This window comes from Schistocerca americana, chromosome 6, assembly GCF_021461395.2.
Source record: "Schistocerca americana isolate TAMUIC-IGC-003095 chromosome 6, iqSchAmer2.1, whole genome shotgun sequence".
NCBI lineage: Eukaryota > Metazoa > Arthropoda > Insecta > Orthoptera > Acrididae > Schistocerca > Schistocerca americana.
The window spans coordinates 113,703,204-113,991,561 of record NC_060124.1 but is presented as its reverse complement, the minus strand read 5'-3'; positions in this window follow the sequence as shown (position 1 = coordinate 113,991,561).

Below are 288,358 nucleotides of genomic sequence, written 5' to 3'. Positions count from 1 at the left end.
AGAAACGCAGGTTTGAATTGTCTAATGAACGCAACTGCGTGGATGCCTTGTTTCGGTTGATATTCATGAAATTTTCGACCGCTCAGTCCACTGTCAACAATTACTTGCGGCAAACCAACAATATTATTATCTGGTTCACGTAATACTGCATTAATTTCATCACGCAAAATTTCTTTATTAATTCCATTTGACATTGTGTCGTTGTTCGTTACCTTTTGTCGTATCTCATGTAACTCATTACTTAGTTCATCACATCGCGTTTGTTCGCCGTTAACCATCTTAATTATCGACTCTTTGTTGGCTTTACAAGAACTTTTCATTTTGACGATTTCGGCATCCTGAGCCTTAACTTTGTCATTAGCTTTGCAAATATAATCTTTAGTTTCCCTACACCGCCCGTTCACTTGAATTTTATCTGTAATTTCGCTGCCAATAGCCTCATGTTTGTCTTGACACTCTTTTCGGAGCTCATCATGCTTTTGTTCAAATGAGCTGGTGAGTTCCGTTCGCAAATTGCTAATCGCATTAGTTATTGTCTGATAATCAATTTTGATTTCCTGATGGAACTTTCTTCTTTCCTTATAAAATTTTGTTATTTCCTAACGCACCTTTTTATATTCCTCATGAAACCCTCTTGTTCCTACACGCACCTGTCTATTTTCTTCATGAAAAGCTTTTATTTCTACACGCGCCTGTCTATTTTCTTCATGAAAGGGGTTTATTTCTACACGCACCTGTCTATTTTCCTCATGAACATTTTTGATTGCTTCTAGCAACTGAGATATACAATCTTTACTGACAATAGCGGTTTCTGTTTGCTGGATAACCATCGGGGCTGAACTTCTGTTGGGCAAATCAAAACTAAGAATACCTCTGTCCTCTGTCAAATTAACTGTAGTGTTTTCCATCACATTAATTTGTTCTCCGTCAACCACGTTATTAAATTGTTCTCCCTCGTCTTTAGTAACACTACCGTTTTGTTCTGAATTAGCCATATGAACACCGTTCAGAACAATCACTGTTCGTTGTAACTTATGCTTGCTATAAATTGAAAAGTTCACTCGCAACTTAAAAGTCAATAACACTATATATTAGTCCTATTCCTAATCGTTCCTACACAACGTTGAGTTCACTTAATTTCGAAGCGCTACTATACTGAAATTCTGCGGACTCACCGTTTGCTGTGTTGTTTTCTCCGTCGTTTCCAAAGATTGCTGTGGAATCGAAGTCCGACAGACGCGTCGCCATATGTAACCTCCCCCCAGTTTCGCGCCGAACTATATTATTCACATACGCTCTAGGTGAAGTTATACTTTAATTACTTTGGCATAATATATATCTTTCCTCCTGGTCGTGAGACTCATTGTTGTCCACTTCCGTTATTGTGAAAACTACTAAATAATAAAATCTCCTGTCTTAAATGCTGGAATTTATTAATTAAATCACTCCATAAACATTTATTAACATCAAACACTGTGTGACATTCTGCCACTCATCTCCGGCCTCGCTACCGAGTAACCTCTCTCACTAGCCTCTCACACCCGACCTCCACCCACGGACTCCAACACTCAACTACTACTTACCCACTCGCACATTGTTGACTGTACTGCAGTCTTTGCTAAACCATGTATGCTCTCTGCATAGTGCATAATCGATACTACGTAAGGGTTCTGTATCCTTACAACTTGACGATGTCCTTGTACAGTACGGACGACGTGGGAATATTCTGAGAAACAGTTAGAAACTGTATACTGCTCTGTCTTACTTCAGTTATTATTGTACTTTAGCGCAACGCGTATTTTGCTAATACTGTGTTTTGCCTTTTAGCTTTGACATTATTGTTCTCGACGTTCTCTTTCAAATCTGTGATTTCTCCCTTATATTTCTGTATTATCATGTAACTTAGTACGTTTGTCAGCAAATCATGCACTACGACGAATTTGCAAAATTTGATTTGCAAAATGCAGCCGACAGTAACAATACCTTTGCTACCATTCTGTTGCTACTAATACTAACCATATATCTGGCGTAATAATGCGAGATGCTGTGTCTTTTCAACCGGGAAGTCAAGTCACGAACATTGCAGACTCTCTTGATACTATCATGACTCCGTATTCACATGACAATGTTTGTGTTAATTCTGATATTTTATTTTCTGGGATTAGTAATGTCACACATATATCTATGGAAGATTCACTACCTTTGCCAAAATCCGACACCCAGCCTTCACGGAATTTTTCCGACAGAACTGTCACGCAACAGCTTCATTTGACTACAGACAATATTAATTTCTTGAAGCAAGTTCAGTAAATATCGTTTCTTTCAGTTCTTAGGTGAAATGCAAAAACCGAATAATAAACGTTTTGAGGAACAATCCACTTGTTCTTCCGAGCAACTCAAAGAAAACAACAACAAACTTAAGAAACGTTTTGATGAACAATTCACTCGTTTTGATGACCTTAAATACTGTACCGAGTCCTTTACAAATCAATTTCAACAACTTAATAATAAATGTTGTAAGAATCATGAATCTCTCACAGAATGTTTTGATACGCAGGCTACTGATGAAGCTTGAGAACCTTCATCACAAATTCGAAGAGCATAATAACCTTTAGATGCGCTCCGTGAAAATCATAAAGCACTCTCTGAGCATAAAGTTTATGCTCGGTTGCCTGACAATAAGCACGATACCGTTTCTCATGACTGCTCTCGCAACTTTGCCACGCATTGTATCGATCACAATGTAGAACAATCTCCGCAATCTCAGCTTACTAAACTGGTCTGAGGAAGAGACTTTTCACAATCACGTGACAACTTTCGCTCCTTTCTCAGCAAACATAATTCTTTTGATGATTTTAGAAACGATGGATTCGATTACAAGCATTTATTATCTGTCAGAATATCCAAAGTATTCCGTAAGAAAAAAATGGAGTCAAAGAATTTCGCGAATAGGACTCACTCATACAGCTTTACAGACAATATACCTACACTGAGAATTTGTTTGGACCACAACCTACTTTGTTATTTATTGTTTTATAATGTAAGATTCCTCTTATTTTGTGACTTGTCAAAGATTTCTATTAATAGAACACATACACCGCTTTACAGACAACACTCACTGTGATCTAGATTACTACTGGACTGATGTCACTACAGTCTATTTGCCTTTTCTTATCTTATAATCTTGGACTTGCACTCATATTTGGATTTACTTTTTTGTTACTAAGGAGAATTTTCTACCATTTATCTGATGCTAACTACAGTCCGCCGCTCTCATGCATTTTTGTCTACTTTCAGGAGGAATATTTGCTCAGAGCAACAATTTCTTTACCTCAGGATCTATTGTCATTGCCAGTGTTCTGCGTGCAGTATCGGATGTTTTATACTTTCGGCTATGATGTGTTTTACATGTGAGAGTCAATTGATGTAGACAGAACAAGTGATTTTATTTTGGTGCACTTCACATGAGTTGTATTATGAAGTTGTTTGCATATTTATATATTTGATGATGATGATTACTGATGATATTTAATTAGGTATATGATTATGATTTATAGGGCTCACATATATGATGTATTGTGTGAAGTTACTGATGAGATGATGATAATGATGATGATGAATAATAACGAGGTAATGGTTTGGGCTTGATGACCCGTTTTCTTTGAAGTCCATTTTATTTCACGAGATGATTTTTCTGGTTTGTAAGTATCAAAGATGAGTTTGGATCAATTATGGCAAGTTGACAATAGTAACTGTTCTACAGCTATTTGCTACTACACTAAAGTTTCTTTTGTATGATATGTAGTTTTCACTTTCTTCAGATTTTCATGCAGCACTGGATATAATTGTTATTTTTTTCTCTATGAGACCAACATAACAGACTTCAGCTATGCTACATCCTACAGCAGTGTACATTTCTGGTCCAATTGCTACTATATACCATGACTTTTTTCTTGCCTAGTAGTAACCTACTGCATTATCTTGACTATTTGTTCTTGTCGAAGCTATGATTTTCTCATATGTACTGAATGAATTAGGAATCGTATATACAGCTTGACAGACAATATACTTACAAAATCTCCACTAGTGCACCTAATTTGTATCTTACCATTTTCCATACTCATGCTTTGTCTTTCAAGAATGTTGTATGCACGTCATACTATGCTTTATTTTTCTTATATTGTGGATAGATTGTAGAAGGCTTTGCAATTGGGTTATTACATATAGGCAGTTACATTATAGACTATTTATCCGGCCGTGTGGCCGGGCGGTTCTAGGCGCTTCGGTCTGGAACCGCGCAACCGCTACGATCGCAGGTTCGAATCCTGCCTCGGGCATAAATGTGTGAGATGGCCTTAGGATGGTTAGGAGTAAGTAGTTCTAAGTTCTAGGGGACTGATGACCTCAGATGTTAAGCCCCATAGTGCTCAGAGCCATTTGAACCATAGACTATTTTCTTTTATGCTTATGGTCAACCTTAGTCTTGCAATATTTTTTACAATTAGCACATTTTAATCAAATGCACTTAACTGTTACAGGCCCACATTGTGCTTGTAAATGTTTCCTTTCCTGCAATCGTCTTACTATACTTATGTTATGGAGTGACAGATCTATATACTTCAGCAACTTGGTACATACAGAAGTAAATGGTAAGCGTTCAGGTAATGGTCATGTGGCAGACGCCTTGGCAGACAATGTATCGTGGTTTTCTACCTGACGAATTTTTAAAGTTTGTACTACTTCATTGTTAACAGGTCTTACTGAATTGCGAATACGTCCGGCTCTGCCTTAGTCAGAAAATGGTATGATGTTTATGAAATTCTGCACGTATTTCAAATACTACAATGAGTCTTTATGATGCATTTCTTTTGAAGATATTATATTAATGATGACATTGTCTTGGGATTTAATGATATTTTTTCCTGGCATAGAAGGTGTGCGATTAGGGTTACTTTTTTAGTGATTTGCTGCTTTGCTAAACTCGATCTATTTTCGGGTAAGGTGATTTGTAGTTGTATACCTAAATTATTGTTGCCTGATGATTACTCTTTTCATGTATGGGCTAATATTCATATTGTCAAGCATGATATATATTCATATTTGGCTAAATTCTTCTTGTTCCTATGTTGACTGATGCACAACGAATGACTTCAAATTTATTACTTCTTTCCACAGCTACAATAGGCCTAGCCTTCCTTTTCCTCCTCATGTTCTATTTTTTCCCGTAGTTAGTGGAGCTCCTATTTTCCCTTGAGCGTGTTTGCTCTGCAGAGATAGTTAACCTAGATATTAGTACAAATATTTTTTATGTTAACATAGAAATACTACTGAGATCATATGGAAAGTATCTTGCATAAAGCAACTATGTTTGCACACTTCTCTGAATATATACAACAATTACTTTGTAGAAATGTGTTATCATGTTACCAAATGTGACATTCTTTGCACTTGATAATTTTTTTCACATGCCACAACTATAACTTCGTGTGCAGTGACTCTGGTCACACTGCAACTAAGTCTGCACATTGCATTGAATGTAACGGTGTGTCCCCATGCTTTTCGTATGTATTATGACATATTGGGCTTCATCTGTGCTCTTTTCTTACTGATACTGTTATATTGATTATTTGCTTATTTTTAAGACACTTCTTTAGTGTTAAGATGTACTATATTCTGATATTTTTGCTCTTTAAGGTCAAAAATTCCTGTCACACAGCAACTAAGTGCACATTACTCTGACATGTGGACTTTGTAAATACTTTTCAAAAAATTATTATTTCCTTAGTTTTAAGACAGTTCGTCAGTGTTAAGATGTAGTGTAGTCTGTAATTTTTTTTAGGTAATAGCTTTCTCATTTTGTTTCTAGATGTAATATGTATACTAGTCCACCATTGTGTTACATTGCCTGGACATACTCTCTTCTTGTATATGAAGCATTTGTACTTTATTTGCATTTTGCACAGATACTGAAATATTTTCATTGGGAGCCACAGTTAGCGTTCATATTTTATTTTATTGTACACTGGCTTGTGATTATCCTGTACTGCACTTTATACATACTGTGGGTGCCTCGTGGAGACATGTTTGTAATGAGTGGTAAGGTTCTTGATACAGCATGAATGAACTATTTTCAGCAAATTCTGAGCTTCATACCTCCTCATTAGACTGCCAAAACCAAATTTTTATGATGACAGTGACAGTGAGTCTGCAAAATAGTCCTGCACTGGTCAGTGATATCAGACACTTCTCATGCTGGTGTCAGTGGGACTGAGAGACTATCATTTACTGGTCACTTCCCTCAAATGCTTCTTATACTGGTGGAAGTGGAAGTGCAAGATTGTCCTGTTCTGGTCTGTGTTAACAAATACTTCTTATGACAGTGCCAGTGGGTCTGCAAGATTGTCCCACTGTCAATGTGTGTGGGACTGCAAGATTTTCCCTCAATGTAATATAGTTTGCCTCAGCGCTTGTGGTTGACAGTTATTTGCAAGTTTTATTGATCTTAGGAGGCATTTTTATGCCACAACCTTGGGTGCTGATAAACGTTTTCTTTGCACTTAGGACACTACTATGTGTAGTGCATTTACGTATTCTATTGGCTCTCCTTACCAACAGTCTACACATGTAATGTAATTTGCACTACTGTGAGTTTACGCTAATATTGCGCAAATACAATACTTGTAACAATATGGTTGTGTCCATTAATGATTTGTACCTATTTTCAGTTATGCAACTGTTTATGTAAGCAATTATTTGTACCTATTTTCAATTATGTAACTGTTTATGTCAAGCAATGGATTGTACCTATTATCAGTTATGCAACTGTTTACGTCCAGCAATTATTTGTACTTATTTTCTGTCGTGTACAGTTTTATTATTACCTGTATACTCATATTGCGTCTTTTAAATTTGTACTCACCTTTCTACATATTTCTATCAGAATACTGTTTTTGTAGAGTGAAATTTCCCAGTCTCAGCAATGTCACTGACATCACCTCGTCTGTGAAATTATGGTCCGCCAGACAGCAGAGTAATGATAGGTGTCATGTATAATTTTGGTATCTGAATCGATTGTGCTCGAGCAGCGATGTTGTAAGCTGTATCGCAGAAGTTAAGCCGGTCCCTCTGAGCTTCTCGAGGGAGCAGTGGAGCTGACAATATTTAGCTTTGGTAGAGAGAGAGAGCAGTGAAAGTTCACCTGTGTTAGCGTTAGGTTGACAATATTAATCAGTGGTTGAGTAAGAATGCAGATAAGGTTAAGCAGTTTTGGAGTGAAGAACCAATAGCAATATTCTGATTCAAATTTAAAATCTCAATTTATCATTTTGATCAATCAACATGATTACGAAACTGACACGTGGAGGGAGAAGTCTAATGGAATGTCAGTTAAATATAATAAGGATGTTACTTTTTTGGCTACTGCTGCGTCATCGAACTAACTTGGTTATTGTACTGAAAGTTGCTAGACTTGAGAGATAGAAAACTGCATTGTTTGGACATTAAGAAGTTCGTTAAATTTAAAATCTGCCTTGAGCACTTTTTCACAGTATATACAAGAAACATAGTGTTGCCATTTACGCGGATATTTCACTTTCTTACCAACCATTCTCTTACAGTTATTTTCAATGGATGATCCAACCAAGTGTGTTCGAAAAACAGTCTGATTTGCAATTAATACAGGACTCATTGCACCTCTCGAGTGTCTCTTCTAGATACAGTAGTTTTCTGCTTTAGCATAGCGGCGCGCAAGACAGAGCAATGCTGAAATGCGTTATCCACATTTGCGCAGAATAGAGGTAAGGAGAAAATATTATAATTTCTTTTATTTATACAGTCAGAACCAACTTACGTTACTCTGACATTTTTTGTGATCAATTTTGCAAAATCAGTTACTCTAGGTTTCATGTCGAAGTTCATTATTCAGGTGGTTTATACTGTTCAAAATTCTTGCAGTCAGATTGCTAACTTTTACAGTATGAACGTCTTCCCTTTCGATTGAGGCAATTAATTAGTGTGGTAATGCATCTGTGCATTTTCATTGTGACAGTATATGTTTCATACATGCTTTCATTCATTTAGAAAACTTTCAGTTTGCTGCATTCTCGATCTCATGGGCGACCAGAGTGAGCTGAATTTCACAACACATTTTATTGAATCTTTATTGAATTTACAGCACACAGCGCCAACTCGTCGTGTTATGTTGTTGTGCTTTTGTCATGGACGAGTACAGAAAACAGTTTATGATCAGCATCCTGTATTTCGAAAACACTCCCTGTCTTGCATAAAATCCACTCTCTTAGTCTGGCTGTGGGAAACGTCAGTTTTCTGCTCTCCCCAAGCTTAGAAACCGAGAGGTGATCCATTGGATTGCACAGAACAATAGCAGGAGGAGAATCGAAGAACAAGTGGAGAGATCTTGGCAGGAGACACCAACTTTTGCTGTCTTGGCGTAAGTGAAACGATCTTCGAATTCGTGGACATGTTTTCCATTGGTTGCTGGGAGTTCGCGAGAAACGTTTCGAGATCTTTCTAGAAAGTCTGTCCGTCAAAACGGGCGGCCAAGGGATTCATATGGAGACCTTCGAAAGCAAGCCGATTGGGCCCTTATGTTTCGTACAGAAACTGGAGCTGTGATTGGTCAGAAAGTGCGCCAAAAAGTGTGTCCTTTCATGTGTCTAGAAGAGCGAACGGACAGCCGAAGACAGGACGTACTACAGGCTGGACGTCTAGGTGATGCTGCTGGCCAATGAGGACACGCCGTGTAGCTGTAACAACGAGGCAATGTTTGTGAGACGCAATGCAAGTACTTGCCGTAGTACCATTAGTTAGGGTGATCAGAGCTAGTTAGTAATCATAATTCTTTGTATCTAACCCTTTCCGAACTGATGTAGTCTTCGCCACCTGAAGCTAAATTTTTTTACGCTACTCTGTTTGAGGCTGACAATGTGCTCATTTTCTTGCTACCATCAATTTTTTGTCGCCCTGCCCTTGTTCCATGCAAACTGGTTAGCGAAGTTTTATGTTTAGCAGCGCTGTGAATTTCTGTGTTTGAGTAATACCGACTTTCTCTCTTGTTGTTTGCTCTCAGTAATGCTTATCTCTGTTGCAGCATGTTGGATCAAGCACTAGCTTATAAAATCCTTTCCCTTGGTCCCTTAGAGGAACCCCTATCTACCATGCTGATCACTTTGTCAAGTCCGCTTTGGATTAGGAACAATAGCATGTGAGAACAGTTGAACTTCGTGCATGTACAAGTAACTGTAATCTATCTCAAGCTTTAAACTGAATATTTTATTTCAAGCAGACCACGTTATTTTTAGGTGCATCAGGAAATAGATTAAGAATAATACGAGGTGCTGCTAAGCTTGGTTTCTTCCTTAAAGGGCCTTGACTGTGCTGCTTGGTTCCGTTGCGTCAGGGTAACTAATTGTTTTACACGCATTCGGGGCAGAAAATTCTCCGTGGCCATTGCACGTAAGGGTCATGACGTCAACACGGATTAATAGTTAATATATTCAAATCGCTTTTTTGCCTGCTCTTAACCAGAATCACAGATTAAGTTTGTAAGGTCGGAGACGAGTTACCAGCGGACTGAAAGCTGTGGGGTGTTAATGTGTAAAGGACTGGCGAGGAAGGGAACGCAGTAGGAACCCATTGAGGTGATGAAGTTACACATTTTATGACTGATATGATGCTTTCTTTCAGTAAAAAGTGGTCGTCGAAGGCAGGCCGAGAGAAGCTGGCGAAACTGAATGGGTTGCTGCCTAAGAGAGCAGGAGAGGAGAGCGTCTAACCAAGTTGGAAGCTGCCAACAGCTGGCCGGGGCTCCACCCCCACGTGACGACCTCCAAACCTCCTACTGAACAGCCAAATTGTAGACGCGCGGTTCGGTAGCATTACCTCGTCAAGAACAAGTGAGTTTAACTGCTGATGATTCATCATGTGAGTTTCGAAGTGGTTCTGTCCAGTACGATGCAACGTGACTTATGAGCTGAAACTAGCTGCCAGGCAGAAGGCACTGGTGAACATCAATTGACATATAAAAAATATTAAATTTTTATAATATTACATCCATTCAGTAACGGCTCCCACTGAACAGAGGAGAGGGCGTCAGTCATGCTTGAGCAGCTCAGCCGGATCCAGCACAGTAGCTCAGCGTGTTCGGTCAGAGATCTAGCTGGTCTCTGTGGTGTCACCGCCAGACACCACACTTGCTAGGTGGTAGCCTTTAAATCGGCCGCGGTCCGTTAGTATACGTCGGACCCGCGTGTCGCCACTATCGGAGATTGCAGAGCGAGCGCCGCCACACGGCCGGTCTAGAGAGACTTCCTAGCACTCGCCCCAGTTGTACAGCCGACTTTGCTAGCGATGGTTCACTGACAAAATACGCTCTCATTTGCCGAGACGATAGTTAGCATAGCCTTAAGCTACGTCATTTGCTACGACCTAGCAAGGCGCCATTACCAGTTACTATTGATATTGTAAATAATGTACAGACAAGAGCTACGTTCAACATTATGGATTAAAGTTACGTATTCCACCATCTGCGTCCGTTTTTCTAAGTTCTAATTTACTTGTCCTGTTCCAGACCTCACGCCAGCCTGCGTGAGCTTAACCGCGTGCCTTTCGGCTTCCTCTAACATTAGTGGGTTGGCTCTCCTGCCAATCTACAACAGTCTCTATAACAAAATAACTAAGTGAAAGGATGAGCTTCAACGGATGTCATGTGACGTCCGCTACGACCAAATACAACACAAAGAGTCGGTAGAGCACTTGCGTGCAAAAGGCAAAGGTCGCAAGTTCGAGTCTTGGTCTGGAACACAGTTTTAAACTGCCAGGAAGTTTCATATCAGCGCACACTCCGCTGCAGAGTGAAATTTCATTCTTTTACCATCAGATCACTCCAGACGTAACACATATCAACATAACCAGAACTTCATAAAACGTATTGTGGACGGAGACTTTACCAAAGCCTGTATCTCCCCTTATTACCACCTCAGTAATGCATAATGGAAAGCTATATTTTTGTGTTAAACTAATCCATTGAGTTTAAAACTCATACGAGCATTTAGGCACCACTTACCACTTTGATCTGGAACACTAATCGGACATCATTATAACATCTTCTTCAACCACTACATTAATGTAATGAAACGCAAATCAACATCTGCATAATATAGCTTGCGGTATCTCATAACATACTGTTGCTTGACTTCTGTCAATAAAGCACAGCATAAGAAAATATATTACTGCCGCGGCCCGTAAGCTGTAACAGTAGCTTACATTACCAATCTCAAATTAGTGTGACACACACACAACAAGAATAAACAAGCTAGCTCCGCTCTTGTGGGCGAGGTTCGTACACCAACGGAACATTTGCATTCGCACTGTGCAGCCTTTAAACGCCACCATCGACGTGCGCAGCAGAGCAGCCTCAGCGCATAGCTCTGCCCACGGCTGCAGATCCGCGGCCTGGCGAAGATAGCGGCTGCGTTGCGACCTGGCCTGGTCCTCCGCCCCCTCTAACCATGCACCCATTTTGTCGCGGCTGCACTTAAGGGGATCGTAAAAGCGGGCAGTTAACGAGCCACGGTCGCCCGAGCTTTACGAGGGAGCATCACAGCGTCGCCGTCTGGCGGTGCCCGGCATACCACCAGCGATCCCCGACTGCGCGTCTCCCGCCTGCCGCGTTACGACCTCCTCATTACTTTTCACTTACTTTGCTTACCCAGGGTCCGACTTCACATTCACGGTACCGATTACGGTACTTAATACTGACACCGAGCAGGCCGAATACTACACTACTGGCCATTAAAATTGCTACACGAAGAAAAAATGCAGATAATAAACTGGTATTCCTTGGACGAATATAATAGAACCGACATGTTATTACATTTTCACACAATCTGGATGCATAGATCCTGAGATATCAGTACCCACAACAACCACCTGTGGCCGTAATAACGGCCTTGATACGCCTGGGCATTGAGTCAAACAGAGCTTGGATGGCGTGAACAGGTACAGCTGCCCATGTAGCTTATACACGATACCTCAGTTCATCAAGAGTAGTGACTGGCGTATTGTGACGAGCCAGTTGCTCCGCCACCATCCACCAGACGTTCTCAATTGGTCAGAGGACTGGAGAATGTGCTGGACACGGCAGCAGTCGAACATTTTCTGTATCCAGAAAGGCCCGTACAGGACCTGCAACATGCGGTCGTGCATTACCCTGCTGAAATGTAGGGTTTCGCAGGGATCGAATGAGGGGTAGAGCCACGGGTCGTAACACATTTTAAACGTAACGTCCACTATTCAAAGTGCCGTCAATGCGAACAATAGGTGACCGAGACGTGTAACCAATGGCACCCCATACCATCACGTCGGGTGATACGCCTGTATGGCGATGACGAATACACGCTTCCAATGTGCGTTGACAGCGATGTTGCCAAACGCGGATGCGACCATCATGATGCTGTAAAAGGAATTGGATTAATCCGAAAAAATGACGTTTTGCCATTCATGCACTCAGGTTCGTCGTTGAGTGCTCCATGGCAGGCGCTATTGTCTATGATGCAGCGTCAAGGGTAACCGCAGCCATGGTCTCTGAGCTGATAGTCAGTGCTGCTGCAAACGTCGTCGAACTGTTCGTGCAGATGGTTGTTGTCTTGCAAACGTCCCGATCTGTTGACTCAGGGATCGAGACGTGGCTCCACGATCCGTTACAGCCATGCGGTTGAGATGCCTTTCATTTCGACTCCTAGTGATACGAGGCCGTTGGGATCCAGCACGGCGTTCCGTATTACCCTTCTGAACCCATCGATTCCATATTCTGCTAACAGTCATTGGATCTCGACCAGCGCGAGTAGCAATGTCGCGATGCGATAAACTGCAATCGCGATAAGGCACAATCTGACGTTTATCAAAGTCGGAAACGTGATGGTACGCATTTCTCCTCCTTACACGAGGCATCACAACAACGTTTCACCAGCCAACGTCGGTCAACAGCTGTTTGTGTATGACAAATCGGCTAGAAACTTTCCTGATGTCAGCACGTTGTAGGTGTCGCCACCGGCGACAACGTTGTGTGAATGCTCTGAAAAGCTAAACATTTACATATCATAGCATCTTCTTCTTCTCGGTTAAATTTCGCGTCTGTAGCACGTCATCTTCGTGGTGTAGCAACTTTAATGGCCAGTAGTGAACATACCTAAACAAGTTTTAACATTTTTATTAATTGTTCGGGATATTAAGTTGCCGTCTCTTCATCTAAGAATAGGTCATGAATGCAGCTAGCCGCTAATTTTGTGTAATGTCTTGTCTGCATAGACGTGTATCTGTTGCCTTTAAGATCCCTTCACCTTCACACATAACTCTATACATTAAAGTAAGGGCCTCCCACTTCTTGGCTGATCCGTGATAAGACGGGCGATAAGTTCGACTAATGGAGGATTATTAGTATTGTCTCTATTTTCATTTGCTCTCCCTCTTTCTCTCCTTTATCTATGTACAGTTTTTAATGTAATATTTCATTACGTGAAATCAGTCAAATAGAATCATTGGTGGAGTCCTTCGTCTTGGTAATCAGCAGCTGGCTTGCTGTAAGAGATCTCTAAATTTATTATTACTGTTAAACACTGCATTCAGTCGGGAGAATCAATCGTGTGGACAATTTGTTCCTTTTACGAAAGATTGCGAATTCCAGATGTGTACGAAGCCTTTTTGGACGATTTAACACAGACTCAGTGATTGCAGGCTCTCTTCGACACAGCTGAAACTTCCCCCCTAATTACAGGGCCAACGTGATCAGCAAATGATTCAGAGAAAACTCATTCGTTCATTCACTCCGGAACAAAAAAGTCACAAACCTTATTTATGAAGGAAATTGTGTATTAAATCCATCTCCATTACATGTCCAGATCTCCGGTGAATCCACGTCTTAATTATTTCCCGTTTACAGTCTCATTCTCTTCACACAAACCGCTTGCGGCAAAAGTGTTAATTGGCTCCCTTTAGCGAGAAGGAAAGCAGTATATGTATCTCTCAGAAACACGTCAATCCCTCAACAGATACTCCAGAAGCTGTCCTAGTTACCACTCTAACAACCATGGAGAATGCATATATGCATCTCTGTTATTTCAAAGAATAAACGCACTAGAAAATACTTTGGCGTCGTCGTGCTGTCGCCGCATATGTTACGAGAAAATCAGATCAGATACTTTTCCGAAGTGAATGAATGTGGATGGTTTGATTGACAATGATTAATTGGTGCGTGGTAGAGGATATTTTCTGTGGGGACATTACAATGCCCCTCGCAGCGAGCGAAGTTTGTGCGCCTAATTTTGATTTACCGAACACACTTCGCGAGCTATCTATTAGAGTGGGTAACCCGGAAGTGATGAGTGTCAGTCCTCCGACTGAAAAAAAATAATTATGTTTATGACAGACGAAGAAAAGAAACATTGAAAATAGAAGAAATGAAGAGACAGGTACCGCGGCTGTATTGCTTTTACGTGCATCAAGGTGTTATGTTTGCTGTGCACAACCAAGGAAGATGATCTTTCATGAAACTGTTATCAGGGTCTACCCATTCGGGAATTTTCTTAAGCAGGGAAACCTTGGAAAACCTCTTAAGCCTAGACCCCCAGCCTACGGTACATAGAAGATAGGAAAGCCTAGAGAAGAGTCGTTGGAAATCCCCAGCAGAAATACTGAGCCAAGCAGCCTCTATATCCATTCATAACATTGCCGGTGTAGGATTTTGCGCACGAACTGACCTTTCGACTATGTCCTACAAATGTTCGATGTACAAGGTCACTCGAAAAGAAATGCACACTATTTTTGTAAAAATACAGTTTTCATTCTGCATGTGTGAAAGTTTTACAGCGTGTAGATACATCCTTCCCGCTTGTTTTCAAACTTAATTCAACCTGTTCCCGTGAGTGGCGCCGTCACAGCATGTCTTCAAGGTGGCTGCTACACTTGAGGTTCGTCAGAAGCAACGTTCGGTCATAGAATTCCTGTGCTGTGAAAACGAGACAGTGGGAAACATCCACAAGAGGTTGAAAAAGGTGTATGGAGATTCTGCTGTCGATCGCAGTACAGTTAGTCGTGGGCAAGCGGATTACGTGATGAAAGCGGGCACGGCAGTATTGAGGATTGTCCTCCTAGCGGCAGGCCTCGTACTGCACACACTCCAGACAATGTGCAGAGAGTTATCGAATTGGTGACTGCTGACAGACGCATCACAGTGAATGTATTGTCACGCTACGTTGGGATAGGGGAAGGAAGTGTTTGCAGAATACTGAAAGCGTAGGCACTAAAAAAGATTTGTGCCAGGTGGGTTCCCAGGATGTTAACAGTGGCTCACAAAGAAACAAGAAAAACGGTATGCAGAGAACTTTTGGTACAGTACGAGAATCGTGGAGATGAATTTCTTGGAAGAATTGTGACGGGTGATGAAACATGGCTCCATCATTTTTCACCAGAGATGAAGAGGCAATCAATGGAGTGGCATCATGAAAATACACCTAAGAAAAAAATTCAAAACCACACCTTGTGCTGGAAAAGTTACGGCTACGTTGTTTTCGCTTCCGAAGGACTCTTGCTTGTGGATATCATGCCAAGTGGAAGCACTGTAAATTCTGATGCATATGTGACGACACTGAAGAAACTTCAAGCTGGACTGAGTCGTGTTCGACCACATCAGCAAAAGCAGGATGTTTTGCTGTTACACGACAATGCACGGCCACATGTCAGTCAAAAAACCATGGAGGCCTCGGATGGACAACACTGAAACACCCGCCTTACAGTCCTGACCTGGCTCCATGTGATTGGTTCAAATGGCTCTGAGCACTATGGGACTTAACATCTTAGGTCATCAGTCCCCTAGAACTTAGAACTAGTTAAACCTAACTAACCTAAGGACATTACAAACATCTATGCCCGAGGCAGGATTCGAACCTGCGACCGTAGCGGTCTTGCGGTTCCAGACTGCAGCGCCTTTAACCGCACGGCCACTTCGGCCGGCTCCATGTGATTGTCATCTCTTTGGGAAACTGAAAGACTCCCTTCGTGGAACAATGTTTGAATATTATGACTCCCTTGTGCACGCTGCCAAACAGTGGGTCCAACAGGTTGGTCCAGCATTTTACCATGCAGGTAAACACGGGCTTGTTCCAAGATGGCGTAAGGCAGTTGAGAGAGAGGATATGATGTGGAGAAATGGAAATATTGTTCCTAAAGGATGTACCTACACACTGTAAAACTTTCAAACATCTGGAATAAAAGATGGATTTAAAAAAAAAATTGTGTGTGTTTCTTTTGGAGTGACCCAGTGACCCCCGTAATTAATGTTGGGCTATCTGGATGTTCAAATCATTCACTCGAAGTGTCCAGAATGTTCATCAACCCAGTTGTGAGCAATTTTGGCGCGATGAAACGGGATATTTCATCCATAAAAATTCCATCGTAGTTTGGGAACAATAAGTCCATGGCTGAAAATGGTCTCCATTTAGCCAAAGATAACAATTTCCAGTCGATGATGAGTTCAGTGGGACCAGACAATCCACCCTATGCCATGTAAACACAGCCCACATCGTTATTTACCCACCGCCGTGCTGACAACTTGGGTCCATGGCCTCGCGTCATCTGTGCCACAATAACTGTACCATCAATTCTTAGCAACTGAAATCGGGACTCATCTGAGCGGTACACGTTTTTTCAATCTTCTACTGTCCAACCAATATGGTCACGAGTCCAGGAGAGAAGCCGCAGACGACGTCGTGCTGTTAGCAAAGGCACTCGCGTCGGTCATCTGCTGCTATAGCCCATTAACGCCAAATTGCGCCGCACTGTCCTAAAGGACGCGTCCATCGTACGTCCAACAGTTATTATTGCGGTTATTTCACGCAGTGTTGCTTGTCTGCTAACAGGGAGAACCCTAGTCAAATGCCACCGTTCTCTGTAGTTAAGTGATGGCCGTAGTCATCAGCGTTGTCCGTGGTGTGAGGTAACGCCTGAAATTTGGTATTCTAGGCATACTCTTGACACTGTGGATCTTGCAGTATTGAATTTCCTAATAATTTCCGAAACGGAATGTCCCACACGTCTAGATCCAACTACTGTTTCGCGCTCAAAGTCTGTTGATTCCAGTCGTACGACCATAATCATGACTGACTCATTTTCACATGAATCAACTGAGTACAAATGACAGCTCCGCTCATCACTGATCTATATCTTGTCTACGACATGCAAGTGCTATCTGTATATGTGCATATCGTTATCCAGTGACTTTATTTACCTCTTTCATTTTAAAATGTCGACCTTTTATATTGAAAGTTGCATAAGCTCATGCTTTAGAGAAAAGGGAGATAGCATTAAATTATGGATCACAACTCATGCGATATCTTATTTATTCGAAAAGTTCTCTCGTTGTAGGGTCACACATAACTTTATTGACAGCTGTTCCTTGTGCCTGGTTGATAGGTAATATGTCATACTTTAGTGTACGGCTGGTAACATAAAGGTTAGAGTCAGAGCCAACGGTGGTACGCACTACCCGATGAGAGGGTCTAACGTGAGCCACCCGTTGTACGTTCCGGTGTAAACATGTTAAGTGAGTGGAGACTGGTCTCGAACTTAGACATTTATGAAATACCAGACTAGGCTTCCTCACTGAATCAATCATCGATATAATAAGGTAATATTTTTGCTATATGTTCACTTGAAGATACGACTTTTAGTGCTATTAAACCGGTGGTGATCTAAAAGTAAAGAACTAAATATAGCTGGAGTGGTTTATTAATGCCCAAGAAAGATAAAGTCGTATTACACTGCCGTCTGTTACAGCCCTCCGGGTTACTTTGAACAACTTCGCTCTTTTAATTTAGTACGGCCCAGCACTTCTACATCTAATGCCCGACCTTTCTATCTGATCGCCTTGAATTTTTTTTCTTGTGGGATGTAGACTGTCTTCTCTCCTCGACTTCTTCTAGTACCCTGTATTCCACGATGACTCAGCTCACGTCCTATCAATATTTCCATTCTACCAAGGGTCTTTCAGGGCAACGGCCTTGCCATAGTGGATACACCGGTTCCCGTCAGATCACTGAAGTTAAGCGCTGTCGGGCTTGGCCGGCACTTGGATGGGAGGCAATCTGGGCCACCATGCGCTGTTGTCATTTTTCTGGGTGTACTCAGCCTCTTGATGCCAATTCAGGAGCTACTCGACCGAATAATAGCGGCTCTGGTCACACAAAACCATCATAACGACTGGGACAGCGGTGTACTGACCACACGCCCCTCCTATCCGCATTCTCATCTGATGATGACACGGCGGTCGGATGGTCCCGATGGGCCACTTGTGGCCTGAAGACGGAGTGCTAAGGGTCTTTCACGTTTTCCTTGCATTATAACGCTAAGAACCACGTTTCTTATGAAATCACTAACTTCAGCAATATGCAATGCGCTCAGGCTAATTTTTTAGTTTTCTTACAATCTTCAGTTCTCTTTCATAAAATAGTCTATTCGATATGTATATTTTCACAAATTTCTCCTTCACGTTAAAGTCGATGTTTGATAGCAGTTGACTTCCTTTGGTGAGGAATTCCATCTTTGCCTGTGCTTGTCTGCTTTCTGTGACCCTTTACTTCGTCCGTCCTACATTACTTTATCTCGAAGGTAACAGAATTCCTTCACTTCATCTGCTACACGACGTCCAGTTTTGATGTTCATTTTGTCGCTAATCTCGTTTCTGCTACTACTCATTGCTTTACACTGTCTTTGATTTACTCTCAATCAATATTTGGCGTTCATTAGACTCTTCATTCCACACAAGATCTGTATTTAATCTTCGTTATCAATGAGAACGGTAATGTCATCAGTGAATCATATCATTCATTTGTTCCCACAGTGGATTTTAATCCCATTCCTCAACTCCGAGTAAACAGACCTGAATTTCTACGACTGTCAAAATAATGAACGTATGGTATATGTGCGACATCTTATCGAACAACTTTGAAACGTTACTGAAAAATATTACACCCAGCCATTACAGACGACAGTAATAGTCTACTCAGAGTTGACGTATGTCTGCCTAAAACGTCAGCTCATGTACCGATAAAAGTAATGAACTCTAAATAAGCTAAAATAAAATATCAAACAGCGTACTACCTACCAGTTCTCTACATAATGTCCTACTGTAACAATAGATGCTGCAGGTACACAATAAAGAAACATTTCTCTATTGGTCTTCCAGTCTGCTTGTTTCTCTTGGTTCTTGTTGTATATAACTTGTCTTTCCTTCAAACCTACACAATTTTCCTCCGAATTTCAATAGTATTGCCCAATTTTCCCTTGTCGAACCTACCAGTATTTTCAAAGCTACTATTCCTATGAGATTTTTCCTTTATACGTTCATAATGGAACATTTTTCAACATTTTCTTCGCATGGTTGTGTATTGTATGTAGGTCTACCAAGTGTAACTGATCGTCGTGTTTTTTATTTTGTTTTTGGTTTGTTTTTTTTTTTTTACTCGTAGAACATGACTGTCACCCAATGGGGACATTGTTGGATTATTTGTCGTCTATACAATATTTGCGCTCCTGGAGAACCAAAGACTCCATTTAAAAATGAAACATGCTTAAGCGAAAGAGTCACATGAACATAAGACGAAGAAAAAACATATCACTAATGTTTCTTACCGAGAACTATGCGCAGTCCTAAATAATAGTCGTAAATAAAATAATAAATCTTGATTTTCTACTTTGTTGTTTCATCATTTGTATTAGCAGATTATGTTGCCACGCAGGCTGTAGTTCTTTTAGATTATTCGTGTAACAGGTTTAGTTTTTTTGTGTAGGTTGGCGGGCCAGGGTGAGTCATAAGCCTCTCTCTGACAACGGAAATCTTTATGAATTTTAAAATTTTCCCTGCGAATTGAATGTCTGAAGAAATTTTGAGCTTTCGACCAATCGTCGTCAATTGCATTCCACGTTATTTCGACTGGTCACCTTACTGTCATCCTCCAGTGAGCGATCGAAGACAGTCTTTGGTGGCTCACCTGAGGACGACTGGTAGGTGCCCAGTCAAACTATCGTGGAATGTAGTAGGCAACTACCGACTGCAAACCTGAAATTTCAGCATAAACCTTTATTTACTTTCAAACAGTCTGTACGGGTGACTTGTACACAAAGGTCGTTCTGGGTCTCTAGCTTTGTGCCCACAGACCTTGTCGCACGAGACATAGTGGTAATGCAGTCAGCTGTCGCTGCATCCAGCTCACGATGGCCATGAGAAGACCGTTGGAGCGTGTGCATATTCATGTGGCCTGCAGTGCTGACTCAGTTCGGGAGGTACTGTGGCACATCCGAATTCAGCAGGAGGCGAGGCAGGCAAGCAGTCGGCCAGGTGTGAGGCGGTGGAGCCATCTGGGGTAAGAGCCCAGTCCTGTGTCTGGCTGGCACCGTCTGGAACTGATGGACGCCCAGTGCTTTGGTGACTGCGAAGGTCTCAGCTCGAGCCTTGATCCATCAAGGCTGTGACTGGACCCCTTGGCATGCAGTCCCGTCAGGTGTAATCGCACTTGCTAAATGTTTCCAAAGAAGTATGCGTAAGATAAAAAAGGAAACGAATCGCTGCAGCAGATGTGCTGCTAGATGAAAGAGACGTGACTCACATTTTTTTGTCGACAGAAAGAGAGGAGCTCGTGGTTTGTCTTTAAGAAAAGAGGACGCGAACATTTTTATCGCTCTATCCTTTATAACAGTTTTCTGAATAAAATGCTATTCTGGGTTCATATAAAAGTGAAGTGAAACACAGTGGATGTGTATTTATTTGACAAACTGTTCTTCTCACCTCATCGAAATACAAGAGTTTTCAATAGGAGACACGGTCAACAATTAGCAACGTCTACCGCGGCTGTATTCGAGATGACCATCGCAGCAGAAAGAAGAGATAAAGTTTCCACTGAGAAGAAGATAAAACTAAGATCACTTAATATTAAATTTCTTAGAAAATTTATTTTAGATACTTTTGATGGCGTCTGTTCGGCAGCCGGCCGTATAAACATTTTATTAATTTCCATTTATGACTTCTCGGTTAAAAGTCGTGAAACATTTCCAATTAAAAACCTGATACATTATCCAGGCAGAAAGTAGTACAAAATAGAATAGAATACAAAGGATGACCATTAAGATGGTCAGCCAGTATTTATACGCGTCGAAGGTAGTTGGTTCTGGTGAGACCGACACGAATGTCACATACGCCGTGCGTCGAAGTGGCAGTCTTTTCGATAATTTACCGCTCTTTGTAGGCATATTTCGATTTACAGAAAAGAGCCCTACGTACTTTGGCTCGCACCATTAGAAGTTAACTTAATGTACAGGCGACTGAATACATCAATACTATTGAAAATGAGAACTGTGATCGTAATGCTTGATATAATAAGAAATTGAAGCTTTTAGTTCTTACTGGAGTTAAAGACAGTGACGAATAATTGATTGGGACGCCAACGAAGTATGTACCACTATTTTATATGGTTTGCCCAAGCAAACCATATAAAATACTGGTACAGATCTGGCAATAGAACCAATTCCAGAACGACCTTGTTGTCAAGAGCACGGTAATCAGTCACAAGAAAAATCGAAGAGGTATAGAGTGAAACGGATGGCTGGATAACCCCTTCAGCCATCATCACTATTTCTTGAAGTTGCCCCTTCATTTTCGAAGATGACAGCTGGTAATTTGATTGTGTAAGAGACACCTAATCTGGCAGTTCAGTACGATATTCGATTTTATTTGTAATTCTCAATTTGTCCGCAAGGACAGGAAGGAATTGCCGCAGCACCGTCCACTCTCGCTGGACTTCCTCCGCTGACAGATGCTCCAAATCAAACTCCCCGTACCCTGCACCCGTCGAATGGACCCCGTACTTAGGAGCACAGTGACAAAAGGAAATCTCACGAAAGTGGCTAACCTGAAATATAAGTGTCTTGGCCCATATCGAAGACAAGTCCGGTAATAGTAATAAAGACGCTGCCGAGGAGGAAAACAACACTCAAATTCTTAATGACTTTGATCTGAACAGTCATTGAAAAAGTAAAGAAAAATCATCTACCTCACAATAAATGCGCAACGACCCATCTATGGTAAGCTGCTGCTTAGTAGCATTGCGGCACCTGGTAACCTCTGGTACTAACGTAATGGTTCAAAATGGCTCTAAGCACTATGAGAATTAACATCTGAAGTCATCAGTCCCCTAGACTTAGAACCATGTAAACCTAACTAACCTAACATCACACACACATCCATGCCCGAGGCAGAATTCGAACCTGCGTACTAACGTAATAAATTTACAAATGTTAAGGTGTGTGAGATACCACTCATAAACCAACGAAGACGCTGAGCTCCCAGAGTCTGAAACACCTCACACTGGCTCATACTGGTGCTTCCACAAGCATAAGGGAGAAGACTCAAACTACCGGCACTGAGATGATTACAGGTGCTAGACATAGAGGAAGACCCACGGCGCCTGTTTAAAATCTGGCATCAGCTGTTCTGCGACGATGTAGGTTTTCGGTGGCATGCGTGGGCAAAATGCCCCGTCTCCCCACATCGGGAACACTGCCGCTTCACGGGAGCGACATTATTAAAATGATAGTGCTATCATCCGGAGGACGGCCGACTCCGTCAGCCCGCTCACGCCTTGTGTCTGCTTAAGCAATGCCAATATCGTCAGAGACCAGACGCTCTAAGTAGCAAAATGTGGCAGGCATTTCTGAAAACAAAATGCAGAAGCTATCCTCTTTATTAATGTCCTAAAAAAAAGCAGCCACCATCTCGTCTTCTGAAAGCTGCACGCGGAAAAAATATTGGTTAATCAACTCTTTCCGGACCCGGGCCGAAAGCCTTTGATTAACAATCATTGAGCGCAGCTGACGTAAATTTCGCTTACAGGCCAGAATACTGCAGACCACTTTAATTAAAACAACTTTACGCAAGGGGTAAATACTCTGAAAAACTAAATCCCAACCAACCTAAAAAACTGGCGTGTTTATCCAGATTCACAGAGAACCACAAAAAATTACGCTAACTGACTAACAGTATTTTCATTAAAATAGTCTGTCTCCTTAATGACATTCAGCAAAGGATTCGGAAGTTTGGCAAAACAGGTTGCCTCACTAGGCATATTCCGTTCTACAGGACTATGGTTTCCCCTTTACAATCTTCTGACGCACTGCTTTCCTCGCCACCCGAGGATCCGCGAGCCCATTCTGAGGCGCTCAGTTTTCTTTGCACAGTCATAACCCCCAGCGGTAATTATCGGGACATACCAGAAATTACAGATTTCAAATCCTACACTGTTACAAAAGCGCAATCTGTGCCAGCAGTCACTGACCTCCCAATACGCTCCGCCGTGACATGTACAGGGAGCCACAACGCTGCGCAGATATAACTTGCTCACGGCAGTTCCTACGCTTTGGTCACGAACTATCAACGCATATCTTAACTGCTCTTTCTTCAGAGTCCCCACTCCAGTCATAGTAAGAGTTCCTATGTTACAAGGGGTACCTGAAACAAAAGCAATCCACAAACAGTTTCCAAAGAAAAAAAGGTTACACTAAGAAAAGCATACAAGAAAATTAATTAATCAAACAACAAACGATGTTCAGTAAAGGCGAGATACACAAGAAAGCAGCTACGCCCTAGCCACCATTTTGCATACCAACATGTTCTTGTCCTACTACAGGGTAACAACGTTTTTTTTTTAAAAAAATAATATCTACGCAAGATTTATTACCACAATACAGTTCACCAACATGTTACAAATATTCGTAAGTTGCATTCTTTCGACAATACACCAGTTAAGCTTCAAGAATTTATTATTTTCTATTAAAACTGTGCAACAATAGGAAAAGTTCATCTATACTGAAGATCCAAATTTTGAGTTAGGTTCCAAACAGATTACAAAATCAGTTTACTAGCTGCCGGCATTAAATCTTTTCTTATTAAGAAATGTGACATGTATAATCCTTACGCTTAAAAAATTCCAGGGGAAACAATTTAGTCAAAGAGGTTCCTTAGGCCATAAGCAATAAATTATGAGGAACGAGCCCGGTTTGAAATCAAGGTACAAACTTGCAGTTGGCAAATTAGAATCTGAGGTTGACCGGCCGATGTGGCAGAATTGTTTTAGGCGCTTCAGTCTGGATCCGCGTGACTGCTATGGTCGCAGGTTGGAATCCTGCTTCGGGCATGCATGTGTGTGATGTCCTTAGGTTAGTTAAGTTTAAGTAGTTCTAAGTTCTAGGGAACTGATGACCTCAGATGTTAAGTCCCTTAGTGCTCAGAGCTATTTGAACAATTTGAACACTATGAAACCGTTGTCTTTGCTCACAATACTCTCAGAACTTGTTCTCATGGAAATAATTATTTTAGTAGTTGCTCCAGCTCCGAAACCCAATCGAATAGTACCAATAGTTTTGACCACGGCTAAAAACTGGGTTAATTGGGTGCATAGATGGTAAAATAACGCTTGGCTCTAACAGTCATCTAATTTCCCACGTCGCAGGTGGACTTTTTGACCAAGGAACTGTGTAGGATGAGTGGGAAAACGGTTCATGAAGCATATCAATTAATTGTCTGTTAATAACCCTGTTTTGCTCAAACATCTCAGCATATTGTTGAAGTAACTGGTCAAATGGGTATACTGAGTTTCTATTAAAAAGTTTATTATCTATTTTATTTTTAAATTGCATCTACAAACGGAGTTTTTCACTCTGGTCCAATTAACGTGGGTTGTCCTTATGGTTCTACATTCTCTTAAACTCAATTATTACACCTTGGCAATATGTCCCATGGTCAAGTTTTATTTTAATTAATTCAGCCGACACTTCACTTCCATTAATTACAAGTGAACATCTTCCCATGGAGGGGTACATTTGTGCTTTATTCTCACGTAGAAAATCTGCTCTAAAGATACAGTCATATATCAGATGATCGATAGGGAACAAGCCAAATGCTGCATTTGCTGTCCTCGCAGTTAGAAAGACTTGCCATCCCACATTCCAATATGTGGTGCATGTTTCTCCCTAGATCTGACAATTACTGATCGACAAAGTGGCACTCCCATCGTCTTATATATATACACACATATGTTTCAAGTAAATGTTCTTTGGCCGTCAAGGGGACATCAATCAGCATGATTGCCTACGTTGTAGCTTTGTTTTTTACAAAGATATGAACAGCGGTATGATTTATTTTAAATGGCATCCTGTATTTTTTATTCGGTAATTCATTTCCTATGCTAAATACCTTTTCAAAAATGTATCACAGTGTACCATTCACTGAGACACTACGTTATTAATTACATAACACAACACTGACGTTGACGCTCCCAGCGCTTTGTGCAGGTACTCGGGCTCATGGAAAACATCCACGAGCCGACGTTGACAGAGGACAAATGCAAACATGGTAGAATGTACACCCGTCATTCCGTCAACCATCGTCAGTTGTAGAGTTGTGTGAATAGAATGTACACCAACGAAGAGAAGGTGGAAATGCTACTCATCTATGAGGAATGTAATTTAGCGGAACAGTAATGGCAATACTGTTTTCTTATGTACAGATACATATAGTACAGTAGTTTAATCCTTTTACATACTGTTGTGTAGAGTAGGCATACAGTACAGGCTGTCTTTTCCACGAAATGCATCGACATAAAGTATCTTTCATTGTTGTTGTTAAAGGTAGGCGAAATGCTACGCAGGCCGCGGAACTGTACGGAGAGCGATATCCTGACCAGAGCCCACCTTCCCGATGGATGTTTTCTCGTCTTGTTGCGACGCTTCAGAAAACGGGAAGTTTCAACGCACGACATCGCAATCGTCCTATCACTCGCACAGACGAAGCTGCCGAAGTTACTGTTCTCACTTCCGTTGCTATGAATCCACATGTGAGCACACGACAGCTTGAACACGAGACAGGCATTCCTAAAACCAGTGTACAGTAATGGACAAAACGAGCGAGACCCCTCGCCCTTTCGTTATGCTGATCCGCACGGCATTAAAGTCTGCTACAAAGCAAGGCGACGAAGTGCTACCAACATACTATGCACAGGCGTGAAACTGACAAACGATCTGAACTTTCTTAGACTGTCTTCAATAATTTGTAAGACTATATTAATGCTGATTAGTGTGTTAAATACAACACGTAAATATAAGGCTAAACTAAAGGAAGCAACGCTAATTGGTATGAACTGTACCAAAAAAAATGAATTTCAAATTATCGAGATAACATAACTGTTTTAGTAAGACAAAGAACCCCAGATCGTTACGAAATAGCAAAATATTATCCGCATATACATATGCCGATGTATCGACTGCAATGAGCACATTTCGAATAAAGAGTAGGGGGTGGTATTTATGCGGCCCTCATCTTCTGCGGCTGTCGTAGCTGTTTTCGTTGTTAGGATTTCGTCACCTAAACCAGTAAAAACGGAACCCTACTAGTCTCACTTTCTTGACCGTCTATCGGTCTACCCAACCCTTAAAACCCGTTTACCTCCGGAACGGGTAGTCATAATAAGCGGAAATGTACCGCACTTCTTGCGGTAACCGGTCCCTTCGTGGTGTAAAAAAGTGAGCTTCCATGTCAACGCAATCTAAAGATACGGCCGCTTATGTAAAGAAAATTTACGCGAAAGGTCAAAAAATGGCTCCAATAACTATGCGACCAAACTGCTTATGTCATCAGCCCCTAGACCTAGAACTACTTCAACTACCAAACCTAACACACATCCATGCCCGGGGAAGGATTCGAACTGACGGCGCAAGCACCGTGCGATCTGCGATATGACGCCGTTGAAAGCACGGCTAACCCGCGCCGGAAAGCTTTCATATCATCAGATGTTGCTAACAAGTTATTTACTTCTGGTGAATGATTTTCTGCGCAGTTTATTTAAGATAAAATAACTAAAATATATTTGATGTTACGGAAGACGAAGGACGGCTAATCTATTTCCCTCTCTATATGTATGATGTTAGATTCGCATTCTGATCATATGTATTATCCATAACCACACTTTAGCGCCAAACAGATATGTGAATGAAACACATTGGCGTACAGTTTTAGACATAAAAACTAACCGCCGGCCGGCCGCCACAGAGACTAAGTCCGAGTCGTTCACTTAACGTGGCCAGTAAAACTGACCGCCCCTGACAACTCTAAGTTCCGGCCATCTGCACAATCTAGCGACACCGTTAGATGCGGAAATGTTAGGAGGACGTGTTGTCCACTAACGAGATGTTATCGGATTATGGGAGCCCGTGGTCTAGTGGTAATCTTCGTGCATGTTAAACTTATGTTCGCCTGTTCGCGTCCAACTTTTTTTTTTTTTTTTTTACCACCTTTCGATCTAAAGTTATGAGTCTGATCGAGCATCGAAGATAATTCGCTTAACATTCTACCCACCAGCAATAACAAGTATTCCAGAAACAACTCCGCAGGACAGCTCGTGGCTGCGTCGCCATCATAACAGCTTACGCTCGAGCGTTTCCACTCGCTGCAGCGGCTACCGGCCACCGGCCATACGCCACCCGCCGCCGAAATCCGGCACTGCCCATGTGAACGCGGCGCCACGCTTTCAGTACATGTATCAACTGTCATTTTAGAATTTGAAGTTCTAGTTATCATCTTGCAGTTGAGCATTGGACTTTGCATACTTGAAATCATGAACTACAGTTAAGCATTGTAAAATTGAGTCGTAAGTGGAAAAAGGTGTAACACCTGCAACACAACGTTTACTTTCGGTTTAACAGAGGGGTGAATGCTGAGGAGGCAGCTAGAAAGATTTGAACTGTGTTAGGAGCGAGTGCTTTTGGGAAAAATACGCCTGAAAAAGATTATCGTGTTCCAACAAAGGTCGGTCTGGCATGAATGAATTTCCACATTGAGGAAGTCTCGGCTACTGATACCATCATGCGACATTTGCATTCAACAGGCAAAGTTCAGAAGTCTGGTGTAGGGGTACTGCATGTTCTAATTCGAAACAACAAAAATCAACGGAGTGACTATTACTGAACGTCATCAGGGCACTCATCGAGCATTCCTATGCAGAACTCTTACTGGTGACGTGTTATGATGCCTTTATCGTTAATTTCGTAAGAAGAAATGAAAGGCTGAGCCCCACCAATAGACGTAAACTCGAGGAAAGAGTAGTGTGAACATAACATTTTACATCTGATAAATCGTAAAGTGTGTTTTGGGCTGCGAATTCGGCCCCCAGGGTGTGTGCAACAGAGCTGGAATTTGTTGCCAACAACTGGGACACCTTTCGGTCGCAGTGTAAGAAAATCCAGCAACAAAACTACATCACCTGTGCCACTGCATTATAACGCACTATGTTGATTTCAGAAACATAACTATCCAGGAGTTTGATAGCAAAGTCGTCTCTCAGGCACTTGTATTGACAGGAAAATCCTCTCTCAAGCACTTGTCCCTCTCGTTATATATTTGTAATATTTTACCTTTCTTGCTCTTGCTCGATCAACCGTCAAGGCAAGTCATTTCTAGACGAGAATACACTTAAAACTACTCTGGTTTAATGACATAGTTAGAAGCAGTAGGTTTCTACAGTTTCTACAGGCGTAGAATTTGTAAACTACTTTAGCATTGTCAGATCGTTTTAGATATCGTGAAAGAAAATTCTGCTGCTGATTAATTTCTCTTTGATTATTACTGTTGCGTTTAGTAAACTAATGGAAAATGCAATTAAAATATTCACTGTACTAATACAGATTAAGTTCAGGTTACTATGGAAACATCATTACTACAGTCTATCTTAATAAAGCATTAAGTGTCTGTGACACGATTGAGCCTACTTTAACACGAATTAGTAGGATATTACCGACTTTTCGCTTCGAAAAGATCTGTATTTATTTCATTTCCTGTCCAATTCGTAGGTCTTATGAAAATGTGACATTTCATAGATAAAATTATGTATTCACAACAACAAAAAATATGTCGGCAGAAAACAAAAGTGGCGTTATGAATTTGGCAGCACCATAAGGTTTTCGCTGTGACACTAAGGGTTACTGAGAGTAGCAAGACAAATTTTGCTCGAGCTTTGTCTTACGATTGACACTAAGGGTTACTGAGAGTAGCAAGACAAATTTTGCTCGAGCTTTGTCTTACGATTACCTTAATGCGTTTTTATCTGCCTGCTTGTAGCTGTGCTACAAAAGAATTAAAAATCTGGCTTTCAGCGAGTCTCGAAAGGCGAACTAAAGCAGCTTGCACCTGGTAGCTAAGCGTGTTACCTGGGAACTGTTTTTTCCTAAAGCGGGAAGACATCCTTTTGTGGTTGAATTGTTGGCAAATGCCAGTCAGATGTGTGTTGTTGGTCTAGGCGTTTCGGTGTGTTGAATTTGTACCAATGAGTTTTCTACAGGTGTTTCTTCTGTCCCAAATAGAGAGTCGAAGTCTCGCACTAGTATTTTCACGTCATCTTGGTAAATTTTTCTCATAGTGTTCTAGAATTTTTCGACATTTTCAGTGTTTTTCTTACTTTCGATGTTGGTGGGGATACGTGCATTGATGAGTGTATATTTTTTACTGAGGCTCTGAATGAGCATAGTCATAAGTCGTTTGTTGATGGGCCGGCTGCTGTGGCTGAGCTGTTCTAGGTGCTTCAGTCGGAAACCGCGCGACTGCTACGGTCGCAGGTTCGAATCCAGACTCGGGCATTGATGCGTATGATATCCTTAGGTTAGTCAGGTTTAACTTGTTCTAAGTTCTAGGGGACTAATGACCTCAGAGGTTGAGTCCCATAGTGTTCAGAGCAATATGAACAATTTTTTTTTTTTTTTTTTTTTTTTTTTTTTTTTTTTTTTTTTTTTTTTTTTTTTTCGACAGCCGTGTTGTGTACCACCCGGGGGAAAGTTGACTTTGCTTGCATAGTTCATGTTTGCTTGTGTTTCATTGGTTTGGCTTGGGCGATACCAGAACCGGTCAGGACCAGAGGGTGTTGAAGCCTTTCAAAGCAAATATTTTCAGCCAAGCTCATTGGGCTAACTGACGGTGACCAGAGTACCGGTGATTTTCACTCAGACGTGTCTGGATTTTAGGTTCAACGGATTGAGTAGCCGTTCAGGATTGTGTTAGTATTTGGTTCACCCCTAGTATTTGATTTCCTCGGTACCACCCGTATGGGGGACGGTTACCCCTATCCACCAAACGAGATTATTATTATTATTATTATTATTATTATTATTATTGTCATTATGTCATCAGCACACCTGATATGGTGTATCTTCCCACCACTGAAATAGATGTGTATTGTTCGTTTCAGTATTTCCATCACATAAAAGTGGGTTATAATTACGTTACATTGCTGCTAGTAGACATATTTCCCACTTTTTCTTAGACAGTTGCTACCTGTTACTCCATCATAGGAAATCATGTGCGCAGCATTGTTGTAATACAGACGTTCAAATTATCCGATTTCTGTAATTTCATTTCGATACCAGATAGTTCTAATCGGATTGAGCCAGGCAGTCTTCATGTGGATATCCGACTACGACTCTCTCATCATATGATTGACTGGGTAAACCACATACTTAATCGGCCTGTTGAATATAGATCACTTATCTGTGACAGGGCCTGAATTCTTAAACACTGTGGAAAATAATAATCCAAGGTGCTTATTACAATTACGTTATTTAAATATGATTATATGAACTAACGAGATAACAGTTTATTTACAGGAGCAGAGGCCCATCCATCATACCAGAGCAGTGCGAGTTTGGTTTCAGGGCCACAAGAGAATAAAGCTGTTGCCGTTTGTTCCACGATCACCAAGCATCAACCAGATAGAAAATATGTGGGCAGAGGTAACAAGGCCATTGCCACGTGGATCTACAAAAGCAAGCGACCTTTGGACAAATATAGAAAACATATGTTGGGAAGCAAACCATCACGCTACACTGTCGACGACTTAATGAAATCAATTCCCCTACGCCTTCGAGAAATCGTACGTAATGATCGTGGATGGGTTGGTTACTAAAAGTATAAAAACATGTTTAAATGTGTGTGAAGTCTTATGGGACTTAACTGCTAAGTTCATCAGTACCTAAGCTTACACACTGCTTAACCTAAATTATCGTAAGGACAAACACACACACTCATGCCCAAGGGAGGACTCGAACCTCCGCCGGGATCAGCCACGCAGCCCATGACTGCAGCGCCCAAGACCGCTCGGCTAATCCCGCGCGGTTACTAAAAGTATACTCGTACACAAAACCCACGTGGACAATTATCTGATAATCGGTCAAGCTTTGCTTTGTCGCAGCTCTTTAGCATGCAAATCCATTTACTTTCAGACTCCTACTTACAATTCTTGCAATGCAATGTAATTCACAACACTCATCCATCGTCGCCAACTGAGGAACAGACTGGTGCATGTAATGTTCAACATACAGTAGTTGTCACCCTCACTGGATTCAATGACTGTGTGTGCGTGTGTGTGTGTGTGTTTTCGTGTTCCTGCACAATCTGAATCAATACTATTAACATTAGAGATAGAACCAACAATAAATATCGCAAGAAATTTGATTGTAAAGTACTTTAATGCGATGGGAAGTTACAAACAGAATTTTCACCCAAACCACATCCTGCATATTACGTTAAGTAAGATGTACTAACTCCATAATATCGTTAGCAGAGACAGTGCGCTCTTGTTGTCGAGGCTCGCGACAAGCGCAGCCACCAGCAGTGCCCAATGCCGCCGCGATTTGATTATGTTCTCTGAGCGTGGACACTGCAGCAGACGCTTCGCCATATACAGAAAGAAATCACCTTAGCTCTGACTGCAGTGAGCGGATATCACTGCCTGCGTGTTCTTATAGTAACCAACGTGAGACTCTACTCACAGGTGCCATGGACCAATTGCAACGGATATCATGTCATTGGTCTTTAGAATATTAACCAGTGATGAAATGTCCACTCCTTTTGAATCCCAACCAAATAGGAACCTTCTCACCAAGGAGTGTGAGGTGATATCAAAATTTATCCAACATACAGAAAATAACTGCAGGACATTCATGTGTGCAGTAGTAGCACAGAAGGAAATTTTATGTCTTGGTAGCATATATTTCCTTTCCTCCTCCCATATTAACGGCCTTGTTTTAGTACGAAGTGGGAAAATAAACACGAAAAACTTAAGTTCCTTAGAGGCATCTAAGTCATTTCATCTTCTCATATCATAACTTTTGTTTCAGTGTGAGGTAAAAAAATAAACACTTTAGGGTTCTGAAACTTAATGACACCAGATTCTTATCGTGGGCGCTATCGGAAACGCAAAAAGCAGGGAGCAGTCCATTCTTTTGTCCAAAACTCTGTTCCCTTTCATGCATCACTCACACTAGGAGATTCTTATTTAAGGACTTGTGGGCATCAAGTTCTTCAGCAGAAGAAGCCTTATGTTATTGTGCTAATTACGGTATGGAAAAAATGCAACAAAGACGAGTTCCCCTAGAGCAGTGAAGATATTTGCACATGTCTGTATTCAGCAATGACTGCTCGCTGCCACAACACTTCACAGAATCCTTGCGGCAGGGAACACAACTGTGCGTGCACTTCAGGCTTCATTCAGTAAGACGTCATGAGATGGATGGAAACGTCAATTTAACGTTGGTTTCCTGGTCGTATTCAATCCAGAATGAGGTGTTATTAAGTTAGTTGAACGTTCTAGCAATTACACTCCTATAATTCCCATATGAGTATTCCGATAGCCAAAAGACCCCGTTAGTGTGAAACCATCTGGAACTGCATTAATATGAAACTTGAGACAATACGTGGACTCTTCTCTTCGCTAGGTGACTTATTAGTGATATTTAGGATTCTCTCCGTCCTACGCGTAATGGAAATGGAACTTCAGAGGCGCATTCCACTTTTCTTGACAAACATGAGGAACTTGTAATCACTGCGAGTTACAACTGCGGGATCATTATGGTTCAGGTTGTCAGTAGTTGTGGTGGTGCTATTCTGTCAAACTGCTTACAGCAACGTTAATGGTGGCGCACATAATTTAGCGCTGACTACCTACTTAAGTAAAGATAGTGTTGTTGTGTCGTCACTTGTCTTTGTTTGGCCTCAGTGTGGGTAATCCGATTTAACTAACATAGTATTACATTCGCGGGCTGCTAATGATACAGTATGACTACAGAGATCATCGTGCGGGTATTACATTAATTCTGCAGTGAATTGCTTAAAAATATTACCCTCAGCTATGCAGCTGGAATGACTCATTACACAGGTACTCTATGTTGCACTTAGTTAAGTGATCAGTTCGCTGCAATTCTGCTTCTACTGTTTGTAAATACTTGTATACTTAAAAAATAGTTCAAATGGCTCTGAGCGCTATAGGACTTAACGTCTGAGGTCATCAGTCCGCTAGAACTTAGAACTACTTAAACCTAACTAACCTAAGGACATCAGACACATCCATGCCCGAGACTGGAGTCGAACCTGAGACCCGTAGCTGTCGCGCGGTTCCAGATTGTAGCGCCTAGAACCGCTCGGCCACCCTGGTCGGAATACTTGTATACTGACCATTCGTTATTTGACTAAATTTGAACTACAATCTAAATAGCTTGTATATGACATGGGTTAGCTCCGGCGCGGATGTATGGGTAAGGACTGGATGCCGTTGGAGTCCCGTTATTTTGATGGCAAGAGAAATGTTCTTAAATCACCTGTATTGCCTCAAAAAGCAATTGCATCTTAAATATCGAAGGACCGACGTCCACAGTGTCACAGCGCGTTGAAATACAGCAACGACGGCAGATGAAAATTTGTGACCGACTGAGCTTCGAACCTAGACCTCCTGCTTACTAGACAGACGTGCTAACCACTGCACTATTATTTTTTTTAAGTTTGAGAAGACTTTCAGCACCCCGTAGGCGGAGGCAAAGAGGGTAGGGGTCGAAAATCCGAGGCCTGGCCAAATGCCTCCCCCATACTGTCACTGAGCAGCTGCATTTTTCACATGTATTCCATGTTTGCACTCATATATACCTTTAAATTGTTGTACGAAATTGAAGTAGTAATTAAGATAAAATAAATTACAGATTGTCGCCTCCAATGGCGTGCGTTCCTTGTGGAACATAACTTATGACAGTGAACAGAGTGACGGAAAAATAAATAACGAACATTCATTCATAAATATATTTACATTTTAAGTTATTATGCACTGGATACATATGAGTCTGTAAGGAAGCCTTATATTTTTCGACAAATGGAAGAACTTTCGGAGCCGGAGGGGTTCTTCCAAATTAGAACAGTTCTGATTTTAGAACCAACGTAAAAGAGTATTCCACGAATAAAAAAAAAGTGAAAGAATAGTTTCTGCTTCTAATCAAGAAAACTCCCCACTTGTTTGTAGCCCACATAAAGCAATAGAAAAAAAAATTTAAACCATTCTTTATATTTGTTATACTTCTTCAGCTTAAAATGTTCTTCTGCAATATAAAACATGCACTCTTTGTTTTGTTTATTACGACGTAAAATACAAACTGTCCCAGAAGCCACGAATAACTGTTATTCTTTGCGGACGGGTAATGTTTCCAGTCGGTTTGTGAAGCTTTAGGTATCGGTATATGACTTTCTGCGGTTCTGTTGGTAGTGTTAATTTCTTCCTAGTCCAGTTCCAAATTCTGATTCTATTTTCACATAAGAAGGTGTGCGCTACAGTTTCTACAAGCCCATGTTTGTCGCAGTATGGAGATGGTCTTAATTTGATTTTTCGTAATCGTTCCGCTGTGGATATGGTTTAGTTTACAACGTCGCACCATACGCCACTGACTCTAGTTGGTATAATTTTATTGTTGATATTTTTTCAAACGTTCCTCCAGTTTCTTGTGGGTTAATTTACCGGAATTGGTTTGTGTAGACGATGTCTGGTAATATAATCATAGACGGTTCTAGTGTTGGTTTGCGCTGGTGGAGCGTTCCTATCCCCAGGATCTAACGAGAGGAACAGAAGTTTCGTGATGCCTGTCATAGTGGCGTGTATTAGTTTAAAAGCGCGTCTTTAATTCCAAGTCCTCTGTTTTGCCTCTGCAAAGTCGCCGTGTGGAAGGATACTTTGAAGATATTTTGTTTCCACACATACCAAGAGGCTAAAGCTAATATTTTATGTGCAGTGACCTGCATTATCGGTATGACTGCTGCGACATGATAAATTTTGTTAAGTATATATGTATTTATGAACTGAACTTTCTGAAGTCAGTCTAACGATCGCAAGTCTTGGTCCTTCACAAGGTTCCGATGACATTAAGTTTCCGCTCCCAATTCTTCGTGGCCATGCGCTTGGGATTCGCCCTTAACTACAATCCGAGATGGAGACTCTCTTCAGTTACATCAAATCAGTGCGCACCTATTGCATTATTGTAGGAACCCAGATGCAGTATTTTGCATTTAAAATTTTGTAAATTTGTGGTAAGAACTTATGGGACCAAGTTGGTTAGGTCAACGGTCCCTAAGGTTACACACTACTTAATCTAACTTCAACTATGGACAACACACACACCCATGCCGGAGGGAGCACTCGAAGCTCCGCCGGTGGGCACTGTCGGGACACAGCAACCAACCTCTCTGCAGCACCTGTCTACACACGCTCCTCATCAGACGCGAATTCAACATCTTTGCCGCATACCACATGCGCGGCATCCTCCCCCCCCCCCCCCCCCCCCCCCGCCCTGCGGCTATTATTCCACTCGCTCGAGGCTACACCGTATTCCCGCGAGGGTTCGGACGATGTCGTGCGTCTAGCACTGAAAACTTTAGATGACCCGTCGAGACCCAAATAATTATACAGGATGTTTCAGGAGAAACAGTAAATATTGTAGGAGATGGTAGCATAGACAAATTGCAGAAACAATGACATATAACATGTGTCCAATTTTTATTGATCATACATATAGCTGGGTTGTAGTGTATCTAGAGGTAGCCCTGGATGGAAAAATATTATGAACACCTCACATAAAGAATGTGTTCCACTGCGAAAGATAATCTTATAAGCATTACAAGCTGCTGTAGGGTAAACTGGGGTCTAAACCCAGTACTTACTGGATATAAACCTCTGCAAAAAGACCATTGATAATTTATCGGCCTATAATATGAACAACGTCGAACAGAAGGTGGCTGGTAGGGAGTCTGGCAAAGTGCAGAGACTGATCTGGTATCACAAACAGATGGAATTAGCAGGACATCCACTCTTGGGATTTACATTACGCTAGAAATGCCCGCCTTACACCTGTGGCTTAAAATGGAGGCAGCGGCAGGGAAATAATGGCTAAAAATTGGAAATAGCTGGATATAGTTAGAATGTACGGAATCCTTAATCTGTATGGCGATGGCTCGGGAAATGCCGACTAACTATACAATAACTTCTAGCAGTTTCAATAAATCTTGCCATGTAGCAGTTGGAGGCAAGGAGCAGTGGAAGAACAAACCACTACACCGTGGAGGAGACATAATATAGTGGTTTACTGACAGGTCGAAAACAGATGAAAGTACTGGGTTTGGTGTACTGCCTAGAATCTCTTTAGTGTAGATGGCCACAGTATTACATGACATCTTCTATCAGCATGTGCACGGAGGAGAATTAGAGTAGACCCTAAAAAAATCGTAGCATCTACTTTTATTCAGAGAGCCAAGCAGCTATGAAATCTCTATCAGCCCGTACAACTAGATCGAAGGTCGTTGCAGAATGCCATGAAGCATTTTCTAATGGACATGTCCGAAAGAACAGACACCTCACATATATTTACATACAGGGTGTTTCAGGAGGAATAGTAGATATTTTAGCAGGTGGTAGTACAGACGAATTGCATAAAAAATTCCATATAAAAGTGTCCACTTTTTATTGAGGACAGAGATACAGCTGTTAGTACGTAACTCTAACAAACTCAAATCAAAGGCAAATGAGGACGTTCAAAGTTGATTTTCAAAAATTCCCCCACCAACTTCAATGCACTTTTGACTTCTCTTGATAACACCACGTGTAGGTCTTCTGAGGTCGTCTTTGCGTTCTTTTATGAGGGATGCACTACTCATAATGTGAACGATCAAATCGGCTCTTGGGTTTACTTTTTCTTTGCAGACTTCGCCTTAACCATCCCCGCAGGCAAAAATCCAAAGAGAGAACGTCCAGGGACCTTGAAGGCCAAGATAAATGCCCATATATAATGATACATCTTCCAGAAAACGTTAGGTTTGGATAATGTGTCACTTGACGACTAGAATTTGCAGGAGCCCCGTCATGCTGGAGGAACATAGGCATTCCTGTAGCCAAATGAACCTCTTCCAATAACGCTGGAAGTCATTTTCAAGGACGTGTAGACAACTGGGTCCTGTAAGGACCAACATACGAAACGGAAATGCAAGGAACCCAGCTGCATGTACGAAATAAAAATTGGACACATATTATATGGCATTTCTTACGCAATTTGTCTATTCCATCACCTCCTATAATATTTACTACTCCTCCTGAAACATTTTGTGTAATTATTTGGGTCTCGGCCGCTCATCTAAAGTTTTCAGTGCTAGACGCACGACATCGTCCGAACCCACGCGGGTTGGTTGGTTCTGAGCACTATGGGACTCAACTGCTGAGGTCATTAGTCCCCTAGAACTTAGAACTAGTTAAACCTAACTAACCTAAGGACATCACAAACATCCATGCACGAGGCAGGATTCGAACCTGCGACCGTAGCGGTCTTGCGGTTCCAGACTGCAGCGCCTTTAACCGCACGGCCACGTCGGCCGGCGAACCCACGCGGGAATACAGTGCGGGAGCGAGACAGTGGAATAATGGCAGGGGTGCTTGGTCTCATCAGTTCTTATCACAAATTTACAAAATTTTAAATCCAAAACACTGCATCTCGGTTCTTACAATAGTGCGATAGGTGCGCACTGGATAGATGTAATTGAAGAGAGACTCCAACTCGGATTGTAGTTAAGGGCGAATGTCAAGCGCATGGCCACGAACAATTGGGAGCGGAATCTTAATGTCATCGGATTCCTGTTGAAGGCCCATGACATGCAATCGTTAGACTGACTTCAGAAAGTTCACTTTATAAATACATACATACTTAACAAAATTTATCATGTCGCAGCAGTCTTACCGATACTGCAGGTCACTACACATAAAATATTAGCTGTAGCCTCTTGGTATGTGTGGAAACAGATTATCTTCAAAGTATCCTTCCACACGGCGACTTTACAGAGGCAAAACAGGGGACTGGGAATTAAAGACGTGCTTTTAAACTAATACATGCCACTAAGACAGGCATCACGAAACTTCTATTCCTCTCGTTAGATCCTGGGGATAGGAACGCTCCTGTTAATGTAGCACGCCAGCCTAGATATTACCAGACATCGTCTACACAAACCAATTCCGGTAAATTGACCAACAAAAAACTGGAGGAACGTCTGGAAAAAATATCAACAACAACATTATACCAACTACACTCAGTGCCGTATGGTGCGACGTTGGAAACGAAACCATACCCACAGCGGAACGATTATGAAAAATCAAATTAAGACCATCTCGGGCACGGATGTGTCTGATGTCCTTAGGTTAGTTAGATTTAAGTAGTTCTAAGTTCTAGCGCACTGATAACCTCAGACGTTAAGTCCCATAGCGCTCAGAGCCATTTGAACCATTTTTGATGTATACAAGTATTTACAAACAGTTGAAGCAGGATTGCAGCGAACTGATCACTTAACTAAGTGCAACATACAGTACTTGTGTAATGAGTCATTTCAGCTGCATGGCTGAGGGTAATAATTTTAAGCAATTCATTGCAGAATTGAAGTAGTACCCGCACGATGATCTCTGTAGTCACACTGTATCATTAGCAGCCCCCGAATGTAGTACTATGTTCGATAAATCGGATTATTCAAACTGAGGCCAAATACAGACAAGCGACGACACCACAACACTTTCTTTACTTAAGTAGGTAGTCAGCGCTAAATTATGTGCGCCACCATTAACGTTGCTGTAAGCAGTTTGACAGAATAGCACCACCACAACTACTGACAACCTCAACCATAATCATCCCGCAGTTGTAACTCGCAGTGATTACAAGTTTTTCATGTTTGTCAAGAAAAGTGGAATGCGCCTCTGAAGTTCCATTTCCATTACGCCTAGGACGGAGAGAATCCTAAATATCAGTAATAGGTCACCTAGCGAAGAGAAGAGTCCACGTATTGTCTCAAGTTTCACATTAATGCAGTTCCAGATGGCCTCACACTAACGGGGTCTTTTGGCTATCGGAATACTCATATGGGAATTATAGAAGTGCAATTGCTAGAACGTTCAACTACCTTAATAACACCTCTTTATGGATTGAACACGACTCGAAGCAACGTTAATTTGACGTTTCCATCCATCTCATGACGTCTTACTGAATAAAGCCTGAAGTGCACGCACAGTTGTGTTGCCTGCCGCAAGGATTATGTGAAGTGTTGTGGCAGCGGGCAGTCATTGCTGAATACAGGCATGTGCAAATATCCTCACTGCTCTATGGGAACTCGTCTTTGTTGCATTTTTTTCCATACCGTAATTAGCACAATAACATAAGGCTTCTTATGCTGAAGAACTTGATGCCCACAAGTCCTTAAATAAGAATCTCCTAGCGTAAGTAATGCATGAAAGGAGACAGATTTTTGGACAAAAGAATGGACAGCTCCCTGTTTCCGATAGCGCCTACGATAAGATTCAGGTGTCATATTATGTTTCAGAACCCTAAAGTGTTTATTTTTTTACCTCATACAAAAACGAAAGTTTTTCGTATTTATTTTCCCACGTCATACTAAAACAAGAGCGTTAATATGAGAAGAGGAAATGAAATATACATTCCAAGACATAATATTTCCTTGTGTGCTACTACTGCATTCATGAAAGCCCTGCACTTAATTCTTGTATGTTGGATAAATTTTGATATCATCTCACATTCCTTTGTGAGAAGGTTCCTATTTAGTTGGGATTCAAAAGGAGTGGACATTTCATCACTAGTTGATGTTCTGATGACTAATGACATGATACCCGTTGCAATTGGTCCATGGCACCTGTGAGTTGAGTCTCACGTTGGTTACTATACGCATACGCAGGCTGTGATATCCGCTCACTGCAGTCGAGGCAAGGTGATTTCTTTCTGTTTATGGCGAAGCGTCTGCTACAGTGTCCACGTTCAGAGAACATAATCAAATCGCGGCGGCATTGGGCACTGCTGGTCGCTGCGCTTGTCGCGAGCCTCGACAACAAGAGCGCACTGTCTCTGCTAACGATATTATGGAGTTGATACATCTTACTTAACGTAATATGCAGAATGTGGGTTGGGTGAAAATTCTGTTTGTAACTTCCAATCGCATTAAAGTACTTTACAGTCATATTTCATGCAATATTTAGTGTTGGTTCTCTCTCCAATCTTAATAGCATTGATTCAGATTGTGTATGAACACGAAAACACACACACACACACACACGAACACACACACACACACACACACAGTCATTGGTTCCAGTGAGGGTGACAACTACTGTGTGTTTAACAACACATGCACCAGGCAGTTCCTCAGATGGTGTCGAGTGGATGTGTTTTTTAAATTACCTTTCATTGCAAGAATTGTAAGGAGGAGTCTGAAAGTAAATGGACTTGAATGCTAAAGAGCTGTGACAAAGCAAGGCTTGACCGATTATCAGATAGTTGTCCACGTGAGTTTTGTGTACGAGTAAACTTTTAGCAACCGTGCGGGATTAGCCGAATGGTGTGGGGCGCTGCAGTCATGGGCTGCGTGGCTGATCCCGGCGGAGGTTCGAGTCCTCCCTCGGGCATGAGTGTGTGTGTTTGTCCTTAGGCTAATTTAGGTTAAGTAGTGTGTAAGCTTAGGTACTGATGAACTTAGCAGTTAGGTCCCATTAGATTTCACACACATTTGAACATTTTTTTATACTTCTAGAAACCCACCCATCCACGATCATTACGTACGATTTCTCGAAGGCGTAGGGGAATTGATTTCATTAAGTCGTCGACATTGTAGCTTGATGGTTTACTTCCCAACATATGTTTTCTATATTTGTCCAAAGGTCGCTTGTTTTTGTAGATCCACGTGGTAACAACCTTGTTACCTGTGCCCACATATTCTCTATCTGGTTGATGCTTGGTGGTCGTGGAACGAATGGAACAGCTTTATCCTCTCTTGGCCCTGAAACCAATCTCGCACTGCTCTGCTATGATGGATGGGGCTCTGCTCCTGTAAATATACTGTTATCTAGTTAGTTCATACATTTACATTTAAATAACGTATTTGTAATAAGCACCTTGGATTATTATTTTCCACAGTGTTCAAGAATGCAGGCCCTGTCACAGATAAGTGATCTATATTCAACAGTCCGATTAAGTATGTGGTTTACCCAGTCAATCATGTGATGAGAGTCGTAGTCGGATATCCACATGAAGACTGCCTGTCTCAATCCGATTAGAACTATCTGGTATCGAAATGAAATTACAGAAATCGGATAATATGAACGTCTGTATTGCAATAATGCTGCGCACATACACTCCTGGAAATTGAAATAAGAACACCGTGAATTCATTGTCCCAGGAAGGGGAAACTTTATTGACACATTCCTGGGGTCAGATACATCACATGATCACACTGACAGAACCACAGGCACATAGACACAGGCAACAGAGCATGCACAATGTCGGCACTAGTACAGTGTATATCCACCTTTCGCAGCAATGCAGGCTGCTATTCTCCCATGGAGACGATCGTAGAGATGCTGGATGTAGTCCTGTGGAACAGCTTGCCATGCCAATCCACCTGGCGCCTCAGTTGGACCAGCGTTCGTGCTGGACGTGCAGACCGCTTGAGACGACACTTCATCCAGTCCCAAACTTGCTCAATGGGGGACAGATCCGGAGATCTTGCTGGCCAGGGTAGTTGACTTACACCTTCTAGAGCACGTTGGGTGGCACGGGATACATGCGGACGTGCATTGTCCTGTTGGAACAGCAAGTTCCCTTGCCGGTCTAGGAATGGTAGAACGATGGATTCGATGACGTTTTGGATGTACCGTGCGCTATTCAGTGTCCCCTCGACGATCACCAGTGGTGGACGGCCAGAGCAGGAGATCGCTCCCCACACCGTGTTGGCCCTGTGTGCCTCGGTCGTATGCAGTCCTGATTGTGGCGCTCACCTGCACGGCGCCAAACACGCATACGACCATCATTGGCACCAAGGCAGAAGCGACTCTCATCGCTGAAGACGACACGTCTCCATTCGTCCCTCCATTCACGCCTGTCGCGACACCACTGGAGGCGGGCTGCACGATGTTGGGGCGTGAGCGGAAGACGGCCTAACGGTGTGCGGGACCGTAGCCCAGCTTCATGGAGACGGTTGCGAATGGTCCTCGCCGATACCCCAGGAGCAACAGTGTCCCTAATTTGCTGGGAAGTGGCGGTGCGGTCCCCTACGGCACTGCGTAGGATCCTACGGTCTTGGCGTGCATCCGTGCGTCGCTGCGGTCCGGTCCCAGGTCGACGGGCACGTGCACCTTCCGCCGACCACTGGCTCAACATCGATGTACTGTGGAGACCCCACGCCCCACGTGTTGAGCAATTCGGCGGTACGTCCACCCGGCCTCCCGCATGCCCACTATACGCCCTCGCTCAAAGTCCGTCAACTGCACATCCGGTTCACGTCCACGCTGTCGCGGCATGCTACCAGTGTTAAAGACTGCGATGGAGCTCCGTATGCCACGGCTAACTGGCTGACACTGACGGCGGCGATGCACAAATGCTGCGCAGCTAGCGCCATTCGACGGCCAACACCGCGGTTCCTGGTGTGTCCGCTGTGCCGTGCGTGTGATCATTGCTTGTACAGCCCTCTCGCAGTGTCCGGAGCAAGTATGGTGGGTCTGACACACCGGTGTCAATGTGTTCTTTTTTCCATTTCTAGGAGTGTAGATCCCTATGATGGAGTAACAGATAGCAACTGTCTAAGAAAAAGTGGGAAATATGTCTACTAGCAGCAATGTAACGTAATTATAACCCACTTTCATGTGATGGAAATACTGAATCGAACAATACACATCTATTTCAGTGGTGGGAAGATACACCACATCAGGTATGCTGATGACATAATGACAATAATAATAATGATAATGATAACAATAATAATCGCGTGTGGCGGATAGGGGTAACCCTCCTTCATATGGGTGGTACCGAGGAAATCAAATACTAAGGGTGAACCAAAAACTAACACAATCCTGAACGGCTACTCAATCCGTTGAACCTAAAATCCAGACACGTCTTAGTGAAAATCACCGGTACTCTGGTCACCGTCTGTTAGCCCAATGAGCTTGGCTGAAAATATTTGCTTTGAAAGGCTTCAACACCCTCAGGTACTGTCCGGTCCTGGTATCGGCCAAGCCAAACCAATGAAACACAAGCAAACATGAACTATGCAACCAAAGTCAACTTTCCCCCGGGTGGCACACAACCCGACTGTCGACAAAAAAGAAAAAAAAAAAAAGTTACAAATGACCCTGAGCACTATAGGACTCAACGTCTGAGGTCATTAGTCACCTAGAACTTAGAACTAGTCAAACATAACTAACCTAAGGACATCACACACATCCATTCCCGAGGCTGGATTCGAACCTGTGACCGTAGCAGTCGCGCGGTTCCGGACTGAAGCACCTAGAACTGCTCGTCCACAGCGGCCGGCCCGTCAACAAGTGACTTACGACTATGCCCATACAGAGCCCGAGTAAAAAATATACACTCGTCAATGCACGTGTCCCTACCTAAATCGAAAATAAGAAAAACACCGAAAATGTCGAAAAATTCTGGAACACACTCGAAAATTCCATGAGCAAAATTCACTAAGATGACGTGTTAATACTAATGGGAGACTTCAACTCTCTATTTGGGACAGAAAAAACACCTGTAGAAAACTCATTGGTACAAATTCAACACACCGAAACGCTTAGATCAACGGCACACGTCTGCCTGACATTTGCCAACAATTCAACCACAAAAGGATGTCATCCCACTTTAGGAAAAAACCCAGTTCCCAGGTAACATGCTTATCTACAAGGTGCAAGCTGCTTTCGTTCGTCTTTCGAGACTCGTTGAAAGCCAGATTTTTAATTCTTTTAAAGCACAGCTACAAGCAGGCAGATAAAAACTCAATAAAGTAATCGTAAGACAACGCCCGTTCAAAATTCGTCTTGCTACTTTCAGTAACTCTTAGTGTCAGAGCGAAAACCTTTCGGCGCTTCCAAATTCATAATGCCACTTTGGTTTCTGCCGACATAATTTTTGTTGTTGTGAATACATAATTTTATCTATGAAATGTCACATTTTCATAATACGAGTTGGACAGGAAATGAAATAAATACAAGTCTCTTCGAAGTCAAAAGTCGGTAATACCCAACTAATTCGTGTTAAAATAGGCTCAATCATGTCACAGACACTTAATGCTTTATTAAGATAGACTGCAGTAGTGATGTTACCATAATAACCTGAATTTAATTTGTAATAGTACAGTGAATATTTTAAGTGCAATTTCCATTAGTTTACTGAACGCAACAGTAATTGTCAAAGAGAAATTAATCAGAAGCAGAATTTTCATTCACGATATCGAAAACGATCTGACAATGCTAAAGTAGTTTACAAATTCTACGCCTGTAGAAACCTACTGGTTCTAACTATGTCATTCAACCATAGTAGTTTTAAGAGTATTTTCGTCTAGAAATGAATTGCCTTGACGGTTGATCGATCAGGGGCGGGAAAGGTAACATTTTACAAATATATGACGAGAGGGACTAGTGCTTGAGACAGGACTTCCCTATCAATACAAGTGCCTGAGAGACGACTTTGCTATCAAACTCCTGGATTGTTTTGTTTCTCAAATCAACATAGTGCGTTATCATGCAGTAGCACAAAATGGTTAAAATGGCTCTGAGCACTATGGGACTCAACTGCTGAGGTCATTAGTCCCCTAGAACTTAGAACTAGTTAAACCTAACTATCCTAAGTACATCACACACATCCATGCCCGAGGCAGGATTCGAACCTGCGACCGTAGCGGTCTCGCGGTTATAGACTGCAGCGCCAGAACCGCGCGGCCACTTCGGCCGGCACAGTAGCACAGGTGATGTAGTTTTGTTGCTGGATTTTCTTACACTGCGACCGAAAGGTGTCCCAGTTGTTGGCAACAAATTCCAGCTGTGTTGCACGCACCCTGGGGACAGAATTCGTAGCCGAAAACCACTTTTGGATTTATCAGATGTAAAATATTATGTTCACACTACTCTTTCCTCGAGTTTACGTCTTTTGGTGGGGCTCAGCCTTTCATTTCTTCTTACGAAGTTAACGATAAAGGCATCATAACACGTCACCAGTAAGAGTACTGCACAGGAATGCTCGGTGAGTGACCTGATGACGTTCAGTAATAGTCACTCCGTTGATTTTTGTTGTTTCGAATTAGAGCATGCAGTACTCCTACTCCAGACTTCTGAACTTTGCCTGTTGAATGCAAATGTCGCATGAAGGTAAATTGGTAATCTATCACATATATCAGTAGTCGAGACTTCCTTAATGTGGAAAATCATTCATGTCCAGACCGACCTTTGTTGTTGCACGAATATCTTTTTCAGGCGTATTTTTCCCCAAAGCACCCGCTCCTAACACAGTTCAAATCTTTCTAGCTGCCTCCTCTGCATTCACCCCTCTGTTATACCAAAAGTAAACGTTGTGTTGCAGATGTTACACCTTTTTTCACTTGCAACTCAATTTTACAATGCTTAACTGTAGTTCATGATTTTCAAGTATGCAAAATCCAATGCTTAACTGCAAGATGATAACTAGAACTTCAAATTCTAAAATGACAGTTGGTACATACACTGAAAGCGTGGCGCAGCGTTCACATGGGCAGCGCCGAATTACGGCGGCTGGTGGCGTCTGGTCGGTGGCCGGCAGCCGCTGCAACGCGAGGAAACGCTCAAGCGTAAGCTGTTATGATGGCGACGCAGCCACGAGCCGTCCTGCGGAGTTGTTTCTGGAATACTTGTTATTGCTGGTGGGTAGAATGTTAAGCGAATTATCTTCGATGCTCAATCAGACTCATAACTTTAGATCGCTATGTGGTAAAAAAAAAAAAAAAAAAAAAAAAAAAAAAGAATATGAAGCTGTTGGACGTGAACAGGCGACCAATTTAAAATGCACCAAGATTACCACTAGACCACGGGCTCCCACAATCCGAGAATATTTCGGAAGTGGACAACACGTCCTCCTAACACTTCCGCATCTAACAGTGTCGCTAGATTGTGCAGATGACCGGAACTTAGAGTTGTCAGGGGCGGTCAGTTTTATTGGCCACGTTAAGTGAACGACTCGGACTTAGCCTCTGTGGCGGCCGGCCGGCGGTTAGTTTTTATGTCTGAAACTGTACGCCAATGTGTTTCATTCACATATCTGTTTGGCGCTAAAGTGTGGTTATGGATAATACATATGATCAGAATGCGAATCTAACATCATAAATAAAGAGAGGGAAATAAATTAGCCGTCCTTCGTCTTCCGTAACATCAAATATATTTTAGTTATTTTATCTTAAATAAACTGCGCAGAAAATCATTCACCAGAAGTAAATAACTTGTTACCAACATCAGATGATATTAACAGCTTTCCGGCGCGGGTTAGCCGTGCTTTCAACGGCGTCATATCGCAGATCGCACGGTGCTGGAGCCGGCGGTGAGGTTTTATGTCTAAGACTGTAGACTTAAGATATTTCGTTTCCCATGAAATGGTGGCAGACGATTCTGTGGCGTCTTCGAAGCACGAGCTTCGTCAGTGCAAGATATCTCAGCACAGCTGAGCGAACGTTTTCTTCCTGCTGATAGTGTAATGGACAAAGGCAATACTGTAGAATACTTTTGACAACTATGTTACCACCGATTTATGTTCGTGATAGGTTCATAATTATGTTAGCAAATTCACTCGATATTTTTATGTCCTTTAAATTACAATTGCTACATTATTCGCATTGAATACGTAGGAAATGTATGTTATTTGGTCCAGGAAGCACGTTCCAACAGCAATTTATGCTTACATTGAAATTTATGTTGCGAATTAGTCGTCTTATTCATCGCATGGATAACGAGGATACTCCGTTTTGCTACAGTTGTTTCATAGCTAACAAGGGAACCTCCCCATCGCACCCTCCTCAGATTTAGTTATAAGTTGGCACAGTGGATAGGCCTTGAAAAACTGAACACAGATCAATCGAGAAAACAGGAAGAAGTTGTGTGGAACTATGAAAAAATTAAGCAAAATATACAAACTGAGTAGTCCATGTGCAAGATAATCAACATCAAGGATAGTGTGAGCTCGGGAGAGTCGTGGTCGCGTGGTTAGCCTGAGCAGCCGCGGAACCAGAGGTCCTTGGTTCAAGTCTTCCCTCGAATGAGTCGTTTAATTTTTTATTTTCAGAGAATCGTCACCACTCGTCCTGTTTATCAACAAATGTAGGAAATAATCATACAAATGATCGACAATCGTTCGATCCCTTAAGGAACTTTCCGATGCCTTACAGTTCGGAAAATATTCATTGACATTGTTGTTGAAGTCGCGAGCTATATTTGCGGGATTCATATTGCCCACTGAATGCATCTCACTTATTTAATGCCCTCTCGTCCAAAGTAGCGAACAGTCAATTGCCAGCCAGGGAGCCTCGTTAGCAGCAATACTCTGTCTTCCGTGCACTGTAGTCGACTGACGTCATGTGTTTCGATGTTTGTTTATGTTTAGCGTCATCATACTACGGCGCAGTTACCTCGCATCGGACGGACGGACGCACAGATAATAATTGTCTGAAAATAAAAAATTAAACCTTTCATTCGAGTGAAGACTTGAACTGAGGACATCTCGTTCCGCAGCTGCTCACGCTAACCACGGGATCACGGCGCTCCTGAGCTCACTTTATCCATGTTGTTGTCTATCTTGCGCGTGGACTACTCAGTTTGTATATTTTGCTAATTTTTTTCATAGTTCAACACAACTTCTTCCTGTTTTATCGATTGACCTGTGCTCAGATTTTCAAGGCCTATCCTCTGAGCCAACTTATAACTAAATCTGAGGTGGGTGCGATGGGGATGTTCTCTTGTTAGTGGTATTGTTTGTTGGTGGCGTTGCCAGTTTACATACTGTGCATGTAACACACAATAAATGCGTTGGATGCCTCCTGTGATCAGTTTACTTGAAAATCGTTTGTTGTCACCGTAATTTATGTAACTGGCTCTCTGACTTCGAATTTGACAATTTCTGGAAAAATTGTTTGCCTTGCTAGTCCTAGTTTCAAACATTGTCTGATAGAAAACGTAGGCATGAAGGAGTCAGTAAAAGCAATTATTCGCTATTATAGCAAACTTTTGAATCCATTGAAAAATTGAATTCTCTATATTGATTCTGAGAGTTTTGTTATTCTCATGTTATTTGTTGTCTCAATGTCATCAATGAGAATAAAATTAAAGGCAGTTGGATTAGGTTCTTGATCTATAAACTATTATTTAATATTCTGAGCTGCTAAATAAATTTTGAAGGTTATATTCTTTACGTAAAACAGAGTATCGGTTTCAGTCCTAGGATTGATGATAAACTTCAGAAATACAATTACAGAATAGTGGCATATCGATTATGGCTTCTCACCATCAACAACAGTTGTTACGCATAGTTTCGTATTTGCTATTTTACCGTCGTTACCCTTTAGAGTCCAACCTGACCTTTCCACAATGCCATTTTTGACTTGCTTCTTAATATGTCCTATAACTACAGATTTGTTGAATATATTAACTGATGAATACGCTATTCCACAAATTAAAAACATCCACTTATTCCTCATATCTTGAAACTTACTACTGTTGACTTTCACTGAAGAAAAGATACATAATAATAAAATGAAATCAAAGATTAGAATGTCAAAGCATAGTGTGAATGGTTAAAATGAAATGAACTTAAAATCATCTTCTTGTCTAAAACATGTTAATCTTCCAGAGAACTTCGGCACCTCTCAAAATTTTTTACACCTCTGATGTTTAGCCGCATGTGGACAATTAGTGGGTCTCATGATGCAGCACTGTTTAGCCGTCACAAAGTAAAGCCTCAAAAATCAGTAAATAAAACTATTCTTCTACGGTTGCTCCGAATCGCATATACCAACCACCCTCTGCTGCAATAACGACTCAAAGTCTATTGGGTATTTGATTTTTCTCTGCTTTTTCGGGCCTCCTTACATCTCATTCTAGCCCAACCTTTGTTCTCCAATTACGCCTTCACCGGCGAGCTTCTCCTCGATATTTTTCATTTGTGCTGAGTTATTTTGTATCCTTCTTGCATATACACGTGTGTCATGTATTTTTTAGAGACTGCATGAATATATAAGGTGTGTATCGCATATAGCCTCCTTCGGCTTCCACAACAGCTCGGAGCCTGTTGGGCATTGAGCCCACAACTAGAGCCACATAACTAGGAGATTCAAGTAACTCATTTCAAGCGTCATGAATCACGTCTGAAAGCTGTCGGCGAGTCGACTGTGACTGCCCCTTTTCTCGTATTACTCTGACCATTTCTGCCCAACTATTCTCAATGGGATTCATGTCAGCTCCTTTAGGTGGCCATTCCATTACAGTGATATTACTATGGTCGTCGAACCACCACTTAACCACACGTGCCATATGAATAGGCGAGCGATCTTGTTGGAACTTGATCCGATCATCGCCAAATCTTGCTGTCACAGAAGGCAACATCACGTTCTCCACAACTGATATGTAATTGCGCGCATCGAATCTTCCTTCCACTTCCCACAGGAGCCCACAACCTTTCTGCCAATATCCATGCCCATACCGTTACCGACTCCCTGCCACTCCTTCGGACGCTGTAAATATATTTTTGATTATACCTAGCACCTTTAGGACGGTAAACAAGTACTTTTCCGGTTGATGCCCCAGAGAAAACTTTTTCATCCGTGAAAATCACTCGCCTCAAAAACTGGAGAGGTTTGTCGACATTTTCAGCAGCAAAAGCAAGGCGAGCTTCTCTGTCGGAAACAGCCAATGTCTCTTTCACAGCAGCACTTCTTGCTCTCAGTATACCTGCCCTTAGACGACGAGTAACGGCCTTACTGCTAACATTGAGTTCCAAAGTTTGCTGAATTTGTCGTGCGTTCACAAAAGGGTGGTTCTCACTGAAACGGCGTATCTGCTGATCCTGAGCTGCTGTTGTTTTGCGGCGACGGCCATGAGGCCTCCCATTCAGGTTACGACTCTCTTCCTTTGGTTTGATCCACGTGGCTACCGTCGACTTGTGAAGACCCATATTTCTTGCTATATAGCCATTTGAAGATCCCTCTGCATGGAGTGCTACTATAGCGCCCTTGTCTGCCTTAGCCAGATGGGCCATTTAGCGTTGACTGAATGATTCGTCGCCGTTAGTATCTGCTGCGGAAACAGCGCTAGCAGGAAACAGACTGCCTCCTCCGCGATGGCAGCCACAACGCAGTGGCCAAGTATGTGTAACACGGAAATCGATGGCATAAACGAGAGATTGCAAGCCCGTACCCGTGTCATTACATAGTGGAGCAACTTAGAATCTGTAATTTTTCTCAGAAGGGACTGGTCCACTCTTGTCATGTCTTATCCTAATAAATATTACATGAAATGAAATGTTTACGTTTTGCACATGCGGCAGGCCTAACGTAAGAAACATTTCTGAAATATCTAAGGCAACCTGAAGAACACTTCGTGAATTTAAGCTGTAGAAGGTTGCCTTATAAGAAGGAAAACGTGTTTATCCCCGCTTGCCGTGTTTCGAAGTGGCGCAGTTTACTCTGAGGCATACATAATTCTCGCCGGGCGTAAGAAGCGACTCGACTAACGAGGGGAACTCGCCAGGTGTCAACGGCTGATTGTCCGGAAACTTTGCTCAGTGAAGGAGAGGACAAAATAAGCGAACATGTGTTTCGACTTATCTGCAGACACTCGACCGTTTCCGAGAAAACTACGGTCAAAGTTATCAACGCGCTGTTGCTATAGTGTAGATACATTCTGCAGTCGAGAACGCAATTGAAGCGGTGACTCAGTGGCTACCGTCGTTCCTTCTTAACTTTGATTCCCGTGTTCGAGACCATATTGGTTTTTTATTATTATTTTTCCTGCCTCTCTATCAGTATCTACGATTGTTTTTTTCTAATTTATGTTGGAATAATGTTGTCATTATTCGCCATTTAACTGTATGTGTAATTAATGAATTGAAAGAATAATAAACGAATGAGACAAGCTGATCTAAAATCATCTCGTCTGCCTCATGTATCGTTATAACCAAATGGTTTATAAATGTTAATCTACATTCAGATCCGATGATGGCACCTTTAGTGTGTTGAAACCGGTTATCCAGTAAACAGTATTTAAGCGATCTTGGCTTTTGAATTATTTCTACAACAGAGTGATCGCCCCACTACGCACTATGTGTTCCCTTTTTAACTTATTTCTTTACACAGTAAATTAACTGACGAATAACGACAACAGTGTTTCAACATCAATTGGAATAAACATTCATAGATAATTCAGAGAGTGAGGGGGGAAAAAAGGACAAACCGGGTTTCTAACTCGCAGCGCAAAGTTCCTAAGTCGCTATGGTAGCCGCAGATCCACCGCTTCAGTTGAATCCTTACCCGCTAAGAAGTATCTACACTATAGCAACAGCGCATTGAAAACTTTGACCGTCGTTTTCTCAGAAGCGGTCGAGTGTAAACAGATAAGCTGAGGCACGTGTCCGCTTATTTTGTCCCCTCTTTCACTGAGCGAAGTTTCAGCATGATCGGGGTATGACACTTGGCGTGTCCCCTCGTAAGTGGCGTGCGTTGGGATTCAGTAGACAGAATGCGTCCACTTTCCTCGACTACTCATTAACATGTTTGGAAACTTTATTTCTTGTAGTGGCACTTTGCATTATGAGGGCTGATTTTCCTGATAACGATCTACTAATGGACTTTGCTCCTAATTTACGTTACTGTGTAGTAGACCTACTGCAACTACTTGTAACGGAACTGAAATGATGGTGGGCTGACAGTAATTTGGAGCCCGCGCGTCGGAAACGGGCGCGCTGGTGTGAGACTGCCAGGGAGTGCACCCTGATGCCATCTATTGGCGAAACTGGGAATTAGCGCTGCCTCAGACAATGCACTATGCTATCGGAGTCAAATGTATTCTTTTTCTTGGTAATTATAAGCTATTACTGTATGATTTAATGTTATAAAGCGCTAGTAGTAAATTATTATGACTGGTATGAACTCCAGGGTAATAAATGTAAATATTCTTAAATACTAAATGATTTCGGTGAAAAGATGGTAGGGGAACGCCCCCACTCTTGGTGATACGAGCGTAGCTAGAGGTAGCTGGAGACACAGGGACTGAACAATGGAATGGCCTGGGGAGTGTTGACGTGATCGGACGTGCGTAACTGTGCTCACGCAAAAGTGATTGTGCAACAGCAAAGAGGCGAATATCGTCGCCGTTTGTGGAGCAGAACGCGACGAATGGTTGTCGAAGCCGTCTCTATGCCACTGGGGCTGATTGTAAGAGTTCCTGCGCCCAGATTTTATGGCGGACGTGCAGTAGCTTATACGAGTGCTACAGCTCGTAGTTCCAGCCGCCATTAAGGGCATGAGGCGTGAAGAGCTGCGTTAGCCACATGCATCCCACCACCAGCACCGACGCGTCTACCCAAGGCAAGACTGCTTGAAATTGTTAAGTCGAACTTTGTATACATGTAAAAGGAGAATACCAGTTTTCTTTTGTGCAAGTGCAGAAGAGAGAATATAGTAATGAGTAAAATTACGACGCATGTTGATCATTGTAAAGTGTAGTAACCTGAAACATAGTGTAGTGAAATCAGACTGAGGCCACCATCGCCTCTTCCATTTACAATTCTTTTGGGTGTAGAATACTTTAGCGTATAAGAACCAGAAAAGAGCAATGGTCACACCAGAATGAGTCGCCTATTTATAGTTACTTAAATATTTCTGAGTATCCTTTCAAGTAAAGTCACTTAACTAATTCTATAGCAATTGTCCAAAGAGTAATATCCCAAAATCATTAAATAAGTTGAAGGGTAGAAGTTTGTTAACCTAAGTTGCTTAAATTGTCTTGGTGGTAACTACCAAGCCAACTCACAGAAATTGAGAGAGTATTTGCTTTGTAGAATCACCTAGAATGATCAGAAATAGTAATATTCAGAATTAAGTTTAAATTCAACTTAAGCCATTTCACTTTGAAACGAGCCGAAAAACTGATTTATTCTTTTGCTCCTTCAGAGCTGGCGACCGTAGTTATAAGTATTTTCAGGAGGATTCGACGGTAAGTCTGCTGCTCTCGTCGTGCTGATAGGATTACCCACTGCTGCTAGCAGTGGTGATTGGATACATAAGCTCACTACCAAGTTAAGTGGGTCAGGTAGGCAGTGTTACCGTGTGAACTGTAGGGCACTGTAGGCCGTGGATCGAACCCGTTCAATCATCACAGCTCTTTGAGAAATAGTCCGGTTAGGAGTGTACTAATCCAATAGGTAAATACTGGCGAGTGACGATCAAAAAAATGTATACGCAAGTGAATTTAGCAAGGTCCATGTAGCACCTAATTAATGTGGTGCAATGGCGAGGGTAGGAGTGGAGTAAAAGTGAGCTGAGCTTGTGGTAGCTGTGCTGTCTTCAAAGATTAATAACGTGAATTCACTACTACCTCTTGCCATTAGGGCTGAGCTATTTACGGTTAAAATACGTAGCAGTAAGCGCAAAGGCGTGACAGCTACAAGTCCGTATTGGCTTAATACATACGGAAGTAGGAAGCGGGTCATTCTGTCAGTGGAGGGGGTTAAAACAACTGAGTCAGTTGAGAACATACCCCGTTTACTGATGGAAGGATTCGGCGGTTCGGTCGCATGTGGCGACCGTGACAGGACTTACCAAGTTTGTAGAATAATGGCTGCAATAAAAGTGTTTTATATAAACTTGTAGTTTCAAGAAAATTTTAAATTTAAAATTCTGTTGTAGACAAATATACCACAATTGGTAAGTTCAAGACGACAACCTGCAAAGCAGCAAAACAAAGTCCAATAGTAGGAGTTAAACAAGTAATACTTGGTTTAATAAACATTTCTATTAGGCACGAAATACAGCAGCATAAGATGGAGTCGAATGGTAACAAGCAAGACGAAAACATTACAAGGTCAGACCCAGAGTTAGGGACCATAGATACTGTTGTAGGGTTGGAAAATCCTATAGATGAATCCACACCCACAAAACAGGAGGAACGGGAAGTGAAACCAAAGGTAGCGAAAAGTGAACCCAATGTATCTGTGGATGCAAGTCACAAGGGAGAGGATATGGAATTAACAAGTTTGTTAAATAGTATGATGGCGCAAATTCGAGAAGGGAATGCTAGTTTGAAAGCAGAAATGGCTAGTCATATATCCCAACTGGATGAAAACCTATCTGGTAAAATAAAAGCCAATTTAGATATTTTGAATACGCAAAGCCAACGTATCACAGAGGTAAACAAATCAGTTAATAGCATTAAGGCTGAAATAACAAATGTTCAGAGAAAAGTCACAGAAATAGAGAAAAGATTTGATACCGAAATTCAGAGAATAGAGAAATCAGTGGAACCTTTGGTTAGTGAAAAATTAGAACCGATAATTGAAAGTAAATTACACGTGATAGTACCAGTTGTAAAGAAAGAGATTGTTAAAGAAACGGCAGCTGATATTGAAACACTGCGCAATACCATGTTGAGTTTTGATGCATGTGTGCAGGAGCAGGAAAATACACTGCGTAATGAGGTAAAATTGTTAAGTCAGCAAGTTCAGAATCAGACGTTTCTTAACTGTAGTGGTATCCCATTGGTAATGCAAAAATCAGAAATACTGAGTAGGGAGGAAAAATACGATCCTCGAAAGAAACAAAGTGGATGGCATCCAATGGATTTTATAAAAAATTGTGAACGTGTCTTACCAACAGACATGTCGGATAAAGAAAAAATTAATTTAGTAATAGACGCTTTAGCAGGTCATGCTAAACGTTGGGGATTGAATTTGGATATCGACAATTTGAAGTTTACAGACTTCAAAGAAAAGTTCCTTGAGGAATTCTGGGGCACACAACAGAGGGATAGGTTGTGGAGAGAATTCGTTGTCGCCAGAATGCCAGAACATCGGCGTGGGCTCATGAAAGAATACTGTGAAGGATGGTTCAAGCGTTTGGAGTATCTTAAAGATCGTAGATCAGAATCAGAGATAGTGTGGGAGTTGTGGAAAAAGCTACCTGACGATTCAAAGCGTTATGTAGGAGGCACTCATCGAACATTCGATGAATTTTTAGAAAAAATCGAGAATGAAGATAGGTGGCGTGAAACTAGAGAGTTTCGAGGTTTCAGAAATCAGAATGGAATAGTAAAAGGTGGTAGGAATGAACCGCAAATTAACATGATGAGAGGAAGAGGTCGAGGAGGTAACTCTCAGCGAGGGAGAGGACACTATCAGGGAAACGGGATGCATTATCAAAATCAGGAAAACTAAATACCGCGCAGGTCAAGGGCCTAACGCGCGCGGAAAGAAAGAAATGGCCCAAATATAGGGAAGATTGGAGTAGTCAGTACTATAGTAGGATAGTGCGTCGTTCGCCTGAAGAGCAGTTACATAAACGAAACTTTGCGAAGTATAATGCAGGGATACAAACAGAGGAGAGAGAGCAGGGAGGAATTATTAAGGGAAATGAAGTAGGAAAAGAATATCGGTCGGATGTGAAGGCTCACGTGAATGAAATAAGTACAATTCGAGGTCAGAGTGACGAATTGATGAAGGAAGAGTCAGAGAAGGCGTTGTTTGTCGGTAGGGATGGCAACTGTGCAGAGAGGCAGGGGCAAGGTAGGAGTGATGTGACTTATGGTAAAAGGTTCGTACGAATAGTCGACGAATCGCATCGAGAAGTAATTAAAGAGGAAAGGGTGGATAAGAAAAAGGGGCATAGTGCAGAGACGCATACCGATTCAGAAATTACCTCGTATGCAGAATATGTACATCAGCTCAAAAGCCAGCCAGCACAATTAGAGAGATCTTCCACTCAAGTGATTAGTTCGGACCCGAATATGACGGTGTTAGAGAGCCATACCGATTATGATGTGTACCTAGTGACAGCAAGAGTACATGACTGTGATGAAGATTCTTTTAAAGAAATTAGAGAAAGTGAATCTAACCAAGAGAAAGAGTGTTGTGATCCCTGTAGTACTGAAGCAAATGAGTTGAGTGAGACTGGAATTCCATTAGTAGGGGAAAATAATGAAAGTAAGAGTGGCGAATGTACTATCCAACAAAGGGAAAGTAGAGAAATGGATTATAATTTGCGAGAATTATTTGAATCCGAAGAAGGTTATATATCTAAGGAGGAGGAATTACCGTCAGAATCATCAGAAAGCATCCAGGGAGAAAAAGAAGTAGAGGAAGTTTCCGATTCCGCAACCGAGAGTTCAGGCATGACAGATTCGAATGAGAATGAGATGGCATTAAAGAGCCTAGACGAAGGACTATTGGAAAAGGTGGTGAAAGAATTTACGATGAAAAGGAGAAAGAAACCTCCAGATGGAATGGTCAGTATAAAAACCGGAAAAATAATATGGCAAGACTTGGCGGTGGAAAAGGATTTATTATGGGAAGATAAAGAAAGTATGAAAGAGGACAATAGGATGCAAACAATCCTACCCATTAATATATGTGGATACGATTTATATGTATTGTTGGATACGGGTGCTCAAGTAAGTGCTATTTCGCACGCATTTTTTGAGATGATCAAAGAGCAACGAGGAGTAGTCATGATGCCAGTAACAGGTGTTAAAGTGATAGGGGCGACAGGGAAATGTAGTAAACCTGTTAAACATCAAGTGATGATGGAATTTAAGATAAAGAACAAGCTTTTTTCCAATGCATTTTTAGTAGTTCCAGAGCTCAGTGCCGAGATCATTTTAGGCATTGACTGGTTAATAAAACAGAAAGTAATTATAGATTGTGACAAAGGGATAATAGTTTGTAAAGTTGATAGTGCGGTATTAGAAATACCATTTGAATCATCTAGAGTAATGGAAGAGAACCAGCTGAGATGGGTAGAATTTAGAGATGATCATGATTCAGGAATAGGTCAAATATTCGATTGGTGTCTGGTGAGGCAGATAGTTGAAAATGGAAATAAGGAGACACTCCTTCGAAATGTAGTGGATAAAACGGAAGGACTATCTGATGCCCAAAGGGAGGATCTATGGCAAATTCTGAAAGAAAATCAGGAGGTATTTTCAGACAAACCGGGACGAGTGATAAATTATGAGTACTGCATGGAGGTAGAGGAGCATGCACCTTTCTTTAAACCACCATATAATGTACCCGTGTCTAAGAAAGAAGCAGTTCAAAAAGAAATAGATAAAATGGTTTCATGTGGGGTCATTGAACGGAGTTATAGCCCATATAATAACCCACTAGTGATAGTAGGTAAGAAGGATGGAAGTGTACGAATAGTGATAGATGCTCGTACTCTGAATAAAGTAGTGAAGAGGGAGTTGGATCGTCCAAAGAACATAGATAATTTATTGCAGAAGTTTAATGGCGTAAAGTACATGACTAGTTTAGACCTAACTGCAGGATACTGGCAAATCCCATTAAGTGAGGAGTCTAGGAAGTACACGGCATTTTTATTCAACAGCAAATGCTACCATTTCACAGTGGTACCATTTGGCCTAAATACTTCCGTTTCAGTGTTCATTCGGGCTTTAGACAAAATTTTAGGGAGTGAACTTAGTTCGCTAATCACGGTTTATGTAGATGATCTGTTAATTGCTACAAGGACATGGGAAGAGCACATGGAGTTATGCGACAGGGTGTTCAAAGCTTTAATTAAAGGATGAATGACCCTGAACCTGAAAAAATGCGAGTTTGTGAAGAAAGAAATAAAGTTTTTAGGTCACATAGTAACACCAGAGGGAATTGGAAAGGATCCCGATAAAGTCAAAGCAATAAGAAATTGTCCGGCTCCCAAGAATAAAAAACAACTAAAGTCGTTTATAGGACTTTGTTCCTTTTATCGTAAGTATGTGGATGATCAAGTGTTCAATAGCCCACATCTGAACAACCTACTTAAGAAGAACAATGTGTATATGTGAACTGAGGAATGTGAAGCAGCATTCAACCGGCTAAAAGACAATTTGGCTTAAAACATAAAGTTATGGCACCCTGACCTGTGTGAACCATTCCACATGGCAACAGATAGTTCAGATTATGGATTGGGAGTATCCATATTTCAGGAGGTAATGATAGATGGGGAAAAAACTCATAGACAAATTGCATTTGCGAGTAGAACCATGTCTAAGTATGAAAGAAACTATACGGTTTCAGAGAAGGAGGCTTTAGCTATAGTATGGGGTTTTAGGAAATTTCAACTTTTCTTATGGGCGCATAAGACTGTGGTCCATACAGACCACAAAGCTTTAATAATTTTGAAGGACTGCAGATCGTTACATAACAGGTTGACCAGATGGGCGCTGTTTTTACAACAATTTGATATAGAGATCAAGTATGTTAAAGGGAAAGAACATGCAGTACCGGATGCTTTGTCGAGATTACCGGAAGGATGTGAGACACTAGAAAGTGTAAAGAATAGGGAAGATGTTTTTGAGGTGAATTACTTCAAAAAAGCGGAAGGGAGAGAAAAAATTAGGGAAATATGTCGGAATATGCGAAGATATCAAAGTGATGATGATGCACTCAAGTCGGTAAAGGTCAAGTTTGACAATCCGGACGCAACTAACATAAGGGCTTCATATAAAATACATAAAGGTGTACTGTATCTTCAAAGATTAAATAATCCAGGGAAGTGGAGAGTATGTTGGCCGGAACAACACACTGAAGTGCTGATAGATTTTGTTCGCTTGGCATATGGCCATTGTGGTGCACGGAAGTGTACCGATAAGTTAGATGAATGCATTACCTTTAACAACATGGCACGAAGGGTAGCACAGAGGATAAGATCTTGTGATCTATGCCAAAAGGCAAAAGTAACAAATGCATCTAATCAAGGGCCCATGCAATCAATAAAACCTGATGAAGTATTAGAAATAGTAGCAGTAGATATCTTTGGACCATTACCGAAAACCATGGGGGGTTTTGTGTACATATTTGTAGCAGTTGAACTGTTCTCAAAGTATATAAAGCTATATCCCTTGAGAAAAGCTACTGCCAGAGCTGTGTATGATAAAATGGTGTGTGATTATTTTGTGAAAGTAGGGAAGCCAAAGAGAATACTATCAGATAATGGTGTTCAGTTTTGCTCAAAAATGTGGAAGGATGGGATAACTGAGAAACAGGTAGAAGTGCTCCATATCGCAGCTTATCACCCATCAAGCAATCCGGCAGAAAGATATATGCGTGAGATAGGTCGGTTATTTAGGATGTACTGCCATAGTAACCACAAGAAGTGGGGCATGTATGTGAGTGAATTCGAAGAAATCATGAATTCATTAACAAACGAGAGCACTGGATTTACTCCAGAAGAAATCCTGAAAAAGACGAGAAGTAAAAGTCTAGTAGAAGACCTACTAGAATTTCCAGATAGAGTTGAATTAGATTATGATAGTAAAAAGAACTTAGTAAAAGACAAGATGAGAAAACAAGCAGATGCGGGAATTCGTCGTCATGACGAAAAAGTAAGGAATCCTAAATTCAAAATAGGTGATCTCGTTCTTGTAAAAACACATGAAAAGTCAAGTGAAATTAATAACGAGATCAGCAAATTTAAATATATATATAATGGACCATTTAAAATAGTGTCCATACCCAATGTGAATGCTTATTATTTAGAGTACCCATTAACAGGATAACGCCTGGGAGTAAGAAACATAGTGGATCTCAAAAGGTATGAGCCACGAATTCTACCAGATTGAAAATAAATATATAAATAAATATTAAAGTAAACCAATATGTAAATAGTATTGTTTCTTTTGTTCTATGTGAAAGGTAAATGTTCACTAAAATATGTTGCAGTATTCTAATGAAACTTCTAGTTTAAGTAGAGACTAAACAGACTGGGAAAGACTGAGCTTCTAAGAAAGCCTTAATAGATGTGTAAATAAGTGTTGTGGAACAGGTAGAAAAGTGAGGAGGTAAAGTGAAAAGGACGGGCTATAAAGTAATAGGCGCATAACGTGTGTTTTACTTGCCTGAGATAAAAGAAGTGTATTTAAATTTTTGTAAAAAAGATGTTTAAAGTGTACTGTGCTTAGATGTAAGAAAATTGTAAAGAATATATGTAAATCATTTATGTAATGTTTAGCAGGAAAGATAGAAAGAATTGGTGTTTAATTTTAAATAAGTAATATAAGTACCGAGGTGTATCAGTAAGAAAGGGAAAACCCTTGGTAAAAAGCTTAACGAAAATTTCAGATTCATTATTGGAGAGACTTCTTATTGAATTATCACTGTTAGATACTTCAATAAGAAGTGGGGCATGTGTAACGGAACTGAAATGTTGGTGGGCTGACAGTAATTTGGAGCCCGCGCGTCGGAAACGGGCGCGCTGGTGTGAGACTGCCAGGGAGTGCACCCTGATGCCATCTATTGGCGAAACTGGGAATTAGCGCTGCCTCAGACAATGCACTATGCTATCGGAGTCAAATGTATTCTTTTTCTTGGTAATTATAAGCTATTACTGTATGATTTAATGTTATAAAGCGCTAGTAGTAAATTATTATGACTGGTATGAACTCCAGGGTAATAAATGTAAATATTCTTAAATACTAAATGATTTCGGTGAAAAGATGGTAGGGGAACGCCCCCACTCTTGGTGGTACGAGCGTAGCTAGAGGTAGCTGGAGACACAGGGACTGAACAATGGAATGGCCTGGGGAGTGTTGACATGATCGGACGTGCGTAACTGTGCTCACGCAAAAGTGATTGTGCAACAGCAAAGAGGCGAATATCGTCGCCGTTTGTGGAGCAGAACGCGACGAATGGTTGTCGAAGCCGTCTCTATGCCACTGGGGCTGATTGTAAGAGTTCCTGCGCCCAGATTTTATGGCGGACGTGCAGTAGCTTATTCGAGTGCTACAGCTCGTAGTTCCAGCCGCCATTAAGGGCATGAGACGTGAAGAGCTGCGTTAGCCACATGCATCCCACCACCAGCACCGACGCGTCTACCCAAGGCAAGACTGCTTGAAATTGTTAAGTCGAACTTTGTATACATGTAAAAGGAGAATACCAGTTTTCTTTTGTGCAAGTGCAGAAGACAGAATATAGTAATGAGTAAAATTACGACGCATGTTGATCATTGTAAAGTGTAGTAACCTGAAACATAGTGTAGTGAAATCAGACTGAGGCCACCATCGCCTCTTCCATTTACAATTCTTTTGGGTGTAGAATACTTTAGCGTATAAGAACCAGAAAAGAGCAATGGTCACACCAGAATGAGTCGCCTATTTATAGTTACTTAAATATTTCTGAGTAACCTTTCAAGTAAAGTCACTTAACTAATTCTATAGCAATTGTCCAAAGAGTAATATCCCAAAATCATTAAATAAGTTGAAGGGTAGAAGTTTGTTAACCTAAGTTGCTTAAATTGTCTTGGTGGTAACTACCAAGCCAACTCACAGAAATTGAGAGAGTATTTGCTTTGTAGAATCACCTAGAGTGATCAGAAATAGTAATATTCAGAATTAAGTTTAAATTCAACTTAAGCCGTTTCACTTTGAAACGAGCCGAAAAACTGATTTATTCTTTTGCTCCTTCAGAGCTGGCGACCGTAGTTATAAGTATTTTCAGGAGGATTCGACGGTAAGTCTGCTGCTCTCGTCGTGCTGATAGGATTACCCACTGCTGCTAGCAGTGGTGATTGGATACATAAGCTCACTACCAAGTTAAGTGGGTCAGGTAGGCAGTGTTACCGTGTGAACTGTAGGGTACTGTAGGCCGTGGATCGAACCCGTTCAATCATCACAGCTCTTTGAGAAATAGTCCGGTTAGGAGTGTACTAATCCAATAGGTAAATACTGGCGAGTGACGATCAAAAAAATGTATACGCAAGTGAATTTAGCAAGGTCCATGTAGCACCTAATTAATGTGGTGCAATGGCGAGGGTAGGAGTGGAGTAAAAGTGAGCTGAGCTTGTGGCAGCTGTGCTGTCTTCAAAGATTAATAACGTGAATTCACTACTACCTCTTGCCATTAGGGCTGAGCTATTTACGGTTAAAATACGTAGCAGTAAGCGCAAAGGCGTGACAGCTACAAGTCCGTATTGGCTTAATACATACGGAAGTAGGAAGCGGGTCATTCTGTCAGTGGAGGGGGTTAAAACAACCGAGTCAGTTGAGAACATACCCCGTTTACTGATGGAAGGATTCGGCGGTTCGGTCGCATACTTAAACTGGAAATATTTGTTTATTTGGACACTCCGCATCTTAGTTGCTACATTTCGCTATAATATTTTCCTTTGTTTCAAAACGGCAAGTTAAGATGACCACTGCAACTTGGCAACATCAGTAACAATTTAGTACTTTGAAACAGTTGTGTGTGGTGTACGAGGAGTGTACTCTGTTGAATGAGGAATACATTAAACACGAAAGCTGCGTCCAATAACAATAATTAACTTTCGGTTACATGACAAAACACAAGTCGAATCACTGTCAATTCATTTCAGTACCTACTAGAACTTAAACTGAATCGATCGAAAACATACTCTTGTGGGGAAGGTAAACTAACGACTGCGCTTTATTGGCCAGAATACGCTACAGGCCAACTGAAAACACTTACTACACCACGTTTGTCGTCCACTGCTATAATATCCTTGACAGACGTGATTGACTGTGCACGCAAAAACGTCCAAGGAACGGTAGCACGATTTGTAATGTCACGAAATAGGGGAGAGAAGGTCCCAGATTTGATAATCGAGTTGGGGTAACATTCATGAAAACAAAAGCGTTTTTCGTTGCCGCGAGATCTTTTCACGAAATTTCAATCACCAACATCTGTTTTGAATGCCAAAACATTATTTCCTCGGGAACTTACAAAGGAAGAAACCATAGTAATAATGTAAATCAAGGCTCGCAAGAAAAGATTTAAGTGGTCCTTTTTCCCGCACACTGTTAATGAGTGGGACGGTAGAGAAATAGTCCGAACCTTCTGCCAGGCACGTAAGTCTGGATTGCAAAGAATCCTGTTGATGTAGTCATGTAGATGTAACAACGAAATTATGTTGTAATTGCGACATGTGACTTTCATTTGATTTAAACATCGAAGTTGTTTGCTGTTTGTTTACTTTTTGTTCATTAGTTTCAGCCATATGCGAACACATAGGAGCGTTAAATTGATATTCAAATAAAGTGTCATGCATGGACCAATAGCAGTAAATTCTTACCTACTTGTACTGCAGTATCTGCCAGCGTCTTCAGAAGTGGATATCGCATCCGACGTTCCTAGGGTGTTGATAAATGGATATTGCAGACGACTTCGAACAAAGTTTGAATGCAGATTCGTAAAAGTTCCGTGATCAAACGATCTGAGTTGCTGGCGAATACAGTTCATCCTCACTAAAGAGTATATATTATCATTATACATGAGGTGAATAGGGTTTCGCCGTGTGCGGTGGCCGAGCGGTTCCAGGCACTTCAGTCACGAACGGCACGGCTACTTCAGTCGCAGGTTGGAATCTTACCTCGTGCATAGATGTCTGTGATGTCCTTAGGCTAGCTTGGTTTAAGTAGTTCTAGGCTTGTTTGGTCGCATAGTTCTTGAAGCCATTTTTTGACCTTTCGCGTAAATTTTCTTTACATAAACGGCCGTATCTTTAGATTGCGTTGACATAGAAGCTCACTTTTTTACACCACGAAGGGACCGGTTACCGCAAGAAGGGCGGTACATTTCCGCTTATTATGACTACCCGTTCCGGAGGTTATCGGTTTTTAAGGGTTGGGTAGACCGACAGACGGTCAAGAAAATGAGACTAGTAGGGTTCCGTTTTTACCGGTTTAGGTGACGAAATCCTAACAACGAAAACAGCTACAACAGCTACTGAAGATGAGGGCCGCATAAATGACGCCCCCTACTCTTTATTCGAAATGTGCTAGTTGCAGTCGATACATCAGCATATTAATCGTAGCTACGCTTTCGATCCGAATCACGTTTACAGGAATGCAAATAGAAACTATTTGCCTATACACGTCGTAATTCACATCCCAGTATTAATGCCACCGCGTTTTAGAAGTGCGAACATTCCCATTTCCAGCCAGCTTAAGAAACACTTCGGCTAATGAACGTTTTCTGGCTGTGGCTAGTCTAGTGGAGAATTCGAAACAGTGTAGAACACATTTGGCAGCTATGTAGCCGTTTATTTCCTGGGGTGGTGCAGAATTATCCTACTAAATTTACTCTCTAATAACAGTATTTTGTTATTTCGATAAACATCCCGAATGCTTGTCACATAAGCGGTGACATAAAGTAAGAAAATTCATGTTTTTGAGTCCAGAAAGCTCTACAGAAACTGCAGATCATTTTGCCATTTTCATTGTGAAATTTCCGGCTTATTCATGCCTTGGGTAATAATAGAGGGCTGTTTGCCTGGGTGGTCTGCTAGGGTAGTGAAAGGAAGGTCTGGTTTGTTTTCGGTTCTAATCTCGATGGAGGCAAGTAGAATATCAGTAAAGCAATTTTAAGAAATTCTCGCACCCTTTATTCGGTACTGGCGCCCTGTGGATGTCAATATGACACTCTTGTAGAATTTCATACATGTTACTGCCTAGTTTTTCCGCTTCTGTCAATAATGGAATTGACTTAAGTGTGGCACTGAATGATTTTTAACTGAATTTCGTTATGAATCTTCACGCATTGCTAAACTTGCACACTTTCATGGTAGGTCAGCAACGGTAATCCAGTATGACTGGTCTGAACGTTCACACAGACCGTTTCGCGGCCGAATGCGGATAATATTTTGCTAATTCGAAACGATCAGGGATTCTTTGTCTTACTAAAACAGTTATGTTGTCTCGATAAGCTGAAATTCATTTTTTTTGGTACAGTTCATACCAATTAGCGTTTCTTCTTTCAGTTCTGTCTTATATTTATGTGTTGTATTTAACACACTAATTAGCATTAATATAGACTTACAAATTATTGAAAACAGCCTACAAAAGTTCAGATAGTTTGTCAATTTCACGTCTGTGCATAGTATGTTGGTAGCATTTCGTCGCCTTGCTTGTTATGCTGTGTAGCAGACTTTAAAGCCGTGCGGATCAGCATGACGAAAAGGCGAGGGGTCTCGATCGTTTTGTCCACGACTGTACATCGCATTCTTACACGTACACCTACATCAAGAATTGCATGGGAATGATTTACAGAATCGCGTACAGTTCTATCAGTGGGCACAGCAGCAAATCCTCGCCAATCCGAACTTCTTCTCCAATATTCTATTTAACGATGAATGTACCATCTAAAACAAAGGACAGGTAGGTATAAGGAACATGCATTATTGGTCCAGAGACAACCCACGATGGCTTATACAGGTGGAACATCAGTGTCAATGGAGAGTAAATGTCTGGTGTGGGATGCTTACTACTACAATTGTTGGCCCTTATTTCATCAATGGTAGTCTAAACGGCACAGCGTATGCCAACTTCCTGAGACGAATTCTTCCTCCTCATCTGGATGAAGTGCCGCTAAGAACCAGAATGCTTATTTTGCATCCACACGATGGATCTCCAGCACATAATGCCTTGCGTGCACTCGTGTTCTCAACCGAAGGTGTCCTGCCAGATGGATTGGTGGAGGAGAAACAGTTACTTGGTCTGCTAGGTCTTCTGATTTAAATCCTCTGCAATTTTTCTTTGGGGATGTATTAAAGACGTTGTCTATCGCGATTTTCCAACAACTCCAGAGGACATGCAGGAACGTATCGTGCTTGCTTGCAAATCTCTTCAGGAAGCAACACTGGAAGCAGTAAATACTGCTTTTATTCAACGAGTGCAAAAGTGTAACGGTGTCCAGGGTAACCTCATTGAGCAGCTATGAATGTTCTACTCCTGGACAATGGTACAGGGGACTTAAAGTCAATTTTGTGTTATGTTTTTACTTGATTTTCATTTGTTTTCTGAAAATGCCAGCAAGTGGACGAGTTTGTGATCCCGGGGTGAGGGTCATTATAGTGTTATGTAGTTAATAGCGCTGTGTTTCAGTGAATGGTACACTGTGATACATTTTTTATTAGGTCTTTAGGAATGGAAGTGAATTACCAAATAAAAAATACAGGGTGCCATTAAAAAAAGTCACACCGCTGTTCATATCTTTGTAAAAAAAGAGAAAGATGTAACGAAGGCAATCATGGTGATTGATGTCCTCCTGACGACTAAAGAGCATTTGCTTGAAACAATTTGTAATTTGTGTCTGGAAAAACTGTTACACTACTGGCCGTTAAAATTGCTACACCAAGAAGAAACGGGTATTCATTGGTCAAATATATTATACTAGAACTGACATGTGATTACATTTTCACGCAATTTGGTTGCCTAGCCGACCGGAGTGGCCGTGCGGTTCTAGGCGCTACAGTCTGGAATCGCGAAACCGCTACGGTCGCAGGTTCGAATCCTGCCTCGGGAATGGATGTGTGTGATGTCCTTAGGTCAGTAAGGTTTAACTAGTTCTAAGTTCTAGGGGTCTGGTGACCTCAGAAGTTGAGTCCCATAGTGCTCAGAGCCAATTTGGGTGCATAGATCCCGAGAAATCAGTTCCCAGAACAACCACCTCTGGCCTTAATAACGGCCTTGATACGCGTGGTCATTGAGTCAAACAGAGCTTGGATGGCGTGTACAGGTACAGTTGCCCATGCAGCTTCAACATGATACCACAGCTCATCAGGAGTAGTGACTGGCGTATTGTGACGAGCCAGTTGCTCGGCCACCATTGACCAGACGCTTTCAGTTGGTGGGAGATTTGGAGAATATGATGGCCAGGGCAGCAGTCGAACATTTTCTGTATCCAGAAAGGCACATACAGGACCTGCGACATGCGGTCGTGCATGATCCTGCTGAACTGTAGGGTTTCACAGGGATCGAATGAAGGTTATGAACGGTAGAGCCAGGGGTCGTAACACATCTGAAATGTAACGTCCACAGTTCAAAGTGCCGTCCATGCGAACAAGAGGTGACCGAGACGTGAAACCAATGGCACCCCATACCATCACGCTGGGTGATACGCCAGTATGGCGATGACGAATACACGCTTCCAATGTGCGCTCACCGCGACGTCGCCAAATACGGATGTGACCATCATGATGCTGTAAACATAACCTGGATTCATCCGAAAAAATGAAGTTTTGCCATTCGTGAACCCAGGTTCGTCGTTGAGTACACCATCGCTGGCGCTTCTGTCTGTGATGCAGCGTCAAGGGTAACCGCAACCATTGACTCCCAGCTGATAGTCCATGCTGCTGCAAACGTCTTCGAACTGTTCGTGCAGATGGTTGTTGTCTTGCAGACGTCCCCATCTGTTGACTCAGGGTTCGAGACGTGGCTGCACGATCCGTTACACCCATACGGATAAAATGCCTGTCATCTCGACTGCTAGTGATACGAGGCCGTTGCGATCCAGCAAGGCGTTCCGTATAACCCTCCTGAACCCACCGATTCCATATTCTGCTAACAGTCATTGGACCTCGACCAACGCGAGCAGGAATGTCGCGATACGATAAATCGCAATCGCGATAGGCTACAATCCGACCTTTATCAAAGTCGGAAACGTGATGGTACGCATTTCTTCTCCTTACACGAGGCATCACAACAACGTTTCACAAGGAAACGCTGTTTGTGTATGAGAAATCGGTTGGAAACTTTCCTAATGTCAACACGTTGTAGGTGTCGCCTCCGGCGCCAACCTTGTGTGAATGCTCTGAAAAGCTAATAATTTGCATATCACAGGATCTTCTTCCTGTCGGTTAAATTTCGCGTCTGTAGCACGTCATCTTCGTTGTGTAGCATTTTTAATGGGCGGTAGTGTATTCAGGGCGGTCAAGATAAATGGGATATTATTGCAGTTTGAGGTACTGGAGTATAACATATCTTTCATGAAATATCTGTTTTCATACTTAACTAGATGTATTTCCTCTTATGTGCCCCTATCCCACACCTCATCCAGCGGTCTGGAACTATGTGTGGTCCAGTTTCGTTTTCATGATTGTAAGCAGACGGATGATATCCATCGTTCATCACGATCCTTTCCACACGTATGCCATTTCGAATTATAGTAGTACTCCACTGATAGAAAGAGATGGACAGAGGAGAAGAAGTAGATGGACAGAGGGAGAGGATGATGAGAAGATTGACTGTGAGGTATGGAGGTGAAAATGGAGGGAGAGGGATGGAGTAGCTGCATTTCTAGAAAGTCAGGTGGAGATGGAAAGGGGGTGATGAGGAAGAGGGGATGGACTCAGACAGTGGAAATGAGTGAGGGAGCAGATGTAGAGGGGAGGGAAGAGCAGTTGGACGTAAAAGATGAGAGACAGAGACGAAGGAAGAGATAAACAGAGAGCGGGCATGAAGCGATGGGCAGAGAGAGAGTAGAGGGAAAGACCGATACAGACAGCGGCAAGAAGAGATCTGCAATGAGAGAGAGGATGGGAGATGGTCTTAGGGTGATGAAGAGCTAGTGGGGGAGGAGGAGAGGGATAGAGGGGGAAGTAGCTGACAGCTAGAGGGGGAGGAGCAGATGGACAGAGAGAGAGGAGAAGGCAGATGGAGGGGGGAGAAGGAGAGGAACTAATTAAGGTTGTATTAAATACATACGTGGCCAATGCTGGGTTCTCAGCTAGCTATATTACAAAAAAAGTCGTTGGAGACTAAGCTGACTGTAGCAGCTTCGTCTAAAATCACAGTTATAATAATGTCTCTTACATGTGCCTCCAGTACTGACCGTGACACCACATCATGTTTATCTTGGCTTAGATACTGAAGCTTAACTCACCTTTCATATCGTACCTATTTTCATACTTACATAGATGCACTTCCTATTATGTGCCCCTATCCCATTCTCAAACCAGCTGTTTGGGATTAAAGGTGGTCGAATTTCGTTTCCATGACTTGAAAGAGACAGTTTGCATCCATCGTGCGTCATTTTCCTATCCATATTTGTATTACGCCAATTCGAACTAAGGTTGTACTCCACAAACTGGTTTTGATATTGATGACTGTTATTACTTTGATTGGAATAACTGATGTTAAATCAATAGCCTTTTCCACTTTTCTCAATGAGACTGACAGTTTTCATTATTCCTGTTTTGATTGTAACCACTTTACGAGCTTCCCTATTCATACTCTGTTGACTATGGTTATATTTATGACTAGGTTGGCTCCCGTGGTGACCATCGCGGTTATTATTGTTATATTTTCCATTGTATGAGAATGTTCTGCATGTTCATGCTTCAGGTCGGTAGGATCTGATACAGACAAGAATTATTGTATATTACTTTCAGAAATATTTATCAGTTTTTCGCAAATACTGATCGACAGTTTTGTATTCAGGATTGTCATAATATTGTCTTGTGCAATTGTTTTGTCAAAGTATTTAGTCTAACTCAGGTATCTGTCGAAGTATTTTTGCAGAGTCCCTTGGCCCGCCTGGTAATGACGAATAACTTAAGTTGAAACGATCACACAGCTAATGTTGTGGGTAAAGCAAAGTAAAGACTACGATTTATTTGCAGATCACTGAGATAATGCAACAGGTCTAATGAAGAGACTGCCTACGGTACACATGAATTTGTTCTTCTGGTGTATTGCTGTGCGGTGTGGGATCTGTATCAGATAGGATCGACGGAGGACATCGAAAAACTTCATAGAAGGACAGCTCGTCTTGCGTTATCGCAAAATATGTGAGAGAGTATCACGGACATGGTAGGTGAAACGGGGTGGCAATCATTAAAACAAAGGCAGTTGTCGTTGCGGCAGGAGCTTCTCATGAGATTTCAGTTACCAACTTTTCCATCAGAGTTCCTTTTTTATCGTCTCAAAACATTCCCTTATGGCAGTCTGCTATAGCAGAAGGTCTTCGTTTTGCTTTTCATTAGCCTTCCGCGATCCATTGTAAAGGAGAGTGTAGGAACGCTGATTCAATTTGGTGATATCCATAGAAATCCTAAACATTGCCTCTTTGACTTTAATGTCAGTCATATTAGAAAATTGTTTCTCTTTGCAAGACGTGCAAGTGGCAAATTAATCTCCTAAGAGTTTTCATTGTGATGCGAATCGACCACTGGCTACTTTATCACGTTATGCAGCGACATTCTCTACGTCCATGCTGCTTGGTTACCGATAGTTCGGTGCGAATTTGCTTAACGTCTTCTGATTCAATCGACAACATTTGCACTGTCTGTGGTTTCCCCTCTTGGACTTGCTTCAGCGGAGTTGTCCCATCCGTTTATTCTTTAGCTACTGTGTCATGCCTTATCGGGAATTCATTAATTTCAGACACAACTGCGTAGACATTTCACATGTTTACTGTCAATTTCTGATGCCACAGTATTCTGCTCTTTCGATATTTCATCAGGTTTGCTAGAAAAGACTAAAGTTGGCTAGTTTGCGCCACGTTTCCTTGCTGCTTAGTGTTTCGTTTTTTTATCTGCTAGGCATTGGTATCCATATTTGGCATTTGTGATCGAGTCCTAACCATACCCTAAATTGTTCAAAATTTCTAAAATAAACATTTAATATTACTTAAATAATTACTTTCAACACTGAAATATTAACTGTAGCCATGAAGTAGCAATGGCTATGTCACAAGCAGGCTCCAGAAAGAGACGATCTCATAGCACCGAGCTTCATCATTATGCTACATAACAATCTGTCTCAAAATTTGCTTAAAATTATGTCTACAGCGGTTTAACAATAAACTGCTCCAAAACTACACCACAGAATTGTGAGATATTCTTTTGTAATGAAGTTGACACAAGTAAGCGTGCATGAAAGAGTATAAAGATTACATGTGAGAATTGCTCCAGGTTGTAATTAAGTCGTAGCAGTGAAACAGAATTACAATAATATATATACGCGTCTAACAGTTGACACATCAGTTTTTTTTTTTTTTTTTTTGCCTCATCTAACAGGCGCCACTTAGAACGTGTCGATCCATTAACCGAACATACGCTGTTTATCCTATCCGGTAGGAATATATTTTAATGAATCTCATTATTATGATTACCACGGCTAAACTTAACGCTGTTTTTGGCAAAATGTCGTTTCCAAAGAGGAGGTCCAATGTCGCTTACAGAAAATTATCATTCAGGTTCCTTAAAGAACTGACCTACACGGGACAAAATCTTACTGCCTCACATGTTATAAATATATTCTTGTATTGCGTCAAGGTAAAAGCATTAAGCCCTATGACTTACAATTACAATATCTAAACTGACAAGCAGTTACCAGGGAATATCAATGAGTACTGCAGTAGGCAATAAATCAAGTCACAGTACACATACATGGAACGATCACATAGATAATATTGTGGGTTGAGCAAACCAAAGACTGCGATTCATTGTCAGAACACTTAGAAGGTGCAACAGGTCTGCTAAAGAGACTGCTCACACCACGCTTGTCCACCCTATTCTGGACTATAGCTGTGCGGTGTGGGATCCGCATGAGGTGGGACTGACGAATGACATCGAAAAAGTACAAAGAAGGGCAGTTCGTTTTCTATTATCGCGAAATAGGAGAGATAGGATCACAGACATGATACCTGAATTGGAGTGGCAATCATTAAAACAAAGGCGTTTTTTGTTGTGACGGGATCTTCTCATGAAATTTCAGTAACAAGTTTCCTCCTCCGATTGCGAAAACATTCTGTTGGCACCCACCATCATAGGGAGAAATGATCATCGCTATAAAATATGAGAAATCAGGACTCGCGCAGGAAAATTTAAGTGCTCGTTTTTCCCACGTGCCGTTCGAGAGTGGAACGGTGGAGAGACAGCTTGAAGGTGGTTCAATGAACCCACTACCAGGCACTTTATTGTGAGTAGCAGAGTAATTACGTAGATGTAGATGTAGATTTATGTATTTGCATTTCCTCTCGATGATGAAATATTTATCATTTCTTGCTATTACATAGAGAAGACCATCATGTGTAGTTCATAATGGTTATCTATCACTATCACATCTCAGGATGACGCAGGAACATATCTGCAGGTCTCCTGGGACAAATACTGCTCTTTATGTGCTATATGTATGTCTTCTATGTTTCAGGCGTAACATTTGCTTTTGCAAATCAGATTTAAGCGAATCTGGGTGAATCCTCATAGTTGGTTCTTCTAAAAATTCACCAGGAAGTCTTATAGTCTTTCCTTATGCGATCTGAAAAATAGAATGGTTTGATGTCTCTCGTAATGCAGTGCTCAACTCAATAGAACAGTAGGTAGAGTTCCTGTCCAGCTAGAAGCGTTGTAGGGCGTATTTGTGGTTCAAGATTCTACGTATTCGCTTGGCCTCAACATAATAGAGAATAACACAGCGCTGTACGTTGAATGTTCATCCCACATACTATGCCCCAATTGTTAAACAATTGCGATTCTTGCTCAGTGATACGTGTGATGGAACCCCGAATTTTACAATCCACTACTGATAGAAGGCCTTAGCTACATTTTAGCTGTGATATCTTCGAGCGGTATGACTTTCACCCGGGATGTGGAACCACCAATAGAAATCAAACAGCAAGTCATTCCCTTAGAATGAGGCAAAGTTCCGATGAGGTCATTGCGTATAAGTATGAAACGTTCAAAACGTTTTACAATTATTTTCGAATTGCAGTTTTGTGTGGCGAGTGATTTTGATTTTGTGGCAGCTAATCCTGGATTTAGTCCGTTGTCGTACATCACTTTTTTATGTTTGACAAAAATAACTGTACTAGTTGTCAGCTTCACTGTAGACTTTGTGCCAGGATGAGCTAAACCATGAAAATGTAGGAATATTGGCTGACGCAAAACTTGAGGAATGCAAGGCATGATATTTGCAGCAGAAGTGCTATACTACAGTGTTTCCCCGGAGAAAGTTGATATGACTTGAAGTTTAAGGAGCTTGCCCCGTTTGAGACAGACAATAAAAAAATGCTGTAAGTTTGCTCAAAAATATTTTTGTGAATTTCTTTATTGTTTCGTGTCATGATGCGTTTCAAGATTATCCCATCATCCAATGGTCTGATAAATAATCAAAATTTCTTTATACATGTGGTAGTTGTTACATGGGTCTTGTAATGGTCGTTACAACAAAACAACAGTCAAGAGTAATGAAATGTGAACCTCCGCTACATACAAGACGACTTTAACTTACGAACCGTGTCTGATCAATTGAAGCTTAAATTTCATAATTTACAAACCTAATTCCAACAAGAGATCTAATAGGCTTAGGGCTAGAACTATATCGTCAAGCCGAACTATCTGCGCTGCAGAGGAAGACATGGTGCCCGCTAAAGGGCGTTGGCGCTCCGGCGGCACAACATTACGTGACTTATGTGGAAGGTAATGGTCAGGTAAACAACTAGGCATTCACGTATACAAAATGCTGAAATTACGCAATGATTCACAATCTGGATCATTGGAGATTTTTACAGTGCCTTCAACACAATTTACAATACTTGATCATGCAGTTGGCTCTAGACTATTAAATCAGTTGTCGTTACGTCATCAACTCTATATAGGACATCCGCAGCAGTATTGTTATGGCCCCTGACATGACGAATATAAGTCAAAACTTGTGAAATGTACTGCAACTGTCTCATTTGTCGAGGACATGTCACTCTATTTGCTTTGCTTAAAATTAAATGTGAGTGGTTTATGGTCAGGGAAGAATCTGAAGTCCCTTCCTTCCAGTAAATACATCAATGATTTTAAAGAAAGGTAAATTCCCAACTGTAAACCGTACGCAATAGACGCGGTCTCTGTAACAGGAATGCAACCGGTTCTCGATTTCACTTTTCCAGTTGTTGGAGTACAGTACCAACAGCAACATCTCGTGAGGTTCTAAAGAGTATTAGGGGTAATTCCGAGTCAGGAAAAGCCAATAATGCAGCACTTTCAATATCTTGCTTACATTTCTAGAAAATTTTCTTCACTTTCGTGGAGTATATTAAGCAAACGTTGCATATTCGACGTATATTTATTCACTTCCGTGCTGTGAATAATCTCATAAATATTTTAGATGTACTTAAGTACTCATTGTGACACTAGATGATTACCTTTAGTCCCTTCTGTAACTATTCTGCAATTGCAGAAGTGTGCCTATACTTGACAGAACCAAATTTCGGGGTTTTCACTACAAAAAGGCGGAATTATGATACTAGCTTTATTTACTTCCAGTTGATCCTTCGGCATTCATTCGCTTGTCTACATATTCTCTAATTATTACATCGGGATCACTAGTTATAACTGCCGTAACGACGTCTAAATAGACTGGAGCCCAAAAAATGTCTTGTTACAATATTTAATAACAGTTTCCATCGTACACCGCTAATCACACAATGTTACTTGCTTTTCTTTTCAGACATATTTTATTGCTTTTTTGGTCTTGCCAGCTTCATGAAACTTCTGATTTCTATCACTTTGATCTCTACACAGCACTATCTGAATTAAAATCTGCTACATACGACTCGAGCTCTTCCATATCATCAATCTTAGCGATCCCGGTTACGTGGACGGCAGCCGGTGAAGTACCCAACGAACTGAACTAGATAACGAGGTAAATTCAATTAACGTTAAAGATCTATGCGATTTTTATCACTTCTACACCGAATGAGATAATAAGGTGATTTGTTTATGTGCACAAGCACGTGTTGGATAGTATAAAATTACTGAGCAGCACTTCTAATTCTTTCAGATAAATCATATACACATACTATGAAGTAATCGCATGTAACGAACGTTTCTTCACCAAATGGCGTACATGACCAACAGCAATGGAAGATGCCCGTTGTAGGTCTAAACTAGTGTGACTGTGTCATTCATTGCGAACGTTTGTGAAGGAAATGGAAGTTCATAATACGTCAGTCATCCCTCTGCGTAGACGGAATGTCGTTTTTATTTTTCTCAAAAGATTGCTTAAGTTTCATATTAATTTATAAATTAACCCGTCTCACTTTTTCTGCTGCTAGTGGAACAAATCTTACAACAAAATTAAGTGTCTTTGTCTTGCATATTTTAAAAAATCCTAGTTTTTAACGTTTGTGTTGATTGGGAGGCATTGTCGAAAAGACAACATTTCATTTTCCACTGAAAATTTACTTCCTTTTAAGTCAGAGTCTCCTTATTATTTTTAATTTATGAACGAAACACGTTTCAGAGTCACTAACAATTTTACCGATATGAAATGAAGATCATTTTCTCCTTTCAGTATTGTAGTTACGAAGATGTTCTTTTCAGGTCATAATGGATGATTTCCGACAAATCTTTTTAAAGCATAGGTATACTGTGACGAAGCGTATCTAAAAAATTTACTCCTAGAAGAGGTACACATAAAATCAGTGATAGTGATTGAATATATTATTCTCAATGCTCGCATTCGTTTAACAAATACTTTCTTTTGAAGTGAAGCGTTACCGCACAATATTATGCGACATCAAAATAGCTGAAAGAGTTCGGTCAGACTAACTTTTGCATTGTGTTGCCGGCGGTACAGTCACGCCAGGAATCAAATTGGTGGTTTCAATGGATGATAATTTCATTCAACTTGACAAATAGTAGTCGACAGGTGTGGCTGACATCTGTTTATTATTATCTTCCTTTCACTCACATTACCAGAACTTCAGACATTCCAGGCACAATCTTTAATTAGTTCTATTGCTTCTTTAATTTCCGGCAATGATTTGTATTCACGAAAACTGCAAGTTGCCCCGTAGTTTAGGGCCTACGTTAGAATGAAGGCACCCTTCTAACCGCCTGAGTACGGTCAATCAGATTCGTAGCGCGAACGTAAAAACAGAAGTCTGAGAATAAAAGTCTTTACACTGCGTCCGGTATTCGACTATTAATTAGACTCTATTGATCGTACCAATTTTTCTCCCTGATATAGCTTATGTGATTGGAAAATACTATTTTGGTCAATAGCGCTGTACCATTTATAATCATTTTTCAGGAAACTTTGGGAAGCTTAATGTCTGTTCCTCTCATAGAAACTTCATTCCATACAAATGTTGATTAGTGATCTGGTTTGTACGTTTTGGTAATTACGAAAGTAAGGTTTATATTTTGCGATCTTAATGAGTGATACGTTTTGCTGCAGAAATATTAAAACTTTATCATGGAACGGTTGCGTTGTATGTCGATAATGTTTCAAACATTATGAAACTGCTGTCTTTCTGTAAGATTCTGTTGCAAAAAATGTGTCAACGTTGTTAACTTATACACTATTTTGCAAGTTAGCAACTTTGTAGACAGCCACAATGAATGACTTTAGGAAACCATTTAAGTAAACTAATACCGTTACAAGAAACTGCAGCTGGCCGAAGTGGCCGCGCGGTTCTGGCGCTGCAGTCTGGAACCGCGAGACCGCTACGGTCGCAGGTTCGAATCCTGCCTCGGACATGGGTGTGTGTGATGTCCTTAGGTTAGTTAGGTTTAACTAGTTCTAAGTTCTAGGGGACTAATGACCTCAGCAGTTGTCCCCCATAGTGCTCAGAGCCATTTGAACCAAGAAACTGCAGTGATTAAGATGCAGAGAAGCAGGTGTAGTATCCACGGGAGTCAAATTATATATAAGAGAAAACCGCACTGAAGAGCCAAAGAAACTCGTATACCCACCTATTATCGTATAGGGACCCCTCCCTGGAGGCGCACCACCTAATATCGTATAGGGACCCCTCCCTGGAGACGCAGAAATGCCGCAACACGACGTGGCATAGACTCGACTCATGTCTCAAGTAGTGCTGGAGGTAACTGACACCATTATCCTGCAGGGTGTCCATAAATCTGTATGATTACGAGGGGTTGGGGATCTCTTCTGAACAGTACTTTGCAAGGCATCTGAGAAATGCTCAATAATGTTCATGTCTGGGGAGTCTGACCACCAGCAGAGGTGTTTAGGCTCAGAAGAGTGTTCCTGGAGCAACTCTGTAGCAGTTATGGACACGTGGGGTGGCGTAATATCCTTCCGGAATTGTCTAATCCCGTCGTAATGCACAATCGACATGAATGGGTTCAGGTGGTCAGACAGGATGCTTACGTACGTGTCACCTGTCAGAGTCGTATCTAGACGTATCAGGGGTCCCATATCAGTCCAACTGCACACGCCCCACACCAATACAGAGCCTCCAACAACTTCAACAGTCCTTGCTGGCATGCAGAGTCCATGTATTCATGAAGTTGTCTCCAAACCCGTACTCTTCCACCCGCTCAATGCAATTTGAAACGAGATTCGTCCGACCAGGCAACATATTTCCAGTCATCAACAGTACAATGTCGGTGTTGACGATCTCTGGTGAGGCGTGAAGCTTTGTGTCATGCAGTCATCAAGGTTAGACAAGCGGACCTTCGACTTTGAACGCCTATGTACACTCATACTCATGAATTAAGGATAATTGCAGAATGTGGTGCCACACACAGTGGCACTACAGAAAACTGGCGCTAATACCATAGGCACATAGATAATACACAAGACACAGATATGTAAATCCATGGTATTGGTGATAAGCTGAGAAAACCGTCCCGAAACACATGTGCTACAAAATGCCACTGTTCCCTGCGCGTTTACCCTGACATCAATATGGGATATGATCAGCATGCACAAGTACACAGGCCACACAATGGGTTGGCATACTCTGAATCAGGTGGTCGAGCACCTGCTGGGGTACAGCCTCCCATTCTTGCACCATTGCCTGTCGGAACTCCTGAATTGTCCTAGTGGTTTGAAGTCTGTTCAGTCATCCGTAGACTGTGTGTCTGGAGACAGCTGTTCCAGTGGCTGCGGTAAGGTCCCGAGAAAGGCTACCTGCAGTACTCGATGGCCGTCTGCAGGTACTGATTGTGAGATATGGGTCTTCTTGTGGTGCTGTATACTGTGGACGTCCCGTACTGTAGCTCCTGGGCACGTTTCCTGTCTGCTGGAATCGTTGCCATAATCTCGAGAATATGTGGCACACGGCACACGGAGGGCCCCTGCTGCTACCTGCCGTGTTTGACCAGCCTCCATTCGCTCTAGTATTCTACCCCCTCATAACATCATCAATATGTGTTCTTTGAGCTGTTTTCAACAAGCAGTCACCATTAGCACGCCTGAAAACGTCTGCACAATTACTCGCTGCACCGTACTCTGACGTGCACCAACACACCTCTGCATATGTGCGACGACCGCAGGTCAAATGCACCGCTTGGTCATACCCCGAGGGGATTTTAACCTCGCAAACTGCCGACCAGAGCGTTGTTTCACCATGTATCAGCATTATCCTTAATTTATGAGTATGAGTGTAGATGATATTAAGTTGAATGGTTAGCACGCCGAAACTTGTTGATTTTCTAGCATTGAAATCTGCAGCAATTTGCGGAAGGCTTGCACTTCTGTCACGTTGAACGATTTTCTTCAGTCGTCGTTGGTCCCGTTCTTGCAGAATGTTTTTCCAATTGCAGCGATGTCGGAGAATTGCTGCTTTGACGGATTCCTGATATTCACGGTACATTCGTGAAATAGTCGTACGGGAAAATCTCCATTTCATCACTACCTCGGAAATGCTGTGTCCCATCGCTCGTGAGCTGTCTATAACACCACGTTCAAACTCGCTTGAATCTTGATAACCTGCCATTTTAGCAGTAGTTACCGATCTGACAACTGCGCCAGACATTTGTCTTACACAGGTGTAACCGACAGCAGCGCCGTAAGCAGTCTGTTTACATATCTTTGTAGTTGAATACGCATGCCTATACCAATTTCTTCGGCGCTTCAGTATATCTGTAGAATGGTATTATATTAATTTTCATTTGGTTATCCATTTAAATTTTTGTGCCCTATAATTAAAAATATCTCCAGCCGCTTTGTCGTTTTATCGTTCTGTTTCGACACGAGATAGAGCATGACCCACTTTTTTGCCTTCCAGTGTGTAATTACTGCGAGTTTTAGCTATATTGCCAGTTGCTGAGAAAATTTAATTTTAAAGCCGCTTCCATCCTCTAGTGTTAGTTTTGACCCGTACATATGTGGCGTCTGCAAAAGGGCTAAATAAAATGGAAAACTGCCAGTAATTGCATTTCACAGATGTTAAAACAAAACAGAATGTTACGGTCATTGTTTTGCTATAAAAACTACCAACACTGGAGAGATTAGCTCCACTAACCGACGAAAGCAAATAGAACAGAAGAATATATCCGCTGATAGTGAAGCAAATAAATTATTGCCTTTGAAGCTAGCGAGGACGAAGAGGTAAAATGACATTTCTGAACCAAGTTCAGTAAACAACTTGCCTTCACAATATTCTTCAAGGCTTTCAGTCCTGCACCATATCCAGATTCTAGATACCGGTAATTTCATTATGGGGCCTGATTAGCTTCTCCATTGCAACCAGATATTTATGTCTAAGTTATCGTTAATACTGTCCTGACGATAATTTCCCGAGAGAGCAAACTCGGTGGTTAACAAACTGTATGCGTATTCAAGAGACTGTTCAAATCCCTTCCTGGCCATTCACATTTAGGTTCTCCGTGATTTCCTTAAACGGGTTATGGTAACTGGTTACGGCCAATTTCACTTCCCACCCTTTCCCGAAACCGAGCTTCTGCTCCGTCGCCAATAACGTCATCGATGGAAAGCTAAACGCTAGTTTTCCTTTTTTTCTTTTCAACTTTTTTTCAGTACTTTCATTTTCATAACGTGTGTTCTGCTAAGTAAACGTGCGCTGTGGAAATAATTTCTACTGGACTGAACTGCCCTCCAAAATCACATGCCACCAGAACAGAAATTTTAGCAACAATATTGTATATGTTGTATATAAGCTGCAAGTAGCCTGTTTGTGTGTTGACAGCGCTGTAAACTGTGTTAACATCGCCGACTGCGCTCTGCGTCCTGGGCAAGGGATTCTGCGGTTGAACGAACTAGCATTTAGCGAGTGGATAGGGAAGTGCTAGGACATGATAATCTTAGTGGAAACTCTGTGTCGTAGTGAGATGAAATGATGTGTTTATAAGAAACCATGCAAGGAAGTGTGTGAGACTGGATGTTGTTGATATCGTTTGGGTAGTGGAATTATTGACAATTATTTGGAACTAGATGTCACATGAATAAGGTAGAATTTACTAAATATATTGTTTGCTCTTCAACAAAATCTTTGTTTTGCCAACCACATGCCTCCTAGTGGTTAGAGTCTATAGCAGTTAGAATCTTTTTGTTTTGCTGGTTGTTGTTGCTACTTGCTGCAATTGCTGTAGTTCGTGTTATAAAGATTTTCTGTGAGGTATGTGACTTGTGAAAAAGAATGGGGTTTTGACTATAGGAATTCGTGACTGAAATGAGTTTAGACAATTGACAGAGTTAGAGTTAGTATCATATTTCTTTAATTTAATTTTTTATTTTGGATTTGTATTATTGTTGGGATTTCTTGGAATTCAGGTCCATTCTTTCGTGTTAATTATTGAAAGTCATGTCGTCAATGTACAGCAGTCAGATTGCGTTGGGCTTGTATGTTGTGGTTAATAAAAAAAATATGTGTGTGCAGGGCAGAGTCTGTTTTAAAGAGCATTCGGTATCTAACAGCCGAACATCATCAGTCGTAAGAACATTAGTCAATGTTCTCTGACAGTAGCGTTGGTCAGCTATCACGTGTTACATAGATGGACGCTCCTGCACTAAACTGTCATGCGTGCACGCACTGACCATAGATTCTTCAAGATTGCGACGCCAGAGGGCAACGTCCTGTGCTTTGGCACGATTCATCATCGCCTGATGCTCCGTCGAGTACGGTATTGCAATGCATTCCTGGAGAATAGTGAAGTAGAAATTCTGTGTTCGTTGCCTCCTCCCTTCTACAACCAATAAAGGTCTTGCGGATGGTAGGTTTTGTGCAGAGGACCCACCATGAGAAGGTAGACTGACATGCATAGTGACGTCAACGACAGGTTGTCCATATGTTCTCGATGAGCCGTCAACAGTCAGATTAAGTAAGAGGATCATGTTTAGTTTCCACAGTCCTCAGCTGCGCCACATCTTTTGGCAGCAGGATTTGATGGCACAGGTACAGGTGTTACGGTCAGACAATGCAATGGGCCAGACTTCAGCAGCTTGATCACATCAACGATATCGTGGGGGACATAAACGCGATCGAGACATTTGGAAGAATGTCTAGTTCAAAATCCCAAACAATAAAACAATAACCATCAACATGCTCCCAAGAGTCCGCAACGTGCAGGTGCTGGACAATTGGTGCTAGTACCATGCATGGAGAGTGATGCAGCAGCTGGTCTTTGGCACTTCGATGGAGTTTAAGTCACCTCCCATAGTCAATGCATGCTACTGATCCCAGAAGAGAGATATGACCATCTTGGAGAAGAAAGTGGAAAGTTCATGTTGCCAACCCGAACCAGGTGGCACACAAATGTTGATGACCCTGAGCCCACCAAACTTGAGAGCCATACCTCAGGACTCCAGGTGAAAAGCAACTGCATCAGCGAGGATACCGTCACGTAAGAGAATCGACACCTACTATCAGTAGCGGAAGCATGAGGACCTCAAACAGCTGCAACACGCACCTACCAAACAGGGCTAGCATCAGCGTCCACAGTATATAGCATTTCATTGACAATTCCGGTCTATGGAATGTGCAGATGGTATTGACATTGACTGTGGCTGTGCAGTAGGCTTAAAAAGCAGCCATCTCCAGTTGGGTGGGGGACGCAAACCTGGAGGAAGCATGGAGAGCTCCCCAATAGACCCTTGTGGAAGGGTACGCTACTGTGACAGGGAGGTAGTGACCCTTCCAAAGAGGGTTCAGTCACCACTTACCGTCCCAGGCCATCCATTCGCAGCATCGATGTAGTTTAATGGAACTCTTTCAGAGGTGTGCCCATAGGTAGCATCAGACACAGAAAGGGGGGGGAGGGGGGGAGCAACTGTAACAGGAGCAGACGAGGGAAGGCAGTGGACCTTAGGTGGATGGTGACTGGAGACAGTGACAGGGAGAGATTTCGCGCCGTCCAGTGCGTCAGAAGGAGGGAGGCCATCCGGTGTAGACATTCCGTGGAGGCAGTTATCAGAACGGTTACGACTCTGTCTCTTACGTTTCCTTGGCGAACGGTGCTTCATAACGTGCTGTTCCATATCCTATGGTGGGTGGCTGTCGTCCGACATGTGGACAGCGGCAGGAGAGCGGAGGTCAGTACCACTCAAAGATCAACAATCATAGGGTCGGGACAAACGTCTTGTTTCTGTTGACAGCCATCTTCCATCGGTATTTCCGCCACCGGTACTTTAGGAGACACAGGCAATACATCCATCGAGAGAAGTCAGCGCTAATGCCAGCTGGTTCAGATTGGGCGCAGCAGGCACCTCACTGTGGACACATACGACAGAGGTAACAAAGTTGGTGTCTTAAGGAGAGCGAAGTCTCTGATTGGCGTCAGAACCAGTCTGCATCGGAGAAATTCCAAACGGACACGGCATTCCTGGCCGAAATCTGAACAAGTGCGCGGCTGGCCAAAGTACATAACGACACCCCTGCAGCCAGTAATAACCAATTAAGAAGTCACGTGTTTTCTCAGTTCATATTATATGATGGACACCGTTCTGGATACGGATCAAGTGTCTTCCAGCTTTTAGCAACGTGACTGACGACATTGCCGTTGTTTTTAAAGGCTGCTACCACAACGTCTTACATTATTTCAAATGGAGTTCGAAAATCCTCAACGTTTGGAGCCCAGCAAGATCAATTGCGACAGCCCCTGTATGGCCGTCATAGTATCGGAACTCGACATTATAAACATGGCGCTGCACAACGTCGGCATACACACTGATACTAATGACCGAAAAATGAATCCCGAGAACATCTTGCAGTGCGAGATGCATTTCGTCCTGCTTGAACCGTTTGACTTCATACACTTTTTGTCTTGCATGATCCAAAAGAAAATGTAATTTAATCGAGGCTTGGCGATAAGTAAACGCCACGATGGTAGATGAATGTAGACCCGAAGACAAGCCGCTATGAGGAAGTAAACAAACGTGCTAGCTCGCAAGCAGTACAACAGGCGACGTGTAAACAAGATGTGCTATCCTCACGATTGTCGAAGGAAGACTGAACCCCTCTGGCCATCTGGACACGGTCCCTGTCCCTGACCGACATCTCGCAAGCTGCAATGCAGTGTCACTCGTCCATTAACCCCCTACGTGCAAATTATTGATTCCAGTAGGAGTTCGAGCGATATTAGTGCAACAGCAATGAAGAAAATATCATGAAGCCTACGAAATAGACACTATACGTAGTGTCTGTTCTGTCTGATAATATATATTGACGGGTTTATGACATTAAAATGTAATGTATACATGATTTTAAAGGCAAATGTGACACGTCCTTGATTACACACCGCTTTTACAATCACATTTGTATTACACAATTATTTTCTTAGTTAGGCATACAAATGCAATTCGAAAAGCCTTACGAAACTACTGAAAGAGAGCACCACAGGCTCACAATAGCAATAGTCTGCATAATTAGCCGACGTTTTGTTAATTCAAACAAATCGATTTGATAGTTCAAGTATAGTCCATTCAAATTAATAGCACAGACATTAATAAAAGTGACTGATTACCGTTATAAAGTTATCTGTATTTTCCAACATGTTCATAACAGTCACTGTTAAGTTTAGCGTAAAATTCTCCAAATCAAAGGAATCCTCAGGGGACTTAAACGACAACCGTTTTACTGGCGGTACACGCTAGCGACACTGTCGACACACTCAGCGTGCATCCATCACATATACTTAATACTACTCACATTTGTTAAGCCTTGTGAGACACTTACTACTTCTGATGTTTTTTTAAGCACAAGTCAACAAAAAATTTATAAAACCCACAAGTGTAGGATTTTCCATTCCCACAGTAGTGCTTTCGTTTGCCCTCATTTGGCTTGCGTAACTTTGCTGGTCCACGGGTTATCTAATTAACGCCCGGCCCGATTACGTGGGTAGCAAATCAGTATTTTGAAGAAACACAGTCCATAAGTTACGTATGTGATTTATAAGAAAGGAAACATGCTTCCATAAAGCTGACATTCGAGCACAACTAACATATTTACCATGTTTCCGAACCAAACCATTTCTCTAGCAGCTAGATATAAATGTCAAACATTTGATTGTAAGACGGTGAGCACCAACTCCCCGTCTGTCTTAATCAGTTCTAGGTACAATCACCACCAATCATATTCATATTTAAAGGTCGAAACATATGTTAAGTAATATAATCAATTCATTACATTTAAGCAGTTTCCCCCAGCCAAATGCCAGTTAATCTGATACTGTATCTCATTCCACCGGTTTTCGTTTTTTGTTTTTCATCTTATGATCAACTCCTTATCTGACTCGTTATCTGAAACATCATCTCATTCACATACGATCGACCTATAAGAATTTAAAGCATTTTTAGACAATTTTGTGGTGACGGTTAGTGTGAGTGCACATAGGCATTCCAGTAACAAGTAATTATAATTTTCAAAATTGAATAATCGAACAGGTGAGTGCGCTGTACCATATCGGCTTTTTCATCTTTTCGGCTTACAAGGCCACCTGTCTGAAGATTATAATGTTGTTCTACCAAGAACCGAAGGAAGATTCAGTTAACATGTTTTTCAATTGAATTCGTAAATTCAAAGCTTTATTTTTTCAGGTGACTTAGCCACTTTTCTTCACATTCAAATAAAAGCGAATGGTTTCTATAGGACGAGTTACAGATTTAAAAACTGATAAGAATATATGGAAGTGCGCAATAATAATAAGAATTGCTTTTACATTTATATTAAATACGTAAGTTTAATATGCAGTAAGTCGGTTTTTGATTTGATACTATTCATTCTACTATTAACCGATTTTCGAGCCACTAGAGACTCGTAATCAGATGGTAGTATAGAGGTATATTATTTATTGAACCATCTGCAGCTACTCGTGGCGCTGGCGAAAATAACGGAAATTAACTATTGTGTTAACGAAGTAATTGGTATTCCTTCGGTCCCTAATCTAATCACACAAAATTGTCAAACGAATTTGATGTCTCGCAGGAACATATTTGCTTTTTTGTTTTATGAACTTACATATATGAACATTTTATGATAAACTTTGTATGAATTGATAATGTTATTCTTTCTACGTATTTATATGTAACTTCTGTGTATATTTGGGAGCTTTAATCCAGTAGGAAACATTTCATGTGTGAAATAAAAAACCATCAGCGCGGAAGTAGCAGATGATGAGCAGTAGTCTATGGTGGGACCATTAATACACACAATATGGACGGATGCGGCACGACTGGTAATTAGTGAAAATTTAATCATTTATTGGGAGGAAGAATAGTTTTTAACACAAAGTTTTCGATGATGTTGATCCACAGTCATCTTTTGAAAGAGTAAACCGCCATTTGACTGTGTTTCGCTACATTTCTCTTCTGTACTATCTAGGTTTCGGCTTTTATGCCATTATCAAGCACAATGCTAAAAGTGGTTGGACCATTACTGTGTCATATTTGTTAAGGCAGTCTAAGCAGGTAAACAAGACAAAAAGTATTGTTCCTTGCATTGCAGCACAGAATTTCTTGTCGTTAGAATTTGCAATTATACAAAATAATAGGATCTGTGTAAGCCCTAGAATTTGTGGGTAAAATAACATAGGAAACGTTACTCCAATAAGTTTGTTAAATATGTTTGAGAGTAGTTACCGAGAAGGACCAACAGAGATTTTACTTAATAAAACGAGATTAAAGATAGGACATAATGTGACATAAACGTTCACCTCAGAGCCATTATGAGTTTCAGATATTATTCAGATGTGCTTTTGTATTTTACGTATTAAGTGTCGTTTTATAGCACGCTAACTTAAATCTCATTAAGCTTTGACATTTCATACGCAACCGGTATTTCAGTTCTCTTTTCGCTCTGAACATTTCACACAATACTGAACAGACAATACACGTCAGTAGCGCACATCCATGCATTTGCTCTTTGAATAAATACTACATTAAACATAACCAGTGTACTTCACCTTAGCCGTTTCAATTACAAAAACTCCTTACTTGTAGAATGCATGTGAGTGTGTCAGTTTGTTACTTACAAGGGAACCTCCCCATCGCATCCCCCTCAGATTTACTTATAGGTTGGCACAGTGGATAGGCCTTGAAAAACTGAACACAAATCAATCGAGAAAACAGGCAGAAGTTGTATGGAACTATGAAAAAAATTAGCAAAATATACAAACTGTGTAGTCCATGCGCAAGATAGGCAGCATCAAGGAGAGTGGGAGCCCAGGAGCGCTGTGGTCCCGTTGTTAGCGTGACCAGCTGCGGACTGAGAGGTTCTTGGTTCAAGTCTTCGCTCGAGTGAAAAGTTTATTTTTTTATGTTTAGACAATTATTATCTGTCCGCCCGATGCGAGGTAACTGCGCCGTAGTATGGGGACGCTACACCTAAACAAACATCGAAACACACGACGTCAGTCGACTACAGCGCACGGAGGAGAGAGTATTCCTGCTAACGAGGCTCCCTGGCTGGCAGTTGACTGTTCGCTACTTTGGACGAGAGTGCATTAAATACGTGAGATGCATTCCGTGGGCAATATGAATTCAGCGAATATAGCTCGCGACTTCAATAACAATCGCACGGTTTTGCGGTGCGGTCGCAAAACACAGACACTAAACTTCTTACAGTGAACAGAGACTTCAATGAACGAACGGACAAGTCATAACTTTGCGAAAATAAGAAAGTTAACCACAGGACCACGGCGCTCCTGAGCTCAGATGCTCCTTGTTGTTGCCTATCTTACACATGGACTAATCAGTTTGTATATTTTGTTTATTTTTTTCATAGTTCCACACAACTTCTTCCGGTTTCCTCGATTGATCAGTGTTCAGTTTTTCAAGGCCTATCCACTGTGCTAACGTATAACTAAATCTGAGGGGGGTGCGATGGGGACGTTCCCTTGTTAGTTCGCCACAGTTAGACATAAAAGGAAAGATACCCACAAGACGGTATCCTAGATGTATTCACTCAAATCTAAAGTATTCTCTGCTAAGCAGAATCTGCTAAAGGTTTTTCGTACTTTTACATAACTTTGAGCAGTAAATTGTTGTTGGGGTCACATTTACACTAAAGTGCTAAGTACTTGCGACAGTACTTTGAACTCTTATCCAAACGGAACGTTATAAACGGTGAGGTGAGAATAGCGGGTTCGGCTACATAGGGTGGGGCAAATAAAAGAGACCTGGAGAACACAGGTCCGAGGTACAAAGAAACACACCTGAGGAAAGGAAATACAGTACTAACCTGACTATATCAGATGTTGAAAGTGACCACCATTCACCTCTGGGCACTTTTGGACCCTGTTCAGCAAGTTGCTGAAGGCGGATGCAGGTTGGACTGCTGGAATTGTTGCGGTTTAATCCGAAATGTCCTGCTGCAGTTCTTGCAGACTTGAGGGGTGTTGCGGTACACCTTAGACTTGAGGGTTCCCCACGCAAGGTAATCGCACACTGACAGGTCAGGTGACCTGGGTAGCCGGCTTGGGCCGCGACCAGATAGACTTCTGGGCAGTTGATCCATTTTGTTGCAAGTAATTGTTGGTGTTTCCTCCTCCGTTAATGCTGTCACAAATGGTTTCAAAATGTTGAATGTCACAAGCCGAAGCCAATGATCTGATGAAAGATGATGGGCCAATAATACAGCATGCAGACTCTGCACTCTAAATCTCAACCTTCTGATCATGCAACGGTGTTCCGTGTAAGTTATGCAGATTCTCCGCTGCCCAGAACCTGTGTTTCTGTGAGTTGACATTACCACTGATGTGAAATCAGGTTCATCAGACACAAAAAACAGATCCATGTCCAACCCACTCATTGTTATCTGAGTGAACAGCCGCTTATAAAACTGGAAACTCTGAGGAGCATCTGCTCGTTTTCATGCATGGGCAACGGAGACTCGTTAGGCATGCATGTCCAGGTCCCGGTGAAGTTCGACTTGATTTAATAGATCTCTGAAGCATTTTCTGATGAACTGCAGCCACATTTTCTGGTGTCCACGTACTTTTCGGAATGTTTTTTTAACTTGTTCAAAACAGATCCTGTCTGACGCTATTTTCGGACTATATAAGCGTTGCATGGCGCTCTTTGCTGACACTTTGAGACCATTAATCTTCTCAGAAAACAGCTGACCACATGGTTTCCACGACTTTAGTGTCACCTAATCACGTAACTTTTTACAACTTACACCTGCTGCTAAACTGTGAGTACCGTCGTCCTCTTTGCACTGCTGCACTCACATTGACACAGCCCACACTACGCTCTGAACAGGTGTGGCTCACGTTGCGGGCGATACGTGGTATGTTGCGCCTTACGGGGTGTGGTTATATGCATTCGTTCACGTCCAACCGTATCCGGCCATCCGAGCCCCATTTATTTGACCCATTCTGTATTTATCAGTACAGTAGGAAGTGTAGTGACTTACAACAGCAGTTCCATATTTAATTAACAATTTGTGAAACAGTATTAATCCAAAAGGAGTGGTAGCCGCTATGGTTAGTACAAGAAGAAGGTTACGTGAGGACTGTATTAATGTGTACGAAACGGAAAGCCCGTTACGTTATAGGGAATTTCCATCGCATTGCATCTTGGTATTCATGACAAATTCGTTCCGATGGCATACATTCTAGAGGTATTGTAGAGAAGCTCAGTGATCTAATAACAGGTTACAATAAAACTTTTTCACTAAGTCTAGAAAACTGTTGTTTGTGGCTTGCGATTCTCTGCCTGAATTCGCTACAAAGACGTTCGTCATGTGTTCTTAACTCAAGGAACGTCCACGCGCTGGATTCCAAACTCTGTCACTAATCACTGCAGAATCTTTCCCTCGTTTCTCCTGTGCCATCACGAGGCACTACCACAGCGATTGCAGCAAAAAAAAAAAAAAAAGAAAAATAGCTCCGTTTCAACTTTCTTCGAATCCTCACCTACTCTCTCACAAATTACAATCATGTCATGTTCATTCGACACCACCAGAGTTTTCCTACCATTTTTTTTTCTCTAAAGAAACATCACTTGACATGTTTTAGTAAGGTTTGCCTTGTAGCAAGATAACAATTACATTTTTGTCTTTACTCTGTCTTTCTGCAAAGACAACAGATGTTTATTTATTTACTCAGCGAATATAATGGCAGAAACTTTGTGAACTTGGAAAACGTGGAGGCTAACTTATCGCCACTGTTTACCTTTTACTTGCGTCATTTGTGTCTTACCTTAATATAATTTTGTGTTCTCTGTGTGTAGCTATCTGCTTCAGCAGTACGCCTGTACCATATCCATTTTTACGTATACAACCCATGTATGTTCAACCAACATCTCTATCGGAATTGTTATTTAAACTGCAGCTACGGTACGGTTTTCAAGTATACCGGACCGGCAACCAACTTAGAATCTTTGCCTTTCATAGTCAAGTGCCCTGTCGACGAAACTATCGACCCTGCAGACTTCACAGAATCTCTCCCGCATGCTCTGCAGGACCAACACATCTGGAAGATATGTGGTTAGCAATAGATCTGCAGTTCCTTCTTCTAGTTGTGCTAGTACCGCAGATTATGTACGAAAAATTTTTTGAAGTTTGGAGGGTAGAAGATGAGGAACTGCTGGAATTAAAGCTGTGAGCCAGGTCGTCATATATTCTTGGATGTATATAATCATGGGATAGCTGATGATGTCATGTCGGACGTCTTTTCTTTCGGTGTAGTTCAGCAGCTTATAATGTTCTTTAAAAATATTTAGTGTAACGCTCTTTAAAACTAACTTTGTGTTATCCAAATTTACCGTGTGATGTGTTGTTGAGCAAACGGTGTGCTTAATCAGCTTTACTATAATACAAAGAAAAATTAAACAACTTAATCTGAAAAACCAGTACGTAATTCCTGGTTGGTTGGTTGGTTGGTTTAAAGATTAAAGGGACCAAACTGCAAAGGTCATCGGTCCCTTGTTTCATAAAAACACAGAGCACAGTGAAACTATCCATCAGTCAGACGAAGCACTAAAATAATAATTCCGGGGGAAGAAAAGCCCCATGGTCAATGGTAAGACTACACGGAAAACGGAGCACAGCAACAAAAACAACATAGAGATCAAAGGCAGAAGGAATTAAAACTGCACAGTAGAGGACTGTGGCTGGCTGATCACGAAAATAATAGGATGAGCCAGCCACTATGTAATTCCTGTATTGAACTCAATCCCTCTGACATTTACTCAGCCTCGTGAGCGCTGAGTTCCATGGGCCTGTGCAATAAACCGATAAAATTTCCTATGCACATGAACAATGAATACAATTTTCTTAGCTCTCGAGTCGCAACGGATGTAATCTTGGTATTCTATTCTCTCCACAGTATGCATACTTAATATTCAACCTTGGCTCAGCGAAGTGGAATGCCGGCCGTAAAATAGCTTCATAAAAAGAATGTCACACGACATGGTAGAGGATTAGGTACTGATAACAGAATATGCTAAGATCGAATTCTTCATTTCGAAAATTGCACTCAAAATACCAAAGTATCTCCTTCAGAAAATCTAATATGAAACATTTTACATTAACTTCAAAATCAGTGAACTTCTCAACTGTTCTACAGTCTCACTGTCTGATGTAATTAAGGACATCTGGATTGTTACATGACAAAAGGTCTAACATCGTTTAAAAAAAAAATCCAAAATTTAGCTTGTCTGTATAAGTATTATAAAACACACAAAATATTACAAATCGGGCATACTAAATCAACCTATACATTAAATCTGATGGCAAATACTTGTTTCCTACATTCAAGGGACGATACTGTTAGAATTAGCAAAATCCACATTGCGTTGCTGCATACTTAAAACTAAACATAGAAAATTTCATTACCTTACAAAACTGTATTATGCTGCGTCCATAGGCCAACAGCTAAATTCTCATAGCTAGCCACTAGCTTAATGTCTTACATCCTACCTTTAACAGAGTGCGACGGCACCTTCTATTGCGCTCTGCGCGCCCCTACTTACAATCGATTCTGCCACTCAGGCAATATCTTTGGTTCAGTGGTGTCAAAGATACAATCTCGTCTACATGTGATAACCATTTCATGTCATTTTTCATGAATTATTACAAAATCGGGCTCCAGGTACAAGTGGACTCCTCACAAGCTCAACAAGCCATTGACTAAACAAGCCGTTGGAAGCCCCTGGAGGAATACTGAACCATGCTGTCTCTATAGCCGTCCATAGTTGCTGAAGTGTTCCGCTGCAAGATTTTGTGCATGAAGTAACCCCTCGACTATAACCGGTAAATGTTCGATGGGTGGCCAAATCATATACACGAATTGTCCAGAAAGTTGTTCAAAGCAGTCGCGAACAAATGTGGCCTGGTGAATGGCTACAAGTGGTCGCCAAGTAGCCGAAAATAACCATTCCTAACCAATGATGGGTATAGTTGGACCAGAGGACACAGTGCACGCCATTGTTGAGCCGCCACCAGCTCGCATAGTGCCCTGTCGAAAACTTGGATCCACGGCTTCGTGGGGTCTGCGCCACATTCGAACCCTACCATGGATTCTTACCAACTGAAATCGTGAATCATCTGGTCAGCACACTGTTTTCCAATCGTCTAGGGTCCAACCGACATGGTCACGCGCCCAGGAGTCGCGCTACAGGCGATGTCGTGCTGTTGCAAAGGCATTTGTGTCCGTTGTTTGCTTCCATAGTCCATTAGCGCCAAATGTCGCCGCAACGTAATGGATACGTTCGTCGTACGTCTCACATTAAGTTCAGCGATCATTTCACGCAGCATTCCTTGTCTGTTAGCACTGACAACTCTACGCAAACGCCGGTGCTCTCGGTCGTTAAGTGAAGCCATTCAGGCACTGCGTTGACCGTGGTGAGAGTTAATGCTTGAAATTTGGTATTCTCGGCACACTATTCACACTGTGGTCTCGGAATATTTGATTCCAGAGCGATTTACGAAATGGAATGTCCCGTGGGTGTAGCTTGAACTACCATTTCCCGTTCAAAGTCTGTTGATTCCCGTCGCGTGGCGATAATCTTGTCGGAACCCTTTTCACATGAATCACCTAAGTTACAAAAAGACAGTTTCGCCAGTGCACTGCTCTTTCATACCTTGTGTACGTGATACTTCCGCTATCTGTATATGTGCTTATCGCTGCTCCATGACTTACGTCACCTCATAGTATGTCCAGGTTAGGACGCAGTGCCGTGGGAAAGTACGCTGCGTGTAGCGAGGTGTTTGTTTACTTAGGAGTGACGGTTGTGCTGAAAAGCCGATTCGATGCGCCCTCTCGTCAAGGTGCAAGAATATTATGGTTGACAAATATAAGCATTTAAAAAACAGCAACTCTGTTAATCATGTATACGAAAAATGTATAAATAGAGAAGTTCGTGAACGAGTAGTAAGGAATACTGACGCTAGCGTAAAATTTAGGCATAACGATGGATCAGTCAATACAGTCTTAATAACTTACGCAGGAGTTGGTTTGGATCTGCGACAGCGTAATTTACCGTTCGAAGCGCCACTCGAAACGATGAGTGACTTGCGTAGCCTATAGGGGATGGTTTATGGAGTCCGAGAGGAAGTGTGATCTGAAAACTGTTGGTATGGCAAACGAGAAGCTAAAATAGAATTACAAAAGTACATATCCACTTAGGAAACTGTTTGTGGTTAAAAGGGCGTATTTATGTGTGAAAACCAACCCCGCACGTGCTCTGTTCTACTGAACATCTATGGCAAAATTATGCCGGTAGGTGCCCTGTACAATTGCCAAGTGAAACAAGTCAACAAAGAATAATTAAATATACAACTGTTCTGTTAAGGCCGGCTGACCACACTATGAATATTTCAGTGTCTGGAAGTGGGAGAAATATAAAGGAAGACGTTACACAATCTGTCAATGAACAAGGAGGGAGCGAAATAACAACAATAACTGAAGTCAACCAAGGAAGTTTCTATCAGCGTCACAACATACATAGATGTGGATGTGGAAGAGAATATGTAGTGGGCAGCAAGCGTTAATAGACCTTAGCGAAACTGAAACAAACGCGACGACGAATCTAGGGCCGATTGCAACCTTAAGTCCGAAAAATCCGTGTGGAATGGATGCAATTACAAAACCTATTTCAGACTGCTATAGTCGATAAGATCTTCGTTGCAACGGTATAAAACAGCAACAGCAACCTCTCCAAAATAGACAAGGCAAGAACAGAAGAAGCTGAGAAATGAAACGCAAATACCCCTCTCGAACATTATAAACATAAAATAGAAGAGAAGGACGATGAATTCGTGCCAGTCTGTGTGTTTCATGTCAGATAATTTCATGAGCTGCTAAAAAAGGCTGGCCAGAAGGATGAAGTCTAATTTCGATGGTGCAATAGACATAAATGGTAATCTGACACAGAATGATCTCGATATTGTTGCAACGCCTATTTTATTACGCAACGAGAGAAGTGGAAATCATGTGTGAAATACATGCATATTTGATGTATTAAATGTGGTGGCTTCATTTGTGAATGTAAATTTTAAGTACTGAAATGTTGCAAAAGTATCACTTAGCATCTGAGGAGAACTTTTGTGACTGAGTGGAAGTACAATTTAGTCTGTTGTTTGACACTGCTATACCTGTTTTACTTCCAAATGTTCTATACAGCAGTAGAAGAGGACATAAATTTTCCAGTGACTTTGCCTTTTCTTTTCATTCCCCAAAGGAAAAGAGTCAGTGCTTTGTTATATTGTGAGTATTGTAGCAGTAGTACAGTTTCTGGGCCTAAGTGTGTCAGTGATGAGTCATAAATGTTATCAAATAGGCGTCATATTTCCCAGTCCCCCACCCCTTTCTGACAAAGGCCAATTTTCCTGCATGTAAAAAGGGGTATTCAAAATATCGTCGGGAATATCAAAAATAGCTCGATTGCGCTAGTGTGTTTCATCTGGGGATAGGGTTGTTGTCGTAAGTATAAATTAACAGGAAATTCAAAATGACGCATTGTCATTCTGACTGAGTTGGAATACTCGATGACGTCAGTGACAGACACTCAGAATACAAGCACCACACTATGATGTCAGAATCCAACTCAGACTTGTTGGCCTGTTTATACAACAGTGGAACTCTGACATACTGGTCCAGACTTGAGATACTGATATAGCTTCGCTATGACTGTAGAATAACAGATGGGTGATCTGGAATACAAGAGAACGATCGACTGTGGTAACCAGGGCACAGTGGGATAGTCTCTACGTTGTCAGAATCTGAGTTCTGGAATATTGGCACTGTGACATCAGAGACAGAGGATGTTTGTGTAGGCCAGGCCTGTCTGCTGACTTACTTGACTTGTTTCCCCCTCCTCTAATATTCACTCAGTGGTAAGTATGGTCACTGTTTCTCTTAACTCTGAGTTTTGATGCGCCTTTATACAATCGCTGGGAGGGACACATCCCAGGCACACTCCCTCGACCTATTCCACTAAGCTAAATTTATAACTGTACACTGTGTAGTAGGAAGGATTTCGTCTTTATTTAAACAAATACTTTTTCAGGAAGAGAGTCTTTCAGCAGCCAGTAAGCCCGCCATCTAGACCACTGCCGTCTCTCAAAAGATTGGGTAGATCCTTCAACCCCTTGCGTCACTGTGTCGTATAGTACATAAAAGTCCGGGAGCTTATATCCAGCTTGCCCACTGTCTGTCTGTGACAGTTCAGGTCAGAGAGGGACACCACATGCATACTGTAGCGGCACCACCGTTTAGGATAGGGAAAGTTAGTTTTGTGCGATATTCGGAGCACGAGTTACAGCCAGGTGCAGGCCAGATGGCAGTAACTTACGCATACCAGCAGTTGCAAAGGCAAATAGAGGTCACAGGGGCGTAGAACTGCCTGAGAGGGTGCACACAGCAGTTTCCATGGTGCAAGTCACAGGCGGAAGAGGGCCACTGGCCAACCTAAGTGTTATGCATACGTGACACGAAGCGACGAGCTTGGCAAAACAGAGGCGTACAACCGAGTATAAATAGGTGCCGTTTTCTAACGAGATTCATTGAAGTGTGACAGCTCTCCTGGACGGCAGGGCGTGTCAAACCGCCGGGTTTCATGCAGCAACAGATGGGGCGCCAGGATCCCATTTCATGGCAGGTCATTGGTTCGATCCCCTGAGGCTGACGTGGTGTCCGCAGCCCGCCAGTGCGGGTTGCTCTTCTGCTCGCTACTGCAGGCAGTCATCTTGGCTCCCGACACATGCCGGAGACTTCCGAGACGAGGGCTGCAGATACGGATGCCGTATCACAGGGGGCCAACCTACGGCTCCCGGCGGAACAGTGCAGTGTCAACGGAGCACAGTGGCCACTGAGTTGGCTGGTGGTGCAGCCATCTTGACGTAATTGGAACTCTGCTGCTGGCGTACTAGGTCAGCACTCTCTGGGGGAGGGCTGCCACTCTCAGGGGCCGCATGCTGACGCCCATCATCAGACATTTCCGTTGGATTTCCAAGTCAGACATTGGAATAACGCGAGAAAAGCGACATCGTTTCTATAGAAGTCAGAAAACATATGAGATGTACTGCCAATTCCTGGAAAAATTAGGTACCCTTTTTACTACGTATTGTTTTACACTAAACGCTGTACCTTAAGAAATCATTGAACTATCCCACTGGAACTGCAAAAGGCTTCCGCGGTTCCACCTTTTGACGAGTTGTGGCACTTTTCTTTGATATCAGATCAGTTGTCTGAAGGTTTTATATGCAGATAAATATCTAAAATTTTCGGGGTTGTTTGATAAAGAGGCAAAATCTTAATTTCATCTCTCTCTGGGACACGACTATGACAGAATGTGGCACTTCAATTCTGCCGATTACCGACCTGTGCTTGGACATTTGTTTCGCGAAACATTAAAGCTAAGCTTTATAGAACCTACAATTGAGACAGGTAGCAGAACGATTCACGTATTACGTGAGGGCCTCACTAAAGCATTGTTATTTCATGGTATGTTTCATGCAAAGTATAATGACATGAGACATCTCCACTAACTTTCTAAGTCAAACGTTAAAATATTGCAAATAATGCGGTAACGATTCTACAGAAGTCAGAAATAATTGAGGTTCACTGTTAGTTCTTGATAAATGGGAATGGCTATTGATTAGAATATCAGTATATGTTACCGTGTCAGTTCTGTGTTACACAATGGTGAAGTCAATGACGCTTGATAGGCTGACAGGGGTGAAATACATGTTGTATTATTCTGTCTCCAGAAAGGGCATACAAAATTTCAAAAATTAAACAGCTGACCAGCAATATAGACTTTTGGTTATTTACACCAAATCGATGATATTTCTCACAGTACATTTTACATTTCTACTATAACTTTGAAATTGGAGGAAACGTGTACTTTAGTTATCAAGGTATATCGTTTGTTATGGCGCTACACCCACGGACCAATGTGACATAAGTTAAAATAAAGGGAATCATGAAACCTATTACTCACACATATGCTCTGCCAGGAATTGGGAAAGTCAAAATATGCTTATCCATCCTCTTGTGTGATGGATGTTTGTACAGTGGCTCAAAGACCTGAAAAATAGCTTCAGGTACTATACTTTTAAAATTCACCTCAATTTTGTGTTGTATGTATGGATGTATGTTACGAAATTGTGCTAAAAGTGACTGATTACTGTGGTACTTCTGTTAGCCACGGAGAATATACACACAATATTGATCATACCAACATCACATATGCTATTCCGAAGACAATGTACCGAATGATCCACCTCTTCTCAATGTCACCATTCTGTGTTAAATGGACTGGGAAAGCTCTTGATAGACTGAAAGGGATACAATACACGTTGTTTTTATTCGGTCTCCAGAAACGGAATATGACGTTTCCCAAAACTTAGTAGTCGATTATGAATACAGAGTTTTGGTTGTGGTGTGGTGATGATACTTTACACAGTATATTTTACATTTCTACAATAATTTCTAACTCGCAGAATACGGTAGTTCTGATATATGGTACTCGTAATACTTTCATTGCATTATCACGTTAGGTATTTGTGTTTCTGCCACAGATCCGAAACCACTTCAACCTCGAAGCTGAACTTTCCATACACGTTTCAGACGAACTGTGACATTTATGAATATGTAGGCCAGTTTATAGTTTTTCTTGAGAATCACGCGTATACGAACTAGGTGGAAGTACAGAAGATACACAGTGCGACTCTGCTGATGCTAATTTAATGCCACCCCAACAGTCCTTAAACGTACACGAAAGTATCACGTTCGATACACTATGGTCACTAACTTTAAGACGGTGAAGTTAATAACTTTGTATTCCAAATAAAACACTGATTCCGTCTCACAGAAACCATTTATAGGTTCCTGAAGGTGTATAACAGCAACTGTTTTCGAAATTGATTCTGACTGCAGTTCGGATATTGTAGAATGTTTACGGCATCTCCTACGGAATTATCATTGGCTTTGGTAAACGTATGTGACAAAACAGCAGCATCTTATGATAGTAATAGTCTGATCGCTTCATATCCATGATATTATAGTACAAAAAACAGCCACGAGTGTCAGGTACCACCCCACAGTGCAACACTGACGAGTAGTCAGGAACTTCATATTTCAACAAATAGTTAACAACATAATTTAAGAGTACTTAAGGATGTTCACCATAGACTGATTCACTCTCCTCAGCGACCCATATAGCAGAGTACAAGATGCACATATTAACCTCACTCAAACATTTAAAGTCACTTGACAATGTTCTCCCATTGATCCATATGCAAATGCAGTAGCAAATAGAACCAACTAAGAGTAATATAAGATATTCTCCACAATGTGTTACATGTAGGATTGTTGGCAATGAAGAATACATTGGAACAAGGCGTATCGTAGTATTTAACACCACACACAGCAAACGCCAGAAACAGCATTAACTTTATATTCCAACATATACCTGACTAGATAATAGAAGAGTAGCTTTACGATAAGTTCACCATAGATTCTCTGTACAGCAATCCATAATGCACAGTATCAGTTGGACAGGATCACCGCTACTAAGAGCTTAAATTTACTTGATAGAGGCATATATTTATTTTCTCATTCCTCCGTATGTGTGTGGGACAGAAGAAGATGTCAGACCACTCCTCTGTCTCTCAGTGAGCGTGTCGAGAAAATCAAGAGATGTATAGCCATCATCCTGAGGCTGGGGTGTTCCCTTCTTATACACGACCTTTCAAGATGAGAAACACTTACCAGTACCAGGTGATAGACCACAGCGCTCCTTGTATTTAACATCGACCACGAGTTAGAAAAACTAACTGTGGGTTCCAGCAAATACTTGAGAACATAAACGAAGAGTAGTTAATCGTGTAAATCTTCTTCACTTTCACTCAGTATAGCAATATCATCAGCGAATCGTAACTTTGATATCGTTTCATCTTGAGCTTTAATTCCACTCCTGAATCTTTCTTTTATTTCCATCAGTGCTTCTTCGATGTACAGATTGAACAGAAGAGACGAAAGACAAATACCCTGTCTTACACTCTTTTTAATCCGAGCTCTCGTTCATGGTCGTCCATTCATATTACTCCCTCTTGGCTTTTGTACGTATTGCATATTACCCGTCTCTCCCTAAAGCTTAACCACATTTTTCTCACAATTTCATACATCTTACACCATTGTACACTGTCAAACGCTTTTTCCAGATCGCCAAATCCTTTGAAAATGTCTTTGTTATTCTTTAGTCTAGGCTCCATTATCAGATGCAGCTTCAGAATTGCCTCTCTGGTTCCTCTACCTTTCCTAAAGCCAAACTGATCGTCATCTAACACAGCCTCAATTTTCTTTTCCATTTTTCTGTATATTATTCTTATCAGCAACTTGGATGCACATCTGTTAAGCTGTCTGTGCGATAATTGTCACCCTTGTCAGCTCTTGCAGTCTTTGAAATTTTTTGGATGATATATTTCCGAAAGTCTGATGATTTTTCGCCAGACTCATTCACTCCACACTCCAACGTGAACAGTGGTTTTGTCGCTGCTTCCCCCAATGATTTTAGAAATTCTGATGCAATATTATCGGTCCCTTCCGCCTCAGTTGATCTTAAGTCTTCCAATTCTCTTTTAAATACTTATTCTGTTGCGGAACCTCCCTTTCTTCTAAACCGACTCGTGTTTCTTCTTCTATGGTATCAGACAAGTCTTCCGCTAAAGAGGCCTTCAGTTACTCTTTCCACCTATCCGTTCTCTCCTCTGCATTTAACAGTGGAATTCTCGCTGCAGTGTTAATTTCACCACCCTTACTTTTAATTTCACCGAAGGTTATTTTGACTTTCCTATATGCTGAGTCAGTCTATTGATAACCTTTTCTTTTTGGATTTCTTCACATTTTTCATGCAGCTATGTCCTAGTAGTTTCCCTGCAATTCCTGTTTATTTCATTCATCAGGGAGTTGTATTTCGGTATTCCTGAATTACCCCGAACATTTTTGTGCTTCCTTCTGTAATCGATCAACTGAATCATCCCTTGTGTTACCCATGGTTTTTTCGCGGTTACCTGCTTTGTACTTAGGTTTTTCTTTTCAACTTCTGTGACTGCCCTTTTTAGAGATGTCCATTCCTCTTCAGCTGTACTGCCTACTGAGCTATTCCTTATTGCCGTATGCATAGCCTTAGAGTGCTTCAAGCGTATCTCGTCGATCCGTAGTACTTCCGTATCTCACTTACTTGCGTGTTGTTTCTTCCTGACTAGTCTCAAACTTCAGCCTGTTTTCATCACTACTGCATCGTTATTTCAGTCTATACCTGCTCCTAGGTACGCCTCACAGTCCAGTTGCAAGTATACCTGGTTTGACGAATCGACAGCATGCCTGTGGTGTCCCTATCTGCCCTGAGTTGTCACTGACGGATAGTGGGCTGGCTACCGGCTGCCAGACTCTTATGACTTCGGTGAATCAGTGGGCCTGGCCGTTGACAGCTCTGCCCAGCCTCTGGGCTGGGGAGATATGAGGGGTAAGGTTGGCGGCGGCGGTGATGTACAGTGGCAGACTTCCCGACCATGGAGCTCTCTCTGAAATGCTGTTTATTGATTTAAAGACGCACATGTTCCTACTACATAATATACAATTTGGACAAACTTATGGGAATACGTCAAGGGTGGCGTGTTAGGGGGGGTCTGTCCCTCCCTGTGTTTATTTACATAAAGACGCGTCCACACTTAAGAGTTAAGAGAAGCAGTGACCATACACTTCTAAGCGAATAGTAGCCGGGGAAACATGTCAAGCAGGTCAGCAGACAGGCCTGGACCTGACATCATAGTTAGGCTGGTGCTCGTACTCCAGGTCTCGGATTGTGACGTATTCCAAGTCAGCCAGCGTGACAATGCACCGTGTTGAATTTCCTGTCAATTTATACTTCGGACAACGCCTTTCTCCTACAATAAACACGATGACGCAGTTGGGCTATTTTTTGAATTTTCCACAAATATTTTGATTTTCCTGCCAAAATTAGAATTCGCATTGTTTTATACACAGGGCAACTGACCTTTGTCTGAAGGGGAAGGGGGTCATTGATGACGTCATCAACGGCATCATTGGTGACATTCTTTGGAGCAGAAACGGCTATACTACTGTCCTGTAAAGCCTAAGGACGCCACATTTTTTGCATATACTTACAGATAGTACATGTACATTTAAAGTATTGAGATATGCAATAAATCGCTTTCTTAAAGCATATTTATTACGTAAGTGACAAAACGGGTACGTAGTGTGGGGCTCAAATGTTTGATCATTGACATTGTGGTAGATATTTTATGGCCCTATTTACACGTGGTTGCAAGGTTTTCTTATGTCTGTATCAGGTGTATGAAGTAATAGCTCTATCTCCCTCCTAAAACGTAAATAGAAGCTTTGTTAATTGAAAAACCGTTTATTCTTCCAGAAAGTTTCAAATCAGTGCACATTCCGCTACACAACCTGAATTCGTTAAGAAGCTCATTTTTATAGTTTTCCTTATCTTATTGTCAAGCTGTATCTGTGTTCACTTACGTTTCACTAATTGTTGTTGTAAGCCCTTTAACAGCACCATGTGGACCTTTCTTCAAATGTTCAAATGTGTGTGAATTCTTAAAGGACCAAACTGCTGAGGTCATCGCTCCCTAGACTTACACACAACTTAAACCAACTTATGCTAAGAACAACACACACACCAATGCTCGAGGGAGCACTCGAATCTCCGGCGGGAGGGGCCGCGCAATCCGTGGCATGGCGGCTCTAACCGTGCGGCCACTCCAGGAGGCTATCTTTCTTCACTGTGCTATTACAAGGATGACTGTGTTTTGTTCCGAAATTTTGTACTGACCGTGTAATTTGACTGTGTTCTGGCCGACGTCTGAAACTCGTCCTTTTCTGCTTGTGTGTGTTTGCGTCTGTGGCAGAGGAGAAGGGAAGCGAATTGCAGTTTGTGTGTATGTGTGTGTGTGTGTGTGTGTGTGTGTGCGTGCGTGCATGTGCATGTGCATTTTGAATTGCTAATTGCTGTATGGATATTGAAGAGTTTTTTGCCTTATAATTGTTTTGGGAATGTGAAGTTTTCTTCTACTGTCATTAACCTCTAGAACATGAAAACAACCAACCATCCAGGAAGTCTGTATCACATGCTATTCCCGCATAATTATTTGCAAGACAGCAATGAATATTCCCTGCCCAAACAAACGTTGATTGCTTTCTACAACCTGGCAGCGATAAGTCAATCAGCAAACATACATCACTACAAAGTCAGCACCGTACTGAAATACTTAAATCTTGGGTACATAGGTCACCTACTCATCATTTAGAAGGTCGGTAACGCCCAAGCTCACTGGATTTACTATGTTGTTTTCCTCCTTCGAAATCTTACTTGTAATTCTTACAATAATAATGAAATCTCTTTCATCACATGCTATTCCCGCATAATTATTTGCAAGACAGCAATGAATATTCCCTGCCCAAACAAACGTGTAATTTGACCGTGTAATAACGAACGTTTTCTATTTCTTTGTGGGTCTCAGCTTTAGTTAAAGAAAGTTTATTTTTTTTTTTCGAAGCTGTTTTAAGGTAATTTGGAACTACAGCTTTCATTCTTTTGGTTATGTGCACATCATCCGAGGGTATATATTTTCGAACATACAGAAATTCTAACTATGATTTTACATCTGACTTGCGTTATTCAGAAAGCAGCCTTTATACGATAGTCTCAGTTTTTTCCATACTTATGTATGAGACGGTGTTCTCACGAAACAAAATGAGCAGTCGCTTAGAACGTATGACATTTTAATTCCAGTGTTTTTAAATCTCATAAGTTCGCCAAATACTGTCCAATTTGCGCAATTTTCAACCGTACACCAAATCTTCAGAGAAAATCACATTCAGTAAATGATACTAAATGTCTTAGTTACCAAACAGAATTCCAAACCAAATCATCAGTTGCATTTCGCATTAAAAGACCTCAGTTCTGTTTCTTTATAATTGTGATTGAGTCGGTCTGCAGTGTAGTACTTGGTGAGGAAACGTCTTTAAGTGAACGTTTTCACCAATGGCGCTCCTAACGTGACAACAGTGCAAACTGACAGCTCGAGTTAATACACAGCGCCTCGTTTGATAAGCGAACTTCCTAAATGCAGTTAATCTTAGACCAGACACCGCGTTTGCCGCCCTCCAGCTCTGTCAACCGGTTTTCGCAGCAAGTAGCAGTGCATCCATAATTCAAGGCCACTACGTGCGCTTGCACACCTGTCGTACTTCAGCAGGGCAACTTTATCTGCCTCTGTCTCTCCTTACGGCTGCCCCCGCTCTTTCCCGCTTTCTCGGTGCAGCGAGGACAGCCGGTCAGGGCACAGCTTTCGCATTATCCGACAGCGCGCCGGCAAGTGGGGCGCGGTAAGGCGCTTCGCGAATATTTCAGGAGGCGCCCCGCGATCTCGTTTCGCCGGAAGCGGACGCGCGGACCGGCGAGCGACCGTTCAATTATGCAGCTGCCCAGGCGCCGTACCTGCCACCACCGTCCTGGAGGGGCCGGCAACCACTGCGGAAAGAACCAGCCATTGGTTCACCCTCCTAGCAGAAGGATGCACTCGCCAAGGGTTTTCACTTTCGCTACCCACTGGGAAAGTTGATGGCGCAAAACTGTAATCGCGACAAAAGCTGCCACAATTGACCATCCCAGAGTCCGTCAACGATTTTGGCACAACACCTGGCACTCCGAAATTGTCTTCTACGTTTCCCATTCTACCAGATACTTTCATGCTCACACGTTTCACAATAATCCCCAAGCTCGTCGTTGCACGAGAAATGTTGAGCTTCGCTTCGTCGTGCGATTTTGTCACGTACGTTCTTTTCAGCCCAGCCTGCATTGCTGATAAATGGTGTAAATGGTTCAATTGGCTCTGAGCACTATAAGGACTTAACATCTGAGGACATCAGTCCCCTAGACTAAGAACTACTTAAACCTAACTAACCTAAGGAGAGCACACACATCCATGCCCGTGGCAGGATTCGAACCTGCGACCGTAGCAGCAGCATGGTTCCGGACCTAGAACCGCTCGGCCACAATGGCCGGCAATAAATGGTAGTAGACGTGGGTGGATTAGTTGAGAAGACAGAACACGTCGGTAGACTTACGGTTCTGCACCTTCATCTCAGAGTAGCACTTCCATCCGACGTCCTAAATAATTTGTTGGATGTATTTGATACACTATCCTGATTCATATTTCTTACCTCTACAAATCCGTTTCATTTCATGTAAGTTATTCTCTGGTGTATTAACATATGCTCTATATCCTATCTCTTCTCCATGTCAACATTTTGCACATGTTTCTCTCCTCAGCCAATTTGTAGGGAGCATCCTCATTTCTCACCTTATCAGTCCACCTAAATTTCAGCACTCGCATATAGCAACTCATCTCAAACCTTTCGATTCTTATCTTTTCCAGTTTTTGAATTGTGCGGGATTCACTTTCATACAACACAATGCTACAAATTGCAGATTCTAATGAAACACTTCCTCGTATTAAGATATAACTCCACTTCTTTTGGGCAGAAATGGTCTGTTTGCCCCTACTAGATTACTTTTTCGTCTTTCACTGTTTCATCCGTCGTGTGTTATTTCGCTTCCAAAATATCATAATCCCTCTGTTGTCTACTATACAATCCCCAAATTTGATCTTAAATTTCTTGCTGATGTCATTGTTACTACTGCACTTCAGTATTTCCTCTTTCTTTGACTTATTCTCAGTCCATCTTCTGTGCACATTAGAATCTTAATTCCGTTCAACTGACTCTGCGATTATTCCAGCATATATTATCACTGAAGCCTTCTTACCCTGAATTATTATTTCACTTCCCAACCTTTCTTTTATGTCCGTCATTGCTTCCTCGATACGTAGCTTGAACATTAGGGGCGAAAGTCTGCATCCTTGTCTTTTATTATTTTTAATCCGAGTACCTCGTTCTTGGTCTTCCATTCCTATCTTTCCCTCTTGGTTCTTGAAAATTTAGTATATTACCCGTCCTTCACTATAGCTTACATCTATTTTTCTGAAAATTTCGAACTTGGTGCAACACTTTAGACTGTCGAACAATTTTATAGGTCGACAGGTACTGTGAAAGTGTATTGATTTTTCGTAAGTCTTGCTTCCCTTATCAAGCGCAACGCCTGAATTGGCTTTCTGGTGGCCTTATCAACTGTCACACCACCACGACTCTAAGGAACTATTGTCGAAGCATAATAGTGTGTGACTTGTTCGGTCTTTGTTGGTGGCTCTGCACCATGACATACGTCATCAAAATCACTCGCCACAGACTCAGTGGACGAGCCCTAGCAGAAAATTTGTATGATACAGCATGGGACAGAAACAGAACTGGATATTCTTCTTCATCCCATGGGCTGTCTTACAAATTGTTCTATCTTCAGTGCAGCCATCCAGTCCTCAGCCAATCTACATCTTTTCTCCCATTTGTTTGTCGTCAATTAGCTATGTAACCATAAGGCTTCTCCTAATTCTGCTCAGGTGTTGTTCCCCTTTTATTATTACATCCTCTTCGGCCTTAGGCAATACCACTTAGTACTTAGTACTCAGTACTTAATTCTGACGAAATGCCGTCTTTGCCCAGTACAAGCTGATCCTTGTACTGCGGGTGTCCTTCTGTTCTTGAGTCTATTTCACTCCAGTTCACGGAGGCAAATTTACTGCTGTTACTAACTGGAGTGAATATGGTTCTCTAAACAGCAATTTTGTATAGATATTTGTCATGATTGGCGTTGTTATAAATTTCTCTAGTTGCTCGACGTCTTTGGTTTTTCCCACTTGGCGTAAGTCTGTTACTTCACAGAGGTAATGCTGAAGATCCTTGACGTGGCTCCACAGCTGTCCATTCTGACTATAATTCGGTTTGTACTAAATATAACCAGACCTCTAAATTAAATTTCAACTATCGGACGATTTTTGACATCAATAGTTTCTTTACGACCATGTACAATTAATTATAAAAAATTTGAAGATCTAATTATTTCGACAACCGAATTCATCATTCAGAATCCTGTTATCTTAAGGAGGTTGCCTGTTGTATTTCCATCTGCACGTTTCCAGTGTTGTGGGGCGAAAGCTAGGTCGTTGTGTGGTGAAAGGCTGCATTAGCTAATAAGCAGAATGCTTTAAAACACATTTATTACAGATAAAATTTTCTACAGTATGAACAGGATCATAACAATACTTTTATTTCATCACGTCCACAACTGACTTAAACAAGCATGTGTTACAGAGGAATACTAAGCCGCAGTTTGTCTTTAAAAACTTGAAACGCTGCGCTAACTTTAAAATTCAGAAAATTATTGCGATTACAAGCCAAAGAGCTTTCACAGTGATAAAACTTACTAGCGGCCAATGTGAAACTGCAATCTGATGTTTTCCTGGCGTGTTTCTAATTTATAGAATTCTCGGATGTCCGGCCTGGTCACTTCTTAATTCCTCCACGATATTCCGACAAACAGACACGTTGCCATTTTCGGGCGGTCCTCGATGACCATCAGCGACTACCTGAGCTTGGCAAGGTGTCTGTTTGCCGAAATATCGTGGAGGAATTACGACGTGACCCGGTAACACAGTCGAGAATTATGTCACCAAAGTAAAACCGCAAGACAGCAGTATACTTAAAACCTAGTTAAAACCTTACACGGCATTCCATTGCATGAATTGCTCTCTGAGCCACTTAAGGAATTAAATTTTGCATCTCATTAAGGTTGCATTTTGTCTCAACAGTTACAGTAACAACAGACTTAGGCATTACACCCAGAACCAGCGGACGTAGCTACTGGCATCAGGTGACGAAATGTTTACACTAAGCAGTATCAAGGGTCCACTAAGCCAAGACATACATAACGCTCTTCAGCCATCAGTACCCGCTTTAGAATATACAAGCACAATTATTTAGCTACCTGGATCACTTGAAAGAAACATAACCACAGGCTCAGTAAGAGTGAACACAGTGTAAAACTGAACGAACTTTAAGTACTTGGGCTTCGCAACTATCGTGCTAATTAAGGAACAGTCTCAAAGTAACCATTTTAAGGTATCAACAGCTCCGACCATGTCTTCCTCAATTAGGTAATTATTTAACCACGAACTGTTCCGCGCTCTGCACACTTCAATTACTTCACAACCGTGTGATTTCACTATCAAACAAAGGAAGTTGGCACAAGAGGATAAATGAAGCCATATTCGCAGGATGCCGTATCTCAACAGCCATGGCTCTTTAAAATGCGTGTGGAAGTAGTTTCCGTCCACTATGACCCAAACCAGCGAACCCTCTCGCCACGACGTGCTTCAAAACACCACGCCATTACAGGCGTTCTCCATCCAATCACCACTCATGTTCGTAGCAAGTGAACAGCAACCATTAAAAGCACACCAGGGCACACGCCGTCTCGAAGAACGCCATACGGCCCGTCTTTTCTCTCCTCGTCGCTCAGCAAGGGAGCATATCTGTGCGTCCACTCCCCTCCATCAATTCTCTGATCGCGACCAAATGTGTTGACCGCTACCGATATGTACTGAAGAGCCAAAGAAACTTGTACAACTGTTACTATCGTGTAGAGCTCCCGCGAGCACGCAGTATGCCGCAACGGTGTGGCTTGGACTCGACTAATGATCGAAGTAGTGCTGGAGGGGATTGACACCATGAATCCTGCAGGGTTGTCCATAAATCCTTCAGAGTACGAGGAGGTGAAGAACCCTTCTGAACAGCACGTCCAAGGCATCCCAGATATGTTCAATAATGTTCATGTCTGTTGAATTTGGTGTCCAGTGGAAGTGTTTAAACTAAGAAGCGTTTCTGGAGTCATTCTGTAGCAATTCTGGAGGTTTGGGACGTCGCATTGTTCTGCTGCAAATTCCCAAGTTCCTCGGCATGCACAATGAACGTGAATGGATGCAGGTGATCAGACAGGATCCCATATCACTCCCGCTTCACATCATTACAGAGCCTCTACCAGCTTGAACAGTCCACTGCTGACATGGAGGGACCGTGGATTCATGAGGTGGTCTCCGTACACGTTCACGTTCATTCCCTCGGTACAATTTCAAACGAGACTCTCCGAACAGCCAACATGTTTCCAGTCATCGAAGTCCATTGTCGGTGTTGACGGGCCCAGGCGAGGCGTAAAGCTTTGTGTCGTGCATTTATCAAGGGTATATGAGTGGTCCTTCGGCGCCGAAAGCCCATCTCGATGATGTTTCGTAGAATGGTTCACACGCTGAAAGTTGTTCATAGCCCAGCATAGATGTCTGCAGCAACTTGCGGAGGGATTGCACTTCTGCCATGTTGACGATTCTCTCCAGTCGTCGTTGGTTCCGTTCTTGCAGGATCTTCCTCAGGCAGCAGCGATGTCGGAGATTTGATATTTTACCGGATTCTTGATATTCACCGGACACTCGTGAAATGGTCGTCAGGGAAAATCATTATTTCATCGCCACCTTGACGATGCTGTCTCATAACATTCGTGCGCCGACTATAATACCACGTTCAAACCACTTACATCTTGACCACCTGCCTTTGTATCAGCAGTAACCTATCTAACAACTGCTCTAGACATCTGTCTTATATCGGAGTTGCCGACCGCAGCGCCATATTCTGCATGTTTACATATTTCTGTATCTGAAAACGTATGCCTATACCTGTATATTTGACACTTCGGTGTATTATGTAATGAGGATATTCGCGCAATGGTAAATCCAATTGCTGCGCCACGCCTGAAACCAGTCTCTATCTATACGTTGACTCTCAGCGTACAGCATTAGTTCTCGAGCGGCGTTACATAAACTGCAGCGCCGTACGATTCAGTTTGTTTACATGTGGCCACTACGATACAGAAGCAAGTCTACGATATTGAAATCCACTATAACATTGCAACGGCCACAGCGAGGTATAGCAGTTCCTACCTGTCGACATGGTCATGTTATTCACATATTTTTCAATGAATTGCTAAGGGTCGTAAAGTAATTGTTAATGCCGAAGGTCAACCAGAAGCTGAAACTGAACTCAGACGTCCAGTTATACGAGTATTTATTTCAAATTTGGATGCCATCACTGACGAAGCTTCGAAAAATCGCTCTTGTATGGGCATGCAGTGAGCTGAATGAGATTTTCGCTCTGCAGCGGAGTGTGCGCTGATATGAAACTTCCTGGCAGATTAAAACTGTGTGCGCGACCGAGACTCGAACTCGGAACCCTTGCCTTTCACAGGCAAGTGCTCTACCATCTGAGCTACCGAAGCACGACTCACGCCCGGTCCTCACAGCTTTACTTCTGCCAGTATCTCGTCTCCTACCTTCCAAACTTTACAGAAGCTCTCCTGCGAACCTTGCAGAACAAGCCCTCCTGAAAGAAAAGATACTGCGGAGACATTGCTTAGCCACAGCCTGGGGGATGTTTCCAGAATGAGATTTTCACACTGCAGCGGAGTGTGCGCTGATATGAAACTTCCTGGCAGATTAAAACTGTGTGTGCGACCGAGACTTGAACTCGGGACCTTTGCTTTTGCATCAGATGGTAGAGCCCTTGCCCGCGAAAGGCAAAGGTCCCGAGTTCGAGTCTCGGTCGGGCATACAGTTTTAATTTGCCAGGAAGTTTCATGGAGTGAGCTGTTTTAATGTACCTTAAATTTTGGAGGAGTTATTTGCTATATCTGAATGCGTATTTTCCATGTTGGGCCCATAATTTTCTCAGGCTGCTTTTTCTTTTAGTTCGAATTTCCAGTGCTGTTAAGGCTTTCTGAGGCACGCAGTACCGAAAATCTCATTCCAGTCTTATAACATTAGATTTTTTGGTCGAAAGAAGACATTGAGGTCCCTAGATGTTCTTACAGAGATTGTACTGTAAGCTTCCTCCAGCTTGAGGCACGTGCTTTTAATTTGCAGATGCTTATTGGATTTAGGAGTTATCCATTCTCCTATTTATTTCAAAAAGTCAGCATCGTCTATCAATGTGTTAACACATGGTGTCGTTTTGTGTTCATCACTGATATTTGTTACGAACATTGTCTCATTTGTTAAGTGGTCAAGGGAGGACAATTCTTCTGTTCTGTATTGTAAGAGTGTGCTGTCGTGAGTGAAGGATAGTCAGTTGTCTACAAAGTTATTCTTTTTGTAACTGAGTCTCAGTCCAAAGCCATCTGTATACGCCTTCGTCCATTCACGAGTAACGTACTCCAGCACTAAGTTAAAGAGGACTTGGAAAACGATATTTCCTTGTCTGACACCAGTTCAGATCTCGAATTCCCTTGAGAGTTCTTCTCTGATTTTTGCTTTGGACGACACATTGGTAAGCATTGTCTTCACAGTGTTCGGGCATCTGTTGACTAGACGCAGTGAGGTTAGTGTCTGGAAGCGGGAAGGAGGCGCTCCAGAAATCAGACATTACTATGTAAGACGAGGATCTCAAGTTCTTGTATGTAAGGACAATTTTAAGAATGAGTAGCCGTCCTGCAGATGGTCTTGACTTGAAAAATACTAGTTGACCCACCACTCCCGTGAGTAGGTTTCACATTGTTTCTTAAATCACTTCAGACTAAAGTTGACACAGTCTTTAAAGAGACCACGATAGCTTTCAATTCTTTTTCCAGTTCTGCACGCTAAACATCACTGCTACGATTAGGTCTTGTGAAGTCTCATACTTAGATATTCATTTCGTATATACTACTACCGAAATACACTGGGGTGGCGAAATTCATGGGACACTCCCTAATATCGTATCGGACCTCCTTCTGCCCGGAGTAACGCAGCTACTCGACGTGAAAAGGACTCAAATCCACTGCAGAAATATTGAGCCATGCTGACTGAATAGACGTTCATTATTCCGAAAATGTAGCCGGTGCAGTATTTTGTGCACGAATGGCCCTCTCGATTATGTTCCATAAACGTTCGATAGGATTCATGTCGGTCGATCTGGGTGGCCAAATCATTCCCTCGAATTCTCGAGACCGTCTCTCAAATCAGTTAGGAACAATTGTGGCCGAGTAACATGGAGCATCTTTGTTTGGGATCATGCAGTCCATGGAGGGCACCAAATAGTCTCCAAGTAGCCCAAGATAACCATTTCCAGTCAGTTATCGGTTCAGCTGGATAAGTGGAGCGAGTCCATCCTACGTAAAGACAGCCCACACCGTTATGGAGGCATCACCAGCTCGCAAAGTGCCTTGTTGACATTTTAGGCCCACGGCTTCATGGGTTTTGCGCCATACTCGAACCCTGCCATCAGCTCTTACCAGCTAAAATAGGGACTCATTTGAGCAGGCCACGGTTTTCCAGTCGTCTAGGGTCCAACCAGTTCGGTTACAAGAACAGGCGAAGCGCTGTAGATGATGCCGTTTAACCAAAGGCATAGCCCATTAACGCCAAATTTCGCCGCCCTACGGATATGTTCGTCTTACGTCCCACATGGATTTCTGCGGTTATTTAACGGAGTGTTGGTTGTCTATTATCACTGACAACGCCACGCAGATGCCGCTGCTCTCGGTCGTTAAGTGAGGGCCGTCGGTCACTGCGATGTACGTGGTCAGAGGTATTGCCTGAAATTTGGTCTTCTCAATGCGCTCTTGACGCTGCGGACCTCGAAATATTGAATTCCCTAATGATTTATGAAACAGATTGTCGGATGTGTATAGCTCGAAGTACCATTCCGCATTGAAGGTCTGTTGATACCTGTGGTGCGCCATAATCATGACAGAAACCCTTACACATGAATCACCTAAGTTCAAATGATAGCTCCACCGACGGACCGCGCTCTTATACCTCGTGCACGCCATACTATCTTCATCTGTATGTGTCCTAATCTCTGTAGCATGACTTTTGTCACCTCCGTGCAAGTCATAACGGGTCTTTGTTTCATAAAATGAACAGGGGAAGTGAAGTGCAGTTCTTGAGCACCAGAATATACAACAGTTGCTGAGCTACATCGTCAGTTTCAGTATCTTGTGGGATGAGGACATGTCAGGCTGCGGGTTGACAACGGATATGACACTATCTCTTTCATTTCCATACTAATACCAGAGAATTAAGAAAAGGATTGTAAGAAGACTATCCTGCTTTGGACTTCTCTACCTAATGCACTAAGCCAAGTTAACAGTGCAAACATACCTGTATTTCTGGAAAAAGAAGTCAACTTTAGCGTGGATTACAAAAGTGAAAAAAGAACTACAAGGAAACCACATCAAGGAATGGGAAATCGGAATGCGTGCGACAGCTTGCGTAGTTAATATGTTCCAAAATGCCTTGTATAAAAATAGGACATTCCGATGCTCATACCTCGGGTTCTATTGGTGATAAAAGGGTAGGTTGTTTTCGATAGGCGTGGGGTAAGGACCATTTGTACACCCATCAGAAGGATCGCCTTAGTGTCTCTGTTCTACATTAAAGGGTCAAAGAATGAGTATAACGTACTTCCCTAGGCAAATGGAGTAAATTGATTAGATCTTTTTAATTTCATGTGGTCTGCGTTGAGCTTCGTGGGTCGTGTGGAGGCACAATTAGTTCATGGGCGGTCCCTCTCAAAACCCCTAAAAGGCGTTTTTAACTTTATTTTCGCCGTCACCAATGGGCCAGGACCCCAGCCGATGATTCCAAGGCGGGTATGCGCAGCAAATGGCTTACGATGTGTTCCTAACATCCCAATCTCGAACAGCCTTGAAAATTTTCTTCACATCTTCATACGGGATACAGAAACTCAAAGTTACGCTACTTGTACACGTAAAATATGCAAGTAACATCCGGCGTGAGGCAAAAACGTAGTTTATAAAGTGATGCAGCACGGAGAAATAAGCTGTAAAGAATCTTAGTTACCATCTGGAAACGCCGTGTTGCAGAACTGAAGGACACGCAAAATCTTCTTGCACGTAAAATCGGTTTGATGTATGGAATTAGTTTTGCGTTATTTCGGTTTCACATAACTAAACTATATTTTTTTTACTGATTAATACATTTCTTTTGATAAGAGATACAGCCCTGCTGCAGCAGGAAAATGAAACTAGTGAAAAAATGGAGCACAAAAAATGAGAGGATGTTCCTGTTTTTTGTAAAAGACTGACTGAAAAGGGTTAATTTTTGGAACACAACCTACGGCCAGCTTAGAAGTGATGACACTTTCTGCAGGACCTAACCATCATTTTTCAGGACAATGCTCAAGCACGTACAGTGCAAGCTGTTACTGATTTGTTTGACTGATGGGGCTGCTAAGTGCTCTACCGCCTACTGCACGCCCATGACTTAAGCCCTCGTGAGTTCAACTCGATTTCTAAACTGAAGGAAACAATTCACGGCATTCGCTTCAGAACTGCCACAAATTTGTCGGGCAATACACAGCGCCGCTCGAACTGTCAACACAACTGGCACTGCTAAGAGTATCCTACGACTTCCACATCGCTGGAACCGGGTTATACACAATGCTGGTGACTACGTTGAAGGTCAGCAAAACTTTGAAACACGTATCTATTTTGTACGAACTGTAAATAAATAGTTGTACTACAAAGGTTCCAACCCTCGTATAACAGGCAATCTTCTTACTAGCGGACTGGCTCATCATCGTCCAACACAAACCGCTAAGGATAGAAACTTGAAATTTGGCGAGAGTGTGCATCTTATATCGTAGGAAACTTTTAAGAAGAGATTTTTCGAAATTCCAACCCTAAGGCAGTGAAAGACAGGGTGAATTGTGTTTTGAAATATGTCGCTATTATGGCAATTTTAGAGCAACATCTACCAAATTTGTACTTGATTTCTCGATCAGAAACAAAGAAATCCGCTGGTTCAGTATTTTTGGAAATTTAACCCTTTGAGGGTGAAATGGTGGGTGAAATCTCTTTTTCTTTAAAAAAATGTTATTATTGAATAGCTACTAGAGTATTTTTAAAGCTACGTATTTGAACATTTTTATTTGACTTCTGGCTTACAAATAAAAAACATACGTGTTTCAATGTTTTTCGAAATGAAATCCCTTACGGGGTGAAATAGGAGATGAGATTTTCATTACGAAAGCATTCTTAAAGCTAAATCTATGAAAATTTTAATTTGGTATCTCAGTTGCTTGTTTCACTGTTTTTGGAAATTCAACCACTATGGGGTGAAGCGGGGTATGAAAGTTTTGTGGAAATATTTCATTGTGCAAGCATTTTTGAATCTATGAATATTTTTATTTGGCTTCTGTACTGGAAATACTACATACGCATGTCACTGGCTTTTGAAATTCAACCCCTAAAGGAGTGATATAGGTAGTCAAATGTTTCATGAAAAATTTCATTGCCAAAGTATTTTTAAAACTGAATCTTAGAAAATTGGCTTATAGGTTAGAGTTGACAAAATACGTGTTTCGCTGTTTTTGGGAATGCAACCCCTAAGGGAGTGAAATAGGTTCAGACTGATTTACTAACTCATCATCGCTCAGCCCAAACCGATAAGGATAGAAACTTGAAGTTTAGAGAGAGTGTGGATCTTATACTGCAATCTGCGTTTAGGAAGGAATTATCTGAAATTCCCTCCTTAGGTAGTAAAATAGGGGATGAAAGGCTTTTTGAAAAAAAATGTTGCTTTTAAGGGAATTTTGAAGCTAGAACTAGGAAAAATGGTATTTGGTTTCTCAGTCAGAAAATAAAAAATACGTATTTCAGCTTTTTTGGAAATCCGACCACTAAAGGGCTAGAACAGAGGTTGAAAGTTTGTTGATAATGAACTAAAAAACTCCTAAAGATAGCCTTAAAAACAATTAAAGGTTTTAAGGCTACGTCTATGACAATTGACTTCTTAGTTACGTGTTTCAGTTTCTCTGCAAATTCAACCACTAACGGAGTGTAACAGGGAATGAAAAATTTAAGAAAATATTTCGTTATATTAAAAACTTTTATAGTCAAATTTGTGAAAACTGATATTTCACTTCTTGGTTAAATATAAAGAAAAATATGTAGGGGATGAAAGTTACTATGGAAATATCTGTACAAGAACGTAAAAGGCATGATTAACAGAAACTTTGAAGTACAGCTACCAGAATCGCTTTTTAGTCAGAAGTACATCCGGAAAAGAAAGATCATGCTTGTATGGCCTTAATTAGCGTGAAGAGCTTATAAGGTGCTGCAATTTGTGAACAACTAAAAATTCGATTGAATAAAACCAAAAAAAATAAATCTCTGTAGGCCGAAAAGTCTGCGTGAGCGAAGCAGAGGACGCTAAGCTAGTTCCCATTAAAACCCTATGGCTGACCTGACCTCTAACCTCACTCATTTGGTCCCATGGTCTGGCAGTTGGGCCCACGTACAACATCACAAAATCACTATTGTGTTGCAGTTAAATGATTAAATGTTAGTGTCACCAGTTGTGGCACCTAGCATGTTAAATTAATCATTATTTCACTGACAACATCTCTCCTGAATGGGAATGGAAATCTGGGCCTCCAGGATATATGAAATAAACCTGAGAAATTCTCTGATAATCGCTCCGTGAATAACTTTGATTTGTTTTTGTTTATTGTTCTGTTCCTTTTATTGATGATATTTATTGTGATGATGATAGAGCCCCAGAATTTTCTTCGTTTAGGACGCTTTAGAAACTAACGAGGAAAAAATACATACACATTGAATAAGCAGCTTATATTCGTCACAAATGAACAAAACAGTGACGTTACATTGTTGTAACACATCTACATACTTAATGGTGCGCGCATTGTATTGGTTACTACAGGCCCAAGCAAATGAGAATAGTTCATAAGACTGTGGATTCCATACGCTCCTTCCGCAGGTATGTTCGAAGGTCCTTCTTGAGTGACCTAAACTGGGTTTCATAATCTTATGTGAAAAATGGGAGAAACTAAAAACTTTACAGCAACGCTGTAAGGCTCTTCGTGTAGTCCTCAGGTACGTTACATTATAACAATCGAATACCCTGCGTAGAAAACTATTCGAAAAGACGGGTTATGTACCATATGTACATGACCAAGACAGAATTATTACGACTGAAGAACAAGGGAGACGTACTCGGTTTACACAGGGCGTAACGCGAAGATATGGTCTCTCGGCTAACGTTCAACCTGTATACCAAAGGAGCAATGGCAGAAATTAAAGAGAGATTCTGTATTGGGATCCAAATTCACAGTTAATGGAGATCGATGATAAGATTCGCTGGTAAAATTGCTGTCCTCAGTGAGAGTGAGGGTGAATACAGGAATAAACCGTCTGATGAACACAGAACACGGACTGAAAGTAAGCCATAGAAAGACGAAAGCAATGAGGAGTATCAGAAAGTAGTTTAGCGACGAACTTAACGTTAAAGCTACCGACCGCTTAAAAGACGAAAAGCAAAAGTTCTGCTACCTGCTACTTATAACGGATGTTGAAAGAAGTATGACAAAGCACACTCACGCAGCTAAAAGGGTATTCCTTGCTGAAAGAAATTAATTAGTATCAAATGTAGACCTTAATTTGAGGAAGAAATTTCTGAGAATCTACATCTGGAGAACAATACTGTAAGAAACATGACCTTCGGCTACTGGAAAACCATAAAAGAAGCTAATCTAAAAGTCTACATACAAAACACTGGCCAGAGACGGACAAGACTGTAGGACACATGTTAAGACATCAAGAAATAACTTCCATAGTGCTAGAGGGCGCCACAGAGGACAGAATCAGTAGGAGAAGACAGACGCTGGAATACATCCAACAATTAATTGAGGCGCTGGGGTGTATGTGCGGCTGTGAATTCCATAGATAGATAGAGATGTTGCCACAGGCGACGCAGCAATGGCAGGCCAAAAAAAAAAAAAGGGGGAGGAACGAGAAAATAAAAACAAATGTCTGTTAGAGTCGGCGCAAAATACTGATGCGAGCGGTAGATGCACAGTTAGCAAGGCACAAGTAGGGTTCAGCGGTAGTGGTGGGGGTTTAAATACTCTCCTCTTTGCGTGCTATCATCTGCCAAAATCTCTTTTTGATATCTCAAACCGTTTCTGAAATATGAGGAATGTTGCTGATATTTCACTTCGTTTCTATCGACGTGGCGCGATCGCAAATGATTGCGCTACATCGGATAAATTTTCTTGAGATTGTTGACAGATTGAGACCTCTAACCAAGTTTAAAGAAGAATTCGATATGACAGCTTAATTTCATATACAACAACATAGTACGTAATATACACCAAAAGCAAACTCGTACAGACACCTATTTTTCATTGCAAATTTTTCGAATTTCTCGCAGGGTTTTACTTCCACGTAAATATCACAATAACAATTACCATTTACTAAATGATGGTCACATCATGAACCAGACATACAAAGCTATAACTAAAGCAAAAATGAAGATTTTTAGTAACAGTTTGTGTAAAATCATTTGAGAATGATTGCAGAAGGTGCGCATTAATTGTGTCAACGTCGACCGGCCGAAAGATAGCAAACACTGTCGGCCTTCTCTTCTGAACAAACGAATGAAATCACTCAGCGCCTTGGCCCAAAACTGGTAATCGTGCATCGCCACCATACCCAGCGTGGACTCTACATTTTGCAGCACTGAATGTCTAAAAAACTGTGCGAGGTTTATTTCATGATTTTTGGTAATGTAAATCATCTTTCACCATGTAACCGTTGTTTGAAAGTGGCCATCCCATTTCTGCAGATGACATACAATTTGCGTGTCAAATGTTAGCAGTTATAAAGAAACCTTCCTTATGGTAGAATGCATAAATATGTACAACCAAGGTTATCTTCTGCTCTTATTGAAAATAACAGCAGTTATAAAAGATGTATAGCAGACAATGCACTGTTAATTTTTGATAGATGTATCGTTATTTTCATCTACAGATTCGTTAAAACATTTTGAATTTATGCTTGCTTCAGTAACGGAATTATTTGGGACTAATATTTCTTGCACACTATGTAGAAGAAACATTATTAGCTATGGAAGTTCCTTGCTCGAGATGAGAAAGCTCTTCAATAATGTACAGTATATTGAACAACAATCACACCTTGCCGTAACAAATATGTGCTTGAAAAATATTCTCAGTTACCTAAATACACCGCTCGCTGTTCGAAAAAGGAATGGCTTCAGACAGACTCAGTGTAGCTTACAAAAAAACGAAAGCTCGTTCTCTCTTGCACAGCCGTAAACCTTTCGGCACCTGTTCCTTACTGGCTGAAGGAAAATATATCTCTTCGTTTCTGTTTCATTTACGAACCTATTTCTTCTTCTGACTCTGCAGGAACTTTTATTGTTTACGGAAACAGCGAAACTGTTGTCGATGGCCGCCTCGGGAATTGAAATATCGGCAAATGTTACTCGCTGAACATTGGGACCAACTCAGACGGGAACCGGGGCATCGTTAAACTCTACCCCAAGATACTGGAAACTTTTGTAATATGTAATATGTCATAAACTGGAGGTCTCCACAAGAACGATTCACTCTGTTCCTGCCATTCCACAGTTTTGGCTCCGACGTCCATAAACGAGGAAGATTTCCAAACTCATACACTGCAACGAACACGAAACTAGTTTTACGTGATACTTCAAATATTTTCTGTTGACATGCATTTTCTAGATGATAATGGCGTTGTAAGATAAAAAGAAGACTCATCGCTAAGGAATTATCCGAATGGGTCGTAAGATGGTAGATGTGAAGTACATGTACAGACAAGCAAATGATTACAGTTTCTGAAAAATTGGATGATTTATTCAATAAAAAGAGCTTGACAAATTGAGAAAGTCAGTAACGCTTTGGTGCACATCTGGCCCTTAATGCTTGCAGTTTTTCGGCTCCGCATTGATTGACAGAGTTATTAGATGTCCTCCTGACTGATATCGTGCAATATTCTGTGAAACTGGCGCGATAGAGGGCAAAAACCCACGAGCTTGTTGGAGCGTCCTGCCCATAATCCTCCAGATGTTCGCAACTGGAGTGAGATCCGACGACGTAGAAGGCCAAGGTAGGATTTGGCAAGCACGGAGATAAGCAGTAGAAACTCTCGGTGTGTGGGGGAGAGCATTATTTGCTGATATCTAGGCCCAGAATGGCTTTCCATCAAGAGCAATAAAACGGGGCACAGAACATCGTCGACGTACCTCCGTCTCATATGGGAACCGCTGCCAGGGAGTCTCCTGACACCTCTCCGGCCTGGAATCTCATTGGCAGAGTAGAATAGTTTTCAGTGATGAGCCCCGATTCGAACTGAGCTCCGATGAGCAGCGAAGACGCGTAAGAAGAGACCCCAGACAGCGGTAGCATACCGACCTGACCGTCGGCAGCCATACGTCCCTACAGACAGGAGAGACCGCCTGGGGTGCCGTTTCTTCGCATACTGGGGCCCCTTTGGTTGTCACCCGAGGCACCCTTGTAACACAGTGGTACATCGACGATATTATAGCTATTATAAGCACTGTTTTGTTGCCCATCGTAGCAAGCCATCTTGGGCTTCCAGCACCCGCGCAAACTCTGTCTCTCTTCGTGGTCGCAAAACTACGGTCTACGGATCTCTTCTCAACTAAAAGCTATACAGCATTATGGCCAGGGCCCTCCAATCATCTCGGAGTTTCGACGATCTAATTCACCAATTGGCAGAAGTTGGCGCGATATCCCTCAGGACAACATCCACCAACCCCATCAGTTAATGATGATGAGGTGCCAAACCCCGAGGAGCTTAGGGGACGATGCGGGAAACCAGCACCGCCGGACTAGGCAAGGTCCTAGCGGAGGTGGTTTGCCATTGCCTTCGCCGACCGTAATGGGGATGAATGATGATGATGAAGACGAAACAACAACACCCAGTCATCTCGAGGCAGGGAAAATCCCTGACCACGCGGGGAATCGAACCCGGAACCCCGTGCGCGAGAACGCTACCGCAAGACCACGAGCTGCGGAACCATCAGTTAATGTCAATCCGAATAACGGTCAGATGTTGACCAACGCTTTGTTGACTTGCTCTATTTGCGAAGGTCTCTCTTTTGAATAAATCATCAGTCTTTTCTGAAGTTGTAAGTTTTCTTTTTTTTTTTTTTTTGGCCTGGCCTGTATATGTACATCACATCTACCGATTTCCGACCCATTCGAATAAATCTTTCGTGGCGCCCGATTGTGTGTGCGTGTCTGTGAGTGTGTGTGTGTGTGTGTGTGTGTGTGCGTGCGTACGTTCGTACTTGTATCTATAATTGATGTTAACAAATTAATCTTCAAGGATTCTTTTCTTGCTATTGTTAGTCCGTCCTGAAGTCGTATTTACTTCTGCCATCATTAACTATTTGGCTGCCGAAATAACGAAACAAATTTATTCCTCTTCTTATCTCGTTTTTTAATGTAAGCCCCTGTGCATTGCATGATCTCATTCACCTACAATCCATTACCATTATTTCATCGTGACTGATGTTCATTTCGTAATATATTTTCAATACACTATCCATTCAGTAGCGCTGAAAGACCTGAGTCGAAACAAGGCCCCGGGTTGGTTCAAATGGCACTGAGCACTATAGTACTTAACTTCTGGGGTCATCAGACCCCTATAACTTAGAACTACTTAAACCTAACTAACCTAAGAACATCACACACATCCATGCCCGAAGCAGAATTCGAATCTGCGACCGCAGCGGTCGCGCGGTTCCAGACTGTAGCGCCTAGAACCGCTCGGCCACACCGGCCGGCAAGGCCCCGGGAGTATACAACATTGCATTAGAACTACTGACGGCCTTGGGACAGCCAGTCCTGCCAAAACTCTACCATCTGGTGAGCAAGATGTCTGAGACAGGCGAAATACCCTCAGACTTCAAGAATAATATAATAATTCCAATTCCAAAGAAAGCAGGCGTTGACAGATGTGAAAACTACAGTTTTAATAAGTCACAGCTGCAATATACTAACACGAATTCTTCACAGACCAAACCTACATTTCTGGCATTTGTAGACTTGGAGAAAGCTTTTGACAATGTTGACAGGAATACTTCCTTTCAAATTCTAAAGGTGGCAGGGGTAAAATACAGGGAGCGGAAGGCTATTTACAATTTGTACAGAAACCAGATGGCAGTTATAAGAGTCTTTTGACATGAAAGGGAAGCAGTGGTTGGGAAGGGAGGGAGACAGGGCTGTAGCCTCCCTCAAATGTTATTCAATCTGTATATTGAGCAAGCAGTAAAGGGAACAAAAGAAAAATTCGGAGTAGGCATTATAATCCATGGAGAAGAAATAAAAACTTTGAGGTTCGCCGATGACATTGTAATTCTGTCAGAGACAGCAAAGACTTGGAAGATCAGTTAAACGGAATGGACAGTTTCTTGAAAGGATGACATACGATTATAATCAACAAAAGCAAAACGAGGATAATGAAATGTAGTCGAGTTTTCTCTGGTGATGCTGAGGGAATTAGATTAGGATATGAGACACTTAAAGTAGTAAAGGAGTTTTGCTATTTGGGGAACAAAATAACTGATGATGGTCGAATTAGAGAACATATAAAATGTAGACTGGCAATGGCAAGGAAAGCGTTTCTGAAGAAGACAAAGTTGTTAACATCGAGTATAGATTTAAGTGTCAGGAAGTCGTTTTTGAAAGTATTTGTATGGAGTGTAGCCATGTATGGAAGTGAAACATGGAGTATAAATAGTTAGGACAAGAAGAGAATAGAAGCTTTCGAAATGTCGTGCTACAGAAGAATGCTGAAAATTAAATGGGTAGATCATATAACCAATAAGGAGGTATTGAATAGAGTTGGGGAGAAGAGGTGTTTGTGGCACAACTTGACCAAAACAAGGTACCGGTTAGTAGGACATGTTCTGAGGCATCAAGGTATCACAAATTTAGCATTGGAGGGCATCGTGGAGGGTAAAAATCGTAGAGGGAGACCAAGAGATGAATACATTAAGCAGATTCAGAAGGATGTAGGTTGCAGTAAGTAGTGGGAGATGAAGAATCTTGCACAGGATAGAGTAGCATGGAGAGCCGCATCAAACCAGCCTCAGGACTAAAGACCACAACAACAACAACATCCATTCAGTTCAATCACTCTGTCGAGTTATCTGAAAATCGCAAATTTTTTATTCGTTTACCCTGAACTTTAATTCGATTTCCAAATTTCTAGCTAGTTTCCTTCGCAGCTTGCTCAATGTACAGCTTTAATGACATTGGGATATGTTCAAACACTGTGTCATCTATGACTTGCGTTTCATTTCCTTCGACTCTTGTAATTCCGGTCTGGTTTCTGTAGAAGTCATAACCAGCTTTTCTGTCCCTATATTTTATTCTTGCTACATTCAAAATTTCAAATAATCTAGTCCAGTCCACATTGTCAAAAGCTTTCTCTGAATCTACAGATGCCACGAACGTAGGTTTTCCCTTCTTCAGTCCACTCTATTCAATCCATTTTATTCAATCCACTTTATTCAATCCACAATGGTCTGTTTCGAATTGTAGTGTAGCATTGGCGTCGATTTGGGTTCGGGCTAGGAGTTATACAGACGCGCTCAATTTTACAAATAATTTATTAAACATGAAATATCAATCTTGGGAAGTGAACTTAATCAGCCGACCAATCACATTTATTGAAGGTAGGGCTTGAAATAAGAGAATAAAAACAAAACGTTTCTTGAGCACAATATAACAAAATTTAATCTCCTCCCCGGTAAGGAATATTTCGCCATCAACAAAAATAAAAATGGCTCTGAGCACTATGGGACCAAACATCTATGGCCATCAGTCCCCTAAAACGTAGAACTACTTAAACCTAACTAACCTAAGGACATCACACACATACATGCCCGAGGCAGGATTCGAACTTGCGACCGTAGCGGTCACGCGGTTCCAGACTGAAGCGCCTAGAACCGCACGGCCACACCGGCTGGTCCAACAAAAATAGTTCACATTATATGGCCCTTGGGCACGGGCAACAAATAGATAAATGAAAATATCGTACAAAAATTAACCATTTTGAGCATGCGAAATATCAGAAAAAAACTCTCTGCTTATTTATTGCGCACTTATATTAGCACCCAAATATAGGTCTAAGAGTATTCTGATAACCAACTAGCCACCAAAGCAATGCTGCTATCTGCTCACTGCGATACTACGAGTACCGATTTCGCAACTGCAATTTTCTCTACAATGGTACCTACACAGCCAATCACACTAAAATGCAAATGTCGTGTGACTAGGGCCTCCCGGCGGGTAGGCCGTTCGCAGGGTGCATGTCTTTCGATTTGACGCCGTTCGGCGACTTGCGCGTCGATGGGGATTAAATGATGATGATTAGGAAACACAACACCCAGTCCCCGAGCGGAGAAAATCTCCGACCCCGCGCCCCCGGTAGCTGAGTGGTCAGCGAGACAGAATGTCAACACTACGGGCCTGGGTTCGATTCCCAATCACACTGACAGCATAATAATGACAAAATAATTTTCTGTACGGCATACATACATTCACGCACACTCACAGCGAATTATTAACCAGATAAAAATAACTTTCGCTTCGAGAGAACCACTTCTTTCTCAGCGTGCTCACAGAATAATCTCAACACGGACCATCAGTGTGGAATATTACTAACAATCCACTACACTGAGTGCACAGCTTGTATTCTTCACTGTAGACAATGCTACCTGTTAGTGCTCCTTTTGTAATGTTCAAGCCACACCTACATCTTCACTTGAATCACCGTGCTCTGCCCAAGAAAATTCAATAACTGCCCCACCGTGTTACTTATATCCACGCATTTGCCAGCGTCAAATTCTAACCATTTGTTGGGTCCTGAAATCAGCTGCTGTGAGCACCAGTGATGGAGAAACTTTCCCCTCCTTGGTTGTCCAAAGACTCATCCAACGTCAACGTGTCCTCGCACCCCAGCCCCATCGATCATCGCGTCAACCACATGCACTGGCAGGTTCAAACTGGTTCAAATGGCTCTGAGCACTATGGGACTTAACTTCTGAGGTCATCAGTTCCCTAGAACTTAGAACTACTTAAACCTAACTAACCTAAGGACATCACACACATCCATGCCCGAGGCAGGATTCGAACTTCCGACCGTAGCGGTCTCGCGGTTGCGGTCTGAAGCGCCTAGAACCGCTCGGCCACCGCGGCCAGCTCCGCGGGCAGGGCATCAGACAGAGCGCCAGCCACCATGATGAACTGTGGCAGAGCGCAAAACAAACGTGTCGGTCGGTACGGCACAAACGGTTGAGATGGGACTAACAATCACAAAAAATGAATCTGAACGTCCCCTACAGTCTGGAAAAGCAACAGGAACGGATAGCTTATAGGTAGAATTATTAATGTATAGTCGTGTCAGTCTGAAAGACAACATGTCCAGGTTCATGACAAAATGGTATTACAAAGGATGAATACTTAAGATTTTAGCAGAAGTAAACGATAACGATTTTGAAATAGTAATTGCTATGTAACGTGTTATGTATAAAACTGTTTATCTTCTATAATATACATAGAAAATAATGCAAAATATAATAAACATAGTTACCAAAACGAAGTTCCCTTTGAGTTTTGATCGAGAAAGGAAATTATATATGGATTTAGATCATGGATGAAAAGGAGAAAATGAAAAGCCTAAAATGGTAAAATAAAAAATGTTGCTTCAATGTATGACGAAGGTAGTGCTTGTATCAAGGAATAGAAAGCTAATTGAGACAAAACTCCCCCGTTCAAAAAACTGTAAAAATCAATAACAGAAGCGAAATATCAGAGAAGTTGTTAGGCAGCACTGATCTTATCACCAAACATATGTAACATTCTTTTGAGGCAGAGACCGACACAGTAATGGGGAAAAGGGGTAAACATGAAAGATGACCGTATCTGTAGACAAATAGTGTTCAAATTCCTCTACTCAGAACAGGACTTGGGCTGGAATCTGGGATTAGTAGCTACTCTCGAATAATGCAGATTGTGGACAAATGCAAAGAGAAATGTCCCAGTAGTTGGCAGGCGCCGCTAAACCACCACTTCACATGTAAAATTTATCACAGACCAAAACTAGATCAAATTACTTTAAAAGGAATATAAGAGTGCAGGTTTTTGTGGAAGGGGTACATTTCAATTCTCCTGGGGAAGTGACCGCCAACGTTTCGCATACTATTTGAATCTGCCCTCATCAGGGTGCCTTCTGTGTGGCTGCAAACGATAATCCCGAAATATAAATTAATATTGTAAAAGGAAGGTGGGCTTTAATTGCGAACATTTTTAGATTAGGCTTTACCGTGACTGCTACTGACATTAAATGAAACAACAAGTTCACTGTTACCAGTCACTGTTTTGTTTATTTACACGACGCGTTTCGAAGGTTTAAACCTCCATCATCGGGTGGATTTACATTAGTTAGTATTGCATTTGTGTGTGTGTTGTGTTACGATTTTTGAAGGAACTTGTGGCGCTGCCTAGTGGAGAAACAAAACACTATTCCAGAATATGGTTTAGGATTATTTTTGACAAAAAATTAAACTGATATCTAATGGTAAACATTAAATAAGTAAACTAGAGTACCTCCATTGGTCACAGGTCCCTTTTGCTGTCGTAACACATCACATGTATACTGCCACATTTGTAAACAAATATGGCGTCTGGAATCAGCTGGGTGCAAGGTTCGTATAGCAGAAGAGAAGACATAATCGCAAAGTGCAAAGAATCTACATTGTAACAATATTATTACAGAATAATTGTTTAAAGCATTTGGAAGTGTTTGCTTTGAGGTGTTGAATATATGTGTGTGTACTTCAGATGGTACATAAATTCAATTTTGACAAGTTAAAACAACTAAACATTCATACTCGTTTATACAATCAGGTCAATTGTTAAAATGGCTTAAACTTCACACTTGTTAATAACAATTAGGTGAAATGTTACAGACTTGAATTACAATGATCTTATTGGCTACAGCAGTATAATCATACATAGATGGCACTCTTTGATTGGGATTAATAAACAGATGTGAGGGGCTGGGGGCAGAAGGAGAGGAAGAGAGAGAGAAAGTGTGTGTGTGTGTGTGTGTGTGTGTGTGTGTGTGTGTGTGAGAGAGAGAGAGAGAGAGAGAGGGACAGAGAGAGAGAGAGAGAGAGAGAGAGAGAGAGGAAAGAGTGATTATATGAGACCAAACATTTACATGGCAAGGAGTCTTAAGATTACATGTTGCATATATTAGCTGTCTAAAGGTTGAAAATGAGTCTTAATTCTGTGGTTGTGGTACATTTCTGTTGTAAGTAATTATTCCTGCATCTCCTTTCCTCAATAATTCACAGTTGTCTGCTCTTTATAATTTTTGACTCATTGTTCATTACGCTGGGCTTTCATTATTTAAAAGATTTTCGTTTGGGTATAACGCAATAGCGCACAACTGAATGCCTAATTTAGCAAACGCGACACTAAATTTATTTGTGGTAAAGTATTCGCTCTGTGCTGGCTAGGTAACAACTAATTATCACCATCTGACGACTAAATACACTTCATTTATAAGTTACTATAATCTACCGTGCACATTACCCTGTCACCCTGATCATTTTGCTTGCAATAGCATGCATGCTACGCGGAGTGGCCGCTCGGTTTGAGGCGCCATGTCACGCACAGCGCGGCCCCTTCCTCAGGAGGTTCGAGTCCTCCCTCGGGCATGGGTGTGTGAGTGTGTGTTGTTCTTAGCATAAGTTAGTTTAATTAAGTTAGTTGAAGTAGTGTGTAAGTCTAGGGACCGATGACCTGAGCAGTTTGGTCCCTTAGGAATTCACACATATTTGAACATTTTTTAAAATAGCACCGGAAACGTTGGGACTTTTGTGCGCGTATGATGCGTCGCAGTCAGAGAAAAAATTTATTAAAATTCCTTTGGAAGCTTTATTTCTGACTATAAGAGATGTAATTGAGAAATTATGTGCAGAATAAACATTCCTAAGTTTTTCGTACAGAACAATAGTTTTTAACAAGCAATCGCATTAACATCAAAATTATCTTACTCTTGGAGAGCAAGGCTGAATCATTACGAAAGTTAGAAAATAGGTAAAAGGACCAAGAGCCTCTGAGACCAACAGAAATCTAGGATTTGAGGAGGGTAACCAATACATCCTGAACACAAGTATGTAAACGGAAGAGGACAACAATTTATTCAAATTGACTGAAGGAAATAAAAAAATGATAGGTCATGCCCTAAGTAAAAATACCTCCCTCACAAATATCTGAAGAAAAAACCGCAAGACCGCAAAATTGTTGACTTAGAGTAATCACATTTCGGGAATACATTTGTCTAGATATCATATTTAAAAGATTAAGATTGCAAGATCACAGGCGAATGTGGAGCGAGATAAGTCATTGCAAATTTGATCGCTGGTACGTTAATAGCTGTTGTAACAATCAGAATGTTGAATGTAAGCGTCCAAAAGTAAAGACATTGTGCCGTACAGGTACCGCATGTCAGTTTGTGGTATGGCGATCCATTCCTGCTGCACTTGGTCTGTCAATACAGGGACGACATCCATTCCTATTTCACTTGGTCTATCAAAGCAGGGACGATTAATGCTGTTTGTTGATGAAGCTGATGTTGTCGTCCGATGATATACCATATGTGCTCAACTGGAGACAGATCTTGTTATCGAGCAGGCCAAGGTAGCGTGTCAATATTACGTACAGCATATTGGGTTACAACAGCGGTATGTAAGCAGGCGTTATCCTGCTAGAAAACGTCTCCTTGAGCGCTGTTGTGAATGGCAGCACCACAGATCCAATCACCAACTTGACGCACAAACTTGTAGTCAGGGTGCGTAGAATTACCACGAGAGCGCTCCTGCTGTCCTACGAAATCGCACCCCACACCAGTGTGCCTAGCATGGAGACAGAGGGGTTGCTGGTCCTCAACTGACCTCCTCCTAACCAACACACTGCCATCACTGGCACCGAGGCAGAACTGGCTTTCATCGGAAAACAGCAGACATTCACCCTGCCCTCCAATGGGTTCTTGCTTGACACCACTGAAGTACCAAATGGTAGTGGTTTGAAGTCAGTGGAGTGCACGGTACATGGCGTCTGTCTCGAAGCCGTCTTTGAAGTAGCAAAGTTCTAAGAGTTCGTAGAGTCACTGTAGTGCCAGCTGCTGATGAAGTTGCTGCTGCAGACGCTGTGCCATGCGCCAGATCCATACGCCGAACACGGTGATGTCCCCTCTCGGTAGTGCCGTTTGGCAGTCCAGAGACCGTTCTTCATGGGGCCGTACATACTCGTAAATACCGCCGCCAGCAGTGATGTAAATGGCAAGAATCCTGCCAAGTGCAGGCCAAGGTGGCCGTTCGGTTCTAGGCGCTACAGTCTGGAAACGTGTTACCGCTACGGTCGCAGGTTCGAATCCTGCCTCGGGCATGGATGTGTATGATGTCCTTAGGTTAGTTCGAATCAAGTAGTTCTAAGTTCTTGGGGACTGATGACCTTAGAAGTTAAGTACCATAGTGCTCAGAGCCATTGGAACCATTTTTGAGCCAATCTTGCCAAGCCCCTCTGCAGTATCGCTGAAGGAAAATCTAGTTTCTCATAGCCCTATTACACAACACATTTCAATGTCAGTGAGATGTTGAAAATAGCTTCTTTGTTTTATTAAAACCATTTTTATCAACAACTCACGATGCCCAGTCTTAAAGATAATCGACGCTCACGACCATTTACAGCATGTATTTCAAACAAACGTGATTTCCGTCTTATTTTGTCCCTACCAGCGCTATTCTTATGAGACTGGAGAATAATTTGAATAGTCATCTTTCAGACGTAGCACCACGCGTATCAACTTCCGCTTAGGTCGCACAATTCCTACTTGGTACTGCGATTGTTTCCGTGAGTGCATATTTGAAGGGAAAATACAGTGGAAAATATCAAGAGGTAGATCCCGGAAAATATTCCACTGAGGATGTCAAGAGAACGATGGAATTCAGGAATTTGTAAGAGGTCTGAGCAGATGTAATTTCGATGTATTGTTCATGCGCTCCTGCGATATGGAAGGTCTCTGACCAGAGAGCAGTGTTGACTGCAGTAGGAACTGTGTAGCTGTAGCAGTAAGTTGTTGCTAGTCTGGAGTCTGCTCTGGTCTGGTATAGTGTATCGTGTTGGCTGGCCCGGTCACGGTGCAGCGATGCCGGAGCCTGAGTATTATTGTATAAGGTAAAAAAGAAGCCTCGTGCATATGTAATAATGTTATCTCAAGTCACATGTAAATGTTTTAAAACTCTAGTAATAATAATCTTCCTCATCAAAAGTAACTTTTAACAACCATTCATTTCAGTTTAAAGAATTTACTAATTTCTCCCATCCATGATCATCCCGATTATTGCAATAGAAAAATCAGTTGCTCCCTTTCATAAATGACAGATAGGTCGGCCAGCATAGCACAGAGCTGTGCCGGAAAAATTTATTGTAAGAGCGGATATATCTGGCGACTTCATTGAGGTAAGAATTTTTCCCTTTTTTATTCAGAATGATCTTTCAGGGCCATGTCGCAGCACTGCTGTCATCCAAAATTTACGAGGTTAAATTCACAGTGAATTATTGAAAAGTCTTAAATGAGCGAAATTTAATTGGGAGGTTAGTTACATTGTATTATTACCAGGTTACTGAATTATTTTTTTATTCGAACGCTATACTGAATGTGAATGACATAATTATAATTTTTACGGTTGAGAGGTTCAGGAATTTTTCTGTTGTGATGTTACGCTAAATGTGAATGAATTTTTAGGGGAGGTCAAGTGAGAAAGAATTTTGTGGGGAGGTTACACTGTGAAAGAATTTTGTTTTGAGGTTACACTAAACCAGAATCATTATCCATAATATTTCTTTTATTTTGTGGGGAGGTTACACTTGGCGACCCTGCCAGGATCGTATTTCTTTGTGAATCTCTGAGAAGTAGTCATATATCTGCTCCTATTTACTTAAATGTAGTTTGCATCTGGTGCAACGCAATTACTAATTTGTCACTTTATCTTTCACAGATCATCAGCAATTTATTGTTCTTTGTTGTAATTGTGTTTGTTCCATTTCGCTTTATCTTTGTTTTATTTTGTGCTTAATTTTGATTTGTGAAAAAATGCCACGAAAAACTGTTAACAGTACATCACGATGTGCAATGAGTGAAATAGCCAACTCGAATAATTTGACTGATAATAAATGCGACACTCAGTGTAATAGCGATAATAGTCTGATTACAGATAATCAGTGTCTACCGACCACTAGTAATGATTTTGAACCTAATGATGAACAAACAAATTCAATTATGTCCACAGTAAATGTAACAATTGATGACACGGCACATTCCGTTACAATGAACGCTGTCCAGTTTGACACACCCGATTTGCAAAATTTATGTAACGAACCGATAATAGTTTCTAACGAAGGTGAACAATGTACTCAAAGTACGTCAATTTTATTTGATTCCGATTTATCGACGAACAGTGCACATCTGATGGGCAAACCTTTTTGTGAATCAGAAAATGACCAAATGGTTACACAAAACGTGACAAATGCAGACACACACCACACAGCTCAGCAAAGAGAGTCGCTAATTTTGGCTTGGATCAAATTATGGCATTATTGTTACAGATTAATGAAAACAATGATAAACAAGACAACAATTACAAACAACTTAGTGAAAAACTAGATAACAATTCCAAACAGTCGAATGAAAAGCAAGATAACAAATTCAAACAACTTAATGAACAGAACAAACAACTTAGTGAACTGATTGCAGCCTTTGCAACGCAATGTCATGATAGTAAAGAACAATTACGTGAGGAAATTAAAGCTTTTGCTAGGAGCAGTAGTGAAGAAATTAGATCTGTGGCTCAAGAATTAAGTAATACACATGCAGCCACAACGAAATTACTTAGAGACGAAATTAGTGCAGTCACTAAACAATGTTCTGAGAACACCACACAGTTACGCGACGAGTTTAAAATTAATGTCAGAAGAACTTTCAGGCACACTGGATGCGAAAGTACACGCGAAATTTGACCAACATAGCAGCCAAATTGACGAACGTTTTAATCACCACCTACAAAACAGTGAAACGCGTTGCCGTAAATTTATACAGGAACAGAATAAAGTAAAGCAACAAGTCATGGAAAGAATTACTGCACAGAGACAGGAAGATAAGCGTAAATTGTTTACGAAAGCAGAAACATACATAGACAACAATATTGCTACAGTATCAGACGAAATTAATACTATCAAACAGTTGAACACTGATTTGCATGATGAAATCTCCGATCTTAAAACAAAAACAGACACACACACATTAGACTTTCAGACAATGACCAACAGACTTGAAAAGTTGGAACTAATATAGGATCCCGATGCCATCAAAGCAAACGTTAAAAAGTTCAACAAAACCACACGTAAAATACAAAAACAAATTAATGCTTGTGACACTAAATACGACGATCACGTAAAAGTACTGACTGAAAAATATGATGAATTGGCCAGTCGTATTGACATTATCAAAAGTAATAATGACACCAAATCAGACGATACGTCACCAGTTTCGTTTAATCAAACACCCGAATTCCAAAATTTACAGCAGACGATCAGTGAGATAGGTTCGTCTAATAATACATTACGTAGAAAATTGTCATCTTTACAGCACGAAGTTACGGAGATGAAAAATATTTCAGCCTTTAACACATCACAGCATGCGCCACTTTCCGAACATTTGTCAGACTCACACAGCCAATATAATTTAGGTGATTCACAGAGAGTACTTGACTTAGGTTCCGAACAGTCACAGACAAACAGACTAGCATACAATCCTGAACCTGTTCAGACATTCAGAGACGATAACTTTGATTACAAGCACTTTCTATCAGTGAGAAAATTTAAAGTATTTAAAAATGACAGAACACAGATTCACCCCTTGGCTTGGATACAACAATTTGCTTTTGAATTTTCACCAGCCTTGCCTGTAACACAGAAACTAAAATTTATTTGCAGCGCGTGAGTGACCTCAGGGGATTCATTACGCTTCGATGAATATGTGCCGTAGCGTGCACAGGGCCCTGAGCCGTAGTAGTGCTATTTCATCTTTAGTTTTCCACACTGCTGCCTTCTCTTCTACTATCCTTTACATCTATCAAAACAGCTCTTCAACTATCGATCTATCTAGGATTAAGTACATGTAAAGACAACCTGATATGACAAGTTTTACCGAAAGTGACAATTTTCATTAGACACTCCAGAACTACCAGCGTAATTTTATTGAAAGACAGAAGTGTAATCATCAGTATGTACAAAATTTTCAGCTATCGCAGACGCATTTTGGTAACAATAGAGGTTTTTCCCAACTACAGCAACAAAACCAGCTGGTTAGCATACCTAACCAACAAAGCAATGTGCAAGGTCAACCAAGCTTTAATGTTTCGCCGCCTACACCTATAGCGTCGGCTCCGGCAAATAGTAACGCACAGCAACAAGGAAATCACTACGTACTGGAAACACACCATTTCAATTCATATCGCAATGTGCCATATAGAAATGACTATCATGACAGACGTAAAGGTAATGAGCACAATTTTCAGCGTACGTTTAATAACAGTCGGCCTTACCAGCAGAAAAATCATCCGCAACAACAGATTATCATGAATGAACCAGACAGTCGGTATCATCCCGAACCTAATGCGTCAGGACGAAATAACAGAACAGTACAAATAGTCGAAATGCCACAGCATCTTCCTGCAAATAATAGCACGTCAGAAAGAATTTGACTAGGTACAGTACAGGTTGCATCTTACAGCAACGTAAGCCATACTTTTGACACACAGAATCTTGTTTACTAAAATGTTATTACTTTTGACGACATCCGATACACACTTTTGCATAAAAGACAGAATCACAGCGTATGTAGACGACATTCTTATTGCAGAAGCTAACTGGTCTGAACACAATTTGATTATTGAACTACTGTTACGAACTTTTCGTGCACAAGGACTCACAGTTAATCTTAGCAGATCACACTTTGGCAAAACTTCCATAAAATTTCTTGGACATTTAAATTCAGCAGAAGGCATTGCGCCCGACCCGGAAAAACTTCAAGCTTTACGTGACATTACTGTACCTAAGACGAAGAAACAACTACGCAGCTTTCTGGGATTAACTAACTTTTTTCGTAAATTTATTCATTACTTTGCTTTGGACACCCCTAGATTATGTCAATTGACGGGTAAAAACACTCTTTGGTCCTGGTATAGCCAAGCGCAGTCTAAATTTGTCAATCTGAAACAAGCTTTGTTGAATGCACCACCTTTATCACATCCAGATCTTACTAGAAATTTTTCCATTGCCACTGACAGTTCTAACACCGCTTTAGGCGTAGACATTTTTCAGGAAATTGAAGAAGATGGTACTGCAGTAATTAAAAACATCGCCTTTGCGAGTCGCATTCTGTCACCAGCTGAACGCAATTATTCTGTCACAGAACTTGAAACATTATGTGTTGTATGGGCACTTACGAGATTTAGGCATTTTCTTTATGGAAGACACAGCACCGTTTACACAGATCATAGAGATATACAGTTTTTACTTTTCACAAAATTTACACACGACAGGTTAAGCAGATGGAAACTTTATTTACAGGAATTTAATTTTACAATTGTTCACATTCCCGGTACACAAAATGTTGTAGCAGACGCACTATCCCGTTCTCTCAGCAACAATCAGCAAGACATCGCAACGAACTTCTGCCAAGCAAATTTTAGCGTCATGTATATTCAACAAGTTGTATTTGAAAATTTCATTTCGTCGTCATTACGAGACATAGCACAAGAGCAGAGTAAACACAACGTATGGAAAGAAATTAAACACCTTTGGCAAGATAGGAATAATGTTACCATTACAAACCATTAAACTGTATGCAATAATATTCTGTTTCGTCGCTCTCGCCCCGACAGCAACAATTGGTTATTATGCATTCCTGAGAAACTTGTTAACAAATTAATCTGGTATACTCATTTGAGTTACGCACATTACGGAGCCAGAAAATGTTTTCTTATACTGAGACAGAACTGTTATTTTGCCAACATGGAGAAACGTATTCGACGAGTTTTAGCGTCATGTAAAATCTGCCAGAAAGCTAAGTCACACGTGACTTCACATGTTCCTCCGTTACATCCCATTGTAACTGTTAAATTGAGACACATGGCCGCTGTAGACATTTTTGGTCAGATTCCCAGAACTAATAGAGGTTTTTGTTACATCTTTGTCGCTGTTGAACTCACTTCAAAATTTGTTACCTTCACTCCGTTACGCAAAGCTACTGCTAAAACTATTTCGAATGCATTTATAAAACATTTTCTACTTCATGTAGGGCATGTATTGAAAGTAATTTCCGACAATCGACCACAGTTTCGATCTGCTAAATGGACACGTATGTTACGTGCAAGAAACATTTCTCCGATCTGTAAATTCAGGTATCACGCTTCCTCGAACCCTTGCGAACGACTAATGAAAGAAATTGGTAAACTATGTAGAATATACTGCTATAAAAACATATTAATTGGGATACACACATACTGTCATTCCAGGATGTAATTAACTCCATACCAAATGAATCAACTATGTCCGACTGTTATACCAAAAAATGTTGAACCACCTAACAAAATTTAAGAATTAGTATCCTTTCCTACATCTCGTCGACTACGACACCATGAAATAATTGACATTGCGCTGAACAACATCAAATGTGCCGCTGAGCGCCGGAGAAGACAGCAAAAACAGGTTTGTACACGTCGTGACTTTCACATTGGACAGAAGATATTAATTAGTACGCACACACTATTTATCCAACAGAGGTAAGAGTAGATGCAGTAAATTTGAGCTTCTATACGCAGGTCCATACAGAATTCGCAGCATTCCTCACCCCAATGTAGTACACGTCGAAACTCTGAGAACCAGAAAAAGTAAAGGCAATCGCCCTGTCTCCAATATTAAACCCTTTATCGGATGAATATACTTTCTGATTTATCACACTGTAATGCCATTTGCAGATATTTATATGAACACTTACTGATGATTATCATATTTTTTCTTGGCAAGTGCCCGGGAAGGTAAGGTCAGCAGGTCGCTTTTCTTGTCGTTACACATCAGACCGTGCACATTTTTCTTTTTTCGTGTATGTATGATTGTTTTCCCGTTTTGTTTGTATGCACTACGAAATCTTTAAGATATTACAAACACCAGTTGACTTTAACATTTTTCCTTATCATATCTCAATATCTTGACTATTCTACACTTGTCGCTACTGCATTATGAAAGTGTGTGTACATTTTTGCACCTGAACACTGTCTATGTTTTTGACATAATACCTTTTCTGTCATGCTATGCTGTATGCTTAATTGTATCACTAGAAACAAGTGTTTATTTAATGGGTATATGATTTAAATGCAAGATATTAATCCTTATTCATCATTTTCAGAAAGCAATAACGTGTAAAAGAAATAAACAAACCACAGTGGATTACTATGAAGTGGGAATTTGTCCTTCGGAATGAACGAAAGAAAGTGGAATACCTTGTGATGAAGAGTAAATGGATCAGAATTAACAAGCATTAACAAGAATATACTATACACATCGTATGATAGCAGTCTTAACTAATTATTTTCCTTTCAGAATACGAGGCGATTGATGCAGGCTGTTAGACAGAACTACACATCTTAGTTTTAGTGATGAAATATGCTAGAAATAAGGAACTCTATAGTATGAATAGTTGTACGAAGTAAATGGTAATATGAATAATGAATAATGAAGTGTCTTTTTGCGGATGATAATGAATGATGATGAATAGTTATATGAAGAATATGCTAATATGAATAATGAAGTTTTTCTTTGCAGGTGATGATAGTAATGAAGTTATGGTAATATGAATAATGAAGTTTTTGTTTGCAGATGAAGATAATGATGAAGTTTATATATTTGTTACTTAAGAGAAGCTATGTAGTTATTTAAGTATTTGTTGCAGTTTGTTTTGACAGTATGTCTTATGTTGCATGGTATAATGACTGAATGTTTTGGAAAGGACAGCTAGAGTACATGCATATTGAGTACACGTTTCAGTACCTGTTAATTCGATGTTCACTACATTTCAGCATAATATGCGTTTCTTCTTTCAGCTTAATAATCCATTTTGTATTTTTTCTAGGAGCAGCTATTCATGAAATTAATGTGCTATAAGCAGTTAGTTATTAAACCTGTTCTAGTACTTGCATTTTTTTACCTATTTGTGTGTGTCATTCATGAGTGTGATCACACATACTCTACTTGTTTCATAACCTTGCTACAGTTGACTCATGATGAATGACTTTATTAATCGTTATTTGCAGCAATAAGTCAAAAGCAAATATTTTTATGCCCCAGCAATTAATTATCGATCCCAACGCAATGCATTGCTGGCACAAAAAAAATGTATTACCAGTCCCAAATAATGCTACTGGTTTAAGAGATATTTATAGTACTAAATATAATGCAGATTTGTCAGGTGATTGAATCCATTATATCTATGTATTATTGGAACACAGACCTCGAGTAATAGTTACAGTGTGTTACATTTTAAATATGTCCTATGTCACTTGAATGATGTTTTGTAATAATGCATAAATGCTATGCCAATAATTTCTGTAAATAATATTTTTGTTATACTTTATAAATGCTATGCCAATAATTAACTCTCATTTTGAATAATGACTTCTGAATAATACTGAATAATGTTTTATAAAACTATGAATACTTTGTAACTGGCCAATGAATGGCACTGTTTCTTATATTTTAAATTTGTCTTATGTCACTTACATGCTATTATATACGAATACCAGTAGCTTGATGCTACACTCATTAACTCTTGTTTTGAATGAAGACTTCTGAACAATGCATAAAAATAGTTTGTAATTGGCAAATGAGTGCCAATGATTACTATAACTAGATGAATTATGTAAATAGTATGCCACTAATTAACTCTTGCTTTGAATGATCACTTCTGAATAATGCATAAAAATGGTTTGTAACTGGCGAATGAGTGCCAATGATTACTATAATTAGATGAATTATGTAAATACTATGCCATTAATTAACTCTTGTTTTGAATTATGGCTACTGAACAATGCATAAATATGGTTTGTGACTGGCCAGTGAGTGCCAATATTTACTGTAATTAGGTGACTTATTAATAATGTTCTGTAATACTCCATACATAGTAGAGAAATTTTTAGTAACTTGACAATGAGTGCCAACAATTACTCAAATCGGTTGATAGACTAGTGTAATTCTCTATGATGACTAGCATAAGACTTAAGTCCTTCACCTTCTGACCTAATTACCAGAAATTACTGCAATATCCGTTTGTCCTGTCCATCCTCATGATCGTGGAGCACTATATTTGGTTGGTGTACCTTACAAGAATGTGGTGTTGACACATCATGCTGTTCACCACCTTGAACGATGAAGATGTTATTATGGTCGCACAGTTTGGTGTACCTACTGTACTACCAAAATGATAACATTGAATATTAATACGACATTTCAGTGTCTTGGCTACACTGATTCATACTTCAGGGAAGAGAACATCAGATTGTCTCACTTGGTGTTGTGCTTCTGTAGAAAGATATGGACTTTGAGTGCAGCTACGTGCAACCTACTGTGCTACAACCATGATGCAATCCTTCCCTTTCCTATCCTAGTTCTTATAAAATGGTAAATATATATATAGAGTGTGTGTGTGCACTTTATGTCATTTATTAATATGTTTTGTACCCATTGCGTATCCTAATTCTTGTAAAATGGTAGAGACATATACTGTGCGTGTGCACTTTATGTCATTTGTTAACATGTTTTGTACTCATTACGTATCCTAGTTCATGTAAAATGGTAGAGATATATATAGTGAGTGTGCACTTTATGTCATTTGTTGATGTGTTTTTTTTTACTCATTGCATATAGATTTTCTCATTGCTTGATATTTTCTGTACTCAGTGCATGTGCATTCAATTTCATTTCATGTTCTGCACTTATATATATGTATATACTCTGTGACTATAAACTTAGTTAATTAAGTAGATTTTAGAAAAATTTGTTGCTCATGGGAAGTCCAATTGACTCACCATCGCTACCAAATTTTTGCCCCCCCCCCCCCCAGTGGAGGGTTATGTAAGAGGTCCAAGCAGATGTAATTTCGATGTATTGCTCATGCGCTGCCTGCAATATGCATGGTCTCTGACCAGAGAGCAGTGTTGACTGCAGTAGGAACTGTGCAGCTGTAGCAGTAAGTTGTTGCTAGTCTGGAGTCTGCTCTGGTCTGGTATAGTGTATCGTGTTGGCTGGCCCGGTAGCGATGCAGCGATGTCGGAGCCTGAGTATTGTGCCTCGCGCATATGTAGTAATGTTATCTCAAGTCGCATGTAAATGTTTTAAGACTCTCGTAATAATAATCTTCCTCATCAAAAGTAACTTTTAACAACCATTCATTTCAATTTAAAGAATTTACTAATTTCTCCCATCCATGATCATCCCGATTATTGCAACTGAAAAATCAGTTGCTCCTTTTCATAAATGACAGATAGGTCGGCCAGCATAGCACAGAGCTGTGCCGGAAAAATTTATTGTAAGAGCAGATACATCCGGCGACTTCACTGAGGTAAGAATTTTTCCCTTTTTTATTCAGAACGATCTTTCAGGCCATGACGCAGCACTGCTATCGTCCAAAATTTACCAGGTTAAATTCACAGTGAATTATTGGAAAGTCTTAAGTGAATGACAATTTAATTGGGAGGTTAGTTACATTGTATTATTACCAGGTTACTGAATTTATTTTTTTATTGGAACATTATATTGAATGTGAACGACATAATAATAATTTTTACTGTTGAGAGGTTTAGGAATTTTTCTGTTGTGAGGTTACGCTAAATGTGAATGAATTTTGTGGATAGATTAAATGTAAACGAATTTTGTGTGGAGGTTAATGTGAAAAGAATTTTGTAGGGAGGTTATAAATGTAAATGAATTTTGTGGGGAGGTCAAATGAGAAAGAATTTTGTGGGGAGGTTACACTGTGAAAGAATTTTGTTTTGAGGTTACACTAAAGCAGAATCATTATCCATAATATTTATTTTATTTTGTCGGGAGATTACAAATTGTATTACTTGAAGATATGAGAACCATTAATAAACTATGTCGGTGCTCGACAGACGGGGTATGGCGCCGGAAGTGATTCGACATCCGTTCACTGACAGTCTGTGATTTATCAGAGAATATCTGCTAGCTGCACCTACTTCACAAAAACTGATCTGTAGGACAGGACACGTGGTCTGTAATTGAAACAGTTTTATGATGACCTCTCACTTAGCAAAAAATTCGGGACTATTGTGCCATTCAGGTCTCTGGAAGAGGACTGCCAAGGGGAAGGTGACCATGAGAAAAAGACAGAATAACAATCGAAAGGATTTCTACGAGTCGGGGCGCGCAATGTAAGATGTTTGAACGAGACAGGGCAGCTAGAAAATCTGAAAAAGGAAATACTTACGCTCAATCTAGATATAGTGGAGGTCAGCGAATGGAAATGGAAAGAAGACATGGATATTTGTTCAGATGAGAACAGGCTAATATCAACAGCAGCAGAGAATGGTATAACGGGAGTCAAATTCGTTGTCAATAAGAAGCAAACTGACACAGACAACAATAGTTCAGTTATGCATTCCGACGTCGCAAGCAGAGAATGAAGAGATAGAGGGAGTATATGTGGATATACAACGGCTAAGGAGATGAAAATCTAATAGTAATGGGGGACTGGAATGCGGCTGGAGGGGAAGTAGTAGAAGGAAGGGTTACGGGGGTTAGTGGGCTTGGTTTTGGAGTGAGAGAAGAGAAAGACTGATTGAGTTCTCTAGTAAATTTCAGCCAGTAATAGCGAATAATCTATTCAAGAATCACAAGAGGAGAACGTATACTTGGAAAAGACAGGAGATACAAGGAGATTTCAGTTAGTTAGGCCATGGTCAGACAGCGTTTCCGAAATCAATTACTGGATTACAAGACGTATCCAGGAACAGATAAAGACTCAAATCACAATTTGATAGTGATGAAGAATAGGTTAAAGTTTAAGGGACTAGCCACAAAGATCCAATGGGCAAGGAAGTGGGATACGAAAGTGATAAGGGAAGAAGAAATACTCCTGAAGCTCTCTGAGGCTATAGACGATGCAGCCATCAGTATCTCAGTAGGCAGTTCAGTTGGAGAGGATCGCGCATCTCTTAAGGGCAATCACGGAAGCTCGAAAGGAAAACATATGTACAAAGGAGGTAATTGTTAAGGAGCTGTGGGTAACAGAAGAAATACTTCACTTGATCGATGAAAGAAGAAAGTACAAAAATGTTCAGGGAAATTTAGAAATACAGAAATACAATTCATATAGGAATGAAATAAACAGAAATTGCAGGAAAGCTAAGGTGAAATGGCAGTATGAAAAATGTGAATAAATCGAAAAAGAAATGAAGCACTGACATAGCATATAAAAAGTAATAAAACCTTCGGTGAAATTAAAAGCAAAGGTGGTAACATTAAGAGTGCAATTGTAATTTCACTGTGAAATGCAACGGAGAGAGTGTACAGGTGTAAGAGTACACTGAAGGCATCTATGAGAGGGAAGAGTTTTATGGTGAATGACAGAAGATGAAACAGGAGTCGATAGGTAAGAGATAGCGGCTACAGTGGCAGAATCAGAATGTAGAAGACCTTTGGAAGACGTAACGTCCAATAAGGCAGAAGGGATAGCTAACATTCCATCACAATTTCTAAAATGATTGGCCGAAGTGGCAACAAAACGATTATTCACGTTGGTGTGTAGAGTGTATGAGTCTGGCGACACACCTTCTGACTTTCGTAAAAACATGGTCCACGCTTTTCCGCAAATAGCAAGAGCCGACAAGTGCGAGAATTATCGCACAATCAGCTTAACAGCTCATGCATCCAAGCTGCTGACGAAAATAATACGCAGAAGAACAGAAAAGCAAATTTAGAATCTGTGTTAGATGACGATCAGTTTGGCTTTAGGAAAGGTAAAGGCACGAGAGATGTAGCTCTGACCTTGAGATTGATAATGGAAGCAAGACTAATGAAAAATGAAAACACTTTCATTAGCTTTATCGATCTGGAAAGAGCGTTCGGCAATGGCAAAGTTTGCAAGATTTTGAGAAAAGTACGTTTACGCTATAGCGAAAGACGGGTAAAACACAATAAGTGTATTGGCCAAGATGGAACAATAATAGTGCTAGATCAAGAACGAAGTGCTCGGATTAAAAAGGGTGTGAGTCAGGGAAGTAGTCTTTTGCCCCTACTCTACGAAAAAAAAAAATGGTTCAAATGGCTCTGAGCACTAAGGGACTTACCCTCTGTGATCATCAGTCCCCTATAACTTAGAACGTAAACCTAACAAACCTAGGGACATCACACACATCCATGCCCGAGGTAGGATTCGAACCTGCAACCATAGCGGTCACGCGGTTCCAGGCTGAAGCGCCTAGAATCACACGGCCACACCGGCCGACCCTATTGTACATCCAAAAAGCAATGATAGAAATAAAAGAAAGGTTCAAGAGTGGAGTAAAAATTCAAGTTTAAAGGATGTCAATGATAATATTCGCTAATGCCTTTGCTATCCTCAGTGAAAGCGAAGAAAAATGAGAGAGTCAGCCGAATGGAATGAACTGTCTAATTACTAAAAAATATGAACTGAGAGTAAACCGAAGAAAGATGAAAATAATGAAATGTTTCAAAAAAGAGAACATTGGGAAACGGTTGGTAATCACGACGTAGATTAAGTTAAGGAATTCTGCTACCTAGACAGCAAAATAACGCACTACGCACGGAGCAGGGAGGACATAAAAATCAGACTAGGGCTGGTGAATAGGCATTCCAGGCCAAGAGAGTTCTGGTACCAAACATAGGCCGTAATTTGAGGAAGAAGTTTCTGAGAATGTACGTTTGGAACACAGCGTTGTATGGTAGTGAAACATAGTCTGTGGGAAACCAGAACAGAAGAAAATCGAAGCATTTGAGGTGTGTTGCTACACAAGAATGTTGAAACTTTGGTGTACTTTTAAGGTAAGGAGTGAGGAGGGTCTTCGCAGAATCGGCGAGGAAACACTAACAAGAAGAAGGGACAGGTTGGTGGGATATGTGCTAAGACATGGGGGAACAACTTCCATGGTACTGGAGTGCTGAGAGAAAGACAGAGACTGGAATACATTCATCAAATACCAGTAATTGACGATGTAGGTTAGAAATGTTAGCCCGAGATGTAGAGGTTGGCACAGAAGAATGATGACTCAAAAAAGAAAACTTTCGTAAGAAACTACATTGGTACTTTGCTGGCACTGTAAGAGTTTCCACCTGGGCATTATGGCGGATGAATCTGGTACATCTTCAGGCTCCAACAGCGCACACAGTACTTTACTACTGCTGACACAGCAGGAAGATGAAAGCGACTTGGCGATGGTGACCTATTTGCCACACTGTCAAGCCTTATGCCGATGCTCTGTTGTGGCTTACATGACTGGAAACAACGGCTGTTCAAAACAGTGATGACCCCGCCCCATATTATACTGATCGTTTTAGCCAATCAGTATCAGTCGCTTCTTGCAGACAGCTACCTGAGGTACTCCGCACTAGTCAACATCCTGAAATTGGTCATATAGCTGCCACCACTAAACACGGACTTGATTGCCTGCTGCGCCTTAGTACCACTGGGTACTGAACCGGTGCCTCGCAGCTGCAGTCCATCTGCCAGTTGACTTCTACCGACGGTAGGTCGATCGCTTGTGGGTTCACGCCTGAGCCTGACTAGCAGTCTCGTGTAGATGCACTCTACCACTGATCTTTTAGTTTAGTGCGGGCATACTCTACTGCTATTGGTTCACACTATGTAGATACACTCTACTGCTGCTAGCCGCTACCGCTACCATATGTGCTGGGATTCAAATTTCAATTCCACACACTCTTGTGTGTCCAGTATCGGGCCGTGCGCTAGTGCCATCCAGCAATTCTTGGGGAGGCCACCACAGCTGCGAGTCACACTGGCCAGACCCTTGACTCTGCGCTTCCTCGTTTCCACTCTACCATAATGCTGTCGACGAGTCGCTGTGCCACTACATGCTGCTTATGCTGTGAGCAGGCGTGCTATAGAGGACTGCGTGTTGGGTTTAGTGTATTTTCCTCACCCCGGGACTGACTTCCAATCCTGGCCTCCAACTGCAACAACAAAACCACTGTATCTGAGGGGAAAAATGATTGGCATTTTGCCTCCCATGATTTGTCAACGGCGTTTCACTTGCTTCCTATTCGCTGCATAGCTACAACAGACAACAATGTAGAGAACTGAACGCCATCCTGGCAACTGGAAGAACAGCTCTTCCACCCACTGTACAGGTGAGAATTCCACACACCCCTACGTACAGTCTAAAGCAAACAAAAACTATTCACCAAGACGAATTATGTAGATGTGATGTACATGTACAGAAAAATAAATGATCAAAATTTCAAACAAATTGGATGATTTGTTGAAGAGGAACAGCATCCTAAAGCGTGCCAGTCATTAACGGATTGGTCAACCTTTGAACCTTATGCAAGCAGTGATTTCACTTAGCACTGATTGATAGAGCTGTTGGATGTCAAGCAGAGGAATATCGTAGCAAATTCTGTCTAATTGGCGCGTCAGGTCGTTAGTTTCCCTAGCTGATTGGAGGACCCTGCCCATAATGCTCCAAACGTTCTCAGTTGGGGAGAGATCCGGTGATCTTCCTGGCCACAGTAGGGTTCAGAAAGCCCGAAGAGAAGCATCATCTTGTAGAAATGTAAGCCCAGGATGGCTTGCCATGAAGGACAACAAAGCGGGGCACAGAACATCGTCAACGTACCGCTGTGCTGTGAAAGTTCCACGGATGACAACCAGAGTGATTCGGCTTTGAAAAGAAATGGCACCTCACATTATCACTCATGTCTGTTGAGTCATATGACGGGGCAACAATCAGTTTGGTGTACCACCGCTGTCTAAGGCGTCTCCAACTACGTCTTTGCTGGTCATCGCGGCCAGTTCGAAGTGGATTAGTGAAGAAAATGCTGTTCCAGTCAGTGGGATCGGAGGACGCCTCAGAGAGCTTTGGTGTACCAACCTGACTGTCGGCCGGCGGCCGGAAAACTTGGAGTGGCGGTCTGCGATGCCATGGCTTTTCGTATCTGGAGCCCTTTGTTTGTTATCCGCGGCACCGTTACAGCACACCAGCACGTCGACTAAATTGCGTCCCGTTCCGTTTTTTTGACTCTCATAGCAAGTAATCCTACGCTTGCCTAGGGCAAGAGTTACACTGCTTGTCTTTGTCGTTTCCAAACCCTGTCTTGGCCAGCAAGTTTCGATGGATCACTCCCCAAGTTTCGCTGGATCACTCCCCAATTGAAGACGTTTGGAGCATTATGGGCAGGGCCCTACAACCAGCTCTCGATACTGACTACTTAACGCACCAGAAGAATTTCATAATATCCTTCAGTAGGGTATCCAAGAACTTTATCAATCAAGTCCAAGGCGAAGAACTTCTAACATAAGGGCCAGTCATGGACTAACGTGTTATTGACTTCCTTCATTCGTGAAGCTTCTTCTGTTGTATAAATTGTCCAATATTTCTGAGGTTGTAACCATTTGTTTGGGTTTACAAATACATCACATTTACGTATTCCCCATCGAATAGGATAATTCCTTGGTGGTGGGTGTGTTTTTTTTTTTTCCTTAGGGTATGTTTCTGCCAAGAGTTTTCTGACCCCTACACAACAGTCACCCTGATTCCCATAACTGTGAAAGAGTGTTGTACCACCATCGCCACAAGAAAAATTTCCTCCACTTGGTGGCGCTGCAGGAGACCTGATTGCGGTACAAAAAAAGAATTTCTTAAGTGAAGCCATTCCCGCCCACTGAGTGCAAGTTTCTAATATTCATTTATTTCACTGTTACTAATCCGGCTGTAGAGCGTATATCACTTGCAAAAGTCATGCGGAGTACCTTTGGTGTCTTTTGGAATTGGGGTGGAAGCAGTTACAACTCTGTTAGTTATGGCCATAGGCCCTGTGATCTTCTTCGAGCTCCCTGTACCCTTTTCTTACAACTACATAATGCAAGACTGTATGTTGCAGGTGTTGCCACAGAAGGTGTTTGTCTTTTGCCCTGGCCACTACAGTCTCCAGAGTTCTGACAAATTAAAAACTTCTGGTCATTGTTTGCCGAGACACTCGCCCCCCACCTCTCCCCAGACATTATAACCGATGAACTCCGTGTTTGAAATAAAGCAATATAGCTAAAACACCCATATCTTTCATTAGAACCCAATGCGTCTCGGCGTCCAGCTGGGTTGGAACCACTTTTGCTTCCAGAGTTGGCAACTCATTACATAAAATTTCGCACCGTAAATTTTCCCATATTACCTAAAAATTTATCACAACAATTATATTCGCATTTTAGAATACTGCTAAATTCCAGTTACACTATTTATTGGTGACAGTGAAAACTTGTGTTTAATCTACGTCCTATACTCGCAGAAATGCTGTGAATCCTGTACGGGAGTGACGTATGATTAAACCTGAAACTTCGTTTTTAGACACAAATGGTTATCTTTATCTCATGTACTGTGCAATGTCCTTCAGACATTTGCCTAAAATCAAGGCCAAGACTTTTAATCATACTTCTTTCCCTGTACAGGAATCACAGTATCTGTGCGAGTGTAGGATGTAGACAAAACGGTGACATATGCTAGTTTGGTTCGGTCTGGATAGCGTGCTCAGTTAGCCGAAGTGGCCCAGGCGACCGCAGTCGTAAAACGGAAAATCTGGGCTCTAGTCCCGGTCCACACAAATTTCAACTTGTTGTTGTTGTTGTTTACGTCTTCAGTCCTGAGACTGGTTTGATGCAGCTCTCCATGCTACTCTATCCTGTGCAAGCTTCTTCTTCTCCCAGTACCTACTGCAACCTACATCCTTCTGAATCTGCTTAGTGTATTCATCTCTTGGTCTCCCTCTACGATTTTTACCCTCCACGCTGCCCTCCAATGCTAAATTTGTGATCCCTTGATACCTCAAAACGTGTCCTACCAACCGATCCCTTCTTCTAGTCAAGTTGTGCCACAAACATCTCTTCTCCCCAATCCTATTCAATACCTCCTCATTAGTTACGTGATCTACCCACCTTATCTTCAGCATTCTTCTGTAGCACCACATTTCGAAAGCTTCTATTCTCATCTTGTCCAAACTATTTATCGTCCATGTTTCACTTCCATACATGGCTACACTCCATACAAATACTTTCAGAAACGACTTCCTGACACTTAAGTCTATACTCGACGTTAACAAATTTCTCTTCTTCAGAAACGACCTCCTTGCCATTGCCAGCCTACATTTTATATCCTCTCTACTTCGACCATCATCAGTTATTTTACTCCCTAAATAGCAAAACTCCTTTACTACTTTAAGTGTCTCATTTCCTAATCTAATTCCCTCAGCATCACCCGATTTAATTTGACTACATTCCATTATCCTCGTTTTTCTTTTGTTGATGTTCATCTTATATCCTCCTTTCAAGACACTGTCCTTTCCGTTCAACTGCTCTTCCAAGTCCTTTGCTGTCTCTGACAGAATTACAATGTCATCGGCGAACCTCAAAGTTCTTACTTCTTCTCCATGAATTTTAATACCTACTCCGCATTTTTCTTTTGTTTCCATTACTGCTTGCTCAATATACAGATTGAACAACATCGGGGAGAGGCCACAACCCTGTCTCACTCCTTTCCCAACCACTGCTTCCCTTTCATGCCCGTCGACTCTTATAACTGCCATCTGGTTTCTGCACAAATTGTAAGTAGCCTTTCGCTCCCTGTATTTTACCCTTGCCACCTTCAGAATTTGAAAGAGAGTATTCCAGTTAACATTGTCAAAAGCTTTCTCTAAGTCTACAAATGCTAGAAACGTAGGTTTGCCTTTTCTTAATCTTTCTTCTAAGATAAGTCGTAAGGTTAGTATTGCCTCACGTGTTCCAACATTTCTACGGAATCCAAACTGATCTTCCCCGAGGTCCGCTTCTACCAGTTTTTCCACTAGTCTGCAAAGAATTCGCGTTAGTATTTTGCAGCTGTGACTTATTAAACTGATAGTTCGGTAATTTTCACATCTGTCAACACCTGCTTTCTTTGGGATTGGAATTATTATATTCTTCTTGAAGTCAGAGGGTATTTCGCCTGTCTCATACATCTTGCTCACCGGATGGTAGAGTTTTGTCATGACTGGCTTTCCCAAGGCCATCAGTAGTTCTAATGGAATGTTGTCTACTCCCGGGGCCTTGTTTCGACTCAGGTATTTCAGTGCTCTGTCTAACTCTTCACGCAGTATCTTATCTCCCATTTCGTCTTCATCTACATCCTCTTCCGTTTCCAAAATATTGTCCTCAAGTACATCGCCCCTTGTATAAACCCTCTATATACTCCTTCCACCTTTCTGCCTTCCCTTCTTTGCTTAGAACTGGGTTTCCATCTGAACTCTTGATATTCATACAAGTGGTTATCTTCTCTCCAAAGGTCTCTTTCATTTTCCTGTAGGCAGTATCTATCTTACCCCTAGAGAGACAAGCCTCTACATCCTTACATTTGTCCTCTAGCCATCCCTGCTTAGCCATTTTGCACTTCCTGTCGATCTCATTTTTGAGACGTTTGTATTCCTTTTTGCCTGCTTCATTTACTGCATTTTTATATTTTCTCCTTTCATCAATTAAATTCAATATTTCTTCTGTTACCCAAGGATTTCTACTAGCCCTCGTCTTTTTACCTACTTAATCGTCTGCTGCCTTCACTACTTCATCCCTCAGAGCTACCCATTCTTCTTCTACTGTATTTCTTTCCCCCATTCCTGTCAATTGTTCCCTTATGCTCTCCCTGAAACTCTCTGCAACCTCTGGTTCTTTCAGTATATCCAGGTCCCATCTCCCTAAATTCCCACCTTTTTGCAGCTTCTTCAGTTTCAATCTGCAGTTATAACCAATAGATTGTGGTCAGGATCCACATCTGCCCCTGGAAATGTCCTACAATTTAAAACCTGGTTCCTAAATCTCTGTCTTACCATTATATAATCTATCTGATAACTTTTAGTATCTCCAGGATTCTTCCATGTATACAACCATATTTTATGATTCTTGAACCAAGTGTTAGCTATGATTAAGTTATGCTCTGTGCAAAATTCAACCAGACGGCTTCCTCTTTCATTTCTTCCCCCTCAATCCATATTCACCTACTATGTTTCCTTCTCTCCCTTTTCCTACTGACGAATTCCAGTCACCCATGACTATTAAATTTTCGTCTCCCTTCACTACCTGAATAATTTCTTTTATCTCGTCATAAATTTAATCTATTTCTTCATCATCTGCAGAGCTAGTTGGCATATAAACTTGTACTACTGTAGTAGGCATGGGCTTTGTGTCTATCTTGGCCACAATAATGCGTTCACTATGCTGTTTGTAGTAGCTAACCCGCACTCCTATTTTTTTATTCCTTATTAAACCTACTCCTACATTACCCCTATTTGATTTTGTATTTATAGCCCTCTAATCACCAGACCAAAAGTCTTGTTCCTCCTGCCACCGAACTTCACTAATTCCCACTATATCTAACTTTAGCCTATCCATTTCCCTTTTTAAATTTTCTAACCTACCTGCCCGATTATGTGATCTGACATTCCACGCTCCGATCCGTAGAACGCCAGTTTTCTTTCTCCTGATAACGACGTCCTCTTGAGTAGTCCCAGCACGGAGATCAGAATTGGGGACTATTTTACCTCTGGAATATTTTACCCAAGAGGACGCCATCATCATTTAATCATACAGTAAAGCTGCATGTCCTCGGGAAAAATTACGGCTGTAGTTTCCCCTTGCTTTCAGCCGTTCGCAGTACCAGCACAGCTAGGCCGTTTTGGTTAATGTTACAAGGCCAGATCAGTCAATCATCCAGACTGTTGCCCCTGCAAAGGCTGCTGCCCCTCTTCAGGAGCCACATGCTTGTCTGACCTCTCAACAGATACCCCTCCGTTGTGGTTGCACCTACGGTACGGCCATCTGCATCGCTGAGGCACGCAAGCCTCCCCACCAACGGCAAGGTCCATGGTTCATGGGGGAAGAATTTCAACTGTCACCAACAAATAGTGCAGCTGAAGTTCCAACATTTTTGCAAATGCGGATGCAATTCTGCTAATTCATACTACTGACGATCGCAGCAATGCCTGTTGCTTCAGACTCGAATGTATGACTTTTTGCAGAGTACATCGTACCAACACAGGCACTGCAATACATTTAATGCCTAAAAAGAAGACCGTAACTTTAATCATACATCTCTTCCCGTACGGCATTCGCAGAGAAGTTGTTAAGGCCACTGATCGCGTAAAGGAGGTAATCCGCATTTGATGCCCAGTGAGGCACAAATTTTCATTGTCACCAATATACAATGTAAATGAGAATATAATTATTACATGAAACTTCCTGGTAGATTAAAACTGTATGATGGACCGAGACTCGAACTCCGGACCTTTGCCTTTCTTGGGCAAGTGAAGTACCAACTGAGCTACCCTAGCACAACTCACGACTCCTGCTCACAGCTTTAATTCCGCCAGTACCTCGTCTCCTTTCTTCCAAACTTCACAGAAACTCTCCTGCATACCCTGCAGAACTAGCACTCCTGGAAGAAAGGATGTTGCGGAGACATGGCTTAGCCACGGCCTGGGGAATGTTTCCTGAATCAGATTTTCACTCCGCAGCGGAGTGTGCGCTGGCGGAATGTAAGCTGTGAGGACAGCTCGTTAGTCGTGCTTGGGTAGCTCAGTTGGTAGAGCACTTGCTCGCAAAAGGCAAACGTACCGAGTTCGAGTCCCCGTCCGGCACACAATTTTCATATGCCAGTAAGTTTCAAATCTCTGCACACTCCGCTGCAGAGTGAAAATCTCATTCTGGATGATTATTGTATTTCTTACAGCTGACAAGGGAACATCCCCATCGCACCCCCCTCAGATTTAGTTATAAGTTGGCACAGTGGATAGGCCTTGAAAAACCTAACACAGATCAATCGAGAGAACAGGAAGAAGTTGTGTGGAGCTATGAAAAAATAAGCAAAATATACAAACTGGGTCGTCCATGCGTAAGATAGGCAACATTAAGGGCAATATGTGCGAGGAGCGCCGTGGTCCCATGGTTTGCGTGAACAGCTGCGGAACGAGAGGTCCTTGGTTCAAATTTGCCCTCGACTGAAAATTTTAACTTTTTATTTTCAGTTTATGTGAAAAACTCTTAAGTTTTCATCACTTTTTTTGGAGTGATTATTACATCCACAAGAAAACCTAAATCGGGCTAGGTAGAAGAATCTTTTCACCCATTCGCCAAGTGTACTAGTTAGGTGGGTCGACAACATATTCCTGTCATGTGACGCACATGCTGTCACCAGTGTCGTATACAAAATATCAGACGTGTTTTCCTGTGGAGGAATCGGTTGACCTATGACCTTGCGATCAAATGTTTTCGGTTCCCATTGGAGAGGCACGTCCTTTCGTCAACTAATCACACGGTTTTGCGGTGCGGTCGCAAAACACAGACACTAAACTTATTACAGTGAACAGAGACGTCAATGAACGAACGGACAGATCATAACTTTGCGAAAATAAAGAAAGCAAAATTTTCGGTCGAGGGCAGATTTGAACCAAGGACCCCTCGCTCCGCAGCTGTTCACGCTAACCACGGGACCACGGCACTGCTCGGCTGGTATTGCCCTTAATGTTGCCTATCTTACGCATCGACGACCCAGTTTGTATATTTTGCTTATTTTTTCATAGTTCCACGCAACTTCTTCCTGTTTTCTCGATTGATCTGTGTTCAGTTTTTCAAGGCCTATCCACTGTGCCAACTTATAACTAAATCTGAGGGGGGTGCGATGGGGATGTTCCCTTGTGAGCATCGCCATAGCGCCTGTTCTTTCAGACATTCGTGTATGTCTGAAGGGCACTGCAAAGTATTTCGAACCAAGACAGACGCTATAATAAGCTAAATATTTATTCTCATTACAGTACTGCACACTGATTACCAAAACATTATAACCATTGCCCACCGCAACGTTGGATGACTGCTGGTGGCGTTCCTGGCATGTGATGCGGTAACAAAACAATGTAAGAGGAGCAGACAAGGACGCGGAATCACTCTACCGAGAAAATCCATTGAGATAAGGCACTGTGAGAAATGTCAGATTATTATTAGGCAGAGCATGTGAATGTGTACCTAGAAAACGGCGAAGCTGGTAGAATGCTTACGCGCTACTATTGTGAGCTACTGTGGAAAGAGGTAGATGAACAGTGAAACTATCATTAGGCGCTAAATGCTTGGACGTCTGCAACTGTTCACAGAACATGGTGTTCGGGTGCTTGTCTGCTCTGTAAAGTAGGATGGATGGTGATCTGTAGCATTCCTACCTAAGGACCACAACCTCCGGCGTACATTGTTTAAAATGGAGCACCGTAGCAGACCACTTCTGCATGTCCACACGGTCATCCAGTGACTTCGTCAACTACGATTTCAGTGGGCAAGGGACCATCGGGATTCGACCGTCGATCGATGCAATATAGTAAATTTGTGGTAAGATCTTATGGAACCAAACTGCTTAGGAAATCGGTCCTCAAGCTTACTCGTTACCTAATCTAACTTAAAGTAACTTAAACTCTGGACAACACACACACACACACACACATACACACACACACACATGCCTGAGGGAGGACTCGAACCTCCGACGGGGGGAGCTTGGCGGATCGTGAAAAGACATAATAGACCGCGTGGCGATCGACGCAAATGTGTCGGTTCTTCATGTGAATCAGATTTTTCTTACACTCCAGTGATGGCAGTGCTGTGTTGATGCTGAAGGATCATATTTCAAAGAATTTTAGTCCGCTGTACTGAAATGTCCAATAAATTTCTAGTTCTGAGTTAAGTCTTGGAACTTTAGAATCACACCCTGTATATAATGTGTAGGTATTGGGCTGAGCGCCCATGCGGCAGGCGACTCACCATGTTGACTACCAAACTTGCCGCATTGCCCTGTTCGCAACTGGGGACACAGCACACGCTGATGAAGTATACTGTGAGTCCAGGATAACTTCACATTAATTGAAGGTCATTAGAGAGTTAAAAAATTCCTCTGAGCACTGCAAATTATATACACTGACGGAAAAAAAATTGCAACACCGGGAAGGAGTTGTTCGACTTGTGAGACATAAACGAAAGTTGGTAGGCATGTTTCTACATCTGAAGGATGATATCTATTCAGATTTCGCGCCAATAGCATAAGCGTGGCGTGCTAGTAGTGCCACTATGAGAATGCAAATCAGGATTCCTCTAAATACACGCTGTAACGATTGTGAGCGTTTGTTACCTTTGTGGTTAGATGTGGTGCGTTTATGTTGGTCAAGAAAGCCTTTAAAACAACGAAGACGCCATTTTCAGCGCCTCACTCAGTTTGAACAAGGTCGTGTGACAGGGCTACAAGAAGCTATACATTCCTTCTGCGATATTCCTTTTGCGATATTGCAGAAAGTCTTGGCAGGAATTAAGCCCCTGTACTTGCAACGATGGTCTCGAGAACGTATAGTCCCGAGATGACTGGGTTCAGGACAGCCACAAGGCACTACCGACAGGGAAGACCATCTTGTTAGGCGTAAGACACATCATAGTGCATCTGCAGCAACAATCTGAGCAGCAGTTGGCATCTCAGTGACACAAAGAACTACTACAAATCTGTTACTCAAAGCATAGCTCAGAGCGAGATGCCCTGAAACGTGCATTCCACTGAGCCCAAACCACCGTCATTTTCGATGTCACTGGTAGCAATCGAGAGCTCGTTGGAGGGCAAAGCGGAGGACTGTTGTATTATCTGACGAAAGCTGGTTTTGCCTCGGTGCCAGTGACGACTGTGTCTTGGTTAGGAGGCCAACTGAGGGCCTGCAATCAACCTGTCTGCTTGCTACACACTGGACCTACACATGGAGTTATGGTTTGGGGTGTGATTTCGCACGACTCTTGTGGTTATCCCACACATCCTGACTGCAAATTTGTACGTCAATCTGGCGATTCGACCTGTTGTCACTCATGAACAGCATACCAGGGGGTGTTTTCCATCCGGATAACGCTCGTCCACATAAAGCTGTCGGAACTCAACATGCTATACAGAGTATCGACTTGTGTGTTGGGCTGCTCGATCACCAGATCTGTCTCCAGGCGAACACATATGTGACGTCATCGGACGACAACTGGAACGTTATCCTCAAACAGCATTAACCGTCCTTGTATTGACCGACCAAGTACGACGACAATGGAACTCCATTCCACAAACTGAAATTCTGGCACTTGTTGAACACAATTCATGCTCGTTTGCATGCTTGCATTCAGCATACTAGCGGTTACAACGGTTATTAACGTTCCGGCATTTCATATTAGCAGTGGCTTATTTCGCACCTCGTACGTTAAACTGTGATCTTGCAATGTTATTCAGTTAAACATAGTACCTAGACAAACGTGTTCTCTAAATTTCATTACTCCACATTACATACTTTTTGGTGCTGCAATTTTTTTCCGTTAGTGTTGTTTGCATTCGCTCGTAATTTTTGTTGGCTTTCAAGTAATTCTCACTGACTATGGTACGAACAGCAGCTTGCAATCACCCAATTTCACTGTTACCAAATGTTTTTAATGTGCCTGGATTTACTAATTTCAAACATGATCATTTTTAAGAATACCATTATTTTGCGTACAATATCCGCACAACCAACACGAGCTCTCGTAGTCTGCTTGAGCCAGCTCAGCCACAAAGGACCAAGCGCTAGCCCTTTGATGTTTTGTGTACTTAATGAAACACACCAGCCACACCAGTGCCTCAGCCTACAGTAACAGCCACCTCTCTTTCACCCCCCCCCCCCCCACTCTGCCCCCTTCCCCAGGGCCACCCCTTCGCTCTTTCACGCTCTTTCAGGCTTGCGAACGAGCTTAATGCGTTTATTCGCCTTCGGAGCAAAGGCTGTGCGTGCGCCGGGTCAATGTATGTGGTCTTCTTTGTAATTCTCTCTGACAGCTTCCTGTGGCGAAAATTAGTCTTCAGACAGAATAGCAGCTCCACGACACTGCATTATTTTCCGTCGAGAGTAAGGCTAATGTCCTCTCTTTAGTACATTACTGTTACATAAGAGATGTTCCATAGACTTTCCTGAGAAAAGATATTATGACACTGAAGTAAATCAAAGGTATTCCTTTCGCTTAAGGTTATACAACATGATTACTTGCTATTATGAAATATTCTGGTAAATAAGTGTAAATGTCGTGTGATAAGGGCCTCCCGTCGGGTAGACCGTTCGCCGGGAGCAAGTCTTTCGATTTGACACCACTTCAGAAACTTAAGCGTTGATGGGGATGAAATGATGATGATTAGGACAACACAACACCCAGTCCCTGAGTGGAGAAAATCTCCGACCCAGCCGGGAATCGAAATCGGGTCCTTAGGATTGGCATTCTGTCGCGCTGACGACTCAGCTACCGGGGACGAACAAATATGGTCGTATAAAAGTGCTAATGGGAATTATACCCCAGCATGGTTGCAATGATTTCTTTAACACATCTCACTTTTAAAATCTTAGAACGTAATCCTTACCACAGTAAGAGTTCGAAACCAACAATCTTTAAATTAATATCAAACTCAACTTTCTCGAATAATGTTTAAGCGGCATTCTGAATTACTTAGAAAAAACTGCAACATTCATTTAGAGAATACGAGAAGGAAAGCAATATACATTTGATATTTCCTTCGTAAGGGAAGTTAATAGTGCAGCCATTTTTGAAAGAATTCTCTGTCATTTGAATGTCATATACGCGTTAAAAATCTTTGAAGTTTATTTGCTACGCATAATTTCTGCTATATCATGTGTCTTTGATTTGTACTCATACCATGTGATTGATTTGTACGCTAGATAAATGTTATTTCGGCGATGAGATGTCATTTAGGCAACTCTGCATTTTTTAAGTTTTCAAATTTCACATGAAATTGAGTACAAAGCCAAAATTATGACGTGTGGATAAATTGAGGAAATCTCTTTCTAAAAGTATGCACTTTGGCAATACTTTCTTAAGTATTGTGCAGGAAGGTGTACACTATTCACCAGGTTTCATTTTTAACAGCCTTCAGACACAGCTGCAAAAAGACTGACAAATCGTAAGAATTCAAAACTAAGTTGAGTAATTTTCTTGTGGCACGTTTCTTCCAAAAAAAATGGCTCTGAGCACTATGGCACTCAACTGCTGTGGTGATAAGTCCCCTAGAACTTAGAACTACTTAAACCTAACTAACCTAAGGACAGCACACAACACCCAGCCATCACGAGGCAGAGAAAATCCCTGACCCCGCCGGGAATCGAACCCGGGAACCCGGGCGTGGGAAGCGAGAACGCTACCGCACGACCATGAGATGCGGGCGTTTCTTCCATTCTCTTTAGAAGTTCCTAGCAGTAGTTGAGAATATTTCTATGTTTATGCGTTATTTATTCATACATTCTGCCACAATTGTTCTCGTGTTTTATTTGTTTCCTTAAGCCTTTGGTTTATAACTATTCTAATCACCATTCTTTAAACTTTGGCCGGCCGCGGTGGTCTAGCGGTTCTAGGCGCGCAGTCCGGAACAGCGCGACTGCTACGGTCGCAGGTTCGAATCCTGCCTCGGGCATGGATGTGTGTGATGACCTTAGGTTAGTTAGGTTTAAGTAGTTCTAAGTTCTAGGGGACTGATGACCACAGTAGTTAAGTCCCATAGTGCTCAGAGCCATTTGAACCATTTTTTGAAACTTTGTACTTATTTATTCCATCATTAAGTATCTTTGGCTCACATACCCTAGCTGACTCTGATAAACAAATATTAAAGTGAAGGATTTGCAAAATACAAATACTAGGAGATGCAGCTGCATCCTTGAAGAATTTAGTGAGATTGATTGCAGTTCTAATAGCGTAGTAATAATTTTTGTTACTTTTAAGAGGTATGTACCTTGTGAACCATTTGACAATGTGTCAGGCTGTTTAAAGATGTCATGGACTGTGCGGCTGGTTCCGGCAGAGGTTCGAGTCCTCCCTCGGGCATGGGTGTGTGTGGTTGTCCTTAGGATAATTTAGTATAAGTAGTGTGTAAGCTTAGGGACTGGTGACCATAGCAGTTAAGTCCCGTAAGATTTCATACACATTTGAACATTTAAAGATGACCCTGAAAAGTTTCTTCAAACTAAAACGACATATAATTGATAAAACAATTCTTGTATTCTGAAAGTAAATTTCACCCACACAGAGACTCCATAATAAGTTACTAAGATGAATAAAATGATTTCTTCAGTTTAATCTCATACAGCAATAAATAAGACTATGGATACTGTAGCTGAATTAAGATGCTTCAAGAACACTAGGATGTGGATTTTCGAGTACGGATTGTAATCTATTTGTATTCAAGAAATTAAGCCATACGTACGTACTGCATTTAGTAATTTCTGTAGTTCTATGAGATGCTTAACTGTTTGCACTGTTGTAGAAACTTAATGGAAAAGATTGTAATCTATTTGTATCCAAGAAATTAATCCATATGTAATTACTGCATTTAGTAATTTCTGTAGTTCTATGAGGTGCTAAACTGTCTGCACTGAGTGTTGAAAAACTTAATGGAAATCATTATGTCCTGTATAGCTTGTTGCTACATTCAGAGTTTTAATCATCTGCCCTATCAGGAAAGCATATAGGGCCACTTGATACAGCAGTATGGTACCATCGGTGAGAATGGATATTCTGAACCACATGCATTGACTGTTGAACTGCCGCCATCAAAACCGCTGGTCTAAACACACGTACATCAACAGTTCAACCTTAAGAAAACATCTGATATTGTGGATCACTCGTTTAAAAATAATTTAAGACATATATTAACCTTTCATAACACAATTTTCCGATTGACAAACTGAGACCTTTTGTGGAAAAGAGGGAGCTTGGCATGAAATGAACAACAGGAAGAGTATATATTGCGATTAGTGGGCAGTAGAAGGAAAATAATGTGTTATTACATTAAACTATTAGCCCATGTGTGTGACAAAGAACGTTGGCACTACAAAAAGTCGAAACCCTGTATACAGAGATCTTATAAAGTGGCATGTGTAGCTGTAGAGAGGTAGCGTATATTACACAATACGTGAGCCACTACATCCTTCTTTTAAGTTAAACTGCAGGGTCACCAGCACCCTTAAGTAAATTAAATAGAGATATTGTTTTCGTTAGCTGGGAGCAAGAGGTGAGAGAGAAACGTTTTGCCCTTCCAATCACAGCACAATATTTTGCCTGTCACCAGAAAGTTACAGGCGATTAACATGTACTGCCTATAGCCTGTACCCTCTGCTTGCTACCCAAACATGAGCATTGGCTAAAATTGCTCTGAACTCTATGGGACTTAACATCTGAGGTCATCAGTCTCAAATCACTTAGAACTACTTAAACCTAACTAACCTAAGGACATCACACACATCCATGCCCAAGGCAGGATTCGAACCTGCGACCGTCGCGGTAGCATGGTTCCAGACTGAAGCGCCTAGAACCGCTCAGCCACACCGGATGGCGAAACATGAGCGTTGTTCAGTCTTTACACTCAGTTGTAAAGCACAATGGATCCATAGAACAAGTACCACAACGTTATCTTCACACCTAAATTGCCTTTATTATTGTACTACAACAGTAGAAAATATACTACTGATAAGTAGTGAAGCTAGGCAGTTTCTGGTGCTGCGTGCATTGTTGCTAAATTTATCCAATATGGCGGATCCAAAATGGAAGCTGTAGATGTGGCAATGTCACACTGACATAATGGTGGGAAATTTAGATTTTGGCAGAAAATAAGGGAATTATGGTACTTTCATTAACCTAATTCCCTCATCCCTTCTATTCACACCTATGATGTCACCCATTACCCACCACCAACCCCTCTAGAAAAGTCTCTGTTCAGTTGCCAAAGAGGAAGGTTATGTCATAATACTTTATTAATTTTTGGTGGGAAACTGAAGTAAAGATCGCCACTAATTACACATCAATAGACACAGTGCTACACAATGGGTGCCTAAAATCTCAATATGGCTCAAAACTGAGCTGGTGTTATCCTGTTGGAAAGCAATTCGCAATACCACCTAAAACTAGTAGCAGGAGCACTCAAAATAAGTAGTAGTTCTACATAGGACACTCCCTTCACCTACAAGTACAAGTAAATCTATCTCCTCCACTTGTGAATTGGTAGGAAAAAGAATCAGTCTAAAACGATAGCTGAAACAATGCACTGAACTGGTATATGCATAAAATTTATCAAGTGTTGAAAAAGGAGAACTGCAGTGATGTTAAAAAGTCAGACTACTCATACCTGCTACTGATGATAACACTGCGCTAACAACAGCTGCACAAAGAGTAACATCACTTCATCTGTAAACTACAACTGCATGCTGTGGGATATGAAAACAACATGAAAAAACTTTGTACATTAGTGGTGCGGTCCCGAGCTGCCAGAGTGGTGATGCATCATATTGGGGTAATAGTGCCGCTCACTCAGTGCTCTGCCAGTGATGGTGGCTTTTACTGGGGTTACCGCCCACACTGTCCACTCTCATGATACCTGAGAGCCACAAGTGGAACTACAGCGAGGCACTCAGCACAGTGCTCCAAGCAGCTGCTACTTGAGACAGCGTGCAGAGTACTGTTACGATTTCACAAGAGTGTTGTGATCTATTCTGCAGTATCCAAAGACAAATATGCACTCGGCCTCACATGTATTGATGGGCGTGAGCAAACGTAAGCTGTCGCCAGTCTAGAAGAATTCTTTCACAACTCCTGTGGATGTTTGGTATGTAAGCAGCGGTCCTCTCTGTTTTTAATAATGGACTCTGTGTATCATTTTTGCTGACAAAATCCTTCCTGAGATACAGCTTCTAACCTCCCCACTGTCAACAGCAGGCTTCAGTATTATGGCTATTTCCATAGCATTCTGCCATTAATGCTAGTAGCTTTCTCAGCATCTTCAGCTGAGAGAGAGAGTTAATACCCGTTGAAACAAAACAATTTTTAGTAAACATCTTCCAGTCTGCAATATCTCATGAATCATTAAGTGTTCTGGCTTCAAACATGTCCCTGAATCCTGAGGGAAAAGCTTTCTACAACCAACACATGCTGGCCTTGTGAAGAATAGTAAAATATCTATCTGCGCACACTCCCTTCCTAAATGTGTCTCCCTCATCATATTCGTAGTGACTGAGGAAACTGGACCAAACACATGTTTTCACATCGCTGAAGTATCGCGATTATCCTGTGCAGTAGTACATCATAGGCTACATTTCCTCTAAGTATTGTGTCAACCACTGAAAATATCTGTTCTTATCTGTTATGTACTGTAACGAAAAACGCTTGATTATTGCTCCAACTCACAAATCATATGTGTGCTGCTGCCATCCTCCCTTGAAGCATATAGCCACCTCCCAGTATGCCCACACCACCGGACAGCAGCCCTGACTTATTCCCGTAAGTTAAAGTCCAAAGGGTACACTATGTGGTAGGAACTCATGCATCATTATTTAAAGAAATATCTTGCAGGAAGAGAGCTCCCTATTCCATGATCACAAAGTTCACAATCACGAGACAGGTAGAGAAGTCCATCAGCACCCCATCCAAATTTAGGATATGAATAACTGTGTCTCAAACACCACTCTGAAGTTCTCAACCTGTAAACCATCTGCCAGCACTCATGAGACCGCAACAGCTGTTTGTTGCCATAGACAGCAAGTAGGGCAAAGCACACTGCAACCATAACAACATCACTAGTGTTGTAGTATGCTCTTTTCACCGAGAGATGGAGTTCACTACTGTATTATGCTTGTAAAAAAAGAAATTAACATAAAAGAACGTCGTATATTTATGTTCCGAATGGATATCAGTAACATAACCAACATCACAGGCCCATACACACCTCTGTACCACCGCATCCTAAGTTAATGTCCAAACTGCACTCTCTATTACCGAGTGCGTAAGAATTTTCTGGACACACCCCAACAAATTCCGTTGCCTGCATTACCTGGACAGCACGGTCCTTATCATCAGCTATCAGTCCCAGCTCCAGGACATACACCAGTCAAGTGCTGCAAGTCTCAACTGTGGCACATGTTGCACCATTATGGTCACATCCATTTTGACATACAACAATAGTTTCGAACATCATTACCTGATAGAAGCCATGTGCCCAGCCACAGACATACAGAGTGTATGCTCTCTCAATACAAAGAAGGCCTTGTGCTACTGTAAATACAGCAGTAATCAGGCGTTTTTCGTTGTGAGAAGTAACAGACAAGAACAGATATTTTCACTGGTTGAGACAATACTTTTAGGAATGTAGCCTATGATGTACTGCTGTACAAGATTTTTATGATACTTCACCGATGTGAAAACATGTGTTACATGAATCAGGCAGTGTGACAAGGTTCTGTCGGGAACTCGGCTTGTGTGTCACAAACGTCGTCGAGTGCCAACTCAGCAACACGCTCCCATCCAATTAGTTGTGTACTGGCTGCCCTGGGAGAACAGCATTTATTCATATGGAAATACAAACAGTGCAAGAAATTAAGATCCTTGAAAGATGTATATAAAAATTTATCATACAAAGTAATTGTATTTAACACAATATCAATTTATTTTTTCAGAGTTTTAGAATGTGCAATACAGTACAAGCCTCAAACTGTTTTTCTTGGCCATTAGCATGGCCCCAATATTTTTTTTGAATATTGCCAACATTAAATGGCACAGAGAAGCCGAAATATCTTACACTGTTTACATTTTAGTTACAATATTTAACTTAAGCGTCGTTTAATTTATTTGCAAAGATTAATAGCAGTTTTCATTAAATACACCTGGGTGCTGCATAATGGCTCTCTTTTGTCTCACCTACATAAACCCACATAATTCCACTTGCTCTGAAACGATCAGTAATAAATATGCCACACAATAGATTTTTCTATATGAATTCATGACGCTATTAATTTCAATGGAACTACAATGCAAAAGGAACCTGAGATATTTCGTTAACATACAAGCTAGTACATTGCTTCACACCACTCTACACATGTTTCATACCGTGGGCATTAAGCCTCACAACAATATTTCCATAAATAAAGACTCTGTAATTTGCCACTCTTGATAAGTTGTGTTGTCACTTTAGTGGGTGTGGTATCATTTGATGATATATGTGCAGTTTAATGAAATGCTCATGTACACGCAATTAAAGAATGCCACTTGACGTTCAGAGCAGAAAACAACAACATACATATTAGAAACAACACAGTTGCCTGCTCAGCCCCTGCGACCACACAACATACTGACTCTGACATTTGTAGCACAACCTGAAAAAGGTCTTCGCTTATGCCAGACTACTGTACAGAGGGCATGAAAATCAGAAATAGAGGTCGCTCGTACCACTAACCTTCAGCTGCATTAGCATATCTATGTCACGGCAGTAGTAGGGCAACCTGAGTGACAACCGATTCTGCATTGTTGATAAAGTTTTTCAAGATGGCGGATCCAAGAAGGTGGCGTTAGATGTGGCAATGTCGCAATGACATACTTCTTATTTTGGCGGGACAATAGATCAATTGGGCTACCTACACTAACCTAACCCCCTCCCCCCTCCACCCCTCCCCCATAGAAATAGCAGAAAAGTCTAATTTTGGCAGAAAAAAGGTCATTTGGGTAACCTCCACCAACCTAACAAAATGAAGGAAAACTTTTGGCGGGAAAATAGGTCACTTGGGCTATATCCACAACCTAAGTAATTAATTAGCTACGGATTTCACGTAGTTTTTTTATTACACTAATACAAAACACTCGCTCAGACATTGGGGTCACACTTCATGGCCTACAGACCTGCAAACTAATCGTAAATCATCGCAATAATGCAGTACACTGTCTTGCAGACGCGAAAACAACTCGTAAATGATCAAAATAATGCATGTAAAACTCTCTGCAGAAACGCTCACTAATGCAAACTGCCGAAATAATACATAGAACAGACTAAGACCTGTTCACAGAATAATTCAACAGATACGTTCACTAAACGTAAAATTACTCAAAATAATGCTGTACAACGCACTGTCAACACACTCACAACGCTTAAACATCCGAAAATAATGCAGTGCACAAACACACATTGCATATAAAAACCGCTTTCGAACCATCGTTTAGGAATTCGACCGCGACGTATCAGAGGTTCCAACTCGTACAAGCTCCAACGCCGCTGACTCCATACGCAAGCCACTGCCAGAGAGACGAACGCATGGGTGCAAGCCATTGTTCTGAGGAAGCTGCTGCCTACAGCCAGTAGGAGAAAGTCGCGTCTGTTTTCGGGTATACAGTTAGAATTCTTCGAGTGTTATACTTATGTCACATGTCTATGCAAATAAGAGCCAAGTCTCCCACTGGATGTGCACGTGTTCACTTAGGAACCGTTGCAGGTGGGACGAGGAATACTTCCAGGACTACGCCGAGAGTGATGTTTGCATAGTGGCTCACCCTCGCAGATGCAGCTAAAAGGTTCCCAATGATATACTGATGTCACATGTCTATGTAGGTAACAGTCAAGTCCCCCTATGAATGCACTATATAAATCTGTTAACCCTTTCATGGATAAAATTCATTTTTTGCAGATTTTTAAAATATTAAGGCGATAACAGTTTCCTTTCAGTCCCATTATTATATTTTCAGCACCAAAATATTTTTTAGTTCTCCATTTTTTCACAACAGGAAGTGGGGCACACATGTTCCATGAGCCAACGCAAGATACCTTTTCTGCTGACTGAATGATTTTGTAACTTTATTTTTAACCATAAACAGGATTTTGCAGAGAATAAAGTAAGTACAAATTATACATGCATGTAATCTTTTTATTTGTGTAGAGCCAGTGTAAAAAATATTCATTACATTTCACTTTTCATGACACAATATCAATACTTACAAAACTTTACATGCCATGAAACTTGGAAAAACATGGTGTGGCACAGAGTGGTACACCACAATCAGTGCAAACAACTTTTGTTCTCTTCTCTTTAGAGTTTGTGCTGCAGAATCTGCATCGCTTCCTAGTGCCACTGTCTTTCGGTTCATGTTTGCCTGCGTTCACGAGCCGGACTTCATCACTTTACTGGGAAGAAAGTGGGCATTGATCCCCTCTTCCTGTTTCAAACCGTTAAGTAACTTTACAAATAATGTCTGCTAGGACACGTGTGTCCCACTAATTTTATTTCGATTATAAGATAGTACAGTCGCTGAGAAGTACATTCCACACTGCATTTGTACTAAAAGATGATTATTAAGTTAATAATAAGATAAATTACTTACGTCAGACATCGCTGGAAAGCGAGAAATGGTGAAAACTGAAGTATGACCCAAATTAGTGGCGTTGCAGCGGCCATATATACACGCCAGTCAACAAAAGTAGTCACCGCTTCTCTATTGCCTTTCCAGTGCAGTCCCGATGTTTTTCTTAGGTTCAGTACAGTCGTCCCTAGATGGCAGCACCGTGCAGAGCTGGGTAACATATATCCCGACACTCGAACTGGCGCTCAAAGTTAGTGGGACATGTATGACCCATCAACCACGAAAGGGTTACAATGCTTCCTAGAATAATACATGGTGCATTCTCCCTATAGACCCTAATGTAACACCACGTCACACATGATAGACGTGTTGGCCATGATCATGTGTTTACCTGCCCAGTATGGCTGACCCATTGACACCAGATGTGTGTGTACAAGGCTGGAATTTTCTGTTTCCTACAGCTGCTGGTCTGGAGATGTCCTAATACCACAATGTTGGATGAGGGACAGCATCATGCCAGAGATGGATGGTCTGATTCAACTTGTCTTCGAAAACCTGAACAAAGAATACATTACCTCATACTCAGAACGTTCCATAGATAACTTGCCTCCATCTTGTTCGCACCAGTCTGTAGAGCACACAGCTGGACACCCGCAGCTCACACCCAGCGGCACTGAGTTGGCAGGGACATAGAACGCTGAGTCAACTGCCGGCATCCAGACGACACCGCAACTCCTCTGGCATACATGGCCGACACACAGTGTCGTTTCGCAGACAGCAAAGTGGTGTCCTCAGCATTGCAGGACCTAGTGATGCAGACCGAGCGGAACACTGTAGTTGGAAACAATAAATCACTTAGAAAGCCCAGACGAGCCTTAATATGGTGCCTTCTACCTCTTCCCGATACATTTGGTCATCCTGATACATTCGATGGTAGAAGTCCCCACTACATTTGGTGTCAGAATAACGGATGTCGTCTGTCCAGTACGACGTTAGAGCCCACTGCCTGCATTACAGTGACAAAATATGGTGAAATTTGACCTGTTTTGTTTTGAGTGTTGGACGTGTCTTCCTTTTTGTTTTTTTGAGTATGGCTCATGGCAGGCCATTGTAAATGTTTTCCATGGCCATAGTATTTTTTGTTGTCCGGATAAGTGTTAGTATACTTGGGGCAGTAAGATTTTTTTTCGCGCCATTTAATTACTTTTGTATTGGTTTGAGTATGATGTTACCGAGTATGATGGTAGAGAGGTGTAGGGAGTCGGGTTATTCTTGTGCTTAAATGTTTTGTTCCGGGATTAACTGGGAACGAAAGCAACACAATGCCAGTGTCAGGGACGCGAAGTGTGTCGGAACCAGAAGCGGAACGGATTTTGTTGGAAAATATAGGACAATTCACAGCAGACAATACGTAGTTCTGAAATGAATTAACATCTAGAAGTGAGCAGGAAACTGCATCTGATCAGTCGTTGTTGCCTAGGGTACAGGAGACTGATTCACCTGCCGCGAGTTTGATTATTCCGTTTTCTGGCAAGGCATCTGAGCTTGTGCGTTCGCTTGTGGAGGACTTGAAGACTTCAGCGGTGATGGATGGTTGGTCTGATGAGCATTTGTTACATATAGACAAGATGAGATTAATGGGCGAAGAGAAAACATAGGTAAGGTGTTCTGAGGCCTTAAGGAAGGCAGAACAGTTTAAGTAGTTAAGGGAAGGGCTTTTACAAAGGTAGAAAAACAGAATAGCTTTCAGTACTTCAGAGAGAGGTTAAATACAATGACAAAGAGCCAGGGGGAGACAATGGAGAAATTTCCGGACAGGATAAGGGAGATTAACGCGTATACTTATGAGGTGTGTCAGAGTGATGAAGTAAATAGTATTCTGTTGCAGGAGGCCGAGCAAAGGGCACTTGATGTATTTTTGACAGGGTTACCGGTGCATATGTCACAGAGAGCGCGTGAAGGGACTGTGAAAGATTTTTATTGGGCCATTCAGCTGGCAATTCAATGTAAGGAAATAGATGTGGCAACAGGGGTGCTACATGAGAAGCAAACAGTGTTTACTGTAGGTGTCAAATGTTTTGAGTGTGGTGGTGCAGGACATGTGCAGAGGCAAAGTACCTAGTCACTGAGGAATAAAGGAAGAGGTGGAAAACGGCAGTGGGGAGGATGGAAGAGGGGAAACAGGAGAGGTGGAAAAGCGTTAAACTGCAGAGGGGGCCCAAGACCCACATAAGGATTTAATTTCAGTGCTACGAATACGTATTCAGAGGTGGAATGTTCAGTGGTAGGATCCATAGGAAGTAAAAGGTTTAAGATTTTTTTGGACACAGGGGCGCAAGTGTCAGTGACTAATAGGAATATAATGGGTTTAAAGAAGCTAGATCCATCAAGTTATAGCTTCCATGGAGTGGGGGATAAGGAGGTCACGCCTTTGCGGTCGCTGACTTTCTTGTAGAGAAAGTTCGGTTTAACGCATGCATGGAGGTCGTACCATGGGTAAGCGAGAGCCACGACATGATCCTAGGAGTAGATTTCTTGCATTAACATCGTGCCAAAATTTATCTTGCAACGAACCGTGGAACTTGGTGGAATGTTATTTCCGCTGGGGGAAACTGTTGTCAATGCAGAGCTGTCACGAGGGGCGTTCAACGTAATGAACAAACCAAATGAACCGAGTACATTAGTATTAAAGCTAAATTCGCATGAGTATGTGTCTAGTGGCACCGGGTAGTAGCTCTGAATAAGTGTGGAGTCACATCTACCTGTGGGCAGAGTATGTCTTATTCAACCATTGCAGGATAATTAAGTTTTGGGTCCATTGGTTTGTTTTGTGAAACGTGATGTGGTACGCGTACAGAAGGGGAACGACGGGCGAGTAGTTCCAGTGAACGTGGATAATTTTGGCGCTGTAGACGCAAATTTGAGGAAAGGAGTTTTAGTAGCAAATTTGGATGTGCCAGATGATGAAGATTGGTGTTCGAGAGGTAGGCGAAGCGATCAAATACTAACTGCCGTAAGAACTGCATTGCATGACAAAATTAAACATTTGAAAGGAGGAGAAAGAGAGGATATGGAAGAACTATTGTGGGAATTTAAGGATTTGTTTCTTCCACAGGGGCCGTTACGAGCAACTCCATTAGTTCAACATAGGATACCAGCAGGTAATGAAGCACCTGTTTACCGTAAACCATACAGAATACCAAGGTATTTGCAGCCCATTGTGATGGATTTCATTGACCAGCAGCTTGTGGACGGTATTATAGAGCATAGTAATAGACGCTGGGGAGCGGACATTGTCGTTGTGCCTAAAATATCTATGGATGGAACTAAGAAATACAGGTTCTGCTGTGAAACCGATACCTCAATAATAGGGCAGTAACGTACGCATACCCAATTCCAAAAATATCGGAGACCTTGGATCACTTAGGACAGTGCCAGTACTTCTCAACGATGGATTTGACAAGTGGTTATCATCAGTTAGAGGTGGCTCCAGAGGATCGTCCAGAAACTGCTTTCTCTACACCTGGAGGCCATTACGAATAGATTAGAATGCCATTAGGTTTGAAAAACGCCCCGGCAACGCTTCAGAGGTTGCTAGACAGTGTCGTGGGGGGTTTGAAACCACGGCAGTGTCTGGTCTATTTGGATGACTTTATAGTGTTTTCAAGAAGTATGGAGCAACATAGTCAGCGGTTAAGGGTAGTTTTCATGAGGTTAAGTGCATCTAACTTGACGTTGAGCCGGGATAAGTGTCATTTTCCATTAGAAGACGTAAACTATTTGGGTCATATTATCAGTACGGACGGAGTACGAACAAATCCGATGTTGGTACAGGCTGTAATGGATTTTCGAGAACAGAAAACAGTTAAGGAAGTGCAGTCATTCATCGGAATTTGCAATTTCTAGCGAAAGTTCGTGAAGGGTTCTGCAGATTCAGAACAGCCATTGACGGGATTGTTACAGAAGGGTGTGAAATTTTAGTGGAGAGAAGAGTGTCAGAAAGCGTTTGACAAACTGAAAGACGTGTTAACATCAAGCCTGGTTCTCGTGTTTCAAGATTTTGAAAAGGAGTTTATACTAGCATGCAATGCATTGTATCAAGCATTAAGGTGAGTTCTTAGTCAGGTAACTGGTGGGAAGGATCATCCTGTAACCTATGCGTCTAGGCACTTAAATGCAGCAGAGAGGAATTACTCAACAACTGAGAGGGAGATGCTTGGCGTAACCTATGGAATCACATGTTTTAAATTTTATTTGTATGGGAGAAGATTTCGGGTAGGACAGATGATGCTGCGTTGAAATGGTTGTTGGGGTTGAAGGATCCGTCCACTAGACTCGCTAGATAGGCTGTGAGGCTTAGTGAATTCGACTACGATGTGGTGCACAAGCCTGGGAAGAAGCACGGCAATGCGGATGCACTAATTAGAAAGGTGGCAAAAGTAGAAGTCGTAGGTTATGAAATAAAAGTATGGCAAGAATTATAGTATGCGGACAACGATTGTAAATTGTATCGGAAACGGCCACAATTTAATATGTCTGGTCTCCTGTGCGGGGTAGTCGTGCCAGAGAAGCTTAGGGATGAGGTTTTAAATGAAGCACATGATCACGTATTATCTGGTCATGGAGGGTGTAGAGCCATGAATATGAGAGTGGCGGAGAGGTATTGGTTGAAAGGTAGGAATGTAGATGTGGATCAGTATGTCAAGAATTGTATACCATGTGCAGAGAGAGCAGATTTCAGTCGGTAACAGATACAGCTACAACGATTGCCGGAAGCGACATGTAAATTTTCTATGCTGGGGATCGATGTCTTAGGACTTTTCAGGCGAATACCATTTGGGAACAGATTTGTTCTCACAATAATAGACCATTTTTCGAGGTATGTGGTGATGGTGGCTATGCCAAATCAACAGGCAGCAATGGTTAGTGAACAACTGGATTCTGAAGTTTGGTGTACCGAAGGCAATAATTACTGACAAAAAGACTAACTTCATGTCGGATTTAATGAAGAAACCTTGTAAATTGTTGAACGTAAAGAAGTTGAGTACGAGCACGTTGCATCCACAGACCAATGGAAGGACAGAACGGGTACACAGAACAATCGGGAAGATGCTGAGTTTTTATGTGGATTTTCATCACCATCAGTGGGATGAGCACTTGAAGCATATTGTATGCGCATACAGTGAAAAAGTCCATACAAATACCGGTTTGTCTCCATATGAGGTAGTGTAGGGGCAAAAAATGTCGTCACCGTCTGATTTAGTGAAGCTATAGAAAGGAAGCACCGGTGAATGTGTACGTCAATTCGCAAGGACAATTCGTGATGTTAGGAAACGGGTACAAATGGCGAATACAAAGGCTTTGGAAAGGCGGGTAGACGCAGTAAAGCGGAAAGGAAGTTTACCGCAGTGTAGAGTGGAGCAATGGGTAATGCTGTCCAGCCCCTATAGGCAAAAAGGTAAAAGGAAGAATTTCCTCACAAAGTATGAAGGGCCATATCAAGTTGTTGAAACCACATCCCCCGTTAATGTTAAGCTTCAGCTGCCAACTTGAACAACAATATTACTCATTGTGCAGTAACAGCCATTTAAGGATAGCCCAGACGTGATTCCAGGCATGTCACAGGAAGGAGAGAGGAAGAAAGAGAGAGTGAAGAGAGATGCTAAGCACAGAGAAAACCAGGAAGACAGAGTACAGCATGAAGTACCGTATGCTTGGCGATCCAGAAAGTAATAAAGTATTTGTAGGGTTTTTGTTTTCGTGTCATGTATCATTGGGTTTGTGTAGAGTAATTAGACATTTTATTTTCATATGTTGCATGTGTTTTCGAATATAGCCTCCTACTGACAGCAGTCCTTTTAAAGAGGGAGGAAGGGTGATGGTGATCCCTGTCCTGAGGTCACTGAAAAGGGAAGTGTAGCGTCTGACGGATGTGGAGTGTTGGTGGAGGGGAAATCAAACGCGGTTCTGGAGAAATAAATGCGTCGGAGTAAATTTTGCGGAAAAGCCGTAATAAATATGTGTTGAATGATGTCAGAGTCGTACGATTTCCCGTTTATATTTTTGGTTATCGACGGTGCTGGTTCAGGACAGTCATGTTTATTGCACCAGTTCAGATAATGTAAATATAAGGATGAAAGTAGTCACTCAACTTGTGTTGAGTTTGGATCACAAATAGTGAATGTTGGTGGAAAATCTGTGAAGCTACAAGTATGGGACATTGAACGGTGCAGTTGTTTTTAGCCAGGGGGAAAGGAATAGACTGTCCAAGGGACATCGTGCAGCCAAAATTGAGCTTGCAACAGGTCAGGATGCATCTTCTGCAACTACGAGAATTTGGTAGCAGTAGCAAGTTGTTTTGAGCGGGGAGTATGTTCAGAAGCGAACCATGTGGAGGTCGATGGGAAAGGAATTTTAATCAATTGAACTAATTGTAACGTAATAGGACCAACCTTCCACCTGCCAGCGTCAATTTCAGGAGTCACGCTATTGAATGTTATGCAGCCACAACTCTACTCTCCAGAAGCAACTTTAGAGTTTTATCCGAGGCAGAATCTGACCTTGTTGAATCAAACTCTGGAGCCAGGTCTGCTTAGATCCGTAAACCAGTCCATTTTAGAGCAAGAGGGGCGTATATCAGCCGCACAGCTTGTGCAACATGTCGCTCAGTATAGGGAAAGGCAACGGCAAACAATGGTCATTTTGAGCACCTCTGTGCGAAGTGTCATCACAGCCTTAACTTTGTTATGTGTTGTTTTCTCTCTAATCAGACGGAGAGCTAATTACAATAGGGAACCTATGGTAGTCCAAGTCCCACTTGTTGGATACCGAGGGTGAGAGACAAGTAGGGAAGGGGTTGATCGAGCGGTGGTCATCCAGTAAGGAATTTTTTATGTTTTTTTCCTCATGTCACGTGCTTTAGTAACACTAGACCACATTTAATTTTTCTAATAGTAAGGAAATATGCCATAGGTGCCGACCCAAACAAGTTAAGAGTCGTCCCGGAGACCAGGTCTCTCTGAAGAGAGAAATAATGTAGCGGCGCCACCGTTTGGGCAGCGAAAGTTAGTGCTGTGTAATATTCTGAGCGCCAAGTTACAGCCGGCCGAGGTGGCCAAGCAGTTAACGGCGCTACAGTCTGGAGCCTCGTGACCGCTACGGTCGCAGGTTCGAATCCTGCCTCGGGCATGGATGTGTGTGATGTCCTTAGGTTAGTTAGGTTTAAGTAGTTCTAAGTTCTAGGGGACTGATAACCTTAGAAGTTAAGTCACATAGTGCTCAGAGCCATTTTGCCAAGTTACAGCCAGGTGCAGGCTGGATTTCAGTCAGCTCCACATACCAACAGTTGCAATGTAGAACTGAGGCCACAGGGCTGTCAAATTGCTGAAAGAGTATACGTATTGGTTTTGCATGACACAAATCACAGGCAGAAAGGGCCCACTGGCCAACCTAGCATGTTACGGGTACATGACGCAAAGCGGCATGTACGGCAAAACAGAGGTGCTCAGCTGCATATAAATAGGTGAGGGTTTATAACGAGATTCATTCACGTGTGGCAGCAGCAGATGGGGCGGCAGTGTTCCAGTCCACAGCAGATCGTTGGTTCGACCCTCTGAGGCCAACACAGAGTCCATAGCCAGCCGGTGGAGGACCACTCCACGGCTCGCTACCGTGGACAGGCGTCCTGGCTTCCAACACACACTGGAGGCATCCCAAGGAGAGGCCGCAGATTTGGAAGGCGGATCGCGGGCACTTGTAGTCACAGCGATCTCAGCAACGCAGAAGCGCGCACCTGGCCGCCTGCGGCTCACACCGAGCGGCACTGAGGCGCCAGGGACGCAGACGTCTGAGTCGGCTGCCGGCATTCGGGCGACGCCGCAACTCCGCTGGCGTACAAGGCCGACACACAGTGCATGCACAGGTCGCTGAGGCAGCCATTCCACGCCAAGCCGTTCCGCAGACAGTGAAGTGGTGTCCTCAGCATTGCGGGACCCAGTGACACAGACCGAGGTGAACACGGTACTGTAGTTGGAAACAATAAATCACTTGGAAAGCTCGGACAAGTCTTAATTGCACTGCCTTCTACCTCTTCCCAATACATTTGATCATCCTGATACATTCACTGGCAGAAGTTGCCACTACAATAATTTACGATCTACCTCTATGTGGATGGGAGTCACAGAGCATTCACACAGTCTTAGTACAAAATCAGAGACTGAAAGACCCCCTCACACTGTCTTTGACCAACCCGCCCTATAGCACCATTAACGATTTAATCTGCAGCTGACCAGAAGTAGACGGCAACATTCCGTGTCTTGTGAATGAATTGAGCTTGCCGAGTCCTTGCCCATCCAAATGCACAAGATTTCTTCGGATGCGCCCATGTCAAGGAGATTAGCAGGTTTGCACCCCTTATCAGTCTATAGTAATAGATTTGAAAGTGTTGTGATGTAACAGCAGATGTTTGAGAAGAACAAGAAACGAGTGATTTCTATGCATGACGGAGCTCCAGATAGATGGAGTTCGTGGTATTTTATGTAAATGGTTCTCTAGACATGAGAAACACCATAGTTGATTTTGTAAATTAATAGAATGATTTGGAATCTGTTGTATCACCGACATCGGTATTCGCGAGTTGAAATATCAGTTTCCTCTATTTTTTCGAGTTTTCATGTAAAGGTGTTCGTGGATGGGAGAAGTTTCTAGTTACTAAGTGGTTTACAGCATGCTCCACCTTGCTAAGGTTTTGGGCTTCTAGAGACATAATTTCCAGTCTATGTTTGCGGAATTATACTGTGCAAGTGATCGGTAGCATACTGCTATGTGTTTGATATCAAGAAATATCGCATAAATGGTATAATATTCTAACAAACCATATGAAAATACGTGTGTTCTTGCAATACTAGACTCTGGAGATGGGTGTAGAAAGCAAGCAAGCAAGCAAACAGGTCTTGGCAAGGAACAGTGACGCCTTTGTGCTGAGGGGAACTAACGCAGCCTTTGTACAACACACTTCATAATATATGTTCTAGTGTCTGGTGGTCACTACTGTGTGTCCTATCGTGAGGAAGGTATAGATTCAGCACATTAATAGCCGTAAAGGGAGTGAAAGATTTTTTTTATGTGGAAAATTATGGGAGCTATAGATATTGAGAATCGTTCCACAGCTGTCCAGAGGAGATATTTCCAGTACATTGCTTGGTGTCAGACTGCAGCAGCAATCCTTATATTTAATTGTAGTTACACTGATAAATATGTACCTGGTTCCCAATATTCTTGTGAGTCCAGAGATGGCTGTAGAAAGCACAGCAGCAAATAAGCAGGTTGTGCCCAGAAACAATATCTCAGCGGACGACTTTGTTTCGAATTAGAGCTTGCCCATTCTTTGTGCACAATTTCAGAGAGTCCTAGAAAGATTTTCACTTATGATGATTTTCCTCATGGCTTCCCTGGTCAGGTAAACAGTGAACTAATACAAGGTTTGCGTTGGGTCGCCTTTGGGGCCACGTATGTTGTGTGTGTACTCTGCAGATATTTGAAATGATTCAATATGAGTGTTTGCACTTGCAGTATTGATAGCGTGCAAACTCTTACCACTCAGATCTTCCTGTGGTGGGGAGTCGTCAACAGCCTGCTGGCCGCTCTCTGGCTGACATGCACTTACACAGCTGTGGCCATAGGCCACATATACTGCGCCAGTTTCCACTGTAGCATAGTGAGAATGTGGGATGTATTTGACGATCTGTAGACCACTTTTGCAGAGTTTAACTGTCAGTGCAGTATGGCGATCTGTACTAAGGATATTTTTGCTGCTACAAGTCTCGTCTGCTGAAAAAGAGGTGGACAGTGCTTCCACACCAGCAGCATGAATAATTTGTTGGATAAATTCAGTAAGAGCCAATCTGAATGCTCCATTCATTCGCAAAACACCCTCTGTGCTGGAGCATAGGAGTCTCTACAGACTGGTTCGAACAAGAAGGGGGGGGGGGGGGGAGTTATCTATAGAGAGTTCTGACTGTAAGGTGATGTATTCTTTGTTCAGATGTTGAAAGACCAGTCGAAGAAGACCATCCATCTTTGACGTGATACCGTTCCTCATCCAACATCTCCAGACCAGTAGCTGTATGGCACTGAAAATTCCAGCCACACTAAGCATGCATATCGTGTCTATGCCTCAGCCATACTGGGCAGGTAAAGACGTGCACGCATCTGATGTGTCTCTCATGTGGAACGAGATGTCTTATTAGGATCGATAGGGAAAGTGCACACTTTATAACAGTATAACAATGAGAAACTTATAGCTGCATCTGCGAGGGTGAGCCACTACGCAAACATGTCTCTCAGCACTGGCCCCGCAGGTATGAATCATCACGCCAGCAATGGTGCATAGGTGAACACATGAGCATCCAAAGAGAGACTTGGCTCTTATTTACATATATATGTGACATCAGTACAATTCTCGAAGAATTCTAACTGTATACCCGAAAACAGACGCAACTTTCACCTACTGGCTGTAGGCGGCAGTGGTCTGAGAGCAATGGCTTGTGCCCCTGTGTTTGTTTCTCTGGCGGTGCCTCACGTCCGGAGTTGGCAGCGTCGGCATGTGCTCTAGCTGGAACCTCTGGTATGTCGCTAAGGAGTTTCTCAACCATAGTTCGAAAGCGGTTTTTACGTCCAATGGGTGTTCGTGCACTGCATTATTTTCTGCTTTGTAAGTGAGCGTGTCGCCAGAGCGTTGCACAGTATTATTTTGAGCAATTTTACGTTTAGTGAACATATCTGTTGCATTATTTTGTGATGAGGTCTGTAGTCTGTTCTATGCATTATTTTGGCAGTCTACAATTATTGAGCGTTTCTGCAGAGAGTTTTGTACTCATTATTTTGACCATTTACGAGTTGTTTTCGGGTCTGCACATCAGTGTACAGCATTATTTCGGTGATTTACGAGTATTTTGCAGGTCTGTAGGCTGTGTAGTGTGCCCCAAGCACGTCAGAGTGAGTATTTTGATACTGTAGATGAACTACGTGAAATCCATCGCTAAGTAAATTATTACAAAATAAATAATGTACAGTCTTCGCTCTCCCCAGAAGCTGGACACAGACAGAGTCCATTTCCCGCCATTTTCCCCGGACCGCCATGGATGATAGCGCCGTCTGGTGGCAGTACTGTGTACTAGGTCAGTAGGGCTCTGGACCACATGGTGAACACACTGGATGGAGCTACTGCCTTTGTCAACTCAAACTGTTTAAACATTGATTGGCTGCAAAATATAGACTTACATCCATTCTACCCAGCAGTTCAGCAAAGGCTGAATCCATTTCCCGCAAATTCCAACGAAGAGGTGGCGGTCGGATGGCTTACGTTAATGGAGGTACCCCACGTGACCTATTTTCCCACTGAAATTTACCCACCAATTTCTTAGGATAGTGGAGATAGACCAAGTGACTCCTTTTCTGCCAAAATTTTACGTTTCCACCATTTTCTGGGGGAGGGGTGGAGGGAGGGGAGGGTGAAGGGGAGGAGGTTAGGTTAGCAGAGGCAGTACTATTTTCCTGCCAAAATTTCAGCTTCCCGCCATGATGTAATTGCGATGTTGCCACATCTAACAGCGCCATCTTGAATCCACCATCTTCGATAAATTTGGTAGAAATGCAGGTTGCCGTACTACTCACGGATAGCCAATCAGGAAGAACTGTACCTCCACTTTTAAACCGCTTCGACGACTTTCACGGCAGTTACAACACCGCCGCCAAGAGAGGAAGTCTACCCAGATCCAGCACCGCCGACCACACGCCGAGACTGATCTACATGAGGCCTACCTACAGATGCCATATGGTTCAGATTCTCGTGAAGTGCTTGTAATCAACACACCTTATGTGTTGTTTCAATACAGTTGCTGCCATTTGGCATCATGAGTGTGTCCGCCATTTTTCAAAGATATATTGAACAGTCAATCTGTGATGTCCTTGGTACAGTTAATTAACTGGAAGACATCCTGTTCTCCTATACATCTCTTGAGTATTTGGCATCCAACTAGGGTAATCTTTCTTCCCATCTTAATAAAGTTCAGTTGGAGTGTAACAAGGACAAATGCACCCTCTGTTCGGCAAGTGGAATGCTTGGTACATGTGATTAGTGCTACTGGAATTGGCCTCATTATGTAGAGGTTATTCAAAGATTGATGATGTCCATAGATAAATCTCAATTGACGTCAGTGCTTGGAAAACTCAGTTATGACAGACGATTTATTCCACATGACACAACACTCAACGAACCTTTACACCAGCTGCCACACAAAATGTTCCATGGTTCTGGCTGCCACAATGGGACAGAGCATTTTGCGACCTATGGCATACACTCCTGGAGTCCACCTGCCTGTTCCAATATGACCTAGCCGAGCCTCTCATCTTGGTGATTGATACATCAAGTCAGGGTGTGGGGCAGTCCTCTCTCCTCTGAGAGCGTTCTATGAATTTCTGTGGGAGATGTCACTGGCACCCAGATGTCCAGATTCCGTTACAAAACATATTGTGAAAACGCGAGGCTTTTAGCGAGTTTATGGCCATTCTTTGGAAACTTCCAAATGGACGCAACAGGAGAGATAACAAGCTTTTTATGGAGGACTGTGGTTCCATCCTGGTCATGTTGTTAGCAAAAGACACGGCGTAAACGAGTGGGAAAGAGGCCGTGAAGCTGAATCTTTTTCCATTTCTCTCAATTAACTTTAAAGTCCCTGATTGGTCAAATCGGTGTTTGCAGAGCCAATGGCGCTCTCTCAGCTTCGAATGCCGCGCTTCAGCTAGTGATTGGCTTGTGCAAAAGAGGGAGAAGTCTAAGATGTAAATATGCTTTGCTACCAAGCTGAGGAGGAAGTGGACAGAAAGATAAGAGATCACTCTGGTATTGGCGCTTCGCTAGTAGAGAACTGCAGGTCTCTACCCAAATGGTGAGACTTGTGTCCTTTAGCATGCCACTTAGAGTCTGTGCCGGTCACCGTCTAAACTGTCAGAGGTACTGCTTCCAGCATCACGCACACAGCGAGTGATGTGGGGGTGTACTTACTTGTTTAGAAACAGCTGTCTAAACATTTGACATATTCTGTCATGAATAGTCGTGGCACGGAGCCAGATTCGTTCGGCAGACCAGCAAACGGGTCCACCTGCACACTGGAATCCACTGGGGCTCATAGGATTGTACCTGCATTCCGAATTAACCGAATGCGAGAACGCGTACTTGTATTTCTCGGGCACGTGCTATTAATAACAGATTGCGGCCTTCCATGACTTCAGTCGCCCAACGCATCGTGATGTGTCCCCCTGACCAACAGGAGGGTAAAGTATTCGGTGCTATGGCGTAGGTATCCAATATATGTTTGTCAGCACCCTGTTCTTTCGATCCATTTTTTTTCTTTTTGGTATGGTAGAGGATAGATGCTTGATTGTGGGTAGTTTTTGTGCCATACCCCGGATTCACGTGTATGAAGTCAGATAGAGCGATTAATGTTCCGGTTAGTGTCGTGTGTCGATTCCCAGCTGATCAGGTTGTCCACCATAGACCCCATGTAAGTGAAAGCTTATGTCAAATAAAAATATCACGGTGACGTGTCTTTAGTCATTTTTGTTGTCTTTTGATGTTAAGGATGAATATATTTATTGTCATTTAGACACAACTTCTCCCTGCGTTCTGATTAACATTACCTTGCCATTTTTATTTAAGTCTAGATTCAAAAAGAATAGCAAGCTTGCAAGTTGAATAGTTAAGCATACCCCTAAGAAGCTGTAAGTCCAACCCCAGTGACCTATAGCAAAAGAAAGCCCCTCATTCTATCAAATACAAATTTAAGAAAAACAATGTCACACAACTCATACGTCATACTGAATGAGAACCACCAAGAGTGGCACAATCAAGCATGACAGTACAGGTATCACAACACACCTGGATATACTGATAAACAGTTTCATCTAAACTTCAAAAGAAACTAGTGGTCACTATAACATGTTGGTATTGTACCATAAAGTATCAAACAAATTAATTACCCACTTAATAAAGTAGGTAAACATTTAATAAATGGACAAGAGGATTGCAACTATGGAATGTACCTTTGGCACGGGTAGTTGGTATAGATGAAAGCATAACATGACACATATTCATTATTACAGCATCTATAGCCTCAGAGAACTTCGAGTGTGTCTCTTCATTCCTTACTACTTCTGCATCCCACTTTTTTGTGTATTGAATCATGCCTGCTGTGTAGCCTGCTATGCTGAGATGGGCCTTTGCAAATGTCAACTCCTGCCTGCTCTGGAGGACAGCTATCACCTGAGAACGCATTTATGAACCCTCCTGGTCCTGTTATGTAAACTTCTATGTTGAATGAGCTAGCTAGAAAATCTTCAATGCTGTAGAAAATAACAGGTCCACTTCAGTATAGTAAAATGAAAGGTAGAACAATCACTGTCAGTATTGTATACTGTCTGCAGTATGATGCAGTGTTAAGAAAACAACTACATTTACTATACCAATGTGTATATTGCCTTATAAAATATGTTGCATAACAATCTGAGGATAAATGTCACATGATACAAACCACTGTATTGCTTGTCACACTGGCCGGGATCCCGTAACTGTCATGAGACTATGACATTGATTATCTCAGGAGGGGCCTGCTCAGTGTCACGCAGGATCACATGTGCTCCTTATGAATAGCACTTAAAGGGATAGACATATTGTTCACTTGGACATACAACACAATACAATCAGAGCATGTATCTTGAGGAAGGCAATGGGCTAGTTAGCAGCAAGACAAGTATCCGACATGACAATATGACGATGTGTGGAACACCATAGCCATCTGAACAACGACCATTGTCACACATGTTGATAACACTGGGCACAGAAGTGGCACATAGTCACCTAATCGCGTTTTCATACAATTCATGATTCTGAGCACAGCATACCGCGAACTTACCCATTCAGGATGCTCCAAAGATAACAGACGCAGGAAGATTGCATTTGTGATCATCATACAGATCCAGTACTGTGCATGATGGTTCGGAATGCCATGGAATATACAACACTGTCAACCCACATTTTCGTATGTGGTGATATGGACAGAAGGCATCACATTTCAGACGTATCAAGTCTGGTAGCCGTGCCACCTTCACAGTCACCTGCAATAGCATTCAGCAAGATAACACAAGACCATATGGTCCACTGCTGTCCTGGTGTGCCTCCTTGCTGTATGGACCGCTCTGTTGCGGCACATCTGTAGGGGATGGAGGGTGTTTGGTACAGCCATATGTGGTGAGGAACCAGTGGAAACGCTGTGGACAATTTAACAATATAACTTTACTATATCTTCAGTTCTACATGAGGCGGGCACACCTCTACTCGTGGCTCTGGGTGGCGCAGCTAACGTCGACCGCTAGGATGGCGCCCGGTGATGTTGTATCAGGACGATGGGCCAGCAATGAAGGCAAGATCATAGCCACTTGCGACAGTGGCGCTTCTCCATCGAGTCCCTCCCTGGGCCTCAGCGTCAGGGCAGCAGGCGCGGATAGCACGCTGGTGGGGCTGTGGCACCAAGTCCCATGAAGGACCCAGTGTGGCAGCAGATGCAGCCTGGACTCGAATAGGGGGCTGCTGCTGGCGTATCCTAGTCGTCTCGTGGTCCGGCGGTACTCCGTCATTGTGATTTGGCTAAGTTCCTGAATCGAATGAAGTCTTGTCCTCAAATTCAGCCTCATATATACTCCATTACACCCCATTTCTTTATCTAAAACCTGGTGTCTAGTCACATGGCCCATAGTAAAGATATTACCTCGAGTGTGGCGGTAACTACCTGCTAGCATGTTGTCGGTCAGTGATGTTACTGCAATCCCCGCAGTGGCCTCCATGCTACTTTCAGTCACTTACACTAAAGATTTAATACTTGTAGTTTAAATATTGTGTAGCGGCACTACACTGCTGGAGGGTTCCGGAATTGTTGAACTCTGCTATTGAACTGAAGCAGCATGGAATGATGTATCTGTATTTGCCATCCAAGTATATATCGACTCGACCTCCAGCTGGTCGGAAGCCATTGTTGCTGCCAGAATGGATAGCTCTGTGTAATAAATTTTGCACCATGTAAAATCCAAAAACTTTAATTGTATAGTCTTCCTACAATACTGCATATGCACGATAAGTATAATTTCGTTTGATGTTATCCTTCCTGGTGTTGGATTTTAGTAACCAGCAGTGAGTTAAATGATTTTATGGTGTAATTTCTGTCAGTTAATAATTATCAATTTTCATGAAGGCGACTAAGCATTTAGATCAGTTGCTGAATGAGGAAGAAGATGCCGTGAGCTCAAGGATACAGTTGCTGGGAGGTAGTTGTCTGTTTCGTAAGTCAAGTAATGACGTTCTAACAGATTTGTTGGTTTTCTCAAAACTCATAAAATTAAAATTTTATTTTGGATCTCTCTTTGAAGGTAGCAATACTAAATAGCTCCAGCCACGATAGGATGTTAGTTTCCTGCTCGGACTAGGTTTCAAGGTGTGGACATCACTCAGATACTTCTCTGATAGTTGGTTTTTCTGTATTCATGTTCATTATCTGGACTTGCTGCTCTTCTATTTGTTGTGTCTGCTGCTAAAACTAAGGACACAAGTCCTCTCGTAATGCGAAATCCTGTTTTTTCATGTAACCCAAATATGTTTCCACATCTCTGTGCCATTATCAGTGAGTTTACTTTAGTAAAATCAGGGCAATGTGAACATTTTAGGCCTAAGGAACAGTTCCTATTTAATTTTGTCATACGCTAGCACATGACTATTTGTACATCATCATGTACTAATACAGTGTCATCTGCAAACAAACGATGTTAATGTGTATTAACACTTCCCATTTCACCAAAACACAACGTAAGTGCTGTTATTGTAAGTGTGGTGTCACCGCCAGACACCACACTTGCTAGGTGGTAGTTTTAAATCGACCGCAGTCCATTAGTACATGTCGGACCCGCGTGTCGCCACTGTGTGATCGCAGACCGAGCGCCACCACAAGGCAGGTCTCGAGATAGGGAATAGCACTCGCCCCAGTTGTACGGACAACTTTGCTAGCGACTACACTGACGAAGCCTCGCTCCTTTGCCGAGCAGATAGTTAGAATAGCCTTCAGCTAAGTCCGTGGCTACGACCTAGCAAGGCACCATTAGCCTTACATAGCAATTGATACTTATCGTACAAAGCATGTCTCATCAAGAATGATGTATATAACAAGGATGGATTAAAGTTAAGTATTCCAAAAGCTACGTACCTTTCTTTATAGCATTCATTATGTATCCTGTTTCAGACCTCACGCCATCCTTCGTGTGTTTATAGCATGCATTGCGGTCCCCTCAAATGACACTGTGTCAGCACTTCTGTCGACACATCATATGGCGACGTGTCAAATAAGGGTCTTGTTCTTTCTACTTGCTTACATTTACTTGTGTCATGGCTTCTCCAGATGAACTGTCCTAATTTAATCGCTTTCAGAATCAGAAGACGCAGGCGTTATTGGATGCTCTTGGACAGATCGTCCAGTGTCAAAGTGTCAACGTGCAATGCAAAACGATGCGGTGGCCGCCGCTTCACCGCTACCGCAGCCACAACATGCTGTTGCACCCCCGTTCCGGCCGTTTGACCCAGCTAAGGAAACATGGACGGAGTGGTCACACCAATTTGGATTTCATCTCGCCACCTACAGAATTCAAGGTGACGAGCGGCAGCCTCACTTATTGTCGTGTGTAGGGGTGCAAACGTACCGTGTGATAGTGAAATTATTTCCCCGACGCGACGTAGCAACTCTGTCCTACGAAGAAATTTTGTCTGCTTTAGATGCCTATTTTAAGGAAACAGTTAATGTAGTTGCAAAAAGGTACACTTTCTTTCGTACAAAACGTACGGCCGGTCAAACTAATAGGGAGTGGGTTGCAAATTTGCAAGGCCTTACTCGGGATTGTGCTTTCGAGTGTGAATGTGGACTCCCTTATTCAGATACTATGGTACGTGATGCAATAGCACAGAACGTTTCTGATGTTCGTATACGGGAACAGATTTTGAAACTAGTAAATCCCTCCCTTCAACAAGTGATAGACATATTGGATAGACAAGACACACTTGACTTTTCACAGGAATCATTTGAAACCTCGCCAGCCGTGTGTCACATTAACCGGCCCGCCGGGCGAGCTGCACGGAACGATAAACAGCCCTCGCGCTCGTCCGCGCAGCTGCCACCTAGCTCTCCACGTGTGCCGCACAGGCATACAAATGCAGTGAAATCATGCCCGCGGTGTGCAACTAGACATTCGCGTGACAATTCCCCGCCACGCCAAGCTGTTTGCTTTTACTGTAATAAGAAAGGATATGTTCAAAGTGTTTGCCAGAAAAAGCTCAGATCAGACACTCTTAATCATTCCAGGCCCTTTGCTTCTCGCCGGAATCGAACTAAGGACACTCAGGCTCGTGGACCTTCGCCCATGGACATTCATGTAGTTAATTCCACTCCGCCCAGTGCCACTTTCTCTAACAGTGACTGTGTTCGTCCCACAAAAAGCGTGCGTCGACGTCGCCGGAAATCACGTCGATTAGCAAGTGATTCTGTACCAGTGTCTGTTCACGTTGCACGAGACAGTCGCTCTTATCGTCAGCAGGGCAATAAACTTTTTGTAGACTTGGACATTAATGGTAACGTGATCCCGTTCCAGCTCGATACCGGAGCTGCGGTTTCTCTCATCACTAAAGACACGTACAACCAACTGGGCACTCCTCCGTTGCGTGCCGCAAATGTTCAGCTAACTACATATTCAGGTCACACGATCCCTGTGTTAGGACATTGCAGCCTTCTTGCAACATACAAGGGACAAACAAAACTTGTGTCTTTTTACGTCCTTCGTTCTTCTTCTGCTGTGAACTTGTTTGGTTTAGATTTCTTTCAGTTGTTTAACTTGTCAATAGTCAATAAAGTCCTGTCAGTGAACCAGACTGTGCCTTCAGACAGTGTTTCTCGTCTATGTGAGGATAGAGCATTCGATTCTTCCGAACTTGCTTGCATGTTCATTGATTCGGAAACTGATGACGTGGTCGAATCGTTTCCGATTGATTTTCGTCGTGTGGCTACAGCCACAGCTGCTGACCCTGTCCTTGCTACCGTGTTGCGTTTTGTTGCTACGCAATGGCCCTTGTCAAAGTCACGGATCGAGGATCCGATGGTTTGCAGATTTTTTTGTGAGACTTTTTGTTCGACGTGGTGTTTTGGTGTTGCGTTCTGATAATGATCAGTCCAGAGTCGTGGTCCCACGTTCGTTACAGTCCTCTGTCTTAAAGCTTCTTCACCAAGGACATTGGGGTATAGTGAGAACGAAACAAGTTGCTCGTCAGCACTGTACTTGGTTCGGAATCGATGCTGCGATTACGGATATGTGCTCTTCTTGCCTGGCGTGTGCCGAACAACAATCCGCACCGCCGCGGAAATTCTTTGCATGGCCGAAAGCCACTTCCCCTTGGCAACGTTTGCACATCGATTTTGCTGGTCCGTTCTGGAATGCTAGATGGTTGGTTGTGGTAGATGCCTTCAGTAATTTTCCTTTTGTTGTCCGGATGTCTTCCACGACGTCATCTGTCACCATCCAAGCATTGTCTGCTATCTTTTGCATTGAAGGTCTTCCGAAGACTATTGTTTCCGACAATTGCCCACAATTCATGTCTGCAGAATTTCAGTCTTTCTGCAAGGCCAATGGTATTCAACATCTGACATCCGCGCCGTTTTCGCCTCAGTCGACGGTGCCGCTGAACGATTGGTCCAGACTTTCAAGTCACAGATGTTGAAGTTAAAAGAGTCGCATTCTCGGGAGGACGCGTTGTTGCTCTTTTTGTCTTCGTATCGCTCTCAGCCCCGAGATGGTCGCTCGCCGGCTGAGTTGCTCCACGGTCGTCCTCATCGAACCTTGATGTCTTTGCTGCATCCGCCGCATCAGGTTTCTGTGCAGCGGCAGACTCCTGCTTTTGCTCCAGGCGACGTTGTATTCTATCGCAACTATCGAGGTTCACGTCGTTGGCTCGCAGGGCGCATTCTTCGCTGCCTCGGCCGCGTGATGTATTTGGTTTTGGGGGCCTCTGGTGAGGTGCGTCGGCATCTCAATCAGCTGCGCCTCTGTCGTGGCCTGGGTTCTGCCGCTCCCCGTCTGCTTTCAGCGACGGTGCCGTCCGGTCAGCGCCCTGGGGACCCATCTTCTGGCTCGCCTCATCCCCAGGTGTTACCGACGCTGCCTTCCATTTTGCCCCATGGCGACGCGTCGCCGCCGCCGCCGCCGCCGCCGCCGCCGCCGCTTGGACTCCCGCCGGCGCCGCCCGCAGTAGCCGCCTCGCTGCAACCGCCTGGCGCCTCCCTGGGTCACGCGCCGCCGATCGCTTCCCATGACCAGCAGTCCTCCGCCATGGAACTCTTGCCCGCTCCGGACCACATGGCGTCTTCGCGCGTCGGGTACCCCGACGCAATGGAGGTCGACCCTCCGGCCCCTGCTGTCTCTTTACGGGCGCATCCACCACATGTTGACGTGCACCCTGGACTAGGTTTTCAGGCGTTTCCTGGCTCCCTTCGGACCGAATGGCCGGGTGCGGGTGGCACAGCCTCGCCTGTTGTTAGGCTCCCCACCTCATTGCATACGTCAACATGGGGTCCTCCCCACGGCGGGCGGAAGCCTTATAACACGACCGTTCGCCGATTTGCGGGGGAGGAATGTGGTGTCACCGCCAGACACCACACTTGCTAGGTGGTAGTTTTAAATCGGCCGCGGTCCATTAGTACATGTCGGACCCGCGTGTCGCCACTGTGTGATCGCAGACCGAGCGCCACCACAAGGCAGGTCTCGAGATAGGGAATAGCACTCGCCCCAGTTGTATGGACGACTTTGCTAGCGACTACACTGACGAAGCCTCGCTCCTTTGCCGAGCAGATAGAATAGCCTTCAGCTAAGTCCATGGCTACGACCTAGCAAGGCGCCATTAGCCTTACATAGCAATTGATACTTATCGTATAAAGCATGTCTCATCACGAACGATGTATACAACAAGGATGGATTAAAGTTAAGTATTCCAAAAGCTACGTACCTTTCTTTATAGCATTCATTACGTATCCTGTTTCACACCTCACGCCATCTTCGTGTGTTTATAGCGTGCATTGCGGTCCCCTCAAATCACACTGTGTCGGCACTTCTATCGACACATCAGTAAGTCCTACCTCTGTCGGCGTTGACTTGTTCTGAAGCAAGTTTGGCATCGACTCTGAATTTCGTTTACTCTCTGTCTGTCTGTCTGTCTCTCTCTCTCTTTCTCGCTCTCTCTCTCTCTCTCTCTCTCTCTCTCTCTGTGTGTGTGTGTGTGTGTGTGTGTGTGTGTGTGTGTGGCTTTAAGCTATTGTTTGTTGTCTTTCCTGTAATGCTCCTTTAATGTATTAAATAATGAAATGTATGCATTTATAAACTGTTTTCGTCCTGCTATTGCCATCTGTACATGGAAGTTTTTCTCTGTTGTTAGTTGATGGTATTACATGTGACTGGATTTCAGTATTTTTAAATTTGCTGGCTTATGGCTGTGGGCAATTAGGTCGGCAACAAATATGCTACTTTTGAGAGCTCTGAGGTATTCACCGACTGACAAATGTTGAATGTGAGTTCATATAGGCCTGAGCTCTTGGATGTATCCGCAGGTCTTTCTTGTGTTCTGAACTTCTTGTATGTTGTGTTGTGTGTACTGCATCCTCTTTGATGTCCCTGTATCTTTAACATGTTACCTATTTTGTGGAGAGCTGAGCCGCTGATAACTATGACGGCCTGAAATACACCCATAGGGACGCGAATATCACAATAACCCGTGAGACAGATTTACGTGAATCTTCATATATACTGTGATGACCTGCAGCAAAGATTAAGCTGGCTCAACATAAGACCAACAGAGTCGTGAAGTACTCGGAAATTACGAGGAATTAGTGAAAAAATGTGGCAGTTGTGTCAACTGGCGGAAAAATGACTCACAGGTAGAGGCAAAATTAACATAGCTGCAATTAATTTAGATATTTCCAATGTAAAAATTTTTCACGAGAATGCTCAAAATGTAGCAAGTAAACTTGCTGAGACTGCTGCATTATCAGCAACTGAGATACCACAGTTTTTTATTATTTCAGAAAATGGCGTTTGATGAGAATGAAATATGTGTTTACAATCTAGAGAACTTCAAAAGATTAACTCATTTCTGGAGTGCTACACATAAGGAAGGGGAATTGTAGCACATGTAAACAGTGAGACGAAGGAAATGTCTCCACGGCCAGTTGAAAATAGTTCAGAAATCTTAAACATGACTGCGAAACGGCAACTGAGTAAATCTGAAGAGGCTGAAAAATCAGCCTACCAGTTGCAAATAATGGTTTAATAGCCCTTAACCATGGTTTCGATATTTGTTAAAATAACGTCTTCAGTAAGGCCACTATTTCCTAAGAAGATATTTTTACAAATATCTAAACCATGGTGAAGGGTTAATAAGTCCTTATTTGCAACTGGTTGACTGATTTTCAACCTCTTTAGTCCAGAAACGTTTTTCGAAGTTGTTACTACGGAAGGAAATGCTTCATACTGGGTCAATACAAATCACCCAGCTCATCTGGAAAAAGGCATCGGTTGAGGGTCGCTTCCTTCCTTGACCGCCTACATTATGAACGTGTTTACATTCTACTTCGAAGTTCCTACTCTACTGCCGTACTTTGCTGTCACTCATGATAGCTACGTTCTATGGCTGCATGGACACCAGGTGGAACCCCTCAGTAGTTCAATGGCAGCAATAGCATCTCACTTGGAGGGAGACTCTGTTGTAGGCATCTTTACGTGCTCACTGCGCGCTTATAACTGAAAAATGCGACGTGAGCGATAGATGGCCGTACTAGAGATACTGCACAAAGCTTCATCGGATTTTCTCCGTGGTTTTAATTTCACGACCGACTGGACCTTGAAAAGAAAACGCACTTGTAATTAATAGGGCCATAATAGAAATTTTTTAATCAGAAAAGACAATATGTGGTAAAAATCTATTTCCTATATTGTTGGTCATAGGGACCAATTCATTTCTGGAGTGCTACACATGAGGAAGGGGAATTGTAGCACATGTAAACAGTGAGACGAAGGAGATTTCTCCACGGCAAGTTGAGCAGTTATTCTGTGCCAATATGTTGGGTATTGATTCATTGAATAGGAGCTCAGGAAGATCAAGATTGCACTGCAAAACATGTGGTCATACCAATTTCCAACCTTCCTAGTAAAATCATAATCTAAAGGTGAAAGTAACGTACTGTGTGCCTGTAAATAATTTTCTCCCAAAATCACTGAGGTAACTGATGGACTGCTGCTTGTTAAAACAACTGCTTTAACATAAGATTTGTATTGGTAGTTTAAGGATCTAATGGAGACAGGAACTGCAGAAAGAGAGAGAAGAAACAGCCAAGTTACTCAGGACGAAAGTCTGGAATGCTTCGAATTTGGGGACACAAGTACATTTTATTTTTTAAGAAGCGTTAGCTGCCTCTGACAAATCACGAAATACATGAGAAACTTGACTGTAGTTTCGGGTGGAGGTCGCGGGCGGATGTGGTGCGGAATTCCCCCACGTGAAACGCTGGACGCGGCACGTGCGACACGCCTCGCGAAATTAAAGGGAGGTCACGTGACCATCAGGAGGCGGGGAGAAGGGGAGGAAAGGGTGGGGGTGGATGGAAGTGCCACCGGATGCGGGGGACGGCAGGCGTGACCAGCAACTGGATAAGCACGAAACGGCACGGCCTCGCTTTGCATGGACTGCTGCTGCAGAAACACCGGATGCAGCACGTGGGGATCTGTGAATTAGAGGGCAAGTAAATGGGCTGTGTGTGTCACAGACTGTTGTTTGCTGATATCGGTATGTGGAAAACAATGTCTTCAATGATCGTACCTTCCAACGCGAAATTTCCTGTTTATTTCGTGAAGTTTTATTAGTGATCAAGAAAGAGTGAAGCACTTTAATGAATTCTACTCCAACTTCAAAATAAATTAAACCATTTATTTTCTGTCAACGACGTAGACCAGAGCCTAATGGGTAGTAATTATTGCAAAGGAAATTACCATCTTAGAGCTAAATTTCTACACAAGCAACACAAATGTTTATCTTAGAATTAGTTACCGCCAGTTTATCGAAACGTGTTATTCGGCATCTACACATTTTCTCCTTTTCTGTAATTCTTATTGTTCGTCAGTGCTAACAAGCGGTTTACACAATACGTCTGGTTTTTCTGGACTGCTCACCTATACAGAATCATGCAGAAGGAACAAGAAATATTTTATGAAGTGTTGGTACAGACTTATCCGAATAAAACATACCACTTTACATGTGTCCAATTTTTATTAGTTCCATACATATACCTGGTTCAAAATGATCGCGGTACAAAAATAAGGCTAACATAACGACTAAGCTATGTGTGGTTTGCTGAACCAGCCAATCTGATAACACATTAGAAACTTCTCCCCAAGTCCAACATTTCACAGAATATTTGTATGTGTAACACGTCCATGTCCCTGACCGATAAACCAAGTTGCATATCCGTGGGTAAATGAGCCCCTCCTCTGTTGCTGAACATAAAATAGTCGACTAAAACACGTTGCCAGTTGTACATCACAAGCACTGCATACTGCAGGGTCACCATGTGTCTTAGGAACCTGTCCTAAATGTAGGCGAGTAGGAAGGATCCAATTTCGTTTCTGTGGCCATTTTGTCGGGTCTTTATTACCTCCAGATTATTGTTCTTCACCTCCAGCCATTCATTTTCCCACCGAACCATGACTCTGTACCTCAACAGGAAGACAATATCAATCTGAACTACTTGAATATTACTATGTGCCTCTTCGGTTGTTACAACTGCAAATTCGTTTCCTTGAAGTCCCATGTGCTCTGATACCCAGCATAAAAACACTAGTAGTAGGGATTTGGCAGCACGAAGACACTTTTGATATAATAATGATATGCAAATTAATTAAATTGATCAATTAATCAACCCCCAACCACCCTCTCCCCCGACTACCCCCGCCCCCACTCCAGGATAACGTTACATTTTCCTCTCAGCCTGCAGGTGGGCCTACCCCCTCCCCCAAACCTACTCTATTGGCGGGAATTTAGAATTTTGGCAGAAATTTAGAATTTTCGCTGTACAAATCGATTGTCAGTTCAAAGAACGTAATATTAACGGAAACTGTTGCAGGAAGTTGGTTATAAAATGGGAATAGTTGGTAGAAATTGAAAAAAAAAACAGTTCAGAGGACAGGAAATCAGAGAATTATGCTCCGAGAAGGACATAATTGGCATTTCATAGGACAGGGATAGTCTTTTTTAACTTCCGATCACATCATCACTTCGAATATTGCGATCGTAATGTCATCAAGATGCTTCACGGTGTTCCACAGGGCTCATCCATCCCACATCAGGTAGCCATCCCTTACCGGCCCAGCCGCATTCACGACGGCCACCTCGCGGGACACTGTCACCCCCACCTACCCCATGCCCCCTGGCCAGCTGCGGGCCTTTGGACATAAAAGGCGCCACACCACGTGAGCTCTTAGCTCTCAGGTGGCCTCATGGCACAACTGTGACACTTTTGCCGCTTGGTCACATGTCTGGCAGTCTACTGATGGCCACCTGTATGCCTCCAGCAGTCGACTTCTACACCACAGAGGGGCAGGGGCCAGCAGCTGGAAATCAGTGTACAATGCTGCTCTCAAGGCGAACTTTGTTGGCCATTACCACCAACAACAGAGTTGTTTTAAAAGGTTAGCGTCTCCCCCCACAGTTCTGTCCTAAGGAAAATAGTGATGCTGCTGGTAATGGGTGTGTCAGACCGTCCATCTGTCTCAGACTAAACAAACGGTGGTTTCCTAGAGGTAGCAGCTGTGTCCAATATTCCAGCCACTTAATGGCAAACAATGGATGTTTGTTTCACATCTTTCTTTCCTCCCCCACAAGTATGACATTTTCCTCAAACAGCTGCACCAAGCTTGCTTGAAGAAAAAAGATGGCAATTTATAATTTGCTGGTAGTGCACTCTGAGGCCCTATTGGTCCTCAACAAAACAGAGGGTCGAATCTGAAGCTATATAAATAAAGCCCAATCATCACCACAATCATCATCAGTCTTTGACAGTGCATAGTTGTGTCAGAGTGATTCCTGAAACGTAAAAGGCTCAGCCAGTAGTGATGCCAGCATTAGTGGTGGTGGGAAATGGCCAAATGTAGGTCAGTTTCCGTGTAAATGATTATAAAAAAAATTATGAGTTCAAACTGCGGCAGTTATAAAATTTCATTGCAAAGTATTCAGAATTCTTCGAGATTGTAATACATTTTCGTTACAAGTGATTATAAAAGTTATTTTTTATTACTGCTACAGCATTCATTTTCGAAATGTTGATGGAACTACAACGCCAGCTAGAACCTGAAAGTCTCCAGCAAGCGGAGGAAGTTGAGCAACCCGTCGTGTAAGTACATCAATCGCCGAGTTGTATCGTGATTCCACCTTGGGTGCTATACTGGCTTAGTTCTCCGTGATGGAAGTAAGAGGGTCAGCTAAAGCACTCAGCCAAATACCACACCTCGACATCCATATTCATATCTATGTTATATCGTACTCCCTGAGGATATTAGTAAGATGCAGTCTTGCATTAACGTTCAAAATGAAAAAGATACCGCTTATTTTGCATGGTCAATCCAAGCTTCTGAAAGAAAAATTAAACAGCATTCAGAGAGAATGTCTCAATACGGAACAGGTCTGAACATTCGTGGATGTCATAACTTTGACGGTATCGAGTTCCCCGTAAAGATTCAGGACAAACCAAAATTTGATGCACAAAATCCGGGAATATCGGTTTACGTTTATGGCCTGAAGAAAAAGCAGAAAAGCAAGCCAGATGAGCAGAACAAACATACTATAGCTGGACCACTCCATTCTTTTAAGTACGCAGGTAAGCGTGATCTTCATGTAAACACGCTGCCCCTCTCTGAAGGTGATAATCAGCATTAAGTATAAATCAAAGACATGTTCCGCCACCTTTACAGACAATTGTTGAAAAATGAACATAAAAAACAGATTTTCTTCAGGTGTCTAAATACGTTTACAGAAGAAAAGTATTTAAAGGGCATCTGGAGGACTGTGAATCGAAGGAATCAGTACGTGTTATTATGCCTACAGAGGAAAAAGTTCATTAAATTCAAGCTTGCTCACCACCAGGAACGATGTCCATTTGTTGTATATGCAGACTTCGAATGTCTCCTTGCCCCTATCACCCGCTGTGAAGGGAACCCCATAGTCTCACATACCACCTTCACGTAAAAACACGCACCGTATGCGACTGACTACCAGCTTGCATGTTCATGTGATTCAAGCCTTAACCACTCTGAATATTATTCCAGGGATAATCCTGCAATTTGGTTGTTCACGGGGCTTGAAAAACTCTTATGGGATATTGATAGGCTTTACTGCACCAACATCCCCATGACCGAATCGGAGGAGGATAAAGAACTATACAGTGATGCAGTTAACTGTCATATTTGTGGGCTGCCGTTAGAGATAGATAAGTTGAAACTCTGCGTAAAGATCATTGTCATCTTGCATGGAAGTACCGAGGTGCCCCTCACAATGCACGCAATTTAAAGTATCAGTTACCACGACACAAACCCGTTTTCTTCCATAATTTAAGTGGGTATGATGCTCACTTTCTAGCTGAGCAGTTGGTTAATTTCGGTTGGGAAAAACATCAGGTCACTGTCCTGCCTCCAGTTTGCTAAAACACATTTGGTGGATCCAAAGTTACTTTATATAGATACAGATAACTTCATTACTGGGTGAAGAACTGCGGTTCATATGAATTAATTTGCTGTCACGGTAATGAATTCGACACATTAGGGTATGCAGCCAATAACCCTCGTGCTATTGTTCCTCCCAACGAAAAGGTTATTGGCCGAATGTATGACGAGGCGGATCGATTGCTGATTGCGGAGTCTGTGGCTCTAAGATCCAAAATGTGTATGCATCGTACAATAGATGGAGCCACCCAGAGGTGGGTTAACAGTGTGCGATGTGTGGCATCACGTGTCCCCATGGTCGAAAACTACTTGCAGTGCCTGTACGTTGGAGTTCATGGTGCTCCGCTGCAACCTCCTCATTTGGTACAGCAAACTAATAATCGATCGTGAGGTCATAAGGTGTACACTGTGTTGCAATCTACAGTCAGCTTGTCACCTCGTGACAGTAAAACAGCCATTTGTGATGATAGGATCGAAACTCTCCCTTACTCACATTATGTACTTGCCATGTGACTACTACGGTCGCAGGTTCGAATCCTGGCTCGGGCATGGATGTGTGTGATGTTCTTAAATTAGTTACGTTTAAGTAGTTCTTAGTTCTAGGGGACTGATGACCTAAGATGTTAAGTCCCATAGTGCTCAGAGCCATTTGAACCATTATGTACTTGAATCGTGAGAGGGGGTGGGGGACTCCTATGGTGCGAATGAGGGAGAGTGCGTGAGTGAGTGACTGGCTCAGTTAGAGCTTGTACATAATAGTATCGGTATTCTATCATAGTTTAAATATTGTTTGTGTGATGTATGGCGTGCCTGCATGTGTGGGCGCTTATAAGCATCTGTGTGTATGCTTCTGAGTGCATTTGAGTGTGGATGTCCGTGTAAGTATGTATGCCTGTGTGAAAATATATTCTGTTTTCTTTCTAAATAAGTACTTAATATTTAGGCATGGCTATAGAGGCAGCACGTGCTGGGGAAATAGTTATAAAAATTATTAAAAAAATTAAAAATGATCAATGTATATATGTATATAAAATATTTTAAAAAATGAACCAAAAACATCAAAAATATTAGAAAATGTAAATGAAGGAGAAAATACTTTTCCATATTTCTCACTTTTCCACTTCATGTTAATGTATGATTGTATGATTTCATATCTAAATGGATTAATTTTTAAGTTTCAGCTACCGCTAGCTATTCAAATCTTACTAGTTTTAAGTGTGTGTTGCACCCAATTCACTTTAGTGCGACTCTTTGGGGTGAACATTTTAGGGCCATCCGATTCAAAAATGGCTCTGAGCACTATGGGACTTAACATCTGTGGTCATCAGTCCCCTAGAACTTAGAACTACTTAAACCGAACTAACCTAAGGAAATCACACACATCCATGCCCGAGGCAGGATTCGAACCTGCGACCGTAGCAGTCGCGCGGTTCCGGACTTAGCGCCTAGAACCGCTAGACCACCGCGGCCGGCCCATCCGATTCATTTTATTATCAAATTATTTCATCTGCCTGAGGTGGAAAAATTTTAGAGCCACCCAGTTTAAAGCGTGAATTAAGTCTTCAATTTGGGTGGAATTTCACTAGTAATAGCATTAGTGTAAGAGAAACTACACCTCTGCAATAGCTGTAAACATTACAGAAATGTACAGAACAAAAACGTTTCAATCAGTACTATTATTTTCAAAACTGTGGACTGTAAATAACAAAATTTCAAACAGTTAAAAGAACTGTGAATTTAAAAGCAGTATTATTTCGTGTATGATAAAAGCAACAAAATTTGTGGATGTTGAGCTGTATTACTGCTATGAGTATTTATGTCTGAATAAAAAATTGTTATTCGTTAGTGTGCATCTTTGTTATTATTTCACAGATCCTTTCCCTTAGACATGTATACAAAGGCTGTGCTAGATGGACAAGATTTTAGTGTAGTGGATGGGTGCCAGGAGGTGCCGTATTAAAACTCGGCCGAGCTTTTCAAATGATTTATTCGTTTCCACTACAGTGCTTCGTTGACCTCGGTCTGCCTCGCAGGCGCCGCAATGCTGAGGCCACTTCCGCAGCGACCTGTGCAACGCAACACTGTGTCATGCCGGTCTTGTTCGCCAGCTGTAGAGTTCCGATTACGTCAGGATGGCAGCACCAGCAGCCGACTCAGTGGCCACTGTCCTCGCTGCTCGGCCGGGATCCGTAGGCTGGCCCCCTGCTGCTTCTTCCTCGGTTGGCGTAGCTGGGAACGTGGCGGCAACGACCGCCCACGATCCGGCGTCGGAATCTGCGGCCCCTCACCACAAAAGTCTCTGGCGTGTGTTGGGAGCGAAATTGGCTGCCCGCTGTAGCAAACCAAAGAGTGGCCCGCCCTGGCTGGCTGCAGACCCCGTGTCAGCCTAAGAGGGTCGAACCAACGACCCATCATGCACTGGAATGCTGTCGCCTCATCTGTTGCTGCATGTAGCCTGACAGAGTAACATGCCCCGCCGTCCAGGGGAGCTGCCACACTTGAATAATTCTCGTTAGAAAATGGCACCTATTTGTACTCAGCTGTGCTCCTCTGTTTTGCTAACATGTTGCTTCGCGTCACGAACGCACCACATCCTAGTTGCGCCAGTGGGCCCCTGGTGCCTATAGCTTGCACCATGTGAACCGGTGCGTTTACACTTTTCAACGGTTCGTCGGCCCTGTGGCCTCCATTCCACTTTGCAACTACTGGTCAGTGTAACTTACCGCAATCCGGCCCGCACCTGGCTGTAACTTGTGCTCAGAATATCGCACAAAATTAACTTTCTCTGTCCTAAACGGTGATGCCGCTACATTATTTTAAAACATAAGGCAGATGACGTTTAAAATGGAGGAAAACAAAATATATGTACTTATTGCATGGGATTTCGCCTATCGTGCTGCACGTATAGGTTTTTGGGAACAGGTGGCGAGTGATCGCGTCCGCTTCCGAACACATATAGCAAACATGGCTGAAAATATATCTCCTGTGCTTGAATAAAGCCACAGACATAGGATCTGGGCAAAGCTACGTACTTTCTAAGTAGGAGCAAGGTAGAAAGAAAAAAAAATGTTACTACGTAAAAAATTCATTCATTTTAATTAATCCAACTTAAAAGTAATTTTACATTTTCATAAGCAGACACAGTCTATTTTGGCACATATTCTCTTCTTGAGCAAATGGGTAGCAGGGCACCCGTAGAATTCCAGGCCATGACTAAGTGAAGATTCGCTGCATCCATATGATCTTGTCCTAGCCTTTGATGTAGATGATGGTCTCAGGATGATCGAATATTCGAGGCGACGTCCTCATTTCTATATAAGGTATAACAGGATCATCCCAGTTGAGTCCATGAAAGAAACGTGTTGCCACTTTCCACTTCTCCATGTTTTAGCACAGTTCACGTCCTTGAAGGGCCTCGATGATTCTTGCTGAGAAGGTCTCTATTCCACCAGCATGTAACATCTTTAAATATGAATTGTCGACACTCATCATCATATAAACCTTGAATTTCGGCGGTACTCTTCTTCTGTTTTGCCCACAGACTCGTCTATGAACCATCCTCAATTTTCTAAGCCTTTCAAATCCGAGGGAGATGATGAGACGTATGTTTTAAGGGTTGATGCAATGGCAGCATTACATGTACAATCAATCTCTACCACATTAACTTCATAACGTATTTCCTGGAACAAACATTACGTGTAAGCTTTGATCCCACTGTATGACTACCACCCTTTATCATAAAGGATCCATCCTAACATATGAAGCCCTTTCATGGAAGAGTTAAAGCGTCTTGGTGCTGGGTGGCAATCCTAATTTCATTGTTCTTGTTGAATATCGCTGAAGCATACGGTTTATGCGAGAAGTATTCTGGCGTATGATTCGCTTATCATATTCCAGTGGATGAAATATAGTGATCGACGACGTCACTACGGCGGTTCAGACCTACTGATTTAAAAAACGCGTCGTTTGCACGTGTTATCACCTTGCAGTTCTGCAACGAAGTGCTATGCTGTGCACTGTGTGCACTGGTTTTATACCTTACGCCCATCTTGTCGTAGATCTAGTCGTACAATGATGTCCTCACCACGATAGTCAACAAGTTGGTTATTCTGATCCACAATACGCAGCTTCAGATAGTCCAATGTCTAAAACCGACGCTGGAAGGTATGTCACGGTGGTAGTTGCCTCAACAATCTAATACCCTGTTCTAATTGATGGGAATAATCCGTAAACTGAAGGAACTAATCTATCGTTGATATATGAGTTCTTTGTAATGCTACACTCAACACGGATTGTACTAACAGGGAGAATACCAACTATCTGATAAGATTTGTAAAATTTATAGGGATCCGTTTTCATAACCTTTCCGTATATGAAACTCAGTAGTGGGCCTATAGGACCTTACTGCTTAAAGTCAATCGATGGATTCGCCGTCCTTATTTCAGATTTAAGTGTACTGATGTTTCCACGGAGCTCAGTCCCTTATCCAAAATGTTTTAAAACTTCGTTTAAATCGTCAATATCGTATGCACCATGCTCAATTTCTAGACTTTAGTTTTTACCATTAATTTCCAGGTGCATTTTACTGTTAGCCTCTGTGGTATTGGGGATGGTGTCGTATGTCTCCACTCCAATCAGCGCGATGCTCCAATCTCCTATGCTTAAGTCAACTGGTGGGAAGTAACTCACACGTTGTACAGACGATCGTTTTTTTAATGCCAAAGTGTAGGACGTTGCATCCAAACAGCAGCTGGTGGCCTTATCCATCATTCGTCGTCAGGAGGAACTGAATGCATAGGTGGCCACACAGGAATGTATTAAAGTCTTGGTAGCGTCGAAATTGTAGAACACATGTCTTCTGCCTGTGAAGTATCGCTGGAATTCTTCTGGGCGTTGCAGGTCGCCGAATGAGTCGAAACAATAGACTTTTTTTACCATCTGCCACCCAATGAGTTGCAGGTCCTCCTGCTACATCCAGATTCACAATCCCGCATTTTCCTGATTTCCACATAGTCTTCGGTAATATTCTCCACATAAACACATCTCGGAATCTCTCAATGTTGAATTTCTTCGTAACAAACTTAAGCAGATCTCTATTTGTACGAGCCCTGTCTGGTAGGACTGTTAGGAGGATTTTTTTTTTTTTATGAAGAGACATAGTTATTTCCTGTATGGTTTGAAGTATAGCCCTTTTCCGATGGTTGCTGCTTTCATCATGTGATTATGTCTTCGTGCCTCCTGCAGTTGCTCCTGACAGCTTGGTGCGTTCTTGACTATCCTGGCAACAGCCGCAGCACCCCCAGCCAGTAAACCTTCCGTTGAGAGACCGGCTAAGGCAGGAATGAGGAAGGGAATAACCCCACCCGACGTCTTGGGTCTTGGTAGTTTAATCGATCTTTTCTTTCTCGCTCCTTTCTGGTTCAGGCCGCTTTTGGCTGCATACAACGCTGTCAGGATACAGTTTTTCATGTATCCTTTAGTTTTCGTCTTCTTCCTTGGCGCCCTACGTGCAGCGCTCATAACTTGGCTCAAATTCTTCTCATCCAAACCCAACTTAACTTACCGCGCATAGTTTTTTCAAATGCAAGTGCTGCAGTGTGTTGACCTATAACAATACCCTTTTTCGTAGGTATTGCCTCAGCTTTATCATCCAAAATTCGATCGGCGGTGTAACGATCTTTACTTGCTGCGTAAACAATATAACAATATTTTCCATTCACTCTTCGTCGAGTAGATTTATCCACTCATCACCACGTGACAATCGATTTCGAAGTTTTGTTCCAAGTCCACAGTAATTATATCCAGGAATGTGTAATTAGACTGGTAGTTTGTCAAGAATACCACCTCCTCTAATGCGTCTCTTATCACCCATGTTATGCTACTGATCACGCATGTTATGCTACTGAGGTACTTGTGGTCTGCGCTCCCTGTTATATAACAAATCGTCAGGGTCGATACAGCTGTTTTGCGATGAGTGAAAACCAAGCCATTTAATTCCCTCGACGCCGTATGACCATCTCTACGAGATACACATCTAGTTACGAGCTCATCTGTAACTCTTGCAAGTAAAAACATACTGCAATTTCAGTATCACTTCTGTCCTTTAAGAGGTAGGTTCTAGGATTCGTTCCCTGCGCTTTGGAAACTGACTATCTCTGTTGACCAGTTTGGCATGTAAGACTTCTCAAATGCTGTCTTGTGTTTTGAAATACGTACTAAATCACCATCGTTAAATTACTGTTTGCGTGGATATAACATTTTAATACGTTTGCTTACTGTATCTAGAAGTCTATTAACACGAAAATCGATTGGTTTCATTTTTTATTGTGCGATATTAGGTTCCATTATACTGTGAAATTATATGCGGGAGGATATCGATCCATTTGTGTGAGCCACGAAGTTTGAATTGTATCACATTTGGGTTTTTACTGTTCTATTCAGACGTTCCACAATACTCACCTTCAGGGGGGTGAACGTCGATTAGTGATGTATTCCATACCGCCCTAACATGGCCTTGAAATATTTATTGTAAAACTCACCGCCGTAATCTGCTTGAAGGTTGTCGAGGCTTCAATTCGTTCTCGTCTGCAGCAATCCATTAAACACATCCGCAACTTCCTTCTCTGTTTTCGCTTTCAGGCTTGATGCCCAGGTATACTTAAAATAAGTATCAATGACAACTAAAATATATTTCAATCCGTTATTCACACGTGAATATTCGCTCATGTCGACAATATCCGCCTACCACAGGTCCTCCAAACCTTTAATCATAACATATTTTCGAGGGTATGTTTTGCGTACTAGTTTGTGCAGTTCTCGAACTACATTCTCCATACTTATTCGATGATGCCTTTCTCTTGAAGCTCAGAAATTATTAAAACAACTTCATTCAGTGGTTCATGGTGTGGGTTCCTGTAGTCATGTCCTAGTTCATGAACCACGGGCAACATATGAGTGGCCAAGTAAGTGGTCCCGACAGTCGGGATACCAGTTACTTTGGAATAAGGCAGGGCATCTCGGACATATTCTGAGTCGTGGTCACCTTTGTGCTCATACGGCAAGGACTGCCAAATACACCCGTTAGTCCCTCAACCGTTAGGGGTAATACCCAATGGGACTCGGGGCAAGTAAGGCTAGCAGCCTGCTTCCCTGGTACTTTAAATATAATGCTGGCAACCTTTGGAGTTGACGGAGACCCACCTCGAACTGAAAAACCAGGGACTCCTAAGATACGACTTGGCAAACAAATGGTAATGAGATGGGGAGCTATTAATATCATTGGGGGCTACTCTGGGAAGAAGGTAGAGCTGGCAGAGGCTGCAAGTAAGATGGGGCTGGACGTTTTAGCTGTTAGTGACATTCGGGGAAGGGGTGAGAAAGAAGAGGAAGTGGGAGAATACAAGGTGTACCTGTCAGGAGTCAAAGCAGGAATAGCACAATTGGGTGTAGGGCTTTACATCATGAAAGAAATGGAACCCAGCGTAGTTGCAATAAGGTATGTAAATGAACGACTGATGTGGATAGGCTTGACAGCGTCTAGCAAGAAGATTAGGATTGTGTCAGTGTATTCGCATTGTGAAGGGACAGATCAAGATAAAATGGATAGTTTTTATGAGGCACTCAGTGATGTAGTTGTTAGAGTAGACAAGGACAGTGTTCTGCTCATGGGTGATTTTAACGCCAGAATTGGAAATCGAACAGAAGGGTATGAAAATGGTATGGGTAACTTTGGAGAGGATATGGAGGCTAACAGGAACGGGAAACAACTCTTGGACTCCTGTGCCAGTATGGGCTTAGTAGTCACAAACTCCTTTTTTAAAGATAAGAACATTCACCGGTATACTTGGGAAGGCAGGAGAACCAGATCTGTCATTGACTATATAATAACAGATCAGGAATTCAGGAAGGCTGTGAGGGACACACGTGTATTCAGGGGATTCTTTGATGACAGTGATCATTATTTAAACTGCAGTGAAATTGGGATTGTGAGGCCGAAAGTGCAGGAGGTCAGGTCCATATGTAGGAGGATAAGAGTAGAGAAACTTCAGGATAAGGAAATCAGGCACAAGTACATAACAGCGATCTCTGAAAGGTACCAGTTAGTTGAATGTAGTCAGTTACAGTCATTGGAAAAGGAATGGACATGGTACAGGGACACAGTACTAGAAGTGGCTAAAGAATGTCTTCGAACAGTAGTGTGTAAAACTAGGATGAAGCAAACAGCTTGGTGGAATGACACAGTCAAGGCAGCCTGTAAAAGGAAAAAGTAGGCGTATCAAAAATGGCTACATACTAGAACTCAGGTAGACAGAGAAAGTTATGTTGAAGAAAGAAACAAAGCCAAACAGATAATTGCAGCATCCAAGAAGAAATCTTGGGAAGACTTTGGAAACAGGTTGGAGACTATGGGTGAAGCTGCTGGAAAACCATTCTGGAGTGTAATTAGCAGTCTTCGAAAGGGAGGTAAGAAGGAAATGACAAGTATTTTGGACAGGTCAGGAAAACTGCTGGTGAATCCTGTGGATTCCTTGGGCAGATGGAGGGAATATTTTGAAGAGTTGCTGAATGTAGGTGAAAATACGATCAGTAATGTTTCACATTTCGAGTAGCATGGGATAGGAATGATGATGGAAATAGGATCAAATTTGAGGAAGTGGAGAAAATGGTCAATAGATTGCAGTGCAATAAAGCAGCTGGGGTGGATGAGATTAAGTCGGAACTCATCAAATATAGTGGAATGTCAGGTCTTAAATGGCCACACAGGATAATTGAAATGGCCTGGGAGTCGGGACAGGTTCCATCAGATTGGACAAAAACAGTAATCACACCAATCTTTAAACATGGAAACAGAAAATATTGTAACAACTACAGAGGTATCTCTTTAATCAGCGTTGTGGGTAAAATCTTCTCAGGTATTATTGAAAGGAAAGTGCGAGTATTAGTTGAGGACCAGTTGGATGAAAATCAGTGTGGGTTTTGACCTCTTAGAGGTTGTCAGGAACAGATCTTTAGCTTACGGCAAATAATGTAGAGGTGTTATGAGTGGAACAGGGAATTGTCTCTATGCTTTATAGATCGAGAAAAGGCATATGACCGGGTTCCTAGGAGGAAGCTATTGTCTGTTCTACGAGATTAGGGAATAGGAGGCAAACTTTTGCAAGCAATTAAAGGTCTTTACATGGATAGTCAGGCAGCAGTTAGAGTTGACTGTAAATTGAGTTCATGATTCAGAGTAGTTTCAGGGGTAAGACAAGGCTGCAACCTGTCTCCACTGTTGTTCATATTGTTTATGGATCATATGTTGAAAACTATAGACTGGCTGGGTGAGATTAAGATATGTGAACACAAAATAAGCGGTCTTGCATATATGGATGACTTAGTTGTGATGGCAGATTCGATTGAAAGTTTGCAAAGTAATATTTCAGAGCAAGATCAAAAATGTAAGGACTATGGTATGAAGATTAACATCTCCAAAACGAAAGTAATGTCGGTGGGAAAGAAATATAAACGGCTTGAGTGCCAAATAGGAGGAACAAAGTTAGAACAGGTAGACGGTTTCAAGTACTTAGGATGCATATTCTCACAGGATGGCAACATAGTGAAAGAACTGGAAGCGAGGTGTAGCGAAGCTAATGCAGTGAGCGCTCAGCTACGATCTACTCTCTTCTGCAAGATGGAAGTCAGTACCAAGACTAAGTTATCCGTGCACCGTTCAATCTTTCGACCAACTTTGTTGTACGGGAGCGAATGCTGGGCGGATTCAGTTTACATTATCAACAAGGTTGAGGTTACGGATATGAAAGTAGCTAGGATGATTGCAGGTACTAGTAGACGGGAAATATGGCAGGAGGGTGTCCACAATGAGGAAATCAAAGAAAAACTGGGAATGAACTCTGTAGATGTAGCAGTCAGGCCGAACAGGCTTAGATGGTGGGGTCATGTTACCCGCATGGGAGAAGCAAGGTTACCCAAGAGACTCATGGGTTCAGCAGTAGAGGGTAGGAGGAGTCGGGGCAGACAAAGGAGAAGGTACCTGGATTCGGTTAAGAATGATTTTGAAGTAAGAGGTATAACATCAGAAGAGGCACCAATGTTAGCACCGAATAGGGGATCGTGGAGGAATTTTATAAGGGGCTATGCTCCACACTGAACGCTGAAAGGCATAATCAGTCTTAAATGATGATGATGATGAACTTCATTCGAGTGAGTTGTATTACCAGCAGCAACTGATGCCATGGGCTGACATAGCCGGTCTATTAACTCATTGTAATCGTCGTAATATATATGCTGCGGGACTCGATTACTACCCTTTTATGCTGAATGTTGATACCATCACGAATGCTGTTTTTCACACTATCCAAAATAGGTTCTATAATGGGCTTGTATTGCACATTGCTTCAGATTTTTGCATTCTTATGCAGATCAGTTAAGGGCAATATTTCACGATACATTTCCAGGTCTTTAAGCGAATAATTTACAGTTTTTGTGAGTCCTAGGAAAATAAGGTTCAGTGGACCGCGTGTTCTTTGAAATTGTTTATCGCCGATCTGTATTGTTTTTTCATTTAAAGTTATAGACCGTGTGCCCAACATGTATGGTTTCTCACCCCTGACACCGAATATTTTTTCTGTGCTATCGCCGCTGTGATGGTTAATGAAATCGGCAATAACGTCACCCTCGTCGTTGCGAAATTTCGCTGAGAGTTCATCGGGAGACTCAGTAAATGGTTTAAAGGTTTCTCGCTGGGTCTGCTCCCGCTTCAAATGCCCTAAACTCAGCAACGGTGACCTATCGCGAATGGCCTTCCGTGCCTCGATGATTTTATGCTTAGTCGATAACTCGGTGTATACTAATCTGACTTCTATGCAGCGCGATATTTTACACTACTGGCCATTAAAAATTTTTACACCAAGAAGAAATGCAGATGATAAACGGCTATTCGTTGGACAAATATATTATACTATACCTGACATGTGATTACATTTTCACGCATTTTGGGTGCATAGATTCTGGTTCAGAACAACCACCTCTAGCCGTAATAACGGCCTTGATACGCGCGGGCATTGAGTCAAACAGAACTTGGATGGCGTTCACAGGTAAAACTGCCCACTTAGCTTCAACACGATACCACAGTTCATCAAGAGTAGAGACTGGCGTGTATAATGACGAGCCAGTTGCTCGGCCACCATTGACCAGACGTTGTCAGTTTGTGAGAGATCTGTAGTATGTGCTGGCCAGGGCAGCAGTCGAACATTTTCTGTATCCAGAAAGGCCCGTACAGGACCTGCAACATGCGGTCATGCATTATCCTGCTGATGTGTAGGTTTGGTAGGGATCGAATGAAGGGTAGAGGCACGGGTCGTACTCATCTGAAATGTAACGCCCACTGTTCAAAGTGCAGTCAATGCGAACAAGAGGTGACCGAGACGTGTAACCAATGGCACCCCATACCGTCACGCCGGGTGATACGCCAGTATGGCGATGACGAATACACGCACCCATTGGGCGTTCACCGCGATGTCGCCAAATACGGATGCGACCATCATGATGCTGTAAACAGAACCTGGATTCATCCGAAAAAATAACGTTTTGCTATTCGTACACCATCGGAGGCGCTCCTGTCTGTGATGCAGCGTCAAGGGTAACCGCAGCCATGGTCTCCGAGCTGATAGTCCATGCTGCTGCAAACGTCGTCGAACTGTTGTGCAGAAGGTTGTTGTCCTGCAAACGTCCCCGTCTGTTAACTCAGGGATCGAGACGTGGTTGCACGATCCGTTACAGCCATGCGGATAAGATGCCTGTCATCTCAACTGCTAGTGATACGAGACCGTTGGGATCAAGCACGGCGTTTCGTATTACCCTCCTGAACCCACCGATTCCGTATTCTGCTAACGGTCATTAGATCTCGACCAACGCGAGCAGCAATCTCGCGATACGATGAACCGCAATCGCGATAGGCTACAATCCGACCTTTATCAAAGTCAGAAACGTGATGCTACGCATTTCTCCTCCTTACACGAGGCAACGCAACAATGTTTCACCAGGCAACGCCGGTCAACTGCTGTCTGTGTGTGAGAAATCGATTGGAAACTTTCCTCGTGTCAGCACGTAGTAGTTGTCGCCACCGGCGCCAACCTTGTGTGAATGCTCTGTGAAGCTAATCATTTGCATATCACAGCATGTTCTTCCTGTCGGTTAAATTTCGCGTCTGTAGCACGTCTTCTTCGTGGAGTAGCAATTTTAATGGCTAGTAGTGTATATATCTGCTCTTCTTCTTCTTATGCCGCTCCCCCTTCTCGGTAACAGTTATCTTCCCTTCAGTTAAGATGCGTATTTCTTTCTTAATTAGGTTACCAGTTCGTACAATGTCCCGTTCTTAGTCATTTCCCCTTCAGTTAAGCCGTTTACTTTCTTCTCGATTGCATTAACCTTATCATTCAGTGAAATGTTCAGTCTCAGAAGGGTTTGACAATGTGTCTCTACTTCCTTGCGTACGCCTACAACTTTATGTTCGATAGTTTGAATTTTTGTGTCCATGTACCAGCTAATGTTTTGTCTATGCACAACCACCCTATCAGACTGAGCTCCCGGCATGCTTGCGACTTATCAATGATGATGCATATACTGATGTACTCACCTCTTTGCGTGGCTATAGCTATGTATATTTATATATATGAACTGCAGGGAGTTCCGTCTGTTCCTGCCATCATTCAGTTTTCTCGTTCTACCTATAATGAGAAACTCATAGTGTGATTGATTCCAGAAATCAGCACACATCTTTACAAAATCAATGAGTGATATATCGGTTCCCATAGGAGCCTGGTAAATGCGTTTTAAATTCAGATTGTGCTGTTTCAATGCTATAATTAGGTTGGAATTATCCCTCACCAGTTCTTTTGGGATTCTGGAATATGTCTGACTCAGATAAATTACATCAACAGCCATATGGTGACCAAAACAGAAAAATCGCCTAGTTTGATCTTGGTTCTCCACAGCAACATCATCAAATATGAATACTTTGTTTGCTTTTACTTTTTCCTGGGGGGGGGGGGGGGGGCGATATCTGTGCTCTCACTGAATATCATGTATGTCACACCATCTACACCCTGCAGAATCTCCTGTAGTGGTTGGTATTTGGGATAAAGCAGTGTTTTTGATAATACAAATACATGCCCAAAGCGGATTCCATCCGGATATGTTAGCAGCGACATGAGAAGATTTCCCTTGCCACAGTTGGATGGACCCACAATTATTGCACGTATATTGTCCGGAAAGAGTACGCCATTCTTCTTCTTCCGGTCTTCTTGCGCACCGTCACAGCTAGAGTCGCTTACAACAAAGTCTTGATGCTCCACCCACCCTGCCACGATACCTACTACGTCAGGTACTGGCGTGCAATGGGTTTTTATAGAAAATAAAGAACACTACGTCCTTTCCATGGTACCGACCATTTCAGATAGTGGCGTGCAATGGGCTTTTACGTAGAATTTAGTTAAATGACATCATTTTCTGCTGTTGCATGCTTCCAGTAAAAATACTGGGGCAACAACTTTAGTACTTGGAATATAATAAGAGGTAAGAAATAAAAAATACATACATGGTTATATACATTATTTTATTCAGTAATCATACACAGGATGCACTACATAAACTGGTTTTTTTTTTCTTTATCTTGACGCCAGAATACAGAAAATAATGCTTTCTTGTAAGCACAGTATTCAGCATGTATTTCTCTCAAACTTACTGGCAGTATATTAGTTTTCGCCGGCATCATACTGACCCAGTTTTCGAAGTCTTCTACATGCATAAATGTCCACACTTAGATACTCGCAATGTCTTTATATACTGCTTTAAAACAAGGCAGCCATCTGTTGAGTCGTTCCAACGTAATGGATAGCGTCATCTATGGATAGAAAAAGTTTTTAACGGTCTAGTGCTGTAGATTGCCGGATGTGTCACCTGATTTCACACGGTGCGGAAGGTCATTGTATACTCTTGTAGTGGATATAGTTGGACCAGCACAATAAATTTCCATAGGGCGGCTTGGGTGATACTTGGCGGTCAACTGCTGCTTGATATACGCTTTTGCACGACAAAGACTTTTAGCTGCATTCTCCATCACAATACGCCACTCTCTGTGTGGGTTCAAAAAATGGTTCAAATGGCTCTGAGCACTATAGGACTTAACATCTAAGGTCATCAGTCCCTAGAACTTAGAACTACTTAAACGTAACTAACCTAAGGACATCACACACATCCATGCCAGGCCGGATTCGAACCTGCGACCGTAGCAGTCGCGCGGTTCCAGACTGAAGCGCCTAGAACCGCTCGGCCACATCGGCCGGCCTCTGTGTATGGTTCCTTCTATATGAATACGTAAACGTTTCGAACCACTAGCGGTTATATTATACCCTGAAGAGGAGAGTAGTTGTACTTAACTGATATCTTCCCATTCACTACATCCTCACTCTACTCATGCAGTATGAGTGGAATATTCTGCGACGGCGCGTATGATGGAGGACAGTACCGTCATGCTGATTAAAAGCCCAGGAGCACTTCAGCGAGTCAGGGGCTGCCTGTGTGTCTTCAACCGGCAATTACAACTGATTGTCCCGCTCCATCAAGCTCGCAAGGTGCGGAGCAGGATCCCAGGTGCGGAGCAGGATCCCCTCTGCAGCGAGTGCCGACGGGCTGGGACACGTGTCTGCTCAGAACCCGTCCGGCTGGAGGACGTCGCATCCGCTGATGAGCAAAGAAGAAAAACCGTTACAAGTGATGACAGAAGCACAAAAACCCTCACACGGCAGTAAACACAGACAATAAGCGTGGGATACTTACTCTTCCGCGGCTTCTTCGTATTTATTGCTGCTGTGGCTGGACGGCGCTGGACGATCTCGACTAGCGCTTCATTCTGGGTGACTGATTGCAACTGGAGCTGCAGAGCTGCTGGGCCCGCCTTATATCCCCGTTGTGATCAGATGCTTCGTTCCTATTGGCCACTGCCAATTTCTATCACCTCTCGTGGAATAATTGTGTTAGGTGGGTTCACTTGGGCTTTCCATCCAGGAAGGCCAGGGCTAGAGTCCCGGAAAGCTTACCGCCAATTTTAATTTCCCGCTAATTCCTTTCTCAGCACTGGGAGGCAGAGAAGGGTATCCTGGGTACACGGAAATACTTTATCGAGGGTTAGTATTTTAGATATTGAAGAATACTCAAGAAGTTCCAAAGGCCGAGTAAACTCACCTACTCTAGTGCCCTCTAGATCGTAAGCAATAGGGCATCACACACAGTAAATGACTAAGGTATCATGTAAAGTGTGGGTAGGCTGTTTAGGTTTTTATGTTGTTAACGCCACGTAGCGCTCTATATGAAAATCACTGACTGTTCTGTGCGAAATCTGCGGCTGGTTGGCATTGTTGGAATAGTCGTCATTGTAGTGTTGGGCAGTTGGATGTGAACAGCGCGTAGAGTTGCGGAGTTGGAGGTGAGCCGCCAGCAGTGGTGGATGTGGGGAGAGAGATGGCAGAGTTTTGAGAGCGGATGATCTGGACGTGTGTCCCTCAGAGACAGTAAGTTTGTAAGACTGGATGACATGAACTTAATATTATCAAGGTAAATACATTGTTTGTTTTCTATCAAAATCTTTCATTTGCTACCTATGCCTATCAGTAGCTAGTGATTTCAGTAGTTAGAATCTTTTATTTAGCTGGCAGTAGTGGTGCTCGCTGTATTGCAGCAGTTCGAGTAACGAAGATTTCTTGTGAGGTAAGTGATTCATGAAAGGTACAGGTTATTGTTAGTCAGGGCCATTGTTTTGTAGGGACTATTGAAAGTCAGATTGCGTTGCGCTAAAAATATTGTTGTCAGTTTAGTGATGATCAGAATAAGTAAGGAGTGAAACGTCTGAGGACGTTCAGTTTTGCTCAGCTGTTTGAAAATCAAATAACGTAAGGGGTTTATCAGCACAGTAATTCATTAATTTTTCTAAGGGGACATTTCAAGAGGACACGATCAGAGAAAACCACAGAGCCGCCACAAGAGTCCTCCTCCTTAGACCCATGTTAATACAGCTAGTAGTTGTGGTGCTCATTTAAAATTTGATAAAACATTACATTACAATCAATCATGTGGGAGGGTCACATTCTCTCCTGCAACGTATTAAATCTTAAATTCCTCTGGACATATTTAGTAACACGATTGTCGTCTCTGACTCATATTTAAGATGATCACAAATGACCTCTTGCTTACATGTGTTCTGAAAACATTTTTCGCATAGGTGGGCGAGCGACTGTTTAATATACTTCAGAAGAGATGCACTGCACGTGTCGAGCAATCATCAACTTTATTCTGGCTACACAAAGAATTACACTTTCACTCACTCAATGCTCTGATATTGTATTTCTGGTAGGTATTGTCCTGAAATAAGCTAATGTTGTTCCTATCCCACAGTTCTGACCAAGTAATCGGGAGTTTTTCCTTGGTTGTTAGATAAATTCCAGAATTGGTAATACCTTCCGAAATATTCCCAATTGGGACTCTTTCTGCCCCACAACCACCTAGTGCGGTAGATGGCTGCAAGACCGCTGTCTCTATAATCGGTCGTTACTCAAACTACCTGCTGTGTGTAGAGAAGCAAAGGCGACAAGAAATTGTGAATTTGTAAAAGGGAGTATCTCACACATCTTGTGAGTCAGGAGAATTTACCGCTGAATGCTACACAAAGAGACTAGGTATGGTGCTGGTCCAACAAGCACCAGCGGCCAGCGTAATCGCTTCATGGTGGACAGAGTGGATGTTGGTGAGGTGTATAAGATGGTCGGAAAGAGTTCGAAACGCTGATAAGGGTGCTGCACGGTAGGTTACGCTGAAAAATAATCTTGAAGAAAAGAATTCGATACGTTATGGTGTTTCCAAGGTAATTAGTATTGAAGTTGACCAATAGGACAGTTGAGAGCGCAAATTCAAGCGGCCCGCTAGAGACGGTGTCGCCAAATGATTTCTTCGTTTAGCTTCATAAAATCGAATAAGAGAGCGATACAAAAACCGGACATGGGACGGTAAAAGGATCGAATCTGAGTCAAAGGCCGAGCATATTCGTGTGCTATACCGTCTATGCGACACTGATTGAATCTGACGAGCTCCTTGAATTTGCCCGCGCACCGGTCTAATTGACTAACTTCAAAGCTAATTAACTCAGAAAACGCGGAGCATATCGAATGTTTTCCTTAGTAATCATTTCCGAGCATAATCTGCCCTGCAACACCCTTTCAAGCTTTTCAGACTGTTTTTGACCACCGTGTACAGTAATCGGTATACTGAGCGCCTATGATCAGCCGGTATCTTGCGAGGGCCTCATTAAACTGGAACCTGACGGCGTCGCGTTTATTTTCCCATTCCCTATCCTGTTTGAAACTAAACGCGCTGACAGTTCCAGATATGCAGGTCGTATTTAAAGTTTTTCGAGCATTATAATTTCGAGATTTGACAGATGCAGAAGTTTGAAGTCTCCTGCAGTAACAAGTATGCTGTGGGAAAAAGAGGTCAACTACGTGCAGAGCACATGTGGATCTGAGAGTATTTTCCGTTATTTTCGAAATATATTCCAGAAGCGAGTATTTAGCGAGGACAAACCTCACACATGCTTAAGTTTCTATCCCATCGGTTAATGTCAAATTTAACTGGATATCATAAATGTTTATTTACTTTTCTGTTACATTTGAACTGTGACCCTGTCGTTGATCAAGTTATTTAACGCCACTGCAGAGCACGTTAAACAGCTCCCGTCATTGTACAGGAGCATTACAGCAATTAATATATTTTACGTGTTTGATAAACATATCGACAAGAATTAGTTACGTGTTTATACCGCCATGAATCAGTTAATAGCTATGAGCGATGAAAGCGGCGTGACCGCTTCCTGTCAGTAAACTGCGTTATAAGCGGGCGATCGAATAGGCTGTTAGAACAGCTTTGTAGCGTCTCCGCATTGAAGTTGCCTAAGGGCCAAACATGGAGATTGCTTGTCAAGACTTCGTAATGAGACAGTGTAGAGTAACAGAGTGTCGTAGACACACCAGGAGAGAGGTGATGGAAGAAGGATACAAGATACAGATGGACTACCACCTTTCTTGGACAAAGCAGCCACAGCAGATGAGGCGAATGAAGATGCGGCTAATATCGGATTTTTTTATTGTGTAGACTCGAATTTAGGCTTCAATTACAAGCGAACAAATTGACCTATCGCAAAACTAGTTTATAATATTTTCCTTGTTTTATTCTGCGTTAGGCTATATGAACCTATTTGGTTTTAAAGTTTATTATATATTTTTTAGTTTAAATTTTAATAAGGGTTGTCCAGTTTTGGACGTCTTCGGTAAGAACTGTTTACTTTAAAACTAAACAGATTGAAATATATTTGTGCTATGTTAATGAAATTTTAATAGGTGGTAGACATATGTATTGGCGGTAGAAAGCCCAAATTACAGAACTTTTCGAACATCCAAAAAAGGTTCTTATGATTTTTCTGAAGAAATTTTCTCTCAGTCCAAGATAAACATATGAAAGAAGGCGTGGGTTTATTTGGAAGATCTCTATCGCGCTTTTAAGAAGCTGCAAACACTGTGACCGCACAATGTTATACGGATTCCATAAAGAGTAAACTAAACCTACATCTGCATCTACGTAGATACTGAGCAAGCCACCGTACGGTGTGTGGCGGAGGCTACCCTGTACCACTATTACTCACTTCCTTTTCTGTTCCACTCTCAAATACAGAGAGGGATAAACGAATGTCTGTATGCCTCCGTATGAGCCCTAGTTTCTCGAAGTTTTATCTTTCTGATCCTTCCGCGCCATGCATGTTGGCGGCAGTAGAATCATCCGGCAGTCAGCTTCAGATGCAGGTTCTCTAAATTTTCACAGTGGTATTTCTCGAAAAGAACGTCGCCCTCCAGGAACTCCCTTTTGAATTCCCGAAGAATCTCCGTAGTACTTACATGTTGTTGGAACCCACCGGTAACAAATCTAGCAAAATGGTTCAGATGGCTCTAAGCCCGATGGAACTTAACATCTGAGGTCATCAGTCCCCTAGACATAGAACTACTTAAACCTAAGGACATCACACACATCCATGCCCGAGACAGGATTCGAACCGGCGACCGCAACAGCAGAGCGGCAAATCTAGCAGCTCGCCTCTGAATTACTTGGATGTCTTCCATCAATCAGACCCGATACGGATCGAAAACCCTTGAGCAGTACTCAAGAATAGGTCGCACCAACATCCTACATGTGGTCTCGTTTACAGATGAACCATTCTTTTCTGAAATTCTCCCAATAAATCGAAGTCTACCATTCTCCTTCCGTAACAAAGTTCTCACATGCTCGTAGCATTTCATATCGTTTTGCAACGCTACGCCCAGATATGTAAACGACTTGGTTCAAATGGTTCAAATGGCTCTGAGCACTATGGGACTCAACTGCTGAGGTCATTAGTCCCCTAGAACTTAGAACTAGTTAAACCTTACTAACCGAAGGCATCACAAACATCCATGCCCGAGGCAGGATTCGAACCTGCGACCGTAGTGGTCTGGTGGTTCCAGACTGCAGCGCCTTTAACCTAAACGACTTCACTTTGTCAAGAAAGACACTAGTAACACAGTAACCGAACAGTACAGGTTTGTTCTTTCAACTCATCCGCATTAACTTACATGTTTCCTAATTTAGCGCTAGCTGCCATTCATTACACCAACTAGAAATTTTCTCTAAGTCGTCTTCTATGTTACTGCAGTCACTCAACTTCGACACCTTTCCGTACACCACAGCATCATCAGCTAACAAGCACAGACTACTGCCCACCCTGTCCGCCAAATCGTTTATGTACATAGAGAACAAAAGCGATCCTACCACACTTCCCTGCGGCACTCCTGATGTTACCCCTGTCTCTAATAAACCTTCGCCGTCGAGCACAGCATACTGGGTTCCATTACTTAAGAAGTCTTCGAGCCACTCACATACCTGTGAACCTATTCCACATGGTCGTACCTTCGATAACAGACTGGAGTGGGGCACCGTGTCAAATACTTTCGGGGAATTTAGAAGTTTGGAAACCGCCTGTTGCCCTTCACCCATGGTTCGCAGTATATCATGCTAGAAAATAGCAAGCTCAGTTTCGCACGAGTGATGCTTCCTAAAACCATGCCGATTCGAGGACATACGCTTCTCAGTCTGAAGAAAGTTTGTTATACTCGAAGTGAAAATACGTTCAAGCATTCTGCACCAAACCGAAGTTATGGATATTGGTCTGTAATTTTGTGGGTCTGTTCTTTTACCCTTGTGTACTGGGGTCACCCGCGCTTGTTTCCAGTCCCTTGGGATTTTGTGCTGGACGAGAAATTCACGATAAATGGAAGCTAGGTAAGGGGCCAATGACGTAGAGTACTCTTTGTGAAACCGGATAGGGAAGCCATGAGACCCTCGGGATTTATTTGCTTTATTGAAGAATGGTTGCTTGCGTGTTGGAGCGTGTGGTTAGTAGGGGCGAGGTAGAAGGATCCGATGCTACGTTGCAATTGCCAGACATAATAATTGCAGCTCGGAAGGGAGACAGCATTATTTTTACTTACAGACTTTGATTTTGTTTTGTCGTATATGAAAACTACGCTTTCCACCATCTTTTCTCATGAGGGCTTAGGACCTTCAATGGGATGTTTAAAAATGGTTTGCTCCCGTTTAGAAATGTCATAATTTACGATTTTACAAGAGCTGTTTAAATTCTTTACATATTTTAAAGTAATTGTATTTTATGCGCGCCCAAGTAATTTCGGACCGATTTTGCACTGTTCGATTTCTCTTGTTCGTGCCAGGTGGCGTGCGCATCACGGCGGCCGCGTGATTTTAATTGGTGTTCAAGGGGATCGACGGAGGCAGCTGGGATGTAGTGGCCTGTAGGAAGTCGTTGACCACGTGAGCGAGCGCAGAGCCGTCGGCGTGTAGACATTCGGATGTGGTGAGGACGGGCGGAACGGAGAAGCGAGCTGTGCGGCCGGCTGTTCGTGCGCCAGGGTTTGACGGCAGGATGGGCAACGTAAGAGGGGGTCCGCAACTGTGCTTCACTTCCAAGGACATCTAAAAAGAAAAATATGATGAGAGGTTCAAAAATGGTTCAAATGGCTTTGAGCACTATGGGACTTAATATCTGAGGTCATCAGTCCCCTAGACTTAGAACTACTTAAACCTAACTAACCTAATGACATCACACACATCCATGCCCGTGGCAGGATTCGAGCCTGCGAACGTGGCGGACGCGCGGTTCCAGACTGTAGCGCCTAGAACTGCTCGGCCACCACGGCCGGCATGATGAGAGATTATCGCTAGCTATTCATCACTCCATCAATGTTTAAACCTTGATGTATCTCGTGTGTGTAAAACTGTCACGATTCTGTGTCACTTTGGAGAGCGTAAGGCATACTGTGGGCCAATTATTTATACGCGTGTTTTCGTTATTGGGCCTTGTGATGAGATGCTACATAGTGTGTTTAATGGCAAAGTATTCATGATAAGTTTTTTTTTTTCTTGGTATGTTGTAGACAAGGACTAAATTGCTTCCTGGCGAAGCGGTTTGTGTGGGGACAGTGCAATTCCTATCAGTTGACAAAGCAGGCAAACAGTTTTCTGCTAGTAGTGTAAGAACGTCAGGATTCGTTAACTGTATTCTATTTAATGGTTTAATGTGATTTAGCTTTCTGTTTAATCTTGAGAGTTGCCGATCGCGTACGCCATCTTATTATGTTATTAAGAAGTGGAGCTAGTGTTCTTGCCACCCCCTTAAGTAACTGTCTTATTTCAATAGTTGTTGGCTAAGGTGAGCCGCTTAACTGCTTGGCGAATAACGAATATTTATTGGGTTGCGTTTCTAATAAGAGATGTCTACTGAAAAGTTTGCTATTCTAACCTGTACTTTAAATCATTGTCCTCGGCTACGGCCGTTCTGGTTTCAGATGTAAATCCAGTAGTTGTCCTGTTACTGTTTAGCAAGAATACTGGACGCGCTCGGCCATAGTTTTAAGTGGTTGAAAATTAAGCTTTAATATTTAGGTTCTGTGTGCTTTCTCTGTTCTCACTAAAATTAAATTTTCTGAAGTCGTACCTCTGAGGCAACAAACTAAGGACTTTATTGAATCATTCTTTATAATGAACCGAGATCATTTCGTTGCGGTAATCTCCCCAATAAAACAAAGACCTGCGTTGTCACGAAATTCTTCATTTTCGACGTGTAAAATTATGATGTGTTTACCAGCTCTAGAAGTTGTCTGGAGACCTCCGCGCTGAAATTTGCTGAACGTATCCTCGCAGTTGTCAAAGCTGCTTTTTAGAGAATCAGCCGCACTTCCTTGCCTCCGGTATTTCATTGTGTGATTCTCTCCGCACCAGGTCTCGTCTGTAGATCTTGTAGCCCTGCCTTCGTAAATCTCTCATTCTTCTGAGAAAGGTATGTAGGGTTGCAGCAGCTGTCACAGACGCCATTAGCCTTACTTTCCTGTTAAGTGTTTTGAAATGCAATCCCAAGCTTTTAACTAGTTTCAAAAGAGTAGAGACTGAAATATCTGCAGAATTTGCCATATTTCTGTCGGTTTCTGTTGGACGCTTCTAATCCTCCGTTAGAAACGTGAATAAAACACCTTTCAATTGTAACAGGGGTGACTCATTACCCCATGGTTTTATTTTGCATATAATTACAGCCTTACAAAACTTACAGAACGAAACTTGGTCGGTTTAAAGTCATTAACATTCTTATTAACATATAAATTCTTTACAGTAATTGGATAACAGTTATTAGGAAGTTGTTCTTTAAGACACAAAAGTTATGCAGATTTCTTATCTATGACCACTGCATGCAGGTCTACAACATTTTACACAAGCTACTTTCACTTTTCTGTCTTTATCTGTAGGACATACATGACATCTTGCTTGCTTCTGCAGTTTTGTGGGCCTCTTTTCCTGGTATTGTGGGCCCTTATTCTCTCCGTTCCTAAGAGTGAAGCTATATTTTCCGAAAGCTCTCGTGGGAATTTTTTCTGTAGGCGCCGTTTCGTGTGTGGTGAAGCAAGTTTAAATACAAGATTTCTTAGAAAATCTTTTCTTTTCACTTTTTGCTGTGATTTTATAAGGAACAGAACAAAAGCATTTATTGCTGACTGGTCCAGTATTCCAGAAAACGTCCGAAATGGCCAGCGTTGTGTACTCCTCCAAACAGAGTACGCATGTACCATTATGTCAAATACATCCACACGTCCTTTCGCATTATAACACTAACTTGCCGTGAAACAAGCTAATGTTACCCTCTGAGAGAACTTCGAAAATTGACCGCGCGCGTATCGCACTATAATTTTGAATATGGTGAAATTAACAGGAAAACTTAACAGACGTTAACATTGGGAGTTAATGAAAGTGGTAGAATCATAAGTGAATGAACGGTCGCCAGCCCAAATAGGCACATTGGTTTAAAAATATATGTATGAGATCATTTAATATTGATTATTGAAATTAATTTCGTTACTATACAAAGGATACAAATTGACACAGAGCACTCTTAACTGTATGTAGAAGCAGTTACCAATAACGCACACACCAGTGAATTATAATAAGCAAATTTGAACTACGCTCATACTAATGACAGCTACACTCAAGATAATTGTATAATCAATTACTTAAATGTTACTGCATGAAGTGCAGAACTAAATTTGGACATGAGCGGCTTTTATCTTAATTGACATGAAAAAAAACAAATAAAGAAAAATAAATTCATAAATAGAGTGTTTTCCTCAGCAACAGTAATAGTTCAGTTTTCTTTCTAACAAGTGGATAATACGATGTGGACCCACATACTAGTATAGTTTCGCTAATCAAGCTCTCTTATTATTCCAGTAGAAAAGACTAATTCAAACAAAGCTTATCACTCACATCACTTGGAGTAGTTCATAATTTACTTTGCAAGACAACAAAATTCAACACTGAGCTTAATTAACTTTAAAAATGGAGCCATTCACGATAGGAATCACAACCACACTATTTCTTAAAAAGAGCTTAACTTATTTCCTATCATCACCTGTGAAGCAGGTATTTTAAACAATATTTGCACAATCTTACATTGTATTCCTACAAAACTACACATTGTAATAAACTAAAGATACTTTAGCAAAATCCTATCTAACTTCACTTTTGTGATTGTAACTTTAACTTTTACTACCCCCTTTACATTAAACATTTGAATGCAAGAATTGTTCATTTAAATCAGGATACTCGGTTTTAGTAGCATTAGGTGAGGACCCTGCATAGATTCGTGATAGGGATAAAAAATATGGTCCTGGACACAAATTTGTTTTTGTTACTAACACCACACACAATGCCCATATACATTACTGAATGTATGAGCTTAGTGAAGCAGTGGCGAAGATTGGTGGCAAGCGACATGGCGGCTAATTGTATTCACGGCTCTTTATGTTCGAATGCTCTTTAAAATCTCTTCTCGGCGTCGGATTTTCACATTAGACCCATTCCTTTTTGCCGAGAATATCAAATAGTAGCCAGATCCACATCCGAGGCAGATCCTTTACAAAGCAACTTCCAATTGCCTCTCTTGGCATCTTCGAAGTGTTCCGTGCAACAGCTAGCCACACGTTGCGTACCGTTCACACCAAGGAACCGCTCAGTTCGACCGCCAAAACCACCTGTTACATCGCACCATGCCACTTCCGTTGCGGAATGACTTCCCTACATCTTTTATATATTACAAATACAAGTGCTCTAAGCATGAACCAGCTTTCAATAAACATTTTCTTTTTATGAACATACACATAATATAATAATTTATCATTTTGCTTTATTCATACATACATTACAAAACTATAATTTTCCTGTCACAAATCAAGGACTTTAAATAACAAAGAAAGCACACTCCATAATTGCAAATACACAGTTAAATAATATAAACCTACTTCCAATCGATATCAGTGTTACAGTACTATTCAGTGATCTCAGGTTTATTTGTGGTCTGGTCAACATCAGGAGCACTATGCACTGTAGACAAAAGAACAACAGATTTTCCCTTTTTAGGAGTGAAGGAGACAAATGTTTTTTTTTTCTGATGAAAAGCAAATTCCGACGATAGCACTTTATTCTTTCTCTTGGGTAGGAAACTTGATGGAATTTCCGCCTTATTTTTCCTCAACGTACCAACAATTGTCAAATTCTCTTTCAGCAACATGTCTACCAAAGACATAGATGTGAACCAAATGTCACAAGTGATATTTCGACCCGCCCCACGAATATTTCTGGACGGAGTTTTCACATTGTTTGTTGGCAGACTTTCATTTGTGTTTCTGTTCTCCTTCCCAACGTATGGAATAACATCTATCATATAACATGTTCTGGCGTCACACATTGTGATTATTTTGATGTCATATTTCTCTGGTTTCGAAGCAATGTAAACATGGAATGGGTATTTGCCACGGAATCCTAAAAGCTGTTCATCGGTTGTTACATACATATGTTACATACATATTATCATCAAATCTCAGACAATTTAGAAGAAATTTGTACCGTACCTCATTTTAGACACAACACATTTGTACACAGATGAGCCACACCACATTTCTTTGGTGTTGAGATGACCATCCTTTCTGCTACCTGAAATACAAAGCAATCCCATTAGTGTACATATTTCTTCCTTGTCCATATCACCAAGAACCTCTGGTCAGTATATGTAAATTTTTTTCTTTGGATCCCTCATTTGTATGAGCTACAATCATATCAACTATTATTGTATCTAATGATATCTCGTGAGCATCTACCTCCGAGCCAACGTCTTGAGCAAAGTTAACAGCTTTAGGAATTTTCATAACGCTTCTAGTTTGGGTTTTTCCTTCCTTAGGCAGTGTTTTAGACCATAAAAATCAATTCTTACCCTTGATTATGTTTGCTGATGACACCTCCTTTTCCTAATAATCATCACCATCTTCTAACGTCGTAACTTCAGACTCGGAACTACGTTCATATTGTATTTACAAATTATCTTCCTCGCTTGAAAATAAGTCATTTTCACTGCAATCGTCATTGTCTTCCTCCAAAACACTTCTCAAAAGCCCTCAAACCTTGGATCATTTTCATTTACAGGTTCTATTCTCGAAAAGCTTATGAAATCTAGCAAATATATTTCACCTACGAAAATGGTAACAGGAGTGATCTATAACCCCAAGAACTATTCGATCTCAAGTAGCAGCTGAACAAAACTGACCAGCAGCACGACAGACCAGTGACTGATTTATAGAACAATGACGAAAGAAAACACTAGCTGGCCAGAAAAAAAATACCGTTTTTGCCAACCTAACAGAAGAAACAAACTATCACTGGGGTGAGTCATTACCCTTGTTACCATCGGTGGTTAAATTGTGGTGAATACCTTATTCACGTAGAAGTAGTGAACAGTCCTTCGTATTGTGCACAAAGTTAAATCCTAGAGTTGGATTTTCGGACGCCCTGGACAAATGCACTGTTTGTTTTCTTCAGCTGAGTGATGTATTTTATCATTCTTATTTGAAGCAGATCCTACTATCTTCACTGACGACAACGATATTCCAAGACAGTGTACCACTTTCCGATACATAAGAAACGTATTCTCCCCTACTTTTTACCCCTCACCTTGAAATAAATAAATAGCACTTAAAACTATTGCAAGCTCAACTACTGACAACGGCGATCTCGGAGACATCTTGATGTAACGTAGCTACCACGATAGAGACAATCAGAATTAACAACAGCGTATAGACGAAGCAGTGTCACAGGCATTGTTTCCCAACCGCCCGACGTAGGTAATGGTACGCTACGCTCAGTTTCACAGCCGAGCACGCTGCTTGTCGCAAGATCATATACGCACCAAACGACTCTTCAGAATTGAATGTCCGCATCACACGGTGCTGTCACAGTGGTTGCAGCTTCAAACAACCACGGAAGTTGTCTTCAAACCAAGTCTGGACGGAGAAAAAGTTACTTAAGAGAAGTCATAAGAATTTTTTTTTGGATGACTTAAAAACTCTGTAACCTGACATATCAAATACTAATATATGTGCCTGTAACCTATTAAAATTTCACTAACGAAGACAAATATATCACAAACTATATAATTATGAAGTGAATAATTTGTGGAGAAGACGCCCAAAGCCGGGCAGTTCTTATTACAATCGAATATATTCAACTTTAAATCCGAATTGCTCCATATAGCCTAAATCACAATAAAACAAGAAAAATATTGGTATAATTCGTTTTGGAGAAGCCCATTCGTTCGCTTGTAACTAAAGCCTAAATTTGAGTCTACATAATTAAAATTCAAATAATAGACAACTAGAGACAGACAAGTAAAACAAATAATCAGATAGAACTAATAAATACATTGAACATGACAATTCTGAGAGACCCCAGCTCTCGTGAGTTCTTTAGGTGCGGTTACAGGTGGTGTGCCCCCTGTACTGCCTGTCAGGCCAGTCACTTTGTTTTGGCTTCTGTAATGCAATGCACTGAGCCAGAAGCAAGAACCAGAAAACCGAAAACATTAACAACCGCCAGTTGAACAGGACAGCAGACAGCCACTAATGCACTGTATTATTGCCTGATATCAACTATGTGATAAGGAGAGTCCAGATTTTTTGTAATAACATTTTCATTTCCTTCCCTCCTACGGTTCGTGGATTAAATTGCCAGCGTTGTCAGCGCTGATATGTTTCATTTTGCCGTTACATACTTTTACATGTTGCACTATAATTGCATGTTTTCGCGTATTTTAACTTTATGCTACATAAAATTACGTATCGCCACTTTTATTACCTTCGTCGCCTCCCTTACACCCTCACTATGCAGTTACCTTAGAACAATATTCGACTTCGACTGCCATAAAAGCTGAAGGCAATTTACATCTTATCTCCAAAAACCACATTTTACTACAATAAAGAACTGGTTAAGTACACTTTGAGCTGGATTATGTAGGACATTCATCTCTCTAATTGTCTAAGATTCGAAATTTCTTTTCTCAAAAGCAATGCCGATACCGTAAGAATAGTGTGGGTAGCAGTGTAGTAGTCATTATTGTGTGTGGTAAAGGGCTTCTTGTGCCGTCGATAATGACAGTGAGGCAAACGAAGGAGTAGCGACGCGAAAATTTCCGACTACTGGCGACTTCTACCGATTCAGAAGTAGGAAATGTTTGCACCAGGTTTGCAAGATACTACTTTATTTAGAGTTCACAACTGTTTGTGTTCAGGGTATCCCCAATTGCATCAGAACTACCATCTAAATTAAGGTCTTCGTTTAAAATGGACAGTGCTTTCTCTGCTCATGAAGTGATTGTCCTACATCACGCTTGTGATAAGCAAGTCAGCAAAAGTGTGTAGTGATCCACAATAAGAAACAAAGCAGAACAAACAAAAGTGGGTACATTGAGTGAAGCTGCTGGTTTTGTAACGAACATTTTCTTGCTGTGGAATCGGTGATTGATTCTTTGTTGTGAAGATTAGAATAGATTAGATTAGGTTTTCGTTCTATAGATCCGTGCTGAGGAGATCCTCGTGGATGTGGAACATGTCAATTTCTTTTCAAATCTGAAATAACAATACTAATAGTACGAATGTGTACAATACATCATTTGTTTCTATTAAAAAAACTTGTCAATGGAGTAGAAGGAGTTGGCCACTAGAAAGTCTTTCAGGCTCCTTTTAAACTAATCTTTATTTGTAACAAAATTATTGAAGATGAGTGTTCCTGAGTAGTGGACCCCTTTTTGAACTAAAGTAAGTGCTTTTAACTCCTTGTGCAGATTGATTTTGTTCCCGGTATTCTATGTATGAACTGAGCTGTTTGTTGGAAAAAGAGATATGTAATTTAGGACAAATTTCATTAAGGAGCAAATATACTGAGAGGCAGAAGTTAGTATACCCAGTTCTTTGAAGAGGTTTCTACAGGACGTCCGTGAATTTACTCCACAAGTAATACGTATTACACACTTTTGGACTATGAAAACTTTTGTTTGACTTGAAGATTTACCCCAAAATATTATACCATACGACATTATGGAACGAAAGTAGGCAAAGTATACAAGCTTTTTCATTTTTATGTCGCCTATGTCTGCTAACACTCGAATTGCAAATACAGATTTGATAAGGCGTTTCTGCAGTTCCGTGGTGTGCTCCTCCCAACCCAATTTTTTATCAAGTTGTAATCCCAGGAATTTAGGACTGTCAACTTCTTCTATCTGCTTGTGGCGTTCGCTGTTTTATTCACTGGTTTGCTATTTAACTAATTTGTAAATGAAAATGATAATCTTATTTTATTACATTGAGTAATTACTAAATAATTTTTCTCCCGGCTAAAGATTTGGTCAAGTTGCTATAGAACTCCAAGTTAACGTCGTGTTAAAGTGTTGTCTGTAAGTTGTGTAAGTGTCACTAAATCACAGTTCATACAACAGATTCTATACAACTATGGATTATGATGGAAATAGTTATCTTCAGCCAAATGATCATTAAAACCACCGAATATCAGCCGCCCACTACACTGACGTAGGTTTCCTGAAACAATATTCTTCGCAACTCATGCGTAATTAATTTCGGCTCCATACATCAGCTAGAAAAGTTTGTTATAACGATCGTGTTATGAGCACTGTTTTTAAAGAACCAATCTGATTCGAATTATTTTCATTAAAATGAGTTCGGGACCACCGGTGCACATTTATTGTTATACATTTGTATTACGTTCGGCATTTATGTCTGCAGAGTTGCGTAATTTGAATTTGCCGCTGAGATAATTGTTAAGATGGCGGCAGACAACTGATAGAGACTTTCTATTGTTAGACCAAATAAGTACGTATTTGAAATGCTTATTAAACTCTATAAACACCACTTTCGTATTGTGCACAATTTAGGCTTCATCAAGCACACATTTGATTTGTTTCTAGGGAAAACACAGACAAAAACGCGATACAAATCGCTATCATCAATGGCTGCGCTCCTTACAGCGGAAATAAATAATTAACACAGATAATGTTTACTGAGAGAGGAATTAAAGTTACAAATAATTATTCACTCGTATTTATAATAATAATGAACTCTATTCTCAAGTAATAATTGACAAATAATTACAATTTCTTAACAGACCTCAATTTGATATGCGTCCTCAACCTACAAAAGCCTCCCAAGAAAAGGTAAAAACAATAGGAAGACAAACGCAGATCATAAAAGGAATTTACAATTATCATTGTCTTTGTATGATACACATCGATATGTCCAATTACATCACAGAATTTTATATAAATAATTAATATTTATCATCGTTAACACTATTTTACATATGTCGAATAGATAATGTTTATAACTGTTACAGGCATGATTTCCTCTCGTCTCACTGTAGCTAAAATTTATCTCGTGGATGTTACAGTGCCCCTTGGGCTGAGAAAAAAAAATGAGTTTATCTATTGTATATTTTTTTATCAGTAATCCACGTAGATTTGCTACTCTCAAGATGCAAATGTTAAGTGACAATGTTGTTTCACACATGATTAAATTATAGTTGAATCGAGTACTTCAAATGACTTGAGTGACTGTATTATCTCGGAAACTGCTGCGGATACTTCCCGGATTAACTTATCCCCCCTCCCCCCCCCCCTTCCCCATTTGGGTTCACTGGACTCGGAAAACCGCGAATAAAACCGTCCAAGGGGCTTCAAGAAAATACAGACACGTACTTTTAACAGTCTGGCTTGTCATGAATGTAAAAAAATATGCTGGGAAATGCAAATTTATGACTCTGTTGTAAGCATATGAGATAATGAATGTTTTCTCATGGTTGTATATCATAAAATTTCCAAAGACTCTCATTTATCGAATGTCCTAAGAATTTGCCGCTGACGTCGTAAGACCGCCCCCGTGTCGAGCCGTTGGACCGCAGACAGGTAGTGGCTGCTGCTGGACCGCCCCCGGCCGAGTCGGCTGCATCGTGGTTTGGATCTGCTGCTGGCTAGAAGTCGCGCTGCACCAGGTCTTGTTCCTCCTTCCCCACGTCCCTCAGTTTAAGACGGGTACATGAAATGTCAAAATATAAGCATCAGTGAGAAGATAATTGCTATTCTCATCCTGTGGAAAAGTTTATTAGTGTCCATTTCACTCGCATTCACACGGATGGAATTAGACTGTTTTTGGAGTACGTTCTGTATTTTCACACTGTTTAACACAATGTAGTGATTCACATGTAACTTTACCACAATATGCGCATTTTGAACACTGCACCGTTAATCATACAAGTGTCCGTAGTGTGCATCGTTTACGTAAGCGGAATGTAAATATTTTCACGACGCGCTACGTAGCCAACGTTGTAATACTGTTTTGTCGCGCGGCTGGTTGTACAGTCTGTCACATTAAATTTGGCACGCGAAGACGCTTCGTATGAAACTGCTAAAGATAATCAATTCAAATTAATTATTAATACAGTCAACAGTACTCAACTTCATAGCGTTGCTGCTAACTTTGACACTCCAAGAGCGTTTATAAGGTTACGTGATCATAGTTTTTATCACTGTTCATCATTATTCACAATGTAAATCACAGTTCTTCACGCGTCCACTAGTTCCTGCGAAACACGTTTCACTGTTCTGATTGCTGTCAGTAGTTTTCCGCAGTACTTAACAGACAATCTATATCCAAATGACACTTATCAAGAAATAAGGTCTGGCACACTTGCACATAAGTTTATATTACCATGACTGAATAACAAAATTTAAAATTTTACACTGTCATATAAAGATGAGGCAATATAAAACTTTCAGAATCTGCTACATTATCTTTACCATGAGATCATCACTGAACTGTCCAGATAACAGTACATTTCCATTTTTATTACAGATACATCTATTTATATGTTTCTATTTTTTTATTGGGGTTGTTATTTACCATGTTTTGGGACAGATGTCCATGGTCGGTTTGTCTAACCGGAAGGTTGCTCATAAGAGTATTTTAAATGACTTTGTAATGAAACCGTGTACGTAAATCAGTACACGCTTCACTAGTGGTGAAAGCAGTTTATTTTATTTTATTATTTTTTTCTCAGTCACACAGCTCACACACCACCAACACCTGCTACGTGTGTGGGACTAGATGACTCAATGGAAATATTTTTGTTATATCCATTCTTACACACGAACAAATATATTATTTAAGCATTTCAATCATTTCTATCCTACGTATAGGAAGGTAAAATTCCTCACATTTAATGCAACAACACTCAAGTGGACTTTTATCAAGTTATTGATCCCCTTTAGAGTAAAAATACATTTATTGTGGAGATTCTCTACTCCTTGTTCAAATAATTCAAGGACATTGCAGTGTAATACTTCACATAAAATCTTATAAACTTATACACACATAATATTATCAAATTGTTATTGCTAATTATTTTACCATAAACATTATAGTTACAGTTATGGGGTAGTGCACTTGCACTTCTGATTGGTACTTTGTATATTCCAACATTAAATTGGTTTTCCTATTGCAAATATTTTTTTGTGTTCTTATGACAATACAGTCCTTGCCTCTTTCCTGTATTGACATAGCACCCCTCATGTGGGATATTAGCTATTTTATACGGTACTTCTTACAGTAATTGCCATTTTTTATTTTTTTCTTGATTATCGATGCCTTGGGATACGTCCTCAACAATACTAACTCATCGATACAATATTGTTGTGTCTTAGTAAGTTCTTGTCAAACTCCGCCTTGCGGAGCTCTGCTTGGCGATTTATATTCTATAGAGCTGTATCTAGTTTATTCTGATAAGTTAATTGCTCCTCTTCGATCTTCGGTATTGGATTAACCCATTCGTCCACTTCATTCTTCTGTTCATTCATTAGTTCCCTGGGCGTGAAACCAGTTGTCATATGCGGTAAATTATTATACGTTTCCATGAAACTATTTAGGTATTCCACCCACTTAGTGTGCCTATTGTGGGCGTACGTTCGGATGAACCGGTTGAGTTCCCTGGAAGTTCTTTCAACCTGGTTAGTGCTCGGTGAAAACCTTGAATTTAGAACATGTTTGATGTTATATTCATCCATAAGGTTCTTCCACCTCTCTCCAGTAAAATACGTGGCATTATCTGTTATGACTATCGATGGGCACCCGACAGGTTTGAGGTAATCGTTTGTCAATCTTTTTGCAATACTACTGGCAGTCGATGCCGTAAGTGGGTACATTTTCACGTATTTTGAAAGTAAATCATACGCTGCAAGCATGTATTTCACTCCTCCTCTGGCAGTTGGTAGGGGGTCCTGTAATATCGATGGCTGCAATCTGCCGCGGACATTTTGCAATAATAGGGTGTAGTTCAATATCTCTGCAAATATTGCTCGGTTTGACCTTTTGGCATATTTTACAGGTTCTGATAAGTTCTTGAACTCTCCTTTTTAAATTTGGGTAATAACAACACTGACTTATCTTCATAGTACACTTAATAGTGCCGAAGTGCCCCCATGCCCGATGCGTTAACCAAATTAAATCTTCAAGCAGGTCTGATGGAATGCACACTCGCCATCTACTATTACGATTGACAGATTTGTAAAATGAAATGTCATTGTTCAACTAGTAATATTGGTGGAAAGCACTACCATCTTGCTGACACAGTGCGTCCCTGATGTTCTTCCATATCGCATCCTTTTCTTGACATTCTTTCATCCATTTCCACAACGCTAAATATTTTTGCCTATTAGCTTTGTCCTTTAAAAGCAGAATTTTATATTCTGTAGAACTTTCTACTAGAGCTGCAAACGCTGGTAATCCTCGTGGTAGCCTAGATAATGCGTCAGCAATTACATCATTTGGTCCATGGACATGTCTAATTTCGTAGTCATACTCTTACAAGGCGAGAGTCCATCGAGCTAAGCGCCCGTGCAGTAATTTGTGTGTTAACATGAAACTCAGAGCTTGGTGGTCACATAAAACATTGACATGTTTCCCGTAAACATAGTATCTAAATTTTTTTAAGGCAAATACTACGGTAAGGGCCTCAAGTTCGGTCACGGTGTAGCATCGTTCACATTTGGTTAGGATCCTACTTGCAAATTCAATCATCTTGACTTCTAGCTTGTTGTTGATGTTTTCTGTTTGAAACAGGCATGCTCCGATCCCATAATTTTATGCATCTGTTGCAATAAAGAAATCCTTTGACACATCCGGCTGATGTAAAATTGGTGCATTGAAAAGTGCATCCGTGTAACGCCGGAAATGCATATCCTCCTATTTCCATCTATTGTACTATTATTTTTTTTCCTTGTTTTGTTACCTCAAGATATGACATTTCTGTCTCTTTATATATTGTAATTGTTTTACTGTTTGTATATATATATTTATGCGCTCATGTCGATGTATAATTGGTTTGTTTCGTAAATATTATTTGTATTTTTGCGCTGGGTCTTGCCTAGGGAAAACTGCTATCGAACGATTACATCGATAGGTCGTGTGAAGAATCAAAGTGTGTAGGATCTTTGGTAGTGTTAACTCTGCCGCGTGGAGCGCGGGCAGAGGAGTGAGAGTCTGGCGGGAGTAGCGAGTGGAGCAGGTGTTGTGTGACGCTCCCGCGAGTTGCCGCGCTTTCGGGGTTTGGCAGCATGTAATTGCGCTCGACTCGCGATGATAGTTTCTGACATGGTGTCGCGGACGGGAAGCACTAGCTGGCGCACATCAAGAGCCCGTTTCGCCTGGTGACCGTGTCGAGAAGAAGGCGCGCCAACATCCAGCTTCTGCAACAGCGACGGCCGACGATGAGTGACTGTCGCCACCTCCTCGATCGACGGCTTCAAACCTTCAATCAACCAACAAGGAAGACTAAAAGCACGTAAAGTTTCAGAACTGTATGGCAGACCTCAGCTTTTCAAATTGTTCCATTTGCCTCTCAAAATTACAGCAACTTAACATGAACCTTTGTTGCTCATTGTCCCAATTGCATTGCCAAGCAGGGTCTCTTCCTTTTCCGAAATGAACCCGAGTGTCGTTGAAATTCAAACGCCAGCATTAAAATAATATAATTAGATTTCACTGCTTTAATTTCAAAGTTCAGTCAAAGTCTCAGAGCTGGCTACAAAATTCAGATTACACAAGCACGAATTAAGAGTGCGAGCTTTGTTACCGTATTTTAGCTTACCTGTGACTGCAGCTCAGCTTGGTACGTACTAAATTTCACTATTGTTAATTGTTCAGAATCATTTAATTCAAGATCAAAGTTAAATCTCTTATTTCTAAATTGCGTAGATTCAAGTAGCTTTTGAAATGATTGTTGAGGTAGTCCAAGACTAACTGTATGTTACTGAATTTCGATGTGCTTCAGAAAGAAAGCTCACTATTAACTTCAGTCACTAAATTAACTTTCGATTTTCCGGTTTTATTTAATTCTTTTGCTAAATTAAGTCAGGGTCTAGCGAAATTTATTGCTTCTGACAAACTTTCAGTTTTCACACTACACGTGTCAACCTTCAGTTGCCACGCTTCTAGTGCTAATTATATGTGTAATAACCTTTCTTTTTCAGTTACTATAGTAATTGTCCTTAGGACTGGCGACCGTGATTTCCCCAAATCTCAAATACCTAATTACCGCTAGTTAATTGTTAACGTAACGGCCGCACATTTACTTTCTTTATTAACTTTACCCCTTTTCAAAATTAATTTCCACCAGTTTCATTTGCATTTTTCCTTTCATTTAGATGTAACCCTTTCCTCCCTCTTTACCGACAGGTTAACTTCGGTGACGACTGCTTTTCCAAAATTACCATTAGGTACACGCGGTTTAATTTTTCACTGTCATTAAGGTCGATAAGTGAGGGGGAGGTTACACGTGGCGACCTGGTGACAGGACAATCTTCAGATTTGAGGTTGTTCTGGACACGAATTTTCTTTGGTGCAAATGTCGTAACAAAGTACTGGTTACGTACAGGCCGTTACGTCAGCGAGAATAAGTAGTGGGAGTAATCCTAATTACATTTGAGATTTGTCATTTATATTGAAAATTATTAAAATGAGTGAAGGCAACAATTACCAAAATTTGGTAGACTTGGATACGGAACAATCGGTCGAACAGTGGGAAACGCGCACGGCGGTTCCCATTGTTCAGGGGCAGGCGGCTAGCATGAAAGACGCGACCGCCGAAACGCAACAAAGAGCAGAAATGGAATTCCAAACTTTAGAAAATGTTTCGGAATCGGAAGCGAAAATAAAATCTGTACCCCTTGATGATGAATACGGGGGAACATGTATAGAGGAACCAGCTACGGAAGTAAAACCGGTAGTCTCCGGGAATTTAACTGATTTATTGAATGTTTTGATTAATGAAATCAAGAGTCAATCGGCAGAAATTATAGCTCTGTCTGCCAAGCAAGAAGCTCAGTCTGAAAAAATTGAACGAAAGCTAGACAATCAGAACAAAGCTATTAATGTTGTTAACGACAATGTTGGAGTTGTTAATACAAAAGTTGATAAAATCAAAGAAGATATTGTTGTAATTAATACCGAAATCGGTAATCTTAAACAGGAAATGATAGGCGTTCAGGCGGAAATTGCGAGCATAAATACTCGTTTTGATTCCGAAATTAGCAGAATCGAGAAAAGTGTAGGAGGCGCAGTTGCTCCGATCATCGAGAATAAGGTGACGGAACAAATTCAATTAGTGAAAAAAGAGGATCAACAGAAGGTGGAAACTTTAAAGGCTTTAGTATCCGAAGTAGATACCAAAGTGACGAAGCAGGCTAACACCTGCGAAGAGAAAAAGAGGGAAGTGGAAACGCTTGCGACAACCACTTGCCAAGTAATTACGAGAGTGTCGGAATTAGAAAAGAAACTTGATGAAAAACAGAGCTATGTGCCAATCTGTGCACATAGTTCGGAATTGTTGACGAAAGAGGAGCGGTTCGACCCCTTGAAAAAAGGCGGTATACACGCGACGGATTTCATTAAGAATTGTGAAAGAGTTTTACCCAGATCATGGACTAATGAGAGAAAAATTAATGCGGTTATTGATGTGCTGGCTGGTGATGCCAAGCGTTGGGGCTTAAACCTCAACATTACGAACCTGACTTTTGACGAGTTTAAAAATTTGTTTCTGGCTGAATACTGGTCAGAGCAAAAACAGCAATGTGTCTGGCGCGAATTTGTCGTATCGAGGCCTTTCGATGCGAATTCGCGCGGCTCGATGAAGGAGTTTTGTGAGGGCTGGATCCGCAAGTTGGAATATTTGCGTGATCGCCGCACGGAATCCGAAATAGTCTGGGAACTCTACAAAAAGCTTCCAGATGATACAAAACGCTACGTAGGAAGCAATTACAGGACAATAAATGATTTCCTGGAAAGAGTGGAGGACGAGGACAATTGGCGCAATAATCGCGACGGTGGTAGAGGCCGTGGTAACAACAAAGGGTACCACAGCAACCACACCAACGATAACCATGGGAATAATGCATACCGCAACCATGGCAGCAATACCAATAATCGTTCGGACCGTAATAACAATCGGTACAATGCGAATAATAACCGGAATGACGGAAACCAGTATCATACTAGCGTGATACGGGCTGCGCAGAATAGTAATAATGCCAGAGGGTGTGACCAGCCGCCTCAGCAGTATCCGGGGAGCGTATCTGCTGGGACGAGACAGGGAAACCATTAGCTGCGCCGGTGAGGGGCCGACCGGGCGTGGAGAAATTTTGGCGGCCCAATAACAGGAGAAAACCCAGGTGTCGTCGTTATGAAAATTCCGTATGGAATAATCAACGGCGGGAGAGTGTGCCAGTGTTAGGAGAAAGGAGTGCGCCCACAAGTAGTAGATCAGCTGTAGACACGGCAGTAGGAAGTACATTCACTGTCAGTGAGAACAATTTAAGTAGTGTTCCGGAAATCGATTATAAAGTGGCAGCTGTAACACCCACAGCAGAACTGGAGATTGAGTTTAAGAATGAGTCGCAATTGTTGAGAGAGGATCAGATGTCGGATAACACGTCCGTCATCGAGCGAGGGGATGCAGAGAGGGATGAGGTCTGGTTAAGGCAGTTCGGTCGCTTATACGACGAACTAAGAGATTATAGGGGCCTGTACGGGAGAAGTGTTTATAGGGAGCGCGGGCAGGATTTGCCGCGTCTCGTCCCACAGGAGGATAGTAGTTGTGAAGTGATAGAAAGTTCTGGCCCTAACCGGCAGACTTTACTAGAAATAGTTGATGTTAATGGGGAGCACGAGCAAGATGCGTCGTGTTTCGTCCCGCAGGAATTGAATGTTGAAGTAGTAACGGAAAGTTCTGGCCCTAACCGGCAGACTTTACCGAAAGTTGTAGTGGTAGAAGTAGCCGACCCATCCGACGCAAACCTCCAGTTTAAATATTGCGAGAGTATTAAGGAGAAAGATTACGAAAATTTTAGTGATAGCCGGACACGATTGGTAGAAAAGCACGTAGATTACAGCGTGTACGAGGTTAGAGCTGACGTTATACGGTCAGACGGTAGCAGTGTGGATTGCGCAGATCCTGAGGAAGTAATTGCAGATACTACTGGGCACATTTCTCCAGGTAGATTGGCAGATGAGATTAATCTGACCAAAGTGGAATCAACGAAGGTGACGATTAATGAATTGATAGCAAAGCAACACTCACTAGTTGACGAGTTACAGGAAAAGGTTTCGGTATTGGAGGCGAAGCTACAGACTAAGCCTCAGGACAGACGTGTTGAAATTAAAACTGTATGTGAACAGAGGCTGAAAAAGCCGCCAGATAAACCGGATTTAGGATCAAAGCCGGATGGTTTTTTCTGGAATGACCTGGATATAGACGAGGATTTACTGCGGGAAAATAAAGAAACAGTCGAGGACAAGTGTAGACAGATAGTAGTGTCTGTTAATATGCACGACCTACAACTAAACGTGTTGATTGACACCGGTGCAGAATTGAGTGCTGTATCTGGGAAAATATTTGAGTTACTGAAAGACAGACCTGGCATCGTAGTTATGCCAGTAACAGGAGTGAAAATTATCGGTGCTACTGGGAAGGCCAGTAAACCGGTCACAAAACAGATTTTTGTCAACTTCGAGATATGTGGGGCACGATTTGAACAAGAGTTTGTCGTCGTGCCAGACTTAACTACGGAAGTAATTATCGGGTTAGATTGGCTATTAAAGTACCGTGCAGTGATTAACTGCGAAAGCAAAACTTTGACATGTATGTCACTAGATAAAACAATGGTAGTTGGTTTTGACGAGGCAGGAGACGGTGTGCATAGGCAATACCAGCCTATACACATTGTTAACTGGCCGGATGACATTGACGTAGGAATGAGTTTGAACTGCCATAACATGAGGAATTTCGGCATTGACAAAAGTGTAGAAAGTGAATTGGAAGAGATAATCAAATTCCCTCCACGGATTAACATTAGTATTGGTGTGAAAAAAGATCGTTTGCGAGAAGTAATGAAGCTAAAAGCCGATGCTCGCATACGTCGTCATGACGCTAAAGCGCGTTTTGCTAAGTTTGCAATCGGAGACTTAGTACTTGTAAAAGCTCATGAGAAATCGAGCGAGATAGACCATGAAAACTCTAAATTTAAGTTTGTTTATAATGGACCATATAAAGTCATTGGTATGCCTCACACAAATGCTTACGGAATATTGTAGACTTGAAATTGTACCAACCTAGGATCGATTAATACCACACAATGGGTAATTTATACAGTATGTAAAATAGAGTGTAAGATTTAACGATTTGCTAGATTGCCATGCTTTTGACTGACCAAGGTCATTAAATAAGTTGTAATTAATAAGTAATTAATTTTGATTAATCAATTTAATTTTAATCAATTTAATCATGATCTAATCAACTGAAAAATCCAAGCTGCTAGTTTAAGTTTTCAGCTGAGTCACAGTAGATTAAGGAATGTAAATATGATTTTGTAAATAGCTGTAAGATTTCATAAATATGTGATTTACTAGTCATTGCCGATGTACTTAGACGCTGTTTTAAGTTTCAGGCTAGTACATGCGTGTGATGATGGACAGTGTTGAGTTATCCACTGTGATAGTGTTTATGGACTCCTTGAGATTACTCGGGAGTGAGTTTTTCCGAAAGAATTCAGTGAAACGGACGTTCTGGAAACGCCGTCACAAGGGCGAGTGAGATCAAGCGTGCCGCACACGCGGGCGCAACAATACTGGCGAGGCGAGCCGCTGTCGGCTCTTGTGTCGCTGTTGGCTCTTGGGCCGCTGTCGGCATTCTTTGTACTTGCGAGTACGGAAGGCGGAATTGTTTTTCTTCCTGGACAGCTGAAAGAATTCTACTGTCAATATTTATGTTTTTTTCGATCTGATGTGTGTTATTTTCTTGTTTAGCGTTTAATGGACTCCCATGACGAGAATATTAATTATGAAAGGGTTATGTAAAAATGTGTATTCTATGTAATTAATTATTAATTTGCGTATTTTCATCTACCTGTTTTTATGACTATGTACTCTGACTAATTTTGTAAATAGTATTCCATTTCTTGATACTGTTGGGAATTTTGACAATTTTAGAATAGCTAAACCATTTTCTACGTTTTCTATGAATTTTAATATGATGTCAACCTGTTTTATTTTGTGCAAGATGACAGAGTGGAATAAGATTAGGAGTGTCTCCACTCAATTATTATGGTCTAAAAATTGATTTATGCTTAATTAGACGAATGCTAAATTTTGTTGATGTTTTGAGCATATGCATTTCCGCTGTTTCTTTTTTGGGACATTTTCTGAGTCTGTTTACGTTACACGAACATCCTCAGACAATGTGGGGCACGTGTAACGCCGGAAATGCATATCCTCCTATTTCCATCTATTGTACTATTATTTTTTTTCCTTGTTTTGTTACCTCAAGATATGACATTTCTGTCTCTTTATATATTGTAATTGTTTTACTGTTTGTATATACATATTTATGCACTCATGTCGATGTATAATTGGTTTGTTTCGTAAATATTATTTGTATTTTTGCGCTGGGTCTTGCCTAGGGAAAACTGCTATCGAACGATTACATCGATAGGTCGTGTGAAGAATCAAAGTGTGTAGGATCTTTGGTAGTGTTAACTCTGCCGCGTGGAGCGCGGGCAGAGGAGTGAGAGTCTGGCGGGAGTAGCGAGTGGAGCAGGTGTTGTGTGACGCTCCCGCGAGTTGCCGCGCTTTCGGGGTTTGGCAGCATGTAATTGCGCTCGACTCGCGATGATAGTTTCTGACATGGTGTCGCGGACGGGAAGCACTAGCTGGCGCACATCAAGAGCCCGTTTCGCCTGGTGACCATGTCGAGAAGAAGGCGCGCCAACATCCAGCTTCTGCAACAGCGACGGCCGACGATGAGTGACTGTCGCCACCTCCTCGATCGACGGCTTCAAACCTTCAATCAACCAACAAGGAAGACTAAAAGCACGTAAAGTTTCAGAACTGTATGGCAGACCTCAGCTTTTCAAATTGTTCCATTTGCCTCTCAAAATTACAGCAACTTAACATGAACCTTTGTTGCTCATTGTCCCAATTGCATTGCCAAGCAGGGTCTCTTCCTTTTCCGAAATGAACCCGAGTGTCGTTGAAATTCAAACGCCAGCATTAAAATAATATAATTAGATTTCACTGCTTTAATTTCAAAGTTCAGTCAAAGTCTCAGAGCTGGCTACAAAATTCAGATTACACAAGCACGAATTAAGAGTGCGAGCTTTGTTACCGTATTTTAGCTTACCTGTGACTGCAGCTCAGCTTGGTACGTACTAAATTTCACTATTGTTAATTGTTCAGAATCATTTAATTCAAGATCAAAGTTAAATCTCTTATTTCTAAATTGCGTAGATTCAAGTAGCTTTTGAAATGATTGTTGAGGTAGTCCAAGACTAACTGTATGTTACTGAATTTCGATGTGCTTCAGAAAGAAAGCTCACTATTAACTTCAGTCACTAAATTAACTTTCGATTTTCCGGTTTTATTTAATTCTTTTGCTAAATTAAGTCAGGGTCTAGCGAAATTTATTGCTTCTGACAAACTTTCAGTTTTCACACTACACGTGTCAACCTTCAGTTGCCACGCTTCTAGTGCTAATTATATGTGTAATAACCTTTCTTTTTCAGTTACTATAGTAATTGTCCTTAGGACTGGCGACCGTGATTTCCCCAAATCTCAAATACCTAATTACCGCTAGTTAATTGTTAACGTAACGGCCGCACATTTACTTTCTTTATTAACTTTACCCCTTTTCAAAATTAATTTCCACCAGTTTCATTTGCATTTTTCCTTTCATTTAGATGTAACCCTTTCCTCCCTCTTTACCGACAGGTTAACTTCGGTGACGATTGCTTTTCCAAAATTACCATTAGGTACACGCGGTTTAATTTTTCACTGTCATTAAGGTCGACAAGTGAGGGGGAGGTTACACTAAGCGCCCGTGCAGTAATTTGTGTGTTAACATGAAACTCAGAGCTTGGTGGTCACATAAAACATTGACATGTTTCCCGTAAACATAGTATCTAAATTTTTTAAAGGCAAATACTACGGTAAGGGCCTCAAGTTCGGTCACGGTGTAGCATCGTTCACATTTGGTTAGGATCCTACTTGCAAATTCAATCATCTTGACTTCTAGCTTGTTGTTGATGTTTTCTGTTTGAAACAGGCATGCTCCGATCCCATAATTTTATGCATCTGTTGCAATAAAGAAATCCTTTGACACATCCGGCTGATGTAAAATTGGTGCATTGAAAAGTGCATCTTTGATACTGTCAAAGTCTTCTTTGCATTTCGATGTCCAGCACCATTGTGCGTTTTCCTTTAGCAAACTCAATAACGCTCCACTGTTATGCTGTTGAGCTGTTAAAAATCTTCTGAAGAAAGATGCTAAGCCAATGGAACTTTTAAGTTATTTCTTCGTTCGTGGGTACGGAAAATTTGCAATTGCCTCCATTTTGCTAGGATCTGGTTTTATACCTTGTGGCGATATTACATGACCAAGGAATTTTATTTCCTCCCTAGCAAACTTGGATTTTTTCAAATTTACTGTTTCTCCTCTTGCTAGAAACTGGTCTAGCACATTTTGTATTAAATGAAGGTGTTCTTCCCAGGTACCTGTTGCTAGCAATAGGTCATCAACATATGCTGTGACTCGATCTCATAACTGGGGCCCTAGTACGTGATCCAACGCTGCTATGAACGCACCGGCACTAAAATTTAATCCAAAGGGGAGAACACGAAATTGGTAGCTTCGGCCTCCAAACAGAAAGGCGGTATATTGCCTGGATTCTTCTGATAAGAGGATTTGCCAAAATGAAGAACGCAAATCGAGTGAGGTTAGATATTTCTTGCCAAAAAAACTTCTGGATTTGTTCGCCTAAATTTTCAGGTATCGTTCGCACTGGCACTATAATGTTATTGATGTCTCGTGCGTCGAGAACTAAGCGTATCATTTTATCAGCTTTGGTTATTGCTAATAGGGGACTGCTATATGGCGAATTAGATGTTTCAATAATGGCCCAATCCACCATTTTTCGGATTTCTTTCATCACTTCGTTTTTCTTAGTCCAGGGGACCGAGTAAGATGCTCTGCAATAGGTCTTTTGCGAATATACTCTCATATTATGCTGGTAATCTTTAATGATTCCAGGGCGTTCAGTGAATACTTCGAGGTATCCGGATAATAATTCTGTTAATTTTCTAGCCTCTGAAGCATTAATGCAAGTTGCCTCCTGTACTTTCTCTTCTATTGTTGTGACGATGTCACTCACGTTCCTGGGTGCATCGTTATTTCGATTTTTGTGACACATCTGTGGGTGCTCATGAGCCAACGCTAGCAACCTCTGTTTGCTGACAGAAAAATTCATTTTTCTCATCAACGGAAGGTTCGCACCGAACTCCCGATTCAGCATTAATGTCATGGGTCGCTGTTGGTACTTAAGTGCACATGTCCCACGGGCGAGATCAATTACAGCTTCCCTTTCCCGAAGGAACTCAAGACCCAGAAGCACCGGTATGGACAAGTTATCCATTAGTAGGAACGTGCATAATAAGCGATCATTTCCCAAGGAAACTTCCACCTGTGTCTGGTATTTTATTTTGTGTGCCTTTTTTCCCAATGCCCCTATAACTTTACAATTTGCAATCGGCAAACTCGGCAATCTTCTTATCTCCGATACCTTCTTGAAAAACTGCGTATTCGTAACTGATACATTCGCACCTGTGTCAAGCAGAATAATAGTTGTTACACCATTTACAGCTCCGGTGACACTTGCTTGGATATTTTCCCTTTGTAGCTTATCAGAGACAGCAGGTTCCTGATATAGCTCCTCTTCGATCCTGTTGCCATCCTGATACCGTATCGTGTTTATTTTTTGTTCCGTCGACCTATTGCCTTCATTGTTGGCCTCGGTCACCTGGCGAAGGCCTACAGGGACCGAAATTAGGTTGTTGGCTTCTGAGTGTTTTGTTTTGCTTCCGAAGGTACCTCCACTATTCTAATATGTTGTGAGTTTTCAGTCGGAGGAGGCCTGCTTGGATCCCACCATGGAGGACATTGATTGCTTGGTATAGGTATAGCCTGTACATCATTTATTGGCTGACCTGAATTAATAGAATTTTGCTGCGGCTGCCAATGACTTGGCCCTGGCTGTCGCCAATATTCACTGTCACCCCGCATATTTTTAGGCTTGTCTTTATATGAACTGTCTGACCTGTTGTCATTTCGTCTCTTTCGGTTGCTATTGTTATTGTTTGGGTAATGCCTCTGATTGCTATTCGGTTGTTGGTGTTCTTCGGCCTTTTGATAATTACTGTTATTATTATTAGGATAACCAAAATTTTGGTTGTATGGATTCCTACTACTATTATTATTATAATTATTATTGTATTTTCCGTTACTATAAGTTTTTTTCTTTTTCTTTGGACTACCTTCGCCCATATTTCCATTATTTCCATTCCATGAATTTTTTCTGTTAGGACTATTGTTATTGCTGATCACATCAAAATTTTTTCTGCCGTCTTCTTGCACTAGATCCAGAGAATCAATTACAGACAGAAATTCTTTCAGATCGGTGTCTGTAATATTAAATAATTTATCTCTAATATGTGTGGGTAATCTAGCTTTTAACACTAGCAATAAATCTCTGGTGTTTACTGGCTCAACCCAGTACCGGGCCATGTTAATATATTTTTCAAAATACTTTCTTAAGGAGCCTGACTTCGGATTGTACATTTCTGCATTTTAAATAATTTTACGGAGTCGCTCTTGAGTAGACGCTGACCAGAATTGATCAAGTAACGCCTTCTCAAAGTCGTGGAAAGTCTTGCAAGTTTCTGCTGCATTTAATGCCCAGAGCGACGCATCACCAGAAATCTGTGAAACCACAAACTGTATTTTCTGTTCTTTCGACCATGATTTTGGAAAAACACTTTTGGAGTCTCGAATGAAAGCTACTATGTATGTTTTTCTTGCTTTCTTCGTTAAATATTTGAAACTTTCTATGCTTAATCAGACTTTCTTCATGAATCAAAGTAGTTAAGTGCATGTAATTGCTATCATTCGCAGGTGGTGTGGTTACTTTATTACAAGTACATTCTATTCCACTATTATTGTTCCTTGGTGTCACATATTGCTGTGGTAATATAGGTTGATTAGCAAAATTTTTTCTTCCTTGTGGTGCATTAAAATTCGTCATTAGATTATCTGCGATCTTTTGCATGTCAGTACCGGTGTTGTCATTACTGCATACTGTCAGATTTTCAAAGTTTTGATTTTCAGAGCTCACCACCCTGGCTACTTCTGCTCGGACTTGCTTTCGGATTTCCGAGGGAATGTCCTCCTGCATAGTTTCCACAGCGGTAGCCAAGGCTTTGAATTGGTTCTCTAGTTTATCTACTTCAGTTTGAAGACTTCTGACCTGAACTGGAATGTTTGTCAACGGTTCAATAGTGGTTTTTACTGCATCGATCTCCTGCTTAAAATGGGTAGTAATAACATTATCACGATCGACCAAGACTTGATTTATCCTACGGACTATTTATTTATCTCTTTCTAGAAAAATATTGTCTATGTTTTCCATAAATTTCTTTTCCTTTTCTTCGTCCCTGAGCTCCTGTTGCTGTTTTTCCATAAGCTTTCCCTTTCTACGTTTTTGCTTTCCCTGCTGACGTTGTCTTTCACACTTCTGCTCTTTAATAGTAAACTTTTCAAAAAATGCTGTTAGCATATCCTGTATCGACATAGCTTGAGCATTGCTAACTTCTGCCCCTTGCCCAGAACAAATATTGTCATTAATTCCTAACTAGTTAAATGCAGGAGTGTCAGTTTGTTTTGGCAGGTCCTCAGTTTTACTATCGATCCTGACAACATTTACTAAATTAGAATTCATAAATAAATTTACTAATAATTCGACAGAAATATGGGTAGATTGTTCTACCTGAGACTCTGGTGTCATCTCTGCACCAGTATGCTCATTTGCTTTATATTGTTTCTTGTGTTTTACCATTCTATCACCAATAAAACACAACAAATATATAAATCACTGACAAGCACCAGTTGCCGCAAAATAATCTTATAACTAACACATATACACAATTAACACACAAAGATATTATTATCGCAGCCAGAATATTCAATTATTAGTACTTATGGCTGAAGGTACTGGTTCTAATTTCAAATTGCACACGCAGCGAATGTTATCTGTGTGCTGTTGTTTGTGTCCGGCGGTTTAATTAGTCAACATGAACATCTGTTCCTACCTGAGCTGACTGAAAGTGGTGGACTGCACAGAAGTTACTGTCGCACCGGCGCAGATACAGATTCGTACTGCAGTTGCGTAGGAAGATGCCAATGCTCATGAAACAAGTAAATAAACAATGATTAATAGTTTGTTTTGGTACCCCATACCTGTTATAGATCACAATTTCAATTATTAAAAAGAATAAATGTGCTTCGGTGGCCCCTCGTTGGGTGCCAGTGTGGCGTTCTCTGTTTTATTCAGTGGTTTGGTATTTAACTAATTTGTAAATGAAAATTATAATCTTATTTCATTACATTGAGTAATTACTAAATAATTTTTCTCCCAACTAAAGATTTGGTCAAGTTGCTAAAGAACTCCAAGTTAACGTCGTGTTAAAGTGTTGTCTGTAAGTTGTGTAAGTGTCACTAAATCACAGTTCATACAACAGATTCTATACAACTATGGATTATGATGGAAATAGTTATCTTCAGCCAAATGTTCATTAAAACCACCGAATATCAGCCGCCCACTACACTGACGTATGTTTCCTGAAACAATATTCTTCGGAACTCATGCGTAATTAATTTCGGCTCCATACATCAGCTAGAAAAGTTTGTTATAACGATCGTGCTATGAGCACTGTTTTCACAGAACCAATCTGATTCCAATTATTTTCATTAAAATGAGTTCGGGACCACTGGTGCACATTTATTGTTGCACATTTATATTACGTTCGGCATTTATGTCTGCAGAGTTGCGTAATTTGAATTTGCCATTGAGATAATTGCTATGATGGCGGCAGACTATTGATAGAGACTTTCTATTGTTAGACCAAATAAGTACGTATGTGAAATGCTTATTAAACTCTATAAAATCTACTTTCGTAATGTGTACTATTTAGAATTCATCAAGCAAAACTTGATTTGTTTCTAGGGAAAACACAGACAAAAACGCGATACAAATCGCTATCATCAATGGTTGCGCTCCTTGCAGCGGAAAGAAATAATTAACACAGATAATGCTTACTGAGAGAGGAATTAAAGTTACAAATAATTATTCACTCATATTTATAATAATATTGAACTCTATTCTCAAGTAATAATTGACAAATAATTACAATTTCTGAACAGACCTCAGTTTGATATGCGTCCGCAACCTACAAAAGCCAACCAACAAAAGGTAAAAACAAAGGAAGACAAACGCAGATCATAAAAGGAATTTACAATTATCATTGTCTTTGTATGATACACGTCGATATCTCCTATTAGTTCATAGAATATTATATAAATAATCAATATCTATCATCGTTTTCACTATTTTTTCATATGTCGAATAGATAATGTTTATAACTGTTACAGGCATAATTTCCTCTCGTCGCACTGTAACTAAAATTTATCTCGTAGATGTTACATGCTCTTCTTCATACCTGATGCATATGCTGGGTGGAAACCTCCTACAGGTTCTGAACTGCATATAGTGAGTCTTTTCGAAGTTTAATGTCAGTGAATTGGCTTTAAACCACTTATTAATGTCCATGAAAATATCATTAGCAGATCATTCTAGAACTGCACTTGATATACTATTTATTGCAATATTTGTGTCATCTGTGAACAAAACGAACTTTGCTTCTGCCAGTGTAACTGATGAGAGATCATTAATGCACACAAGAAATGCAATGGCACTAAGATGGATCCTTGTGGGAAACCACATGTAATTTCTTCCCATTTTGATGATGACTGATGATTTAATTCACTAGTCCCTTGCACTGACACCCTTTGTTTCCTGTTAGTGAGCTATGACTTGAACCATTTTGCAGTACTGCCCGTGACACCGTAGAATTCTAATTAATTTAAAAGGATGTTGTGGTTCACACAATCGAGTGCCTTTGACAAATCACAAAAAATACCTGCTGCTTGTAACCTGTTATTTAATGAATTAAGTACTTTTCACTGTAGGTGTAAATAGCCTTCTCTATATCAGAACCCTTCAGAAATCCAAACTGTGTTCTTGATAAACTGTTATTTGTGGTCAGATGGTTGAGAGGCTGCCTGTAAATTACTTTTTCTAAATTTTTTGGGAATGCTGGCCAAAGTGAAATCGGTCTGTAGTTTGATGGTATCTCTTTATCCCCTTTCTTGAATAGTGGCTTAACATCTGTGTATTTTAGCCAGTCAGGAAATGTCCCAGTTATAATTGAGTGGTTACACAAGTAACTCAGAATTGTACTAAGCTCACAAGAACATGCCTTAATTAACTTTGTTGATATTTCATCGTAACCACTAGAATGCTTTGTTTTTAAAGATTTTAGTATGGAAGTTATTTCTTTTGGTGAAGTGAGTGACATATTAATGTACCTGAAGCTATTTGTAAAGGCTAGTTTTAGATACTCAAGGGCATTATTTACTGATCCCGACAATCCCATTCTATCAGTAGCAGAAATAAAGTACTTGTTAAATAGATTTGCCACACTATGCTCATCGGTTACTAATGTATCATCTACCCTTAGTGCAATTTGCTCCTGTTCCTTTCTGGTTCTACCAGTCTCCTCTTTCACTATATCCCATATTGTTTTTATTTTGTTCCCTGACATTGCTATCTTCTTCTTGTAGTAGATTTTTGTCTAGATGTATGAATTACTTTTTTTAATATTTTACAGTATTCCCTGTATTTAGCTAAATCATCACCATTGGAGCTATTCTTGGTCGACAAGTACATTTTCCGTTTTGTCTTACAGGAAATCCTTATTCCTTGTGTAATCCATGGTTTTATTATAGACTTCTGTGTAATTTGAGTAACTTTTGGAGGAAAACAATTTTCAAACATGGTACTGATGTTGTTCATGAATGTGTTATATTTTTCATTCATGTCATTAGAACTATAAACATCTTTCCAGTTCACATCTCTGAGCAGTTTTCTAAGACACACAATTTGTGGTTGATTGACTACTCTCCTGTACTCAGCAGTCTGCTTAGAATTTATATCTAAAACAAGGGGCTGCTTGTCATGATCTCATAGTCCATTTATAACAGGTTTTATGATATGATTTTGTTCCTTTGATTTGTCTATAAAAGTGTTATCAATGGCTATCCTTGAGGATTTAGTGATCCTAGTTGGAAAGTTCACAGTGTGAATTAGATTGAAAGACAATATCACTAACTGCAGTAAATGTTTACTGGAAGATTGCATTAGAAAATCTGTATTAAAGTCACCAGCAATCAAAATTTCTTTGTTTCTTCCTGTAAAATAACCCAAAAGAGCTCCAAGATGATTTATGAAGAACTTATAATTTCCTGCAGGTGTTCGGTAAATAGTTACTACTATATAGGATCTGTTACGGAACTCTACTTCTGTTGCACATGCTTCTAGATGCTTCTGTAAACAGAATTTATTAATGTCGATGTTCTTGAATTTATGGCAGTTTTTAATAGATGTAACAACTCCTCCTCCATCCATATCTACTCCGCAGAAGTAAGGAGCTAGCTTAAATCCTGAAATGTGTGGCATATCTATACCAGTGGTCACTTGATGTTGAGAGAGGCAGATTAAGTCAATGTGGTTAGATTAATTCATTTCATCGATACAAAAGAGTAGTTCATCAACTTTATTTCTGAGTCCCGGTATGTTCTGGTGTAAAAGGACAGCTGATACTGCATACTAATGGGATTATAACGGCTTTGGCGAAGATGAACTGGCAGTTTCTGATTACTTTCTGTTAAACATTGTTTAAATGGAGCCTGTATGCTAAAATCTGACTCCTGCTCATCTGTTTTCTCAAACTGTGTCTGCCAATCTCTCTTAAAACTCGTTTTCTTTCCCCCTTCCCTATCCTAAAAAAGGCATCCCTCTGACACCTGTGACCACTGGTATTTTACTACTTGGGACAGTGTCCTCCCCCCACCTTAAGTGTTTTGCAATCATCCCAGACAGTTTTCCCTTCCCTTTCCTATCGAGGTGAAGGCCATGCCTAGTGTAGTCCCACCTATCGATAGCATTCACAGCAATTAAACCAATATGGGACCATATATCCGTCCAAAGCAGCCACTCCAACTCCAAGGTCACCCTCCCTACGGAAGAGTTCAAATGAGGCCGATCATGGAGTCTCAACACAGACACCAATCCCACACTCGTATGCTTCGTTGCTGATGCTACCTTCACCAGGTCACTCTCTATGGAATATTCAGAGTCTCTGTCAATACTATTTCCCGGACCACCCACTATAACCACAGTATCCTCCTTTATCCTCCTTTGTGAAATCCTTGCATAAAGAACCTACATCCTCTGTTACGTGACCCAGATCTGCACTACGCTTGAAAACGTTTGTGACCTGGTACTGTGAACCTAGATTTTCCTGCAGTAGTTGGGCAACACCTCTACCATGGGAACTACCTAACAACAATACTTTCTTTCTCTTTACAAATTTCCCTACCTTTTTCAAGCCCTTGAAAACTTGTTGTGCCCCTTCTGCAGCTTCAGCTACATGAGGCTCATCCGATTCTGACTGAGGCAACAGGTGAAATCTATTTTCAAGATGTAGGACAAAGCTGTCTGATGCTATCCTTTGCCTGTTCGTCCTTTGCCTGTTACCTGTTGCCACTTCCCACCTCTGTTCACCCTTCTCCCTCTTTAACCTGTCCAGATCCTCCCTTGCCTTGTCTCGGTCAGCTTGAAGAGCTGCAATTCTCGCTTCCTGTTCTAGTATTTTTCTATCTGTACTGCAGATCCTACAATACCACTGGTGAGCTTCATTTATGTCCCCATTTCCCACGCCACTACATTCGCACCAATGAAAGAAACTGGAGCACTCATCACACCATACCCCAGAACTAACGATCCTACGGCATATCGCACACTTCTCACTCATGGTAAAAACAGAAATCGTATAAACTGTTTTAAGATCTGACTAAAACGTAAACAAAGGACCCTAGAAACTATTCAGGCAGATATAACTAAATTGAAAGAGTACTGAATAAAAAAACTGGTGATTACATATAAGTTTAAGTCATTGTTTACTTACGATACGCGCGCGTGAAATTAAGCCTAAAATCCGTGCTATAGGTGCGAAAAGGAAAATAAACTTCTTACCCTATTTAATCTTCTTTAACCCTTCACTAACACTTCCACTAATGTAACAACACTTATATTATATTTATACCAACTGGAAATGTCTACCTATAAGTTTAATTTTAAATCACTCCTTACTTACGATTCGTGAACGTGAAATTAGGCCTAGGATTCTTACTAGAGGCGCGAGAAGAAAAATACGCTTCTTACCCCATTTAATCTTATTTTATACTTCACTAACACTTCCACTAATTTAACAACACTTATATTTAGAACACCTGTACACGTTTAAAAATAGCTTAATAACAACCCTTTTTATAATTATTTAGTGCAGCAAATACTCCAAGAGTCCGCGTCGGCGCAGTGTTCAACTGTTCAAAAAATCTTCAGTTTCAGCATCAGAGACAGAGAGGCATAAAATACTTTCACTAAGCCTAAAGTCGACAGTGTTCTGACGTAGATACATAGTAATTACGGTTACCTTGAAAGCACCATTAAAGAAGTAGCATTTGTCAGGATGCCAATGGAGAAAGTGTTGGTAATTTTTAAGAATATCAGTTGCAAGCTGACCGAGATTAGAAGTGATACTCGACAGAGGGTAGTGACAAAGTTTGACGCAGTTTGCCAAGAAAGCCCTGGAACTCTACTTTTTCACTATCTGCAATCTCCTCAGAAGCTCCAGTGGACATCTCTCAAAGAATATTTCATATCCTGCAATTTGCACCATAAACTTCCTGAGTCCTGTGATGGAGAGTTTATCTTCTTACTGCAAAATAATTCTTTTTGTTAGACGACACTCTACGATTACAGAGAATTTGGAGAGGTACCCAGTTGTTCATTGCACTTCGAAATCAGTGCTAAAGTAGTAATAATTTAGTAATAATTTCAGTGATGTATGCAGATATGACGAAAATAATTTTCTTTTACTATGCCAGTATTGTCCTTCAAAATAAAAAATAAGTGGTGGTGGTGGTGGTTTTTGGGGGAAGGAGACCAGACAGCGAGGTCATCGGTCTCATCGGATTAGGGAAGGACGGAGAAGGAAGTCGGCCGTGCCCTTTGAAAGGAACCATCTCGGCATTTGCCTGGAGCGATTTAGGGAAATCACGGAAAACCTAAATCAGGATGGCCGGACGCGGGATTGAACCGTCGTCCTCCCGAATGCGAGTCCAGTGTCTAACCACTGCGCCACCTCGCTCGGTTTAAAAAATAAGTAACACAGAATGTTCCTTCTTAACATATTCACGGTGATTCAGTTGAAATTATTACTTTCTGCTAAATATTTAATAAAATACTGAAAACTCGGCAATGCCCCAGTACGTATTTATTCCTACCATATTACTCCATCTTCTCTTTCGCTGTCTCTTTGTCCGTCTCCTCCGCCCCCTCTCTGTCCGTTTGCTCCCACCCCCGCCCCTTCCGTCCATGTGCACATGCCCTCTCTATCCCTCCTCCATTTCTTCTTGCCCATCTCTTCCTCTACCTATCTCTTCCTTTTCCCTTTGTCTGTCCAATTCCCCCTCCTCCTCTCACTGTTCCTCGTCCTTCCCCTTCTTTGGTGTCCGTCTCTTTCACCCCCATTATGTCTTCACATTATCACCACACAATATTTCTTTCCAGATAGTAATATATGTACCACGTTTGGATGTATTCCATCCAGGGGTGTGGGATACGTTTTTTATCAGTAGCTTTGCCCACATACGCACGCAGCACATATATTTAACGTATTTAACACATATTTCTACATATATATCATCAGTACTTCTAGCGAATTTCTCCATATAGTTTCGTATTTAAAAGCGATTAATTTTGTAGGTACATTCAGTGGAATATGTGGACACTACATGCGAAATCTGTTGCGAATGGGATTAGTAGTAAAGCAGCGCATGATGGGGCAGTTTTACCGTATAAGCAGCAAAAAGGTAGTAAGCGATAAACGTTTCTACTTCCTTCATTTGTGTCTGTTCTCAATGAGAAAAAGTTTCGTAAAGGTTTGAAATTGTGTGTGAAGTTCGTAGCAAGTTATAAAGTAGTCACATTCTCAAATATTGGATGAATAAATTTTGGGTGTTCTCTTCCTTGTAGATTACACTTCTTTATCACCCCCATCCCTATCCCAACGTCTTTGATAGGCAATAAGTGATAAAGTATGTGTACCAAGCTTGGCTGGAATCGGTTCAGTGGTTTAGGAGGAGATGCAGAACGAACATAAAAACATACAAATACACACACAACTCACTTACTAACAAGGGGGTGCTGAAAACTAGTAACTCCGTATATTTTATGAGAAAACTCTTTAAAAAGTTTTACATTGAACAAACTTCATTAACATTCTACATCTTTATTCTTCATGCCTTCATAATTATTTTTCAACGTATTTACTCTGGCGTCAAAGCTATCTCTTCCAACGAGAGACCAATTTATTGATACCGTCGCTGTAGAATGTCTGACTTCGTTTTTGGAGCCACGGCTCCTCTGCTTGCACCGTTTCATCAATATCAAAGTGGAGTCCTCGAAGGTGCTCTTCTAAGTTCTGGAAACATGAAAGTCGGATGGGGCAAAGGCGGGATGGAGGATGATCGGTGACAGTGAACACGAGGGGTCGGATTGTTGCAGACGCCTCAGTGCTTGTGTGCGGTCTGGCAGTGTTATGCTGAAGCGGAGAGTACTCCATGTGTGGACGAACCCCTCGTACTCAAAATTCGATTACAGCACGCTCTTTCTCATGCACCGACATAGTTACGCTACACACTGCCACGTTACATGCTTGTGGCAAAGGTCCTGCAAATATGTAGACACAAAGAATAAAGGCGTAGAACTACAGTTACGTCTGTCTTATTTAAAAATCTTTAACAGTTTTTACATCACAAATAACTATCAGGCTTTACTTCTCAGCACGTCCTAGTACATATATACACTCCTGGAAATGGAAAAAAGAACACATTGACACCGGTGTGTCAGACCCACCATACTTGCTCCGGACACTGCGAGAGGGCTGTACAAGCAATGATCACACGCACGGCACAGCGGACACACCAGGAACCGCGGTGTTGGCCGTCGAATGGCGCTAGGTGCGCAGCATTTGTGCACCGCCGCCGTCAGTGTCAGCCAGTTTGCCGTGGCATACAGAGCTCCATCGCAGTCTTTAACACTGCTAGCATGCCGCGACAGCGTGGACGTGAACCGTATGTGCAGTTGACGGACTATGAGCGAGGGCGTATAGTGGGCATGCGGGAGGCCGGGTGGACGTACTGCCGAATTGCTCAACACGTGGGGCGTGAGGTCTCCACAGTACATCGATGTTGTCGCCAGTGGTCGGCGGAAGGTGCACGTGCCCGTCGACCTGGGACCGGACAGCAGCGACGCACGGATGCACGCCAAGACCGTAGGATCCTATGCAGTGCCGTAGGGGACCGCACCGCCACTTCCCAGCAAATTAGGGACACTGTTGCTCCTGGGGTATCGGCGAGGACCATTCGCAACCGTCTCCATGAAGCTGGGCTACGGTCCCGCACACCGTTAGGCCGTCTTCCGCTCACGCCCCAACATCGTGCAGCCCGCCTCCAGTGGTGTCGCGACAGGCGTGAATGGAGGGACGAATGGAGACGTGTCGTCTTCAGCGATGAGAGTCGCTTCTGCCTTGGTGCCAATGATGGTCGTATGCGTGTTTGGCGCCGTGCTGGTGAGCGCCACAATCAGGACTGCATACGACCGAGGCGCACAGGGCCAACACCCGGCATCATGGTGTGGGGAGCGATCTCCTACACTGGCCGTACACCACTGGTGATCGTCGAGGGGACACTGAATAGTGCACGGTACATCCAAACCGTCATCGAACCCATCGTTCTACCATTCCTAGACCGGCAAGGGAACTTGCTGTTCCAACAGGACAATGCACGTCCGCATGTATCCCGTGCCACCCAACGTGCTCTAGACGGTGTAAGTCAACTACCCTGGCCAGCAAGATCTCCGGATCTGTCCCCCATTGAGCATGTTTGGGACTGGATGAAGCGTCGTCTCACGCGGTCTGCACGTCCAGCACGAACGCTGGTCCAACTGAGGCGCCAGGTGGAAATGGCATGGCAAGCCGTTCCACAGGACTACATCCAGCATCTCTACGATCGTCTCCATGGGAGAATAGCAGCCTGCATTGCTGCGAAAGGTGGATATACACTGTACTAGTGCCGACATTGTGCATGCTCTGTTGCCTGTGTCTATGTGCCTGTGGTTCTGTCAGTGTGATCATGTGATGTATCTGACCCCAGGAATGTGTCAATAAAGTTTCCCCTTCCTGGGACAATGAATTCACGGTGTTCTTATTTCAATTTCCAGGAGTGTATATCCGTTTCTATAACATGCATGGATTTCCGTGATATATCTTATTAGATATTTTCGTTGTGTACGTACATATTTTGCGTGTTAAAATTAAATAACAATCTGCGCTCTAGTGATAAGCCTCATCAAAGACGTAGACGGCAAAAGCACGGTTTTTCATTTAGGCGTTGTTCCGTCCGGCTTGGGGGGCTGTGGGTGGGGTAATCCACTGGCATCGGTCAAGAACCGACTTTAAATCAAGTTTAATTAGCCTATGGTGAATTAATGAATTCATTATAGCTGCCCTAGCTGTAGCCTTTCAGATAGAAATTAGTTATACCTTAAAAACTATCCTAGCCCGCATCTTATCAAACATATACTTTACCCTAGATATCTTGGCAAATGTCATTCCCTGGGGTGCACACAAAAGTTCCCTCTCCCTTGCAACAAGTGAACTGGTTATGGCCAACTCTAAGCTTCGTTTCGTCGTCAGACTTCGATGATAGGGAACACTGATTCACACAAGTTTGCGCTCTTAGATCGTTCGAGAGCAGATCAGGGGTGAGGCCCATGAATGTCTTTAGCTTCCTCTTCTCGGCGGTGCAAGTAGGGAGTAGCTTTGGGTGTAGAACACAGCGTGGTCGTTTCTTGCCGTCTGTGACGCTTGAAAACTGTGCACATTTTCAGTCACCAGTTTCGGGTTTATCTCCTACAGTGCTATTAATAAATCACTAGTATACTTAAAAGTGTCCTCCTCAGGCAAAAAAGGTAATTCCTTTCAAAGAGAAGTCTATTAGTATCAAACATTGGCCTTACCCTGAGGAAGATATTTCTGTGAATGTGCAGTTGGAGCACAGTATTGTGCAGCAGTGCATCATGGACGCTGGAAAAACCGGAAAATCGAAGCGTCTAAGATGTAATGCTATTGAAAGTGTTGAAAATTAGGTGAACTGATATGATAAGGAAATGAATTCTTCTCAGAATCGGTGAAAAAAGAAACGTATATAAAACGCCAACAAGAACATGGAACAGAATGATAAAACACAATTTAAGAGATCAGCAAATAGCTTCCGTAGTACCACAGGAAGCTGTATTGCGTAGAAACTATAGGAGAAGATGGAAATTGGAGTATGTCCAATACATAATTGAGGAAGCATGGTGCAAGGGTTACACTGAGACGAATAGGTGGGTACAAGAGGACTAAGTGGTGGTTTGCATAGTACCAGTCAAAATGATGACGAAACCCCTTGCTGCCACCACGCCATGACGTCGTCCGAAAACTCCATTTTAATTATGCCAAATAAGTCACACAATAGGTATTCGCTCTCAGTACGTGCGGATATCGACTGTTTTAAAAGCCTATGAGACTATACATCGTACTCCGTTTTGCAAACAGTACAGCAAAAAGTTTTTCAATTATCGGAACAATGGTTTCGGCCAATTAAATAGTTGAAGAGCCTATCGGGCCATCAATATGTCTGGCCGTTTCATTCTGTTAATTTTATACGTAGAAAAGTAAGATGCACATGTCTTCGCACGCTAAGGTCTTTGCATGGTAAATGGAAAGGGGAGGAGAGTGTATGTCCTGCTGTGGTACCGATAACAGCTTCATCATAGTTGCTAACAAATGTCTAAATTGCACACATAACACAGTGGAATTCTCGAGGTTTGTGAAATACTATGAGTACTTCATATAGGTAACTGGCTATAGCTGCTAAATATTTGAAGACAAGCACAATTAAGTTTTATGATTTACTGGATTCGGTTATAATAACCATTATTACTGAAAGACTAACAACAGAAAAGAGAAAAAATACGTGGTGTACACAGAGTAAAGTAAAGAAAAATCTCAAATCACACAAGTAAGTTAAACTCTAGTATACACGTCATCAGAGGCGTATGTACCATACGATCACCAAAGAGCCTCTAACCAGGAATTACAATGTATTGCAACGTAACCTTCTACTAGAGGTGGTACTGCCAAAACTCGACGTCGTAGGAAGATTACCGTCTCTTATCATCTCCTACAGCTCCTGCAAGCTACCCTCTGTAGTAATGGTTTAACAAATTGGTGTAGTGCACGAAATTACATTCCCCTACATTTTACTACTGTAGTATTATTAATTTCTAGCGGGTGGTTTTAACCAAACGGTAAAAATTTGAAGGCAACGGATAACGCAATCTCCTAGAACCTCTACAGAAGGCACCTATGCAGGGATTATTAGGCAACATAGAGCTTTTATTTACTTTAATTTGTCGACCCAGCATGCGACTGGGGCAGTGAATTACTTTAGGTTTCACCTATTCTTTATGATGAAGGGAGGAAATAATCAATCGAGGATGTAGATTAATTGCTATGTATTTAATACCTATGACATTTCAATAACTAGCCGTGTGTCTGTTGGAATATACATCATCACAACAGGTCGCTCTAGTTAACATGATTCACTTTCGCTACGTAATTATGGAAAGGGAGAGGGGAGCACAGACCTGGCTTCAATAGAATTTTATGCAGGCACACAATTACACCAAAACCCATGCTTATTACATTTAATTGCTATAGCTCACGCAGAACAAGTACAGCAAAGGCACTACAATCGAACTCGGTCAGAGCGAAAGAGTTTTAAATATTTCAGTTCTCATTAAAATGTAAGCTGAAGAGGGGGTAGCAAGTGGTGCACTTGACTATGAATGCCAATTTTGGTTTAATCTTGCATTCAGAAACACCACCACGTTACTGAGCTGGGGGGAAGAACATTTACAATAACATGGCGGAAAAGTCTTGCAAGTCTATCCCATCAATGGGTATTAAAATCTGAACTTCCCTAGATAGAAGAGTTTAAACCGTGTATTTTACGTAACGGATTTCATTGTAAACGAATAAAATAGTTATGGGGGCCGCAAGAAATTTTAATTAACTATCAAATCAATACTATTCCACATACGTGGCCAAGTTGTGGCAGCCAACAGATATGCAAAAAATACGGACACACAAGATTATTCCTTCCCTATCTTACACTCACACACTACCGTATGTTTATTCACTCGTCTACTATACATTCTCAGACGGAAACTGCACTTTACCAATGTGGCAGTTGCTCCAACCGACCACGTGGCGGGAAAGCAAGTACACAAAGAAGACATGAAAATTTAAAAAAAAATCCCCAAAATAGTACTGCAAAAGAAAGACCGCATTAAAATACATTAAATAACTTCTGTTAAGGGCAGAGCAATAATACGACCGTGAGCTTAAGGCCCAAGGTGCATGCGTGACCAAGGCACAAACGCAACTCCCTCAAGGGGGTTTCGTGGTAACGAACAGATTTGTTAACATTCCCAAAATCGTGAGCTCGGTACTCCACGTCTGCCCATCGCCGCTACCCAGGAACATGTGTACCTGCGGGCACATCGCCTAGCGTTGCTTGTTCAAAAGGTAGTGGCGGGGATGGTTAGTCAACCTGACAGAGCCAACACGACTGCCTTCGCAACCTCTCTGATCTGGCTCGCCCGCTTTCTTTGCCAAACTTGTTCTCGTTTAGGCGCTGGTACAATCCTTCCACAGAAGCACTGTACTCATGCAGTGCTACATTCTCTGACTAAAGCTTTCTTTTTCTTCACGCAATTTCTCATTCATACAGCCCAGGTCACACAAGGGAAAGGATGTGGGGAAACGTGGTACACAGAAATAAAAAAAAATCAATGAGTAAATGATTAAAGACCGTTTGCTCCATTCTCTCCTGCTTGCTACCCACTGATTTATTTCTGCCGAATAAAAAACACTCGCGCTATAATTCTCCTGTACCGGAATTTATTGAGAAAATATGGAACGGGACAACAAGTTCCGATCCAATATGAAGATCTATACTACAGTCAATGGAAGAAGTCATAGAATACAATCGATAGGCAACATGTTGTGGTCGCTGCAAACATTCGAAATATGCACGGTACAGCATCAGAAGGGCTAAGCTACAAGACGCTACGTCGAAAATATATGACAATCCAATAAATCGTACGTTCTGAAAGTGATGTCTTCTAAGATAAATATTTTTCGCATTACAATAAACGTAAAGACATTAGTAAGTACTAATTACAATCAATGAGCTTCTCTTCCAGTTGATATAATTCCACAATATATATGATGCCAAGTGTCATTCTTATCACAAACAAAAGATATTAATAATACTGCCCCATATATAAGGTCATAATTACAAATATAAACATATTAAATTCTAAGTTTCGGATTGCACATTGCAAATTGTCAGTTGTTTGTATTAGTGAGGTGGAATACTGTCTATATGTAATACAAAGTGCAATTATAAACTGAAATAGATGATGTAAACTATACATCAGTCTTGATAAATGAACCTACATGTTAAAAGCCACTTTACACATCCATAGACATCGAATGCTAGGTTTTTTTGTAAGTATAAAAGCAATGCAAACTTATCATGGAATTATATTATATTGAGACACATATTACTTGTCAGTAATAAAATGTGAAAATAACTAAAGTTAAGATTCTCACTACAGATACAGATTTGGGCTTGACAGATTATAAAAATTTTGTCTTAACCTTACATTTCATTAACCATAGGAACAAAAACATATCAAGAAAATGCACACAATAGACATTTAATTACCAGTCAATAATAAAAACCTAAATGCAACAAACCTAGGTCTCAGGTTACAGTTGACATAAATGAAGCTAACCTAGGCTTTGTGTTAATTGTGACAAAATCTTTGGGTTACAGGTAATACGAGTATAAAGCTAAACCTTAGGTTACATAAATTACTGGTCAGTTTTCAAATATTAGGTATTATTTAATATGAATATGAAATATGAAGAAACAATTATAGATCTGCGTAAACAATTTAGACCTTCAACTCAAGTCAAAGGGACCATATTTCTTATATATTTTAAATCATACACAATGTTTGATTACTGACCAGCAATGTATGCAACACGAGGTTTAGCTTTATTTTATCTGTAACCCGAGATTTATGTCAGATCTAAGCTGAGGCCTAGGTTAGTAGCATTTGTCATCTGTAACCCAAGGACTAGTTTTGTTTTGCATCATGCAGTTGCAGCTGTAATGGTTCTCAAGCTAAGCTTGACAGAGTTGTTTGTACACTGTTATTCAATTACTATATTTAGTAGTTTTCAATGGTCTCTCTTGCTGCTTATATTGAAATAGCGCTTTAATAAAATTTCGGAAACTTTCACTCAGTGTGTTTTATAAAGTTGTTTATGCCCTGTAGTCATTTCTTAAATTTAGAATGATAGTTTTCAGCTGGCTTTTCTCGCTATTCCACGAGAAATATGTTAGTACAAACTCAAAAACTTTCGTATACTGAGTTTAATTTCGTTGTGTGTGTCAGTGGACGCTTGAAATTTTGGTTTTACATAAGAAATTGTGTGACGTTTTTGTGGTACTGGTATTAATTGTGGTTTAGTAATATCAATAGAAGCAGGTCCTTCCTTAGTAGAGAGCGAAATTCGATATCAGTATTGTTAGTTATTTAAATCGTTCTGCTGTAGTAACTGAACTTAGGTAATGTAGACGTCTAATTTTTTCGGTGTGTGTTAACATTTCACAATGAGTGATAAGTACAATGAGTGAGAAGTCTTGACTCTGTCGTAGATTTGTGAGTAATGGGTTACGGTGTGAGATTTGTTCAAAGTATTTTCATTGGGGCGGGGTAGGAGGGAGGTTTGTGAGTAATGGGCTACGGTGCAAGATTTGTTCAAAGCGTATTCATGGGGGCGGGGAGAGGAGGGGAATGATGTGAGGAAGCCAGTGGGAACAGGAAATGTCAGTAGGTAAGAAGGCAGCTAAAAGGAGGAGATATTCAGATAGTTGTACTTTACATATCACCTATAGCTTTGACCAACTGTCAAGAATTTAGTGGAGAGGAGCCTCGTATAGCAATAGGTGTAGGAAACATGTAGCTGACTTCAGTAAGTACCCTAAGACAGTTGCAGTTTCAAATAGAAAGAAGAAGATTCTGCTGTGAGGTAGTTCACATAGCAGAGGTGTAGGCCAGCAATCGAAGAAAGTGTTGGGGAGTTAGTATAAGGTCACTATCACTGTTAAGCCTACTACATGTTTATCTCAGTTAATTGTGAACTTAGGAGAGTCATGTGAAAATTTTACAAAAGAGTATTAGGTGGTGATTGTGGGTGAAGCAGGGAATACTCTTGGTAGGAACGGGAAGTGTGATGTAGGTGATAACCTGGAAAAGACAGGTACTCAGACTGGTGGCACAAAAATGTTCGTCTTAATAGTGCTGTTATGTGTGTTAATATGGGGCTTGAGATGGCACTGACAGCAGAGGGTATGGCTCACACTCCAATGGTACTAGCTGAATCCGTCAATAGATCGAGTTTCACTAGGCTTGGCCTATACCTTAATAGATTGGAATGGGGAGGTTGGCCAAACTTATAGTTTACAGTGCAGTGGGCGGTAGTGGGATCAGTCAACAGAAAATTCCTGTAGTAGTTGGCGTTAGAACTTCATCTTTTTTAGACTGAAGTAGCCGATAAGTACCCTTGCTTAAAGGAAGTCTCTCTGACAAAAGAAACGCCTTCAGAAAGGTCAAGTACCAAAGATGTGAAGGAATTTACATATTTCATCAAATATAAGAGGTATTAGAGTTGAGTGAACTGCTTATAAATGTTAACTATTACATAACTGTTGTATCTGAGCACCACTTAACTAATGTGATAATTCCGATGTTTCCTTTACCAGGATACAGATTAGCTGCCTGTTCTTCAAGGAGTTCTATGTGCAATGGTGTAGTGGCCATGTATGCAAAAAAGAATAAAATCCCTTTGAGTTCATAGATGTATCAAAGCTCTGCACTGAGCAGATATTTGAATAGTGTGCAGTGGCAGGTGAATTTAGTGAAACTAAACTTCTAATCGTTGTTACTTATAGGCCCCCCACCTCTGAGTTCAGAGTGTTTCTGCTCAAGCTAGAGAGGTTTTTTGTTTCACTTTATAGGAAGTACCAAAAATTAGTTGTATGTGGTTACATCAAAATTAATTTTTTATGTGATTGTGCAAGAAAAAGGATGTTGGAAGATCTGCTCAATTATTCATGTGATTTGATGTAAACTGTATTTGTCCCAACCAGGGTGCACAGGAACAGTAGCACAACCACAGACAATATTTTTTATTCATTCTTCACTGCTAGATGGGCATCCTGCTAGTAAAAAGGGTGAGTGGCCTTTCAGACCATGATGCACAAACTTTAGCACTGAAAGGTTTTTATAGTCAAACAAATGTTATATATTATTACAAACTACATAGAAACACTAAATCAATGGCAACAGAAACTTTTTTAAACCTCATTAAGAACAAAGAGTGGCAGGATGTTTATAACACTGACGAAAGATATAATGCTTTCCTTAACACATTACTCGTGATCTCCATTAGAACGTTCAAAACAGATTACTAGTCGTAAAAGGCAGCCTTTGTGGCTGACTAGTGGAATAAGGATGTCATGTAGAACGAAGTGGGAATTATATAAAATGTTAGAAGTCGTCACAGTAGAGCTACAGCAGCCCATGACAAATAATATTAAAATGTTATTATGAAGGCAGAAAGTATGTTTTGTGCAAATGGAATAGATAATTACAAACTACATAGAAACACTAAATCAACGGCAACAGAAACTTTTTTAAACCTCATTAAGAACAAAGAGTGGCAGGATGTTTATAACACTGACGAAAGATATAATGCTTTCCTTAACACATTACTCGTGATCTCCATTAGAACGTTCAAAACAGATTACTAGTCGTAAAAGGCAGCCCTTGTGGCTTACTAGTGGAATAAGGATGTCACGTAGAACGAAGTGGGAATTATATAAAATGTTAGAAGTCGTCACAGTAGAGCTACAGCAGCCCATGACAAATAATATTAAAATGTTATTATGAAGACAAAAAGTATGTTTTGTGCAAATAGAATAGATAATTACAAACTACATAGAAACACTAAATCAACGGCAACAGAAACTTTTTTAAACCTCATTAAGAACAAAGAGTGGCAGGATGTTTATAACACTGACGAAAGATATAATGCTTACCTTAACACATTACTCGTGATCTCCATTAGAACGTTCAAAACAGATTACTAGTCGTAAAAGGTAGCCTTTGTGGCTGACTAGTGGAATAAGGATGTCACGTAGAACAAAGTGGGAATTATATAAAATGTTAGAAGTCGTCACAGTAGAGCTACAGCAGCCCATGACAAATAATATTAAAATGTTATTATGAAGGCAAAAAGTATGTTTTGTGCAAATAGAATAGCTAATTCACACGATAAAATTAAAACCATATGGTAAGTCGTGAAGGAAGCTGCACAGGGTCAAGGATATAAAGTCAGTAATTAGTTAAAACGTTTCTGTAATTTATATGTCAGATTTATGCACAATATTTAACCGTCACTTTCTGAAAATAGGTGATGAATTAAATAAAAACTTTGTTTTAAGGAATCGTATAACTCTTTTGGAATATTCTTTTCCTAGACTGATATCTGAAATACTTCTTTGAGATACTCAAAAGGGGAAGATCTAGTCGATAATTAAATCACTGAAGACTAAGGACTCTTATAGATATAATAGAGTGTCTAACAGAATACTAAAGTATGTCCTGATCAAGTTACCCCTCCACAGAGCCATAATTTTAACTTTTCCCTTAGGAATGACCAGTTTCTTGAACAATTAAAGTACTCAGTAAAACCGCTTTATAAAAAGGGAGAAAGGGATAATGTAGAAAATTTCAGACCTATTTCTATGCCATCAATGTTTGCTAAAGTTATTGAAAAGGCTGTATACATAAGAATAACTGATCATTTGATGTGACATAATTTGTTGTCAGAAGTACAGTTTGGTTTTAGGGGGGGCTTAACAACTGAAAATGCTGTATTCTCTTTTCTCAGTGAGATACTTGATAGATTGAGCAAAAGGAACGCTAGACATCTTTCTTATTTAACTAAGGCGTTTGATTGTGTTTATTACAAAATATTGCTCCAGAAGTTAGAGCATTAACAAATATGGGGAGTAGCTTACACTCTGGCTCACCTCTTACTTCACGAACAGACAGCAGAAGTTCGTTCTACACAGTATTGAGAATGTCTATGATGTAGGGTCCAGGTGGGACACGGTTAAATGGGGGTTGTCCCACAGGGATCAGTGCTGGGGCCATTCGTGTTCCTTAATTATATAAATGATACGCCTTCTAGTATTACAGAGGATTCTCAAATATTTCTGTTTGCTGACGATACTAGCTTGCTAGTAAAGGATGTTGTGTGCAACGTTGGCACTGTTTCAAATAGTGCAGTTCAAGATATAAGTTTATGGCTTGTAGGGGATAAATTAACACTAAATCATAAGACTCAGTATTTACAGTTTTTAACAAACAATTAAACAAAACCTGACGTTCTAATCACACGTTATGGGCATATGATTAGTGAAACTGAACAGTTCAAATTTCCATGCTTTTAGATATAGTAAACAGTCGTGAAAGCCCATGTTCAGGATCTTGTTGAAACCATTAATGCTGCCATTTTTACTATTAGAACAGTATTTAAAGTAAATGATTGTCTACTTTGCTTATTTTCATTCACATGTGACGTATGGTATTATATTTTGAGGTAACTCTTCCCATTCTCGAAGAGTATTTTTGGCTCGAAAACGGGTGGTTCGGGCAGCAAGTGGTGTAAGTCCGCAAACATCTTGTAGACCTCTGTTTATTAGTCTGTTTATTCTGACAGTGGTCTCTCAATATCTATATTCTTCACTCTAGTCTCTTATCAACAATCTCAGCCAATTCCCAAGAATTAGCCGCTTTCACTCAGTTAATACTGAGCAGAAATCCAGTCTACATTTGGATCGAACTTCCTTCACTCTTGTGCAGAAAAAATGCAGTATTATGCTGCATCCAATACACTAACAAAAGAATTCAGAAGCTTTAGCAGTAACCCACGCACCTGGAAATCCTAACTGAATAGTTTTCACATGGCTCACTCATTCTATTCTGTCAAGGAGTTCCTTTAAAAATTAACCTGATTCGTGTGTTATATTGTTCATTGCATTTACGTAAACTTAAGGCTTGACTGTCTTAGGATTCATAAATATTTTATTTTATCTGTTACTACTTTTCTGTTTGTAAGTTCATGTACTGACACGTTCCACGACCATGGAGATTTGCTCCTCAATTTGGTCCTACAGAACTAGAAGAGTAAAATAAAAATAAAGTATCTTTTTATTAATGATAAAGATATATATGTCCATATTGTATACGAGTCATTCCGGTCTTCTTATGGCAAGTGAAGTGTATAAGGCACAGATTACATTTTCATAATCAGTCAAATTCTAAGTCTATATCTTGTAACACCTCCGTTTATTTATCCAAACCTGATCTGATCGAATAGCAGCCCAAAAACTATTATTAATGTGACCGTGTACCTAATTGGGCTGGCAATCGGAATTGACTGCTACGGAAGTTGTTACTTTCCAGTTCGTCCCTCTCAATACTGTAATAATGAAACGTCTGGTAACAAGAAAAACACCAACACAGTTTCACTTATTACGAACCTATATTCGTCTCAAAAACACAATAAGGAGGAGACAGCCACTGCCTTCGTCAAACATATCTAAATACCGCTAATCTCAGCCCACGCTTCTTCATTTTCCATTATCATCACATGCTAATCCATCAGTGCATCCAACACTGCAATCCAACACTGCAATCCAAGGTGATGCCGGTGCGGTAGACGCGATACCAAAATATCGGCTCTAGAAATGTCACTGACCACTTCCGTGATTATACTTTTTCACTTTCCCGGTATTATTTCTAGTACAAAGGGGTCTAACTATGGCGATGGCAACTCCCTTTGTCGTTAAAGCCTTGCATTACAACAACTAGCCTCCACACACCTCTACCCGCAACATGGCACTGGCTCAACTCCCCACTCGCTCTCGCAACACGACACAATCGATTGTTCGCCCTATCGAGCTGTGCCGAGTGCAAATTTATGGTAAGGGCCTACGGACCCCTTACAATCTGTACCCTCAGACCTAAAGTTTCTTACTGGCATATTTTACTACTGACAAGTAATTTCTGTCTGTGTCTTACACTACAATTCCATGATATGCTATCATTGCTTTTATAAACGATTATTTATTGCATGCACAGTGTTTGATCTCACAGTCTCCAGCATTCGCTTTTAACATTCATTTATAATTTTTTTTATAATGTAGGTCCGTTTATCACGCTTAATGTGCAGGTGTACATCATTTTCTTCAGATTGTAGCTGTCTTTGTATTTATATACACAGTATGCCACCTCGCTGTAAACACAACCGAAATTTTGTCATGTGCAATCTAAAACGTATGTTCTAATACGATTATCCTTATAATTATGACCTAATGAGTGAATATTATTATTTTTATGACGGTGATAAGAACGGCACTTGATGTCATATGTCAATATGGAATTACTCAAGGAGATGACAAGTTCATTGATTGTACTATATTCAAATGTCTTTTCTTTTTTTTATTTGCGAATAGACTTCTTAGGATCACGCTATAATTTCATTTCTTCGTTGTCTGAAGTGCCCTCTTTCTCCAGTACTCCTTCATATGGACCCTGTGCTGCTGCTTCTGTTCCTATGTCCACGCTCTTCCAGCCTTCTCAGTTCTTTCGACTTAAAATGCTTCCAAATTTTTAATCATGATCCGCAACGTGTCCCTATTTAACATCTGAACTTCCTGAGGGTTGAACCTTTCCAGATCTTCCTTAATCCATGTCGTTGTTGTTTTCTTTTTCCACTGGTAGTCGAATAACCTTTCGGTTAGTCTGTCCATTCCGTAAAGATGTCCTTGAAATTATAACCTCCTCTTTTTCAGGGTCTCCGAAATTTTATCCACTATTTTGTAGATTTCATTGCGGCGCCGAAGTTTCCAGTCAGTTTCAACCTGGGTCAGACCCATGATTTTCCATTATATTCTTCTTTCTAGTACCTTCATCTTTTCCAACTTTTAATTCATTGAGAGACATTTGCTGGATGCAGGCTCTGTGTTTCTGTCACAGCATTGTAATGCTTTATTTTGGCATTCCAAGAGATGCACATTTTCTTGAAAATGTTTTTAGCTAATCCGTAAGCTCTCTCCATTTTTGAGACCCGGTCCCCCCACAGCAGCTTTCTCCAGTCCGTTCTCTTCGATGGCTTCACCGAACTGTTTGAATTTTCTTACCCTATCAATCCATCAAATCTCTTTTTGTCAGTTGTCATGAATTTGGTCTTCTCTTTGGACATCCTAAGTCCTGCCTTGCCAACGATCGTTTTAAGTAGTTTGATTAGTATGCCCGCTTCTTCTAAGTTCTCTGAAAGTATTACAATATCATTAGCGAGAGCCAAACAGTTGACTTTGATTCCTCCTGATTTTCTTCCTAAACAGATTGGGCTAATCCCAAGATTTTCAAGTTCATATTACAATCTTCTCCCCGACACAGTTTAATAGTATTGGTGATAATCTATCACCCTGTCGCACACTTGTCTTGACTTCAAATGGTTGAAACAGCTCTTGAATAAACTTCGCTTTGGAAGTTGTGTCTGTTATGGTTTCTCTGATAATGTTTTCCAGCTTGTTTTTGATCCCAGATTCTCTGATGATCCTATTTAGGGTCTCTATACTTTTTTGAACTCAATGAAAGAAACCACTATATTTTTACCATTGAGCATTCTGTGTCGGATTGTTGATTTCAAATTAAAAATTTGTTCGGAATCAGAGCAGCCTTTCCGAAACCCACCCTGATATTCTCCTAGTTTTTTACCTAGGATTCCTTCAGTTCCGTTCAACAGTATCTTTGAGAAGATTTTGTAGGTGACTGGGAGTAGCCTCTGTAGTTCTCTACATCTTGTCAGCATTCTTATGGAGTGAGTGGATCATGAACGTTTTCCATTCGTCTGGCAGTTTTTCTGTATTCCATATTTGCTGGAAGATTCGGTGTAGATCGTGTAGGATTTCCGGTTCTGCCCATTTCAGCTTTCCTGCTGATGTTGAATCTTCTCCGCTGGGTTTGTTTCTGAGACCTTTTGGGGCTTCCTTTATTGGTTCTTTTGTTGCAGGCCATTCATCTTCTACATTCTCAGAAGGAGCCAGAAGTTCCAGTTTGGTGCTTGGAGGTGAGAAATTGAGCATCTTCTCTGACTAGTGTATGGCTATTTCCTTCATTGGTCAATAGAATTTTGCCTTACGCATTTTTGATGCTTACACTTGAGAGCTGGTGTCTTCTGAGCTTTTCTTTGAAAGTTTGAAAGAAATCTCTGCTATTATTTTTTGTGAAACTGTCCTGGAGATTTTGTAATTTTGCATTCTTAATTGATCATTTGACTCTGCGGGATATCCTTGATGTTTCTCTTCTTTGTATTCTCAGTTGTTCCCAGTGTTCCACACTTCCTGAACTCTCCCATGTGTCCACTCTCTTTTCTTGTGCTTTCCCACATTCTTCATTCCACCAGATACTCCGTTTGGTCTTTGCCAGATCGAGTGTTTTCTTTTGCGGCTTCGTTGATTCCAGCACGAAGGCGTTGCCAGGTCTATGTTCTAGAGGAGCGGATTTCTTCTCTGAAGTTATGTATAATGTCTTGGTTCATGTTTATTCGAGTGGTGTTATATTTGGTCGTTTTGGGTGGATGTCTCTTTCGTTTTGGTGCGAGAATTTACCACCTCTGATCACTTCTCTAGTGTTTGTCCTGGTTATTGCTACAAGATCTGATTGGAATTCTCCTAGGTTGGGATTTGGAGATACCCATGTCTCTGCTTTTCTGGGGAGTTTCCGAAAATGACTTTACACCAGCTTCCCTGGAAAGTTTTGCAGAGTTCAATGAGCCTTTCTCCGTTCTGATTTGTTCTCTTGCATGCCGGTTAGTCTCCTACTATATATCTCCATATTTTGTCATATTTTGTTTTTCTTCCGAACTGTGCGTTGAAGTCTCCCTGAAGAATTTTTGTATGGTTCACAGGTATCCTCAAGATATCTGTTTCCGGCAAATCACAGAAGTCATCTATTTTCTGCAAGTTCTTCTTGTTGTCTTCGTTAATTGAAGCATGGAAGTTTGTGAGAGTATATTTCCTGTTTTTTCACTTGATTGTCAATATGGAAATCTTTCAGATTTTGATGAGAAGTTTTTGACATTGTTCGCTATGTTTTTTGTTTACGTAAAGGCAGTCCCCAGGAGAGAGTGTAAATCATTATCTTTATTGTTGGCTTTCCTCTGAATACTCCGTAGTGTTGTGGGTCCATGATGTGCTCATCCAGAAATCTGGCCCCTTGTACAGCCAAGATCTGAATTTCGTGGTCGTCCAGGAACACTTCCAATTCTTTCAGTTTTCCGACTCGGAGGAGTGAATTTACGTTTACGGTTCCAATGAAGTATTTCTTCCTGAATTTCAGTTCGGAAGGTGTTTCAAGACGCTCCGGCTCATCTTGTACTCGGGTGGTGAGACTCACTAGAATACAAGATTCCGGTCCATTGGGCATTGCAATGGTAGGTTCCTTTTCCAAGTTACCACGTGGGGTAGTGCTCTCAGTTAGTGACATTTCCATTCTGCATACGAAATTGTTTTGTGTAGGTGGAGAAATCAAATTCCAAAGTAAGGTCGGATTGCTAGTCCGAAATAATTGTTGTTCGTGGTTTACTTCACTAGTTTTTACCGCTCTCTCAGCCGCTGGGAACTGAGATTCTTCTTCTGCCTTTGGGATCATTGACGGGATTGCACCTAGTAACCCTAAGCAGGGGCTCTTACTGTATGCTACCATCCGAAGCCAGGTGGAGCAGGTTTTCCACGAGATTGTTACTCCTCCCCCTTCTCCTTCTTCGTCTCTTGCAAATGGGGCTCCAGGCTTTATATGTCTTTTATATAATCTTATTCTTATGCAAAAAGTGTTTATCCTACCAGGCATCACTTCTAAGGCATACGCTTTATTGGGCTGCCATGTTTTTACGACGTAGTGTTACCTAGGCTACTTTTCCTCACGTTATACTCAACATGTTCCCTTGTAGTCATCACTGAAGAAGTCTTCTATTACCTGTACTCTCTTACTTCTTCAACCGGCTGTAGTCTGGATCTTCATATATTTTAGTCTTTCATATCACACTCTTTGCGATCTTAGGTGATATACATCTTTGATGACTTGTTAACTGCCAGCTGCCTTTGGGTAACTTATTGTATACTGGAGTTAAACCTACCTGTGTGATTTGTGATGTTCGCCAAATTACGTGTGTTCCACATACCACTGTGGAACATGGTTGTATTTGGTATGATGTTGAGTTCTGTATTAGTAGTATGCATTTTTCATCCACGTGATATACTGCTTTATAAGTACTGACTGTGATTTCAATATGCATATGAACAATTTTGAGATTTTTATTTTCGTCTGTGTTCGCTATATGTGTTTCTTTTTCTGCATTTTGTTGTTTAGTCTTCCACTGATGATATTACAGTAACAGAAACCGGTAAAGAATAAAGCTGATGGCTCAAAAAGGCTTTTCCTTTCGCAGTGAAATGGTGCCAAATATTAGGACCAAGGACGTACGTACTATGGTGATGCTAATCGGAAAGGAAGGCCATTGACAAGGTCCGTAGACGATAATGTTCAGACAAGGGAGAGGCCGCGCAATCCGTAACATAGAGCCCTAGACAGCGCGGCGACCCCCCCGCGGCACGGATATAAATCTCTGACACATAAGATACTGATTTTCTAATTTTATATATATAAAATAGCTGTGTACTTAAAATTTAACTGTTGCCATTAACATTGTTAAGCAAAAGCAGCTGTAAAGGCTGTATTGTTTCGTGTAAAAATCCAATAAAATTAAATTTTTAAAAAGTCTGGTACGAAGAAAGGAATTTTCTGCAACGACAAGAAAGTCTTCCCCTACATTATCCCAATTGTAGATGGGCCTAAAAAGAACCTTTTAATAATGAGTCATACATATAATAATGACAGACGTTTAAAGTATAGAATGTCACGGAGTATGACCCCCCTTTTAACCTACCCCCAGTAGCCTACATTAATAAAAAGGCAAAAATATTTAGAAATGCCTCCGGTAATACTGCGGGAGGAAAAGTTACATTCTCTAACTTGGCGAAATAGTGACATTCTTATTCTGTTTGATCTTTGCCTTGTTAAATGATGGAAGTGAAAAATAGCTCTCTGTCATTTACATATAATTTCCTTTAATGAAGTGAATAATGATAATTAGAATTTTATATAAATTAGTCTTTGCTATTCCTTTAGTTCAAGCCGAAGTTACGGAAACAGCATCGTCTCTGTGTGGTCGTGTTAAGACCGCGTCGAAATACGTAAATTAATGTTGCACTGTACAGCCTCCATATTACTAATGAATCAAGCAGGTTATTGTTTGGAGATACTGAAATTGAGATCGTCCACACTCCCACACGCCAGCCGGTATATTTGCTGAGGGCACCACTGTTTATAAAAATCAGTTCAGTTTTTGAAAAAAGGAGCGTCTCAGATTACAGGGTACTGAGGCAACTTGAATGGAAGTCAAGGCTTATTTTACCCCAGTGTTATTAAGATAATTATTAAGCTCACACTTACATGAAGGTACGAAATCAACTAGAGAGAAAATCGGAATAGGATAGAAAATTATGTATCATAGTCTTATACCCTCACATTAAAAACAATCTAGGCACATTAGTTACATGATAGTTTTTTGGGTTATTGTTACTCTTTCATAAATTACAATGTTATCTTCGGCTCTCTGGCGATACCATAAACGTTTTACTTAAAAAAAGGCTTAAAAATCGTAAGATGCAGTGTCTGTACTCACCGCCCAGGATCACCCAATCACCCACGCCTGTGCCGCAGTTCTCTACGCCTGGACATGACATTGCATTTATTCCATAGATCACCAGATTTTCGGGATGAGTGTCTGTGAATTTAGACGTTTTGCCCACAAGAATCGTAGTGTCTCGTATACTTAAAGTTTCAGTTACCACACAATTTCAGTGGCACTGTGTGATGCACCTTTATCTGTAGCGTAGCAGAACTGTCCCTCTAGGACGTGCGGAGCATACACACTCTTCTGACAATACGCTATTCTTGTTGCGCGATGGTCTTTTCGTGAGACAGGCGTAACTTAGTTTCTCAAGTCCCAATTTAGGACGTCCCTTCTTCTTTTGTGCGCACTTCATGCTAAGAACATGTTGCCAGTGACAATTGTCGAACGCTATCTGCATCGAGGGACGTCAAGACACCACGAGCAGTATGCGATCTTGCATTAAAAGCAATTAAATTTCGGAATCGTGCATAATTCCTTCAGTGTTGCTCTCTGCTCAACTGACTGTGACCCCGCTATATTGCGATACTAATTTGTGCATTTCTAAGTACTACGCGTTCCAGTCACGTTTATGTCGTCATCGCCTATGTTCGACGTCAACGTGCAACAACCACTCAAAGACAGCAGACTATATACAGCGTATCGGGCGGACGCGGGAAACAGCGCAATTTTTGTCATAACGCGGATAGAGAGTGAGTTGTGTGATGTTCAAATGGCCGTGATCATTGATTTTCAGGCCAAGGGTGGAGCCACTCCTGAGACGTCCAAGTCTGTAAATTTTTCGCGTGTCACCGTCGTTAATGTACGTGTATGTATACCTTGCGTGGCAAAATGGCACTGCCGAAAACCGGCGCCAAGGCAACGGTGCTGTGCACCTTGAAGATAGAACACAGCCGCCCTCCTTAACATTCTGAAAAGTAATGGCTGCTCTCTAAATTACCCGCCAGGTGATGAGGCTGTATGATAACGACAAATGGAATGTTCTCCTCGGAGGTTCCACACACGGATACATCCATCGTGTATGTAGAATCAGCAATTGTCTAAAGACAACTGTTGGGCGTACCACTGTTGGAATCCATTTTTCTGCTCTCGCATCAAGAGAAGCCGCAAGAATGGTCGCCATGTCAACGGTCCATGGCCTTTCAAACGTTGATGTATCGTCCGTGTGAACACTCCGCTCGCAACAAATGAGCATAGTTGTTTTTTTTTTATTTCGATTCCCCTCCCACTCCCCCCCCCCCCCCCCCAGAGGGATGGGGCGGGCTAGCAGCAACACAATACGCCGCTCGGCAGCCTACAGAGAAGTTAGAAAACAGAATCAGCAGATATGAAAAACAAACAAATGCAGGCGATAAAACGGTGACTGTTGAAAACTGAAGCATGGAGAAAATGATACGAATAAAATATAAAAACAAAACGGTCGGCGATGCTGATTAAAACACACAGTAAATAGACAGGCACAATTTAAAAAAAACACGGCGACAGCCTGGCTTCTGTTCACACGAGATTAAAAAAAAAAAAAAACACAACTAGCGACAGTATGTTGCCTGTCCGCAACACTGACATGGGACGCACAACACTGATCACTCACTTAAAACAGCACTATACAGGCGGTACGGCGGCAGATGGGGGGAGGGGGGGGGGGCAGGGAAGGAAAAAGGGTGCAGACGACGGAGGGAGGGGACATAGAAATAGGGGAGGCTCGGCGGACGCGAGAAGAATTGGGACAGGCAGTGAAGGGGAGAGAAAAAATTACTCGGTGGAGAGAAGGGAGGCAAGCAGAGGGTAGGCGGGGAAAAATCGGGATGGAAGGGGGGGAGAGGAAGCTCCCGAAAAGGACAGAGAAAAGGAGGGGGATGAGCACAGATCCTGGCTCAAGCCATATGACGCGGTTGTGCTACCCATCACGGCCGAGTGAACCAAGGGGCCTTTCACCTTGAAACAAAGATTGCAGCAATACTTTTTATCGTTAATTGGAAAAGTGTTTGCTTGGATCGTGTATTTTAAGTGTTCTTTGTAGAAAATGGGCAGCACTCGTTTCGTTTAGCTGAAAAAATATTGTAGCGACCGCAGCCCTCATCTGGCGTGTGTGTGTGTGTGTGTGTGTGTGTGTGTGCGCGCGTGTGTGTATCAACCCGACTGCAAGTGAAAATTTTCGCGCGCGCGCCAAGTATTCCGCGCCTTCCGCTAGGCTATTATTCCTTACTTTGTTACTTTTTTATGTTAGTTATTCCATGTTTTTTTACCTTTAGTCTTGTATGGTTTCCTATGTACAATGTACCTAGTAACACAAGCAAACAACGACTTCACTAAGCGCAAGTGATCTGTTTTCGCGTTCCTAGCGTCGTGAGCCCAGTAGTTCAGCGCCCGTCCTCGTGAGCTCTGCGTTTAATATTTTACGATCAAAGAAAGTTCCCGTGCTGCGTTGAAGGTATTTTGTTGTACGTGTTATTACTGTAGCAGGCATAGTAAAATTTCAAGGCCTGAGTCTCAAACACCGTGGCCGAAATGTATGCCTAGTGGAATGTTAATGTGACAATGTTTATTTGACTCGAAGAAATGAGCGTAAGTTATGTCAACTCTTGAGATTAACTAGCTGTTTATTACAGTAATTATAATATTTAAATATCACATTCACCATAGATTCGTAGAGCTGAAAGAAAAAAAAAACTGTAGAACATGATCATTTTCTTCTGCTCAGCGGGGTCGTTGTTGTCAAACTCAGTAGACATCTGTTATTCAAGATCTACGATAGAAAAGTCGGAGACCACGTAGGTGTGTGCAATATATTGTTCTCCACTGAATACTGAATGTTGGCTTCCGATTCAGAAAATGCTTTACTATTTAAAGACAGTTCCTTTGTAAAGGGATCCAATTCAGTGGAAGTCGACTAGGCGCAGGCTCGAACAGGCAATGAGTCTAAGAAAAGTTTTCCCACCTTTTGAAACTAGTCATTTATTTTAACCTTTTCCCGTCATGTAAGAAAATTAACTTTCTTTTTAGTACAGAAACTTACGCCGTAGCGCTTAAATAAACTTCTAGCCGTAATAAATTCGGTAATTTATCCGCTTGAGAGATAATGAATAACTCAGCGAGCTACAGATTTTATATAGTGTTTGTCGCAGTCATAACATTCGGCCGACGTTTAAATTACTTTCGCTTTCGTCAATTTCGCAACTCACTTGATCTACTACCATATTTCTTTTATTGTCATCATTTCCTCTTCGTTATGTGGATGCAATAGCACCGGCGAGATACTGGTATGACGCACATCTTTTATTCATTATAAAATTCTCACTCATTTCTAGTTATCCACAAGTCAACATTATCGAGCGCGAAGGAAACGACTTTGCATTTAGCAATAACCTTATCATTTCAGTGTGTTTGGTTTGTCATACTTTCCACAGAAAATTATGTCGTTTTTCTGCAGTAGGGGTGCTTTAGGAGCTCTGCTGCTGTCCAGCCAGGTATGCAACATTAAAGATCATTATCGGAATACAGTCAGTAAACGTTTCTCCGTCCCTTCCTCTTGCAGCCCTCACCGAGCCACCCGAGCATAACCGATCCATTACCCTGTGGCACGACTTATGTAAACGATTCCCTGCACAGTACAAACAAGGTTGCAGTATATCTGCCTGATATTCACCCAATAGATTAAATGTTTTTACAGTCACGAATATGATTAACCATCAGTTGTATAATGGAATGACGACGAAGAAAAGTTTGTGCCAGTCTCAGACTCGAACACGAATTTCCCGCTTGTCGCAAGCGGTCACCTTACCATAGGCTATCCGAGCACGCTTCACGAACAAATTTCCGTACGATGTCAACCATGTAACTACAATCTGCAATCGTACATCACTTATGAATGCTCCTGTAGAGGAGAGCCATTTTCATAGAAAGTCGCTTGCCTAGTGTCGACAGATGAATACGTTATGCATGCATAGACCAACATAATGCCTGCAATATCGTATCCGCCCCCAAATTTCGCATGGATGTCCCCTGCTCCTAATGCACAGCTGAATCAGAACAGTCAAAAATATGAAGCTAAAGCTCCATCTACTGGTCTTGCATGGCAATTCAGTACCAACCGTTCGCCGTGTCAACCTCTGACAATGGATGATGTGTTGAGGGGTATGGTGTCAGCACGCCATTCTAACGGGCTTAGTTAACTTCGCAGGACATGTAGTCGCTGCTGCTCACCCAAACAGCTCCTCAGTTGGCATCAAAAACGGTTCAAATGGCTCTGAGCACTATGGGACTTAGCATCTGAGGTCATCAGTCCCCTAGAATTAGAACCAGCGACCGTAGCAGTCTCGCGGTTCCAGACTGAAGAGCCTAGAACCCCTCGGCCACAACGGTCGGCATGGAACCACGGGGCTGATTGCACACTATTCGTGCACTCCCACCAACGAAACATCCTTAGCAGAATCGTTAATCGAATGCGTGTCCTCTGCTTGGCAATCAGCCACGATGGCCACTAAGCTGCAGAGGTGGACTAATCACAACAGTACTCCACAATTTGTCTCTGGAGAAATAAGCCGCGTGGCAGCTTCTTGAATCCTTTTAAACGGCAGAGCTGTTGTTGATGGTCACGCGATGCCCCAGATTGGTGCATCTACACTTGATCTACGGACACAAATACGTCTAAAAGAGAAAATAAAGTCTGAAATGTTTGACATTTTAGAGTGAAAAATATTTCTCCAGAAATTAGAAAATTCTCAGTCTCTATGGGGCGTACAAAGTGCAACATGGCGTCATACGGAATATACATTCTAGTCCGCATGGCTGCAAAATAATTTGACAGACAGATGAGATGACAGCCACCTTGGTTCAGTACTAGAATGTTGAAAGTCTATTCTAGTGGCCAATCTGGGGGTGTTTTTCCCCTTTTGCCTAGTCGAATGACGGCTCTCCGTTTCAGTTTAACCATACATCATCATATGTGAATGTACCTTTAACACGCATTTTTTCAGCTTTCATTATGTCAGTCATCGCAGGATAATACAAGGGGCCAAAATCGAACAGTAAATTCATTAACTGGTCAGATGCGAAGTCCTGTAACCATAGAAAATTTTGTAGATGGCATCAAAATTGAATGCGATGATTTTAAAACTTTTTGCTTGTTTCTCCATTCTGAGTACTTTTTGTGTCTCACTCTCTTCGTTTTCCAAGCCTACGGAATACTTATTGTAATTCTGATATTTTTCTGAATTTCAGTTTTCAGTGTCTGCTTAAGAATACTGTTATATGAATATTTCTTTATAAGTCGTGTTTAATTATAAGAAGGATACAATTTTCTACTGTCAACCCAAAACCGTGGGATTCGTGGTCACATAAATAACATAAGCAATTAATTAATTTGGTGTGGCTGAGTGGCCGGGTGGAAGTATTTCTGTAGGATGCCACTTCCGATCCCAGTTATCCAATCTAGGAAGGGGTACCTACAATGTAAGGTGCAAACCGAACCATGTTACTTTCCTGACTACTACTCATATCATCAGAAGCGCAGTCTACATAAGGCAGACTGAAAATTTTCATTCTTAGACCGGAATTCTATATCGCGACCTTTCAGCTTCCTGGTACGTGCTTTACAACCAGACTATCATATCCGACGTGTAAGTAATTATATTTTTATACATTAATGATTACACCATTTAGTTATCAAAGTAGTCTATCTCAAAACTACTGAGCGAATACCTATCAATCGTTTAAGATAAAGTAACTTTGTGTGCTTCCCGTCAAATTTACTGCTTGTGCCATGTATGGTGTCAAACTCAGCGAATCAGTTACATTACTAAAGGCAAGTTTATAGCTTTGCCCCTTTTGTACATGTTTCAACAGACACCTATAAGTGCGCTCTACGCAAACGGTCTCTTGGAGCAAATTCGTAAACTACTACTGTTCAAAATAAAAATGTCAAATCAAAATACCTTCAGCCGCTTAAAGTTCCGGTTATACATTATTTCTACAATCAGTTTCAGCACCTGCATTGCGCCATCTTCAGGCCCCTGACCACCGTGTAGGAAAAATCCTACCTGTGGTCCAGTCAAAATAGGGACCGATATTCAGCGTCTGGTACCCGCAAATTTCTTCTTAACACAGTGATCCCTTCGATCATCACTTACCGACTGTAGTGTTCGGTCTTCGCATGCTAAACTGGTGCCTAATTCAAAAACAGTGAGCCAGAAATGTTTTATGAGTAGAAAGTATAATGCGTTGTTTCCTCGTAATTTTTTCCGATATCTTGCAGCCCGCATGTATCCTTCTCCTAAGCAGACCGCTTCATCTCGTAGTAACACTTGCGGATAACGTTATTTGTTGCATGTAATTCACTCTCTGTCTCCAAATACACTTTTTACCCTCTACAGATCCCCCAAGTATATTGGAAATTATTCCTTGCTGCCTTAACACATGAATCGTCATCCTGTCCGGTCTTCTTGCCAGTTTTGCTCTATGAATAACGAAGAACCGTTTGAACGAGCTGATTTGTTATTGTACGAACATTTAGCATGTGTAAGCCTGTGTGACACGTAATCCTGTGTGACGCCCCTGATTTACGTTATTTCTGTTACAGAATTACATCACCTCTGCAATTAGAAATAGCTACAAAATTAACAGAAAAGCAAACAGTAATTGATGTCACTGCGAATAGCTTCTGCGAGACGGTACTTTGGTGGCGGCAGTTGGAGCATCTGGCCGTAGAAACAAGTGAGGCGCACTGAACAGAACCCACCAACGTTGAGGGAGGACAGGCGGAGGCTTTGTCGAGATGACGTCGTAAACAGATTTTATGGGTCGTTCGGAAAGCCCTTACCTGATAACTTGCCGCCATTGCTGGTGTCAATCTGCTGATGGGGAGCTGGGAACCCTCTCTCTCCCGCGAGTTTCAGTTACGCGCTCTGCACCACGTCTCTCTGACTCAGTTTGAGGTAAATTATCAGCAAACTCTGCGGTGCTGGCAGGTTTCCGGTTTAACGGTCCCCTTCGCAATACGTCTCCTCTTACGCCAGCCCACAGCAAACAACGGTTCTCCCTGTTTCAGTGGCGGCCCACAGCAAACCGCAGAGAGGACTCAGGTCCACTGAATATTGTATCAAACATGACCAAATTACCCTTTGTCCAGAGGTAACAACTATTGGTACGCTGGTTATCTTTTCTTACTCGAGACTCACAGTTATGTAAGACATTTAAAAGACATCAATGTCACCTTCCTTAAAATATTTTTTTTTTACAAAGCCTACGATCGAAATTTCAGTCTTTGCTCGTTTTGAAGTGTAACATTTCGTGTTTTAATGCATGTCGAAATTTTAAAAAAGAGATCTCGTATCGTAATATACGACAGCGTCATTTAGTCCACAGCCAATGTGGCTATGACGTGCAGTTCACACGTTCCTTTTTCGACTTGTCAGAACATGAAATTTTTTCACTTGGAGACTGCTAAACCGTAAAAATCCTATAGTGGTCTTTGTAAATCAAGTTACTTTAAGAGTACTATGATATCTCTTAAAAATATGGCACTCCATTTTTCATCTCTTATATAACGTGTAAATTAAAATATTAATTTTTATTCCGCTTCGGATCAAGGGGAATATTCGACATGGGTCGTCAGCTTTGACCAGTGACGTAATATTGTCTGGTGTGACGTCACCTCATGGTTAATGTATGCATACTTTTGTTGTTAGTCGTCGAAGCCAACGAATGTGAAAGCGAAAATGCGTATTTGTGGTGACAGAGTGGTTTGTAGCTTAGTCTGAGGTCTAGGTTATACTGGAAGGTTACAAATGCTCTGAGCACTATGGGACTTAACATCTATAGTCATCAGTGCCCTAGAACTTAGAACTACTTAAACCTAACTAACCTAAGGACATCACACAACACCCAGCCATCACGAGGCAGAGTGGAAGATTACAGTTTTATTGCAAGTTGTTTCTTACATCACTGGTCAAAGCCGACAGCTCATAGCGAATAATCTTCTTTATCCATCAGTTTCACTAGACTCGAGTTTTATAAACAGCATTCGATGTTGAACTGATTTTTGTTTGTTGCATGCGTGTAACAAAATATTAAGAGCTTAAGCAGTTACATTTGTTTGTGTTTAGATATTTGCTGATGTTACTAATGCTTGTTTACTGATTTGCAGGTGTGACGGCCTGGCCCGCTGTGCCGGGAAGATGTAGTATGGGTTCGCCGCAACCACAGAATGCGTTGAGTCAAGACTGTTCAAATGGTTCAAATGGCTCTGAGCACTATGCGACTCATCTTCTGACGTCATCAGTCGCCTAAAACATAGAACTAATTAAACCTAACTAACCTAAAGACATTACACACATCATCCATGCCCGAGGCAGGGTTCGAACCTGCGACCGTAGCGGTAGCTCGGTTCCAGACTGTAGCGCCTAGAACCGCACGGCCACTCCGGCCGGCAGTCAAGACTCTATACTGAACTGGAAAATACTTTATTGCTTTAGTGAAGCTTTCCATGCTCTTACGAGTCACGATGACCCCAGCGTTATTGACACTGTAATACGTCATGATGACGATGCAGAACGGTTGACTGGGCAGCAGATACGAAGAATAAATTCCTGGGACGTAATGGAACCGTAAATGCAGTGCCAACAGTAACATGTTTATTCAGCAGAATTCATACAGACAGTGTGGTCAGTTTATTTATAAAAAATTGATTTTGATCACAAGAATTTTACGTTTTACAATTACCAGTTTCGGCCACTGTTATCTTCAGATGTATTTCAAATAGAAGACCCATGGAGTAGTTCTCTATGTGCAATTACTTGAAGTAGAATCTACAACAATGGTGGTAAAATGCCGAAGGCATTATGTAACACTGACGGGAGGTGCACAGGCTCCTCGTCGAACCCAGGAGTCTCGGGGAATAGCTGAAGTGTCAGGCGACTTCACTCACCGGGTGGCCTTGCCTCGCTGCATCCATTTGGGAGCCTGGTAAAATGTGGGCTAGTTGGAAGTTCATAAATCAGCAACTTTGCATAGTTGGTTCTGGTGCTTGGTAACAGTGAAGTGGCTTAGCTGTACATTTGAACAGTAACTAGCTTGGAGACTGTACTCATCATATTCGTGAAGTCAAATCAATGATTTATAATTTTAGATATCATTATTGGAATTTAATAGCGACGTATCACCTGAGTAAACTTAGTGAACAACAGTCTCGATCGCATAGTCATTTATTAAAAATGTAACGGTTTCGGCCTCTTGCAATAGGCCATCTTCAGATAACGCTGCATACAGCTGATGGTGATCGAGACTGTTGTTTTTACTAATTTTACAGAGTAACGAAGCTACCGACTGAGCTGGAACATTTATACATCCTCCAGCGGGGTGTTTTATGACAAACAGTAAGTTCCCGCCATGCGCTAGACTATGGGAACACCACGTTGTGCTACATCATGTAGCAACGCAGTCAACTATTGACGGCAGAACGCCGTGTTGCAGGGTGCTGTGTCCGCACTGTTACAGCACCTGCCCGCAGAATAACATTGGTTGCTTTCCCATTTGTCCATTAATTGGTTGCAAATTTTCTGCCAGATGCTTAGGCCGCTACACAATGGAGCAGAAACGATATTCCATACCACAAATACGTGTCAAAATCAAGGGGTTGTCTTTGCTGGCATGGCTTAGACTTATGCTATTCTGAAACATGCTCTTAAATACGCACATATTTTGAAGGGAATGTTAGTCTGAATCTGATATCAGTTACACATCTTATTCCATGATAAAGCAACTTTTATATAATTATGTGCCACAGTATACTTCACATTTAACAGTGATTGCTAGTTACGTGTTTAAGTAATTGATTTCCTAAGGATGTTACTTTTCCCATATACAGGATGCGGAAAAACAAATTGACGAAAAGTGTAGGGCTGATGGAAGACAGAATCAAACAAAGGAATTTGAGTGGAGGAACTACGGGTCGTAGTTGCATATTTTCGGAACCACAGGAACGTCACTAAAATGTGACTTATGAACGTCTTCACTCAAAATGAAATGAAAATCCCAGAGAATGTTTGCGTTAGCAAAATGTCTGAACTACTCAATCGTATTTTCTGACGTGCTGTACAGTACTACTTCACAAATAAAAACAATCACGTGTCTATGTTTCATATTAAAATATGTTCTAAACTGGTCACAGTAAATGAAAACTGAATATTCTGTTGTACACAGACTTGCCACCACTTGATTAACTTCAGTATGTCGTAGCAAATGTTCAAACCGACTGCGGTTTTCGCACCGAAAACATGCAACTGCGAGCCCTAGTTCCTATTCTAAAATTCTTTCGTTTGATGCTGTCTTCCTGCCCTACACTTTCGTTAAAAACAAATTGTTTTTCACTGATATATGTTTTCTTTGAAGAGTTGTAAAATCATAGTCATGTCGTCATGACTTAGGCTGTACATAATTATGACAAATAACTATATCATGTGTGTATGTAGATGCTTTCTCCTGCAACTCATTAACAATCTTTCTCTTGTCGTTTTCCTTTTGCTCTCTTTATGTTACTGTTGACAAAATATTGACTCTTAAGTAGGAAAGAAAAGAGCCAATTAATTACTGGCTGACTAGAGAATGTATGAATGTGAATCATGTATATCTAAAAAACAGTTGTGTGTGTTGTATATATATATATATATATATATGCAACACACACACAACTGTTTTTCAATATATTGTTAACAGTTACATATGAAGAGCAAAACGAAAACGACAAGAGAAAAATTGTTACTGGGTTGCAGGAGAAAGCATCTGCGTACACACATGATATAATTCTTTGTCATAATTATGTACAGCCTAAGTCATGACAGCATGACTATGATTTTCTAACTGTTCTCAAAGAAATCTCATTTCCTATAATCCTCTATTGCTGTAAACCACATACCCTTCATTTCCCTTCTAACGACATTCTGTTTGGTAAAAATGATTTTCTACTATTCGCTTCCACACGAAAATATCAGTGTCAGAATAGGCATTCAGAGTATTCAAGTAACTACACAACTTCTGTTTGGGAATGAGTGCTCTGAAACTCAGGAGGTCGCTGGGCAATACAGCTTCGTGCGTATAGCATCTACGATGGCATTCTGAAAAGTAAAGCCTCCGAATTTTTACATGGAAACTCATTAAATTTCTTCTTATTTATTTCGTTACATAGTCATCGTGATGACGAACGCAGTTCTCCCAGCAGAATACCAGTTTTTGGTACTGTCACTGTAGAACGTTTTAACTTTGTTGACGTAGTCATAACCTCATCTCTTCTTGCACCACTTCATCATTCCCAAATCTGTAATTTTTCGAAACAGATGAAAATCGGATGGGGCCAAGTCGTGATTGTATGGAGGATGATCGATTACTTATTGTCTTTTATTTTGACTTTTTTTTAAAAAAAGGCAGATGTTCTCATATAAACCAGACTGATCCGATTCATATCGTTTTTATGGGAACTAACCGTTGACTTGTGTGCATTTCTAAACTGTAAGTTAATGCAATGCAATTGAAAGTAATGTGAAACAAACTATTTATACAAAAGACAATTTATTTACATATAAGGACAGAGAAGAAAAAAAGAATTATATTTATTGGAATGTTACAACTTCATTGTTCCTCCGAGTCCACAGAATGGAGAGTAAAATATGCTGTAGTCATAATCCACTACATATCAATGTTACATGAAGATCTGAAACTGCAGGGTAAGCCACTATATTAAACAGTGATTGATCGATATTATTTCTGATTCATTTAAGTGAAATTATTTATAAAGACTAGGAGATATTTGGATTAGGTATTCATAACAAATGTAAATTGAATTGGTCTACACTTTGTGACATTATCTTATAGTGATGTCTGTAATTAGTTAAGTTAACCTCGCAAATCCTTAATGAGGTTTCGTAGAAATTATTTACTTTTTCATGAAAGATTTACTAGTAAATATCACGTGGAAAATAAGTTGAATTACGATAGCGTTCGCCGGCTGGAGTGGCCGAGCGGTTCTAGGCGCTACAGTCTGGAGCTGCGCGACCGCTACGGTCGCAGGTTCGAATTCTGCCTCGGGCATGGATGTGTGTGATGTCCTTAGGTTAGTTAGGTTTAAGTAGTTCTAAGTTCTAGGGGACCGATGACCTCAGAAGTTAAGTCCCATAGTACTCAGAGCCATTTGAGCTTTGGTTCACTCCGAGACGCCTGGACAATTTCCTTGTGAGAGCCCTTCCTGGCGTAAAGTAACAACGCGGATGCGATCTAACCGCGGTGTTGACCGTCTGTGCATGGATGAACTACAGACAACAAGAGCCGTGTACCTCGTTCCTGTTGAAACGACTGGAACTGATCGGCTATCGAACACCATCCGTCTAATAGGCGGTTGTCATGCATGGTTGTTTACATCTTTGAGCGGGTTTAGTGACATCTCTGAACAGTCAAAGGGACCGTGTCTGTGATACACAATCAAACTGAGGCCTATGATTGATACTAGTAACTAGCAGAATTCTCTTGGCATTGAACACCTTTTTTTGTTTTTTTGTCAGTGCTAGTCTATTTTTGATGCCCACCTTGCTTCGTCGGTCATGGGTTCTTTTGATGCGTAGGTAGCAGAATTCCGTAACTTCATCTAATTCGTCATCGTCAATTATACGGTTACGTTTCTCGTTGTTCTCATTTCTGCTGCTTCTCATCACTTTTATCTTTCGTCGGTTAGTTCTAAATCCATATTCTGTACTCGTTAGGATGTTTATCGTTCCGTAGGCAACCGCAGCTCTATTTCCATGAATGCATTGACCGTCGTGACTCACAATGGGAAAATGCATTAACAGTAATGACGATTACAGCCCTCAATGGGCCTTGGCCTGCTCTAGGACATCATCCCATTCGTCCCTGTCCAGCATCCTGTGTCTCCATCCTCTGACACCAATAATTTTTAAATGTCCGTGTATGTCAGCCAAGTACCGAAGTCTTGGTAATCCGCTGCTTCTTCGTTCCACTGGGTTTTGTAGGAACGGTATTTTTGTTGGGTTTTTATATTCCACGCGAAAAACGTGGTTGACCCATTTCTGGTGGTTTATTTTAATGAGCTTTATGATTTCAAGATCTTTACATAAACTGTAAGGTTCTAAATTATATTGTCTACGCTGTAGTCCAACTTCATTAGGTGCCCCATACATTCTGCGTAACACCTTTTCTTCAGAACATCCTGTTAGCTCTTCGCACTGTTCAGTCAGTGTCCAGGTTTCAGAGCCATGTGTTAATACTGTACGTATTGAAGAATTATGCAGGTGACACTTTGTTCTTCTGGGCAGATTTCTGGACACAAGTTGTGGGGTCAGGCCATCGTAACATTTCTTAACTAGGTGATACGCCGCTTTCTTTCTGTACTAACAGCAATCTGTGATATTACCACGTTTGTCAGACAGACAAATTCACCAACAGATATTGTTTGCGCCTGGTCAGTTTCTAACATTGTATTAAGTTCTGGTCGTATTATTCGCATGTATTTCGATATATTGACATTCACTTCCGTTCCATTCCTACTACTGCTGCCACCAGTGCCCTATTTGTTTCTCTAGCTGCTAGTTCTGTTCTTGCAATAATATCCACATCATCTGCATAGGCCAGAACCTGAAACCATTTTACGGTATAGTAAGCCTGTTATATTGATTTCAGCTGTCCATCTTACCTTCTATAGTGCTCTATGTTAAGAAGCAAACATGAATGTGCATCCACTTGCTCAGTCCCGCTATGACGATTAGTTCTGTAGTAATTAACTGTGTGCTTACTTTTTTTTCCATGTGTCTCGTTGTCATTTGACTGTCGCATTTATTTTCTCGTAACACTCTGCCTGTTAGTTTTCGCTTTGATAAGACCCTACAGTAATTCTTTGTGAGTTCTTCGGTGTGACATTATATCTCCTCCAATATCGTAATGAAATTAAAAAGAATATAACTTCCTTTCTTCCTACATATTCCAAGAGACCGTGTGACAAATGTGCGTTGCATTACTTAAGACCACTATGTGTTTTTTTCTTAGGTTAACTCTTGTCATGTTCTATGAGTTTTGGTGGCCATCAGTCCGAAGACTGGTTTGCTTTAACTCTCCGAGCTAGTCTATCTTGTGCCAGCCTCTTCATCCCTACATAATTCCCGCAACCTACTTCCATTTCAACCTGTTTACTGTATTGAAGCCTGGCATTCCCTTTACAATTTTTACCCACCATACTTCCTATCATTACCAAATTAGCAATTCCATAATGCCTCAGGATGTGTCCTATCAATCTATCCCTTCCTTTAGCCAAGGTGTGCCATCAGCTTCGTTTTTCGGCAGTTCGATTCATTACTGCCTCATTTATCTTACGATCTACCCATTTAATCTTCAGCATTCTTCTACAGCACCACGCTTCAAAAGCTTCCATTCTCTTTTTGACTGAATTGCCTGTCGTCCGTGTCTCACTTCCATATAAGGCTCCACTTCAGACAAATGCCTTCAGAGAAGGTGTAAATTTATTTCACGTGTTAACAAATTAGGATCTGTCAGACGTGTTTTATCTTGCTGTTGCCAGATTGCTAGTCTGCATTTTATATCTTCCCTACAATGGCTATCAACAGATATTTTTCTGCCCAAATAAGAAAACTCACGTACTACTTTTAGCGTCTCATTTCCTAATCTAATTTCTTACCATATCCCGATTTAATTAGTCTGTATTACGTTACCCATCTTTTACTTTTACACATGTTCATCTTATAATGAGTTGTGGTATACAGGAAATGTCATTAATCCAGAAGTACCCTTTTCTGAATACGCTCCGCTTTCGCAATACTCTAACCTCCATAAATTTCTCAGTTCACTCATTATGTTGCATGGGTGTCATTTATAGTCTATCTGGAACTGACTTATACATCTATAGTAACGGTACATCTGTTCTTCACTTTTTTAAAACTGTAAAATATTGAGATAACATATTTTACGCATTTTCGCCCTGTATCCAACACTCGTTCCGGAAACAGCTGTATAAGCTCATGCGAGCATTGCCATGTAAGCTGAAACTTGCTAGTTTATACTACCACGTCATCGCCAATACCGTTCTAACCTCTGCGTCGTCGCCACTGTAGGAGCGCTCTTCCGGAAGTGTTCATCTCCTGTGCCGTATTTTTTAGCTCGACATCGAGTCGTGACGCAACGTAGCCTTATAAAACAAAAGTATCCCGTAAATGTTCTACGCCGTCACATATATCAGCTGCAGGAAAGAAATAGTTGCAAAAATATCTTTGTTTGAGGATCTGCTCACCTCACAATCCATTGGAGAATGAAGGAACATAGAACAACTGAAATCAGTCACAACAAAAACACTACTTAATAAGTTTTGATGAAGAATGCTGTAAGGTATGAGACACTGTAACCAGCGAGAATACAAATTAATGTGCCCGAATATCTGAAAGACTAGTTTACCTCTAGAAGCGCAGTTTATTAAGGCCGTTGTTCAGGATTGTATATGTATCCCTTATTCTTTTACCTTCCTTCCCTGGCCAACCTAAACTAGCAGATAGTAAATGGCGGATGCTGACACTGATATAATGTTGCAGGATTTCACATTAGAGCCTCTAGTGCCCGTTGTCTGTATCGAACAGTAATTTATCTTTACAAATTATTTTTAAATATGTCAGACTCCGTTATTCAAAGAATATGTTGGTTTGCCACACTGATTCTTCTGTTCAGTGATAACCACGTGGTATATATTGCTTTTCTACAGACTCTGGATATTAAATTTCTTTCCAGATTGTACGTCCTCTCTTTTTGTTCTATATTTCTAGCTTGTTCCCAGTACTTCTGTTCTATTACCTATAGGTTCGATTCTCCACAGAACTACTCAAGTACGAAGAGTCGATCTTTCAGTTGCAAACAGTCCTCAGAGTCTTCGATCCTATATGTATCGAATGAATTATTGACCTATTTTCTCAGATGCATATAATTTGACACTACTTTCTGTCATTCCTTCCAAGCCCATCATGAAGCTAGACAATCTGATAATAGTAAACTTCCAAGGTTACTATTATCAGATTGTCTGATAATAGTAAACTGTCAAGTTTACTATTATCAGATTGTCTAGTTTTAAGATGGGTTTGTAAGGAATGACAGAAAGTGGTGTCAAATTAAATCTTTGTGACAGTCACGAAACGTGCTTGGACCGTGCAACAAGCAGCGCAAATTGAAACGTCGGTGTCCAGGTTCGATAAACTATCCGCTACATACACTCCTGGAAATGGAAAAAAGAACACATTGACACCGGTGTGTCAGACCCACCATACTTGCTCCGGACACTGCGAGAGGGCTGTACAAGCAATGATCACACGCACGGCACAGCGGACACACCAGGAACCGCGGTGTTGGCCGTCGAATGGCGCTAGCTGCGCAGCATTTGTGCACCGCCGCCGTCAGTGTCAGCCAGTTTGCCGTGGAATACGGAGCTCCATCGCAGTCTTTAACACTGCTAGCATGCTGCGACAGCGTGGACGTGAACCGTATGTGCAGTTGACGGACTTTGAGCGAGGGCGTATAGTGGGCATGCGGGAGGCCGGGTGGACGTACCGCCGAATTGCTCAACACGTGGGGCGTGAGGTCTCCACAGTACATCCATGTTGTCGCCAGTGGTCGGCGGAAGGTGCACGTGCCCGTCGACCTGGGACCGGACCGCAGCGACGCACGGATGCGCGCCAAGACCGTAGGATCCTACGCAGTGCCGTAGGGGACCGCACCGCCACTTCCCAGCAAATTAGGGACACTGTTGCTCCTGGGGTATCGGCGAGGACCATTCGCAACCGTCTCCATGAAGCTGGGCTACGGTCCCGCACACCGTTAGGCCGTCTTCCGCTCACGCCCCAACATCGTGCAGCCCGCCTCCTGTGGTGTCGCGACAGGCGTGAATGGAGGGACGAATGGAGATGTGTCGTCTTCAGCGATGAGAGTCGCTTCTGCCTTGGTGCCAATGATGGTCGTATGCGTGTTTGGGGCCGTGCAGGTGAGCGCCACAATCAGGACTGCATACGACCGAGGCACACAGGGCCAACACCCGGCATCATGGTGTGGGGAGCGATCTCCTACACTGGCCGTACACCACTGGTGATCGTCGAGGGGACACTGAATAGTGCACGGTACATCCAAACCGTCATCGAACCCATCGTTCTACCATTCCTAGACCGGCAAGGGAACTTGCTGTTCCAACAGGGCAATGCACGTCCGCATGTATCCCGTGCCACCCAACGTGCTCTAGAAGGTGTAAGTCAACTACTCTGGCCAGCAAGATCTCCGGATCTGTCCCCCATTGAGCATGTTTGGGACTGGATGAAGCGTCGTCTCACGCGGTCTGCACGTCCAGCACGAACGCTGGTCCAACTGAGGCGCCAGGTGGAAATGGCATGGCAAGCCGTTCCACAGGACTACATCCAGCATCTCTACGATCGTCTCCATGGGAGAATAGCAGCCTGCATTGCTGCGAAAGGTGGATATACACTGTACTAGTGCCGACATTGTGCATGCTCTGTTGCCTGTGTCTATGTGCCTGTGGTTCTGCCAGTGTGATCATGTGATGTATCTGACCCCAGGAATGTGTCAATAAAGTTTCCCCTTCCTGGGACAGTGAATTCACGGTGTTCTTATTTCAATTTCCAGGAGTGTAGATTCAATATGTCACAAGAATTAATCTATTTTTCATCGGTACTATAGCTTACAATAAAGAAAGGTATGTTCCGTTCTTTCATCCTCTTCATTCTCCAGCAGTCCTAAGGAAGACCTCCCATTTTTCATTACCTGTCTCGTCCGTAATGTGGAGGAGGCCCTTCTGGCAGCTATTGAACGCACTGGGTGTGACCGGCTGCAGATAGTAGCACATGTCGGAACGAATGATGTCTGCCCCTTGGGTTCTGAGGCCATCCTTGGTTCCTTCCGGCGGCTGGCTGATTTGGTGAAGACAACCAGCATCGCACGCGGAGTGCAAGCTGAGCTTAATATCTGCAGCATAGTGCCCAGAGTCGATCGCGGTCCTCTGGTTTGGAGCCGTGTGGAGGGTCTAAACCAGAGGCTCAGACGACTCTGCGACTATAATGGTTGCAAATTCATCGACCTCCGTTATTGGGTGGAGAACTGCAGGGCCCCCCTAGACAGGTCAGGCGTGCACTACACACCGGAAGCAGCTACTAGGGTAGCAGAGTACGTGTGGCGTGCACACGGGGGTTTTTTAGGTTAGAGGGACCCCCCCTTGGGCGAAACGATAAAATACCTGACGGCTTACCAGAGAGGACATTATCATCGTTGATAAAGAACGTCCGTCCTCAGAGACCAAAAACAGGAAAAGTTAACGTAATATTGGTAAACTGCAGGAGTATCCAGGGCAAGGTTCCTGAATTAGTATCTCTTATTGAAGGAAATAGTGCGCATATAGTATTAGGAACGGAAAGTTGGTTAAAACCGGAAGTGAACAGTAACGAAATCCTAGACACAGAATGGAATATATACCGCAAGGATAGGATAAACGCCAATGGTGGAGGAGTATTTATAGCAGTAAAGAATTCAATAATATCCAGTGAAGTTATTAGCGAATGCGAATGTGAAATAATCTGGGTTAAGTTAAGTATCAAAGGTGGGTCAGATATGATAGTCGGATGCTTCTATAGACCACCTGCATCAGCAACCGTTGTAGTTGAGCGCCTCAGAGAGAACCTGCAGAACGTCGTGAAGAAGTTTCGTGATCATACTATTGTAATAGGGGGAGACTTCAATCTACCAGGTATAGAATGGGATAGTCACACAATCAGAACTGGAGCCAGGGACAGAGACTCTTGTGACATTATCCTGACTGCCTTGTCCGAGAATTACTTCGAGCAGATAGTTAGAGAACCAACTCGTGAAGCTAACATTTTAGACCTCATAGCAACAAATAGACCGGAACTTTTCGACTCCGTGAATGTAGAAGAGGGTATCAGTGATCATAAGTCAGTGGTTGCATCAATGACTACAAGTGTAATAAGAAATGCCAAGAAAGGAAGGAAAATATATTTGCTTAACAAGAGTTATAGGGCACAAATCGCAGAATATCTGAGTGACCACCATCAAACGTTCATTTCTGAGGAAGAGGATGTGGAACAAAAATGGAAAAAATTCAGGAACATCGTCCAGTACGCCTTAGATAAGTTCGTACCGACTAAGGTCCAAAGCGAGGGGAAAGATCCACCGTGGTATAACAATCATGTACGAAAGGTACTACGGAAACAAAGAAAGCTTCATCATAGGTTTAAGAGTAGTCGAATCATAGCTGATAAGGAAAAGCTGAACGAAGCGAAAAAGAGCGTAAAGAGAGCAATGAGAGAAGCATTCAACGAATTCGAACATAAAACATTGGCAAACAATCTAAACAAGAACCCTAAAAAGTTTTGGTCATATGTAAAATCGGTAAGCGGATCTAAATCCCCTATTCAGTCACTCGTTGACCACGATGGCACCGAAACAGAGGACGACCGAAGAAAGGCAGAAATACTGAATTCAGTGTTCCGAAACTGTTTCACTGCGGAAAATCGTAACACGGTCCCTGACTTCAGCCGTCGCACGGACGCCAAAATGGAAAATACTGAAATAAACGATATCGGAATTGAAAAACAACTGCTGTCACTTAGTAGCGGAAAAGCATCCGGACCAGACGAGATACCCTTAAGATTCTACAGTGATTATGCTAAAGAACTTGTCCCCTTTCTATCAGCAATTTATCGTAGATCGCTGGAAGAACGTAAAGTACCTAGCGACTGGAAGAAAGCGCAGGTCGTTCCCATTTTCAAGAAGGGTCATAAATCAGATGCGAATAATTATAGGCCTATTTCGCTTACGTCAATCTGTTGTAGAATAATGGAACATGTTTTGTGTTCTCGTATTATGACGTTCTTAGATAATACAAATCTCCTTCATCATAACCAACATGGATTCCGCAAACAGAGATCATGTGAAACTCAGCTCGCCCTATTTGCCCAAGAAATTCACAGTGCCGTAGACACTGGCGAGCAGATTGATGCCGTATTCCTGGACTTCAGGAAGGCATTTGATACGGTTCCGCACTTAGGTTTAGTGAAAAAAATACGAGCTTACGGAATATCGGACCAGGTTTGTGATTGGATTCAGGATTTCCTAGAAGAAAGAACACAACATGTCATTCTTAACGGTTCAAAATCTGCAGATGTAGAGGTAATTTCGGGAGTACCGCAGGGAAGCGTGATAGGACCTTTATTGTTTACAATATACATAAATGACTTAGTTGACAACATCGGTAGCTCCGTGAGGCTATTTGCAGATGACACGGTTGTCTACAAGAAAGTAGCAACATCAGAGGACTCGTACGTACTCCAGGAGGACCTGCAGAGGATTAATGCATGGTGCGACAGCTGGCAGCTTTCCCTAAACGTAGATAAATGTAATATAATGCGCATACATAGGGGCAGAAATCCATTCCAGTACGATTATGCCATAGGTGGTAAATCATTGGAAGCGGTAACGACCGTAAAATACTTAGGAGTTACTATCCGGAGCGATCTGAAGTGGAATGATCACATAAAACAAATAGTGGGAAAAGCAGGCGCCAGGTTGAGATTCATAGGAAGAATTCTAAGAAAATGTGACTCATCGACGAAAGAAGTAGCTTACAAAATGCTTGTTCGTCCGATTCTTGAGTATTGCTCATCAGTATGGGACCCTTACCAGGTTGGATTAATAGAAGAGATAGACATGATCCAGCGAAAAGCAGCGCGATTCGTCATGGGGACATTTAGTCAGCGCGAGAGCGTTACGGAGATGCTGAACAAGCTCCAGTGGCGGACACTTCATGAAAGGCGTTACGCAATACGGAGAGGTTTATTATCGAAATTACGAGAGAGCACATTCCGGGAAGAGATGGGCAACATATTACTACCGCCCACATATATCTCGCGTGATGATCACAACGAAAAGATCCGAGAAATTAGAGCAAATACGGAGACTTACAAGCAGTCGTTCTTCCCACGCACAATTCGTGAATGGAACAGGGAAGGGGGGATCAGATAGTGGTACAATAAGTACCCTCCGCCACACACCGTAAGGTGGCTCGCGGAGTATAGATGTAGATGTAGATGTAAAGTTAATTATTCTTGCGAACTAGCAAATTGTATTTCACACTCGTACTCCATTCCAGTAAAATACTTTTAGCAACTTACGCTTTCCAATTACGCAATTAACATCTGCACCTATTTTGTGGGACTTATTTTCGGCCGGCCGCGGAGGCCGTGCGGTTCTAGGCGCTGCAGTCCGGAACCGCGGGACCGCTACGGTCGCTGGTTCGAATCCTGCCTCGGGCATGGATGTGTGTGATGTCCTTAGGTTAGTTAGGTTTAAGTAGTTCTAAGTTCTAGGGAACTGATGACCTAAGATGCTAAGTCCCATAGTGCTCAGAGCCGTTTGAACAATTTTTGAACTTATTTTCGTATAATTTGTTACGATTAATGGAGCTCTTTGCAGAGCTTTTGAACACACTCCTCCTTATGTTGGTAGACATACACTGATTACTTCTACTGTCACCTTCGAATTTGGATCTTGCCTTAGTATTCTTGTGGTGTGTCAGTAGCGAGGTTAATTTTAGCTATTCCACTTACACTTTATTAGTACATCTGTTCCTCTTGTAGGATGATAATCCATGGACTTGTATATCGACATCTCTACCAACAACAAACCTTAGGGAATGTTGCAGAAGGTAGCTCTGGTACCGCTACCATTCCCCGCTCCCTGTTACATCTGTGATTGATGCTTGGAGAGAACGCCTGCCTGCTGTAAGCACCCGTTTGAGACTTTCCTGTCGTCATCAGTTTATGAGATATAGGTAGGAGACAGGTTAGAAAATTTAAAAAGGGAAATGGATAGGTTACAGTTAGATGTAGCGGAAATTACTGAAGTTCAGTGGCAGAGGAATACAATTTCCGGTTAGGTAAAGACATAGCTATAAATACAAAATCAATTAGGGTTAATGCAGGGAATAAGAAAATAGGAATGCGGTTAACCTACTATGAACAGCACAGTCAACGCATTATCATAGCCAATATAGACACTAAGCCCACACCCACCACAGTAGTACATGTTTATATGCCAACTAGCTCCTCAGATGATGGAGGGAATGAAGAAATGTATGATGAGATAAAAAATTCTTCAGATAATTGAGACGAAAATTTAATTGTGATGAGGGACGGGAATTCGATAGCAGGAAAAGGGAGATGATAGACAGAGTCTTCAGAACCAGGTTTTAAATTTAAAGACATTTAATAGTACACATGTGGTCTCTGACCACACTTTAATAGTTTTGAACTGTAGATTAAGTCTAAGGAAATTGGAAAAAGGTAAGAAAATAAGGAGATGAAACCAGGATAAATTGAAAAAACCAGAAGTTGTTGAGGGAGCATTAGTCAACGATTGACTAGAAAATGGGAAATACAGCAGAAGACGAATGGATAGCTTTGAGAAATGAAATAGTGAAGACAGAGGGTCAAATAGATAAAAAGACAAGGAGTAATAGAAAACCTTTGATAGCACATGAGGTGGTGAATTTAACTGATGAAATGAAAAAATATAAAAATTCAAAATATGACGCAGGTGAAAGGGAACACAAACGTCTAAAAAAATGAGATTTACCGGAACTACCAAATGGCAGAACAGGATTGGCTGGAGGACAAATGGAAGGATTTAGAAGCAAGTTTCATTAGGTGGTAGATCGATAACGCCTTCAAGTAAATTAAAGCGTCCTTTGAGGAAAAGAAAGGCAGATGTACTAACATCAAGAACTCAGAACTAATCTAAGAAAGGAAAAATGGTTCGAATGGCTCTGAGCACTATGGGACTTAACTTCTGTGGTCATCAGTCCCCTAGAACTTAGAACTACTTAAGCCTAACTAACCTAAGGACATCACACACATCCATGCCCGAAGCAGGATTCGAACCTGCGACGTAGCGGTCACGCGGTTCCAGACTGAAGTGCCTTTAACCACACCGCCACACAGGCCGGCGAAGAAGGGAAAGTTCGAAGGTGGAGGGAGTACATAAAGGATATGTGCAAAGGAGATAGATCGGAACGCAATATTATAGGAACGGAAGGACAGATGAACATGAGATTGTAGACATAATACCGCGAGAAGAATTTGATGGAGCACTGAAAGACATCAGCTGAAACAAGAGTGCGGGAGCAGACGACATCCCGTCAGAATCAGTGACAGCCTTAGGAGAGCCAGTCATAAAAAATCTCTTCCATCTGCTGTGCAGGATGTATGAAGCAGGTGAAATGCCCTCAAACTGCTAGAAAAATCTAATAATTCAAGTTCCAAAAGAAACACGTGCTGACAAACGTGAATATTACAGAATTATCAGCTTAATAAGTAATTGTTGCAAAAAACTGACACAGATACTTTGTAGAAGAATAGAAATACTGATAGACGTCGAGCTCGGGGAAGATCAGTCTTGATTCAGCAGAAATGTAGGAACACATCAGGCAATAGTGACTGTACGATTTATCTTAGAAGGTTGACTGGATTATTCTCCTCGAAATTTTGAAAGTAGCAGATGTAAGACAGAGGAAGCGAAATGTATTTTTTTGCTTTAAGCTTCCTGGCAAATTAAAACTTTGTGCCCGACCGAAACTCGAACTCGGAACCTTTGCCACTCGCGAGCAACTGCTCTGCTGTAGCACTTTACCGCGAAAGACAAAGCTCCCGAGTTCGAGTTTCATATCAGCACACACTCCGTTGCAAAGTGGAAACATCATTCTCTTCACAATTTGTGCAATAACCAGACGGCAGCTACACGAGTCGAGAGGCATGAGAGGGAAGCAGTGGTTGAGAAGGGAGTGACACAGGGTTGTAGTGTATGGCCGATGTTACTCAATCTGTACACTGTGCTCGCAGTAATGGAAACAAAAACTTCGAAAAGGAATTAAAGTTCAGGGAGAAGAAATAAAAATTTGGAGGTTCACAGATGACACTGTAA